This window comes from Pelophylax lessonae (assembly GCF_965119305.1).
Source record: "Pelophylax lessonae genome assembly, chromosome: 1".
NCBI classification, from domain to species: domain Eukaryota; kingdom Metazoa; phylum Chordata; class Amphibia; order Anura; family Ranidae; genus Pelophylax; species Pelophylax lessonae.
The window spans coordinates 547,889,458-548,109,501 of NC_138768.1; the positions used below are offsets into that span (position 1 = coordinate 547,889,458).

The 220,044-nt window shown below is 46.4% G+C and overlaps 1 protein-coding gene across 1 annotated transcript; it reads left to right on the forward strand.

Moving 5' to 3' along the window:
- Positions 1–6,259: 6,259 nt before the first annotated feature.
- TEX15 (testis expressed 15, meiosis and synapsis associated) lies at positions 6,260–171,338 on the forward strand (the record flags this gene model as incomplete). The annotated part of the gene is made up of 8 exons (XM_082248404.1): positions 6,260–6,353; positions 26,092–26,257; positions 29,264–29,501; positions 37,784–37,927; positions 75,147–75,291; positions 91,293–96,622; positions 151,905–151,969; positions 170,399–171,338. 8 exons carry the CDS (start codon positions 6,260–6,262, stop codon positions 171,336–171,338), a joined length of 7,122 nt encoding a protein of 2,373 aa, XP_082104530.1.
- Between the last annotated feature and the right edge of the window lie 48,706 nt (positions 171,339–220,044).

Here is a 220,044-nt window from a genome sequence, read left to right on the forward strand (position 1 = left end):
AGGGGCCATGTTGAACTTCCATTGACCAGTATGAGAGAGTGAGAGCGATAATGCCAAATTTAACACACCTGCTCCCCATTCACACCTGAGACCTTTTAACACTACGAGTCACATGACACCGGGAAGGGAAAATTGATAATTGGGCCCAATTTGGTGTGGTGGCAACCAGGTTAGGAGTTCAAAGACAAGAGACAAAGACAAGTGTGCCTTGCCTACAGTCAAGCATGGTGGTGGGAGTGTCATGGTCTGGGGCTGCATGAGTGCTGCCGGCACTGGGGAGCCACAGTTCATTGAGGGAACCATGAATGCCAACATGTACTGTGACATGCTGAAATAGAGCAAGATCCCCTCCCTTCGGAGACTGGGCATTTCTTCAGTGTTGTCACATGAAAAGATATAAAATATTTACAAAAATGTGAGGGGTGTACTCACTTTTGTGAGATACTGTATGTAGGTGCTGGGAGGGGGTCCTCAATTTTTTTTGGGGGGGGGGGGTTTATAGGCTTGGGTGTAACTTTATTTTTTACAATAAAAACAAATTTTCTCTATTGTTCATTGACAGACACAGCTCCATATAATTCTTGACCATTGGGTTATGCTGCCCCCTACAGGAGTAGAACACTAGGCAGGAAAAGCTTTACTACGCTTAAGTGCCGTCCCTGCAGGCATACACCCACACACTTTGCTAAAGCCTTCTGTTTGTTTCTGCCTAGTTTAGGAGTAGGACCTTGTTGCCTGCTGGGACTTCGGTCTTAGCTGTTTTTTTTTTTTTTGGGAACCTTTTTGTAAGACTTTACTTTTTAGTTAGTTTTGTTCCTGAGAGAACTACAAGCAACAGCCAGCTGGGTTTCAAACTGGATATGCTAGATCTTTCAGGTCTCCCAGCCCGGCCAGTGAGCATGCGCAGGTTATTGTCCAGCACTAGGCCTTGCCACAGCAGAGCCGCGATGGACGGGGGCTGGCCCGCGAGTTAAACGCCTCACCGGGATGCATACAACCTAAGTCACCCTGAGTTACAGCGTACCCTATGGCTGTCTGCACCTCCACCCTGGGTTGAGAAATAGTCTGTTCGGAGTGGTGCCCACCTGATGCCGTTGGTATGGTGAGTAAGTGTCCCCCCATTTCTCTGGCGGTCTCGGGGTGGACGTGGGTCCCTTCCTGGGAAAGTCGGACCCTCGGGTATCCCTCGGCTCCCCTGGCCTCTCTGTGTTACCAGGCCCTTCTTAGGCTTTCCCCGCCCCACAAGCAGGTTCCTACCGCCAGTGGGCGCATGTAATGCAGCTGCTGTGGCGGTTCTGCGGGGGGAGTGTTATCCTGGTGAGGGCCCCTCCTGGGGACCCCTAATGCCACTGTCTAATGAACCCCTTGGTCCTGGAGACCACATGGCGTGCCGGGGAGGCCATAATTTCCCTATAGTCTTCGCTCTGCATCAACAAATTTTAGTCCTTAAGGAAGGACCCAGGAAGGGATTGGCTGCGTCTTCTGCGACCATTTCTAGGTGGATCAGGCAGACGGTGGTTCAGGCTTATTCACTGAAAGGTCAGGTTCCTCCTTTCCCTGTGAAGGCGCATTCTACTAGGGCGCTGACTTGGGCTTTTCGCCAACAGGTGTCAGTGATGCAAGTTTGCAAGGCCGCAACTTGGCCGCCTATGCTCACGTTCACAAAATTCTACAAAGTAGATGTGTTGGCATCCTTGAATGCTTCTTTTGGCCGCAAGCTTTTGCATGCTTCTGTTTGAAAGAGACTTTAGTTTCTTTGAGGGTGTATGTTCCAGGTGAGCTCCAGTTGTTCTTGGTTGAGTTCCATACTCACTGGTTGGCTAAAGTCCTAGCCTTGTTGGGAATTGCGTTCTTTTTCTGCGTTGTTTTCCCACACCTCATGCAAATACTGCTTTGGGATGTCCCAATGGTCAGGAATTATATGGAGCTGTGTCTGTCAATGAACGATAGAGAAAACTGGATTTTTGTCTTACCGTAAAATCCTTTTCTCCGAAGTTCATTGACAGACGCAGCACCCGCCCTTCTATCTTGAGTGGGTTGGGGATTTTCCTCTAAACACTGCTTGCAACGAAACTGAAGGCTATAGACGAGTGTGTGGGTGTATGCCTGCAGAGACTGCCCAATAGGCATGGTAAAGCTTTTTCCTACCTTGTGTTCTACTCCTGTAGGGGGCAGCATAACTCAGTGGTCAAGAATTATATGGAGCTGTGTCTCTCAGTGAACTTCAGAGAAAATAATTTTATGGTAAGCCAAAAATCCAGTTTTTTTTTCTTTACTTCATTTTTTTCCCATCACATAGGGGGCAAAAATTCCCCTATGTGATGATTTTTTGGTGACAGCTTCTCTTTAATGAGACATCCAGGGTCTAAAAGACCCTGCATGTCTCCCCTGTGCTCCGCTAAATGTAATGCAATACATATTACACTGCATTACATTCTTTCTGGGCGTTAATGGCCGGGAAAACTGTCAAAGGGGACCCGGAAGTGACATTATGTGTCACATCCGGGTCAACAACGAGAAGAGAAGGAGAGAGAACATGTGTCCCCTTTTCTCCCTCTTCTCTACCAGGTGGCACACACTATGCAGGTCTCGGGCCCGCAGGGGGGCAAGCGGAGCATGGGATACATAGTGGGGGGGGGGAGGGGGGTGGAGCATTCAGGCGGCAGCCCAGGCGCCAGGGAAACATTTCTTGTCGCCATGGCGACCTAGCATCTAGGGTTTGTCAAGACCTGACTTAAAGCCCTGTGACATACGGGTACGCAGCCCCACTGCAAGTGTTTAAGAGACCAACAGGCCTTCTAACCCATCCCCACCATATGCAACAAATAAAAATTTACTGTTTTGGGCTTTAATATCTGCTGAATCTGAAATGTGCCTGATCTTTCATTCTTTCTAGCAAAATTTCTTGTGGGTCACAGGAGTGAAATTGCCTGTGTTATTGCCTACTATCAGCTGATGTCACAGAGCCGCTCAAGGCTCTGGAAGGATCCTGACCATATTGTCGGGATCCAATCAGCTGTCTGGTTGACAGCTGAGAGCCGAAGCAGGCTGCGCCTGCCCCCTCCCCAGCCTGGCACTCCATTAAGAGCTGGAGGGGCAGAGCTTAGATTAGTGACTGCAAGACACTGCTCTCCACTCTGAGCTGACCGAGAACTGAGCCATCAGAGTTCATGTGATCGCTCAGTTCTCAGGCTTAGAGCCGATGTGGGACAAGACATGGAGAACAAGTATGTATGTTTGTTTTATTTTATATAGCCCAAACTTCTCCTTTAAACTATCTGGTTTGCATCCATTGATTTATATTGGTCGGATGTCTTTTACGAATTTCACTAATATAGCCTTTTTCTTGCCCAATTCCTATTTTAACCAAAAGACAATTAAAATAGGTTAAAGCGGAGTTCCGGGCACAGAAATGATTTTTTGCTGAACATACCCCCGGGACAGTCAGGGCTAGCACATTCCACAATGGCTAGCCTCTGATCTGTCCCGGTTCGCACTTACCTTTTAGAAGAAATACTTACTTAGAAAATTTCTTCCACAGCGTTTCCATCTCTGTTGTGGGCAGCTGAAGCCGGCGCGGTCCTCTTCTCTGTCGTCTTCCGCGTCTTCGTGTCCCAGAATGCACTGCACCGGCCCCTCTCGTCACTTCCGGTGCGGCGCCGCATTCCTAAACAGCTTCTGGGCATGCCCAGAAGCTGTTTAGCAGGGGAATGCTGCGTCGCCCGGAAATGACGAGCGGGGCTGGTGCCGTCGCATTGATTCCTGGGAGCTATGACGTTTAGCTCCCAGGAATCATCGCGAGGCAGGAAGTGACGGGGTGAGCCGCGGCTCCGAGGGAGAAAGCAGTCAGAGGTGAGTATTTACGATCTTCAATAAAAAGATGAGTAAACAAAAAAAATAAAAATAACTATCCAATTCCTTTTCAGGTGAGCTCTACCTAGCGGAGGGGCACAAAAAAAAAAAATCGTTTTTGTGCCCGGAACTCCGCTTTAAAAGCTGGTGAGTTTGTGTATGCTCACTGATCTTTGCTAGCAGCTAATTAGCGCAGTAGTTAAATATCAACTGTGTGTTTGGTTCACTTATTACAAAATAGTTTCACATTTCGCACACAAATACTGTATAGCCTTACTGTCAAGGTAAAAATCTTGTAAGAGATCCTGTACTGGACTCTAGTGGTTCAATTGCATAATAACATCTGACACTTTTATTAGTCAGTAGTCTCTAAAACCTGTTAGGATTCTTTGTGAGCAATAGTGCAATCCTGAATCTGATACAGAAAATTAGTTGTAATAAAGGTGCTTTGTAAACATAAAAATGTTAAATTTGTTGCATTTTATAAATTAAAGTTTAGACCCATGTGCACGATAAGAAAATTGGAAGTAAAATTTCGTCCGACTAAAGATCTGCCGATTTTCAGATCGTTAGTATGGTGCTTTCAACAGACAATTTAGAATTTTCGGACCACAAAAACTGAATGTGCAGGCTATAAAATGTTTATTCTGCATGAACACAATGCCTGATTTTCACTTAATTAGTACAGTTTTCGTCCAAAAAAAAATCGTAAGATCTAGACTACGCTTGTTCGGAAGCGAAAGAATACATACAAAACAATTCAGCACATGACATCACTTCTGAAGTTGAATTCTGTCAAACGGGAATTTTTGTATGTTGAGTAACCTCTTTACTTTCAATATGAGACTAGCATGCAACAAAAAACGACAATGGAAAGGACAATGGAAATGCCCACAAAATGACCCCATATAAGAAAACAAACACCCCAACACATAATCTGTGTATACCCCGTGGGACTGGCCATAGGCGTAGTCAAGCTTTTTCCTGCCTAGTGTCCTACTACTGTAGGGGGCAGTATAACCAATGGTTAAGAAGAATCAGGAGCTGTGTCCGTCAATGAACATCAGAGAAATGGATTTTACGGTAAGTCAAAAATCCAATTTTTTTGGAATCGAGGTTGTACTAAGGGAATAAATACAGTAAATACTGTTCACTGCAGAGTTTTTGAAAGTGATTGTAAAATCTTGTTTTTTCCCCCTATAAAAATAACAAACATGTTATACTTACCGGCTCTTTTGCAGTGGATTTGCACAGAGCAGCCCAGATCCTTCTCTTCTTCCTCCTGTTGAGTGCCCCCACAGCAAGCCACTTGCTATGGAGGCACTCGAGCTGAGTCACAGCTCCATGTGTCCGTTTAGACATGGAGCCCCGACGTGGCCCAATCCCCTCTCTCCCCTGATTGGCTAGCTGACTCTGTCAAACGAGAATTTTTGTATGTTGAGTAATCTCTTTACTTTCAATATGAGACTAGCATGCAACAAAAAACGACAATGGGAAAGACAATGGAAATGCCCACAAAATGACCCCATATTGGAAAGCAAAACCCCAACACATAATCTGTGTATATCCCATGGGACTGGCCAAAGGCATAGTCAAGTTCACACACGGAGCCCCGACCTGGCTTCATCCCCTCTCTCCCCGGATTGGCTAGCTGACTTTGATTGACAGCAGTGGGAGCCAGTGGTGCCACTGCTGTTTCTCAGCCAATCAGGAGGGAGAATTCTGGACGGTTGAGACACTCGTGGACATCGCTGGACAGAGAAGGACCTCAGGTAAGTATTAGTGGGGCTGGAGGTGGCTTCTGCACACAGAAGGCTTTTTATCTTAATTCATAGAATGCATTAAAAAAATAAACCTTCTGACTTTACAACCGCTCTAAAATTCAGGAGCATTCATCCCACTGATCATCACACTAATGTATCATGAGTTGTAGATATAGTCATTTTTAGCAGGGGTTTGCTGAGACCAGAAAGTTATTTCAAGGGTTCCTCCTTGTTGAAAAGGTTGAGAAAGGCTGTGCTAAGCAGTCCATTTAAAATTAAATGACTGACAGCTTATAAAAATCCAGGCCTGCACTCATTTTTAAAGCATTTGTATCTGTGTTGTCGTGCGTTTTAAGTCAGGTGTGTTGTAGCTGGGGTGCAGTTACGTTTGTATTACTATTTGTTGTGTTAATGTTTTGAGGTGCTGCATCATATACAGTATGTTATTTATCATTTTGCCCATAGTTCCAATTTAAATCTATATTTGCCAGTATACAACACTGTACTGTATATGTAAAATACTTTATTGCAAACATTCAAAACCTGTGGGAGTCATTGCTGAAGTTATTGCTGCAGAATTCATGCATTTTGTTTTGTGTGTTTTAGGCATAATTCCATCAAATTCTTAGTCTGCAGTGGCCAAAATGGATGAATCGGCAAAGTCTTTAACTGGGATCCTGGATAACAAACTTCTACATAAGTTTACTATCCCTAAGATTAAGAGAGATGCAGAGAAAGGTTTGTTTTTGTTTATTTTTTTTGGGGGGGGGGGGATTTAACCACTTCAATACAAGGCACTTTTACTCCTTCTTGCCCATACCAATTTTTCAGCTTTCAGTGATTTCACAATTACAATTAGTCATGCTACGCTGTTCCCAAACAAAATGTATATAATTTTTTTTCCACACAAATAGAGCTTTCTTTTGGTGGTATTTAATCACCACTGGGTTTTTTTTTTTTTTTGCAATATAAGCAAAACATTTTGCAAATAAGTAATTTTTCTTCATTAACCACTTGCCGACTGCCGCAAGTAGATTTACTGCGGCGATCAGCCCCTCACAGGCAAAGTGACTTAAATATACGTCACTAGCCTGTGAGGCTCTGGGGAGCGAGCGCGCGCCGCCGGCGGCATTATCCCGCGCGGTCACGGACCCCCCCGCGCGTGTGACCGGCGGACCCGATGTCCGCCGCTCACTCTGCGATCGGCGGGGGAGAGGGAGAAAGTCAGGCAGCTTGTGTAAACAAGCTGCCTGTCATTCTCCCCTGTGTAGAGACACCGATCATATGGTTCTACTATGTAGGACCGTTGATCAGTGTAACTACAGCTCAACAGAGAGCCAATCACAGTTAGAATCATGCCCCTAGGGACACACACAGCCCCTCCCTCTCAAATAAAGTTAACCCCTTCACTGCCAGTGTATTTTTACAGTAACAGTGCATATATATAGCACTGATTACTGTAGAAATGTCACTGGTAACCCCAAAAGTGTCAAAAATGTCAGTCAAGGGTCCGATCTGTCCGCCGCAATGTCCCAGTACTGCAAAAAAAATCGCAGATCGCCGCCATTACACGTTAAAAAAAAAACAACAAAAAGGACAAAAATCTTTCCCTTTGTTAGTAAACGCAATAACTTTTGCGCAAACCAATCAAAATACGCTTTTTGCGATTTTTTTTTTTACCAAACATAGGTAGCATAAAACAAATTGGCCGAAAATGTTAAAAAATTTTGATTTTTACTTTTTTTTTGGGGGAATTTCATATAAAAAAATGTGAAAAATATTGTTATTTTTGCAAAATTGACGCTCTTTTTTTGTTTATAGCGCGTGATCAAAAAATCGCACAGGTGATCAAATACCACCAAAAGAAAGCTCTGTTTGTGGGAAAAAAAGGACGTCAAGTTCGTTTAGGTACAGCGTCGCACGACTGCGCAATTGTCCGTTAAAGTCACGCAGTGCCGAATCGCAAAATACCCCCGGTCAGGAAGGGGGTAAAATCTTCCAGGGCTCAAGTGGTTAAAGCGGAGTTCCGGCCACAAAATCGACATAATCGATTTTGTGGCCATCCGCTTGCTTTTCTTCACCTGAAAAGGAAATGGATAGTTAGGATTTTTTATTTTTTTTTAATTACCTTGTTATTGTAGAAAGATATACTCACCTTTCTTCCATTTCCTCCCTCGGCGGCCGCGGCCTGCGCCGTCACTTCCGGTTTGCAATGATTCCTGGGAGCTGAAAGTCATCGCTCCCAGGAATCAATGCGACGGCACCGCTCGTCACTTCCGGTGCGACGCTGTAGAAGAAATTTTAAAAGTGAGTATTTCTTCTTGCAGGTAAGTGCGAACCGGGACAGATCAGAAGCTAGCCATTGTGGAATGTACTAGCCCTGACTGTCCCGGGGGTATTTTCATTGAAAAAATGTTTTTGTGCCCGGAACTCCACTTTAATTTGGGCCAAAATATAAACTGGTACATATCTTTGGTAAAAATAACCCAAATTAGTATATATTATTCAGTCTGTATGAAAATTATAGAGCCTACAAGCTATGTATCATTGAGAATTGATCAATCCTGATGTACTGACTCAATCTCATTTCTTGAGGTACAAATACCCCCTAAATTACCCCTTTTTGGAAAGAAGACAAATCCAAGGTATTTAATAAGAGGCATGTTTAGTTTTGTGAAGTTGTAATTTTTTTTTTTAACACAAAATTGTCATATTATCAAGTTATTTCTCGCACACAGCATGTGCATGCTTGCAATTACACCCCAAAACATATTTTCTACTCATCCTGAGTATAGCGATATCACATTTGTGAGACTTTATAACAACCTGGCCACATACAGAGGCAGGAAATCCAAGCATTACCTTCATGTGTTTTAGGAGCATAAATTACACATCTAATTTCCTGACTAGCTATCACACTTTTGAAGGCCTTGGAACACCAGGAAAATGGAAATGCCCACAAATGACCCCACTTTGAAAAGCAAACACCCCATTGTATATTCTAAAAGGTGCTATGAGTCTTTTGAACATGTCATTCTTTTCACAAGTTTTTGGAAAAAGTGGAAAGGAAATGAAAACTTATTTGTTTTACATAAAGTTGTCAATTTATATGATATTTCTAACACATGGCATGTACATAGCAAAAATTACACCCCAAAATACATTCTGCTATTCCTGAGTATAGTATTACCACATTTGTGGACTTTTAAAAAGCCTGGCCACATACAGAGGCCCAACATCCAAGAAGCACCATAAGGTGTTCTAGGGATATAAATTACTCACCTAATTTCCTGACAAGCTATCACCAGGCCCTTCATATTTCTAACACATAGCATGTACATATTAATTACACCCCAAAATACTGTCAGAATGTTTATACTGCTCTGAATATAACAGTGTCTATTTATATCAATAAGCAAAGATCTGTGCGGAAGGAGAATCTCCACTTATTTCCACAAATCAATATGTAGCGAATTCTTTTTATTGATTAATTTCTTTTTAAAAGCATATACCAATCTTAGTGAAAACAGTCTACAGTATGGAATACATAAGAATATTTATTCACGAGACATGTAATCACGATAAATGATCAAACTTGAGATGACACAAAAAGATAACTTTACAAAAATACAAACTTCAAACAATAAATGCAATGTGATTGGTAGCTCAATAATGAAAGTAAAAATAAAGCAAGATTACGTTTTCTCCAGGTATAGTATAAACCATAAATGAATGTTCTATATAATCAGACCACAATTGTCTGTGCAATGCACAGCCTGATAGTCACTCCACTGCAGATGAAGCGAGAATAGGCTATACAAAACGTGAGACTAATACGCCAATATGCGCTAAATCTGATATTAATAAAAATGTTATAAAAACAAAAATCTGCTTTTTAGAGAAAAATCTACATATGGTTTATACGGCTGGGATTGTACTCTCGTTACCCTTTAGCATGAAATGTAAAACATTTAAGGAAGTACATAAACAATATTGAATAATAATCAAATAATTAGCAAGGCATATTTACCATATTTAAAATGGCTGCTAGCTTAGAATGGTCGTTACCAGAGTCCTTAAGATGGCTGCCTTTCCAAGATGGTGGCCAGGTAGGGAGGAGTTTCGTTTGGCGTCCCTCAAAGTTTCAGATACATGATGGAGCAAAATGGAGTCTGTATAGATGAGTCTTTAGCGTGTGTATTGTATGTGTGATGTATGTTGGGCAAATGCCATGTGCCTCTCTCATCTGAGTTTTCCTTTTTATATGGTATAGAACAAAGGACTATTAAAATTACCGTAAGTTAAACACAGAAGGAGTGACATTATCCCCATTGGTTGGGATAACTTATCCATTAACTGGTGATGTCATTGGGTGACACCTCTTGGTCAACCAGTATATGGATATTAAAACTATATAATTTCTCCATTTAAGACTATCATAAAACAACATAATAATTTATCCATACTCTCATCTATTACATGTCCATTTAAAATCCACCATGTATCTAAATAAAGATTAAATCTGGCAACACCATTTTAATATTTAATATATCTTATTTAGATATATTGGATTTTACTTTTTAACCTAAGACTTCAACTAGTAGCAGTCCGTCACCAGAGATGGCAGTATTGTGTTACTCTTAGGTTCAGTATTACAGCATTATTTACCTACAAATAAACTTTGAACCTTATATTGACAAAGAGCTTACCATCTCAGACTTTCTAGAATCTAGCAAGGTTAGAAAAGTTTTATGATGCTTTCTACAACTTACAATTTACAAATGTTTACTGAAGCCTCTCTTGACATACAGAGATGAGTCATCATATCAGTTAAACTTTCTTTTAGCAAGGATGAAACAATTATAATATATAACGGTTTTCTACATATCTATGTATGTTAGTTATATATATATTTCATTGTTAATATTATGTTACATATAAGATTATAGCGTATCTGTAAATCTTATTTTTAAATGGATCTAAACATAGAAAATACTGACTAAGGTTTATGACTACCACACAAACAAGATACCTTGGTATAGCGTCAGCTAGACTTTATCTTAAAGAAAGTTAAACAGACTATTTATTTATTACCTTAGGTCAACACAGCATGTTTGGGGTAAACCTGTTGAATAGGCACTTTTTGTTAAAGAGATTTAACCTTTCAGTAACCTAACAAAAATGGATGTCATTGCTTCATATTTCTATATAAACAAAATATAACATTTCATTTCTTTTTTTTTAAAATGTAACCTCCCCAAATAAGCCTGACAATACATTCTGCTGAGCAAAGGGTAATCAAAAGATTACCTGTGGTTTTAGCAGTGCAGTGGTATACAGAGAAGAGCATCAGTCCAGGCAGCAGGCAGGGACATGGTCAGCGACAGGAATCGTCCAGGCAGGAAGCACGAATACTGTCCATAGTCAGTACAGGCAGCACGCAGATATACTATCAGCACAGCCAAATCATTGGTCCGGGTAGCAGGCAGAGACGTGGTCAGCAGCAGCAAAAGGAATCGTCAAGGCAGCAGTACAGTCCATAGTTAGTACAGGCAGCAGGCAGAGATATGGTCAGTACAGCCAAAGCATTGGTCCAGGCAGCAGGAAGGAACATGGTCCATAAAGTTCTGGGTCATTACAGGCACCAATATGGTCAACACAGCCAGGGTATTGGTCCAGGCAGCAGGATTGAACATGAAGCTTAGGGGCTCGGTCAGGAAAGAATGGGGACACCCAAATCCCACCCAAATCTTTTTAAAGCCTCCGGTTTTCAGACCCTGTTCTAGGAATTACAAAATCCAAGGAAAACCAAAAACTGTGTTTTCTACTCAGAACACTATTCTGAAGCCCCTCACATATGTGAGATATCTGTGTACTACAGTAACAGGGCAAAATGTTTTAGTTAAAATGTTGCTCATGAAGTCGATTAACGCAATCAGAGCGAATGCTTCCTGGGGGGGATTTTTTCTGGTAGATCAGGGCAGTGACAATTTCTTCAATATATTTGAGGAAAGTGCTAGGTCTTTCTGTTGACTTTTGATAAATGATGTATAAATTATACATGGCCATATGGAAGAGATAAAATGCAGCTTTCTTATACCAGAAATGGGACTTTCGTGTTGACAAATAGGGCTGTAGCTTCTAAAAAATCCACCCCCCCCCCCCATGAACTGAATATAATCGAGGATACATTTTGGCTTCACAATGGGGCTGCGTCTTCCCTAAATCTCCGCCAAGGTGTCTGTTACGTACCGGATGGCTCAGCCTGACGTGCAGAGGGAAGGCCTCTCATAAAGCCCTGGCTCAGGGACCACCAATGTTGTGTCAGTGCCCATGAGAGCGCAGTGATGTAAGGGTGCCTGTACAGTCTTTTGTGTAGTGGGTGCGTCACCTGGAAGGACCAGATAGCTGGACAGCGGGTATTGGCAGGAGCAGCAAACCCAGAGCTGGTGGCAGCAAGCAACAGTAGGCAGTGGCAATAGTCATTACAGGAAGACTGATGGCCCACACTAGAAGATGCTCCAGCAGAAGCCAGGCAGGTGCATGCAGAGCAGAAGAGACACAGAATGCGTGGTTAGACAAGCCAGGTTGTTAACAGACGGTCAGATGCAGGCCTAGATAGCAAACAAGGAATAGTCAAGGAACAGGCAGAGATCAGCAAATCTAGTTCAGGCAGATAAGCAGATGGCAGAGACAAAGTCCAGATACAGGCCAGGGTCAGGGTTGGAGATATTCACGAAATCAGAGGCAAGCCCGGTCTAATACAGAAGTAAGCAGGATCAGGTTCAAGAACACAGGCACAGCCAAACATCAGGCAGCAATGTGCTAGTGCAACTGCTGCACTAACAGTATCTCACAAAAGTGAGTAAACCCCTCACATTTTTGTAAATATTTTATTATATCTTTTCTTGTGACAACACTGAAGAAATGACACTTTGCTACAATGTAAAGTAGTGAGTGTACACTATTATTGTCATATTGCCATTATGGTCTAAACCGCTGGCAACAAAAGTGAGTACACCCGTAAATGAAAATATTGTAATTGGTCCCCATTAGCCATTTTTCCTCCCCGGTGTCATGTGACTCGTTAGGGTTACAAGGTCTTAGGTGTGAATGGGGTGCAAGTGTGTTAAATTAGATTTTATCGCTCTCACTCTCTCATACTGGTCACTGGAAGTTCAACATGGCACCTCATGGCAAAGAACTAACAAAGAGGATCTGAAAAAAGAGTTGTTGCTCTACCTAAAGATGGCCTAGGCCAGGTATCCTTAAACTACGGCCCTCAAGCTGTTGCAGGACTACACATCCCATGAGGCATTCTAAAACTCTGACATTCACACAGACATGACTAGGCATGATGGGAATTGTAGTTCCTGAACAACTGGAGGGCCATAGTGTGAAGACCCCGGCCTAGGCTATAAGAAGATTGCCAAGACCCTGAAACTGAGCTGCAGCACGGTAACCAAGACCATACAGCGGTTTAACAGGACAGGTTCCACTCAGAACAGTTGAGTGCACATGCTCAGCATCATATCCAGAGGTTGTCTTTGGGAAATAGACGTATGAGTGCTGCCAGCATTGCTGCAGAGGTTTAAGGGGTGGGGGTGAGCCTGTCCGTACTGAGACTATACTCCGCACATTGGATCAAATTGATCTGCGTGGCTGTCGTCCCAGAAGTAAGCCTCTTCTAAACCCGCAAACAGTTTGCTGAAGACAAGCAAACTAAAGACATGGCTATCTGGAACCATGTCCTTTGGTCTGATGAGACCAAGATAAACTTATTTGGTTCAGATGGTGTCAAGCTTGTGTGGCGGCAACCAGATAAGGAGTACAAAGACAAGTGTGTCTTGCCTACAGTCAAGCATAGTGGTGGGAGTGTCATGGTTTGGGGCTGCATGAGTGCTACCGACACTGGAGAGCTACAGTTCATTGAGGGAACCATGAATGCCAACATGTACTGTGACATACTGAAGCAGAGCATGATCCCCTCCCTTCAGAGACGGGGGCCGCAGGGCAGTATTCCAACATGATAACGACCCCAAACACACTTCCAAGATCACAACTGCTTTGCTAAAGAAGCTGAGGGTAAAGGTGATGGACTGGCCAAGCATGTCTCTTGACCTAACCCTATTGAGCATCTGTGGGGCATCCTCAAATGGAAGGTGTAGGAGTGCAAGTTCTCTAACATACACCAGCTGCGTGATGTCGTCATGGAGGAGTGGAAGAGGACTCCAGTGCCAACCTGTGAAGCTCTGGTGAACTCCATGCCCAAAAGGGTTAAGGAAGCGTTGGAAAATATTGGTGACCATACAGAGTATTGACACTTTGGGCCCAATGTGGACATTTTGACTTAGGGGTGTACTCACTTTTGTTGCCAGCGGTTTAGACATTAATGGCTGTGTGTTGAGTTATTTTGAAGGGACAGCAAATTTACACTGTTATAAAAGCTGTACACACTACTTTACAATGTAGAAAAGTATCATTTCTTCAGTGTTGTCACATGAAAAGATATTTTAAAAAAACATTGACAAAACTGTGAGGGTTGTACTGAATATATATATATATATATAGTTTATGTTAAAGATGATTTGCACCTAAAAGGAAGTTGGTCTGCTATGCTTGAGGAGAAATTTGTGGGAATGCTGTAGGAGTATTTAAACTAGGACTGAGAGGGAGGATAACCTAGAATTAAATCAGGCAGACAAGTCAGTTAGGGTCAGACAATAATGGAGGGTGGAATGGGAAAAGATGGGGGAGGGTTATGGCAGGTTATAAGAAGGTTCCCATGTTACATATAACCATTGGAAGTTATAGTACAATGTGTATTACTAAAAAAGATATTCAAAACAAAAGAGCAAAATGTGATAATGAATAAATGTGTTTGTTTCCTGAATTCCAGAAGTCTTCCAAGCAAAATAGGAGAGTTGGACGTTTTGGTGCATGTACAGAACCATGCCTTAATTGGTATTGCCGAATCTTGTCTTCATTCTTCACATGACTGGGCTATTAAAATTCCTGGCTATGCTCTCTTTCAGAGAGAGAGAGGGTACAACTTAAAGGTGGAGGTGTCTGTCTCTATGTGAGAAGTGATCTCAAAGCGAGTGTGAAAGAGGACCTAGTTGATGGAGAGTGTGTTGAGGCTGAAGCATTATGGGTGGAACTGCAAATGGATGTGCGTAGTTAATCATTGGAGTTTGTTACCGGCCACCCAGTGTTAATGAGGAGGAGGAGACTCAGTTCCTTGGACAAATGGAATGGGCTGCAAGGGCTGGGACAGTGATAATAATGGGGGACTTTATCTACCCTGATATTTACTGGAGTAATGGCACTGCTGGAAAAGTTTAAGGGTAAAAATGTATAAATCTATTACAAGAAAATTGTAGGGTACAGTTCATAGAGGACCCTACCAATGATGCTCTGCTGGATGTGGTAATCTCAAACCATGCTACGCTGATTACTAGTGTTAATATTAAAGAACTTCTGGGTAGCAGAAACATAAAAACACTTAAAGCAGAGTTCCAATCAAAAGTGGAACTTCTGCATTAAGGCCTCTTGACCCCCCGACATGCCACATTTGGAATGACATTTTTTTGGGGGGGGGGGGGGGGGGCGGGTACCTAGTTTTGACAGGTACTCGCTCCCACTTCTGCTCTGGCCACCTAGGCGGCTCAAGCGGAAGTTCTCTTCCCCTCCCTCCCTGCAATCTTCTGGGACATGTCAGAGGTCCCAGAAGATTGCCCGTCCACTCAGGACGCTCAGTGCGACTCGCGCATGCACAGTGCGCACCCGGCTGTGAAGCCACAAGCTATCACAGCCGGGTGCCCACAGTAGTGATGTCGGCACCACGGGGAGAAGAGGGAGAGAACCGGGGTTCCCGCTGGCCGCATCGCTGGACCGTGGGAGAGGTGAGTGTGTGTTTATTACTTTTTGTAGCTGCTGACTTTTAATAAACACAAAAACCAGTGGAACCGGGCTTTAACTTTAAGAAAGCAAATTTTCCAGGGATGAGGGATATTCTCCAAGTCTTAGACTGGCAGGGAATATTGGCATCGATGAACACAGAACAGAAATGGGAATTCTTCAAAAAGACTCTATGTGAACACACTGCAAAATATAATATATTCCCATGGGCAACAAGTTTAAAAGGCTAACGTCCAAAGTTAAAAAGGTGTAAATAATAGGAAAATAGCTTTTTTTTTTTTTTTTTTTTTTTAGGAAAAGAGCTTTTAAAAAATATAAAATGTAATCATTTAAATGTTATAAAGAATATAACAGAATATGTAAAAAGCAAATCAAGGCTGCAAAAATTCAAAACGAACGACAGATTTTGAAAGAAAGTAGGACAAACCCCAAAAGATTCTTCAAATATATTAATAGTAAAAAGGTCAGGTCTGAGCATGTAGGTCCTTTACAAAATAATTTAGGGTGGGTGACTGGGGACAAAGAGAAGGCAATTTTATTAAATACCAAAGGAGCATTGGGTCATTCTTCACATGACTGGGATATTAATATTCTTGGCTATGCTCTCTTTCAGAAAGACAGGGTAAAACAGAGGGGTGGTGGTGTCTGTCTCTATGTGAGAAGTGATCTCAAAGTGAGTGTGAAAGAGGACTTAGTTGATGGAGAGTGTGCTGAGTCTGAAACAGTATGGGTTGAAATGTACATGGGTGTGCGTAATACAAAGAATATCATTGGAGTTTGTTATAGACCTCCCAGTATTAATGAGGAGGTGGAGACTCAGCTCCTGGCACAGATAGAAAGGGCTGCAAGGGCTGGGACAGTGTTAATAATGGGGGATTTTAACTACCCAGACATTGACTGGAGTAATGACACTGCTGGAACAGTCAAAGGGCAAAAATGTATAAACCTATTACAAGACAATTTTATGGTGCAGTTTATTGAGGCCCCCACTAGAAGTGATGCTCTGTTGGAGCTGGTAATGCAGAGCTTATTAATAATATTCATATAAAGGAACATCTGAGTAGCAGTGACCATAATATGATTTCATTTAATGTTAGCTGTAAGCAAAAAACGCATACAGGAAATAGAAAAAAATACAACCTAAAGAGAGGAAATTTTCCAAGGATGAGGGCTGCTCTCCAGGATTTAGACTGGAAGGGAATGTTGGCATAGTTGAGCACAGAACAGAAATGGGAAATTTTCAAAAAGACTTTATGCAAACTCACCGCAAAGTATATTCCCATGGGTAATAAGTTTAAAAGGCTAAAAATAAAACCTATGTTAAAAGTTAAAAAGTTATAAATAAAAAGAAAAGAGCTTTTAAAAAATATAAACTTTAAGTAACACTATCATTGTTTAATTGTTACAAAGAATATAACAGAGCATGTAAAAAGGAAATCAAGGACCCAAAAATTCAAAATGAATGACAGATTGCAAAAGATAGTAGGACAAACGCCAACAAATTCTTCAAATATATTAATATTAAAAAGATTAGGTCTGATCATGTAGGCCCTTTACAAAATAATCACGAGTGGGTGACTGGGGAAAAAAGAGAAGGCAAATTTATGGCATTCTTTCTTCAGGTCTGTGTATACAAAGGAGCATGGGGGAGCTCATGACCATAATGAGGATGGTATTGACGCAGCCCCAAATGATCCACAATGGCTCAAAAGTGATATGGTTCAGAAATATTTAGACAGAATAAGGGTGGATAAAGTGCCTGGACCAGATGGCATCCACCCACGCATCCTAAAAGAATTGAGAGCTGTAATTTCAAAGCCTTTGTTTCTAATTTTTAGGGACTCGTTAAGGACTGGAATAGTACTACTGGATTGACATAGGGCCAATGCGGTGCCTATATTTAAAAAGGGATCAAAGTCTTTTCCAAGTAACTATATAGACTTGTTAGTTTAACTTCTATAGTCTGGAAGATACTGGAGAGTTTAATAAAAGACCACATAGATGAGTTCTTGCTGGAAAAAAATATTTTAAGCAACAGACAGCATGGATTCATGAAAGACAGAAGTTGTCAAACAAACATGATTTCTTTTTAAGGTAAGTAAAACCTTGGACAGAGGGGTGGCTGTGGACTTAGTGTACTTGGATTTTTCAAAAGCGTTTGAAACAGTTCCCCACACACGGCTAATGTGTAAGGTAAAGTCTACAGGCTTGGAAAGATCAGTTTGTAAATGGATAGAAAATTGGCTAAATAATAGAATTCAGAGAGTAGTGGTTAATGATTCTTACTCTGAATGGTCTAAGGTTATCAGTGGTGTACCCCAGGGTTAGGTGTTGGGACCAGTGCTGTATCTAGCCTAGGCCAACAAGGCCCAGGCCTAGGGCGGCACTTTGCAGGGGGGCAGCAAAAAAGCTGCACACCACATGAAAAAAAACTAGCCTCCTCTCGACTTCCACACGAAAAGGGTCCCTGCCGGCTTGCGCTACACTTTTAGTTTAGTGCCAGTATTATGGGACAAATTGGGCCAGGGGGCAGGGTCCAGGAGGCAAATCAGTCTGGCACCCCCATAAAGCAGTCACACTGCTACCTGCAGGTATGATAGGCTGCACTAATGGGTACTGATAGGCTACACTGGTGGCCACTGATGGGGCTGTACTGATGGTCACTGATGAGGCCACACTGATATGCTGCACTGATAAGCCTGCACTAATGGGCAGTAATGAGACGGCACTGATGGGCACTAATGAGGCTGAACTTATGGGAACTGATAGGGCTCTGCTGATGGGCACCGATAGACTGTGGTTGTGGTCTGTGGTGTACAGATGACAGAGCGGGTCATAAACCGGAAAGGGGTGTGGCCTTTACAGGAAGGGGTAGGTCATATTTAAATTAGGGGGTGCACAAACTTAGTCAGGCCCAGGGCAGCACAAAACCTAAATACACCACTGGTTGGGACCCGTACTTTTTAATATCTTTATAAATGATATAGGATCTGGGATTAAAATTACCATTTCAGTCTTTGCAGATGACACCAAGCTTTGCAGTGGAATTACTTCTTTACAGGATGTCTCCAACTTACAAGCTGACCCTTGATGCACTGTTTCATTGGGCAGCTATGTGGCAAATGAGGTTTAATGTTGATAAATGTAAAGTTATGCACTTGGGGGCTAAGAATATGCATGCATCATACATACTAGGCGGAGTATAACTGGGGGAATCCATAGCGGAGAAGAAACTGGGTGTTCTGGTAGATCATAAGCTTAATAATAGCATGCAATTCCAAGCTGTGGTTTACAAAGCAAGCAAAGTCCTTTCTTGTATTAACAGACGCATGGACTCCAGAGAGAGAGAGAGAGATATCATTTTGCCACTGTACAAATCATTAGTAAGACCTCATCTGGAATATGCAGTTCAGTATTGGAGACCAGTTCTTAAAAAGGATATCGGGGAACTGGAGAAAGTGCAGAGAAGGGCAACCAAACTGATAAGAGGCATGGAGGAGCTCAGCTATGAGAAAAGATTAGAGGAACTGAATTTATTCTCTCTTGAGAAGAGGAGATTAAGGGGGGATATGATCAACATGTATAAATACATAAGGGGTCCATGTAGTGAACTTGGTGTGGAGTTGTTCACTTTAAGGTCAACACAGAGGACAAGGGGGCACTCTTTACGTCTAGAGGAAAACAGTATTTTGTCTCCAAATATGGACAGGTTTCTTCACTGTAAGAGCTGTGAAAATGTGGAATAGACTCCCTCCAGAGGTGGTTCTGGCTAGCTCACTAGATTGCTTTAAAAAAGGCCTGGATTCTTTCCTGGGTGTACTTAACCACCTACCACCCGGCCACTGTACATATACGGCCAGGTGGGAGTCTCGTCCTTCTGATCGGACGTTCCGGATCGTCCTGCAGAAGGAGTGAGATTGCGCCACCGCGGGCACACGCAGTGGCGTGATCTCGATGTGCCTGTGTCCCTCGGACACAGAGCAACAAGTTTTGGCAGGAGGGCCCTGTGATTGGCCCTCCTGATCACATGACGGCTGTGTCCAATCACAGCCGTCATGTAATGTAAATACAGCCGTTGCAACGAGTTGGATCTCATCTTCTCCTCACACAGATCCTGTCAGTGAGGAGAAGAAGACGATCTGTGCTGCAGCCAGGGGATAAGTGAGTTTTTCTAATTACTCACTGATCACAGGGGGGGTCTGTGCTGGTAATCAGAACATTGATTACCAGTGCAGCCCTGGGGGAGGGGGGGTGCCACTAGATCCACCAGGGATGCCCACCCATGACCACCAGGGATGCCCACCATGGCCACCAGGGATGGCAATCAGGGCTCAAAAAGCCTGCCAGTAGCGCCCTCCCTATCAGTGCTGCCCACCAATGCCATCTATCAGTGCTTACCACCAGTGCCCATTATTGCCATCTATCAGTGCCGCCCACCAGTGCCCATTATTGCCCACCAGTGCTGCCTAGCAGTGCCGATCAGTGCCGCCCATCAGTGCCAATCAGTGCCGCCGATCAGTGCCCATCAGTGCTGCCTATTAGTGCCCATCAGCGCTGCCTATCAGTGCCCACCGATGCTGCATATCAGTGCCACATATCAGTGCTGCATATCAGTGCCCATCAGTGCTGCATATCAGTGTCACCCCATCAGTGCCTGTCAGTGCGGCCTCATCAGTGCAGGAAAAAACGTATCTATTTACAAAATGTTATAACATAAAACAAAAAAACTTTTTTTTTTCAAACTTTTTGGCATTTTTTTGTTTGTGCACCAAAAAAGAAATAACCTTGCGGTGATCAAATACCACCAAAAGAAAGCTCTATTTGTGGGGAAAAAATTACACAAATTTGGTTTAGGTACATTGTTGCATGACCGCGCAATTGTCATTCAAAATGCAACAGCGCTAAAAGCTGAAAATTGGTCTGGGAAGGAAGGGGGTTTAAGTGCCCAGTTAATATAAGTGAGTACTAACATTTATAGGTAAAGTTTATCCAGGGAATATCCGATTGCCTCTAGGGGGATCAGGAAGGAATTTTTTCCCCTGCTGTAGCAAATTGGATCATGCTTTTCGCCTACCTCTGGATCAACTGCAGGTATAGGATTGTGTATATGGGATTGTATGGTTGGGTTTTCATTACTGTTTTTTATTTTTTTTATATTGGTTGAGCCAGATGGACTTGTGTCTTTTTTCAACCTGACTAACTATGTAACTGATATTGAGATTTACACTTGCGTCAAAATGTGTCATTGGACACATTTTTTTAAAACACTCTAAAAGCAAATCAAAGCACCTGTCACTAAATAAAATGGTAACCTTACAGTCCTGTTCACACATTGTCTTTGCTTTGCTTCAAAAATTATACCCCATTTCGCTTTCACGGTGCTTCAGAGTGTCTTCAAAGCCCCCATAGAAGTATATGACAATGTTCGCTTACAGCACCTGCAGCTTTTGAGAGGCTTTATTAAGCTTTAGCTTCACTTTGTTTTGGAGGTATAGCAGGTATGAGATATCAACACACATGCAGGGCATCTGCCAAGCTTCATTAAAGCTTTAAAAAAGCATCATTGACGCATCACCTTCCTTCCCACCCGGCCTAAAGTAGATTGAAGGCCTTTCGTCCTTCTGAGTGGATGTCATATGATATCCTCCCAGAAAGTGCTGCTCGTGGGGCTGTGCTGCGGTGCAATCTGTCACTGGCTGGGTCTATCGGACACAGCCGATAACTGATCATTGTACCGGCTTGCTGCTGGTACCATGTGACCGATGTGACTAATCACAGCACATCACGATAGTTGTGAACAACGGATGGCTTCCTTTCATGCCATTCATTGTGTACAATTGTGTTGCTAGCTGTGATTTGTCAATGTGATCGCATGGTCCCGACAGGGCCAATCACAGCCCATCTGTACTATGTGATTAGCTTTGACCAATTACAGCTAATCGCAACAAAATAGACTGAATCAATTACATTTGCTGCTATAAGTTATCATATTATATAAAAAAAAATCATGATCACTTCCCTAGAGTAGTACTATGTTACTATGGTAACATTATATTGCTGTGGTCACAGTGTGTTAAAAAATTGTGAAAAAAAAAAGAAATGTAATTAAAAAAAAAAAAAAAGTGTCCCTAATGACCGCCATACCAGTTAGCTGATGACACTATACTGCACTGATGACGGTATGTAAACAAGCAAAAATTTGACAAAAAATAAATACTTTGTCTACTTTCCAAAAAGGAGTTAATTGGGGGATTTTTGTAATGTCCTGACATTTTTGGGCCTCAAGAAATGAGATAGGTCGTCAGCACTCCAGGACTGATCAATTTTCAGATAGTATATACATAGTTTGTGGACTCTGCACCTTTCCTACAGACTAAATTTTATACAAGATTTGGACATATTTTTACCAAAGAAATGTAGCAGAATACATTTTGGGCTAAATTTATTAAGAATAATTACTTATTTGCAAAGTTTTATAACAGAAACAAAGAAAAATTAGGTTTTCTTTTTTCAACATTTTTTGTCTTTTTTTATTTATTTAGCAAAAAATAAAAAAACCTTGTCTGTGGACATAGTAAACTTAGATTTTGCAAAAGCGTTTGGCACAGTTCCCCACCCACAGCTAATGTTTAAGGTAAAGTCTGCAGACTTGGAAAAATCAGTTTGTAAATGGTTAGAAAACTGGCTTAATGATTCTTACTCTGAATAATTTAAGGTTAAAAGTGCTGTACCCCAAGGTTCCTTTGGGACTCTTACTTTTTAATTTATTTATAAATGATATATGGTCTTGGATTAAAAGTACTATTTCAGTGTTTGCAGATGACATCAAGCTATGCAGTGGAATAACGTCCTTACAGGATGTCTCCAACTTACAAGCCGACCTCAAGGCACCCTTTAATTAAGCCTCCACTGGCTTGGCCCAGGAGAACATGGTATTCAGACAGCTAAAAGATCGAGTTTTGTTTTTTTCCTCCGGAAAGGTTCTTCCCTTCCAACCTGCACTTGTCCCCAGATCGCTTACGGGGTCACTTTGAGACAGTGCAAGACTTGTTACTTAATGGGGTGATTGTTCAGTTCTGGCTTTGGAATCTTTTCAGGGGTTTTACTCATACCTGTTTACAGTTCCCTGGAAGGAAGGCAAGGTGCGTCCAATTCTGGACCTCAAGGCGCTAAACTGCTTTGTGCAGGTACAGAAGTTCAGGATGGAGTCTATTTGCACAGTAGTGGCTTTCCTACATCTGAGGGATTTTCACGCTTCAATCGACATCAAGGACGCCTACCTTCACATTCCAATATGTGCCTGTCACCAGCGCTTCCTCCTCGCATTATCAGTTTGTGGCCTTTACTTTTGGTCTTGCCTCTGTTCCTTGGGTCTTCACAAAGTGTTGGCCCCGGTGCTAGCATTGTTGCGTCAGAGGGGGATCGCAGTACTGGGGTACCTGGACGATCTTTTTCTGTGAGCAGAGTCTCTGACTGCTATGATGGACACCTTGGGGATTACTCTGCGACCTCTGAGGGAGTTCAGTTGGATTCTGAACCTTCAGAAGTCTGCTCTGGTTCCGTCCAGAAAACTGGAATATCTGGGTGGATTTGACCTCAGCCAGAGTGTTTTGCTTCTTCTGGAAAAACTCCAGAAATTGCAGGAGGCAATTCGGCTTCTGTTGTCCAGCAGACGGTCATCCCTCCGGGCTTGCATACGGGTGCTGGGCCTGATGGAGTCTACCTACGAGGCGGTTCCGTTTGCACAGTTCCACACGAGATCTCTGCAAAAAAAGATTATGGTGAAATGGGACAAAAATCCACAGTCTCTAGAGTTGGCTTCGTTCTCCGGCATTTCGACAGAGAAATTGTTCTCCCTCTGTACTGGGCAGTTGTCACCACAGATGCCAGCCTGTCTGGGTGGGGAGGCTTCATCGGCACAGCTTGTGCTCAGGGGGTGTTGACTTGGGAAGAGTCCAGACTGCCGATCAATGTACTGGATCTCCAAGCTATCAGACTTTGTCTGGATCATTGGACAATTAATCTTCAGGGGTGTCCGGTACAAATTCAATTGGACAATGCCACGGCCGTGGCTTATGTCAACCACCACCATGGGGGCACAAGAAGTATCCTGGCAGGTTGGGAAGTAGCCGGCATTCTAAGGTGGGCAGAACGATTGTTCCAGCCCTCTCTGGTGTACACATTCCATGGAAGGTACAGAGTTTTGTGGCTTGGTCTCGGGATCCTCTGGCCGATGCCGCAGACGTATTAGTGGCTCCTTGGCATCAGTATCGTCTGATTTATGCCTTTCCTCCTCTTTACCTTCTGCCAAGACTCCAGTGCAGGATCGAGGCAGCAAGGCATTCTGGTCTTTCTGGTGGCTCCAGACTGGCCTCGCCAGTCTTAGTATGTCTATCTGGTCTGGCTGGTCGCCGATGCTCCTTGGAGACTTCCTCTCAATACAGATCTGCTGTCTCAATGACCATTCTTCCATCCTGCTTTACAGTCGCTGTTTTTTAATGGCTTGCCTGTTGAAAGCCAGGAGCTTAAGGATAGAGGTTTGTCTGAATCAGTGATTCCTACACTGATAAAGGTTAGAAAATCTACCTCTAGGAAGATCTACCATTGTATTTGGAAGACATACGTTGCGTGGTGTGAGTCTTTTGGGGCTCTCCCTGGCTCCTTTTCCGTGGCTCGGATCTTGGCTTTCCTTCAACGGATGGTTGTGCAGCGCTTGGCCTTGAGTACCATCAGCCTTTCAGCCTTGGTGGTTTTCTTTTAACGTCCAGTGGCAACATTTTCCTTGGTGGGTACCTTTATCCATGGAGCTTGACACTTGGTTCCTCCAGTGCGGTCTCCATTTCCGCCGTGGGTCCTCAAATTGGTATTGTCAGTTATCCAGGAATCTCCCTTCGAAAATAATTGGGAGGTTCCCCTGCTTACGTTGTCCCAGAAGGTGGCCTTTTTGGTGGCTATTACTTCTGCGTGCAGGGTGTCGGAGCTGGCGGTGATGTCTTGTCATTCACCTTACCTGTTGGTTTACAGAGCTAAGGTGGTTCTTCGTCCCTGTCTGTTGTTCCTTCCAAAGGTTGTATCGGATTTCCATTTGAATGAAGCCATTGTGTTGCCTTCCCTTTTTTCCAGGCCTAAACATCCTAAGGAAATTGCTCTGCATTCCCTGGATGTGGTTCGGGCAGTCAGGGTGTACCTGGCAGCTACAGAGTATTTTAGGAAGTAGGAAGTCAGACTCTCTATTTGTACACACGATTGGACCTCGAAAAGGGTTTGCCGTTTCTGCTACGACCATTTCCAGATGGATCAGACAGACAGTGATTTAGGCCTATTTAATTAGGGGTCAGATTCCTCCTTTCCCTGTTAAGGCACACTCTACTTGGGTGCTTAGTGCCTCCTGGGCCGTCTGTCATCAGACATCAGTGATGCAAGTTTGCAAGGCGGCCATCTGGTTGTCTGTGCACACTTTTACAAAGTGTGCTTTTTTCTGCCTAGTGTCCTACTCCTGTAGGGGGCAGTATAACCCAATGGTTAAGAAGAATCAGGAGATGTGTCCGTCAATGAACATCAGAAAAATGGATATTACGGTAAGTCAAAAATCTCATTTTTTAAACAGAACAAGCTATCCTGCATTTGTAGCTTTAGAGTGTTGAGACAAACCATTTACCAGTGACAGGGGTGTTTCTGATGAACAGCTTTTTTATGTATGTGCTGTAAAATCTCTATCTCAAAATAAATAAAAAAAATTCTTCTATAACTGCTTGTGTAACTGCAATGTGTGCTGGAGTTTAGCTTTAATTTGTTAGTCTATCTAAATCTGCTAGTACATCTAAATCTCCCCTCCCTCCACACTGACAAGGCTGCTGGTCAATGGTGCCCCTGTGCTCCTTGATCCAGAGTGGGGGCAGTAATACAGGAAGTGCAATACTGGCCAGGCGGAAACCAAGTAAAAAGCCTAAAAGAAAAAAAAAGAAAAAGAAAACTAATACATCCACCACATATAATGATTGGTAAGCTGCAATAAATTACATTTTTGGTTTTGGGTTTAATGCAGCTTTAGTGCCAGTTCACACATATGCGATGTCAGACATCGCATGTGATTCGCAATGCACTGCTCTGTTAATCACATGTGATGCCTGTGCGTTGCGAATTCAGCCATACAGATTGTATGGCTGAATTCACATTGCATTTGGACCAAAGTCGCAAAGGACTCTTTTTTTGGTCCGCACCAGAATTGGATCGCATGGGTGTTCACACCTATGTGATCTGATTCATGTTCGAATTGACAGTTGGGACTGTGATATGCGAACTGATGTGGGGGGTGTTGTTAACTCTGTATTGACACCCCCAGCGATTCGCATATGGCAGTGTGAACTGCCTGCAAGGTGAATGCGATGCGGGGACCCGCAGTGGATTTGCAGGGTTCCCGCATTGCATATGTGTGAACTGCCACTTAAATTCAGGACAATAGCATTTGTGGCATCAATGGTAGTTGTTAACCTGTTTGACAGATTTTAAAATGTTGATTTAACCTGTTCTTTTTTTCTACTTACCCAACTCTTAGGGTGCATCATTCAATGTAGCCCTGAAAAGAGGGAATATACTGACATCCTTGATATTCTGAATAATGGAAGGCTAAATATGAACTGTGAGCTGAATTCATCCTGGGAATTTTCTGAAATAAAGCTTGTCGTAAATAATGATTTGGAGCGGAAATTTTCTGAAAAAAGGTACCTAGTATTTAAAATGTAGTCTGGAAATATTACATTATAAATTACCTTTAGCCTTTCTGAAACTCTGAAAATGCATCTTATAATCATTTTTTTTTTTGTTTATTTTTGAAAAAAAAAGTTTAGATTTTAAAGTTGCATGATTTAAAGATTCAGTTGCTTTGAATTTGCATATCAAAGCATGGCCATTTTTGATAGATGCTAGACCTGGTTATTAGCTGACAACCTCCTATGGCAAGTTGAAGATTGAATACTAGCCTGACAGGCCATACATGGTTCGAATCTGCTGAACCGGTCGAGATTCCCACTGTGTGTGGGCAGGCTGAATGTACCAAGTTGATCTATCTGCTAGCAATAATCACTGTCTTCTCCCGGTGGGGACAGTATCCCCCTCCCTCCCCTGTTTGTGTTTAGATTTCCTTCAGATTTACCTTTTCTATGTAGTACAAGGGCCTGCCAGATTGCATACAAATTGAAAGTGTTTAGGTTTGACCTCATATTATATGGTTTTGGTAAGTCTAAAGGAAAAAGTCTTCAGAAAATCTTATAGTGTGTATGGCCCATTACAAGATGTTAGGTGTGTGTGTTTAACATCCCAGTCAAAAGTTCGGAGATACAGGGAAACAAGTCCCTGCCTTTGTTTTCTAGTTTATGTATATAAGCCAAAATGTTTTCCTTGTCTTGGATAAAATAGGGAATGGTTAGGATCCTATCACCCCCCCCCCCTCCCCCAGAGAGATTTTTCTCTACTTTCTGTCATAGAAACACAACAGGAAGTAAAGATTCTGTCAAAGAGAAGAGAATGTCACCTCTTAGTTGACACCAGAGCAGATTTCCCCTTTGAAAATTGGGCCTCCCCTCCTGTTCTGTGACTCAAGCATTTTGGATTTCCCAGAATTTTTTGTACTGAAAATGGTATCCAGGATCAATGGATAGGTTAAATCTCTCCAGCAGGAATAAAAAAATCTGCTGCACTGCTAAGGTGACTCTGTGTTCTCCCCAGGCCCTTTTTAGAGGTTACGAATGCTAGTGGCTCTGCTTTTGTCATTTTTTTTTGTTTTTACATCAATCAGCCGAGTACAGCTGCAGACTATAGTAGCAAAGAGCAGAATAAAGTTTTTATCAATTATGTTAGGCACAATGCAGTATACTGTTAGGAGAGAAATGCTCAACAAAACTGTTGTCTTTCTTGTTTTGGGAATGTGGAAGTCAATTGCCCTGAACTTGTCCAATGTATAGTATACTCAGGATCATATATACACTATATTGTCAAAAGCATTGAGACGCCTGCCTTTACACGCACATGAACTTTAATGGCTTCCCAGTCTTAGTCCGTAGGGTTCAATATTGAGTTGGCCCACCCTTTGCAGCTATACCAGCTTCAACTCTTCTGGAAAGGCTGTCCACAAGGTTTAGGAGTGCGTCTATGGGAATGTTTGACCATTCTTCCAGAAGCGTATTTGTGAGGTCAGGCACTGCTGTTGGACGAGAAGGCCTGACTCGCAGTCTCCGCTCTAACTCATCCCAAAGGTTTTCTATCGGGTTGAGGTCAGCAAGGTCCATAAAGACATGGATGTGTTTGGGGATGGAGTTTGGGATGGGGTGAATTAGAACGGAGACTGCAAGCCAGGCCTTCTTGTCCAACATCAGTGCCTGACCTCACAAATGCGCTTCTGGAAGAATAGTCAAAAATTCAAATAGACACACTCCAAAACCTTGTGGACAGCCTTCCCAGAAGAGTTGAAACTGTTGTAGCTGCAAAGGGTGGGCCAACTCAATATTGAACCCTACGGACTAAGACTATGATGTTGTTAAAGTTCATGTGCGGGTAAAGGCAGGCGTCCCAATACTTTTGACAATATAGTAAAGGTAAAATGCATGAACATTTGATTAATAACAATTGGTTCATCAAGACTTGCCATGTTTAATTTTTACGAGTGTCCAATGTATGTTGGGTCACTTCTGACCTGAAAAAACAAATTGCAATTCCATTACCAACCTAAAAATGTACCAAATGTTCTCTGTCCATCCCTTAAGTGCTTCCTCAGATACCTGGTTGAACTCAGCTGTTAAGGGCCTTTTCACAGCAAAACACGTACATTATTGTGTGCATGATGCACACACGTTGGTGTGCATTTTAAAGCACACAGCTCTGCAATCTGTTTTTAAAGTTCCCTTTCTTTCTTTCTCTTTACTTTTTTACTTTTTTACTTTACTGTATGTTGTGATGGGTCACAGTACGTTGGAACTCACTGTGCTGCACAAAACACAACATGTCCTAATTTTTTTCAGTACACACCAACATGGCCTATTGAACTGGAACAACAGGATGTAAGGCAGTGTGCCTTGTTCTTGCATTGGCACTGTATTGGGCATCGCAGCCCATCACTGCTGGTGTGAATGGGCCCTAACAGAGGAACTTGCACTGACGTTGCTGCTTAATCCGTACAGCTGCTTAGAGGGTACTTGTTAGTTGATTTTGGCTACATACTCTTTTGTTACAAAGGGGTCCTTGGTACTGTGAGGATGCAACCCATAGTTGCCATCTGATTTTAGCCTGCACAGAGCAATGAGCATTAGGTTGGGGACACCCAGGGACCATAGAGTGATGCTTCACAGTTGCTAGTATATGTAACAGCCTTGCAAACTGCATCATGGATTAAGGTTAGTTGAATTCCTTTATAGAAAAAGAAGCCTTGCTAAGTACTGGCCAGCACAACCAGGGAGGGCCTTTTTTACCCCAGAAAATGTGAACATAGTTAAACTAAGAAGGGAGGGGTTAAGGAAATCCTTTTGAGGGAAAGAACAGATATTTTTTACTAGGACCCTCTGTTGCCATGCCTTTCCAGTGGGTATCTATTTATTGATAGCATTACGGGGGTATAACTGTGTAACTGGTTATTAGGTGATAAAAGTTAATAGGGTTTTAGATATTTGGTCACAGTCGAACATTTGTGAAGATTTTTATGTGATTATTAATGACTGTTTTTTGGAATTTTATTTTAGAAATGAGATGAAAGAACTTGGTAGGAACATTAGAGAGCTGGAAGAAAAGTATTGCTTCCTGTTTGTACCATATCAATCTGCAGTAACCATATCTAGCCATGGGTTATCAGTTGGTAATTTGGCTACAAAAGTGCTTGGCTCTCCTCACATGGGAATGTACTTGTTTCGTCATGTTGATGTTGCACTGAATTTTACTCACCAAAGGAACGCGACATCAAATGTTGTGGTTGTTTTTAAAGTAAGTACAATGCTGCTCTTAGTTTGTAAGTAAATTTTTAGTGGCTTTACTCACACTGTTAAAAATATCTCCCTCGGGTAGAAGTTGGGGTTATCCATCTCATTAGAAGTCTTCTATAAAGCTATCTGTCTAGGCTTGCTAGGAGATTCACTCCACCTCATTTTGTACTTCAGGCCCAAGTTCACTATAAATTTTAGTAAATCTGATTCTAAGCAGGGCTGGCCTTTGGGGTGTGTGAGCTGTGTGGCCCCACAGGGCGCCATGGGCAACAGGGGGCCGTGCGGCCATTACAGCTCGCAGTCAGTTACTCCGTAGCTGGTTGATGATCAGGCCGCACAGCGGGAGGTAAGCGGCGACCGCGGCCTGGACAGGGTTAACACAGGCCGCGCCCGCTGCTTAATCCCCCCCCCCCCCCGCTGTGCGGCTGTTCCTGTGTTTCCTCCGGACTGCAGGGCTGGGCTGTGTATATCTCACACAGCTCAGCCTCAGAGCCGCCGCTGACAGATCCCCTCCTCCTCTCTGCAGGGATGGGATGCGAGAGGAGAGAGAGATCGTCAGCTCCTGCTCCTCCCACCCCTTATCCTCCTGGGTCTGCCCCGCCCACACTCTCCGGGGATGTGAGGGCGGGAGATTTAAACACAGAGAAGAAAAGCTGCAGACAGCCAGAGCCTCCATCCTGGGGTAAGTAAGCTCACCCTCTCTCCTGCCTCAGTATATAAAACAAATGTGAGGGGGGCTCTGTGTGGGGGGGGGCTCTGATGTAAGGGGGGCTATGTGGGGGGTCTCTGATGTAAGGGGGGCTCTGTGGGGGTCTTTGATATAAGGGGGGGCTCTTTTAGGGTCTCTGATGTAAGGGGGCACTGTGGGGGGTCTCTAATGTAAGGGGGGTTTCTGATGCAAGGAGGGGCTTTGTGGGGGGTTTCGGATGTAAGGGGGGCTCCGTGGGGGGGTCTCTGATGTAAGGGGGGGGCTCCATAAGGGGGTCTCTAATGTAAGGGGGGCTAAGTTGTTAGTGATCATAAAAAAAGCTCCAAGAAAAGTCCAATGAAGTACAAAAAAGGTGCAAGAAAATGTGCAAAAAAGTGCAAATAAATATTTATGGTGACAAATCTTTAACGGAAAGAGTGCGCCAAAAAATCACCCTATGTGCTGCTTCCACCAATCACCCCAAACTGACTCACCAGACTTAAATAAAAGCCTATGTATGTTATGGAATCACGCTATGTTGATTCATTTTTTGCACATTGTAGAGGTTATGAATATTTAATTGTTATTTATTTAGTAGTGGTATATGATATGTATACTGTAGTAGACATGCAGATTTAATTATTAATTTAGCACTGTGCACTTTTTACAACAGAAACAGATTTGGGTCATATATTTATATATCATTTTAGGGTAAATACTTAGAGTATTTTTGCGGTGATTTTTTTCCCTGTTTTTATCTTGCTGCTGCACCCACTTGCAGTCAATAAGCAGCAATTATAGTTTTTCAATAGATACAGCCATGTTTAGGGGGGCGAGTGTGAGGATGGGGGGGAGCCCCCACAGGATTAGCTCGCACAAGGCGCCTGAACACCTAAGGGCGGCCCTGATTCTAACTGTATGATTCAGCTTTTGATATACTTTACATAGTCGTTTGGGCTAGCTTGGCCCAAATTAACTTTGTCCCTTACTAACCCGTGAGACCGCTGGATGTGTTGTATAAACTGTATGTAGTTGAGGCTTTATGCAGCATACCGCATTGTGTTCTGGGTTCAAACCGGGGCAAATTTTTATTCATTGCTAGAATACATTGCTTTCTCTGAATGGCTGAGAGCTGCTGCTGTAGACTCTGCTGTGTTCTGAGTATGAGACGGGGAGTCCCAGAACACAGTGCGATATGCTGTATATAGCCTCAGCTACATACAGTTTATACCACACATCCAGTGACCTGACATGTTAGGGAGTAGGAATGGGCTCGGGCGTGTTTAGTGACCTGACATGTTAGGGAGTAGGAATGGGCTCGGACGTGTTTGGGATCCCACCTCCTTGCTCCTGCCAGGAAGTCGATGCTGCACACGGTTAATCACATGCAGCTGCACAGATCTCAGATCTGGAAATGTCTAACTGCCTGTGATTAGCCATGTGCATTGTCAGCTTCCTGGCGGGATCGGGCAGGTGGGAACACGCCCGAGCCAATCTCTATTAGTGAGCGACATTGTTTATTTGGGCCAGCCTGGCCCAAACAAACTAAGTAAAGTGTATCAAAAACTGGAGTGCAGCTTTAAAGTTTACCTTTCATTTGGTATTAAAAGGCTGCTGTTGGCAGAATTTAGAATCTGCCAATGCTTGTAGCTGTTAATTCAGTGAAACACTTTTTGGCATAATATCGCCTGATTGTTTAAGACCTGACTAAGATTTAGCTGCAAGTAATAGCGGTTCAGTGTGTATATATATATATATATATATATATATATATATGTATATATATATATATATATATATATATACAGTGGGTACGGAAAGTATTCAGACCCCCTTAAATTTTTCACTCTTTGTTATATTGCAGCCATTTGCTAAAATCATTTAGGTTCATTCTTCTTCCTGATGAATGTACACATAGCACCCCATACTGACAGAAAAACACAGAATTGTTGACATTGTTGCAGATTTATTAAAAAAGAAAAACTGAAATATCACATGGTCCTAAGTATTCAGACCCTTTGCTCAGTATTTAGTAGAAGCCCCCTTTTGATCTAATACAGCCAGGAGTCTTTTTGGGAAAGATGCAACAAGTCTTTCACACCTGGATTTGGGGATCCTCTGCCATTCCTCCTTGCAGATCCTCTCCAGTTCTGTCAGGTTGGATGGTAAACGTTGGTGAACAGCCATTTTTAGGTCTCTCCAGAGATGCTCAATTGGGTTTATGTCAGGGCTCTGGCTGTGCCATTCAAGAACAGTCAAGGAGTTGTTTTGAAGCCACTCCTTCGTTATTTTAGCTGTGTGCTTAGGGTCATTGTCTTGTTGGAAGGTAAACCTTCGGCCCACTCTGAGGTCCAGAGCACTCTGGAGAAGGTTTTTGTCCAGGATATCCCTGTACTTGGCAGCATTCATCTTGATGATTTTAGCAAATGGCTGCAATATAACAAAGAGTGAAAAATGTAAGGGGGTCTGAATACTTTCCGTACCCACTGTATATATATTAATTTATATGTATTGTGACAAACAGCCCCTGTCAGTTATCGATGGAGTATATCTGCCACATATAATTTTGAGGTTCTTAAGGAGGTAAGTGAGTGGCAGTGAGAGGTCTGGAAGCAGTAAGGGGTTAAGCACTGGCCACACCTTGCTCCCCACCTGGGGTTTAATTGGGGTTCATCAGTGTTGGCGGAGAAGAGGAGACAAGCGAACTGTGAGGAAACATATCTGCATGACTGGGGCAGACCCAATGAGGTCTATTGAATAGCCAGAAGGTCTGCTGAACTTTTGTTTTGGGACTGTGTTTTCTTTCTTTTGTTTGTTGTGCATGTTGACCAATAAACATGGGCAGGAAACCCTTAGCCCCGGTTCACACTAGGGCGACCTGTGAGGCGACCTGGTCGCCTCACAGGTCGCCGCAGGTCGCCTCCCATAGGAAAGCTGCGGACCCGTTCTAATAGGAGCGACACAAGTCGCTCCGACCTAGAAAAAGGGTCCGGAGCTTCTTTGGGGCGACCAGGAGGCGACCGCCATAGACTTCAATGTTATGAAGTCCGTGGCGGCCGCTCCGAGGTCGCGGCGCACTGCTTGCACCGCGATCTCGGAGGTCGCTCCTGAAAGTAGCGTCGCTCCTATGTGAACCGGCGCTTAACCTTACATGCAGCTTGAATCACCTCTCTGAGAACTCTCACAGCCCATCCATATTAGTGAGCGGCACTAACCACAATCAGTGGTTTCAGATGCGAGCACTTCCTCTACTGATCGTTGCTGAAGGGCAAGCTTGCTAGCTAGTTACACTGTGTACCTGTTGTTAAAAAACTGCATTAAGCTGTGTAAACATTGTGTCATCAGGGTAAAGGGACAGCATACTGTGTCTTTACCACTTAAAGGATGGTGTAATTGTGAATCTGAAACATGGAGGACCTGATCAGGTCCTTGGTCCAAAGTAATGCTACACAGCAATAAAATAATAGAATGTTGGCTGCTTGGCAGCGGCAAGCCCAAGAAATGAGCTGCTGCATGGCAACAAGAAACCAATAAAATGCTGGCTACTCAGCAGCAGCAAGCTGCTGCTGTACATCAACAAACCAATAGACTGTTGGCTGCCCAAATGGCGAGCACAGAAGCTGAAGTAACTGTGTTGGCTCGGACAGCTGGAGCTCAAGTAACTGCCCTGGCTCAAGCAACAGAGGCTCAAGTGACTGCTTTGGCTTAGGCTGCTGAAAAAGACTGACAGGCCTTAGCTGAAGTACTACAGCAGATGCCAGCCCAGGCTGTCTCCACAGGGACCCCTGTACACCTTCTACAAAAGATGACATCCCATGATGATGTGGAGGCTTTCTTATGTACTTTTGAGATCGCTGCACCTGAAGAGCGCAGGGGTGTGCCTGTGGCACTACTGTTAGCAGGGGACTCCCAAAAGGCATACTTTGACTTGATTGCTGAGGATGCCCGAGGCTATAACAAACTTAAAACTGAACTCTTGCAGCGTCTTGGGGACACAACTGAAGTGGGAGCATAGCGAGTACACAGCTGGAGTTTCAAAGCAGAAGGATCCCCTTGCTCCTAAATGTATGACCTAATCAACCTGGTCAAAAGGTGGCTGCAACCTGAAGTACTCAAGGGGCCCCAAATAGTGGAGAGAGGTGCGATGAACTGGTTTCTGAGAGCTCTACCTCCTAAATTGCAGAGGTGGCTGAGGCCAGCTGATCCAAATTCAAAGGATGATCTGGTTGAGCTGGTGGAAAACGGCTTTGTTGCAGAGGATCTACAGGCTCAAGGTCTACATTTTCAAGGTGCAAAAAACTGCCAAAAGACCCCATGCAGTAACCACCAGGTCAAACCAAGCAGAACAACTGATAAAGCCTAAAAAGGGAAGTCCCAAGAGGCTGGCAACAGTGGCCGGAGGGTCATCCCCTGTGGAAAGATCCCATCCGGGAAGCCCCGGTGGAACCCTGTGGTTATCCCCAGTGTTGGCAGTGCAGTGAGTGGGGTCACATTGCTGCCATGTGTCCCATGAACTCTGAGCCTATGGAGTGTGACCTAGTCAGACGCATGTCATTGTTTGCTCAGCCAGGCCTAGTTTCAGATCCGGACATTCTGAACTATATGATAAAAATAAGGGGAAGAAGTGTGCGTGCCCTCCTAGACTCTAAAAGCCTGGTTACTCCTGGTTCATACCCGGCTTGTGAACTCTTAACAATTGACCCAGCATCAGGTAGGAGTGGTATGTGTGCACAAGTGTATTATTTTGAGATTGTTTATTGTGGGTGAATTACAAAGCAATTATACAAGTTGCTCCATAACTAAGTTGAATAATGTAGGCAACAGGGGTAATCCCTGCCTGGTACTATGAGAGATCAGAGACTGTAGTATTGACCCCGATTCTCACCTGAGGGGCTGTGTATAATAATTATTAATTCAACCCATTTAAAAAAAGTGGGGCCAAACCCAAATCTTCAAATTACTTGGTGGATGTAGGTCCATTCTGTGCTGTCAAAAGTTTTGTAGGTGTCCAGAGATATGATGGCCCACCCCTCTACAATCCACGTGTGGATGTAGGTATTGCAAGTTAGTGAATAACTGACGTACGTATGTTCATACGAGTTGATCTATTAAAGTTGTAAACCCACTAAGTAAAAATCACGTAATCCGTTGGCTTTTATAATACTAAGTGTCCTGTATGTGTGCTTTATTAAAAAAAAGCCGCTCTATACCTGATTTAATAGCGCCGCTCAGCAGTCATGTGACTGGACGGCTCTCCTCTCTCTCGATCTGACAGGTACAGCGGGAGGGGCCGAGATGCCCCCACTGACATCAGGCGGGAGGAGGAGAGGAGGAGAGAGCTGGCTGGTTACGTGACCGCCGAGCTGCACTATTAAATCAGGTGTAGAACTTTTTTATCCAGGCAATTTTGATCAGAGGTATTGTAAGGAGATGTAGTATTGTGGGCTTCAGCCTGGACCATGGCAGACTGTGTTTCCTTTGTTAAGAGTCCCAGCAAAGAGCACCGGTTGTAGCCATAAAAGAGACAAATAGTGTGGCCCAGAAAGCTTCCCATTTAAGGCTCCATTCACATTTGAACGATCCGAATCATGGGCAGAATTACCGCAATTCTACCTGTAATTCGAAATTGCGGGAGATCGTGAGACGCTTGTGCGATGCCATTACTCAATAGCACCCTAATTGCGGCGCAATTTTGCCACGATTGACGGCAAAATTGCGCAAACAAAATTGCGGAATGCCTGTTGCCCAAAAGAAGTTGGAATGCCATTGAGAAGTACGATGGCATTGCACAAGCGTCCTGTAATTTGCCGCGATTTTGAATTCCTCCCACAATTTGGATCATTCAGATGTGAATGGAGCCTAAGGGAGTGGGAAGGAACCTGCACATTTTCAAGCCACTATTTAGTAGTAGCTTTTGAGCATAAATTTACCACTATTTCAATTTTCAGCCAGTAAGGGTTTAATCTCCCTATCTGAATATCCTCTGGTGAGGATCCCTAGAGCTCCAAGGAAAATGGGGCATAGTTGGAGATTCTTCTGGGCAAATACTCCACCCGTGCTAGTAAATCAGAGCTTACAAAAGCCATATCTAAGCGAAAAGAGGTATTCTAGATATCTGAGTGACAGGAATAATAAATTAATGGTTTAATTATTCTACGTGTACAATCAGCACTATTTGTATACCATGTAAAGACACAAAAAAAAAAAACTCCCTATAAATTCAGATTTAACAACAGTTCCCTGCTCATTTAAGCTGTAGTAAAGTGTTCTAAAAGAAACTGTACCCCCCCCCCCCTTATGCAGGCTCATGTCACAGACTTACCTAAAAAATTGATCCCTCCGGGGTCATGCTGTCAGAGATTCCATCTTCACTCAGTCTTCCTCCTGGGGCCACGAGCTCCGTCTGTTTGAATTGTCGGCTCATGAGCATGCACGCAGGAGTCATGGATACAGCATAGTTCTCTCAATATCCTGATCCCTTCTCGCTGCTGTATCTGAGCCAATGAGGAGAGAGAGAGCCAAGAGAGCCTCTGCTCTCGTGTTCATCGCTGGATCAAGATCGGGCTAAGGTAAGTATAAGGTTGGGCTGAGGGGGGAGGGGGAGCTGCATACTGAAGATTGTTTTACCTTAAAGTGGATATAAACCCTCACATATACCTAGTGAAGTGAACAGCCTCAGATGATACACAGAGATGAAACAAATCTCCCTACATACGTTTTACTTGTATATGTGCTGTCTTCAGCTCTCTAGACTGTTTAGAAAGTGCGCGTCCTGTTAGAATTTTTCTGTTCCTGATTCACTTGTGGGAGGGAAGTTTGGCTATACACTATAAGATAGCTAAGTGGAGGAAAGGCACGCACACTCTCTTTCAATACAGACAGAATCATAAGCTGTGCTGTGAATAGACCAGCTCTCTGCTAATCTATTTATAGCACCACAAAATTCAGCCAGGTTTTCACCTCAGTTGACGGAGATCTTGTCAGAAGTTATCATGCTGATAACAGAAGAACGGAGCAGGGGAAAGCCAAAGGGACTTAGTGCTTTGGAGAGAGATAAGAAAACACTGCAAACATATGTGCCTACTTCAAATTTAATAAATCAGGTTTAAATCCACTTTAATGCAGTGAATGCATCAGGGTAAAAACCTTCACCACTTTAAAGAAGCTAGTGGACTTGACTGTACAACTGGTAAAATAGGATTTTTAACTTTTCAGCAAAATGTGTTTTCTAGAGTACAGTACAGGACACAAGACTCTCCAGTACCCTCCCCTCTGTCCTTATATCCCTGTTGGTTGCTACAAAACAGATCACCCGTCATCAGGAGGACATTCGGAAGCAAAGCTCTGCTTCTTTGGCAAGTTGGCCATCTCCAGAGATACAGTGTGAAAAAAGGTATAGTAAGTCAGTAATAGGGAAAATTGAAGTTGCAGGGAATATTGATAACTACTCATTTGTCCTCCTTTTTAAGCAGGAGGATGATGGTGCCTCCTTAAGAATATGAAGCCTAAATATGATATGTATAGCATCAAATTTGTCTTCTGATTGTTGGTAATGCATTTTTATCTGGTATCTAAATATTTTCTTTTTTAATTAGGTGCTGTTTGGCAAAGTTAGAAAAGTTGCCAGCATTTCTCAAAAGAATACGGCACTGGATCCAACACCAAATTTCGACAGTCATGTATCAAAACACCCACCAATTTGGAATGATCCATTTGATGAGCAGGCCAAAAATTCCTTGGTATGCTTCTTTAAACCTATTATTTGTTTTCTATGAATTACCTAAATTTTATCACACTCGTATGACTTTTGTTTCTTTTGCTAAGAATAATTTAGGGCAGGGGGTCTCCAAACTTCGTAAACAAAGGGACAGTTTACTGCTCTTTTGAACATGGCGGGGCTGGACCCTGTGGGAGTAGAAAATAGTATCAATGAAAATGAATAGTGCTCCATCATCGATGATGTCATTAATAATAATAATAATGTCCCATCTAAAGTATGGTGTCAGTGGAGAAAAAGCGCCTCATTATTGGTGTCAGTGGAGGAATAGTTTCTCATCATTGGTGTCAGTGGGAATAGTGCCTTATATCAGTGGGGTAAAAAGCGTCGCAAGAGCCAGATACAGTAAGGGAAAAAAGTATTTGATCCCCTGCTGATTTTGTACGTTTGCCCACTGTCAAAGAAATGATCAGTCTATAATTTTAATGGTAGGTTTATTTTAACAGTGAGAGACAGAATAACAACAAAAATATCCAGAAAAACGCATTTCAAAAAAATTTTAATTGATTTGTGTGACGGTACTCACCGTCACTGGGAGTGAAAGACAGATACTTAATGGATACTAGTAATGCGGTTTGGATTGTTTTAAGTGGGACAGTGGTGTTTGTCGGCCATGTGTCTCGAGAAGTGTGTGAGGACTATTACTGGCCTGTTTGATTTTGAACATGTTCATTGAAAGAGCTTATCACATTGGCCTCTGTTCCATGTGTCAGAGACGAACAGTCTGTCACTGATGGTCTTTTCCTATTGTCTGTGTATTGAGGTGTGATGTGGATTCTGTTAAGCCTGTCTGTCCCATTGTTAATTGTTAACCACTTTAGCCCCAGCCCTATTTCGGACACTTTTTGTTCACAAGTTAAAACCAGTATTTTTTCCTAGAAAACTACTTAGAACCCCCAAACATTATATATATTTTTTTAGCAAAGACTCTGGAGAATAAAATGTCGGTCATTGCAAAATTTTTTGTCACGCGGTATTTGCGCAGCGGTCTTTAAAACGCCATTTTTTTGGAAAAAATTTGAAAAATCACATTTCACTGCATTTAAAAAATACTAAACAGTAAAGTTAGCCCATTTTTTTTGTATATTGTGAAAGATGATGTCACGCCGAGTAAATAGATACCAAACATGTTACGGTTTAAAATTGCGCCCCCCCGTGGGATGGCGACAAACTACGGTCAATAGAGATCTCAATCTGCGACGCTTTAAATTTATTTAACGGTTACCAGTTTAGAGTTAGAGTGTAGCTCTTTTTTTTTAATTATTGCCCACGCTCTGGCGATCGCGGCGATACCTCACATGTGTGGTTTGAACAGCGATTTCATTTGCGGCTCGACTTGCGTATACGTTTTTTTTTGTGCGCGAGCTAACGGTGACGGGGACGGCTAAATTTTTTTTTTTTTTTTTTTCCTATTTATTTTTTCTTTTTTTTTTAAACTTTATTACAGGTTTTTAAAAAAAAAAAAAATCTGATCACTTTTATTGCTGTCACAAGCAATGTAAACATCCCTGGTGACAGCAATATGTCGTGACAGGTACTCTTTATGGAGGGATCGAGGGTCTAAAAGACCCTAGACCCCTCCACTACACTTCCCTGTATGCAAAACGCCGAAAACGGCATTTTTGCATACAGCCGTTTTTCAAATCTGCCGCCTTTTGCAGCACAGTAACCCGGACGTGACGTCATGGACGCCGCCTCCGGGTTACGTCATCGGAGACCCGATCGATGCCGTTTCCGGCATTCATCGGGACTCCATCCAGCCGGCGGACGTGCCGGCTGGGTGCTTGGGGCTCCCGGTGGGACGGTAGCCCCGAGCAAAGCCGCGGAAGGCGGCGGGAGGGGGGGGACGTCCCCTCCCGCCCCCCCGGGTAACGATCGAGCGGCTCCCGAGCCGCATCGATCGTTACCGACGGAAAGCCGACCGTCGGCTTCAAACAACGGTACCGGGATGATGCCTCTAGCTAGAGGCATCATCCCGGTATAACCACTCAAAGTCAGCCGACGTAGAGGTTACGTGACTGGTAGTAAAGTGGTTAATGAACTCACATATTGTTTCTGTCCAGCTCGCTAGATAATTAGTTAATTCTATTTTAGTATACAATTTCATCTGCATATGATAATGTAATCAGACAACCCCTGACCTGATGGAGTAATCTGATCAGGAGGGGGATGTCCATGCTGTATATAAACTGTGTGACTGTTCAATAAAGAGGAAGGTTCCAGAACAAGCTATGTTGTCAGCTACCTTTGTATGGGGGGCGGCTGGAAAATCTGATATCTATGTTCAAGACTGAAGGAAGCGGCATACTGATGGAAGCCCACAAACACAGGATGGTTCGCGGTTCCGTCACAATTTGCATTTTAATGAGTGAAATAAGTATTTGATCCCCTATCAATTGGCAAGATTTCTGGCTCCCAGGTGTTCTCTATACAGGTAACGAGCTGAGATTAGAAGCACTCTCTTATAGGGTGTGCTTCTAATCTTAGCTTGTTACCTGTATAAAAGACACATGTCCACAGAAGCAATGAATCAATCAGACTCTCCACCATGGCCAAGACCAAAGAGCTGTCCAAGAATGTCAGGGACTAGATTGTAGACCTACACAAGGCTGGAATGGGCTACCAGACCATCGCCAAGCACCTTGGTGAGAGGGTGACAACAGTTGGAGCGATTATTCGCAAATGGAAGAAACACAAAATAACTGTCAATCTCCCTCAGTCTGGGGCTCCATGCAAGATCTCACATTGTGGAGTTTCATTGTGGAGAACAGTGAGGAATCAGCCCAGAACTACACGTCAGTGATCTCAAGGCAGCTGGGACCATAGTCACCAAGAAAATAAACAGTAACACTAAGCTGTGAAGGACTGAAATCCTGCAGTGCCCGCAAGGTCCTCCTGCTCAACAAAGCACATCTACAGGCCTGTCTGAAGTTTGCTAATGAACATCTGCATGATTAAGAGGAGAACTGGTTGAATGCTGCCTATGACCCCCAAGAACACAATCCCAACCGTCAAACATGGAGGTGGAAGCATTATGCTTTGGGTGTCAGTGTTGGGGGTAACTAGTTACAAAGTAACTGATTACAGTAACTACATAACTTTTTTTGGTAATAAAGTAATGTAACTAGTTACAATACTAATATTGGTAACTACACTACTTTACTAGGCTATAGGAGGTAACTACACTACTTTACTAGGCTATAGGAACACGCTTTCCTGCGTTACCCAAGCCGTGCGATACAATCGTTATTTCGAAGAATAGAGAGGGATGAAGTTTATGACTTTTTGTTGCACTTTATGTTTTATTCTGTTTTTTCAGGTTTTGTTCTCATGTTTCCCAAAGCCTGTGTTTATACAATAAACTCTATGCAGAAAGAGTGTCATGTATCTTCTTCTACACGGTCAATTAAGAAAGAGGGAATGTCATGGTCTTACCTTCTTGCTGTTCTCCTTCGTTTGACATGTGCTGGCGGCCATCTTGGTTTCTGGGTTTCTTGTAGCCTCCCACCCTGCGGCTCCTCCTTCCCACTGGGAGGAGCTGGATGCCTAGCTCATATATAGGAGGTCTGTGGCTTCAGTTCCTTGCTTGGTCCTCCTGTGTTCACATGCTTCTAAGACTGCTGCTGCTTCTGGTCCCTGATCCTGGCTTCGTCTGACTACCCTGCTGGTTCCTGATCCTGGCTTCGTCTGACTACCCTGCTGGTTCCTGATCCTGGCTTCGTCTGACTACCCTGCTGGTTCCTGATCCCGGCTTCGTCTGACTACCCTCCTGGTTCCTGACCTCTGGCTTCGCAAGGACTCTGCCTCGGTTTCGCCATCCGTTTGGACTTTTGCTTTACAGCTTGATTTTCAATAAAGCCTTCTTATTTTCACTTATCTGTTGTTGTACGTCTGGTTCATGGTTCCGTGACATTAGGACCAAGAAATGAATTCTGACGGTACAGGGCCATCCTCGCTACTCACGCTGGTTGCCAGACTTGATCAGCAGGATCACCTGTTGGGTCGGTTCGCCGTGGCGTTGCAAACCCTGCTTGAACGCACGGCTCATTTCGCTCCCGTTGCCGATGGGTCGGTTGTTGCTCCTGGGCCCGCTCCTACTGCCGCTCCGGTTGTTGCGCCAGAGTCTACCCCGACACCTGTTGTTGCGCCTGCGGTGTTTCGGGGTATGACCGGTTCTGCCCCCCTTCCACAGCGCTTTGGGGGAGAGCCAACTCAGTGCCGAGGTTTCCTTAACCAGGTGGGCATTTATTTCGAGTTGCTGCCACATGCCTTTCCTACTGAGAGATCAAAGGTGGGCTTCTTAATTTCGCTGCTCTCGGACAAGGCCTTGGCCTGGGCCAGCCCTTTATGGGAGAACAACAATCCGGTGGTTGCCGAGTTTTCCGGTTTTGTTGCTTCTCTTCGGAGGGTATTCGATGTGCCGGTTCGTGCTGCCTCTGCTGCGAAGCTCCTTATGTCCATCAGACAGGGTTCACGATCCGTAGCTGAATACGCCATTGAGTTTCGTACCCTGGCAGCAGAGGTGGGCTGGAACAATGAGGCTCTGGTCGCTGCTTTCTCTCATGGTCTCTCGGATGCCTTGAAGGATGAGGTTGCAGCTAAGGACCTACCAGTGGAGCTCGAGTCTCTTATTTCTTTCTTGATTTTGATTGACACCAGACTCAGGGAGAGACCTTCCTTTAAGGAGAGTCTGCGGAGGCCTCCTAACAGATTGGCGCCTACCTTTGCTGTCCCACCCGTGCCTCCCTCTCCTCCCACGCCTCCTGGGGATGACTTGGCTGGGGGTGAACCCATGCAGCTGGGCTTTGCTCGCCTGTCCGAGGGGGAGAGGGTACTCCGAAGACGTGAGGGTCGATGCATGTACTGTGGTCTCGGTGGGCATTTTCGGTTGGCATGTCCGAACCGTCCGGGAAACGCTCGCACCTGAGATCCTGTCGGGGGCAGATCTTGGGTGGAGTCTCCTCGTCCCCGGTTTCCCGTGTTGACAAACCACTGATCACTGTTGTCCTCTCCTGGGTCGGGGGCTCAGTGACGACCCAGGCGTTGGTGGACTCTGGTGCTGGTGGTTTGTTCATTGATAGTGTGTTCGCTGCCGCCAATTGCATTCCTCTGCAGGCCCGAGGTTCTCCACTGGCTCTTGAGGCGATAGACGGCAGACCCCTTCTGCCGCCACACGTGACTCATGAGACCCTTCCAGTGGGGATAGCCATTGGTGCCGTTCACAGAGAGTCGGTCTGCTTCCAGGTTATTTCGTCTCCACACTACTCGGTGGTTTTGGGGTACCCCTGGCTCCAGAAGCATAATCCGACTTTCGATTGGAGATCGGCCGAGATCCTCTCGTGGTCACCGCAGTGTGGGGCTAGTTGCATCCATGGGCCTGTCAAGTTGCTGTGTACTTCCTCGGACTCTCTGTTGCCTCCTGAATACGAGGAGTACCGGGATGTATTCGATAAGGTGCGCGCGGTTGCCCTACCTCCGCACCGCCCATACGATTGTGCCATCGAGTTACAACCTGGTGCCGTTCCTCCTCGTGGCAAGGTCTATCCACTGTCGGTAGCGGAGAATGAGGCCATGGAGGAGTACGTGAAGGAGGCGCTTTCACGCGGACACATTCGCAAATCCTCGTCCCCGGCAGGGGCTGGATTTTTCTTTGTGAAAAAGAAGGGCGGTGAGTTGAGGCCTTGCATCGATTACAGGGGTCTCAATCGCATCACGATCAAGAACGCTTACCCGATACCCTTGATTTCCGAGCTGTTCGATCGCCTTAAAGGGGCCACGGTCTTTACCAAACTCGACCTGAGGGCGGCATATAACCTCGTAAGGATCAAGGCGGGCGATGAGTGGAAGACCGCGTTTAACACCAGGACCGGTCATTATGAATCCTTGGTTATGCCCTTTGGGTTGTGCAATGCGCCCGCAGTCTTTCAGGAATTCATTAACGATGTTTTCCGTGACCTGTTGCAGCAGTGTGTGGTGGTCTATTTGGATGACATCTTGGTATATTCTGAATCCATGGAGACCCACATTCTGGATGTCAGACGAGTGTTGCAACGGTTACGAGAGAACAAGCTGTTCGGTAAGCTTGAGAAATGCGAATTTCACCGATCCCAGGTAACCTTCTTAGGTTACATCATTTCCGCTGAGGGGTTCTCCATGGATCCTGAGAAGGTTTCGGCTGTCTTACAGTGGCCCCAGCCCAGTGGTCTTCGCTCCCTGCAGCGCTTTTTGGGCTTCGCCAATTATTATCAGAAGTTCATCAGGGACTTTTCCATGCTAGCCAAGCCTCTCACGGATCTGACCAGGAGGGGCAGTAATTCCCAGGTCTGGCCGCTCGAGGCCATCCGAGCTTTTGAGGCTCTAAAGTCCGCCTTTGTGTCGGCTCCGATTCTGTCGCATCCCAACCCTGGGTTGCCCTTTGTCCTCGAGGTGGACGCGTCTGAGACGGGAGTAGGCGCCCTTCTGTCTCAGCGTAGAACACCAGAGGGTCCTCTGCTTCCTTGTGGGTTTTACTCCCGGAAACTGTCTTCCGCGGAGTGCAACTATCAGATTGGTGACAGGGAGTTATTGGCCATCGTGCAGGCCCTTAAAGAATGGAGGCACTTGCTTGAGGGTTCGGTGGTTCCGGTCCTCATCCTGACGGACCACAAGAATCTGACCTACCTTTCTGAGGCCAAGAGATTGACACCACGTCAGGCCAGATGGGCTCTGTTCTTGTCACGTTTTAATTACGTGGTCTCCTACCTACCCGGTTCCAAGAACATCAGGGCGGATGCCTTATCACGGCAGTACTCCGACCTGTCCAGGGAGGAGTCGATTCTGACTTCGGTCATACCTCCGAATCAGATCCTGGCCGCCATTCGCACCAGCCTGACCTCTCCCCTGGGTGAGCAGATTTTGGCGGCTCAATCTGGTGCTCCCTCTGGGAGACCCAACGGCAGATGTTTTGTGCCTGAGGAGTTGCGCACTCGGTTGTTGCGAACCTACCATAACTCCAAGACCGCGGGGCATCCTGGAAAGAATCAGCTGTCCTGGGCTGTTTCACGTCTGTTCTGGTGGCCTTCCCTACGTTCCGACATCGCCGCATATGTAGCGGCATGCTCCGTTTGTGCCCAGAGTAAGTCCCCTCGGCACCTTCCGTTGGGCCTTCTGCAACCCATAGCCACCGGGGAGCGCCCATGGTCACACCTGGGGATGGATTTCATTGTGGACCTCCCTGCATCCCGAGGCCATACGGTCATTCTCATGATTGTGGATCGATTTTCCAAAATGTGCCACTGTGTTCCTCTCAAGAAGTTACCCTCTGCACAGGAGTTGGCCACGATTTTTGCCAGGGAGGTCTTCCGGTTGCACGGTTATCCCAAGGAGATTGTGTCGGATCGGGGGAGTCAGTTTGTGTCCAGGTTCTGGCGCGCCTTTTGCTCCCAGTTGGGGATTCATCTCTCCTTCTCCTCGGCCTACCACCCTCAGTCCAATGGGGCCGCAGAACGATCCAATCAGGCCTTGGAGCAATTCCTTCGTTGCTATGTCTCCGATCACCAAGACAATTGGGTTGACCTCCTGCCTTGGGCTGAGTTTGCCAGGAACACGGCGGTGAACTCTTCCTCTGGGACGTCTCCCTTCATGGCCAATTATGGGTTCCAACCTGCCGTGTTACCGGAGGTATTCTCTCCCCAGGATATTCCGGCTGTGGAGGATCACCTTTCCGTCCTACGTGCTTCTTGGGTACAGATCCAGAAGTCCCTTGAGGTCTCTGCGCAGCGCCAGAGACTCCAGGCTGATCGCAGACGAGCGCCTGCTCCTTCCTACCAGGCCGGAGACCGTGTATGGTTGTCCACCCGCAACCTCAACCTTCGAGTGCCCACTCCCAAGCTGGCGCCTCGCTTTGTTGGTCCCTTCCGAGTGCTTCGCAGGGTAAACCCGGTAGCCTATGCCCTTGCGCTTCCTCCTGGCATGCGGATCTCCAACGTGTTTCATGTCTCCCTGTTGAAGCCACTGGTGTGTAATCGTTTCACTTCCTCGGTTCCTCGGCCTCGTCCGGTCCAAGTGGGCAATCGTGAGGAGTATGAGGTGAGCAATATCCTGGACTCACGCCTGGTCCGCGGTCGGGTGCAGTTTTTGGTTCATTGGCGTGGTTATGGTCCAGAGGAGCGTTCCTGGGTTCCCTCCTGTCCATGCTCCTGCCTTGCTCCGAGCCTTCCACGCACGCTTCCCTCAGAAACCGTTCTTTACTCCGCGGAGGAGGGGCCCTTGAGGGGGAGGTACTGTCATGGTCTTACCTTCTTGCTGTTCTCCTTCGTTTGACATGTGCTGGCGGCCATCTTGGTTTCTGGGTTTCTTGTAGCCTCCCACCCTGCGGCTCCTCCTTCCCACTGGGAGGAGCTGGATGCCTAGCTCATATATAGGAGGTCTGTGGCTTCAGTTCCTTGCTTGGTCCTCCTGTGTTCACATGCTTCTAAGACTGCTGCTGCTTCTGGTCCCTGATCCTGGCTTCGTCTGACTACCCTGCTGGTTCCTGATCCTGGCTTCGTCTGACTACCCTGCTGGTTCCTGATCCTGGCTTCGTCTGACTACCCTGCTGGTTCCTGATCCCGGCTTCGTCTGACTACCCTCTTGGTTCCTGAACTCTGGCTTCGCAAGGACTCTGCCTCGGTTTCGCCATCCGTTTGGACTTTTGCTTTACAGCTTGATTTTCAATAAAGCCTTCTTATTTTCACTTATCTGTTGTTGTACGTCTGGTTCATGGTTCCGTGACAGGGAAGTAAAGTAATAAGTAGTGAAGTTACTTTTCAAATGCAGTAACTAGTAAAGTAATCTCATTACAATTTACAGAAGTAACTAGTAACTAGTTACATTTTTTGAGTAACTACCCCAACACTGTTGGGTGTGTTTTTTGCTAAGGGGGACAGAACAACTTCACCTCATCAAAGGGGCGGTGAACGGGGCCATGTACCGTCAAATTTTGATTGAGAACCTCCTTCCCTCAGCCAGGGCATTAAAAATGGTTCGTGGATGGGTATTCCAGCATGAAAATGACCCAAAACACCCAGCCAAGGCAACAAAGGAGTGTCTCAAGAAGAAGCACATTAAGGTCCTGGAGTGGCCTAGCCAGACGCCAGACTTTAGTTCCAAAATATGTGGAGGGAGCTGAAGGTTCAAGTTACCAAAGATCAGCTTCAAAACCTTAATGACTTGGAGAGGATCTGCAAAGAGGAGTGGGACAAAATCCCTCCTGAGATGTGTGCAAACCTGGTGGCCAACTACAAGAAACATCTGACCACTGTGATTGCCAACAAGGGTTTTTTCCGTCAAGTACTGTCATGTTTTGCGAAGGGGTCAAATACTTATTTCACTCATTAAAATGCAAATCAATTTATAACTTTTTTTCTAATTTTTTTGTTATTATTCTGTCTCTCACTGTTAAAATAAACCTAACATTAAAATGATAGACTGATCATTTCTTTGTCAGTGGGCAAACGTACAAAATCAGCAGTTTGGAGACCACTGATATGGCGGCATAGTTATAAAGCAATAATTGTCACATACAATGCCTCAAAATACGCTCCGTAGTAATAATATTACATTTTTATAAATGTCTGCCTATGAACCTGGGTGCAAACTGTCCTGCAGCTATGATATAAATACAATATAACATGATATAATGCTTAAATCTAAAGAGATGCCTGCATTGAGGATCTCCTACACTTCTTTTTCCACTGTGCTGGTCCTATGCAGTAAAAACTGTGAAAAATGTGGATTGAATGTTAGGCCTTATGCACACTGGGTGTTTAGGTACAGGTGTAAGGTACATTTAGCCCCACTGCCAGCAGCCTGTCATGCTCCATGAGAGGTTAACAGCTGCTGTGGTTGGACAGAGCTGGACAGTGCACAAAGTGGTACTTACTATTAGTGTGGTAGGTACCCAGCAATGAATGCCCAAGGCGCAGACTGTAGAGCAGCAGAGCTGGACCATTCCGCTTTAACTTCCATGCAGACCTGAACACCAGATCCTCGTGCTCCCAACCAGCAACTATGAGGCCTCTTAGGATCATTATTTAGTGCTTAGACTTGTAGGATTTCAAGTCACATTATTTTAACTGTGCAATTATGATATTATTTACAGGAGGGAGGGAAAGCCTCCTGTTTTGCTATTGTGTTGTTTCAGAATACAATGATCAGTGCCAGTGGCACTGATCGATTGGGAAAAACTCGACAGGCTGGTTGTACAGAAGTTGAGTGGTAGATCGGGGCAATGGCAGATATAAATGCAGCAAAATATTTAAAAAAATGTATATCTAATGTGACAACAGCCCCTGTCAGTATCTACCACATAGAATCTTGAGGTTCTTAGGGTAAATGGGTGGCAGTGAGAGGTCTGTAGGCAGCAAGGGGTTAAGCACTGGCCACACCTTGCTCCCCACTTGGGTTAATCAGGTGGTTCTTGTGTTGAGAGAGGAGAAGCAGGCTGTGAGGGAACATACCTGCAGGGCTGAAGCAGACCCAGTGAGGTCTAATTATTAGACAGGAGGCTTACATTTGTTTTGATGGACTTTTGCTTTAGGACCATGTTTTCTACCCCTGAGCGGGAATCCTTTTTTAGTGCTGTATATAATGACCAAATAAACACAGGCAGGAAGTCCTTAACCTTAAAGTGTTACTTAACCCAGGACCCTGCATTCATTATATCTGATCTCCCACAGTACACAGAACATGGAATGCTATATATTTTTTTTTAGTAAATATAAACTGCTAAATATTTTTTCCCATCAGTAGTTAGATCAGTCTTGTGACTTCTGTCAGTGTCCAGCCAAGCACTGGTTAAAGCTTGTAGGAGGAGTTTTCTGACTGTCCTATGAGACTGTAAGACTCCTCACCCTGTGTCTGGGCAGTGCTGATTGACCCTGTGCTGATCGCATGCACCCTGCTAAGAACAAAAAGACCTCTCCTAGCAATACACACCAAACCAAGCATGTGCAGTCTGACTCCATAGACTCTGTGTTATCAGGAAATTATCATGGACAGTGGAAGGAGGGGAGGATCAGAGAAGCCAGGATTAAACAGCATTTTTATACAATGCAGAGGATTATCCCCTTAGGTTCCACAGTTAGTATAACCAACATGCTTTACTGCATATACAGACTGATTTTACTGTTGTGGGTTTAGTAACACTTAAACACAGCTGGATTACCTTTCTGAGAACTCTCCACTTGAAGCTGACCTCCCATACTTAATTAATTGTAACTGCAGCACACATCAAATATCCAACATCAATTGTTTCCAAAAATAGTGAGCCCTCCATCCATCCAGACGGGACCTATCATCTAAAGTGCTGTTAGACCTCTTGAGATGTAGGGTCTAAATGTTTGGTAAGCTGCTTTATTTGTATAAGGTGGCCGGTGCACATTTAGTGTGAAGAGTTTGTATTCACAGTGGACTACCTGAGTTTGAGTTTGAATTTTTAACTGAACTTTAATTTGAAATTATTATAATTTATGCACTCTTTATGAATTTATGATTTATGTGATACCGCAACACTATTTTCGGTAACGATCAATAGACTGACTTCTGTACAACCACCTAGGGTGCCCATACATGAATCGAAATTTGTCCGGTCCCTGCTGAACCAGTTGAATTTTGATCCATGTATGGCCCCCATAAAGCCTTATTAAACACTTGCCGCAAAATCAGGTACCTGTAGGTTATTCTGCTTCAAGTGATTGTACCAGGGTACTGTATTTTAGAGCTGACGGTTGGCTTTCTTGTAATACCAACCGATGTGGCTAAGCACCACAACGTCATTTCCGGTTTACTGAAGTCTTAAAGGCGCCAGTTTTAAAAATGCGAGCGCATATGTAAGTTACGCCCTCAAATGTAAACAGTGTTCAAACCACACATGGGAGATATCGCTGCGATCAATAGAGCAAGAGCAATAATTCTAGCAGTAGACCTCCTCTTTAACTCTAAACAGGTAACCTGTAAAAATGTATAAAGCATCACCTATGGAGATTTGCAAGTAGCGTAGTTTGTCGTCAATCCACGAGCGTGCGCAATTTTAAAGCATAACATGCTAGGTATCTATTTACTTGGTTTATCATCATCTGTCACAATATACAAAAAATTGTGCTAACTTTACTGTTTTTTTTAATTCATTAAAGTGTAAATTCCCTTTTGTTCATTGATGGACACAGCTCCATATCTTCTTTGACCCTTGGGTTACGCTGCTCTCCCTAGGAGTAAGACTAGGCAGTGGCGTACCTAGAGCATTTGGCACCCGGGGCGCATCCTATATCTGGCACCCCCCCCCAAACTTTAAAATGTAAAAACACCCACAAAAATTTGTAATGTTTTCAAGAATATTTATTACACAAATTTCACAGCCCCCCATCACAGTGCCCCTTGCAGTCTGCCCTCCGTCTCTCTAATCACAGTGCCCCCTTTTACACTCTCTGCCTCCCCTGCACAGTCCTACCTTCAGCATAAATAGATAGCTAATATTATTAGCAATGTGTTTAAGTTTGAGTAAGAGATTGGAGACTTGCTAAAGGAGATGGTAAGAGACTGCGGACATGGTACAGGAGATGGTCAGAGACTGCAGACATGATACAGTAGATGGTCAGAGAATGCGGACATGATACAGTAGATGGTCAGAGACTGCGGACATGATACAGTAGATGGTCAGAGACTGCAGATATGATACAGGAGATGGTCAGAGACTGCAGACATGATGCAGCAGATGGTCAGAGACTGTGGACATGATACAGTAGATGGTCAGGGACTGCGAACATGATACAGTAGATGGTCAGAGACTGCAGATATGATACAGGAGATGCTCAGAGACTGCAGACATTAAACAGGAGATGGTCAGAGACCGCAGACATGATACAGGAGATAGTCAGAGACTGAGGACATGATACAGGAGATGCTCAGAGACTGCAGACATGATACAGTAGATGGTCAGAGACTGCGGACATGATACAGTAGATGGTCAGTGACTGCGGACATGATACAGTAGATGGTGAGAGACTGCAGATATGATACAGGAGATGCTCAGAGACTGCAGATATTAAACAGGAGATGGTCAGAGACTGCAGACATGATACAGGAGATAGTCAGAGACTGCGGACATGATACAGGAGATGCTCAGAGACTGCAGACGTGATACAGGAGATGGTCAGAGACTGCAGACGTGATACAAGAGATCGTCAGAGACTGCGGACATGATACAGTAGATGGTCAGTGACTGCGGACATGATACAGTAGATGGTCAGAGACTGCCAACATGATACAGGAGATGGTCAGAGACTGCAGACATGATACAGGAGATGGTCAGAGACTGCAGACATGATACAGTAGATGGTCAGAGACTGCAGACATGAGACAGGAGATGGTCAGAGACTGGAGACATGATACAGTAGATGGTCAGAGACTGCAGACGTGATACAGTAGATGGTCAGAGACTGCAGACGTGATACAGTAGATGGTCAGAGACTGCAGACGTGATACAGTAGATGGTCAGAGACTGCGGACATGATACAGTAGATGGTCAGAGACTGCAGATATGATACAGGAGATGCTCAGAGACTGCAGACATAGTACAGGAGAGGGTCAGAGACTGCGGACATGATACAGAAGATGGTCAGAGACTGCAGATATGATACAGGAGATGCTCTGAGACTGCAGACATGATACAGGAGATGGTCAGAGACTGAGGACATGATACAGGAGATGGTCAGAGACTGAGGACATGATACAGAAGATGGTCAGAGACTGAGGACATGATACAGGAGATGGTCAGAGACTGAGGACATGATACAGGAGATGGTCCGAGACTGAGGACATGATACAAGAGATGGTCAGAGACTGCAGACATGAAATAAGAGATGGTCAGAGACTGAGGACATGATAGAAGATAGAAGAGCACTAGGGGGGGGCCGGAGAGCACAGGCGAAGCAGAGAGCACTGGAGGAGCTGAAGGGCACGGTGGGGGGGGGACTGGAGAGAATTAAGGGGGGGTTTGGAAAGCATTGCAGGGGGGTTGGAAGGCGCAGGGGGTGGAGAGCACTGGGGGGGACAGGGAGCACTTGGGGGGGCGGGCAGGGAAAACCAGGGGGGTGGAGAGCACTGGGGGGGGCAGGGAGAACTTGGGGGGGGCAGGGAAAACCAGGGGGGTGGAGAGCACTGGGGGGGGGACAGGGAGCATAGGGGGAGGGAGATTAAAAGCACTGTGGGGAGCTGAAGAGCACCGGGGGGGGGGGGTTAAGAGCACGCAGGGGATGGGGCAGCTGCATATAGATTAACCACTTTAGAACCGCTCACAGTAATACTGCTGCGGCAGAGTGGTTCGTTATCGTCCAGCGACGTAGTATTAACGTCGTTGGACACTCACCCTTCTGGGCGGCGCTTGCGCGCCGCCGGAGGCTCGCTCCCGCTGTTTTCATTCACAGCGGGAGTCGGGCCAGGGGAGGAGCAGCGGCGATCGCCGCTGCTCTTACCCGATCGTCGGGGATCGAGTCTGGAGATCCGCCCGCTGTGTGTAAACACAGCGGGCGGATCTCCATAGTGACAGGGAGTGACAGATCGGACTGTTCAGCATAGCTGGACATCCGATCTGTCCATGACTCACACAGTCACCTCCCCCCCTACACGTCAGTAAGCACCAGGCATACATTAACCCCTCCCTCTCCAATAAAATTAACCCCTTCCCTGCCAGTGTCATTTTTACAGTAACAGTGCATATATATAGCACTGATTACTGCAGTAATGTCACTGGTACCCCCAAAAGTGTCAAAAATGTCAGTCAAGGGTCCGATCTGTCCGCCGCAATGTCGCAGTCCCGCAAAAAAAATCGCAGATCGCCGCCATTACGCGTTAAAAAAAAAACACAAAAAATGACAGAAATCTTTCCCTTTGTTAGTAAACGCAATAACTTTTGCGCAAACCAATCAAAATACGCTTATTGCGATTTTTTTTACCAAACATATGTAGCATAAAACAAATTGGCCAAAAATTTTTTAAAAAATTGGTTTTTACATCTTTTTTGGGGGGAATTTCATATAAAAAAATGTTAAAAATATTGTTATTTTTTCAAAATAAACGCTCTTTTTTTGTTTATAGCGCAAAAAGTAAAAATCGCACAGGTGATCAAATACCACCAAAAGAAAGCTCTGTTTGTGGGAAAAAAAGGACGTAAATTTCGTTTGGGTACGGCGTCGCACGACCGCGCAATTGTCAGTTGAAGTCGCACAGCGCCGAATCGCAAAAAGTGGCCTGGACGGAAGACAGCAAAATCCTCCGGTGGTAAAGTGGTTAATTGATCTTTACCTATTCTTCCTGCAGGAGGGAGAGGAGGAGAATCAGTTATTCAGCAGCTGCAGGACCAGGAACCTTTCCCTGCTCTATTTACCTTCCCTTACAATCAGGGACACAGTCCTTGACCTACCACTCGCTCCAGGCATGCCTGAATGACGGTGGCAGAGAACGGTTTGTAGAAGGATTGGCACATCTGCAAATGCCCAGCAAATCCAATGATTGGCACATAGAAATTTGGCAATGCTAATGCACTTGTGCACACGGGCAGGATCCATGCACCAATGTGCATGCAATGCGTGACAGATGTTGGTGCCCACTGGCTGCTGCCCCATCCCCCTCCTATCCAGCATACACACTTGGGAACTCACCTCCTTCCTGCCAAGGCTCCGTCCCTTCTTCCCGCCAAGGCTCCGCCCCCTTCTTCCCGCCGCGGCTCCACCCCCTTCTTCCTGCCGCGGCTCCGCCCCCCCCCGCTAGCAGTGCGGACTGAAGGAGCTGCCACTGCAGCTGCCTTCACACTGTGATACTGGATAACCAGAACACGCCGGGCATCACACCAGCTGACACCCCCTAGTGCGTGGCACCCGGGGTGGCCCCCCCCCCCCGTTGGTACGCCAATGGGACTAGGTGGAAACAAATTTGACTACGCCCCTAGGGCAGTCCTAGGGGGTATACTTCCCACTTCCTGCTATAGGACTTCAGTTTTTTCTGCCTAATCAGGAGTAAGGACTTGGTTCCTAGCTGGGATCTCTGGTCCTGACATTTTCTCCTGGATATCCTAGATCATTACGGTCTTTCCAATTTGGCCAACAAGTGTGACCCAACTTTAGCTCCGTGCTAGGTTGGCCGCGACATAGCCCCACTGGACGGGCTGGCCAGTGAGTGAAACACCTCGCAAGGATGCATAGCCCTGGTCACGACACTGGTCATGACCTGAGTCGCAGCATACCTTTTGGCTCGCAGCACCCCCATTCCAAGATGGTGCAGTGGACTGCCCGGAGTGGTGCCCGCACGGTTCCCAGGTGTGGTGAGTGGTGTCCCCCCTCTCCTCTGGGAAAATGTTGGGGTGGACGCAGGCCCTTTCCTCGGGTTAGTAGGAACCCTATGTGCCCATGCCTCCCGCCTGGTGTTCCCCTGCACATGTCACCCTCGCCTACCCCCGTTATCCCCCTCCCCGGGGTGGCCTTGCTACTTTCAGGTACTGGGTCATGCAGTGTTGGGCTGGAGGGGGGAGGGGAGCCCCACCGGCGGCTCACAATAACATTTTTTGTGGCAATGTCAGGGTGGGGGTCCCTGTTAGGGCCCCCCTGGCGGACTACAAGTACCTGGAGGGCCGTTGGGGGTCCTGGGTGCTGCGCCGGGTGGCGCCTTGATTTTACCGTGGATGGCTGTTCTGACGCTTTGCCGGCCATGTTTTTGGAGTTTCCCATTGAAATCAATGCGGCGGCCATTTTCTTGTAGCCTGTGGGGCGGTGAGGCGGCAGTGGGCCTCTTGTGGCAGTGACGGCACTTCCTCCTTCTCTCTGATCGCCACATGGCAAGCAGCTTGTCGCTTTGTATCCTTGGTGGTGGTGAGTCCCTGCGGGTGTACAGCTCCCTCTTTTTGCTATAACAGTGCCGCTGGTGCGCTGGGACTTGTAGTACTACCGATGCAGCGGTGAGAGGCATTTTCTTATTGCAATTTTGTCACATAGGGAAGCCTCCGGGTTAACATGGAGTCCCTGGAGCATGTGTTCCCACCTGACCCACTCTCGCAAGCTGCGTGACCCTCCGGGTCTCAGTCTGCCCTGGTAGCCATGGCAGGGGTTCTGCAGTCACTAGTGTCCAAAGTTGATATGGCCCTTCAAAAGCGGCCAAGCAAGAAGCGTCTCCCGCCTATACCTGTATCCTCTGCCTCCTCAGATTTGGAGGTGGATTTGGCTGCCGCGGACGCGAGTCAACCCACTCTGACAGTGAGGATGAATCCTCTTCCACTACAGCTGTGCATGAAAAGGCGCTTGTGGAAGCACTGATTGTATCAGTGCGGGAAACTTTAAAATTGGTGGACACAGCTAATGCTGCGTCGGCTGCATCAGTGCAGACCATCCAAGGTGACTAAGGTGTTCCCCTTTCCTACCTATTTTGACGAGATTGCCGCAAGTCAGTGGGGATTCCAGAAACACATGGTTGGGATACCTAAGCACTTCGGTAGGAGGTATCCTTTTGAAGAAACTGACTGCTCCACCGGTGATAGATTCTCAGGTTTCCAGATTTAATAAAGCCACTTCTTCTGGTGGAGGATTACCCATCTTTTAAAGACCCTGTGGACAAGAGAGCTGAGGTTCTGGTCCGATACCTTTTCACCTTGGCAGGTTACATTTTGAGGCCGTTGTTTGCCATCAACTTGGTCTCCCAGACCTTAACGGAATGGGCAAAAGCCCCTGCGCCAGGATTTGAAAGGGGTCAACATCCTCCTAAACTGGCGGATCAGTTTATACAAGGATTACAGTATATCTGGGATGCCTCTCTGGATGCAGCCCCTTTAGCCTGTAGAGTGTCTGTGACAGCTGTGATCCTTCGCCGCATGATTTGATTGAAATACTGATCTGTGAACCAGGCTTGCAAAAAGGTGTTGACTGATCTCTCTTTTGTAGGAGACCGCGTGTTCAGAACTTCTTTGGAAGGGATCATTAAAGATCTTACGGGAGGTAAAAGTACTCTGCTTCCACAGGTTGCCAAGAGCAAAGAGCCTCGTTGTAAACGTGGTCCTTTCTTCTTGGCTCACAAACGGCCCTGTCGTCCTGTGGGCTCGCAGGACAAGGGCCAAAAATCCACACGTAACTTCGAGGGAGGTTCCAAGAGACCCTGGGCTGGTAAGTCAAAAGCGGTTCCACTTGTCCTGCAGAAAAGCCCTCCTCTGCCTGAAGGGGCGCCCTCACCCATATCTGGGGTGGGGGGACATCTTTCTTTCCAGACCCGTTGATCTCTTTAATTTAAGACAAATGGTTACACAAGCTGATTCGGACCGGTTACAAGATCGAGTTTCAGTCCTAGCCTCCGGCAAGGTTCTTCCCTTCCAACTTGCACCTGTCCACGGATCGGCTGCAGGGCCTTTACGGGGTGGTGCAGGATTTGCTATCAAAGGGAGTAATTGTGCCGGTTCCAAAGTTGGAACGTTTTTCAGGGATTTTATTCAAATCTGTTTACTGTTCCCAGGAAGGAGGGCAAAGTCTGTCCAATCTTGGACCGCAAGGCCCTGAATCGCTTTGTGTGGGTTCAGAAATTTTGGATGGAGTCCATTTGCACAGTGGTGATATCCCTTCATTAAGGGGATTTTCATGCCTCTATCAGTATCAAGGACGCTTACCTTCATATCCCAAAGCGTTTTCTTCGCTTTGCCGTGGGAGAAGAGCATTATCACTTCGTGGCGTTACCCTTTGGTCTCACTTCAGCTCCTCGGGTGTTCAAAAAAGTGTTGGCCCCGGTGTTAGCCTTGCTCAGGCAGAGGGGGATCTCGGTACTGGGGTACCTGGAAGATCTCTTTCTGTGAGCAGTCTCTGTCTGTCTTAAAAGACGATCTGGGCATCACTGTGCAAACTCTGCAAGAGTTCGACTGGAAACTGAATTTTCAGAAATCAGCTCTAACTCCTTCCAACAACCTGGACTACCTGGGCCTGACTTTGGATTCAGCCCCAGCCTGAGTGTTTCTTCCGGAGGCGAAACTACTGAAGTTACAGCATGCGATTCGGCTCCTGTTGTCCAACCGTCGGTCGTCTCTCAGGACTTGCATGCAGGTGCTGGGCTTGATGGTCTCCACCTTTATGGTGGTTCCATTTGCTCAGTTCCATACCAGGCCTCTGCAAAAGGAGATTCTTGCCAAAGGGACAAGAATCCTCAATCTCTGGACAATGTGATCCTGTTGAGCCAGGGTGCAAGGGGATCCTTGATGCGGTGGCCCCTTTCCCCGGCGTTTCGACAGGGGAAGTTCTTTTCTGCCCCTGTACTGGGCAGTGGTTTCCGTGGACGCCAGCCTGTCCAGGTGGGGAGGTGTCTTGGGCACAGATTTGGCTCAAGGGGTTTGGACTCAGAAGGATCCAGTCTGCCGATCAATATACTGGAGATTTGGGCGAACAGGCTTTGCCTGTTCCTGTGGACTGATCGTCGGCAGGGGTGCCCGGTAAGGATTCAATTGGACTAATGCCACTGCTATGGCATATGTCATTCATCAAGGGGGCACCAACAGTGCCCTAGTGGCCAGGGAGTAGTCGGCATTCTAAAGTGGGCAGAACAATATGTTCCAGCCCTCTCTGCTGTGCACATTCCAGAGGTGGAAAATTGGCAGGCTGACTAATTCAGTCAACAGGCAAATGGTCTCTTCACCTGGAAGTGTTTTCCACAACTGTATCTCCGGTGGGGGACTCCCGATGTGGATCTGTTGGCCTCTCGTCTCAATGGGAAGGTTCAGAGGTTTGTGGCAAGATCTTGAGATCCTTTGGCTGATGCCGCCGACGCTCTGGTGGCCCCTTGGTATCAGTATCATCTGATTTACGCTTTTTCCTCCACTAGAGCTTCTGCCGAGACTTCTACGCAGAATCAAGGCAAAAGGGATTCCAGTCATTCTGGTGGCTTCAGACTGGCCACGCTGGTCTTTGTACGCAGGCCTCGTAAGTGTGGTAGCTGATGCTCCTTGGAGACTCTCTCTCAGAGAAGATCTTTTGTCTTAAGGACCGATCTTCCATCCTGATTTACGGTCGCTGGCTTTAACGGCCTGGCTATTGAAAGTCAGGTACTGAAGGATAGAGGGTTGTCGGATTTGGTGTTTCCTACACTGTTAAAAGCTACAAAATCTACTTCTAGGAAGATTTATCATTAAGTTTGGAGGGCGTACATATCTTGATGTTAGTCTCGGGGGGTTTCTCCCTGTTCCTTTTCGGTGTTTAGTCTGCTTGAGTTCCTACAACAGGGTGTAGATCAGTGTTTGGCTCTGGGCACCATCAAGGAGCAGATTTCCGCCTTGGCAATTTTTTTCCATCGGTCGTTGGCTGCAAATTCTTTGGTTCACACTTTCATCCAGGGATTTCGCCACTTGGCTCCTCCGGTAAGGTCCCTGGTAAATCTTCAAAAACCGCCTTTTTGGGGAGCAGGTGTGGTAAATTTGGTGTTATCACTCTCACTGTCTTATACTGGTCTCTGGAAGTTCAACATGGCACCTCATGGCAAAGAACTCTCAGAGCATATGAAAAAAAGAACTGTTGCTCTACGTAATGATGGCCTAGACTATAAGAAAATTGCCAAGACACTGAAACTGAGCTGCAGCACGGTGGCCAAGACCATACAGCGGTTTAACAGGAAAGGTTCCATTCAGAACAGGCCGCTTCATGGTTGACCAAAGAGGTTGAGTGCATGTGCTCAGCGGCATATCCAGATGTTGTCTTTGGGAATTAGACGTATGAGTGCTGCCAGCATTGCTGCAGAGGTTGAAGGGGTGAGAGGGTCAGCCTGTCAGTGTTCAGACCATACGCCGCACACTGCATCAAATTGGTCTGCATGGCTGTCATCCCAGAAGAAATCCTCTTCTAAATATGATGCACAAGAAAGCCTGCAAACAATTTGCTGAAGACAAGCAGAATAAGAACATGGATTACTTGAACCATGTTCTCTGGTCTGATGAGACCAAGATAAACTTATTTGGTTCAGATGGTGTCAAGCGTGTGTGGCGGCAACCAGGTGAGCAGTACAAAGACAAGTTCTCCTGTTTACAGTCAAGAATGGTGGTGGGAGTGTTAGGGTCTGGGGATGCATGAGTGCTGCCAGCACTGGGGAGCTACAGTTCATTGAGGGAACCATGAATGCCAACATGTACTGTGACATAAAGATCAAACAGGATTTGTACCGGGTAGAGAAGCAAAAGATAATGGAATTAGAACGCAATTATTAATACATAGGTCAAAAAAGCATGTCAGTTGATGCCGAAAAAGCATTCGACAGGGTGGACTGGAAGTTCATGATGGAAACAATAGAATCCCTGGGGGTTGGCCCTAGGATGAATCGCTGGATAGGAGCCTTATATTGAAGTCCAAGGCCTCGGTAAAGGTAAATAATAAAGGAGGTGTGTTGGCGCTCAGAGGTAGTGCAATGGGAAGAGCTGCTGTAGGGGTTAATGCCAAGTGGTGTACCCGGGGTATGTAAACAGGATACAGTTAGGCATCACACAATAATCCATAAATTGTAGGCACAAGGAGGGGATTAAGAGTCCATGTGCAAGTCCCTGGAAGAGAGATGGTAGTGGATTATCCTGAAATCCAGTGGGGGAAGAAGGGGTCCAGGGTGGATCCAGGGATAGATGGATAGGTGAGCACTCAGGGCAGCTGACCGGAGGAGTGAAGCTAACTCTGTATGGAAAATTAGGAGGAGAGGAAAGCGCCTCTTGAGTGTGGTAAACGATTTATTAACAATAAATAAAGTAGTAACTCACATAATAGTAAGTGGATTCACATGTCCAAACGTCATGCTCCGGGTGCAGATGTAGATGTATGCAGTTCCTGGCAGTGTCCGACAGCCCGGGAGGACTCGAGATACCTTGGGCGTACCCCGATACGCACCACATACATCATACAATACCCAGTCATCTTGCTTCTATATATCTGGCCTAACCACCTATACCAGACATAGGGACTATTATTTATATATCCCTGCACACTTAATATATTAGAGTGTTTATATTAACTATTATGTAATTAATTATTATTTTTTTAATTAATTAATAATATTTACTTTATAACCTTTTAATTTTAATTTTAATCTATTATGGATGTTTGGCATACCTAACACTATATTCCCGCGAGAAATCCGCACATCCCGGTTATTATGACCATGATTATGATCTTTACTAATATTATCCCTATGTTTATTATTTATTATTTAAATTGCCTGTACTTATACCACTCCTGTAATCATTACCCCGTTAGGTTGCTATTATTATTACTATTATTATGATTGTTACTGCTGACAATATCATTACCCTTATGTATTTTTTATGTATATATATATATATATATATATATATATATATATATATATATATATGTGTGTATATATATATAGATGTTCTTGTGCCATCTTGCACCACCATTGTACACTTTGTATGTAGTTAATATGGTCATTATGATCGTCACCGCTGATATTCAAATGTATTACCCCATTCTTTTGCCCATCTGTACTCCTATTGTCCATCCTGTATAGAGTGGCCATCAATATCCGATGTACCATACATAGCATTGCCACCTTAAGTGTACCATCAGCATTGCCACCTTAAAGCGGAGTTCCACCCTGGATTTTTTTTTTTTTTTTTTTTAATACCCCCGGGACAGTCAGGGCTAGGGCATTCCACAATGGCTAGCCTCTGATCTGTCCCGGGTTGCACTTACCTGCAAGACGAAATACTTACCTTGCAAACATCTTGTCCAGCGCTGCCATCTCAGATGTGGGCAGCTTGAAGCCAGCGCGTCCTCTTCGGCGTCTTCTTCCGCCTTCTGTGGTCCCACGATGCTCTGCGCCGGCCCCGACGTCACTTCCGGGTCGCGCGCGTCACCCCTCCACAGCTTCTGGGCATGCCCAGAAGCTGTTTAGAAGGGGATGACGCGCGCGACCCGGAACTGACGTCGGGGCCGGTGCAGGCGCAATGATTCCTGGGAGCTATGACGTCCAGCTCCCAGGAATCATTGCAGAGCCAGGAAGTGACGACGGGCCGCGGCCGAGGAAGGAGGAAGAAGGAAGTAAGGTAAGTATATTTTCTTCGCTACGAGGTAAGTAAAAAAAAAAAAAATATGCGATTATCCATTTCTTTTTCAGGTGACCCGGAGCGAGAAGATGGAGGTAAGTATAAAAATAGGGTGGAACTCCACTTTAATAATTTGCACACGCTCCCTTGTGGACTATAAAGACCGTCTTCTCTCCCTGGTCTGGACACTTGATAAAGGAGTGCGCATGTCCGGACCGGACATTGACGCATGCTCCAAAACGCGTTGTGAGCCCAGCCTGCCCACACTGCCCTTTCTTACTTCCGTGACATCAGACGCCGCCGGCCGCCGCACAAGCTTCCCCGCATTCGTCTACCCGGAAGACGCAAGAGCGGGCCTCTCGAGTCCTCCCAGGCTGTCGGACACTGCCAGGAACTGCATACATCTACATCTGCCCCCGCAGCGTGACGTTTGGACATGTGAATCCACTTACTATTATGTGAGTTACTACTTTATTTATTGTTAATAAATCGTTTACCACACTCAAGAGGCGCTTTCCTCTCCTCCTAATTTTCGGTAAAGGTAAATGACACCTTGTCATCTAGCTTTGAGGTGCGGAATGGGACTAGACAGGGCTGTCCTCTTTTTGCCTTTATTATTCGTCTTGTGATTGGAAACCCTATTGGCATCAATCAGGGAAAATGGAGGTATAAAAGGGGGGGGGGGGGTGAAGATTGGACTGAACGAACATAAAATTGCACCGTATGCAGATGACATCTTATTCTATGTGAGAAATCCTAGAATTAGTTTGGCAAATGTCATTAAAGAGTTGAGGAAATATGGAGAGTTATCTAATTTGAAGATAAACCCAATTAAATCGGAAATATTAAATATTGGACTAAATTAAAAAGAAGAACTGGCTTTGCAGGAGGAATTTCCATTTACCTGGGCAAAGTTCAAACTAAAATATTTAGGGATAAATATAACATCTTCTCTGGAAAACGTATACGTAGCTAACTATATCCCTCTGTTGGAGGAGATAAGGTCAAATATTAGGAAAATATCTTGGTTGGGTAGAATTAATATGTTCAAGATGACAATTCTACTTAAAATTTTATACAAATTCCAAATTTTACCAATTGCTATTCCATCAGCCTACTTTAAAACATTAAAAACTATGCTATTGAAATATATTTCAATAGCATAGTTATATTTGGCAAGGGAAAAAACCTAGAGTGCAGTGGACAACCCTCAGCAGGGATAAATTAGTAGGGGGATTATGGGCACAGGATATTAAGAGATTTTACACAGCAACTATATTTTCATGAATGATAAATTGGACAAAGAAAGATTTAGAAAAAAGATGGGTAGGGTTGGAAGTTTTTTAAGTCAAGCACAATTAGATAGGAACATTTGGATTCCACCCAAGTATAGGGAAATACACAAGGAGACTCACGAAATAACAAGAGTGTTGTATAGGACCTGGGATGCTTTTTGTAAGCCGGCCAAGTGGAAATACAACTCCCCATTATTACCTCTAGAGCAGGACTTCCCAAACTGTGGGTCGCTGTGAGCCGCATCTGAGTGGGTCGCCGACAGCGTTAGAGAAGTCAATTGAGCAGTGAAAAAAAAAATTACCATTTAAAAGCCCACTAGGGGCGCTGGACGTGATGCTGGCTATGGGGGAGGGGGTGGGGTTCCCGGCTGTGACATCGTTGGGGCGGGGGTGGGTGGGAGGGACGGCTCAGGAAGGACACTGGATGTCAGATCGGACTATACAGGGGCCCTCTCCTCCCAGCAAACAATGTGGAAAGGGGGCGAGTAACAAACTCTGTATAGTCCCGATGATCTGACATCCAGTGTACTTCCTGAGCCGCAATCTTCTCCCCTTCTGCAGCCGCATCTCTCCCGAGCTGTCCGTGCAAAGCTTTAGGAATTGTCTTCTCTTAGGCTCCTCCTCCGCTCTGACATATGAATAGGAGGAGGAGCCTCAGAAGAGGAGAATCAGGATCGATGTGCCGCGCTGTATCTGAGGTCTGCCTGCTGGTGCTGGAGGGAGAACTGCACTGGGGGCACAAATCTTATCCTGTCACCTCCCAAATTCCCCCCATATCAGCACAATCCCCCTCCTCCCTCCCATATCGATCCCACCTAGAAGTAATCATCTTCTCCCCACTCCTCCTAGTACAAATTCTCTTATTCCCCCCCCCCCCCAAGGACAATCCCCCAAAAAGTATTTGTACTGGGAGGGGTGGGGAGAAGATGATTACTTCTAGGTGGGATCGATATTGGGGGGGGGGGGGGGATGTGCTGGGATGGGGAATTTGAGAGGTGACAGGATAAGATTTCTTCTAGCAGGGGAATTGGGGGGGAAGGGTGCTAGGAGGGGTGATTCGTGCTGGGGGGAGGGGGGAGGATTTGTGCCAGGAGGGGGATTGTCCTTGAAGAGATTATTGGGATGGGGTGGGGGGATTTGTGCCAGAACAGGAAGTCTTGGGGCTGGGAAAAGGGGGTTTTGGGGGGGGGGGGTTGTGCCAGTAGGAATGATGGGGGGTAATTGTGCTAGGGGGAAATTTTTGATGGGGGGGAGGATTTAACGGGTAAGATTTGTTCTAGGAGGGGAAATTTGGGGGGGGGGGGGGTACTAGGAGGGTGATTTTGGGGGTTGTGCTGAGGGGATGGGGGGAGGATTTGTGCCAGGAGGGGGGGACTTGTGCGGTGGGGTTGGGGTAAGAGGATTTGTGCCAGGAGGAGGGATATGTGCTGGGGAGATGGGGGAAGAGGGTTTGTGCTAGGAGGGGGGATTTGTGCTGCTGGGATGGGAGGGGGGAGGATTTGTGCCAAGAGGGGGGATTTTTGCTGTGGGGATGGAGGGAAGAGAATTTGTGCCAGGAGGGATATTTGTGCTATGGGAAGGGGGGGGGAGAGGATTTGTGCCAGGAGGGGGATTTTTGCTGTGGGGATGGAGGGAAGAGGATTTGTGCCAGGAGGGGGGATTTGTGATGGTGGGTGGGGGGGGGGAGAGGATTTGTGCTTGGAGGGTGGCGTTGTAATGCAGGGGGTCTGGGCTAGGAGGGCATTTGGGGGGGGGGTTGTGTTAGAAGAGGTGATGGGGGATTTGTGCCAGGATGGGGAGTTTTTGGGCTGTTAGAAATTGGGTTGGGGGGGGGGGGGGATTTATGCTAGTAGGGATGATTTGGGGTATTTGTGCTAGAGGGGAAATTTGGGGGTAGGATTTGTGCTAGGAGGGGGAATTTTGTGGAATGTGCTAGGAGGAGGAATTTGGGGGTTTTGTGCTGGGGGGATGGGGGAAGAGGATTTGTGCTAGGAGGGGGGATTTGTGCAAGGAGGAAAAACATTTTTTTGGGGGAGAGGATTTGTGCTAGTAGGAAAATTGATGGGTATTTGTGCTAAGAGGGGATATTTGGTGGAGGAGAAGATTTGTGCTGGGAGGGGGGATTTGGAGAGGGGAGAATTTGTGCTTGGAGGGGAAATTTGAGGGGTGAGAATGTGTACTAACAGTGCTTTTTTGAGTAGGGATAGTTCTAGTGCTAGCAGGGAACATTTGGGAAGAGAGAGGCTTTGAGTTTAGAGAGGATGGGGGGAAAGATTTGTGCTGGGAGGGAGATTTCAGCAGGGAGAGATGTGTACTGGGAGGAGGGAGAATATTTGTTTGTGGAAATATTTGGCTTGGAAAGGGGATGTATGCTTAGGGCCTAAGTGTGCCAATTAGTGCTCAATTTTATTTTTTTTATATTGCTAAAACATTATGCTCCTACATCTTGTGGGGGGGGGGGGGGGCGCAGTTTGGTGTCTTCACCCTGGGCGCTGGATGGCCTTGTCCCGGCTCTGGTTGGGGGCGGTGCCGTTGCGTGCGTCAGTCACTGTCCGACTCCGTCACCTTCCCGCCGGTTCCCGCCGCCGTCAGAGCGAAGAGAGGAGCAGCGCGCCATGGACGTCTCGGAGTGTGGAGTGACAGGAGTCGAGCCAGCCCACTGCCCAGGAGAGCAGGTAAGTGAACAGTGAGCTGCAGTGGGTAACAATCCGGGCACAGTAAGTAGCAGTGCTGTGCCATGCCTGTACCTACTGTGCCATGCCTGTACCTACTGTGCCATGCCTATACCTACTATGCCATGCCTGTACCTACTAACTATGCCATGCCTGTAGATACTGTGCCATGCCTATACCTACTGTGCCATGCCTGTACCTACTAACCATGCCATACCTGTACATACTGTGGCATGCCTGTACCTACCTTGCCATGCCTGTACCTACTGTGTCATGCCTGTACATACTGTGCCATGCCTATACCTACTGTGCCATGCCTGTACATACTGTGCCATGCCTGTACATACTGTGCCATGCCTATACCTACTGTGCCATGCCTTTACCTACTGTGCAATGCCTATTCCATCACCTGTGCCATGCCTTCATATGTGCCATGCCTGTACCATCTCCTGTACCATGACCTGTGACATGCCTGTATCATCACCTGTGCCATGCCCTTACCATGACCTGTGCCATGCCTATACCATCATATGTGCCATGCCTGTGCCATGACCTGTGCCATGCCCTTACCATGACCTGTACCATGCCCTTACCATGACCTGTGCCATGCCTATACCATCTCCTGTACCATGACCTGTGACATGCCTGTATCATCACCTGTGCCATGCCCTTACCATGACCTGTGCCATGCCTATACCATCATCTGTGACATGCCTGTACCATGACCTGTGCCATGCCTGTACCATCACCTGTGCCATGCCTGTACCATCACCTGTGCCATGCCCTTACCGTGACCTGTGCCATGCCCTTACCATGACCTGTGTCGTTAATTATGTGTATTCAATAATAAATTGAAAAGTAGTAAATTGATATTTTTAATTCAACATCCCCCTCCCTTTAAAATATGCAAAATTATTATTATTATTTGCATTTATATAGCGCCAATAAATTCTGTAGCGCTTTACAATATTCAATTACAAGCAAGTAGGTCCCGAAAAAAATCTGTATTCATAAGTGGGTCTCGGCCCAAAAAAGTTTGGGAAGCCCTGCTCTAGAGGGCACAAAATGTTTTTCACCTGGGTTAGAGAAAAAATTTGGGGGAGGGTTAAGAGACCTAATACTAAAAGATATAACACACAAAGGAAAGATTATGTCTTTAGATGAACTTAACACAAAGAGAAATTTGTCACTGAATGATTGGAGTTACAGACAATTATCACATTTTGTTGGATCCCTGCCACAACCCATCAGATCAGGAAAGGAATTACTCCCAATGAAAAAATTATGCGATCCGCAAAAGAAGGTAAGACTCAGGTGTTTGGGGTACTTACTGATCTGATGGGATTGAGGAGGCTTCCATTTATTGAGAAATGGGAAAAAGAAATTGGAGTTAGTTTGGACTCTGAGGTAGAGAAAACCGTGCTGAGAGCTGTCCACTGCACTGCTAGAGACGTGAACACCATAGAGATGAACTACAAAGTTCTAGCGAGATGGTATATAACACTGGTAATTGTGCATCGATATCAATCAGAGAAGTCGGAACTGTGTTGGAGGGGGTGTCAGGTGGAGAGTACAATGGTACATATCTGGTGGGAATGCCCTTAGATACGCATATTCTGGTTGAGGATACAACATCTTATTAACCACTTGCCGACCGCTCACAATGATGCTACTGCGGCAAAGTGGTTCGATTCTGTCCAGCGACGTAGACCTATGTCGCTTGACTCCTCCGCTTGTGGGCGGCGTGCGCGCCGCCGGAGGCTCGCTCCCACTGTATTCAGTTACAGTGGGAGCCGGGCCAGGGGATAGAGTATGGAGATCCGCCCGCTTGTGTAAACAAAGCGGGCGGATCTCCTAAGTGACAGGCAGGGTCAGATTGCAGGATTCAGCATAGCTGAACCTACGATCTGTCCCTGTGTCACACAGTCCCCTCCCCCCACACACGTAGGTAAGCACCAGGCATACATTAACCCCTTGATCACCAATAAAAATTAACCCCTTCCCTGCCAGTGTCATTTTTACAGTAACAGTGCATATTTTTAGCACTGATTACTGTAGTAATGTCACTGGTACCCCCAAAAGTGTCAAAAATGTCAGTCAAGGGTCCGATCTGTCCGCCGCAATGTCGCAGTCCCGCAAAAAAAATCGCACATCGCCGCCATTACTAGTTAAAAAAAAAAAACAATAAGAATGACATAAATTTCCCGTAGTTAGTAGCTGCGATAACTTTTGCGCAAACCAATCAAAATACGCTTATAGCAATTTTTTTTACCAAAAATATGTAGCAGAAAACAAATTGGCAAAAAAAGTTAAAAAATTTTGATTTTTACATTTTTTTTTGGGGAATTTCAGATAAAAAAATTTGAAAAATATTGTTATTTTTTCAAAATTGTCGCTTTTTTTTGTATATAGCGCAAAAAGTAAAAATCGCACAGGTGATCAAATACCACAAAAATAAAGCTCTATTTGTGGGGAAAAAAATAACATACATTTAATTTGGGTACAGCATCGCACGACCGCGCAATTGTCCGTTAAAGTAACGCAGTGCCGAATCACAAAATATGGCCTGGTCAGGAAGGGGGTAAAATCTTCCGGTCTTAAAGCAGTTAAAAATACGCTCATTGACAATTTTGTTGTCAAAGACATGTAGCTAAATACATTTTGGCCTAAATATATGACAAAAATTGAATATATTGGATATTTTTTAACTGTCAAATTAGAAAAATATTGTTATTTTTTCAAAATTTTCACATTTTTTTTATTAATATCGCAAAAAATAAAAAGCGCAGAGGTGATCAAATACTACCAAAAAAAGCTCTGTTTGTGGGGAAAAAAAAGGACGTAAAATTCGTTTGGGTACGGCGTTGCATGACCGCGCAATTGTCAGTTAAAATCTTACAGTGCCGAATCGCAAAAAGTTGCCAGCAAAATCCTCCGGTGGTAAAGTGGTTAATCAGATCACCGGAGAAAAAGTTGTAGACGACCCGTGGGTATAAATGCTGCTAAGGGAGCAATCCCAAAGAGATGGCTTGAATTTGAAGCTCCCACTATTGAGGAATGGTGTAATAGAGTGGAATATATTTAAAATATGGAATACATGTGCTGCAGAGATGAAGACATGATGGATATCTTTTTAGTTAAGTGGAAAATGTGAAAAGACTTTAAAGAAACTGGAGACTTTACACGAATATGGGAAAATAAAGTGTAGAATTTACAAGGAATACTAGATAATGGGTAAAATTGACAGAATAGGGGTTTGGGGGGGGGATAAGGCTGGGGTTATATTTGAAAATGTTATAAATGTTATAAAAGAGTTAGATTTATTTTTCTTCCTTGTGACATACTGAAGCAGAGCATGATCCCCTTCTTTCGGAGACTGGGTATTCCAACATGATAACAACCCCAAACGCACGTCCAAGACGACCACTGCCTTACCAACCACTACCATGGTTGATTGTAGGCAAGACATGTGTGTCTTGCCTACAGTCAAGTGTGGTAGTGGGAGTGTCATAGTCTGGGGCTGCATGAGTGCTGCCAGCACTGGGGAGCTTTAGTTCATAAGGGAATCATGAATGCCAACATGTACTGTGACATACTGAAGCAGAGCATGATCCCCTCCCTTTGGAAACTGGGCAGCATTCCAACATAAACCCCAAACACACCTCCAAGATGACCACTGCCTTGCTAAAGAAGCTGAGGGTAAAGGTGATGGACTGGCCAAGCATGTCTCCAGACCTAAACCCTATTGAGCATCCTCAAACGGAAGGTGGAAGATCCACAAGCTCCGTGATGGCGTCATAAAGGAGTGGAAGAGGACTACAGTGGCAGTCTGTGAAGCTCTGGTGAACCCCAAGCCCAAGAGGGTCAATGCAGTGCTGGAAAATAATGGTGGCCACAAAAAATATTGACACTTTGGCCCAATCTGGACTTTTTCATTTAGGGGTGTACTTACTTTTGTTGTCAGCAGTTAAGTCATTACCTCTTGTCGACCGCCCACCGTAGTATTACTGCGGCAGGGCAGGTTGGCTGCACAAAACCACTTAGTACTACGTGATTTCGTGCGCGTGCCGCCGGAGCCGCTCAAAACAACGGGCACGGACCGCAGGAGGAACGGTTGCGATTGCTGCCGGCCTCCCGCGATCGTCAGATAAGCTGACAGAAGACTTGCCTGCTTTGTGTACATAAGACAGGCAGGGAGAGATCAGGAGTTTCAGCTAAGCTGAAACCACCATCTCTCTGTGCCTGTCACAGAACATCCCCCCCCCCCCCCCCACAGTGAGCAGGCATATTTAGGCATACATTAACCCCTTTGATCACCCCAGTATTAACCCCTTCCCTGCCAGTGTAATTTATACACTAACAGTACATAATATTTAGCACTGATTACTGTATTAATGTCACTGGTCCCCAAAAAGTGTCAAAAATGTCAGTTAGGGGTCCTATATGTCCACCGCAATGTCGCAGTCCCGCTAAAAAACGCTGATCGCTGCCATTACTAATAAAAATAAATAAAAAGTCCAAAAATCCATCCCGTAGTTTATAAATGCTGTAACTTTTGCGCATCCCAATTAAAATAAGTTTTTGGGGTTTTTCTTTTACCAAAAATATGTAGCAGAATACAAAATTGGCCTAAACTGATAGAGAAAAAATTAATTAAAAAAAAAAAATATTTTGTATGTTTTTTTTAGCAGAAAATAAAAATTATGGCGTTTTTTTTCCAAAATGTTTGCTCTTTTTTTGTTTAAAGCGCAAAATCTAAAAACCGCAGATCAATACCACCTAAAGAAAGCTATATTTGTGGGAAAAAAAGCACATCAATTGTATTTGGGTACAGCGTTGCACAACCGTGCCATTTTTCGTTAAAGTAACGCAGTGCCGAATCACAAAAAATGGCCTGGTCATTAAGGGGGTAAAACCTTCCAGGGCTGAAGTGGTTAATGTCTATGTGTTGAGTTATTTTGAGTGGACAGCAAATTTACACTGTTATACAAGCTGTACACTCACTACTTTACATTGTAGCAAAGTGTTATTTATTTATTGTCACATGAAATAATATAATAAAATATTTACAAAAATGTGAGGGGTGTACTCACTTTTGTGAGATACTGTATATGTATGTATATATGTATGTATATATGTATGTATATAGGAAAGATATTTTATAATGACAGATATTGCCTTATTGTTTATAGTTATGTGTATATAAGTATTATTTAAATGTCATTTACATCACATTTTAATGCCAATATATCTGCAGTATACCTGTGTGTTTCCAAACTTATCCAGATTCTGGGTCACAGGAGAGCACAAGTTAGTGCACGAGAGCCTTGGCATTCCAGGGATTCTCCCTCCTCATAGGCTGAGACAGCAGCAAGAGCCATTGGCTACCACTATTGTCAATCACAGCCAGTGCACCAATAAGGAGAGAGAGGCTGAGCCATGGCTTTGTGTCTTTTGCGTATCCATACGCGTTTCAGATATAATATTGTCTTTCATCAGGAGTAGGTAGAAGAGAGATGCTTATTATTTGTTCTACAATATAATTAACATTAGCAAGAATTGGACATAGTTACAGCACCACAAATGCGTTGTTATACGTTGGAAAGAATACATACTATCAAACAATGAATGACAGCAAGTATAGCCAACATTAGGTCTAAAAACAATGTCCACTGTTGTCGATACAGCCCTGGCCAAATGTTTTGAAAATGACACAAATATTAATTTTCACAAAGGCTGCTGCCTTAGTTTTTATGGTAGCAATTCGCATATACTATAGAATGTTATGAAGAGTGATCAGATGAATTGCAATTAATTGCTAAGTCCCTCTTTGCTATGAAAATTAAATTATTCCCATAAAAAACATTTCCACTGCATTTGTGAAAAGGGCTTCAGGGCGCCCAAGAAAGTTCAGCAAGCGCCAGGCCTGTCTCCCACAGTTGATTCAGCTGGGGGATTGGGGCACCACCAGTGCAGAGCTTGCTTAAGAAAAGCAGCAGGCAGGTATGAGTGCATCTGCACGCACAGTGAGTCAAAGGCTTTTGGAGGATGGCCTGGTGTCAAGAAGGGCAGCAAAGAAGCCACTTCTCTCGAGGAAAAACATCAGGGACAGACTGATATTCCGAAAAAGTTACAGGGATTGGACTGCTGAGCACTGGGGGTAAAGTCATCTCTGATGAACCCCTTTTCCGGTTGTTTGGGATATCTGTAAAAATCTTGTCCGGAGAAGAAAAGGTGAGCACTACCATCAGTCCTGTGTCATGCCAACAGTAAAGCATCCTGATACCATTTATGTGTGGGGTTGCTTCTCAGTCAAAGGAGTGGGCTTACTCATAATTTTGTCTAAGAAAACATCCTCCGAGAGCAGCTTCTCCCAACTACCCAAGAACAGTTTGGTGACGAACAATGCCTTTTCCAGTATGATGGGGCACCTTGCCATAAGGCAGGGCTTGACAAGTTTGCTTGAAGTCTAGGAGCTGCCATACACACGGGTTGAATGGCGGCCAGTTTTTAAAGCGGAGTTCCAGCCACAAAAAATGTTTTTCAATGAACATACCCCCGGGACAGTCAGGGCTAGTGCATTCCCAATGGCTAGCCTCTGATCTGTCCCGGTTCGTACTTACCTTTTAGAAGAAATACTTACTTTTAAAATTTCTTCTCCAGCGCTACCATCTCAGGTGTGGGCAGCTTGAAGTCAGCGCGATCCTCTTCCGCGTCCTCTTCTGTCCTCTTCGGTCCCACGATGCACTGCGCCGGCCCCGCTGTCACTTCCGGGTCTGCAGCGTCTTCCCTGCACAGCTTCTGGGCATGCCCAGAAGCTGTTTAGCAAGGTATGACGCGCCTGCGCCGAAACTGACGTCAGGGTCGGTGCAGGCGCATTGATTCCTGGGAGCGATGACGTTCAGCTCCCAGGAATCATTGCAAAGTGGAAGTGACGGCGCGGGCCGTGCGGCCGAGGGAGGAAGTGGAAGAGAGGTGAGTATTTTCTTTCTGCAATTACAAGGTAAGTAAAAAAAAATAAAATATACTAACTACCCATTTCTTTTTCAGGTGAGCTAGAGCAAGCGGATGGCCCAAAATCGACTATGTTGATTTTGTGGTCGGAACTCCGCTTTAATGAACCGGCTGATTATGCCCAGCATTCGGCCTATGTGCACTTGGCTTGATGGTGTGATGGGCAGTGGCTCACTAGGGAAGGACAGTGCAGCAAGTTGGAGGCAATTGGAGATCCAGCAACTCATGCCATCTTAGGCTCCTTTCATACGTGCACCTCCGCTAAGTGGAATCCGCTTGCTCAGCGGGCATTTCTCTGCTAATCTCCGCTGAGCAGGTGGATGGCAGGTCTTGTCCGCTCCGCTAAGCAGAGCGAATATGGACACAGTCCCGCTCTTCTCTATGGGGCAGTCGGATGGAAATGGACTGCTTGTCTATTTCAATCTGATGCCATCTGATTCAATCTATCAGACGGACGGAAAGTAGGACTAGCGTCTGTCTGTTTTTGGCCGACAGGATCGGATTGCGGCAGTTGTCAGTGGACATCCGCTACTCCATAGAGGAGACTGGAGGGTCCAATCAGGTGCGCCTGAAATACTGACAGGTGGACCTGATTAGACAGCCAATGCGAAAGGGTCCTTCATCTGTGTGGCATGACAGGGAGAGAATAAAAAATAATAAAAAATGAATTTTAATGGAAAAAAAAATACAAAAAACAAATTAAACTTTTTCAATCTTTGTGGGGTTGTAAATAGAAGTGAGGCTGTTCAGACCAGCTGCCCCACACTCCCTGTCCACTCACTGGTAAGGACAGGGCGCCAGATCAAGCCCTAAACCTCTTTTCCGATCAGTGAGAACAGGCAGGGGAAACCCTCAGCGCCGCCAGGGACTGCTTGTTGCAGCCCCGGCCACCGCAAGAGGGTGCCAGTTCCCTGATGGAAGCATCTCCCTACAGCAGACCACAAAGCCGCGGCCCCAATTACTGGCCGACGTGGCATCCTAGTCCACGCATCTGCTGGCGGGGGCCGCAGTGTATCCCTGGCGCCAGGCCGCTAATTCTAGTCGCAAATACAACCTGTGTTTGTCGAGCCCTGCCATAAGGCAAAAGTGGCTTGGGGAATAAAACATGGAAATTTTGGGTCCATGGCAAAGAAACTCCCCAGACCTTAATCCCATTGAGAACTTGTGGTCAATCCTTGAAGAAAACAACTCCACAATCAGTCAGGCTGTGGCCCAGAAGTTGATTGACAGCATGCCGGGGCGAATTGCAGATGTCTTGAAAAAGAAGAGTCAACACTGCATAAACTTCATGTAATTGTCAATAAAAGCCCTTGACACTTATTAAGTGCTTGTAATTATACATCAGTATACCATAATAACATCTGACAAAAAGATCTAAAAACACTGAAGCAGCAGACTTTGTGAAAAATAATATTTGTGTCACTCTCTAAACTTTTTGCCATGGCTGTAGGTGAAAGGACACCGCTGGCCCCACAAGATTGGACCCCAAGCGGCTCACACTGGCATCCCCCAACGGCCAATCTAAGTGCGCTGTACACGCTGGATCAAAAGGATCTGAGAGGGAAGAAATAATGTATATATGTAAGTGGGTATCGATAGGGAGCAATGAGCATCTACAGTGTGGTATAATTGGAGCACCTGCCCCCAATTTGGTATAAAATATATATAGGTGAGTTTTCGATCTGTGACTGAATGCACGTGCAGAGCAATGGCTTAGGAGTGAGCCTGCTTGGCTTCCCCCACAGCAAGCTGTTCGCTCTCGGGGCACTCGGCAGAAGGGAGGGGTCAGTAGTGCCAGTGGGTAACCCAAGAAGAAACAACATAATAATTCACACATAAAAATATGTGAACACTTCACCAGAATTTGGGCGCTGATCCTTGGTACAATCCTTACTTGCTGCGGTGTGTGTGTAAAATCCTTCCTGGTCATTGCAGCTCCTCCTGTATTCCACTGGGTGGCGGATTCAATAGGAAACACAACTGCAATGTAGGAGAAAAAAGCGCACGCCGACCTCGGATGATAACGTTTATTTAACATACAATACACCACTTATGAATTGCACTCACATGTAAGTCCTATAAGGACAGGCACATCTGTGGTAGCCGCCTACTACTCCTCTCCCTCCTGGGTGGCCTCCGGTCTGTCCCGTAGCTGCTCGTGGCTCTGTACACCGCTCCAACCCGCTGTACAATCTACTTCCCCCCCACCGATTATGTGCGCGCAGACCGCAGTGCGCCTGCGAACCAGTCCGCCGTCAATAACAGCCGAGCTAGCTTGCCTGAACCTCGGCCGAGGCTGAGTGCGATGATGGATGGAGGGATATCAGGGGATACAGCTCCACAGTGTGGTTGCTATGGACTACGCGTTTCAGAGGCGGAGCCTCCTTCTTCAGGTCCACTCCTACTTCCTATACTGCTTTCCTATTTATACACACACTCTCCAGCCCCAATGGTTATATATTTAAAGGGCCAGACCAGGACATAATATAAGCCAACATAGGGTTGTAGGATGAGATCCATCCGTCCATCATCACACGCAGCCTCGGCCGAGGTTCAGGCAAGCTAGCTCAGCTGTAACTGACGGTGGACCGTTGCACAGGCGCACTGCGGTCTGCACGCACGTACTCGGCGGGGGGGGGGGGGGGGTTCCGGAGCAGGAAGTGGATTGTACAGCGGGTTGGAGCGGTGTCCAGAGCCACGAGCAGCTACGGGACAGACCGGAGGCCACCCAGGAGAGAGAGTCGTAGTAGGCGGCTACCACAGATGTGCCTGTCCTTATAGGACTTACATGTGAGTGCAATTCATAAGTGGTGTATTGTATGTTAAATAAACGTTATCATCTAAAGTCGGCTTGCGCTTTTTTCTCCTACATTGCAGTTGGGTAACCCAAGAAGAGAAGGATCTGGGCTGCTCTGTGCAAAACCACTGCACAGAGCAGGTTAAGTATAGCGTGTTTGGTATTGTTAAACATTAAATTGTGTTTAATATAACTTTAAGGAATGTTGCATGAACTTGCTGGTAAAGATGGACAGTTTATTCACTATTGTTTAAAGATAGAGGTGGAAATAAGTTGTTTTGTATCACAATATTGAAGAGTCTAAGGTTTTATGAAACCGGTTTACATTTCTTCTGCAGATCTACATATATGAGTACGATAGCAGCCTTAAACCTGTGAAAATGCCAAGACAGTGCCTTCCAGTTGCCCTAGTAACTGCAACATTTTTTTCCCCAAAAACAACTTTAGCTCCAGCACGTCTCTCATCCAAGCCCAACCCATCAGGTATGAGGCCATATTTGATTTTTCATATCTTGTGGGCATATGCATTAACATAATATTTTTTTTCAGATGATAAAATATTAATTAAAAGGTCAGTCCACCCAAAACAGACATTTCACTTTTAAGTAGATGACCAAAATTTTTGCTTTTTGGGTCTGGCAGTAACTCTAGGAATTAAATTTCTATGCTTATGCCTTTCCATGCATTTTCCCTGCTATATTTTCTATCTATTTTATGTTAAAGTTAATGCAGCTGGGGAAATGGAAACACCCAAAAGTGAGTGAGAAAACTCAGAATGATAAGGCTGGGAACAGTTCCATGAACAGTGCTGGTAGGATCTTGGCACTGAAAACCTGAAGAGATTAAAAAGGTAAAGAGGTGGCTCTGGCTAGAAACTTTACCCTTAAAGCGGAAGTGCAGCAATCATTAAAGTGAACGGAGTTCAGCCTTCTGTTTTAATATAAAAAAAATCCCAGTTTTTCCACCTTTATTTTGCAGTTTTCAGTGCTCTCACATGACTTTTACAATATAGCTGTGCTGGGCTTTGAATGAAGACTCCCATAGGAGAAGGAAGCTGGACACGGGGGGGGGGCGGGTACTGTTAGTGTTGCTGGAAGTGCTCGGGGCTCTCAGCTCACCGTCTACAATCATCATAATACAGGCAACCTCACTAATGCCCCATACACACGCATCGATTATTGGCCGTGAATTTTCGGCCAACGTCCTTAGCGGGGAAGCCGATGCACGGGGCAGGCAGCTCTGATTGCCGCCTGACACCTGCGATCCTTCCCTCGCTGAGAGAGAAGAATGGTCAGCTGTTGTAAACACAGCTGACCGTTCTTCTCCCTGGAATGATCATAGAGCCCATGTGATCCTTCTATATAGGATCACAGGTCTCTATGATCATTGATCATTTCACAAGCCACGCCCCCACGCCCCTATGTACACATTTAACCCCTTGATCACCCACACTGTTAACCCCTTCCCTGCCAGTGTCATTATTACAGTAACAGTGCATATTTTTCGCCCTGATTACTGTAGTAATGTCACTGGTCCCCCCAAAAAGGCAGTCAGGGGTCGCAGTCCCGCAAATAATCGCAGATCGCCGCCATTACTAGTAAAAAAAAATAAACAAAAACAATAAAAATGACATAAATCTTTCCCGTAGTTAGTAGACGCGATAACTTTTGCGCAAACCAATCAAAATACGCTTATTGCAATTTTGTTTTACCAAAAATATGTAGCAGAAAACAAATTGGCCTAAAATGTTAAAAAACTTTGATTTTAAATTTTTTCTTTTGGGAATGTTATATAGCATAAAGTGAAAAATATTGCTTTTTTTTTCCAGAATTGTCGCTTTTTTTTGTTTAAAGCGCAAAAAATAAAAATCGCACAGGTGATCAAATACCACCAAAAGAAAGCTCTATTTGTGGGGGAAAAAAGGACATCAATTGTGTTTAGGTACAGCGTCGCAACGACTGCGCAATTGTCCATTAAAATAACGCAGTGCCGTATCGCAAAATATGGCTTGGTCATTAAGGGGGCAAATCCTTCCGGTCCAGAAGTGGTTAAATCGCAATAGTGGAAACGTAGGCTAAAGCTCCGTTTCCATTAGTGTGTACTCTAGCCTAGTGGCTACGTTTCCACTAGTGCGACTTTTAAGTTGTGCGATTTAGAGTGCAGCTATGATCCAACTTTACATTTTCTGGATCAAAGTCGCATCAAAGTAGTGCAGGCACCTTTTCAAAGTGGCATAGTGGCAAAGTGGCCATTGAAATCAATGGGCTGTGACTTTTCATGCGACTTTTTGTCCAAAGTCGCATGACAAGTGGCACATGTTGAAACAGGGCCTAAAACGTATTACTCACATGTAATGAGCAATAGAAATTGATCTGTATCCTTCTAAACTTTCAAAAATGTTCCTTTGTATTCTATTGCTTTCATACATTGTGCTGGTCACTTGACCCCCCTCTCTCTCTCAGGAGAAGCTGCTAGCCTAAATGAGGCTATGAAGACAGGAGGAGATCATGTTCTTCGAAGGATGGGAGGGATGGGGGTGGGGCTAGGCAGGTCTAGGCATGCCTGTATAAGAAAGACCGAAAAACATTTTCAGGAAGTAAAAGACAGCTTAGCAAATTCAGATAAAGGGAGATAGTGTTGTCGGTGAAGAACAGGAAGAAGCTGATTGTCTAGTTTAGATAAGGCTTTCTAAGCTACACAAGCAGCTAGCCAGAAAATTAATAATATCAAATATAAAGATATTTAACATACTAGTAATAGGAAAAATGTAATTTATCTTACGTCCTCTGACAGTCGCCGCCCCAGTGGTATTAGCCTTTACTAATGGGTAATGGCGCATTCTGCAGGAGCAGGCTAGGCAGATAATTAATTATCAGGTTAATACAAAAAAACTTTTGTACCTCAGCACGCCACTAGGGGGTCATCCCACAGCCGTTACCAGAACCCAATCTGATATTCCTTCAATTTCAAGCTGCCTAGCATCAGGAGCAGAGCTTTTGGTCTTTCCCTGCTGAGACCTAGCGTCTTGGTTTTCTTAAATTTTTTTCTGAATTTAAGTGTTTTCTCTTTACACACTAGATTTTTATTTCTTCTCACTATCATTAGTTAGTCAGGGATTCCTTTCCTGGAGGACTACAAGTGACTGCAGAGCTGGGCCTCGGACTGGGTATCATAGATCCTTATGGAGTCCCAGCCTGCAAACGAGCATCGCAGGTTACTGGTACACCCAGGCCTCGCAACGACAGTGCCCCTCCATATGGGGACGAGCCAGCAGGGCTGTGCTTCGCAGAGGATGTCTCAACCCGGATCGCCCGCATGTTGCCAGCGTCTCTTCATGGCTGACGGCACCCCCACTTAGGGTGGGAGGTCTCCTGTTTTTGAGCGGTGCCCGCTGCTGGAGTGGTGAGTACTGAACCCCCTTGTCCCTGGGGACGTTTGGGGAGTTGTGGGCCCACTCCTAGGGGATAGCAGGGCGGACGGTCTTTGTAGGAGACGTCTTCTGGCCGGATGGTGGTAACCCCCCCCCCTCCCTGCCCCCGCTGGGGGCGCTGCATGTAAATGCTGTGGGGGTCTCCCTGGGGTCCCTGCTAATATCCAGAAATGTGTTTGGTGCATTTATTTTGCAGCCGTTTGGAGCGGCCGCCACTTTAGTGGTTTGCAGATTCTAAGCTCTCTATAACACAGCAGCCATGTGAGAATTCTGTTCAGGCTCCCGATCGGGCGCCATCTTGGATGTGGGCAACATGCCTAGTAAGGGCAAGTGGCCATTTTGCCTGTGACTTTTGTCATTGACTTTCAATAGGCACCTTTTCTCTGGGCTTGAGGGCTGGCCTCTAGCGATGTGAGGTCACTTCCTCTTTCTTCTTCATTTTTATCCTCTGTAAAATGTGCTGACAGGCTGGGGATTTTTGCTTATACCTCGGCCATTATTCAACCAAATCGAATTAATTTTTTTGCTAGTGTGTTTTCTCAAAGGGCTCTTTCAGTTGGTGCAGTTTGCGCAGGGGGGGAGGAACCGCCGATTTAAAGGGCCAGCGTCCCTTTTTTTATTTAAGGCAAAAATGGTCTCCCGGGGTAATAAATCCCCCGTAGACCTGGTAGGGACTTCGGGTACAGCTGAATCCTCTCCCCTGACACCCATATCTGCTGCTCTGGCGACTTTGGCGTCCCAGGTGAATCTGCTGATGTCGGCACGCTCCTCCATAAAAAACGGCCTGTGCCCTCCCAGTCCTCTGACTCTGAGCCCGAATTGGTTGCCATGGACGATGGTCCCCCTGAGGGGTCCGGCTCCTCCACGTTGAGGGAGAGGAGGAGGGGGAATCTTCTTCGGTAGCGCGGGAACGCGCTACGATGGATGCTCTCATGGGCGTCATAACAGAAACTCTCTATCTTAACGATGAGCCAGCTCAGTCAAGTGAGCGGTACGTTTTGCTCGGGTTCCGCAGATGCCAAACTGTCGGGTCAGGAATTTTTCCTGCCCGGTGGATTTTCACGGGATTGTGAATGGCCAGTGGTGGCTCATTTAGCGCATGTTGGTGGTGCCTAAGCGTTTTTCCTCCCGCTTTCTATTTTTCGGAGACGGTAGACAAACGTTGGTCGGTGTTCCCAAGCAGGGGATCACACTATGTCTAGGCTGAATAAGTCCACCTTGTTGACCACGCGTCCTAAAAGACGGTGTCTGAGGTCCCCTATGAGGGGGGTCGTCTTCTTGGGGTAACTCTAGATGAGTTGATTACGGGGCTCACGGGAGGTAAGAGTACTCGTCTGCCCCAGGTCACCAAGGGAGAGCTCCCCCGCTCGCGGAGGGGCCCCCCTTTTAAGATTCAACATAATTGCCTTTGGGACGCAGGAGAAGGGTAAACCCTTCCGCCTTCCTGGTGGCCACGAGGAGCCGTGGTCGGGTAAGCCAAACGCCGGTCAGTCTGGTTTGGCGGCCCAGTCCACCACTCCCTAAAAGGGAAGCCCTCCCCGTTGTCAGGGTGGGGGGACTTCTGCTTTCTTTTCAGGAACCCTGGTTGTCCGGCATTCAGGACAGGTGGGTTCACGAACCAATTCGTTCACAGCACAAGATCGAGTTGATCTCGCCCCGTGGACAGGTTCCTCCCATCCATTCTTCAGCTGTCCCCTGATCGTCTCAGAGATCTCATGGGGGCTGTGCTTGATTTGCTTGCACACGGAGTCATTGTACCCATTCTTTTTCGGAAAAAGTTTTCGCGGTTTTGACTCCAACCTGTTCACGGTGCCCAGGAAAGATGGCACAGTGTGTCCGCTTCGGGAATGGTAGTCCCTGAACCGCTTTGTGCGTGACGTTCAGGATGGGATCCATCCGGTCGGTGATGGCCTCGTTGAGGCCTGGGGAATTACTGCATCCATCGCCTTGCAGGATGCGTATCTCCACATCCCTGTTTTCAAGGGTCATCAGAGCTGCTTCTGCTTCGCGGTGGCTGGGGAGCATTTCCAGTTTGTGGCGTTGCCTTTCGGTTTCGCTTCGGCTCCCAGGGTTTTCACCAAGGTGTTGGCTCCGGTCTAGCTTTGCTGCGTTTACGGAGCATTGTTGTCCTCAGTTGCCTGGACGACCTCTTGTAAGGTCGAACTCATGTGTAACCTTGGCAAAAGATCTGGCTGTGGAGGTTCAGACACTTCAGGAGTTTAGGTGGGCCATCAATTTCAGAAGTCGGCACTGACTCCCTCTACTCGTTTCCAGTATCTAGATGGTCCATGGACTTTGCTTAAACTCTGGTCTTTCTTCCGGAGGACAAAAATTCGGGACTTTGCGGGAGGAGATCGGAGCAGGAATGACGATCTCTCCTCTTTGCGGACCTGCATGCGGGTTCTGGGACGGCTGGTCTCGGCCTTCGAAGCAGTTCCGTTGGCTCAATGTCACACCAGGTCTCTGCAAGCGGAGATCCTGGACAGGTGGGACAGGACACCTCAGTCTTTGGAAAGGAGTATTTCCTTGAGTCATCCGGGACTGATCTCCTGTGGTGGCGCTGGCCGCTGTCCTTAACACAGGGTCGGTCCTTCAGACTTCTGTTCTGGATGGTTGTCACCACGGATGCCAGTCTGTCGGGCTGGGGAGGTGTTCTGGGCACGTTTTGCTCCCAGGGGACGTGGTCGGCGGGGGAGACTTCGCTACTGATCACGTCTTGGAGCTCCGTGCGATTAAGCTTTGTCTGTTCCATTGGTCACCTCAGCTTCAGGGGTGTCCGGTGCGGGTACATATGGACAATGCCACGGCTGTGGCTTATATCAATCACCAAGGGGGCACGTGGAGTGCCTGGGCGGCCATGAAAGTGGCCGAGTTTCTGTCCTGGTACCTGCGTTCTCGGCCGTTCTCATTTGGGGTGTGGAACTCTGGCAGGCGGACTATGTACGTCGCCAGACTTTGGACTGAGGGGAATGGTCCCTACATCCGGAGGTGGTTCACCTCCTGTGCGCCCGGTAGGGAACCCCGGGCGTGGATTTGTTTGCGTCCCGTCTCCACAAAGTGGGGGTAAGGTTCGTGGCCAGGGCTCGCGATCCTCTGGCAGACGCTGCGGGCGCGTTGGTGGTGCGTTGAAAGGCTACTATATGCCTTTCCTCCGATTCCACTGTTATCCAGGTTACTCCGCAGTTTGGTGTCGGAATGGATGTCAGTGATTCTGGGGGCCCCGGACGGCCTCGACGATCCTGGTACGCGGATGTAGTTCAGATGGCCGTGGAACCTCGATGGCGGTTTCCGCTGCGAGACGATCTGTCTCAAGGACCGATCTTCCATTCTGCTTTACAATTGCTGGCTTTGTCGGCATGGCTGTTAAAAGCCAGGTCCTGAGGGATAGAGGTCTTCCTCAGGCGGTCATTCTTGCCTTGTAAGGGGCTCGCAAAGCCACTTCAAGGAAGTTTTTTTCACAGCACCTGGAAACCGTATATAGCTTGGTGCGAAGTGCATGGTTTTTACCCTTGTTCCTTCTCGGTGGTGAAGGTCTTGGCTTTCCTGCAGAAGGGTGTGGATCAGCATCTGGTGCTGACTAAGGCCAAGGGTCCGTTGTCGGCCTTGGCCATCTTGTTTCTACAACCTTTGGCATCGCTTTCTTTGGTCCGCACCTTCATTCAAGAGGTGCGGCATTTGGCTCACCCCGAGGGGAGCTCTCTTGCTTCCAGGGGACCTGAATTTGTTTTTTGTCAGTGTTACAATAAACCTCTCTTCGAGAACATCAGGGGGAATTCTCTGTCTGTGTTGTCACAGAAAGTTGCCTTTCTGGTGGCCATCATGTCGGCTCGCAGAGTGTCTGAATTGGCGGCCTTGTCCTGCCGCTCTCCTTATCTGGTACTTCATCGAGATAAGGTGGTTCTGCGACCGAGTCAATCTTTTCTTCCCAAGGTGGTTTCTTCCTTCCACCTCAATGTGGGTATCGTGTTGCCTTCGCTGTGCGCACGGCCCAAGCATCCTAAAGAGTTTGCTTTGCTTTCTCTGGATGTGGTCCGAGCGGTCAAGGTCTACCTGTCGATTCGGCAGTCTGATTTCTCTATTTGTTCTTCCTGAGGGACCTCGGAAGGGATCGTCTGCCTCCGCGGCGACCATTTCTAAATGGATCAGACTGACGATTGTTCAGGCCTATTCCATCAAGGGGCAGGTTCCTCCTTTCCCGGTAAAAGGCTCATTCTACTCGAGCCGTTAGTGCCTCTTGGGTTTTTCGCCATCAGGCGTCTGTGGCTCAGGTGTGCAAGACGGCGACATGGTCGTCAGTGCACATTTTCACTGAGTTTTACAAACTTGACGTTTTGGCATCTTCGGATGCTTCTTTTGACCGCAAAATTTTGAGTGAGGCAGTTGTTTGGGGGGACATTGTTTTTGATGTCTTCCTTGTTGGGGTGTTTTTCTGGGTTGGTTCCAGTTTTTCCTGTTGGCTCAGGTTGTTACTGGCCCGGCTATTTGCGTTACCTTCTACATTGGTTGCGTTGCTTTCCCACCGCTCATACCTGCACTGCTTTGGGACGTCCTGTTAGTGAAGGCTAATACCATCGGGGCAGCAACTGTCAGAGGACGTAAGAGAAAATAGAATTTTTGTAAGAACTTACCGTAAAATTCTTTTCTCTGAGTCCTCTGACAGTCGCCGCTCCCACCCCTCTGTTTTTTGGATCTGGGGGTTGTTGCCTTCTGGTACTGCTTGCTACGAAACTGAAGGAATATCAGATTGGGTTCTGGTAATGGCTGTGGTATGGCCCCCTAGTAGTGTGCTGAAGTACAAAAGTTTTTTTGTATTAACCTGATAATTATTTATCTGCCTAGCCTGCTCCTGCAGAGTGCGCCATTACCCATTAGTGAAGGCTAATACCATCAGGGCGGCGACTGTCAGAGGACTAATTTTACGGTAAGTTCTTAAAAAAATTCTATTTCTCTTACGTCCTCCGACAGTCGCCGCCGCCGCCTCTAAGTCATCACTATTGGGTATTGACTTCCGCTCCGCAGGAGTAGCTAGGCATAAGACTTAGTCAAAAAGAACAAAGGCATTTGCATATACACACCCCTGGGGGCTGTCCCACTAGGTCAATACCCCCCTGCAGTGACCACTCCCAACTCAGTTTCTTTCTGCCTAGCGTCAGGAGTAGTTAGGCTTCCCTGTGCTGGGGCTACAGTCTCAGCCTATCTGATCTTTATTTGATTTTCTTTTGAAAATGTCAGTTTTTTCTTACTTAATTAGCTGTTTATTTTGTCAGCTTAGTTTTAGTCGACTCTTCGGATGAAGATGGATTCATGCGGAGCTGGGATTCGGACTGCCCGCCTTGGTTCGCCAGGGCAGAGGGTTAGATGGACCCCCAGCCCGCCATCGAGCGTTCAGCCATGGTTTGCCCTGGCATTATGAACGACCTATCCCTGTTCGCAGCAGGGATGCAGCCGTGAGGTGGCTACCTCACTGGACGCATCTGCGATACTGCAGTGCAATGTCCCTGGCTAACGGCATTCCCTGTCAGATGAGGACAGCGACTTTCCATTCTGAGAGACTCCCCACGCCATCTGGTACAGGTAAGTACTTGTGTGTGGGGCCTCTGTCTGATGTGACAGTACTGTATTGCTTTGTTGCCCCCATGTCTGTGCCTGTGTGACTCCCTAATGCGGTCCCTGCGGGGATCGCTTGTACATGCGCTGCGGTGCTGTGTGTTTTTGGGGGTCCCCTTCCCTGTGTCACTTCAGAGGTTTGTGGGGGTGCAGACTGTGTATGTGGCGACCGCAGCGGGGTAAAACCGCGCGGTCCGCCATTTTAGGTATGGGCAAGCATTTTGACTTCACTATGGGCAATACTACATGCTGTTTTGACGCCATCCGACGCCATTTTGCGGTCCCAGAACAATCGTTCCGACCGCATGTTCGGCGGCCATTTTGCCAGAGCCTTCCATTCAGTCCTATGGGGCAGCCATTTTCCCTGAGTCATGCAGCTTATAAGTTCAGCCTCCTCTGACAGCACTTCCTTTTCTTCTGAAGCAGAGACATTGGTGGTAACACTCTGCAGGGCTCTGCAGGCTATCTCTCTCATTACCTTCTGTATTGTCATTTCTGGCTCAGTTTTCTTATCCTGTTTGGGGGTCTTTTGTCACTGTATCTGTAGCGGTGGGCTGCGCACTCCGCATTGGTCTTAAAGGGACAGTACCAAATTTATTGCACTGTTATTTCTTCTTGGGCAATGGATTCTAAGGACAGCAAATTCCCCCCAGCTCTGGTGGGGGACCCCAGTTCTCCTGTGTCCCCTCTGAGACCTGATTTGGCCGCTGTAGTGGCGACCTTGGTGTCCAATATGGAGATGCTGAACGTGCTGCAAGGAAGAGGCCCAGATTGTCTCTCTCTTCTGATTCAGATGGTGATATGGCTGCTGCGGCGAGCGTGCCCTTTTCAGGGTCTCGCTCATCCTTAGACCCGCTGTGGTCTGAGGGGGAGGCGGAGCTGGAGGGGGTTGATACTTCTTCCCCGGGGTCGCCCGAAGAGCGCGCGACCATTGATGAATTGATTGTTTCTGTTATGGAAACACTACATTTGGAGGATGAGCCCAGTCCTCCGGGCATTGTGCCCTCATTTGGGACACACAGGACCCGCAAGTCGACGCAGGTTTTTCCCTGCCCAGCTGAGTTTCATTACACTGTTAATGAAATGTGGCGCACTTTAAAACGTCCATTCCTGGTCCCTAGTCGGTTCAAGTTGCTCTATCCCTTTGCACCGGCTACGGAATCACTATGGTGTGTGCCTCCACAGGTGGATCACACTGTGGCCATGCTAAACAAGGCTACCTTGGTTCCTTCTGAGGATACCCCGGTTTTCCGGGATCCCACGGACCGGCGGTTGGAGTCTCTGGCCTGCCATTCCTATAAGGTGGCAGGCTCGTTACTCAGACCCATTTTCGCGTCTGTTTTGGTGGCTCAGGCGGTGGCTGATTGGACTAAGGTGCTTAGGAGCAACCTCGTGTCTGACGCTGTTCCACCTGCCCGCCTGGATATGGTGGATCAAATTCACCAAGGAATCATGTATTTGTGTGATGCGGCCTTAAATGAGGCCCCTTTAGCTGCACGCCTGTCTAGTGTCTCGGTGCTTAACCGGCGACTGATCTGGCTGAAGAGCTGGTCGGCTGACCAGTCCTCACGGAAAAGGGTTGCTGATTTTCCCTATGCTGGTTCTCGCCTTTTTGGCGAGGCGTTGGATACCCCGGTGAAAGGCGTCACAGGGGGCAAGAGCACCATGCTGCCCCAGAACCCGAAAAACAAGCACTTTTGTGGCAAGCGGGGTTCTGCGCCTCGATCCACTCAGGGGTCCTTTCGTGCCTTTCGGAACCAATCCAAGGGTAAACCCTTCAAGACCCAGGGGAGTCAGAAGAAGCCCTGGGCGGGCAAGCAGAAGTCAGGCAATGCTGGCTCGGCGAGTCAACCCGCCTCTGCCTGAAGGGGCACCCTCACCCGTTTTAGGGGTGGGGGGACGTTTGCGCGGTTTCCTCCAACCTTGGCTGCTCCGGATTACGGACAGGTGGGTTCAGGAAATCATTCGGTCAGGGTACAAGATCGAATTCCTTTCCCGGCCGGCGGACAGATTCTTTCCCTCAAATCTTCATTTGACCCCAGGGCGTCTACGGGACCTGCATCAAGCGGTGCAGGACCTCCTTGCCCAGGGGGTGATTGTTCCGGTGCCTCATCGGACAGGTTTCGGGGGTTTTTACTCAAATCTGTTCACTGTGCCCAGAAAGGAGGGCAAGGTGCGTCCTATCCTGGACTTGAAAGCTCTGAACCGCTTCGTGCGCGTTCGGAAGTTCCGTATGGAATCCCTCCGCTCGGTGGTGGCCTCCCTGAGTCCAAGAGAATTCCTGGCCTCTATAGACCTGAAGGATGCATACCTGCACATACCCATTTTCGAGGGTCATCAGAGGTACCTCCGGTTTGCCATAGTGGAGGACCACTATCAGTTTGTAGCGCTACCTTTTGGTCTCGCTTCGGCTCCAAGGGTCTTTACCAAAGTGCTGGCGCCTGTTCTGGGCCTGTTGCGGGCACAGGGCATTGCGGTCTTGGGATACCTGGACGATCTCCTGTTAAGATCGAGTGCCAGTCAGAGCCTGGTGTGCGATCTGTCGACTACGGTGCAGACTCTCCAGGAGTTTGGTTGGACCATCAACGTTCAGAAGTCGACGTTGTCTCCTTCGGTTCGTCTTCCCTATCTGGGAATGGTTCTGGACTCTGCTCAAGCAAAAGTGTTTCTGCCGGAGGACAAGCTCCGGACCCTTCAGGACGAGATCAGGTCACTCAGGACCTGTATGAGGTCCCTGGGGCTGATGGTATCGGCTTTCGAGGCGATACCTTTTGCTCAGTTTCACACACGGTCTCTTCAAGCGGAAATACTGGCCAGGTGGGACAGACTGCCTCAGTCCTTGGATCTGAGTGTCTCGTTGAGTCGCCGGACCAGAATGGATCTTCTTTGGTGGCTTCAGTCCCCGGCGGTGTCGGAAGGAAAATCCTTCCGTCCGTTACTGCGGACAGTGATTACCACGGATGCCAGCCTGTTGGGCTGGGGTGGAGTACTGGGCAGCCTGTCTGCCCAGGGCACTTGGTCGGAGAAGGAATCCTCCCTTCCGATCAACATATTGGAATTGAGAGCGATCAAACTCTGTCTCTTCCAGTGGTCGAATCGACTTCGGGGCCGTCCCGTTCGGGTACAGACGGACAATGCGACCGCGGTGGCTTACATAAACCACCAAGGGGGCACCAGGGGTGCCCGGTCGGCCCGGGAGGTGACCGACATTCTGTCTTGGGCCGAGACTCATGTCCCGGCGATCTCGGCAGTTCACATTCCGGGTGTGGAAAATTGGCAGGCAGATTATCTGAGCCGCCAGACCCTGGATCAGGGGGAATGGTCCCTACACCCGGAGGTCTTCCACATGCTGTGTGCGAAGTGGGGATCCCCAGACGTGGATCCGTTCGCGTCTCGGCTAAACCACAAGGTGGAAAGGTTCGTGGCAAGAATGCGCGATCCTCGGGCGGACGCCTCGTATGCGCTGGTGGCCCCTTGGCATCAGTATCGTCTGATGTATGCCTTTCCTCCGATTCAGTTGTTATCCAGGTTCCTTCGCAGGTTGGCCTCTGAACCGCACTTGGTGATTCTAGTGGCACCGGTCTGGCCATGCCGGTCCTGGTACGCGGACATCGTTCACCTAGCAGTCGAGACTCCTTGGCGGCTGCCGATGTGGGAAGATCTACTGTCTCAGGGACCGATCCTCCATCCAGCTTTACAGTCGCTGGTTTTAACAGCCTGGCTGTTGAAAGCCAGGTCCTGAGAGACAGGGGTCTCTCCCCAAAGGTCATTCCTACTTTGATCAAGGCTAGAAAAGACTCGTCTGGTAAGATTTATTACCGTACATGGAAAGCTTATTTTGCCTGGTGTGAGTCCAGGGGGTTTTCTCCTCACTCATACTCGGTGACGAGAGTGTTGGCTTTCCTTTAGGCTGGTGTGGACCAGCGCCTGGCGCTGGCCACGATAAAGCGCCAGGTATCTGCACTGGCTGTTCTTTTTCAACGCCCTGTAGCGTCTCATTCCTTAATTCGCACCTTCATTCAAGGTGTGCGACATTTGGCCCCTCCCCGGAGGGAGCCTTTACCTCCATGGGACTTGAACTTGGTTCTGTCCGCTTTACAGCGTTCTCCCTTTGAAAACATCCGGGAGATATTGTTACTTCTGCTGTCTAAGAAGGTTGCCTTTTTAGTGGCGATCACTTCGGCTCGCAGGGTGTCGGAGTTGGCGGCGTTGTCTTGCCGCTCTCCTTACCTGGTGGTTCATAAAGATAAGGTGGTCTTGTGACCTAATTCGTCATTTCTCCCTAAGGTGGTGTCTGACTGTCACCTTAATGAGGACATTGCTTTGCCTTCGCTCTGTGCGAAGCCAAAGCATCCTAAGGAGGTTGCGTTGCATTCTTTGGATGTTGTCAGGGCGATCAGGGTTTACCTGTCGTCCACTGAATCCTTTCGGAAAACGGATTCCCTCTTTGTCCTTCCTGAGGGACCTCGGAAGGGCATGGCTGCGTCTGCGCCGACCTTTGCCAAATGGATCAGACAGACGATTGCCCAGGCTTATGCTTTGAAGGAACAGGTTCCACCCTTCCCTGTTAAGGCGCACTCTACCAGATCACTGAGTACGTCCTGGGCCTACCGGCATCAGGCCTTGGTGACCCATGTGTGCAAGGCGTCGTCGGTACACACCTTTTCCAAATTCTATAAGGTTGATGTTCTGGCATCAGCTGATGCCTCCTTTGGCCGCAAAGTACTCAGTGCGGCAGTGCCATAGGGGACCCTGTTTTTTTTGTGGGTCCCAGGCTGTTGGGGTGTTTATCCCCTGGGTTATTTGTTTTCCTGGGTTGTTGCTCCTGTTGAGCCTTTTCTGTTGCCCAGCCGGGTTCTCTTACTGTGCGTGTAAGGTTCCTTTCTCTGATGTGGGTACTGCATTGCCTTTTCTACCGTTGCGTCTCCCACCCCTCATGTCTACATTGCTTTGGGACATCCCATTGGAGAAGACTATTTGAGGGGCGGCGACTGTCGGAGGACGTAAGAGAAAACTGAATTTTTGTAAAATCTTTCCGTAAAATTCCTTTCTCTGAGTCCTCCGACAGTCGCCGCCCCCGCCCCTCTTTTGTTTTTTGTTTTTTTTCTTGTACACTTACTGCTATGCTACCAAACTGAGTTGGGATGTCTTATTGCAGGGGGGGTGTTGACCAGTGGGACAGCCCCCATGGGCTGGGTCTATGCTAAAAGCTTTTGTTTCTAACAAGTCTTATGCCTAGCTACTCCTGCAGAGCGGAAGTCAATACCCATTGGTGAAGATTATTTGAGGGGCGGCGACTGTCGGAGGACTCAGAGAAAGGATTTTTACGGTAAGATTTTACAAAAATTCAGTTTTTCATGCGTTGGTGCCCCCTTTTTTTCCTTAACTTTTTTTCTCATTACATAGGGGACAAAAAGTCCCCTATGTGATGATTTTTACGTGACCGGTGCTCTTTAATAAGACATAAAGAAACACTATATCCCTATATTAGATTTTTTTCTAGCTTTAAAGCCTAACTCTGGGCAAAAAAAAAAAAAACTGCTTGATTTGTCTAGTGGAGTGTAGAAAGCCTATACTCACCCGATTTTCCACTTCAGAAGCGAAAGGCGCTCCCCCACGATCCTGCAGTGGACTTTTCCTGACATCCCCATGTCCAAAGCTTTGGGTTTGATTACATCAGGAACCGCCTCAGAGAGCCCTTGGCAGAACTATCACTCTTTTGCACTGCTGGGTTCCAAGTGCTATCTGATATCCAATGTCGGAACTCAGCTGTGTGCTCAGCAACAGAGCGTCTACCCTGCCACAAACTATGCAACTTTGCTTCAGCAATAGCATAGCAGTTGGGTTTATCAAAAACCTGATTTATTGCAGTTGCAAAAGTCTCAAAATCATTCAGAGCAGTGCTGTCTTGGTCTATATAAGGGGAGGCCCAAGCTAGGGCTTCCTCAGTCAGACGGTTGATAACAAATAGGACCTTCTTTCTCTTTCCTTCATTGACGGACAAATCTCCTGATCTTCTTAACCATTGGGTTATACTGCTCCTACAGGAGTAGGACACTGGTACACGCTCCCCTCTTTGTCTTGTTTTGTTAGACCTCTGGGAAAGATGCGGTCTCACCTTTATGTGGGTCTCGTGGGGTGGGGGGAATTGACAGACAGACATTGCTGGCAGTTTGGGATACATGTTTTTTTGTTGTTTTCTTGGTTCTTTTTTGTTTTTATGAACATGACTATTTCTACTGTTCCTTATAGGCATGGTATATGTTTTTCTCCAAGTTTGTGCTGCCCGGAGGGGACGTAGAGGTGGTGGGCATATAAACGCAGCTCTCCCTATATACAAATTGACATATATCAGTAGGAATTTTCCTAAAACATTTTATAAGGTCTGGCAGCCGTGGACGGCTTAGTTTTCACAGTTAGGTAGATGAGGAGGTCTCTTCATGTGACCATATTTGCTTGCTGACTGTAAAAGTTAATGTTCACTTCTTGTGTTGAGATGTTTCATTTGTCATTTTATAAGTGTTGTGATGAATGTTCATACTTTCTGTTTGTAGACGTACCATTTCTACTATACCCTGTATGCCTTGTATAATGTTTCCCTGTTTTATGATACAATAAAGGAACAGTCTGTTCGTTAAAAAAAAATAAAAAATAAATTCTTTGTTAAAAGATGAAATAGTACCACCACCACCGGGTGAATTGTGCGCTCACCTCACTCCTGCTAATTACAAGCTCTATTACAACTCCCACCAGTCCGTCTGGAATGGATTTCTTTCTCTCCTCTTTATTGGATCTAATGCTCCCATCTGCTTAAATACTCTTCACATGAACAACATGGAATACAAATACAACTCATAGTGTTCTACATAAAACCAATTTTATTTAAAATTCCCCAATTTAAAAACACTTGGATAAAATACATAAAACAGCATATATCAGTGTCTCGTTAATACCACCACACCATTCGGCTGGGGGAGGCTGTTTGACGTCACAAATTGGGCTCCTCCCTCCTATTCCTTTTTTTTTGGGAACACTATGAGTTGTATTTGTATTCCATGTGGTCCATGTGAGGAGTATTGAAGCAGATGGGTGCATTAGATCCAATAAAGAGGAGAGAGACACCCATTCCAGACGGACTGGTGGGAGTTGTAATAGACCCTGTAATTAGCAGGAGTGAGGTGAGCGCACAATTCACCTAATGGTGGTGGCACTTTTTCATCTTTTAACGTAGAATTTATATTCACACAGCAGTGGATGAATAAATACAAGAGACTTTTTATTTTTATGCAGTTATTGTGCATGACATATTTTTTGATTTGGTAGTGCTGCACCATATAATTTATTTAAAAAAAAAAGTATGTGTCATTGAATTTACTTAACCACTTTATTTTATGTTGTATGTGCATCAAAACATTGATTAATTACTGGTGATATTTTTGTTCCCTAGGAAATGATGCCTTAGCAAATTGCACAGTGGCCCAAAGGATAGGGAAAGGCAAAGATGCTACAGTTATCTTTCACAGTGTTCGTACACCAACAATTAAACCTTCTCTAAGAGAAATTTCTCAAAACAGTAGCTTGAAAAATGAAGTCCAAAGTCTACCTGTTTTAAACAGGCATCATTTTCCTACACCCATGTTTCAGAACCAGATTGCTCTTCCAAACCTCAGCGTGCCCTATAATCATTTCTCTATGTCTCTAGAGAGCCTAATTGCATCTTCTATGGTGTTTTCATCAAAGTGTATTAAAGATCCTAGACTTTTAAAAAGGTATGAACAAGAAGTTGGTAAATTCACTGGCCAGTATCTTTTAGGACAGCAAAAAGAACTTGTTATGGAAAGTGAGGAGCCCAGCTTAAAAGAAAAAGAGCCTAGTAAAGAGAATCTGGGCACCTTGGAAAACATCGAAAGTAAAACGTCACTATACGTAAGTTTTGAAGAGGCACGTTTTTCAGAGGAGAACTACATGAATGAGCAAGAAATTAGGGAAATGGATGAAAAAGAAGACACAAAAGCTGCTGATCAGCATCTTATAGAGCAGCAAATACAATCCAAATGTGTTTTTGATAATGAAGTGTCCAACATTAAAGATGAAGATCATATAAAAGAAAGAGAGAGCTGGGAAAATAATGTAAGTAAAACCTCACTATATATAAGTTTTGAGGAAGTACGTCTTTCTGATGACAGTCTTAGTAAAGTAAAAGAATCAGTAATGAAGACAGAGAGGAAATCATCGTCATTTCTGACTCTTACTGAAAATTTGGAAGATGCAGATGGTCAGTCTTTGCAATGTTTATCCATGAAGGAGAAATCAAAACTTTCTGGAAAACTGTGTGTATATGGTATGTCCCAAACACTGCGTGACAATCAGTTAGGTGTTGCAAAAGATGAAGAGCCTGCGAGACTGAATTCATCACTGGAAAAAACATCTGCCCCACCAAGAAGTTCTAATCCGTCCACAATCCCAGCTAAAATAAATGACAAGAACCATCTACTTCAAAGCAAATGCCAAGTATTATCTTCTGGAATAAATAAAGGACAGTCCGACGACAGTGATGACATGTCTTCAAAACAAAAGCAGAAAGACACACTTTTAAAAGTTGTTCTAAATACCAGTAACAGTAATCAATGTTTGTCTTCAGGAAAACTCCCTGAGGATGAAAGTGCTGAAGTTACTACAAAAACAGGAACTTTGCAAAATAGTCAATACTCTGTCTGTGATAGAGACAAGAACGTATACTCAAATGGTAACAGAAGTAAGCTTGTCACAACTAAGGCATATCACATCGATAGAAGTAAAATTCAACCTGCAAAGACGTTTTTACCATTAAGTAAAAAGCAACTTGAGAAAGGTGTTCAATCTAAAACCTGTATATCAAATCCTGATATGAAAGCTAAAAAGACTGCAGATCATACAAGTCCCCAAAAGCACCTATCTAATTCTTCATCCTCCCCTAATACAAAACCCTCCAAAGTTGCAGAGAAACATCCAATGAAGAAATTTCCTGAAAAGAAAGTGCAAGAACAGTCTTTATACAAGAAAGAAAAAGTTGAGTCCATCAAGACAGTGCCTACCGCTTCTCCTAAAAAAATGAAAGAGGATGACAAACATAATGCTGTGAACAAGTTGATTTGTGATCTGAATGCAAAAAAATCATCTGAAAAACCCAGTTCCTTCTCAGGTCCAATTCACGAAGTGTACAAGGACACAAATGAAAATGAACTCAATGGTAAAAGTAGTTTACCATGTCCAGGACTTTGTACTACCAATGAAGATAAAGAGGTTAAGAAGAATTCTGATACAAATTTAATTTCCAAAAATATCCATTGTAATGATTCATTTGGAATGTCACAGACAGAGAAAACAAGAGCGCATAATTCATTAACAGAAAACCATACATTTGGAGACATGCAGTATGATCTGCAGTGTGTGATAGAGTTAGAGAGTCGCATAGATTGGAAAGGTATTTTTGGAACCCAGAAAGAAAAAGCAGAAGACATGACAGAGTTATGGAAACCTTCAAGAAAATTGAGAGAGCCTAGTGGTTTAAGGATCTTTCCTGACATGGAAATTACAATTCAAAACTCTCACTATATGTGTGTAGAACAGGATGTCAACAATTTTGTTGAAGTACATTCATCTAAAACTGTAAAAGAACAGATAAACAACAGTTCCGAAAAAGATGCTCCCTCAAATCTTCAAAAAACAAGTGATGTCTCGGAGACTCCCTCAAATCTTCAAAAAACAAGTGATGTCTCAGAGACTGTAACTAAAAACACATTTTCCATGTCCCAGGATTGCAAAGCACCAGTTGATAACAGACCTGAACTGCCATCTCATAGTGTCAGAATGAATGAAACTGTCCATTTAGATAAAAAACAAATAATTCAAAATCAGGGCAAATCTGAGGCCAATAATGATATTAATTTGACTTGCATCAAAACTGCGAAAAGTTTGTCTCATTCCAAAATGACAAAAAAGAAACTCAGCAGCACAAGGAGACATTCTGTAGTTATTAAAAAATCTGTTAGAAGAATGAACAAGTTCTCTCAGTCTGAAAAAAATATAAAGGTGGTTTTAGGATTGTTGTCAGGTGAGATTCCTCTGTGTAAGAGCAAGCGAATTTCAAAAAGACTAGACCGAGCAATGCTTCACCTACGAAAAGCACACAAAAGAGTACAAAAATCCTTGCAGCTTGAAGCTAAGTCTGGAAGGAGATGTAACACCACAGACTCTTCTGAACGTGTGAAGGTAGAGTGTGGAGGTATGCAGTTTTTACAAACTCCCCATTCTTTTAAGGTTTCTGTCTCTGATAAACATCAGCAAAGGTCTTCTCCTGAAGACAGAAAATGTCTAAACCTGACAACTCAAGCTCTTAATGGAAAATATGCTAAAGATTTATTGTCTGCAACTTCTGGCAATTCACCTTCACCAAAAAAATTGCCTCCATCACCTCAATACAGAAACAGTGTAGGAATTGCTTCAGATTCTCCTATTGCTAGCATATCAGACATAGAGAATGCAGTACCAGCTATTTCTTCACCAAAATCAACAAGTGAAAAGAAGGGGGGTTTCACAAAAAAATGTCTAAAAGTTAAAAAAGACAGAAAAGAGCTCATCTGCACCAAGAAAATGTTATTGCATGCAAAGCAGTACCATTCATGCCATGCTAAAACTAAAACATCCAAGAAAAAAACAGATTCAGCTTGTGAAAAAAATCAGCATAAAGGAAAAAAAATTAAGCACAGTACACTTACCACAGCAAAAAATACTGAGGTGTCAAGATTGTTATTGGGAAAATTGTCAAAGATTTTGCAAAATGCAAGCGAGACAGACAGCTTAAAAAGTCTACAGGACTGCCGATCCTTGTGCAAAAAAATGCTTCCTGTTTTTATTAAATCCTTTGAGAAAAAGCAAAAATGTACCTGGAGAGATGTAATAGTAGATAGGAAATTGTTGTTTTCCAACCATCTAAAAACCTGTTTTAGAAGTACCCTACAGCCGCAGGCTGTAGAATCTTTTCTTGAATTACAGATGATGATAGAAACAGCTGATTTTATTGAGAATCGCATTCGTTTCATTGAGGGAAGGCCTACGTTCCGCAGTCTCCTATGGTATGATGGTTCGCTGTATAGGGAATTACTTGCAGGCGAGGCTGGCTATCAGCAGCAGTCAAACTTCTATACAGCGTTTCAAGAAAAACTGAATGACAGTGCAGTTACTACTTTGGAGAGTCTTTGTAGCAGACTGTCTGATTTTTTGCAAGAAATAGATGACAAGAACAGCTCCTACTATGTCTACTTGAAATATAACAGAGAATTGAAAGAATGTGAAGATGTTTTAAAGCACGATTGTGATTATTCCGCATTTTCCCTTTCCATACCTTTCAGCTGTGGAGCACATCTCGGAGACACAGTAGAAGATTTGGTGGCTTTGCAAAAAAGCACTTTAGAGATAATTAGTAGATTTATTCAACTTCCTAAAGTAGAACCTGGAAAGAAGGAACATGCACTATGTTTTCTAGAAATTATCTCGGCTAAAATTGACTTTTTGAAGACCTCTGTGTCTAAAAGTATGAATTTGTCGCTCTTCGGTATTCAGCACTTACTGTTTGATGCTGCAAAAATGATGGTTTTCAAGGAAAGTAAGGCACTTGACGGGAACAAAAAGATAGTTCTTTCAAAAGAGATCATTGGTCAGATAAACAGTAATGCTTTATCAAAGTTGTACGAAGTATTTTGTGTCCCTGGTCAAGAAGCATGGATGGCTTATGACATAGATGAGCTGTATAATAAGAACCTAGATTCCCTCAAAAGTCTCTCTTCTCACAACGATAAGTTCATTGTTGGCAAGTTCATAGACCAAGCTCTACATGCAAAACCCTGTTTATTAGAACAAATGATTTGTGAATGCCAAAAACGCTTACACTGTCAGATAAAAAACTTTCAGATCTTACAGGAATGTGATATAGAAAAAGCCCTGATAAAAAATAGCAATGTTAAAGAAATGACTCAAAGAAAAGACTCACTTACCACTCTGATAAAGACTGAAGCAGTTGAACCATATATTGAACTAGCAATGACATATGAAACCTTGCATTTTCTTAACTGTGTGATGGCTTCACAGAAAAAAAAAGAAACAAAAAGAGGATTGCTGTGGTATGACACCTCTCTGTTATCGGATCTAGTTCAAATTCAACAAAGACTGGCTTCCTTTGTGACTGGGAACATGATGCCCAGTGCTGTTGATACAATTGAAAGCAGAATAGTAGACATAAAATCAGAGCTAGAAGTCATCAGCAGCTGCCCAGATTCAGTGAATTACGCATATGCTTTTCAAATGATGACAAGAGAACTTTCAGAGCTTTCAGAACTAAAAAAAATGGTTTTTAAACCCAACTCAGCAATACATGAATACATCAACTTTTCCCCATGTGTTGTCTCATTACATTATGGAAGCTTATCCATGGAGCTGGACCATAACTACAGCCAGTTTTCTGATTTTCTCTGGATTTTAATGTCTTCGCCTAAGAAAGATTTAGGAAAAATGGCCCATACAATGATGGTAATGAAAACAATTGAACTAGCAAAAGCTGTGAATGACAAGAACGACAATCCACCGTTTGATATAATTACATGTCAGATTTTGCAAAACAGAATGAAAAGTGATTGCATGGTTAATAAGACACCAAATCAAGGCAAAGCCAAGATGTTGAATGATCAATCTCCCAGGAAAAGAAAATGTACGTCTCCAGAGGCTGTATCTTCAAATACGAAGGTTAGTATTATTGATGAGTTTTTGAGTGTGTTTAGATTTATTTAAACATGAGACAACATGAAAAAAAAAAATTGTTGAAAGTGTCTGGCATTGTCACCCATGCAGTATCAAATCTGTATTTTATTTATACTAGCAAATTTGTTGAAGATTCAATTGTTTACTGTCTTGGCTGATTCTGACATTCCTTGCCTACATGTAAACAACTTAAACCCCCAACATTATATACAGTGGGTACGGAAAGTATTTAGACCCCCTTAAATTTTTCACTCTTTGTTATATTGCAGCCATTTGCTAAAATCATTTAAGTTCATTCTTCTTCCTCATGAATGTACACATAGCACCCCATACTGACAGAAAAATACAGAATTGTTGACATTGTTGCAGATTTATTAAAAAACAAAAACTGAAATATCACATGGTCCTAAGTATTCAGACCCTTTGCTGTGACACTCATATATTTAACTCAGGTGCTTTCCATTTCTTCTGATCATCCTTGAGATGGTTCTACACCTTCATTTGAGTCCAGCTGTGTTTGATTATACTGATTGGACTTGATTAGGAAAGCCACACACCTGTCTATACCTTCCAGATCACAATGCATGTCAGAGCAAATGAGAATCATGAGGTCAAAGGAACTGCCTGAAGAGCTCAGAGACAGAATTGTGGCAAGGCACAGATCTGGCCAAGGTTACAAAAAGATTTCTGCTGCACTTAAGGTTCCTAAGAGCACAGTGGCCTCCATAATCCTCAAATGGAAGACGTTTGGGACGACCAGAACCCTTCCTAGAGCTGGCCGTCCGGCCAAACTGAGCTATCGGGGGAGAAGAGCCTTGGTGAGAGAGGTAAAGAAGAACCCAAAGATCACTGTGGCTGAGCTCCAGAGATGCAGTCAGGAGATGGGAGAAAGTTGTAGAAAGTCAACCATCACTGCAGCCCTCCACCAGTCGGGGCTTTATGGCAGAGTGGCCCGACGGAAGCCTCTCCTCAGTGTAAGACACATGAAAGCCCGCATGGAGTTTGCTAAAAAAAACACCTGAAGGACTCCAAGATGGTGAGAAATAAGATTCTCTGGTCTGATGAGACCAAAATAGAACTTTTTGGCCTTAATTCTAAGCGGTATGTGTGGAGAAAACCAGGCACTGCTCATCACCTGTCCAATACAGTCCCAACAGTGAAGCATGGTGGTGGCAGCATCATGCTGTGGGGGTGTTTTTCAGCTGCAGGGACAGGACGACTGGTTGCAATCGAGGGAAAGATGAATGCGGCCAAGTACAAGGATATACTGGACAAAAACCTTCTCCAGAGTGCTCTGGACCTCAGACTGGGCCGAAGGTTTACCTTCCAACAAGACAATGACCCTAAGCACACAGCTAAAATAACGAAGGAGTGGCTTCACAACAACTCCGTGACTGTTCTTGAATGGCCCAGCCAGAGCCCTGACTTAAACCCAATTGAGCATCTCTGGAGAGACCTAAAAATGGCTGTCCACCAACGTTTACCATCCAACCTGACAGAACTGGAGAGGATCTGCAAGGAGGAATGGCAGGGGATCCCCAAATCCAGGTGTGAAAGACTTGTTGCATCTTTCCCAAAAAGACTCCTGGCTGTATTAGATCAAAAGGGGGCTTCTACTAAATACTGAGCAAAGGGTCTGAATACTTAGGACCATGTGATATTTCAGTTTTTCTTTTTTAATAAATCTGCAACAATGTCAACAATTCTGTGTTTTTCTGTCAGTATGGGGTGCTATGTGTACATTCATGAGGAAGAAGAATGAACTTAATTGATTTTAGCAAATGGCTGCAATATAACAAAGAGTGAAAAATTTAAGGGGGTCTGAATACTTTCCGTACCCACTGTATATTTAAGCAAAAGGGGAAAGTACGACCATATCAGGAATTGAGGCACAAAAGAGAACTGATGATGCTAGATGAATGGAGGAACTTGCAGTTAAAACACTTTGTGACAACACTCCTGCAACCAATTAGATCTGAGGAGAATCTAAACAATAATAGAACAACTATGTAATTTGCAGACGTAATTGAAACATAGCATATCTCAGATCTATAAAATACTCACAAGGTTAGAGGGACCGAGAATACCACCTTTGTTCGAAATATGGGAAAAAGAATTACACCTTTAAAGAGCAACAAGTAAGTAAAATGTTGAGTGCTGTACATGGACTTGCTGTGGATATAAACATGATAGAAATTAACTATAAATGTCTGGCAAGATGGTACATAACACCTGTCAAGGGACAAAAAAGTATCAGCCAGAAAAATCCCCATTGTGTTGGAGATGATGTAATCAAAAAGGCACTATGGCCCAGCTGTGGTGGGAATGCCCAAAGGTACGGGAATACTGGCGGGAGATACAGCAATACATAGGGAAGATAATGGAATGGGAGATAGACCCAGAAAAACCCACAATAGGAGAGTGGTTCAAAAGGATCGAACACATATATAAAATGGAGTACTTGAGTAGTAGGAAAGATCAGGCAGAAATATTTGCCAGCAAATGGGAAATGTGGATAGAGTTTAAGGAAACAAGGAAATACGCGGAGAGTTAGGTAGAGTAGAAAAGAGAGGAGGAGGGCTGGGGGAGGGGAAGGAGGGAGAGGAGTGAGTGGCACAATTAGGATAGTGGAGAGAAGAGGTTAGGGGGGAGGGGGAATGGGAAGAATGTATGTTTAACTTATGTGATCAGTCCCTTGTTGATGGCTTTCTTTTTTCTATGGAAAAACAAATAAAGTTTAAATAAAAATAAATGGATTTTTTAATACAGACTTACCTGTAAAATTCATTTCTTTTGAAGTAGATCACGGGACACAGAACCATAAATCATAACATATGGGTTATAGAGCTACCTACTGGTGAAGGACACTGGCAACCAAAATGGATATTGGGGGAGCATACACCCCAACGCGTTTCAACCTATAAAAGGTCTTCCTCAGGGGGACTGTATTGCCTAAAGAGAACACATTGTAATTTGCAATATGTCTACACAGCAAATCAGTGATATTTGTACAATTGTGTATTTCAACTTTACCATGAAGATGAGATTATTGAGAAAACGAAGAGCAGATAAAAATCATTGTATCCTCCACATTCAGAGGGGGGTGGCGCCTCCCGCCCTGGGCGACTAAACAGGCGTAGGGGTCTGCAAGGAGTCACCAAACCATAACAGCATACAAGGAAGCACACGACACCTGGTGGAGGATTATGGGAATTGTAATTAACTTAATTTATGAATTTCTAGTATAGTGCTGGTCTAACTTGAATTTCAATGGCCAGCATATCAATAAAGGACAGGGAGACACCTGGAGCCAGAGGAGCTAAAAAGGAATATAAAGAGAAAGGGGAAGAAAGGAGAGAGAAAGGAATGAAGAAGGAGGGGAAAAGAAAGAGAAAAAGAAAGACAAGGGAAAAGAGGGCAGACAAAAGAGAAATATTGAGGTGGAAAGAAAAAGAAAAGGGGAAAGGGAAGACATGTGATGAGAAAGAGGAGGGGGAGAGGGGGGGGGACAATACGGACCACAAGGGGAGGACTAGCAACCACAAAACGTTTACATGATTTTGTGTCTCCCTGTCCTTTATTGATATGCTGGCCATTGAAATTCAATATAGACCAGCACTATACTAAAAATTCATAAATTAAGTTAATTACAATTCCCATAATCCTCCACCAGGTGTCGTGTGCTTCCTTGTATGCTGTTATGGTTTGGTGACTCCTTGCAGACCCCTACGCCTGTTTAGTCGCCCAGGGCGGGAGGCGCCACTCCCCTCTGAATGTGGAGGATACAAATATTTTTATCTGCTCTTCGTTTTCTCAATAATCTCATCTTCATGGTAAAGTTGAAATACACAATTGTACAAATATCACTGATTTGCTGTGTAGACATATTGCAAATTACAATGTGTTCTCTTTAGGCAATACAGTCCCCCTGAGGAAGACCTTTTATAGGTTGAAACGCGTTGGGGTGTATGCTCCCCCAATATCCATTTTGGGGTTGATGCGCCAACCATTATGTCATGATGTCACGATATGCTATGAGATTTTGAGATTAATTGTTACAGAGATTACTGGAGCTTTCATGTTTTCCCTCACTGGGATTTTTATCATGTGTATGTCATTTTGTCAATAAAGTATATTTTTATTAATATTTTTTGATGTACTACTTATTGCGCTGCCTAAAAACCCACTGGGGGTGGATACTTCGGTATCATTGTTTTCCAGTAACCAATCAAAAAGGATTCCCCCCTATATAACCCCTCCCACACAGGAAGTACCTCAGTTTTGTAGCAAGTAATAAAGACCCCATAGATGTACTTCAAGAAATGGATTTTACAGGTAAGTCTGTAATAAAAAATCAATTTCTCTTACGTCCTCTGACAGTCGCCGCCCACTCATACAGTCTTCACTACTCGGTATTGGTCTTATCCACAGGAGTAAGCTAGGCAGAAGATTTTGTTAGAAACATTCACAAAAACTTTGTATAGACACACCTACAGGGGGCTGTCCCTCTGGTCCAATACCCCCCTGCTAGCAGCATTCCCAATTCAGTTTGTCTTTTGCCTAGCTAGGAGTAGGCAGGCTTCCCTTGGCTGGGGCTGCAGTCTCAGCCTTTTCTTCTTCTTCTTCTTAATTTTTATTTCTGCAAAGTGATTTTTTCTTTACACTTATAGCTTTTATATTTGTTCCTGCGCTTAGTTAGTCAGACTTTGGAAGACTACAGCATTTGCGGAGCTGGGAATCGCACTGGTTGTCCTAGAGCCTTACGGAATCCCAGCCTTCCATCGAGCGTTAGCAGGGTATGCGTATGCCCAGGCCTCGCAAATTACCTGTCCCTGTCCTCAGGGACAAAGCCTGCGAAGTGGCTTCTTTGCTGGAATGTCTCAACTGCGGTACGCCGCGTGTTGCTAGCGTCCTTTTCGGCTGACGGCACCCCCACCCAGAGTGGGAGGCTTCCTGTCACAGAGCGGTACCCACATTTTCGCTGGACCGGTGAGTACCATGCTACCCCTCTGTCTATGGCATTTTCTGTCAGGGGGTGTATGTGGGGCCTCTGTTATGGGGATGGCAGTCTATGTGGAGTCTGTGATATCCCCCTCATGTCTGTCAGTGTGTCCCTTCACGGTCCAAGCGGGGGGCGCTATAGCGGTTGTGCCGCGGTGTGGGGGGGTTGCGGGGGTCCCTGAGTCCCTTGTGATGCTTGTGCATCGTTTTGGGGGTACAGACATGTTTGTGGGGGCGCATTGGTGTAAAACCGCGGGGCCGCCATTTCAGGTATGGGCAGGCTGTTTGGCCTCATTGTGAGGGCAGCAGCCATTTTCTGTAATGCCTTGGCGCCCTTTCGGGCGCCATCTTTACTGTGGCCAATGTGTTTCCTCATGTGCTCGGCGGCCATTTTCTCGGAGCCTCCCCCATAGACTTACATTGGCAACCATTTTCTTGTGGCTCAGACCTTTGTTCGGCCTCTAGTGGCGTGAAATCATTTCCTCTTTCCTAGCACACAGATCGAGCTGGCAGCGTGGGTACAATATAGACACACTTCTTGGGGCTTTTTTGCTATTTTTTCTGGGTTATATCTCTGCTGGCAGTTATTATCTTTCAGTGCTTAGTAGCACAGTCTAGTCACTCATTGCGGTGGGAACCGCCGCTATCGCCTATTTAAAGGGCCAGCGCCATTTAATCTCTGAGTGTTTCTGATGGAGTCCCAGGGTAGCAAATTCCCCCCAGCTCTGGTGGAGGGTTCAGGTACTCCTGAATCCTCTGCAACAGTCTCACTTACTGCTGCACTTACGACTTTAGCGTCCAAAGTGGATCTGTTGATGTCTGAGCGGGCTTCTAAGAAAAGGCCCAGGCTTTCTCAATCTTCTGATTCGGAGCTAGATATGGTTGCCACGGACAGTATACCCCCTGAGGGGTCTCAGTCCTCTCAGTCGGATGGAGGAGGTGGAGGATTCCCCCTCCGGGTCGGCCAGAGAACGCGCTGCAATGTCTGCGCTCATTAGCTCTGTTAACCACTTACCGCATATCGACGTATATTTATGTCGGCAGACTTTGTGGGGGTATACCGGGATGATGCCTCTAGCTAGAGGCACCATCCCGGTACCGTGGTCAACAGCCAAAAGTCGGCTTTCCGTCGGTAATTGATCATTACCCGGGTGAGCGGGAGGGGACGTCCCCCCCCCCTCCCGCCGCCTTCCGTGACTTTGCTCTGGGCTCCCGTCCCACCGGGAGCCCCGAGCACCCAGCCGGCAACGGCTTTGATCGGGTCTCCGATGACGTAACACGGAGGCGGCGTCCATGACGTCATTTCCGGGTTACTGTGCTGCAAAAAGCGGCAAATTTAAAAAACGGCTGTATGCAAAAAAACGCAGTTTTCGGCGTTTTGCATACATGGAAGTGTAGTGGAGTGGTCTAGGGTCTTTTAGACCCTCGATCCCTCCATAAAGAGTACCTGTCACTACATATTGGTGTCACAAGGGATGTTTACATTGCTTGTGACAGCAATGAAATTGATCAGATTTTTTTTTTTTTTTTTTTTAAAACCTGTAATAAAGTTAGAAAGAAAAAATAAAATAAATAGGAAAAAAAAAAATTTTTAGCTGCCCCATCACCGTTAGCTCGCGCACAAAAAAAAACGTATACGAAAGTCGAGCCGCGAATGAAATCGCTGTTCAAACCACACATGTGAGGTATTGCCGCGATCCCCAGAGCGTGGGCAATAATTTAAAAAAAGAGCTTCACTCTAACTCTAAACTGGTAACCGTTAAATAAATTTAAAGCGTCGCCTATTGAGATCTCTATTGACCGTAGTTTGTCGCCATCCCACGGGGGGGGGGGGGCGCAATTTTAAACCGTAACATGTTGGGTATCTATATACTCGGTGTGATATCATCTTTCACAATATACAAAACAAATGGGCTAACTTTGCTGTTTAGTATTTTTTAAATGCAGTGAAATGTGATTCTTCAAAAATTTTCCAAAAAAATGGCGTTTTAAAGACCGCTGCGCAAATACCGCGTGACAAAAAATATTGCAATGACCGACATTTTATTCTCCAGAGTCTTTGCTAAAAAAATATATATATATAATGTTTGGGGGTTCTAAGTAGTTTTCTAGGAAAAAATACTGATTTTAACAACAAAAAGTGTCTGAAATAGGGCTGGGGCTTAAGTGGTTAAAGACACGCTACATTTAGAAGATGAGCCCCACCTGCCGGATAGGCGGTCTTCCTTTGAGACTCGCAAAACCCAGAAGTCGGTTCAGGTGTTTCCCTGTCCCGCTGAGTTTCACAAAACAGTGAACGAACAATGGCGCAATTTAAAGCGCAATTTTGTGGTGCCTAAGCGGTTTCAGTACCGTTATCCCTTTGCGTCTCCGGTGGATTTGCGCTGGACTGTGGCCCCTATGGTGGACCACATGGTATCCAGGTTAAATAAAACCACTCTGATGCCCGCGGAGGATTCTCCGGTGTTTAAGGACCCGGCGGATAGGCGTGTGGAGTCTCTTACCCGCCACTCCTATCTGGTGGCAGGTTCCCTGATGAAACCCGTGTTCGCCTCAGTAATGGTCTCTCAGGCTGTGGTGAAGTGGACTAAGGTGCTAAGACGCACCTTAGGGCTGATTCCGCCCCTCCTGCTACTCTGGAAATGGTGGACCAAATTATTCAGGCTGTTTTATACCTGTGTGACGTGGCCTTGGATGAGACCCCTTTAGTCTCACGCTTATCTGCAGTCGCAGTGACGATCCGTCGCATCGTGTGGTTGAAAAGCTGGTCGGCCGACCAGTCTTCCAAGAAGACGGTGTCTGACATCCCTTATGCAGGGAATCGCCTTTTTTGGGGACTCCCTGGATGAATTGGTGAAGGGGGTCACTGGGGGTAAAAGCACACTGCTGCCCCAGGTGTCCAGGGGCAAGTTTTTCCACGGTAAGCGGGGCCCTTCCTTTAAACCTAACCAGGGGTCCTTTCCTGCCTTCAAGGCACAAGACAAGGGCAAATCCTTCAAGGCCTCTGGTGGCCAGAAGAAGCCTTGGGCGGGCAAGTCAAAAGCCGCCCACACTGGCACGGCAGCCCAGTCCGCCTTGACCATAAGGGGCGCCCTCACCCGTTTCAGGGGTGGGGGGATGTCTGTTCTGTTTTCCCGAACCTTGGCTGGCCAAGATTCAGGACAGAGGGGTTCAGGAACTCATTCGGTCAGGGTACAAGATCGAATTTCGATCGCGCCCAGCAAACAGATTCCCGGTGCCACATCGGGACAAGTTTCGGGGTTTTTATTTGAATCTGTTCATGGTGCCAAGAAAGGAGGGCAAGGTGCGTCCAATTCTGGACCTAAAGTTTCTGAACCGCTTCGTTTCAAAAGTTTCAAAAGCTTCTGAACCGCTTTGGTTCTAAAGTTCCGCATGGAATCCCTCAGATCGGTGGTGGCCTCCCTGAGTCCAGGAGATTGCCTGGCTTCCATCGACCTCAAGGATGCGTATTTACACATCCCCATCTACGTAGGTCATCAGAGGTACCTCCGATTCGCAATCGCGGAGGAGCACCATCGGTTCGTGGCATTGCCTTTTGGTCTCGCTTCGGCTCCAAAGGTGTTTACCAAAGTGTTGGCTCCTGTCCTGGCCCTGTTGCAGCCGCAGGGGATTGCAATCCTTGGGTATCTGGACGATCTCCTGTTAAGGTCGAGTTCCAGTGCCACTCTGTTGCACGACCTGTCAACCACAGTTCAGATGCTCCAGGAGTTCGGGTGGACCATCAATTTTCAGAAGTCGACATTGTCTCCTTATGTTCGCCTCCCTTACCTGGGGATGGTTCTGGACTCCGCCCAGGCAAAAGTCTTCCTGCCTGAGGACAAACTCCGGACTCTGCAGTACGAGGTCAGGTCCCTCAGGGACAACGAGTCCTCATCGCTCAGGACCTGCATGCGGTCCCTGGGATTGATGGTGTCAGCCTTCGAGGCGATACCATTTGCACAGTTCCATTATGGACGGTGGTCACCACGGACGCCAGCCTGTTGGGCTGGGGTGACGTTCTGGGCAATTTGTCTGCCCAGGGCACTTGGTCGGGGGAGGAATCCTCCCTACCGATAAATGTCTTGGAACTGTGAGCGATCAGACTATGTTTGCTCCGTTGGTCGGATCATCTTCGGGGCTGCCCTGTGCGTGTGCAGACGGACAACGCAACTGCGGTGGCTTACATAAATCACCAGGGGGGCACCAGGAGTGTCCGGGCGGCCAAGGAAGTGGCTGAGATTCTGTCCTGGGCCGAGACGCAGGTCTCAGCGATTTCTGCAGTTCATATTCCAGGTGTGGAGAACTGGCAGGCCGACTATCTGAGCCGTCAGACCCTGGACCAGGGGGAATGGTCCCTACACCCGGAGGTGTTTCAGATGCTGTGTGCGCGATGGGGATCCCCGGACGTGGATCTGTTTTCGTCTAAACAACAAGGTGGGAAGGTTCATGGCAAGAACACGCGACCCTCTGGCAGACACCTCGGACGCGTTGGTAGTGCCTTGGAATCGGTATCGCCTGATTTATGCCTTCCCCCTGATTCAGTTGTTGTCCAGGTTCCTTCGCAGGTTGGTCGGAACTGAGGTTGGTGATTCTAGTGGCCCTGGACTGGCCGCGCCAGTCTTGGTACGCGGACATCATGCAACTGGTCGTCGAGCCTCCCTGGCGGCTCCTGTTACGAGACGATCTGCTGTCTCAGGGGCTGATCTTCCATCCTGCTTTACAGTCGCTGGCTTTAACAGGGTGGCTGTTGAAAGCCAGGTCTTGAGAGATCGGGGTCTCTTGACGGCGGTCATTCCTACCCTTCTCAAGGTTAGGAAGGCCTCGTCCGGTAAGATGTATTATCGTACCTGGAAGGCTTATTTTGCCTGGTGTGAATCGCAGGGTATCCATCCTTGCTCCTTTTCGGTGGCGAGGGTGTTGGCCTTCCTGCAATCTGGTGTGGACCAGCCTCTTGCGCTGACCACTATTAAGGGTCAGTTATCTGTGCTGGCCATTCTTTTCCAGCGCCCATTGGCGTCAAATTCCTTGATCTGCATCTTTTATTCAAGTGGTGCATCATCTGGCTCCCCCTAGGAGGGCACCCTTCCCTCCTTGGGACTTGAATTTGGTTCTGTCCGTTTTGCAATGTCCTCCATTTGAGAACATCCGGGAGATTCCTCTGCCTGCGTTGTCACGGAAGGTCGCCTTTCTGGTGGCAATCATATCTGCTCGCAGTGTCGGATTTTGCGGCTCTGTCTTGCGACCTCATCAATCTTTCCTTCCAAAGGTGGTGTCCGATTTTTATCTCAACCAAGTCATTGTCTTGCCTTCGCTGTGTGCGAATCCTAAGCATCCTAAAGAGTTTGCCTTGCATTCCTTAATGTAGTCCGGGCGATCAGGGTGTACCTGTCTACTGAATCCTTCAGAAAGTCGGATTCTCTTTTTGACCTTCCTGAGGGACCTCGGAAGGGTATGGCTGCGTCTGCGGCAACCATTTGTAAATGGATTAGACAGACGATTGTACAGGCTTATTCGCTTAGGGAACGGGTTCCGCCCTTCCCTGTCACGACGCAATCTACCAGAGCGGTGAATGTGTCTTGGGCCTTCCGCCATCAGGCGTCGGTGTCCCAATTGTGCAAAGCGGCGACCTGGTCGTCCGTGCACACCTTTACAAAATTTTACAAACTTGATATTTTGGCATCGGCAGATGCCTCCTTTGGCCTCAAAGTTTTGAGTGCGGCAGTGCCTTAGGGGAGATATGGCGTTTCGCCTGTCCCCTCCTGTTGGGGTTTTTTACCCCTTGGTTATTTTGCTTTCTGGGGTTTGTTCGCTCCTGTTGAGCTTTTCTGTTACCCAGTGTTTTACCTTTCTGGTTCAGATAAGGTACTTTTCTCTGACCTGGGTGCTGCGTTGCCTTTTAGACGGTTATGTTTCCCACCCCTCACATCTACACTGCTTGGGACATCCCAGTAGTGAAGACTGTATGAGTGGGCGGCGACTTTCAGAGGACGTAAGAGGAAATAGAATTTTTGTAAGAACTTACCGTAAAATTATTTTCTCTGAGTCCTCTGACAGTCACCGCCCCCCACCCCTCTTTTTGGGTTCATGGACTATCTACTGCTTGCTACCAAACTGAATTGGGAATGCTGCTAGCAGGGGGGTATTGGACCAGAGGGACAGCCCCCTGTAGGTGTGTCTATGCAAAGTTTTTGTGAATGTTTCTAACAAAATCTTCTGCCTAGCTTACTCCTGTGGATAAGACCAATACCCAGTAGTGAAGACTGTATGAGTGGGCGGCGACTGTCAGAGGACTCAGAGAAAATAATTTTACGGTAAGTTCTTACAAAAATTCTATTTTTTCTTTTCGTACATTACGGGACACAGCCATAAATCATAACATATGGGATGTCCCAAAGCAATGCATCTGAGGGGAGGGGAACACATAAAAAATACCACCATCCGACTACAAAAAGGATTGCACTGCTGCCTGCAGAACACTGCGGCCAAATGCAGATTCCTCCTGGGTCCCAACATCCACTCTATAGAAACGAGTGAATGTTTGCACTGACGACCAGGTTGCGGCCTTGCAAATCTGAGCCATAGAGGCTTGATGGCAAAGTGCCCAAGAGGCACCTATTTCTCTAGTAGAATGTGTCTTTGCAGGAAAAGGTGGAACCTTCCCTTCTAAACCATACACCTGGGTAATAACCTGGCAAATCCAATGAGAAATCGTAGAGTTAGATGCTGCCGACCCCTTCCTGCAATAACTTTTCCTCCCCTGAGTGAGGATTTGGAAAAAAGGAAGGTAGTATAGTGTCCTGATTCAAATGAAAGGCTGACACCACCTTGAGCAACAAACCTGGGTGTGGACGTAGAATCAGCCTATATTGATGAAAAATCAAGAATGGCTCTTTACAAGAAAGAGCTGCTAGTTCCAATACCCTTCTAGCTGAAGTTATTGCAATCAAAAAGACCAGTTTTCTGGTCAAAAGAACCAGGGGAACCTGCCTCAGAGGTTCAAAAGGCTGTTTTTGTACCAACACCAAATTTAATTCCCAAGGACACAATGGTGGCTTCGCAGGCGGAAGCAAACGTAACATTCCTTGGACGAAGGTCTGAACCAACCAATGGGAAGCAATCGGTTCCTGGAAGAAAACCGATAAGGCTGAAATTTGGCCTTTGATAGTGCATAAGGCTAATTTCATATCTACCCCTGCTTGAAGAAAAGCTAGAATTCTCCTGATGATATATTTGCAGGGATGCCATTTCCTGGCTTCACACCAGGCAATGTAGGATTTCCAGACCCTGTAATAAATGTTTCAGTGGACTGGTTTCCTAGCGTTTATGAGCGTATGAACTGCAGGGCCGGGTACACCCCGCTCCTTCAAGATTAGTGCCTCAATAGCCAAGCCGTCAAATTTAGAGACTTACAACAGGGTGAAATATCAGACCTTGAGAGAGTAGGTCCAGACGCAGTGGAAGAGCCCAAGGCCTCGTCAATGCCAACCTCTGGATTTGTGCATACCAAACCCTCCTCGGCAATGCCGGAGCTACCAGAATTTCTGGTTTCCCCTCTAGCTGGATCCTGCACAATAGACGCGGTATCAGCTGCACCGGAGGAAAGGCATAAATCAGGGAATACTCCTCCCAAGGAGTCACCAAAGCATCCACTCCGAATGCAAGTGGATCCCTGGCCCTGGACACAAATCTCTATAACTTGTTGTTGAACCTGGATGCCAACAGATCTATGTCTGGGACCCCAAAGCGTAAGCAGATTGAGTGAAAAATCTCGGGATGTAAGGACCACTCCCCCGGAAACATTTGTCGATGACTCAAAAGATCTGCCTGCCAGTTCTCTATTCCTGGAAAAAAAACTGCTGTCAGACATGGCAAAAACTTCTCTGCCCAGGACAGGATGATATCTACCTCTTTCTCGGCTCTCTGACTCTTTGTGCCTCCTTGATGGTTGATATAAGCCACAGCCATGGCATTGTCGGATTGTACCCTGACAGGGTGACCCCTAAGTCTGGGCGTCCAGTATTTCAAAGCCCGACTGACTACTCAGGATTTCCAGAATGTTGATGGGGAGACGTCTCTACCCACGACCATTTCCCCTGGACAGTGGCTTCCTCCCAAACTTCTCCCCAGCCGGAGAGACTGGCATCTGTAGTCACCATTTTCCAGGTCACTAGAAGAAAGGATTTCTCTTACGTCCCCCCACAGTCGCCGCCGCCTCTAAGTCATCACTGTTGGGTATTGACTTCCTCTCCGCAGGAGTAGCTAGGCATAAAGACTTAGTCAAAATAACAAAGGCAATTGCATATACACACCCATGGGGGCTGTCCCATCTGGTCAATACCCCCCTGCAGTGACCACTCCCAACTCAGTTTCATTCTGCCTAACGTCAGGAGTAGTTAGGCTTCCCTGTGCTGGGGCTACAGTCTCAGCCTATCTAATCTTTTTTGATTTTCTTTGAAAATGTCAGTTTTTTCTTACTTTACTAGCTGTTTATTTTGTCAGCTTTTAGTTTTTAGTCGACTCTTCGGAAGAAGATGGATCATGCGGTGCTGGGATTAGGACTGACCGCCCTGGTTCTCCAGGGCAGAGGGTCAGATGGACCCCCCAGCCTGCCATCGAGCGTTCAGCCGTGGTTCGTCCTGGCACTATGAACAACCCATCCCTGTTCGCAGCAGGGATGCAGCCGTGAGGTGGCTACCTCACAGGACACATCTGCGATGCTGCAGTGTCATGTCCCTGGCTAACGGCACTCCCTGTCAGATGAGGACAGCGGCTTTCCGTTCATAGAGGCACTCCACGCCATCTGGTACAGATAAGTACTTCTGTGTGGGGCCTCTGTCTGGGGTGGCAGTCTGTGTTGCTGGGTGTCCCCCATGTCTGTGCCTGTGTGACTCCCTGATGCGGTCCCTGCGGGGATCGCTTGTGCATGCGCTGTGGTGCTGTATGTTTTGGCGGTCCCCTTCCCTGTGTCACTTCGGTGCTTGTTGGGGGTGCAGACTGTGTGTGGCGGCCGCAGCGGGGAAGATCCGCGCGGTCCGCCATTTTAGGTATGGGCAGGCATGTTTGGCTTCTCAATGGGTAATACTACATGCTGTTTTGGCGCCATTTTGCGGTAGCCGAACGATCGTTCCGACCGCATGTCCGGCGGCCATTTTGGCGGAGCCTTCCATGCAATCCTATGGGGCAGCCATTTTCCCTGAGTCATGCAGCCTATATGTTCAGCCTACTCTAGCAGCACTTCCTTTTCCTCTGAAGCAGGACAGCGGTGGCAACACTCTGCGGGGCTCTGCAGGTTATCGCTCTCAATATCTTTCTGTATTGTCGCTTCTGGCTCAGTTTTTTCTTCTCCTGTTTGGGAGTCTTTGTCACTGTAGCTGTAGCGGTGGGCTGTGCACTCCGCAGCGATCTTAAAGGGGCAGTACAAACTTCTTGCACTGTTGTTTTGTAACCTTGAGCAATGGATTCTCAGGACAGCAAATTCCCCCCAGCTCTGGTGGGGGTCCCCAGTTCTCCTGTGGCTCCTTTTAGACCTGATTTGGCTGCTGTAGTGGTGACTTTGGTGTCAAATATGGAAATGCTGATGGCTGAACGTGCTGCTAAAAAGAGGCCCAGATTGTCTCTCTCCTCTGATTCAGATGGTGATATGGCTGCTGCGGCGAGCGTGCCCTTTTCAGGGTCTCGCTCATCCTTAGACCCGCTGGGGTCTGAGGGGGAGGCAGAGGTAGAAAGGGTTGATACCTCCTCCCCGGGGTCGCCTGAAGAGGGGGCGACCATGGATGAATTAATTGTTTCTGTTAAGGAAACACTACATTTGGAGGATGAGCCCAGTCCTCTGGGCGTTGTGTCTTCGTTTGGGACGCACAGGACCCGCAAGTCGGCGCGGGTTTTTCCCTGCCCAGCTGAATTTCATTACACTGTTAATGAAATGTGGCGCACGTTAAAACGTCCATTCCTGGTGCCTAGTCGGTTCCAATTACTTTATCCCTTTGCACCGTCTACGGAATCACGAAGGTGTGTGCCTCCACAGGTTGATCACACTGTGGCCGTGTTAAACAAGGCTACCTTGGTTCCTTCTGAGGATACCCCGGTTTTCCGGGATCCCACGGACCGGCGGTTGGAGTCTCTAGCCCGCCATTCCTATACGGTGGCGGGTTCGTTGCTCAGACCCATTTTCGCGTCCGTTTTGGTGGCTCAGGCGGTGGCTGATTGGACTAAGGTGCTTAGGAGCAACCTCGTGTCTGATGATGTTCCGCCTGCCCGGCTGGAAATGGTGGATCAAATCCACCAAGGAATCATGTATCTGTGTGATGCGGCCTTAAATGAGGCTCCTTTAGTAGCACGCCTCTCTAGTGTCTCTGTACTTAACCGGCGACTGATATGGCTAAAGAGCTGGTCGGCTGAGCAGTCCTCGCGGAAAACAGTTGCTGATTTTCCCTATGCTGGCTCTTGCCTTTTTGGCGAGGCGTTGGATACCCTGGTGAAAGGCGTCACAGGGGGCAAGAGCACTTTGCTGCCCCAGAACCCGAAGAACAAGTCCTTTCGTGGCAAGCGGGGTTCTGCGCCTAGATCCACTCAGGGGTCCTTTCGTGCCTATCGGAACCAATCCAAGGGCAAGCCCTTCAAGGCCCAGGACAGCCAGAAAAAGCCCTGGGCGGGTAAGCAGAAGTCTGGCAATGCCGGCTCGGCAGGTCAGTCCGTCTTTGCCTGAAGGGGCGCCCTCACCCATTTCAAGGGTGGAGGGATGTTTGCGCGGTTTCCTCTAACCTTGGCTGCTCCGGATATCGGACAGGTGGGTTCAGGAAACCATTAGATCGGGGTACAAGATCGAATTCCTTTCCCGGCCTGCGGACAGATTCTTTCCCTCAAATCTTCATTTGCCTCCGGGGGGGCGTCTGCAGGACCTGCACCAAGCGGGACAGGACCTTCTTGCTCAGGGGGTGATTGTCCCTGTGCCTCATCGGGACAGGTTTCGGGGGTTTTATTCAAATCTGTTCACTGTGCCCAGAAAGGAGGGCAAAGCGCGTCCTATTCTGGACCTGAAAGCACTGAACCGCTTCCTGCGTGTTCGGAAGTTCCGTATGGAGTCTCTCCGTTCGGTGGTGGCCTCCTTGAGTCCAGGAGAATTCCTGGCCTCGATAGATTTAAAAGATGCGTACCTGCACATCCCCATTTTCGAGGGTCATCAGCGGTACTTTCAGTTTGCTATCGCAGAGGACCACTACCAGTTTGTGGCGCTACCTTTCGGTCTCGCTTCGGCACCAAGGGTTTATACCAAAGTGTTGGCGCCGGTTCTGGGCCTGCTGAGGGCACAGGGCATTGCGGTCTTGGGGTACCTGGATGATCTACTTCTGAGATCACGTGCCAGCTAGGACCTAGTGCGCGATCTGTCCACCACGGTACAGACACTCCAGGAGTTCGGATGGACCATCAACATTCAGAAATCGACGTTGTCTCCATCGATTCGTCTTCCCTATCTGGGAATGATTCTGGACTCTGCTCAAGCAAAGGTGTTCTTGCCGGGGGACAAGCTCCGGACTTTGCGGGACGAGATCAGGTCCCTCAGGGACAACCCGTCCTCGTCACTCAGGACCTGTATGCGGGGCCTGGGGTTGATGGTATCGGCCTTCAAGGGGATACCCTTTGCTCAGTTTCACACGCGGGCTCTCCAAGCGGAGATCCTGGACAGGTGGGACAGACTGCCTCAGTCCCTGGATCTGAGTGTCTCCTTGAGTCGTCAGACCAGATTGGCTCTTCTGTGGTGGCTCCAGTCCCCGTCGGTGGCGGAAGGCAAGTCCTTCCGTCCGTTGGTGTGGACAGCGATTACCACGGATGCCAGCCTGTCGGGCTGGGGTGGAGTCCTGGGCAACCTGTCTGCCCAGGGCACTTGGTCGGAGGAGGAGTCCTCCCTCCCGATAAATGTGCTGGAATTGCGAGCGATAAAACTCTGTCTCTTCCAGTGGTCGGACCGTCTTCGGGGCTGTCCTGTCTGGGTACAGACGGACAATGCTACCACGGTGGTTTACATCAACCACCAAGGGGGCACCAGGAGTGCTCGGGCGGCCCGGGAGGTGACCGACATTCTGTCTTGGGCCGAGACTCACGTCCCGGCGATCTCAGCGGTTTACATTCCGGGTGTGTAGAATTGGCAGGCCCACTATCTGAGCCGCCAGACCCTGGTCCAGGGGGAATGGTCCCTGCATTCGGAGGTCTTCCAAATGTTGTGTGCGAAGTGGGGATCCCCGGACGTGGATCTGTTCGCATCTCGGCTAAACCGAAAGGTGGAAAGGTTTGTGACAAGAACGCGCTATCCGCTGGCGGACACCTCGGATGCGTTAGTGGCCCCTTCGCATCAGTATCGTCTGATGTATGCCTTTCCTCCGATTCAGTTGCTATCCAGGTTCCTCCGCAGGTTAGCCTCGGAACCGCACCTGGTGATTCTGGTTGCTCCGAACTGGCCACGCCGGTCCTGGTACGCCGACGTTGTTCACCTGGCAGTGGCGCCTCCGTGGCGACTGCCTCTGCACGAAGATCTCCTGTCTCAGGGTCCGATCTTCCATCCTGCTTTACAGTCGCTGGCTTTAACGGCCTGGCTGTTGAGACCCAGGTCCTGAAGGACAGGGGTCTCTCCCCTGCGGTCATCCCTACCCTTGTCAAGGCTAGGAAAACCTCCTCTGGTAAAATCTATTACCGTACTTGGAAGGCTTATTTCGCCTGGTTTGAGTCCAGGGGGTTCTCCCCTCGCTCGTACTCGGTGTCGAGAGTGTTGGCCTTCCTCCAGTCTGGTGTGGACCAGCGTTTGGCGCTGGCCACGATCAAGGGCCAGGTGTCCGCACTGGCTATTCTTTTCCAACGCCCTGTGGCTTCCCATTCTCTGGTTCGCACCTTCATTCAAGGTGTGCGACATGTGGCTCCTCCCAGGAAGGAGCCCTTACCTCCGTGGGACTTGAACTTGATTCTGTCTGTGTTACAGCGTGCTCCCTTTGAAAACATTCGGGATATATCGTTGCCTCTGCTGTCTAAGAAGGTTGCCTTTTTGGTGGCGATCACTTCGGCTCGCAGGGTGCCAGAACTGGCAGCGTTATCTTGCCGTTCTCCATACTTGGTGATTCACCGGGATAAGGTGGTCTTGCGTCCGCATCCCTCCTTTCTTCCTAAGGTGGTCTCTGAGTTCCACATTATTGAGGACATTGTCCTGCCTTCGCTTTGTACAAAACCTAAGCATCCTAAGGAGGTTGCTCTGCATTCTTTGGATGTTGTCAGGGCGATCAGGGTTTACCTGTCGTCTACGGAGTCCTTTCGGAAGACGGACTCACTCTTTGTCCTTCCTGAGGGACCTCGGAAGGGCATGGCTGCATCTGCAGCGACTATTGCCAAATGGATCAGACAGACCATTGAACAGGCTTACGCCTTGAAGGAACGGGTTCCACCCTTCCCTGTTAAGGCGCACTCTACCAGATCTGTGAGTGCGTCCTGGGCCTATTGGCATTGGGCCTCGGTGGCCCAGGTGTGCAAGGCTGCGAACTGGTCGTTGGTGCACACTTTTTCCAAATTCTACAAAGTAGATGTTCTGGCATCAGCTGATGCCTCCTTTGGCCGCAAGGTTCTCAGTGCGGCAGTGCCATGAAGGACCCTTGTTTTTTTTATGGGTCCCTGGCTGTTGGTATTTGCTTTCCTGGGCTGTTGCTCCTGTTGAGCATTGTTTTCTGTTGCCCAGCAGGTTCTCTTACTGTGCATGTAAGGTTCCTTTCTCTGATGTGGGTACTGCGTTGCCTTTTCTACGGTTGCGTCTCCCACCCCTCATGTCTATACTGCTTTACTCCAAGAAAATTCCTTTCTCTTGAGTCCTCCGACAGTCGCCGCCCCCGCCCCTCTTTTGGGGTTCTTACTACCTACTGCTATACCAAACTGAGTTGGGAGTGGTCACTGCAGGGGGGTATTGACCAGATGGGACAGCCCCCATGGGTGTGTATATACAAATGCCTTTGTTCTTTTGACTAAGTCTTTATGCCTAGCTACTCCTGTGGAGCGGAAGTCAATACCCAACAGTGATGACTTAGAGGCGGCGGCGGCGACTGTCGGAGGACTCAGAGAAAGGAATTTTACAGGTAAGATTTTACAAAAATTCAGTTTTTCCCTTCTCCAGATTTCTGGTCAACAACCACCAATTCAGACTCTGACATACTTTTGACACTAGAGACATGGACCAGTCCAGAGGCTGAACCCTTCCGGTCCATGTAGACATTTTCCCTTCTCCAGATTTTTGGTCAACAACCACCAATTCAGACTCCTGACACACTTTTGACACCAGAGACATGGACCAGTCCAGAGACTGAACCCTTCCGGTCTATGTAGACAGAATGTTGTTCTGTAAGGATCTGGCATGGAATTGAGCATAGGGAATTGCCTCGAATGCCAACACCATCTTCCCCAGTAACATCATGCAAAGATGTATAGAAGGATATCTCAGCCTTAGAATAACTTTGCCTATACCGTGTCTACAAGAAGACCCAGATATTCCAGACCCTGGACTGGCTTTAATGCTGACCTTGCCAAGTTCAGTATTCAACCCAGACATTCTAGGAACTGGACTATCTGGAGGACATTTTTGGCTCATCACCAAAAGGCGTTCTCCCTGAAAAGGGAAGCTAGCCAGTACCTTTTTACATGGTAATTCTGCAGAACAGCTCTTTAACCAAAGGATTCTGTGCATATGCACTGTTATCAGAGCAACTCGTGACATTTGCCTTATGGAGTCCGTAAGAGCATCCACTGCCAAACATAAAGTGGGAGGTAGATCTGACAGATCTTCCACAGACTCCTTGAGAAGGAACTGTCTTGGATACTCGCTTGATACGGTCTTTTAAAGACTGACACACTCCTATGGCCACTACTGCTGGTTGTATCGTAGATCCTGCAACCGCAAAGGAGGCCTTCAATAAAGATTACAACTCCTTATCTGCTGGATCTTTAAGAACCTGGGCATTATCCACAGAGCAGGTTAACTTCTTTTTAACCGAAGAAATGGCAGCATCCACAGTGGGAATATTCCATTTCTTAGTAAACTTTTCCTCCATAGGATACAATAGTGAAAACCTTTTAGGAGGAACAAAAATCCCATCAGGATGATCCCAATCGTTATACATTTCTTGCTCCAAGAGCGGATGTATGGGAAACATCCAAGGACTATGAGGAGGGCGCAATGAGTCTAGAGAGGAAAAAAATACTTTCTCTCTTTGTCTCTAAGTGAGGAAATTTGGATCCAGACTGGACTATTTCAGTAAGAGACTGAATTAACAATCTCTGGGCTTGAGCGGCTAATAGAGACTCCTTTCACCCTGACTCACCAGAAATGGAAACCTCAGCTTGACCTTAAAATAGGGTCACCATCAGCTACATCTTCCACATCCTCTGCCCAATCCTGAATTGATTCAGGGGGTGGCTTAGGTGAGTGGCATCTATCACGTTTCCTCTCTCCTTGTGATGCCGCAATCATGCCAGCAATCCTACCCTCAAGGCTGGCTAATGCAGATGCCAAATCGTCCTTAGGGACGTAGGTTGCAGCAGAAGTACTTGGAGTAGCTACTATGCCCGACAATCGTAATGGCTCAGATTGGCTAGTCGCCTCTGGCTCTTCAGAAGGAGTAGACACAGTGGAAGCACGGCTAGGACCTTCAAGGCCTGACGGTGGCATCACAGTGCCTCTTCCAACTGTGCTGTGCCCCCCTTCAGGCAGACATTGCTTTATAGCAAGACAAATTTGAGGTACTAACTTAAGTGTACTCAAGGCTTGTGCCAAGCTTATACAGCTTATCGCACACAGCACAGATTATCCCAAGACACAGGACCTGTTTGTGCCAGTAACATACACGCACAGTGACTCACGGAACCCAGCTGCTGCTGCTCTGTGTTCCCTTCAGCCTCTGACAGAGGCTACCACGTTGGAAACAGTTCCTTCTAAATCGCTGCCATTTATGCTGTATTGCACATGCACGGTGTGGTACGTGGCGTCCACGTGCATGCCAATTGTGTTCAAACACACCCTCCATGCGGCGTACATCGGTTTTAAAAAGCGAAGATCATCGCACATGCGCGAATGGGCCTTCACCACAGATACGCTATCAAGGAGACGAACATGCGGGCGCTTATACGCCAAGGCGAGAACAGCAACCACATGTGATGAGAGCAGTTTAGGCTGAATTTTGTTTGTCACAGCTCATACCTTTCAGGTGATCAGCCCAGGGCAAGAAAACAGTGCGATAACAATAGGCAAATTAATAATGTTTTTTTTAACAAACTTTGCATCAATCCCACAACTGCACTAGCTCCTATAATCTCAAATAATATAAATGGCACATTTAATCTCTAAGGAAAAGCCAGAGCTTTCAACAAGATTGTCACAACTAATACCTATCAGGTGTATCAAGCACAGGGTGAAAACAGTGTGTCAGAAAATCAAGCAGAGAAATAATGTTTAACAGGATGTATTTTGCATAACTTAACATCCCTAGTCACATGCAGAGGCTCACATGGCACTCGGTCTCTGGTATCTTTTAAAGGGAACAGTGCATAAAATATTTACAGTTTGCAATTATGCCAGCAATTTTTACTTTTAGAGCTGGTTCACATTAGCACGACACGACTCCTTACTACTTCGGGGGCGACTTGTGCATTACATTGCACCACGACTTCGGAGCGACTTGCAGGGACTTCACATAATGGAAGTCTATGCAAGTCGCTCCGAGGTCACCCCGAAATAGTACAGGACCCTTTTTCTAAGTCGGAGCGACTTGTGTCGCTCCTATTAGAACGGGTCCTGTAGCGGTCAATGGACCGCGAGGGAGCGCGACTTGTCAGGCTGACAAGTCGCCTGACAAGTCGCGCTAATGTGAATGGGGTCTTAAGGTTTGTTATATTTGTAAATATTTTAAAGTAGACTCTGCAGTCCTGCCGCAGGATTCTGTTTTGAAACAGGAATCCAATATTCACCCATCACAGTGAGCTTTGTCTTGTCTTCAAGGACTGGGTCCCTTTGTTTTAGAGGGGCCACGGCCTTGGACCTGTAGAGCACCCTGCACGGAGCACCTTTGGGGTTTGGTATTCCAAGGGTCCGAATCCCAGGGTCTGGCACATTAAAAAGACAGCATTACAGGCAAAACCTTGTATCTGCTTCCCAAGGCTGGATCTGATAGCATAGCTAACCCCTTAGATTCAGTGATCTTTGATCGGGGTATGTAGCATATCTGCTTTCTTCTTTGAAGAGAAAGGAGGAAAGACTCTCCACGGTGACCATCACCTTTAGACACTTGCAAATAAACTTCCTGTGTGGGAGGGGTTATATAGGGGGGCATCCTTTCTGATTGGTTGCCAGTGTCCTTCACCTGTAGGTGGCTATATAACCCATATGTTATGATTTATGGCTCTGTGTCCCGTGATGTACGAAAATAAATATTTCTCTATCGTTCATTAACGGACGCAGTCCTCTGATGCATATCAGTAGGGTTATACCGCCCCCTACAGGAGTAGGACATTAGGCAGAAAAAAATTCTGGCTACGCCTATGGGCAGTCCCTGGGGGTATACCCTCTCTCTTCCTGTATAGGATGTCAGTTTTTAATCTGCCTAGTCAGGAGTAAGGACCTAATTGCTTGCTGGGATCTTTGGTCCTGGCATAGAAGTATTTTTTCATGTAGATTTTTTTAGCTAGCCTTTTTCTCCGGAATTTTTTTTTGTGAGATCTTTAAGCAACTATGCCGGCGATGGGCTGGATAATCTAGATCCAGTGGTCACCCCAGCTGGCCAGCGAGCGCGTGCAGATCTTAGCTCCATGCTGGGTCGGCCGTGACATAGTCCCACTGGACGGGGACTGGCCCCGCGAGTTAAATGTCTGACCAGGTCGCACATGACAGGGTCTAGGCCTATGTCGCTTCGGCGGAGAGGGGACCTGTCATGAGATGGCGCCCGTCTGTGTTCCTGGCACATTAAGTAAACGTTCCCCCCGTCTTCCCTGGCGGATTTTGTAGATTTTTTTTGCTATTCTTTTTTTTTTTCTCCGGGAACGTTTTTCTTATGAGATCTTCAAGCAATTATGCCGGGCGATGCGACAAACTGGACCCCCATATCCAGTGGTCACCCCAGTCTGGCCATCGAGTGCGCGCAGGCCTTAGCTCCGCGCTGGGTCGGCCGCAACATAGTCCCACTGGACGGGGACTGGCCCCGCGAGTTAAACGCCTCCCCAGGACGCACACGACAGGGTCTAGGCTGATGTTGCAGCGTTCCTATTTGGCCGACAGCCCCCCTACTCCGGTGGTGTGGGATCCTGTCATGAGATGGTGCCCACCTGTGTTCCCGGTATGGTGAGTAAACATTTTCCGCCTCCCCCCTTCCCTGGCGGATTTTGCGGTGGACGCGGGCCCTCTCTCTGGGATGGTCAGACCCTCATACTCCAGGGTTCCCTTTGTGCTGTTGTTACCCCCCCAAACCCGCCCCCCTTCGTGGGGGACTGTTTGGGCCTACCTTAGGTTGCGGCCTAGTGTGCAGGCCGCATGGGGAGCCGGGGGGTGCGCCGTTTGCAGCGTTTGGTCAATGGGCGGGGGGGACCTCAATTGAGCCCTCCAGGGCTGGATGGTGCAGTAGGACTGGCAGGGGGTCTCCCTGGGGGGTCCTGTTGCCGCTCTGGTCGCGCGGGGCCGCCATTTTGTTGTAGCCTTGTCTGCATTTGTGGCAGCGGCCATCTTGGGGGGTGGTTTTCGGCCATTTTGCGGTGCATTTTTTGCTGGGAAGGCCCGTGGGTGTGCCTGGAGTTCTCTCTCAGCCCGGGAAGCTTCTGGCTCAGGTTTCCTTTCATGATTCACCGCTGACACATGCAGACCTCCTGGAAGTTTGCTGTATTCCAAGGACAATGAGTTGCTGGGGGCTTATTCTCTCTCTCTCTGCGGGGGTCTGTATCGCGGGCCTGACCTCCTGGGGTCCTGTAGCGCTGTGGGGACGTTCTCTTTTCATACACAGACTTAACAAGGCTACTGTGATCCCGGTGGAAGATTCCCCGTCCTGTTGTGACAGCGGGGGATATCGGTCCTGGGCTACCTGGACGATCTGATTCTCCCTGCGGAGTCCCCCACGTTGCTGATGGAAAATATGGGGGTCACCATGAGTACTCTGGAGGAGTTTGGTTTCGTCGTAAACCTTTAAAAGTCATCTCTGACCCCTTCCATAACACTGGTCTAGCTGGGCCTGACCTTGGACTCGTCCTCTGCCAGGGTGTTTCTTCCTCCGGAAAAACTCCAGAAGATCCACTTAGTGGTTCGTTTGTTGATGTCCAATGACCGGCCGTCCCTTCTGACCTGTATGAGAGTACTGGGACTGATGGTGTCCTCCTTCGAGACAGTCCCTCAGTTCCACACGAGGATTCTTCAAAAGGAAATTCTTCTCAAGTCAAAGAAAATCCTTTCTCCCTATATACTTGACAGTTGTCACCACGGACGCGAGTCTGTCCGGGTGGGTGGGAGTCCTCAATCAGGACTCGGCTCAGGGAGTCTGGTCCCTGGAGGAATCTCAATTGCTGATCATTGTCCTGGAGCTGAGAGCGATCCGGCTTTGCCTGACGCACTGAACCGACCGTCTGGAGGGTTGTCCCGTGCGCATTCAGTCGGACAATGCCATAGCCGTGACTTACATCAATCACCAAGGGGGCACCAAGAGTGTCCTTGCGGCCCTGGAGATGGCGGACATTCTACGTTTGGCGGAGCGCCATGATCCAGCTCTCTCCGCGGTACACATTCCGGGAGTGGAAAATTGGCAGGCGGATTACCTCAGCCACCAGGCCTTGGATGCAGGGAATGGTCCGGAGGTGTTTCATCAGTTGTGCCTTTGCTGGAGCACTCCGGACGTGGATCTGTTGGCGTCTCAAATCAACAGTAAGGTACAGCGGTTTGTGGCCCACTCCCGGGACCCTCTGGCAGACGCTGCAGACACGGCAGACGCGCTGGTGACCCCCTGGGGCCAGTACCAGCTTATGTGTGCCTTTCCTCCTCTCAAGTTGCTGCCAAGACTTCTTCGCAGGATAGAGGCGGAAGGGATTCCGGTCATCCTTGTGGCTCCGGACTGGCCTCGTCGCGCTTGTTACGCAGACCTGGTCAGGCTTGTCGTAGACGCCCCATGGAGACTTCCTTTCAGGGAGGATTTGCTTTCTCAGGGGCCAATCTTCCATCCTGCTTTACAGTCGCTGGCTTTGACGGCTTGGCTGTTGAAAGCCAAGTGCTGAAGGACACGGGTTTACGGTATCTATTTCAGTGATTCCCACTCTGCTAAAAGCGAGGAAGGCGACTTCCAGGAAGATTTATCATTGTACGTGGATGTCGTACATTGCATAGTGTGAGTCCCTTGGGACCCACCCTCGCTCTCATTCGGTGGCTTGGATCTTGGCTTTCCTTCAACTGGGAGTTGATCAAAAGTTGACCTTGAGTACTATCAAGGGTCAGGTCTCGGCCTTGGCTATTTTCTTCCAGAGGCCACTGGCCGCCCATTCCCTGGTGCGTAGTTTCATCCAGGGGGTGCGACACTTGGTACCTCCCGGTGCGACCTCCGCTACCGCCATGAGATCTTAATTTGGTGCTGTCGATTCTCCAGAGGCCTCCCTTTGAGAATATTTGTGAGGTCCCCCTGCTTACCTTGTCTCAGAAGGTGGCCTTCTTGGTGGCTATCACTTCTGCACGCAGGGTGTCGGAACGGGCGGCGCTGTCCTGTCGTTCTCCCTATCTGGTGATTCACAAGGACAAGGGGGTACTTCGGCCGGATCCGTCTTTCCTGCCAAAGGTGGTTTCCAGTTTTCACCTGAATGAGGACATTGTGTTACCTTCCTTGTGCTCTAAGCCTAAACATCCTAAGGAATTTGCTCTGCATACCCTGGATGTTTGTTAGTGCGATCAGGGTGTATTTGGCGTCTACCGAGTCTTTTCGCAAGTCTGACTCGCACTTTGTGCTCACGGATGGCCCAAAGAAGGGGCTGCCTGCGTCTGCTGCGACTATTTCCAGATGGATCAGACAGACAGTGGTGCAGGCTTATTCCATTAAGGGTCAGGTTCCACCTTTCCCTGTCAAGGCGCACTCTACTCGGGCGCTTAGTACACCCTGGGCCTTTTGCCATCAGGCGTCTGTGCTTCAGGTGTGCAAGGTGGCGACTTGGTCGTCTGTTCACACCTTTACCAAATTTTATAATGTGGATGTGATGGCATCTGCGGATGCCACCTTTGGCCGCAAGGTTTTGCAGGCTGTGGTTTTGGGGGCCCCTTGGCCTTCCTTGAGGGTGTTCTTGTGTTTGTTTTTAGGTGGACCTCATCTGGTTGTTCTGATGAGTCCCATGTTGCCTGGTTGGCCATGTTGGCCTTGGGGACTGTTTTTTCTTTGTTCTGCTGTTCCCACCCCTCATTTTGGTACTGCTTTGGGACATCCCTACTGATATGCATCAGAGGACTGCGTCCGTCAATGAACAATAAAGAAAACTGGATTTTTGACTTACCGTACAGTCCTTTTCTCTTAGGTTCATTGACGGACGCAGTACCCGCCCCTCTAATTTTTGAGTGGGTTGGTGTGCTTTTCTCTAACACTGCTTTGATACGAAACTGACATCCTATGCAGGAAGAGAGAGGGTATACCCCCAGGGACTGCCCATAGGCATAGCCAGAAATTCTTTCTGCTTAGTGTCCTACTCCTCTAGGGGGCGGTATTATCCTACTGATATGCATTAGAGGACTGCGTCTGTCAATAAAGAGAAAATGATTTTACGGTAAGTCAAAAATCCACGTTTTCTGTCATTTTTTTCAAAGTTTGATGGCTACTAGTGCAACATGGACCCCTCAGACCATGTGTCCCCAGCTGACCCCTTCACGGAGGCCGCAGGGCCTTCCGGATCTCAACTGTCTAGTGATGCAATTTCTGCGGTTCTGGAAGCATTTGTGTCCCAGGTGAAGGTGGCCTTTAGAGGTCGGGGTGCGAAGAAACGACCCCACCTACCCCTACCTCATTTGATGTCTCCGATTCTGAGTCTGACTCAGCCAACGCAGACGTGGGTACCCCGGCCGGGTCTGGTACCCTGCGCCATGCCTCCTCTGATAGTGAGGATGAGTTTTCTACCTCTACCTACTTTGCTGGCCTACTTGCAAAAGAATGGGACCGACCGAGACGTTCCCCTGGGGCGTCTAGACGGTTTACTAGACACTACCCCTTTAAGGAGTCTCTGGTGAAGAAGTGATCGGTATCACCTAAGGTGGATCCTCCGGTCTCCAGGCTTAACAAGGCTATTCCAGTGGAAGATTCCCCATCCTTTAAGGACTCAGAGGATAGAATGGCTGTGGTCCGCAACATGTACTCTCTGACGGGGACTGCACTGAGGCCTGCTTTTACTGAGGCCCTTGTCACACAGACGGTGACTGAATGGGCAAAGCTGCTACGCTGTGATGTGGAGGGCAAGCCTGTCCCCTCCTGCCTTTGGGGAGCTGTTGGACCAGATGGTGCAAGGGCTACAATTTGCTTGCGACGCTACACTAGACACTGCTTTGCTGTTGGGTCGCCTGTCAGTTTCGGCTGTGGTCATCAGGCGTATGCTAAGGCTGATGTGTTGGTCTGCGGATCAGGCTTCTAAGAAGGCCTTGACGGAACATCCCTTTCAAGGGGACAGTCTGTTTAGCGCTGCCCTGGGTGACATTATTAAAGGTCTTACGGGGGGTAAGAGCACGTTTCTACCACAGGCTTCCAAGGGTAAGGACTCTCAGCGTAGACTGGGGTCCGTCCTTTTTGGCTCACAGAAATTATATTCGTTCCTCGGGGGCAGCCGATAAGGCAAAGCCCTTTAAGGCTCTCTCGGGTGGTTTCAAGCATCCCTGGTCTGGAAAACAGAAGTCTGGTTCCTCTAGGCCTGCGGACAAGGCCCCCTCGGCCTGAAGGTGCGCCCTCACCGGTGAATGGGGTGGGGCAGCCTTTGCCGGTTCTCAGACTTGTGGCTGGCCCAGATCCCAGACAGGTGGGTCTGGGAGGTTGTGCGGTCCGAATACAAGATAGAGTTTCGATCCATCCCTCATCAGGTTTTTCCATTCCAATGTCCGCCTATCCCCGGATCGCTTGCAGGCGCTCTATGGTGCGGCGCAGGACCTGCTACAGCAAGGAGTGATAGTGTTGGTTCCGCACGGGAAACGCTTTCACGGGTTTTATTCCATCCTGTTCACGGTTTCCAAGAAGGAGGGCAAGGTGCGTCCGATCCTGTACCTGAAGGCACTGAATGTGTTTGTGCGCGCTCAAAAGTTCAAGATGGAAACTATTCGCACGGTGGTGGCCTCCCTACATCAGGGGGATTTCCTGGCTTCCATAGACATCAAGGATGCCTACCTTCACATACCAATCTGTGCCGCTCAACAACCGTTTCTCTTTTGCCGTGGGAGAGGATCACTATCAGTTTGTGGCATTGCCCTTGGGCCCTAAGTGCTTCCTGGGCTTTTCGCCATCAGGCATCTGTGCTTCAGGTGTGCAAGGCGGCGACCTGGTCATCTGTTCACACCGTTACCAAATTTTATAAGGTGGAGGTGCTGGCATCTGCGAATGCTTCCTTTGGCCGCAAAGTTTTGCAGGCTGCTGTTTAGAGGGCCCCTTGGCCTTCCTTGAGGGTGTTCCTGTTTGGTTTTCAGTTGGACCTCATCTTGTTGTTTTGATGAGTCCTATGTTGCCTGGTTGGCCATGTTGGCATTGGGGACTGTTTTCTTTGTTCTGCTGTTCCCACCCCTCATTTGGGTACTGTTTTGGGATGTCCCTACTGATATGCATCAGAGGACTGCGTCCGTCAATGAACGATAGAGAAAACTGGATTTTTGTCTTACCGTAAAATACTTTTCTCTTAGGTTCATTGACGGACGCAGCACCCACCCCTCTAATTTTTTGAGTGGGTTGGTGTTGTTTTCTCTGACACTGCTTTGATACAAATCTGACATCCTATGCAGGAAGAGAGAGGGTATACCCCCAGGGACTGCCCATAGGTGTAGCTAGAAATTTCTTCTGCCTAGTGTCCTACTCCTGTAGGGGGCGGTATAACCCTACTAATATGCATCAGAGGACTGCGTCTGTCAATGAACCTAAGAGAAAAGGATTTTACGGTAAGTCAAAAATCCAGTTATTTTTAAGCAGAGGCCCTAGAGAATAAAATGGTGGGCATATTTTTATGTCACACAATATTTGCGCAGCGGTATTTCAAATGCAAATTCTTTGCAAAAGATGAACTTTAATGAATTTTATTGCACAAAAGCACAATATAATACCTAATTGTTTGGTAAAATAAAAAAAGATGATGTTACGTCGAGTAAATAGGTACCAAACTTATCAGTAATAGCAACGCATTATTCCCAATGCACACATTCCTGTAGAGATGGCTGTATTTGTAGGTCGGTGGTGAAGTGACCACCGGCTGGAACCGTGTATAGTCAAAGAGAGTATTGTCACCAGCACACCAGCTCTCCAAAAATTAGTCCAAAGCTTTAATAAGCGAACACTTCATTACAGAAGAAAGCAACGTTTTTGGAGCCACGCAGGACCACTTCATCAGGTATATGACCATATTATCAGGACACACTTGCCACTTAGTACTGTGTGTAGTACCACCACGCTAGCATCCCTTTTTATACCTGTAAAATTAAAAGTCCTGGTTTGACTTGAATGCCCCTCGTAATTTCCCCTCAACACCCCTACCTATGAATAGCCTCCGTTAATCAGTAATAAGTCTATTGCGTAATGCTGATCCAGATGGTGGGGCAGGGGGAGCACTCTTTGATAGAATATTCTGCTTCATCAGGCTTACCTACATTATAATGTTAGAAACATTATTCCAAAATATTATTAATAAAATAAGTTATATAAAATATAAGGTAATGTTCATCAATGGGAATCACAAACAAAAATGTTAAGCCATGCCTTATATTGATGTGACACATGAACCTGATGCTTGCACGCATGGGAACAGAGGGATGTTAAAATCAGGTATCCAATACTAGCAGGGTAAGCATATAGGGGTTGATTTACTAAAACTGGAGAGTGCAAAACCGGGTGCAGCTCTGCATAGAAACCAATCAGCTTCCATTTTTTTTTATTTTATTTTTTTAAGGTTTAACCACTTTACCACCGGAGGATTTTGCTGTCTTACGTCCAGGCCACTTTTTGCGATTCAGCGCTGTGCGACTTTAACTGACAATTGCGCGGTCGTGCGACGCCGTACCCAAACAGAATTTACGTCCTTTTTTTCCCACAAACAGAGCTTTCTTTTGGTGGTATTTGATCACCTGTGCGATTTTTACTATTTGCGCTATAAACAAAAAAATAGCGTTTATTTTGAAAAAATAACAATATTTTTAACATTTTTTTAAATGAAATTCCCCCCCAAAAAAATGTAAAAATCAAAATTTTTTAAAATTTTTGGCCAATTTTTTTTCTGCTACCTATGTTTGGTAAAAAAAATCACAATAAGCGTATTTTGATTGGTTTGCGCAAAAGTTATTGCGTTTACTAACTAAGGGAAAGATTTCTGTCATTTTTGGTGGGTTTTTTAACGAGTAATGGCGGCGATCTGCGATTTTTTTGCGGGACTGCGACATTGCGGCGGACAGATCGGACCCTTGACTGACATTTTTGACACTTATGGGGGTACCAGTGACATTACTACAGTAATCAGTGCTATAAATAGGCACTGTTACTGTAAAAATGACACTGGCAGGGAAAGGGTTAATTTTATTGGAGAGGGAGGGGTTAATGTATGCCTGGTGCTTACTAACGTGTGTGGGGGGAGGTGACTGAGTGACACAGGGACAGATCGCATGTTCAGCTATGTTGAACCCTGCAAGCTGAGCCTGTCTGTCACTTAGGAGATCCGCCCGCTCTGTTTACACAAGCGGGCGGATCTCCAAACTCGATTCACCCGACGATCGGGGAAGAGCGGCGGCAATTGCCGCCGCTCCTCCCCTGGCCCGACTCCCGCTGTGACTGAAAACAGCGGGAGCGCGCCTCTGGCGGCGCGCGAGCGCTGCCTACAGGGGGAGAAGTCCAGCGACGTAGGTCTACATCGCTGGACGGATTTGAGCCACTTTGCCGCAGTACAGTCAACGTGACTGGTCGGCAAGTGGTTAGTGAAATAAGCTTAAGTTAGAAGCTGATTGGCTACCATGCACAGCTGCACTAGATTTTTCTCTCTCCAATTTTAGTAAATCAACCCCTTAATGTCCTAAAATGTATAAAGAATATGTTGTATCAAATAAATACAATGGATATAAAAAGTCTACACACCCCTGTTAAAGTTTCAATTTTCTGTGATGTAAAAAAATGAGACAAAGTTGAATCATTTCAGAACTTTTTCCACCTTTAATGTGACCTATAAACTGTACAACTCAGTTAAACAACAAACTGAAATCTTTTAGGTGGAGAGAAGTAAAAATAAAAAGCTAAAAAAATATTGTTGCTTAGGTGTGTACACCCTAAAACTAATACTTTGTTGAAGCACCTTTTGATTTTATTTCACCACTCTGTCTTTTTGGGTATAAGTCTTTCAGCATGGCACATCTTGACTTAGCAATATTTGCCGATTTCTCTGCGCAAAAACACTCCAAATCTGTCAGATTGCAAGGACATCTCCTGTGCACAGCCCTCTTCAGATCACCCCACAGATTTTCAAATGTTCAGGTCTTGGCTCTGGCTGGGCCATTTCAAAACTGTAATCTGCTTTTGTGGAAGCCCTTCCTGTGTTGACTTGGCTATATGCTTTGGGTTGTTGTCATGCTGAAAGATGAAGTTCCTCTTCATGTTCAGCTTTCTAGCAGAAGCCTGAAACTTTTGTGCCAATATTGAATGGTATTTGGAACTGTTCATAATTCACTCTACCTTGACTAAGGCCCCTGTTCCAGCTGAAGAAAAACAACCCAAAGCATGATACTGCCACCGCCATGCTTCACTGTGGGTATGGTGTTCTTTTGGTGATGTGCAGTGTTGGTATTGCGCCAAACATATATTTTGTAATTATGATCAAAAAGTTCAACCTAGGTTTTATCAAACCATAACCCATTTTCCCAGATGCTTTTGGGAGACTTCAGATATGTTTTTGCAAAATTTAGCCGGGCTTGGATGTATTTCTTCATAAGAAAAGGCTTCTGTCTTGCCACTCTACCCCATAGCCCAGACATATGAAAAATATGGGAGATTTTTGTCACATGTACCACAAAGCCAGTGCTTGCCAGATATTCCTGCAGCTCCTTTAACCTCCCTGGCGGTATGATTCTGTCAGGAATTCTGTACCAGATTAATATTAATATATAATATAATATATATATATTATATTATATAATAAAATTATATTATTGATTAGATTATAATTCATGCGTTATATATATATATATATATATATATATATATATATAATATATGTGTGTGTGTATATATATATACATACGTGTATATGTGTATATATATATATATATATATATATATATATATATGTGTATGTGTGTGTGTGTGTGTGTATATATACATATATATATATATATACACATACATATATATATATATATATATATATATATATATATATATATATATATATATACACACATACATATATATACATACATATATTATATATAGGTATATATATATATATATATATAATATAAATGTTATGTGTGTGTTTGTGTTTTGTGCAACGTTAAATGTTTGAATTTCCCTCCCTAGTTCCGCTCCCATGCAGCATTGCTGCTGCAGGGAACGGAACTAGGATGTCATCACACCGACGGAGGACGGACGAGCGGCGGGGATCTCAGACGGCTGGCGATCTCAGCAATGGGAGATCATCGCTGGATCGCCAGGAGAATGTAAGAGATCGTTGCGCGCTCTGCCCATCTACCCCGAGCGTGACTCGGGGATACCGATCCTAGCACAGAAAATCCACCCCGAGTCACGCTCGGGGATACCGCTAGGAGGGTTAATGTTGCTGTAGGTCTCTTGGCAGTCTCTTGACCAGTTTTCTTCTCATCTATTCATCAATTTTGAAGGGACGTCCAGTTCTTGGTAATGTCACTGTTGTGCCATGTTTTCTCACTTGATGATGACTGTCTTCACTGTGTTCCATGGTATATCTAATGCGTTGAAAGTTCTTTTGTACCCTTCTCCTGACTGATACCCTTTAACAATGAGATCCCTCTGATGCTTTTGAAACTGTTTGCAGACCATGGTGGCGATGGTCATTAATATTGCCGCTCCAGGTGAGAGATAAGTATCCAATCTCTGCTGGGTGCACGTCTAGTCCGTGGACCATGGAAGTAGCAATTGTATAGGAAATGGTTTGACAGCACTTCAGTGTCAGCGGATAAAAATTATTTTTTCTCTTACGTCCTCCGACAGTCGCCGCCACTTCATAATCTTCACTAATGGGGTAATTGACCTTTGCTCCGCAGGAGTAACTAGGCAACAAGATTTGTTAATATCAAAGCTTTTAGCATATCACACCCCTAGGGGGTGGTCCCCTCAGTCAATACCTCCCTGCTTCCAGCATTCTCAACTCAGTTTTCAATTGCCTAGCTTAGGAGTGGCTGGCTGTTCCTGTGCTGGGGCTTTCAGTCTCAGCCTTCTATCATCTTTTTGATTTTATTTCAAGTATTTTTCTCTTTCTTTTACTTAGCTGTTTTTTTCTCAGCATTAGTTTAGTTTTCTTCGGATGAAGATGATCATGCGGAGCTGGGTCTCGGTCTGGCCACCCTGGATCCCAGGGCTGAGAGCCAGGGGTTTCCCCAGCCTGCCATCGAGCGTTCAGCTCAGGTTTCCCTGACATATTGAACGACCCATCCCTGTTCGCTGCAGGGATGCTGCCTGTGAGGTGGCTACCGCAGTCCACTGCGTCCTGGCTGCGACACTCCCTGTCCTCAGTACAGCGGTTTGGTCACTAGAGAAGGCTCCCCACGCCATACGGACTGGTAAGTAAATTTCTATGTGGGGACCAGTCTGTTTGGGTGTCAGTCTGTGACTGTGTGACCCTGCATGTCTGTGTAAGTGCTGAGCTCCCTGTCAGATTTCTGTGTGGAATAGCTGCCTTTCTGTGGGCTGCGGGGGGGGGGGGGGCTCTCCTGCTCTGCTGTGTGAGATGTATGGTGCAGACTGGGCTCAGACATGCTATGCGGCGACCGCTGATGCGGCCCGCCATTTTTCTCGGCAAACTGTGGTGACCGGCCCTGTGTGTTACAGCGCGGTGTTTTGGCGCCAAACGCCGCCATTTTGGCGGCGATCGCTCCTGCAAGCACATGTCGGTGCCATTTTCTTATTGCCTTGATTCCCTCAGCCGAGCGGCCATGTTTGTGAAGCCTTCATAGGCTATATAGGGCGGTCAGTCATTGCATCACTTCCTTTTTCACTGGAACAGCGATCGGTGGCAGCAGCTGTGTGCTCTCTCCAGGTTTTTGCCTTCCTTATCCTGTATTTCCTTGCTCAGTGCTCCTTATCCCTGCGGGGGTCGGTGCATACAGTAGTGTGCGGTGGGCTGCGCTCGCCGCGGTCTTAAAGGGGCAGTACTTTATTTTCAGTTGATACTGGGGCATGGATTCTCAGGATTGCAAGTTTTCTTCCACCTTGGTGGGGGGCCAAGGGGCTGCTGCATCCCCCGAGGGGGCTGATCTGGCTGCTGTTGTAGCGAACTTGGCTTCTCAGGTGCAGATGCTAATGGCTGATCGATCCGCAAAATGGCCCAGGTTATCTATTTCCTCTGATTCAGAGGGCGATGGGGCTGCTATGGCTGGAGTGCCCTTCTCAGGGTCTCGTTCATCTCTGGACCTTGTGGGGTCTGAGGGGGAGGCTGAGGTAGAAGGAGTTGATACTTCTCCTCCTGGCTCGCCTGAAGAGCTTGCACTCATGGATGAGTTGATTACTTCTATCAAGGAAACACTGCATCTTCAGGATGAACCGTGTCCTCCTGCTTTGATGTCCTCTTATGGGACGAAAAGGAAACGCAAATCAGCGCAGGTTTTTCCCTGCCCTGCGGAATTTCAGCGCGCTGTTGATGAGCAATGGCGCAATTTAAAGAAGCCTTTTACTGTGCCAAGTAAGTTCAAGCTGCGTTTTCCATTTACACCCACCACTGATGAGCGTTGGTGTGTGCCGCCTCAGGTGGATCACGCGGTGGCAGTTTTGAATAAATCTACTGCAATTCCTGCTGAGGATACCCCGGTGTTCCGGGACCCTACGGACAGGAGATTGGAGTCTCTGGCCCGTCATACTTATATGGTTGCTGGTTCTATGCTGAAGCCTATTTTTGCTTCCATTATGGCAGCCCAAGCTATTGCAGATTGGACGCAGGTGCTCAGGCGCACCCTGGTGGCTGACTCTGCTCCGCCGACAACGTTGGCTATGGTAGATCAAATTCATCAGGGTGTCATGTATTTGTGCGATGCAGACTTGGATTTAGTCCCTTTGGCTGCGTGCCTCTCCAGTGTAGCGGTGTTGGACCGTCGCCTGATATGGCTGAAATGTTGGTCGGTTGACCAATCTTCTCGCAAGACTCTGGCTAATCTTACCTACGCGGGATCTCGCCTTTTTGGCGAGTCTTTGGATTCTCTGATAAAGGGAATTTCCGGGGGTAAGAGCACTCTCTTACCCCAAACTCACAAGAATAAGTTTGTTCGCGGTAAGAACAATACCTAGTTTAGGCCCTCTCAGGGGTCCTTTCGTGCCTTTCGGTCGCAATACAAGGGCAAGCCCTTCAAGGGCCAAGGCTCCCAGAAGAAGCCGTGGGCAGGTAAGCAGAAGTCCGGCCAGTCCGGGTCCGCTGCCCATACCAATTCGGCCTGAAGGGGCGCCCTCACCCGGTTCTGGGGTGGGGGGACGTTTGCTCGGTTTTCTTCAACCCTGGCTGGCCCGCATTCGGGACAGGTGGGTTCAGGAAATCGTTCGATCTGGATACAAGATCGAGTTTCTCTCTCGGCCGGCGAGCAGATTTTTTCCCTCAAATCTTCAGCTGTCTCCGGAGCGTTTGCAGGATCTGCACCTGGCGGTGCGGGATCTGCGGGACCAGGGAGTGGTGGTTCCGGTGCCTCATCGGGACAGGTTTCGGGGGTTCTACTCCAATCTTTTCACTGTGCCCAGAAAGGAGGGCAAAGTGCGTCCGATTCTGGACTTGAACGCTCTGAATCGCTTTGTGCGGGTTCGCAAGTTCCGCATGGAATCCCTGCGCTCAGTGGTGGCTGCCCTGAGTCCGGGGGAATTCATGGCCTCCATCGATCTGAAGGATGCGTACCTTCACATCCCCATTTTCGAGGGTCACCAGAGGTACCTTCGATTTGCCATTGCAGAGGATCATTACCAATTCGTGGCGTTACCCTTCGGTCTCGCTTCGGCTCCGCGGGTTTTCACCAAGGTGCTTGCGCCAGTCCTGGCTTTATTGAGAGCCCAGGGCGTCTCTGTCTTGGGATATCTGGACGATATCTTGCTTCGGTCTGCGACCTGTCAGGGCCTGGTGAACGACCTGTCCACCACGATGCAGACTCTGCAGGAGTTTGGTTGGACGATAAATTTTCCAAAATCGACGTTGTGTCCGTTGGTTCGTCTTCCCTACCTGGGGATGATCCTGGACTCTGCTCAAGCGAAGGTCTTCCTGCCGGAAGACAAGCTCCGGACACTTCGGGACGAGGTCAGGTCCCTCAGGGACACTCAGTGCTCGTCCCTCCGGACATGTATGAGATGTCTATGTCTAATGGTCTCGACTTTCGAGGCGATTCCCTTCCCCAGTTTCACACGCGGGGTCTTCAGGCGGAGATCTTGGCCAAGTGGGACGGGCGTCCACAATCTCTGGATCGGCAGCTTTCGTTGAGCCGCCACACCCGAGGGGGTCTTTTGTGGTGGCTCCAGTCCCCGGCGGTGTCGGGGGGCAAGTCCTTTCGTCCCTTGTCGTGGACGGTGATCACCACGGATGCCAGCCTGTCGGACTGGGGTGGTGTTCTGGGCGTTCTCTCCGCCCAGGGAACTTGGTCGGAGGAGGAATCCCCCCTTCCGATCAACATTCTGAAATTGCGAGCGATAAAACTTTGCCTTCTGCATTGGTCGGAACGGCTTCAGGGCCGTCCGGTTCGGGTTCAGACGGACAATGCCACAGCGGTGGCCTACATCAACCATCAAGGGGGCACCAGGAGTGCCCGTGCTGCTCGGGAAGTAAACAGCATTCTGTCGTGGGCCGAGACGCATTTCCCGGCGATAACGGCTGTACACATTCCGGGGGTGGAGAACTGGCAGGCGGACTATCTGAGTCGCCAGACCCTGGACCAAGGGGAATGGTCCCTTCACCCGGATGTCTTCCAGATGTTGTGCGAGAAGTGGGGTCTTCCGGATGTGGACCTGTTCGCGTCTCGTCTGAACAACAAGGTGGAAAGGTTCGTGGCAAGGACACGCGATCCTCGGGCAGACGCCTCAGATGCGTTAGTGGCGCCCTGGCATCAGTATCGTCTGATGTATGCCTTTACACCGATTCAGCTGCTGTCCAGGCTGCTTCGCAGATTGGCCTCGGAACCACACGCGGTGATTCTGGTGGCACCAGACTGGCCTCGCCGGTCTTGGTACGCAGACCTCGTAAATCTGGCAGTCGACGCTCCGTGGCGTCTGCCGCTTCGGGACGACCTTCTGTCTCAAGGGCCGATATTCCATCCTGCTTTACAGTCGCTGGCTTTAACGGCCTGGCTGTTGGAAGCCAGGTCTTGAAGGATAGGGGTCTCTCCCCTGAGGTCATTCCCACTTTGATCAAGGCTAGAAAAGCCTCTTCGGGAAAAATTTACTACCGTACTTGGAAAGCGTACTTTGCCTGGTGTGAGTCCAGGGGGTATTCCCCTTGCTCATACTCGGTGTCGAGAGTATTGGCTTCCCTCCAAACTGGAGTGGACCAGCGTTTGGCGCTGGCCACAATTAAGGGTCAGATTTCTGCACTGGCCGTTCTTTTTCAGCGCCCAGTGGCATCTAATTCATTGATTAGCACCTTTGTTCAGGGGGTGCGACATTTGGCCCCTCCTAGGAGTGAACCTTTGCCTCCATGGGACTTGAACTTGGTTCTGTCCGTGTTACAACGGGCTCCCTTTGAAAAGATCAGGGAGATCTCGTCTCTGTTGTCCAAAAAGGTTGCCTTTTTGGTGGCGATCACTTCGGCTCACAGGATGTCGGAGCTGGCGGCTTTGTCCTGCAGCTCTCCCTACTTGGTGATTCACTTGGATAAGGTGGTCTTGCGACCTAACCCATCTTTTCTTCCGAAACGGATCTCGGAGTTTCACCTGAATGAGGACATTGTCTTGCCTTCGCTTTGCGCGAAGCCTAAGCATCCGAAGGAGGTGGCTTTGCATGCCTTGGATGTTGTTCGGGCGATCAGGGTTTACCTGTCATCGACTAAGTCCTTTCGCAAGTCGCATTCCCTATTCGTCCTTCCAGAGGGACCTCGGAAGGGCATGGCGGCATCGGCTGCTACCATCGCCAAATGGATCAGACAGACGATTGTGCAAGCCTATGCTTTGAGGGGGAAGGTTCCTCCTTTCCCTGTGAAGGCGCACTCTACCAGATCTCTGAGTACGTCTTGGGCCTATCGTCATCAGGCTTCTGTGGCCCAGGTGTGTAAGGCGGCGACTTGGTCGTCCGTTCACACCTTCTCAAAATTTTACAAAGTGGATGTTCAGGCATCGGCAGATGCTTCCTTTGGCCGTAAAGTTCTTAGTGCGGCAGTGCCTGAGGGTCCCTTGTTTGGGCCCTTGGATGTTGGGGTGTTTTTACCCCTGGGTTACTTGTTCTTCCTGGGTTGTTGCTCCTGTTGAGCACGTTTTCCTGTTGCCAGGTTGGTTCTCTTACTTTGGTAAGGTTCCTTTCTCTGATATGGGTACTGCGTTGCTTTATGCGCGGCTGCGTTTTTTCCCACCCCACATGTCTACACTGCTTTGGGACGTCCCCATTAGTGAAGATTATGAAGTGGCGGCGACTGTCGGAGGACGTAAGAGAAAACTGAATTTTTGTAAAATCTTACCGTAAAATTCCTTTCTCTGAGTCCTCCGACAGTCGCCGCCCCCGCCCCTCTTTTGGGGTTTGTTTATGTACTCTACTGCTATGCTACTGAAACTGAGTTGAGAATGCTGGAAGCAGGGATGTATTGACTGAGGGGACCACCCCCTAGGGGTGTGATATGCTAAAAGCTTTGATATTAACAAATCTTGTTGCCTAGCTACTCCTGCGGAGCAAAGGTCAATTACCCATTTGTACATTAGTGAAGATTATGAAGTGGTGGCGACTGTCGGAGGACTCAGAGAAAGGAATTTTACGGTAAGATTTTACAAAAATTCCGTTATTTCTCCAAAAACATGACAGCACAATGAACAGATGCCTCAAACAGCAGACACGTTTCACGAATCAGGTTCGCTTATTCATTGCTGAAAAACTTGTGCTTTCAATGCGATCCATATACTGGTCACCACAGCTCAAACGAATCATTAATTAATTGGAAAACCAATTAACTCCTTGAAGTATCCACCCGGATTGCAGGAAAGACACAATGCAACCATACATATAAAGATTACAGCACACCGGTGTCCATGTTCATTGAATACAACCATCATACAAAAATAAATAAATTAAGTAAAACTTAAATACAGAGGACATTACCCAGTTGTCGCTGAGTGCACAGAGGGTAGACCTTATATATCAACATAACCCCATTAAAGGGATACAAATATCTCAATCTGTCACAAGCCCCTCCGTGCACTCTGAAACAATAAAGGGAAGAACAAGAGGAGAAAAAGCGGGGCAATCAATACAAGCCACACCTGAGCGTGACCCTTGCAATCGAATTAGGAAGTGCCGCAACTGCCCGCAGCCACGTGCTTTTGTTCAGCAACACTGGAGTTAAAATAGGCAGTGAGAGGGCAGGGCATGGTGCGCAAGGAAGGTGGCCCCGTAACAGGGAAGCTCCGTGGCCACCGGGGAGATTTTACAGCTTTTTCTAGTGATCAGAGGCAACATGGGCAAAGTAGTTCACCTCCCTTATAATTTACGAGAAATATTCCGTACACAGCGGGCAGAGACACTTGCCTCCTTCCTCCCGCCACATGAGCGACTCCACAGCGTGCTCAGCCGGCGGCTTGGCTCTCTAATTCAACAAATCCCTAAGATGTCCTATATGCAGACTATCGCAGCGGACATTAAAAATGCACTGGCCGAAGCTGTCTCGGATCTGAAAGAAGAATGACAGATAGAGATGGAGCAGGCAGCTGGCCGCCATGATGCAGACATACAAGAACTGCAATGCCATGCAGCCAGGTATAATTAGCATCTCATTGAAATACGCAAGCTGGAGGACCTTGATAATTGATGTCGCCGAAAAACTTGCGTATCTGTGTCATTCCCCAGATAGTTGAACATGACCAGCTTCCAGCAGCACTGCAATCACTATTCAATAATTTGCTAGAGAAGCCCCTGGACTCTGCAGTGTTCCTAGATCGTGCTCATAGAGCGCTATGTCCCTGTAGTAGAGAAGGAGACCCACCCAGAGATATCATATGCTGCTTTGCTGATTTTTGCCTAAAAGAGGAATTCTCCCGCAAAGCCAGAAAGCAAGAGGAATTTACTTTTAATGGGGCAGATGTTAAAATCTATCAAGATCTCTCCCCAATTACCATGCAACACAGGACAGCCCTTCACTCAGAGAGATCGCCATATTACTTACAAGATTTCCATTTGGCCTTACAGCCAGTGTGCAGGGCAGATCCAGTAGTATCTTTACGCCAGAAGATCTGCCTCAGTTCTTCAAATCACTGAATCAATCACCCATTCCTCTGCCGGAATGGTATCAGGAGTTAAAAATCCCAGAGCTCTGGCAAGAATCCCTTCGACAACAGTCCGATCAACGTACACATCGTGGCAGAGGCTCCTTCACACCATACTGCAGGCGGCGTCCTTCAAATCCTTGAGGAGCAAAAGCAGTTTGACCCATAAGTTGGCGCTTGTACTGCTAGCTGCCTAAGCTTGGCTGCTAATTGCTATACAGTGATTGCGTGTTTTTTTTTTTGGTTTTGTGCTCCCATTTTTTTCTTCCTACATGCCTGATTGTGGCTACGAGGGCAATGTCCTCCTGACTACCTGCTGTGTCTTTGGGACATCTCGCAAGCTGCCAATTGTGAGTCTGTATATAGACACTACAGGATTACCTCAAATGCGCCTATGAAACTGTAAAAGAGAGCTCATGGCTCAGTTGGCTTCTGGCCATGGTTTGCTTAGTCTGCTTATTTGGAACTATTCTTCAGTTTTTTTTGTTTGTTTTTTATACCTGCTTCTCTGTCCTAATCTATGGGTACCTGCCCCTCTTGGAGACATTTACCTTCAAAAGATGATCGGATCACCACCACTTCACACATGTCCTACTACTCCTTATTACATAGTCAGGACAATATTTTGTTTTTGTATACTGATACTTAAATTCCGCGTATGATCTTGGTAATTATATGCATATTGCGTTGTTACTGTGAATGCAGCTCTCGGGTAGTTACGGGCAGCTTTTTCTCCTACATTTTAGTTGTATAAGGGGGTAATAAATGTATGCAGCTAACTATTTTTTTCTGGCCTCTGTACCTGATAGCTTAGTGGGGGAAAAAAAAGCAAATAAAGAAAAAATAATATAGCATATACAATTGTGACGCAAGTCATATAGTATTTGCATGTTATTCAAAATTACCTTTCCTTTTCAATCTGGAACCGCTGTAATTTTCTGAAAATGCAATGCAATATGGCTACCTTGAGTTGTTCTGTACACAGAATGTGTACTGAACACACCCCAGAAACAAAATTTCCTGCTTGTGTGATTGGCTCACCAATTTTCCCAGAAGTCTGCCTAAGATACAAATCCGATTTCAGGCATCCCCTGCAACAAAAATGTAATTTCTCTTACTTCTTTTGACAGGCGCAGCCTCTTCCAAGTTTCATCACTATTGGGTAATGGTGCCCTCTGCAGGAGCAGGCTAAGAAGGGGAACTTCATTAACCGCTTCCATACAGAGCAGTTAGACCCCCTTCCTGCCCAGACCAATTTTCAGCTTTCAGCACTCTCACACTTTGAATGACAATTGCTCAGTCATGCTAAACTGTAACCAAACAAAATTTTTATCATTTTTTTTCACACAAATAGAGCTTTCTTTTGGTGGTATTTGATCACAACTGGGGGTTTTTTTTTTCGTGATATAAGCAAAAAAAGAGCAAACATTTTGCAAAAAAAACACTTTTTTTTTAGTTTCTATTATAAAATTTTGCAAAAAATTAATTTTTCTTCACATTTGGGGCAAAATTTATACTGCTACATATCTCTGGTAAAATTAACCCAAATTAGTGTATATTATTTAGTCTGTGTGAAAGTTATTGAGTCTAGAAGCTATGGTACCAATTACTGAAAATTGATCACACCAGATGTACTGATGGCCTATCTCCTTTCTTGAGGCCCTGAAATGTCAGGACAGTACAAATACCCCCCCAAATGACCCCTTTTTGTAAAGTAGACAGTCCAAGGTATTTAGTAAGAGGCATGGTGAGTTTTTTTGAAGTTATAATTTATTCCCACAATTCTTGGGAAAATAAAGAAAAAATTTTTTTTCTTTTTTTTTCCCAAAACGTTGTCAATTTATAAGCTATTTCTAACACATAGCATGTACACAGCAAAAATGACACCCCAAAATTCATTCTGCTACTCCTTCTGAGTATGGTGATACCACATGTGTGAGAATTTTACACAGCCTGGCCACAAAAAGAGACTCCACGTCCAAGTAGCACCATAAGCCCTAGAGCAACAATACAATGGAAAAGTCCACAAAATGACCCCATTTTGGAAAGCAAACACTCCAACGTATATTCTATGAGGCATTATGGGTCCTTTGAACATGTCATTTTTTTCCACAAGTTTTTGGAAAATGTGGGAAAAAAATAAAAACTTTTTTTTTTACACAAAGTTGTCAATTTATAGGATATTCCTAACACATAGCATGTACATAGCATGTACATAGCAAAAATGACACCCCAAAATACATTCTGCCACTCCTCCTGAGTATGGCAATACCACATGTGTGAGACTTTTTCACAGCCTAGCCATATAGAGGGGCCCAACATCCAAGGAGCATCATCATGCATCCTAGCCACTTGCCTAGGCCTATTTTTGACATTTGGTGTTTACAAGCTAAAATCAGTTGTTTTTGCTAGAAAACTACTTAGAACCCCAAAACATTATATATTTTTTAGCAGAGACCCTAGAGAATAAAATGGAGATTATTGCAATATTTTTTATCACACCGTATTTGCGCAGCGGTCTTCCAAACGCAATTTTTTGGGAAAAAATTCACTTTTTTGAATTAAAAAATGAGAAACCAGTAAAGTTAGCCCAATTGTTTTCCATAATGTGAAAGATAATGTTACGCCAAGTAAATAGATACCCAACATGTCATGCTTCAAAATTGCGCACGCTCACAGAATGGTGACAAACTTTGGTACTTAAAAATCCCCATAGGCGACACTTTAAAAATTTCTACAGGTTGCTATCTTAGAGTTACAGAGGAGGTCTAGGGCTCAAATTATTGCTCTTGCTCTAACGATCGCGACGATACCTCACATGTGTAGTTTGAACACTGTTTACATATGTGGGCGGGGTTTCCGTATGCGTTCGCTTCTGTGCGCGAGCTCGCGGGGACAGGGCGCTTTCATTTTTTTTTTACTATTTTATTTATTAGTTTTTTATTTTTACACTGTTTTTTTAAAAAAAAAATTGTTCATTTTTATTTCTATTACAAGAAATGTAAACATTACTTGTAATAGAAAAAGGCACGACAGGACCTCTTTTTTGTGAGATCTGGGGTCAAAAAGTCCTCAGATCTCACAAGTACAATAAAAGATAAAAAAAATAAAAAAAAAAAATTAAATAAAATGAAAAAAAAAAAAAGGGACCTTTAAACTGGTTGCTAGGCAACGACGTTTGTCGTAGCTCCGGTCCTCCAAGACCATAGAGTCGAGTGAGGGCAAGCTTACCCGAGTACCTGTCATCAGAGTACCTGATGGGCTGGTGACAGGTACTCGGGTACTTTGATAGGCTAGTGACAGGTGCTTTTTATTGGGGGGGGGGCAATCAGTGTGGTTGGGGTGCACTGTTCTTGGTAACTAGCTGTTACCACAATCTCCTCCTCACACAGGATCAGTGTGTGAGGAGGAGAACACGGTGACAGCTAGTTACCGTGTTCTCTGATGACATTTGTGACCGGCTGTGATTGGACACAGCCGGTCACGTGGTAAAGAGCCAATTTCATTGGCTCTTTACCTAGATCGGGGATGGGCTCTGTCCGAGGGACGAGCCTCGTCCCCGATCGCCGCGCTGCGCGCCCATGGGGGGCGCGCATTAAGAAGGGAACGAGCGGCTCGTGCTGGAGCCGCTCATGTGATCGGCTGTTATTGACACAGCCGATCACGTGGTAAACAGCCAATTTTATTGGCTGTTTACCTTGATCGGGGTTGGGCTTAGTCCGAGGGACGAGCCTCACCCCCGATCGCCGCGCTGCGTGCCCCCAAGCCATGTTGCCGACGTCATTTTACAATGACTCGGTATTGAAGTGGTTAAAAAAAGCTTTAACTAGACACACTTTTAGAGGCTGTCCCTCTAGACATTACCCTCAGACACATTGAGCTTACTAATCAGTTTCTTGCTGCCTAGCTCAGGAGTAGGACCAAGGATACCCTGCTGGGACTCCGGTCTCAGTTTTTGTTTTTTTCTTTGATAAATGTTTATTTTATTTTCTTCACTCACTATTGCTAGCTAGTCATTGGGTTCCTCCTGGAGAACTACCAGCGACAGCTTGGCTTGGCTTCGCACTGTATAATTTAGATCCTTATGGTAACCCAGCCTGGCCAACGAGCGTACGCAGGTTGTGGTCCGCCCAGGCCTCGCCACGACGGTGCCCCAACGGATAGGGACGAGCCTGCGGAGAAACTCTTCGCCGGGACGTATCAACTTGGAACGCCCTGTGTTGCAGCATCCCGTCTTGGCTGACGGCATCCCCACTCAGGGTGGGAGGCGAGCTGTATCGGAGCGGTGCCCACGGTCCTTGTTATGGTGAGTGATGCTACCTCCCCCCCCCCCGTGACCCTGGGACAGTCCTCTGGGGGGGTAATGTGGGTCCATTCCTGGGGGTGTCAGAGCTGCGGTCTCTGTGAGGTCCCCCCTGGCCGGTCTGGATGGATCCTGCCTCCCTGCTCCTTATGGGGGGCGCTCTAGCGGCGTCCACTGCGTGGGGGATGTATAGGCTCCTACCTTGTCCCAAGGGGGTTTCCTGTAGTGGAATACCACGGTGGCCAGGGTTCCTGGACTCCTGCTTATCGGCGCCGTTTTCGGCCGCCATATTGGGTGAGGGCAAGCCTGGCTGCATCATTGTAAGGGCAGCAGCCATTTTTTTGCATCTTGGATATGGGCAAGCCGCATTGTGAGGGCGGCAACCATTTTCCCTGTTTTTTCCCCTATACTTTCTATTGGCACCATGTTTGTGTAGCTCAGGGCGCTTTTCGGCCTCTAGTAATTTTGGTCACTTCCTCCAGCCATCTTTTACTGCAAAAGAAGCACGGAGAGCGGTTTGTCTTCTATCTCAGGCACTGTAAGGGGATTTATGGTCTTTTTGGCATTTTTCCTTAGACACATTTGCTTTATCGGTTATCTGGTTATATTAAGGGGGACTCCAGCAGCAGAGCAGGATCGTGGTGCGGACCGCAATCGCCGATTTAAAGGGCCACCATTCCTTTTTTTGTATTTCAAAATGGAGTCCCAGAGTGACAATTTCCCCACTGATCTTGTTTGTGCATCCGGGACATCCGGATCACCTTCCCTAGCTTCTTTATCCGCAGCCATTGAAACTTTGGCGTCCAAAGTTGATCTTATCATGTCACAAGGTAATGTTCAAAAACGGCCGATGCCCTCTCAGTCTTCTGATTTGGAGCCTGATATGGTTGCCACAGACACTGCCTTCCCTGAGGGATCCCTGTCCGCACACTCAGACAGGGAGGAGGAGGAGTCCTCCTCCGCTGCAGCGTGGGAATGCGCTTTGGTTGAAGCACTTATTCGCTCCATTAGGGAGACTTTGAACATTGATGATGAGCCCACCTAGTCAGGTAAGCGGGTTTCCTTCGGGTCCCGCAAAGCCCAGAAGTCGGGTCAGATTTTCCCCTGCCCCGAGGAGTTTCACGATATTGTAAACGAACAGTGGCGATCCGTTAACCACCACAAGCGGTGCCTAAGCTTTTTCAACGCCGCTACCCCTTTGCAGACCCTGTTTCCAATCGCTTGATGGTGTCACCTAAGGTGGACCACACTGTGTCCATGTTGAATAAATCCATGGTGGTGGCAATCCGCCGCATGGTGTGGCTGAAGAGCTGGTCGGCAGACCATGCCTCTAAAAAGACTGTGTCTGATATCCCCTATTTGGGCGAGCGCCTTTTTGGGGACTCCTTGGATGAGGTTGTCACGGGTCTCACAGGGGGTAAGAGTACCCTCCTGCCCCAATCCGCGGCGGGGTCCTTTCTTCAAGGCTCATCGGGGGCCCTTTTGTGCCTCGGGGCGCAGGAAAAAGGAAAATCCTTCAAGGCCTCCGGCGGTAACAAGAAACTCTGGTCTGGTAAGCCCAAGGCTGGTCAGTCCGGTGCTGCAGCCCAGTCTTCTTCAGCATGAAGGGACTCCCTCACCCGTTTCAGGGGTGGGGGGGGCGTCTGTGTTACTTTCGAGAACCCTGGTTGTCCCTCATTCAGGACAAATGGGTTCACGAACTGATTCGTTCAGGGTACAAGATCGAATTTTGATCTCGCCCTGCAGACAGGTTCTTTCCATCAAATCTCCGTCTGTCTCCCGATCGCTTGCCGGCTCCCAAGGGGGCAGTGCAAGATCTTCTTGCTCATGGCGTTATTGTTCCGGTTCCACAGTAGGAGAGATTTTGCGGGTTTTATTCAAACCTGTTCACAGTTCCCAGGAAGGAGGGCAAGGTTCGTACGATTCTGGACCTCAAGTCACTGAACCGCTTTGTGCGGGTGCAGAAGTTCCGGATGGAATCCATCCGGCCGGTGGTGGCATCTTTAAGTCAAGGAGATTTTCTGGCCTCCATCGATTTAAAGGATGCGTATCTGCACATCCCTATCTACGAAGGTCATCAGCGGTATCTCCGCTTCGCAGTGGGGGAGGAGCATTTTCAATTTGTAGCATTACCCTTTGGTCTGGCTTCGGCTCCCAGGGTCTTCACCAAGGTTTTGGCCCGGTGCTGGCTCTGCTACGCAAGGAGGGGATTGCGATACTCGGTTATTTGGACAATCTCTTGCTTAGGGCGAGCTCGTGTGCCACTCTATCTGACTCTGACGGTCACGGTTCAGACGCTCCAGGAGTTCGGGTGGACCGTCCACTTCCAGGAGTCGACACTGACTCCGTCAGTACATCTGAATTATCTGGGAATGGTCCTGGACTCCGCTCAAGCGAAGATTTTTCTCCCGGAGAAAAAATTTAAGACCTTGCAGGACGAGATCAGGTCTAGGCCCAATTAGCCATTTTCCCTCCCCCGGTGCCATTCCCCAGTGTCATGTGACTCATTAGTGTTACAAGGTCTCAGGTGTGAATGGGGAGCATGTGTGTTAAATTCGGTGTTATCGCTCTCACTCTCCTATACTGGTCACTGGAAGTTGAACATGGCACCTCACAGCAAAGAACTCTCTGATGATCTGGAAAAAAAGAATTGTTGCTCTACATAAAGATGGCCTAGGCTATAAGAAGATTGCCAAGACCCTGAAACTGAGATGCAGCACTATGGTAACGATTATACAGCGGTTTAACGGGACAGGTTCCACTCAGAACAGGCCTTGCCATGGTTGACCAAATAAGTTGAGTGCACGTGCTCAGCATCATATCCTGAGGTTGTCTTCAGGAAATAGACGTATGAGTGCTGCCAGCATTGCTGCAGAGGTTGAAGGGGTGGGGGGTCAGTCTGTAAGCACTCAGACCATATGCCTCACACTGCATCAAATTGGTCTGCATGGCTGTCATCCCAGAAGGAAGCCTCTTCTCAAGGTGACGCACAAGAAAACCCGCAAATAGTTTGCTGAAGACAAGTAGACTAAGGACATGGAATACTGGAACCATGTCCTGTGGTCTGATGAGACCAAGATAAACGTATTTGGTTCAGATGGTGTCAAGCGTATGTGGCGGCAACCAGGTGAGGAGTACAAAGACAGATGTGTCTTGCCTACAGTCAAGCATGGTGGTGGGAGTTTCATGGTCTGGGGCTGCATGAGTGCTGCCGGCATTGGGGAGCTACAGTTCATCGAGGGAACCATGAATGCCAACATGTACTGTGACATACTGAAGTAGAGCATAATCCCCCTTCCTTTGAAGACTGGGCCACAGGGCAGTATTCCAACATGATAATGACTCCAAACACACCTCCAAGATGACCACTGCCTTGCTAAAGAAGCTGAGGGTAAAGGTGATGGACTAGCCAAGCATGTCTCCAGACCTAAACCCTATTGAGCATCTGTGGGGCATCCTCAAACGGAAGGTGGAGGAGCGCAAGGTCTCTAACATCCACCAGCTGCGTGATGTTGTCATGGAGGAGTGGAAGAGGACTCCAGTGGCAACCCGTGAAGCTCTAGTGAACTCCTATAATAAGGCTTACCTGTAGGTACTATGAATATCTCCCTTCAGAGCTCCGTGCCATGGTCTGTGACTCCCGTGCACATATGCATAATTGACATCATCACGGCGCAGCCAATCAGATGGCTGGAGGACGCAAACCCAAAAGGAATGCCGGATGAAGATGGAAGCGTTTGTCAGAGCTCACAGCCCGGCAGTGCAGGGCTTCCTTCTAAGTTAAGTATTTCATAATTTGCTAGTATGCGATGCATACGCACATTATGCCTTTACTTTGCAGGGTTCTTTTAAAAAGAAAAAGAAAAATTGGCACGGTTTACTTCCTCTTTAAGTCCTGTTTACAAGATTATTTTACCCACAATTCTACTCCAGATAGCTCTCAGATGTCTCATTGGCTTGCACATATATGTGTCCTCAGGGGCCACCGTATTGCTTTTTTTTTTTACCAAGCTGAAGAAAGAGAAGCAAACCTCTTTAGACAAATTGACAGACAGCCAAAATTCGATTTCTGGAACAGTCACATAAACAGAACTGTGACTGTATTAACCGTCACTATGTGTGACAGATCACCCTGTCCCTGGATTGTAAACCCCTTCGTGTCATTTTCCTATGAGTTTGGGACATTGCCTTTTATTGCATTTCATGTTCCCTTTATGCATCTTCTGAACAGCTGAATATGGCATGACTCATGGCATTGAGTTAATGTAATGTAATGTTACAGCCCTTCTCCCCCCCATCCCCCCCCCCCTCCTGTTTCTGTGTCTAATTGTGTGGATTCATGACACAAACAATGGTCTGGACTGGAGACATCTCTCCGCAGGGGGTGTGTATTAAGAGACTGTTTCAATGTACAAATGTTCAGCTCCCATTGGCTGGTCCTTGTCCCCTTCCCCCCTTTGGCAAGGCTAAGGGGAGTTTCCCTAACTGTGTGTAAAACTGTATGTCTTGGAATTTAATAAACAGTTCTTGCTTAGACTCACAACATAGAGTTTCATCTCATGTTTGTGGGAGAAGGCTATACCAGCTCTATCTCCCTTCGGCTTGGATCGCTAAATCCCTAGCTCTGGTAAGAGCAGCTCCTGCTTCGCTCTAAAGCATCCCTCACACTAGGGGGGAAGAGAACATCTCTGGCGGCGAAACCCCTCTTTCCATGGGGGCGGCCGCTACACACACTAGCGTCCTTTCTGTTTTGGATGCTCTTAGCCAGGCCTGACAAACTCTTTTGTATAAAATAGGTTGCCGGATTCTAAGGCAGTACGCACTTTGTTCAAAACTCTTCTATGAACACTTTAAAAAATGTGGTCGCTTGTTGGTGAATGCCTTATGAAAAGATAAAATTAAATCAACGATTCACATGATTCACACTTCATCCATTCTTCTTTTCTTCTTAAGCTATAACTAAACAATTTGTCAAATACTACGAGAACCTGTATAACCTCCCATCAAAAGGAGAGCCCATCTCTTCCACCGCAGATCGACTTACAGCTATACTGGACTACCTTCTCTGTTCTGGTATGCCTACCAATTCTCCATCAGTGGCCAAGAGCTTGGATAAACCATTCACAACCGAAGAGGTCGCCATAGCTCTTACATCTATGAAACCAGGAAAAGCCCTCGCCCAGATGGTCTACCTACTCAATATTATAAGAGCTTTATAGAGATACTCTTCCTATATTTCCTTACGGCCTTTAATTCTTTGTAGGATAATTTTTCCCCACCTAAACAGCTTCTGGAAGCACACTTATTTGCTATTTTTTCCCCCGCGAAAGTGGAGTTACCCTTTAAATATCATAAAGGCAGCTATTGTTTAAGCTGAGCTTTGTGTCTCTTAATACTTGTACTTCCACTAGATAGTTAGCCTATGCATATCTCCACATATCTGTTGAACGCATATGCTTTACACTCAGATGTACAACTCTTTTTTTTTTTTTTGTATTGCTTAACTCGGTCGTTGAAGGCTAAGTCACTAACAATATATGCAAATGTGTGGCTTTGTCTATATATTTTCTTATCATAATATCTGGTAAGTTTGTTCTTTCATTTTTATATTCAATAAAAAGATTATGGGAAAAAAAAATACAGGCAGTGAGGAATTGTAACATCAACTCCTTACTGCCTGTCCATCACACATCTAAACCTAGCCTTGCAGCTTCATTTGGACATGGCAAGATTAGTCTTGTTATTTACAGATAATTGCAGATGTATAATAGCAGCTATTAGGCTATATGAGTCCACCTATATTTGCAGTTTGTACATATACTTAAATCATTATATAACTTTTTTTAAGTTTTCGTTATACATTATTGGAAGTTTACATATGAATAAATATACTCATCTGTGGAAAGTAAATATATCAGCCTGCTATATAACAAAATATTCCTTAGATATTTCTAAGACATATGCTTATCATGCTGGTACCAGATACCTCTGTTTAACTCTCCTACTGTACTCTTGTGGGCAAGGGTCGGTTTTAGGTGTAACATCTAACTAAGGCAGGGCTTAGAATTTAGGTAAGTGACTTTGAAGAACATTATTCTAAATATTATATGACTTGTTAAAAGATAATATTCATAGGTAGGGTGTTGAAGGAAATCTATGATTTGCCATTATTGTAGCACTTTCAGAACTAAAACATTGCTCAGCTTTTTTAACCACTTCAATACCGGGCATTTTCACCCCCTTCCTGCCAAGGCTAATTTTCAGCTTTAGTGCTATCACACTTTAGGGGACAATCGCACAATCATGCAACACTGTACCCAAAGGCAATTTTTATGATTTTTTTTTTAACAGATAGAACTTTCTTTTGGTCGTACTGAAATTAAAAAAAAAAAAATGTTTTTCTTATTTTCTGTTTTAAAATTTAGCAAATAAGTAATTTCTGTTCTGCACTGAAGAGCCTGCACTGTTGGGTACCCATAGATGGCATTAATGTGCACTGATAAGGTGACACTAACAGGTAGCACTGATGATTACTGATAGGCAGCACTGATGGGCACTGATAAGCTGGACTGATTGGCATTGTTTGGGCTGCAGTGATCATCAGGACACTGAACATGAAGGTACATGAACTGAACATGAGGAACTTCATCTCTCAGCATGACAAAAACCCAAAGCATACATCCAAATCAACAAATTAATAGCTCCACCAGAATAAGATTAAAGTTTTGGAATGGTCCAGCCAGAGCCAAGACCTGAATCCGATTGAAATTCTGTGGGGTGATCTGAAGAGGGCTGTGCACAGGAGATGCCCTCACAATCTGACAGATTTGGAGTGTTTTTGCCAAGAAGAGTGGGCAAATATTGCCAAGTTAAGATGTGCCATGCTGATAGACTCATACCCAAAAAGACTGAGTGCTATAATAAAATCAAAAGGTGCTTCAACAAAGTATTTGTTCAAGGGTGTGCACACTTATGCAACCATATTAGTTTATTTTTTTCTTTTTATTTCCCTCCACCAAAAAGATTTCAGTTTGTTGTTCAACTGAGTTGTACAGTTTATAGGTCACATTAAAGGTGGAAAAAGTTCTGAAATGATTTATCTTTGTCTCATTTTTTACATCACAGAACCTGACATTTTAACAGGGGTGTGAAGACATTTTACATCCACTGCATAAGCTTGCTTCTGAACCTAAATTCTGCCAAAACATTTCTACATCTCTCTCATCTCTCTAAAAAACATCTGTTTCTCCCTCTCTCAATTTAGCAACCAGTTTTGGCAAGCTTTCATTGGGAGTTTTATGTAAAGGCTTGCAGGCCTTTGCACACAATAAGTTTAGCATTTATTCATATAAGGAATAATTATGGACTTAATTGTGTTTTCTCTTTTTTACACTTTCCTAACATGCATTATATGCATTGGTGTGCATTGCCTCTTATTCTGACACCCAAGTGCAAATTATATCCAGAACAAAGTGATGAAATTACTACACATTTAGATGTGAATGCTGTGTGCTGCACTGCCTAAAATAAATGCAGCTATGTTTTTTATTTTTATTTATTGAGACTTGTTAAAGGCACAATTCAGAGTGAAAACTTAAAGCAGTATTAAACGCAATACCAAAAATTTAATAAATTGCAGCTTACCAATTATTGGATGTTGTGACTGCATTTGTCTTTTTTTTTTAGGCTTTTTTCCCCTCGGTTTTTACCTGGTAATCTGGTTAGCAACACACCACCTGTATTCAGGTGCCTACACTCCAGTTCAAGGAGCAAAAGAGGACAGCAGCATTGTCAGTCTGGGGGAGGGGGGGGGGGGATATTGGATGTACTAGCAGATTTAAATGCACTAACAAACTGAAGCCAAACTCCAGCTCTTTCTGCAGTTGAACAAGCATTTACAGCAACAGTTTTGCTTTAGAAATAAAGGATTTACATGAATAAATAAAAGGTGAATATTGTAAACACCCCTGTCACTGTCAAATGGTTTGTTTCAAACCTGAAACTGCTACATTTGCAGGATAGCTTGTTCTGTTGAAAAACAACAGACTAATGGGCCATACACACTATAAGATTTTCTGAAGACTTTTTCCTTTAGACTTACCAAAACCATATAATATGAGGTCAAACCTAAACACTTTCAATTTGTATGCAATCTGGCAGGCCCTTGTACTACATAGAAAAGGTAAATCTGAAGGAAATCTAACCAAAAAAGTTGGATAGTGTGTATCCATCTTTAGGCCCCTTTCACACATATGGTCCGTTTGTCCATTTTTCATCCATCCGTTGACGGATGAAAAGCGGACATCAATGCATCTCTATGTAAAACCGGATGATCATCCGTTAACATCAATGGAACGGATGAATGCCCTATTTTTCATCCGTCAAAAAAACAGATCGGACGAAAAACGGATGTAAACGGACAAACGGTCGGTTTTTCATCCGTTTTTGCATTGGTAGTGGATGTAAAAAAAACGGTTGACAAATGGATGAAAAACGGATAAAAAATGGATGGAAACGGACAAAAAACGGATGAAAAATGGATGAAAAACAGATGAAAAACTGATACATTTTGACGTGACTGAACTGATGAACTGAACGGACCGTATGTGTTAAAGGGGCCTTACTGGCCAGATCACCAGGTGAAAATTAAAGAAAGAAAGCTTAAGGGCTCTTTCACACTTGTAGTCCTTCAAACGGACTCCGCTTTTCTCAGCGGGGGATCGATCCACCGATCCCCCGCTGAGCAGGAGGATGACAGCTTTTCTCTGCGCTGTATGCGGAGACACAGCTGTCAGTTCCCCATGCATCTCTATGGGGGAAATCGGATGGGAACGGACCGTCGGTCCGTTCTCATCCGATCCCATCCCATCCCATCCGCTGGACGGATGGAAAATAGGGTTTCCATCCGTCCAGATTTGACTGATTAGATCGGGTCAGCGGTCTCCGCTGACATCCGATGCCCCATAGAAATGCATGGGGGGCCCGTTCAGATCCGCCAAAAAAAACGAACAGGCGGATATGAACGGTCCGCCTGTATGAAAGGGGCCTTAGGGCTCTTACACACAGGCAGACCGTTCAGATCCGCCTGTCCGTTTTTTTGGCGGATCTGAACGGTCCCCCCATGCATCCCTATGGGGCATCGGATGTCAGCGGAGACATGTCCGCTGACATCCGATCTGATCTGTCAAATCTGGACGGAGGGAAACCCTATTTTCCATCTGTCCAGCGGATCGCATGAGAACGGACCGACGGTCCGTTCCCATCCGATTTCCCCCATAGAGATGCATGGGGAACTGACAGCTGTGTCTCTGCACACAGCGCGGAGAACAGCTGTCATCCTCCATCGATCCCCCGCTGAGAAAAACGGACTCCGTCCGACGGGCGGAGTGTGTGGAAGGGGCCTAAAAAAGAAAACGAGTGCAGCTATCGCATCTAAAAATTGGTAAGCTGCAATTTAAAAAATTTTTGTTTTTGGATTATATACTGCTTTTTTACTGTATACTGCACATCAGTATGTGAATGAAGCCTCAGCCTGAAGCTCTTCTTGCACATACTGTATGTAATTGGCTAGTCATGGAGAAGAAAAGGGTGCTGGATTGTTTATTACATCAGAAATATACTTTTAGGGCTGGGCTCTTTCACATTGGGGGATGGGGATAAAAGCAGGTCACTGAACATGATCCATTTAGGTGTATGGGGCACACCACAATGCATTTGGTTGCGGTCTAGTGGTTTAACCCTTTTGGGTTAAAACAGGCAGTGAGGAGACAACATTTTGCCTCCTCACTGCCTGTCAAATGTCCTTTGATAAGTGATCTACCCTGGATTGCTTTTTTAGAGGTTTGGCGTGTGGGAACAAGCCTTTACTGTATATTCTAACGTACTGAACGTTAGACGTGCATGTTGGGTGCAAAGGGAATCTCCCAAGGGTCTGATTATTTGAAAATTAATTATCAAAGCCTCTCAGGACTCTATGCTTAGGAGGTGGCAGCCGTGTCTTTTTTCTTGATTTGTCAGTCAGGAAAATTGTATGACACATCCCTGTAGATCCATAGATTGTAGATTAAGAACTGTGTAGGGTAGTTCAAAATGGGACAACATATTGTTTAATTCTTTTTGTATTTTATTACCACCAGGTCTTTTATTCTTGTGAAAAGTCTCCCGGAAAAGAGAAAAAAGAAAAAACAGAATCTCCTTCAAGGTACGTTATTAATAAAGCAGTTGTATACTGTTGGTTTTTTTTTTTTTCCCTGGAGGGTAAAGTCATAGTGTGCTAGTATGCATTGCATACTAGCACATTATGTGAAACCTACCTTAAAACAAAGCTTTTCCAGTGCCGGGATGACGTCCCTCCCGCGCATGCGTGCGGGATCTGCCGTTCACAGCACATGGGTGGCTGTTCCTTCATCCTTCAGAGCACATGCACCAGTAATGGCTCTGGCTGCATTTAATGTAGATATCTCCTAAACGCTGCAGGTTTAGGAGATATTTACACTACCTATAGGTAAGCCTTAATATAGGCTTACCTATAGGTAAAAGTCAAGAAAGGAAGTTTACTTCCTCTTTAAATGTTAAATCTTTTACAATGGATTTCTTGGTCTGTAATATGGCGAGGAAACAAGGCAGGTAAAATAATGCTCCTTTTACCAACATGAAAGCTGTACCCAGTGCCATATACAGTACTTACGATTCCTGTACGATCTGCTGACTTTAGGGAGCTTCTAGGGGTAGCACACAGCTGTAAAGTAGGGGTCTGACAAAATATTTGGATTTTTTCTTTCCTATGTTGATCCACTGAACCCCTAATGTCCAACCTAGGGTTTAACCACTTCCATACCAGATACTTTTATCCCCCTTCCTACCCAGGCCAAATTTCAGCTTTCAGCTGAAACGGGGGGGGGGGGGGGTGCCCTAATCACAGAGCTCCGTCCAGCACAGGACTAAATATAAGCCTGGGGGCAAAATAAACCACTCAGAACTTTACATTATACACCCCCCTCAAGTCATACCAACACAGTGTATGTTTCATCAAAGAAAAAGCTTCTAAAGGCTCGCTGACACAAAATCTCCTGAGGACAAGGGAGAAGTACAGCATAGATCAAGATGGCGCCGGCAGCCCCTCTGCCCTTCCAAAGAACTTTTCAGCAGCTGTACAACCTTCCACCACCTCCACGGCTCCTACTGTTACAGTGAGTACAATGCCCCACTCACAAAATCTGACCTGGAGAGTAGATTGGAGGCCTTGTATGCTAGATTAGCTTCTAAATTCTGACAAGAGCTACATAGGACAGAGAATACTCCCTCTCAGGAGATCTCTGCTCTGGGCGGCAGAACAGACAAGCTAGAAACTAAACATGATGAATTAACCCTTGCATACAATGAGCTCAGCAGAGAACATGAGGCTTTAGGCTCTACAGTCTCCCTACTTCAATCACAAGTTGAAGACTTGGATAATAGAAATAGAAGAAACAACCTGAGACGCAGAGGGATTCTGGAATCATGTACAGATCTGATACCCACAGCAAATCGCTGATTTAAATCGCTACTACCGGAGTATCATCTGCGACCGCATTCACAGAGCACTTAGGCCGAAGCCACCTGCTGACAAACCTCCCAGGGACATTGTTCTCTGTATGAAGGATTTCCTTATCAAAGAGGAAATACTAAGAGCTGCAAGAAATATTTCAAATATATTACTTGATGGTCACAGACTGCAGATCCTTCCAGATATATCTCAAGCAACGTGAGAAAGAAGACGTAATATGAAGGAGATTACACTCCCATTCAAGGTCAAGATATTCTAGTCAAGCTTGGACTCTTAAACCCTGAATTGGTTCCCCATCCTCTTATCTACTCCAATGCTTTCATCTCTTTGGCAAACACCTGCCTCACGTAGGGATCTTTGCAGAATTCGCAATGAAATCTGATAAATCCACCCAATACCACTCTATACTCATTTCTATATACTGCCAGCCAAAATCTATAATCGTTGAAGATTTCCTTTGCAACACTGACCTCTAGTGATATATATATTTTTTTTTTATTCTAACTTTAATGTGGAGACTCACAAGCAACCAGGGGAAGGGAGAAGGAGAGGAAAAGTGTTAGAAAGGGAAGAGAGAGATAAAGAGAAGATACAGATGACTTATACACTTATACAATTTATTAAATTATCCAGACAGTACTCAAAAATCTTCTCCCCTACTGAAGAAATATCACTTCCCAAGGGAAGGCATTAATCCTACTGCAGCAGTGCGGCTCCCCTGGGTCCAGCGACGTACACCTATGTCCCTGGACTCCTAGTGCGCGCGCAGCCGGAGGCGCACTCCAGCTGTGTTTAGACACAGCGGGAGTCAGGCCGGAGGAGGAGAGGTGGCAATTGCCGCCTCCCTTCCCCGATCGTCGGGGGAAACAGTGAGAAGACCCGCCTGCTTATGTAAATAAAGCAGGCGAATCTTCTCAGTGACAGACAGGAGGAGATCACAGAATTCAGCATAGCTGAACCTGCGATCTCTGTCTGTGTCACTTGAAAACACGTCAGTATGTATGAGGCATACATTTTTAACCCATTGATCACCCATAGGGTTAACCCCTTCCCTGCCAGTCCAAAAGTGTCAAAAATGTCAGTTAGGGGTCCGATCTGTCCGCCGCAATGTCGCAGTCCCCCAAAAAAAAAAACCCAGATCGCCGCCATTGCTAACAAAAAAAAAATAAACAATAAAAATGTGCAAACCAATCAAAATATGCTTATTGCAAATTTTTTTTAACAAAAAATATGTAGCAGAAAACAAATTGGCCTAAAATGTTAAAAAATTTTGCTTTTTTACATTTTTTTTTTTTGGAATGTCATAGAGCAGAATGTGAAAAATATTGTTTTTTTCTTTCAAAATTGTCGCTGTTTTTTTGTTTATAGCGCAAAAATTAAAAATCGCACAGGTGATCAAATACCACCAAAAGAAAGCTCCATTTATGGGAAAAAAAGGACGTAAATTTTGTTTGGGTACAGCGTTGCACGACCACGCAATTGTCCGTTAAAATAACGCAGTGCCGAATTGCAAAATAGGGCCTGGTCAGGAAGGGGGTAAAATCTTCCGAGGCTGAAGTAGTTAAAGGATAGACTATTTTGGTTTACCTTTTTTTATTATTTTTTTTTTCCCACTCCTCGGGTGGAGTTCGTCAAGTGAACTGTTTATGAAAAACTTTATTCTCGTTGAAATAAGTTTGCATTCAGATACCATTTGGTATTCTAAATCCAGAGTTTTTTTCAATTTCTTTTTTTCTTTTTTGCCTATACAATTCTCTTTTCTCACCTTTTTCGGTGAAATGTTTTATGGGTGTCAACTTAAACTTCAATATGGTACTATACATAACATGGATCTGTATATACTAATACTTTACATAAGTATAATCATTTCAACTTATTTGCACATGATTCATTCTGATAGTATATTACATATATTACATAAAAAAACAGCCTCCTTCTGGCTCCCGCACGAAAAGGGTCCCTGACGGATTTCGCTACACTTTTAGTACAGTGCCAGTTTTATGGGGCGATCTGGACCTGAGGGCAAGGTCCAGGAGGCAAATCAGTCTGGCACCCCCATAAAGTGGTCACACTGCTCCCTGCCGGTATGAAAATACCGTCGGCTGAGGACATGTGGACAGACCGCAGGCCGCCGACCACACTTAATGCAACTGGGCCGACGGCCACCAATGCTAAAAGGTGTGGTACTGCAGCCTAATACTCTGCCTGCCCTCCTCCGCCCCCAGGTATGGCAGGCATCATGTCAGTAATATGATTTCATTTATTTAAACATTCTTGTCCTTGAGCGAGCATATTGAATTGCATCGTATACAATTAAAACGTTTAATTGTATATAATGGCAATAATATTTTGGACCTGCTCACCTCATATCGCAATCGTATCGCAATATGTCACTCTGTTAGTAAGATTACTCCAATCTTATAAGATATTTGGACTTGTGTTTTCTGCCACTGATTATTTCACTTATTTGTAAAAAGACTATGGACTTCCTAGTCATTATACAAATAAGTGAAATAATCCTATGATTACAATCAGTGACAGCAAACACAAGTCCAAATATCTTAAAAGAAAGGAGTAATCTTGCTAATCCAGTGACATAAGGCTTTACTAATGGGCACTGATCAGGCTGCACTGATGGCCACTGATGAGGTGGCACTGATAAGCTGCACTGATGGGGACTGATATGCTGCACTGATGGGTGCTAATAGACTGCACTGATATGCTGTACTGATGGGCACTGATATGCTGCTCTGATGGGCACTAATAGGCTGCACTGATGGGCACTCATATGCTGCTCTGATGGCCACTGATGAGGTGGCAATGGTGGGTACTGATAAACTGCATTGATGGGCACTAATGAGGCTGCACTGATAAGGCAGCACTGATATGCTGCACTGATAAGCTTCACTGATGGGGATGCACTGATTTGCTGCCCTATGTTTCACTGATGGGCACTGATAGGCTGCACTGGTGGCCACTGATGGGGATGTACTGATGGCCACTGATGAGGCCACATGGATATGCTGCACTAATGGGCAGTAATGAGGCGGGACTGATAATGCTGTACCGATGAGGCTGAACTTTTGGGAACTGATGAAGCTACGCTGATGGGCACTGATAGACTATGGTTGTGGTCTGTGGTTTGCAGATGACAGGGTGGGTCATAAACAGGAAGGGGTGTGGCCTTTACAGAAAGAGGTGGATCATATTTAAATTAGGGGGTGCAAATTTTTACAAAGCATTTAACCAATCATATTACACATTTTTTTCCTCTAAGGCTGCATTCACATGTCAGCATTTGGATCGCGGGCAGAATCGCCGCGATTCCGCCCGCGATCCGGAGATTATTGCAAATCGCGGGACGCCTGTGCGTTGCCCGTGATTTGCAATAGTCCCCCAAACGCTGAGCTATGTTGACGCGATTTCCGCCTGCCGAATCGCGGTAACATCGCGCAAAAAAATCGCGGGACGCAATACGCTCCAAAGAAGCTCTTGTACTTTTTTGGGCATAATGCGTCCCGCGATTTTTTTTGCGCGATGTTACCGCGATTCGGCAGGCGGAAATCGCGGCAACATTGCTCAGCGTTTGGGGGGCTATTGCAAATCACAGGCAACGCACAGGCGTCCCGCGATTTGCAATAATCTCCGGATCGCGGGTGGAATCGCGCCGCGATCCATACGCTGACATGTGAACGGAGCCTAAATGTAGAGAGGTTGCCATTTTTATGCACAACTCCTTCCCATTTGATATTCAGGATATACGTATATAAAGACAAATAAAGTAGATTCCTAATTCTTAAAGGCCATGTTTTGGGGCTGGAAACTTACAATAGCAAACATCTATGCCCCAAATAAGTCCTCCTCATCATTTTTACACACATTCTTTGACACTCTTGATACATTTTACTCCCCTCATATCATACTAGGAGGAGACTTCAATATGGTGGCTCATCCATCATTGGATAGAAGTAACCCATCCCCTCTATCTAAAACTTTCCCTAAACTCCTCTCTAAAAAACTAGACTTACAACTAACGGATACATGGAGAGCCCTGAATGTTGGAGCTAAGGAATACACCTATTCCAACCCACATAATACTTCTGCAAGGTTAGATTATATTTCTCTTACGTCCTCCGACAGTCGCCGCCTCTTCATATTCGTCACAGCGGGGTAATTGACCTTTGCTCCGTAGGAGTAGCTAGGCAACAGAATATGTCAATATTAAAGCTTTTAACATATCCCACCCCCAGGGGGTGGTCCCCTCAGTCAATACCCTCCTACTTCCTGTATCCATACCTCAGTTTCATTGTCTAGCTTGTCAGGAGTAGCTGGTTGTCTCTATGCTGGGGCATTTTGTCTCAGCCTTTCTCTTCTTTTTTGATTTTATTTGAGTTTTTTTTTCTCTCTCTTTACTTAGCTGTTACTTTTGTCAGCATTAGTTAGGTCTTCTGATGAAGAGGATCATGCGGGCTGGGTCTCGGGCTGGCCCCCCTGGTCGCAGGTTGTGGGTCAGTGGCTTCCCAGCCTGCCATCGAGCGTTCAGTCAGGTATTTTTCCTGGCACAGTGAACGACCCATCCCTGTTCGCTGCAGGGATGCTATGGTGAGGTGGCTACCTCACTGGACGCCATGTGGTTTCGCACCGCAGTTCTCCTGCGTCCTGACTGCGACTCTCCCTGTCCCATGTGCAGTGGCTTGATCGCTTGTGCGGGTTCCCCACGCCATTTAGGAGGTAAGTGTATCTGTGTGGGGACCTGTCTGTTTGGGGGGTGTCAGTCTGGGACTGTGTAACCCTGCCTCTGTTCACACTAAAGGACTCCCTATCTGTCTTGGCTGCATTCTGTGGGCTGCAAGGAGGGGGGCTATGCTGCACTGTTTCTGTGTCAGACTGTGTGCTGTTTTTTACTGTGTGACAGGCTGTGTGCTGCGGGGCATGATTGGATCGTGTTATGCACACTTGCGGCGACCGCTGCTGCGGTCCGCCATTGTTTTATTATACTGCACGTGTACTGTGGTTTTCACTGTGTGTGGGGAGCGGCGTTTTCGGCGCCAAGCGCCGCCATTTTGGCGGCGATCGCTCCGGCCTCATGCTAGCACTGCGGGCGGCCATTTTTCTGTAGCCTTCCATAGGCTTTAACAGAGCGCCCTGTGTTGCATCACTTCCTTTTCCCTGGGCGCACCGATCGAGGCAGCAGCAGCGGGGGTCTCTCCAGGTTTTATCCTCTCTATCCCTGTTATCCTTGCCTGAAATTGTACTTTTCCCTGTGGGGGTCGGCTTTGTGCTGGTGTGTGAGTGCGGTGGGCTGCGCTCGCCGCGCTTTTAAAGGGGCAGTTACCCTTTATTCTTCTGCAAACTTTTGGGGGCATGGATTCTCAGGAAAGCAAATTTCCCTTTCACTCTGGTGGGAGGCCAAGGGGCTGCTGTTTCCCCCCCAGGGGGTGATTTGGCTACTGTTGTGGCTAACCTTGCTGCTCAGGTGCAAATGCTTGTGGCTGCTCAATCCACAAAACGGCCCAGAGTTTCAATTTCCTCTGATTCAGAGGGTGATGGTGATGGGGCTGCTGTGGCTGGGGTCTCCTTATCGGGGTCCCGTTCCTCCCTGGATCTTGTGGGGTCTGAGGTGGAGGCTGAGGTTGAAGGGGTTGATAATTCTCCCCCTGGCTCGTCTGCAGAGCTTGCACTCATGGATGACTTGGTTGCTTCTATCAAACAAACACTGCGTTTGCAGGATGAACCATGTTCTCCTGCTGTCCTGGCCTCTTATGGGACGCAGCGAAGACGCAAGACATCGCAGGTTTTTCCTTGCCCTGAAGATTTTCAGCGCGCTGTTAGTGAACAATGGCGCAATTTAGGCAAGCCTTTTGCTGTACCAAGTAGGTTCAAGCTGCGTTATCCTTTCACACCCGCTACTGATGAACGTTGGTGTGTGCCGCCTCCGGTGGATCACGCGGTGGCGGTTTTGAATAAGTCCACTGCGATCCCTGCTGAGGATACCCCGGTGTTCCGGGATGCCACGGACAGGAGGCTGGAGTCTCTTGCCCGTCATACTTATTCGGTTACCGGTTCTATGCTAAAAGCTATTTTTGCTTCACTTATGGCAGCTCAGGCTGTCACAAATTGGACGCAGGTGCTTCGGCGCGTCCTGGTGGCTGACTCTGCCCCACCGGCGACTCTGGATATGGTGGATCAAATCCATCAGGGTGTCATGTATTTGTGTGATGCGAACTTGGATATAGTACCGTTGGCAGCACGTGTACACAGTGTGGCGGTGTTGTCTCGCCGCCTGATTTGGCTGAAGTGTTGGTCTGTGGACCAATCTTCGCACAAAACCTTAGCTTATCTACCCTATAATGGATCTCGCCTTTTTGGTGATTCCTTGGATACACTGATAAAGGGGATCACGGGTGGTAAGAGCACGCTCTTGCCCCAATTCCACAAGGCTAAGGCTGCTACTGGTAAGAAGCAGGCTTCTTTTCGGCCCTCTCAGGGGTCCTTTCGTGCCTTTCGGTCGCACTATAAGGGCAAGCCTTTCAAAGGTCAAGGCTCCCAAAAGAAGACGTGGACAGGTAAGCAGAAGTCCGGCCAGTCTGGATCCGCTGCCCATAACAATGCGGCCTGAAGGGGCGCCCTCACCCAGTTCTGGGGTGGGGGGACGCTTGCTCGGTTTTCTTCAACCCTGGCTGGCCCGTGTTCGGGACAGGTGGGTTCAGGAAATCGTTCGGTCTGGTTACAAGATCGAGTTTCTCTCTCGGCGGAGAGCAGATTTTTTCCCTCAAATCTTCAACTGTCTTCGGAGCGTTTGCGGGATCTGCACCTGGCGGTGCGGGACCTGCGGGCTCAGGGAGTGGTGGTCCCGGTGCCTCATCGGGACAGATTTCGGGGGTTCTATTCCAATCTGTTCACTGTGCCCATGAAGGAGGGCAAGGTGCGTCCAATTCTGGACTTAAAGGTTCTGAACCGCTTTGTGCGGGTTCGCAAGTTCCGCATGGAATCCCTGCGGTCGGTGGTGGCTGCCCTATTTCCAGGGGAATTCATGGCTTCCATCAACTTGAAGGATGCGTACCTTAACATCCCGATTTTCGAGGGTCACCAGAGGTACCTACGATTCGCCATTGCGGAGGATCATTACCAATTCGTGGCGCTGCCTTTTGGTCTCGCTTCGGCTCCACGGGTGTTCACCAAGGTGCTTGCACCGGTTCTGGCCTTGTTGAGAACCCAGGGCATCTCTGTCCTGGGGTATCTGGACGACATTCTAGTTTGGTCTGCGACCAGCCAGGGTCTGGTGAAGGACCTGTCCGTCACGATGCAGACTCTGCAGGAGTTTGGATGGACGATAAATTTTCCAAAATCGACGCTGTGTCCGTCGGTTCGTCTTCCCTACCTGGGAATGATTCTGGACTCGGTCCAGGCGAAGGTCTTCCTACCGGACGACAAACTCAGGACTCTTCAGGAGGAGGTCAGGTCCCTCAGGGACGTTCCGTGCTCGTCCCTCCGGACGTGCATGCGATGTCTGGGATTGATGGTCTCGACCTTCGAGGCGATTCCCTTCGCCCAGTTTCACACGCGGGGTCTCCAAGCGGAGATCCTGTCCAGGTGGGACGGGCGCCCGCAATCTCTGGATCTCCAGATTTCGTTGAGCCATCGCACCAGAAGGGATCTTCTGTGGTGGCTCCAGTCCCCGGCGGTGTCGGGGGGCAAGTCTTTTCGTCCTCTTTCATGGACATTGGTCACCACGGATGCCAGCCTGTCGGGCTGGGGTGGTGTTCTGGGCGTTCTGTCCGCCCAGGGAACTTGGTCGGAGGAGGAATCCTCCCTTCCGATCAACATTCTGGAATTGCGAGCGATAAATCTCTGCCTTCGACGTTGGACGGACAGGCTGCAGGGCCGTCCGGTTCGGGTGCAGACGGACAATGCCACGGCGGTGGCCTACATCAACCACCAAGGGGGCACCAGGAGTGCCCGAGCGGCTCGGGAGGTGGCCGACATTCTGTCTTGGGCCGATACACACGTCCCAGGGATATCGGCGGTTCACATTCCGGGGGTGGAGAACTGGCAGGCGGATTATCTGAGTCGCCAGTCCCTGGACCAGGGGGAATGATCCCTCCACCCGGATGTCTTCCAGATGTTGTGCGCGAAGTGGGGTCTTCCGGAGGTAGACCTGTTCGCCTCTGGTCTGAACACCAAGGTGGAAAGGTTCGTGGCAAGGACGCGCGATCCTCGGGCAGACGCGTCAGACGCGTTGGTAGCTCCGTGGCATCGGTATCGGCTGATGTATGCGTTTCCACCGATTCAACTGCTGTCCAGGTTCCTTCGCAGGTTGACCTCGGAACCGCACACGGTGATTCTTGTGGCGCCGGACTGGCCTTCGCTGGTCCTGGTACGCAGACCTCGTGAACCTGGCGGTCGACGCTCCGTGGCGTCTGCCTCTGCGAGAAGATCTCCTGTCTCAAGGACCGATATTCCATCCTGCTTTACAGTCGCTGGCTTTGACGGCCTGGCTGTTGAAACCGAGGTCCTGAGGGATAGGGGTCTCTCCCCTGAGGTCATTCACACTTTGATCAACGCGAGGAAGTCTTCCTCGGGGAAGGTCTATTACCGTACTTGGAAGGCCTATTTTGCCTGGTGTGAGTCCAGGGGGTATTCCCCTCGCACATACTCGGTGTCTAGGGTGTTGTCCTTCCTTCAAACGGGTGTTGACCAGCGTTTGGCGCTGGCTACGATCAAGGGTCAGATTTCTGCGCTGGCCGTTCTTTTTCAACGTCCTGTGGCATCTAACCCCTTGGTTAGCACCTTTGTTCAGGGGGTGCGGCACTTGGTCCCTCCTAGGAGGGAACCTCTGCCTCCTTGGGACTTGAACCTTGTTCTGTCCGTGTTGCAACGTGCTCCTTTCGAACAGATCAGGAAGATCTCTTTGTCCATGTTGTCCAAGAAGGTCGCCTTTTTGGTGGCGATCACTTCGGCTCGCAGAGTGTCGGAGCTGGCAGCTTTGTCCTGCAGGTCTCCGTATCTGGTCATTCACTTGGATAAGGTGGTCTTGCGACCTAACCCTTCTTTTCTTCCGAAGAGGATTTCGGATTTTCACCTCAATGAGGACATTGTCTTGCCTTCGCTCTGCGCGAAGCCTAAACATCCGAAGGAGGTGGATTTGCATTCCTTGGATGTTGTTCGGGCGCTTAGGGTTTACCTAAAAGCGACTGAATCTTTTCGCAAGTCGGATTCTTTGTTTGTCCTTCCTGAGGGACCTAGGAAGGGCATGGCGGCGTCGGCTTCTACCATCGCCAAATGGATCAGACAGACTGTTAAACAGGCCTATGCTTTGAAGGGGAAAGTTCCTCCTATGCCTGTGAAGGCGCACTCTACCAGATCTCTGAGTACGTCTTGGGCCTGTCGTCATGGGGCTTCTGTGGCCCAGGTGTGTAAGGTGGCGACTTGGTCGACCGTTCACACATTCACAAAATTCTACAAGGTGGATGTTCAGGCATCGGCAGATGCTTCCTTTGGCGGACGGTTCTTAGTGCGGCGGTTCCTTAGGGTCCTTTGTTTTGGACCCTTGGCTGTTGGGATATGTTTTTTATCCCTAGGTTATTTTTTTTTCCTGGGTTGTTGCTCCTGTTGAGCAAGTTTTTTTCATGCTTCCCAGCTGGTTTCCTTCCTTTGGTAAGGTTCCTTTCTCTGATGTGGAGACTGCGTTGCCTTGGGCGCGGCTGCGTTTCCCACCCCTCATGTTTGCACTGCTTTGGGACGTCCCCATTGTGACGAATATGAAGAGGCAGCGACTGTCGGAGGACGTAAGAGAAAACGGAATTTTTGTAAAATCTTACCTGTAAAATTCCTTTCTCTGAGTCCTCCGACAGTCGCCGCCCCCGCCCCTCTTTTGGGGTTTGGTTATATACTCTACTGCTATTTCACTAAAACTGAGGTATGGATACAGGAAGTAGGAGGGTATTGACTGAGGGGACCACCCCCTGGGGGTGGGATATGTTAAAAGCTTTAATATTGACATATTCTGTTGCCTAGCTACTCCTACGGAGCAAAGGTCAATTACCCCATTGTGACGAATATGAAGAGGCAGCGACTGTCGGAGGACTCAGAGAAAGGAATTTTACAGGTAAGATTTTACAAAAATTCTGTTTTTTTGCTCCCCAATTATTTTGGCAAATTCTTTATCCTCAGGTATTTACAACTGTGTCTGGTCAGACACCACATTGTGTCCTCTGTAACCAAATTTATAAGCCTTTCCTCTACCCCTTATTCTTGGAGACTAAACAAATCTATACTCTCAGACCCTATTATAGTACAAGAACTCCCTATTTTTTATTTTAAATCCAATTCAAGACACTTCGATCTCCACCACTTGGGTAACACACCAAGCCTATATGAGAGGCAAATTGATAGAAATAGCTGCATCCAAAAATAGGGAACGAAATAAAAAAATCCAAACCCTAACAAGGGAATAAGATACTCTATATAAAAACCCACAAAACTTACATAATCAAAACACCAAACTCCTTATTGACCAAAAAAGGACAGAGATGAATGATATTATCTCTACTAACGCTGAAAAGGCATTAAGATTCTCCAAGGCAAAATTTTTACTGTATGGTAACACAATCTCCACTTTGTTTGCTAGAAAACCTAATCAGTCTATTAACCCCCCCCCCCCCCACATATATATAAACTCAACACAAATGCTGGTCATTTCACTTCACACCCTAAAGAAGTTCTACAGATATTTGAGAAATTCTATTCTTCACTTCTCTCAGCCCCTAAAGACACTATTTCTTCAATCTCTAAAACTTGGACAATAATCTACCTATCCCGGAAAAATATCCCCCTCTCAATTAGACACACTAAATGCTCCCATCACCAATGAAGAAGTGGGAAATGTAATTAAAACACTTAAAAAATCTTCGTCCCCCGGTCCAGATGGTTACTCATCTCTATATTATAAGACATTCTCCACTTCCCTTACCCCAAAATTAAAAGCTTTTTTTTATCATGTATTACAAGGAAATCATTTTCCAGAAGAAATGCTATTGGTAAACATGTCTCTAATTCCAAAACCAAATAAAGACACATCCACAAAACGTTAGACCAATTTCGGTCATCAACATAGATCTCAAAATTTTCAGTAAGGTTTTTTCAGATAGACCATTCAATCTGGCTTCACCCCCAACCGACAAATAACCGACAATATTAGATTGACAACCAACATCATTCAAGATGCAGAAAAATTCAACCATGAAGGTGTTACTGTTAGGATTAAACATCCACAAAGCCTTTGATAGCGTTTCATGGCACTATTTACAGTGCTTTGCGAAAGTATTCGGCCCCCTTGAACTTTGCGAACTTTTGCCACATTTCAGGCTTCAAACATAAAGATATAAAACTGTAATTTTTTGTGAAGAATCAACAACAAGTGGGACACAATCATGAAGTGGAACAAAATTTATTGGCTATTTCAAACTTTTTTAACAAATAAAAAACTGAAAAATTGGGTGTGCAAAATTATTCAGCCCTCTTAAGTTAATACTTTGTAGCGCCACCTTTTGCTGTGATTACAGCTGTAAGTCTCTTGGGTTTGTCTCTATCAGTTTTGTACATCAAGAGACTGAAATTTTTGCCCATTCCTCCTTGCAAAACAGCTCGAGCTAAGTGAGGTTGGATGGAGAGCGTTTGTGAACAGCAGTTTTCAGTTCTTTCCACAGATTCTCGATTGGATTCAGGTCTGGACTTTGACTTGGCCATTCTAACACCTGGATATGTTTATTTGTGAACCATTCCATTGTAGATTTTGCTTTATGTTTTGGATCATTGTCTTGTTGGAAGACAAACCTCCTTCCCAGTCTCAGGTCTTTTGCAGACTCCATCAGGTTTTCTTCCAGAATGGTCCTGTATTTGGCTCCATCCATCTTCCAATCAATTTTAACCATCTTCCCTGTCCCTGCTGAAGAAAAGCAGGTCACCACCATGTTTGACAGTGGGGATGGTGTGTTCAGCGTGTTCAGCGTGTTCAGCTGTGTTGCTTTTACGCCAAACATAACGTTTTGCATTGTTGCCAAAAAGTTTGATTTTGGATTCATTGGACCAGAGCACCTTCTTCTACATGTTTGGTGTGTCTCCCAGGTGGATTGTGGCAAACTTTAAACGACACTTTTTATGGATATCTTTAAGAAATGGCTTTCTTCTTGCCACTCTTCCATAATGGCCAGATTTGTGCAGTATACGACTGATTGTTATCCTATGGACAGAGTCTCCCACCTCAGCTGTAGATCTCTGCAGTTCATCCAAAGTGATCATGGGCCTCTTGGCTGCATCTCTGATCAGTCTTCTCGTTGTATGAGCTGAAAGTTTAGAGGGACGGCCAGGTCTGCGTAGATTTTCAGTGGTCTGATACTCCTTCCATTTCAATATTATCGCTTGCACAGTGCTCCTTGGGATGTTTAAAGCTTGGGAAATCTTTTTGTATCCAAATTCGGCTTTAAACTTCTCCACAACAGTATCTCGGACCTGCCTGGGTATTAAGTTCCAAGGAAGAAAAATTTATGGGAAGAGCTACTGATTTGGAAATATTAATCTTAAGGCCTGAAACATTGGCAAATTTATCAATAATTTCTAGTAAGTTGGGGATGGAGATCAAGGGATTTGTAATAAAGAGTAGTGCATCATCAGCGTATAAACAAGCTTTAAAACTAGATTGACCCTTTGTGTATACTTTGATATCGGGATGTTGCATAATGGCTATAGAGAGAGGTTCCAGGGCTAGGGCAAATAAAAGGGGAGAGAGGGGGCAACCCTGTCTAGTGCCCCTTCCGAGTGGAAAAAAATCTGAATTGCAGCCAGGGATTTTAATTCGGGTTTTAGGATTATTGTAAAGGGCTCTAAATCCATATAGAAATTCGACTTTAAAACCATATCTAGATAGAATAGTTTTTTCAGTGCCTTGCGAAAGTATTTGGCCCCCTTGAACTTTGCGACCTTTTGCCACATTTCAGGCTTCAAACATAAAGATATAAAACTGTAATTTTTTGTGAAGAATCAACAACAAGTGGGACACAATCATGAAATGGAGCGAAATGTATTGGATATTTCAAACTTTGTTAACAAATAAAAAACTGAAAAATTGTGCGTGCAAAATTATTCAGCCCCTTTACTTTCAGTGCAGCAAACTCTCTCCAGAAGTTCAGTGAGGATCTCTGAATGATCCATTGTTGACCTAAATGACTAATGATGAGAATCCATCTGTGTGTAATCAAGTCTCCGTATAAATGCACCTGCACTTTGATAGTCTCAGAGATCTGTTTAAAGCGCAGAGAGCATCATGAAGAACACCAGGCAGGTCCGAAATACTGTTGTGGAGAAGTTTAAAGCTGGATTTGGATACAAAAAGATTCCCCAAGCTTTAAACATCCCAAGGAGCACTGTGCAAGCGATAATATTGAAATGGAAGGAGTATCAGACCACTGCATATCTACGAAGACCTGGCCGTCCCTCTAAACTTTCAGCTCATACAAGGAGAAGACTGATCAGAGATGTAGCCAAGAGGCCCATGATCACTTTGGATGAACTGCAGAGATCTACAGCTGAGGTGGGAGACTGTCCATAGGACAACAATCAGTCGTATACTGCACAAATCTGGCCTTTATGGAAGAGTGGCAAGAAGAAAGCCATTTCTTAAAGATATCCATAAAAAGTGTCGTTTAAAGTTTGACACAAGCCAGGTTACCTGGGACACACACCAAACATGTGGAAGAAGGTGCTCTGGTCCGATGAAACCAAAATCAAACTTTTTGGCAACAATGCAAAACGTTATGTTTGGCGTAAAAGCAACACAGCAGAACACCCTGAACACACCATCCCCACTGTCAAACATGGTGGTGGCAGTATCATGGTTTTGGCCTGCTTTTCTTCAGCAGGGACAGGGAAGATGGTTAGAATTGATGGGAAGATGGATGGAGCCAAATACAGGACCATTCTGGAAGAAAACCTGATGGAGTTTGCAAAAGACCTGAGACTGGGATGGAGATTTGTATTCCAACAAGACAATGATCCAAAACATAAAGCAAAATCTACAATGGAATGGTTGACAATTAAACATATCCAGGTGTTAGAATGGCCAAGTCAAAGTCTAGACCTGAATCCAATTGAGAATCTGTGGAAAGAACTGAAAACTGCTGTTTACAAACGCTCTCCATCCAACCTCACTGAGCTCGAGCTGTTTTGCAGGGAGGAATGGGCAAAAATTTCAGTCTCTCAATGTGCAAAACTGATAGAGACATACCCCAAGCGACTCACAGCTGTAATCGCAGCAAAAGGTGGTGCTACAAAGTATTAACTTAAGGGGGCTGAATAATTTTGCACGCCCAATTTTTCCGTTTTTTTATTTGTTAAAAAAGTTTGAAATATCCAATAAATTTTGTTCCACTTCATGATTGTGTCCCACTTGTTGTTGATTCTTCACAAAAAAATTACAGTTTTACATCTTTATGTTTGAAGCCTGAAATGTGGCAAAAGTTCGCAAAGTTCAAGGGGCCGAATACTTTCGCAAAGCACTGTAAGTTATCACTACTCTGAATTCACTGTGGTAAAAAAGTTAAATGCATCACTTGTTTTTTGCTCACCCTGAAAATGTAGTGATGAATAAGGCAGATTCCACACCAAACCCACGGTAGGTTGATTTAGTTTAAAGGAATAGATATGTCCGTTTAATCACTTGCCTACTGGGCACTTTTACCACCTTCCTGCCCAGGCCAATTTTCATCTTTCAGCGCTGTCACACTTTAAATGACAATTGTGCGATCATCCAGCACTGTACCCATATAAAACATTTTTCACACAAATAGAGCTTTCTTTTGGTGATATTTAATTACTACTGGGATTTTTATTTTTTGCTAAACAAACGAAAAAAGACCGAAAATTTTGAGAGAAAAAAATGTTTTTTATAGTTTGTTAAAAAATTTTCATACAGGTATTTTTTTCTCTCTCACTGATGCGCGCTGATGAGGCTGAACTGATGGGCACTGATAGGCAGCACTCATAGGCACCGAAGGGCACTGTTAGGCGGCACTGATGGGCACTGATAGGCAGCAGTGGTAGATGACACTGATGAGGTGGCACTGATGGGCACTGATTGGCAGCACTGATGAGCACTGATTGGCAGCAATCAGTGGGATTGCACTGATAACCAGGACACTGATTATCAGTGTAGATGTCTCTTTCACACTAGCTCGTTATCGTCTCTCCTCTCCTCATGCTGTCAGCGTGAGGAAAGAAATGCCGATAACAGGCTTGTGTTTACAATGTGATCAACTGTCATTGGACACGGCTGATCACGTGGTAAAGGGCTACTGTGATTGTCCCTTTACCCCATTCTGTGATCAGTTGTGTTCTAAGGACGCAGCGATCACAGAGCGCACCGCAGGGTAGGAGCGGCAGCGCGATCACGGGGGTAAGTCCATGGACGCCCTCCTGGCCATGTAAGCCGTCGCTCTAGCCGTCTTAAAGCTATAGCGCGGGCAAAAACAAGTTAAATCAAACTGTTTGCTTTGGCTTTACATAGTTACTTAGGGCTAAGCTGCCCAGACAAACTATTTCCTTTTCTAAGAGATACTCCCACTGTCAGCAGTGTATTAACTGTATGTAGCATGAGCTACATATAATATGGAGCGCTGTCTTCTGGCAGCAGTACGAGGACTTCCTGTATTGTATGTGACTATTAGTTAGTGAAAGAAATTGTTCATTTGGACCAGCTTTCAAAAACAGCTGATGCAGGACATACTATAACAAAAGCTGCTTTTTACTAAGGGACAATGCTTAGTGATTTTAGTGGTGCGCAAAACACCTTTCTGAAATTACTCCTGTTTTATGCTAGGAAACGACTAGCGAATGATGTTCATTCTCTTTATAGAATCAACTATGAGGCCACAGGTTATCCTGTTAAATTTACCATGATTTGGGTGGATTGATTATTATGTTTTAGTTCCTGTGGGCAGCTTCTCATGCCATCTACGACCTAATGGTATTGACCATTACTACCTATAATGTTTCTGATATAGGAGTTCTGTTACAGCATAAATGTACTTCTATGGAGGTTAAACAGCTGTTTCACCTTTTGTCAATGATTATTGTAAATTTAAAAAATGTGTATCCTGCCTTTATATTTATATTCGGCCTTTGGATTGCTATTTCTTTACTGACACCAATGAAGGGCTTAATTCCTCCCAATGATACCAATGATGGGGCACAATTCTTCCCAATGACAACACTAATAGGGCCCAATGACACAAATGATGGGGCACAATTCCTCCCAATGACACAAACAATGGGGCCCAATGACACCAGTGATGGAGCACAATTTCTCCCACTGACACCAATGGTCGGGATTTTTTACTCCCACTGACACTGGGACATTTTGTACTTCCATAGTTTAGCCCCCTAAAGTCTGAAGGACAATAAACCCGCCCTTTATTTAGAAAGTTTGGAGCCCCCTGCTTTAAATGCTGCCGATACATACATACAAATATCTGTGAAATACTCTTTTATGTGATTTGAATGATTGTACTATGTAACAGTGAACCTGGATTTACCAATACAAAAGACGAAAAGAAAAAAGTTGCTAGGCTGAACTAGCGGACGGGCACAAAAAAAAAATAGTTTTTGTGCCCGGAACTCCGCTTTAATGTTCCTCACTTTTTTTTGCCTGCAAATGCTTCGTGTGAGTGCAAGTTCTACCAGTAATACATGACTAAAAGGCATATAATGGGTGGATGCATTAGTAGCCAAAATGTTTGCAAATATTCAAAAACCGATACTAAGATTTATATCTAAAGTACTGTTAGACACAAATCCTCACGTCCTTCTGTACTGTAAAAGTTGATGCACCAAAGTCCAAGGTTAGTATACATAATCTTAAAAGTGGCATCACTAAGAAGCCACTATTGATTTTTGAAGTTTGGTATGTTACAAAATAGTGCTGTTTTTACAAAGTGTCACTAATATTTCATCCTTAATAGCTTGAGCTCAAGCAATTCACCCCACTGATGTAAAATGAAAATAATAGGAAATTGTTTTTTGTTTGTTTTTCAGCATGGACTCCCCTTTTGATTTGAATGTTTCACAAAAGAGTGGGTCTCAATGCCCTGTGAAAAATAATAGTATGACTGGCACTGTAAAGAGTGATGTCAAAGCAAGTCCCAAATGTAGTAAAAAAGACACTGTTACTTCCACAGAGATCACTAAAAGCATTCAAAAGAAGACTAAAACCAGGTCACCATCACAGCATAGCCTCTCACCAAATAAAGTAAACATGTCTTCTCCAAGAACCTCAGTATCTACTGATATTTGTTCTGCTTCTAACTCTAAAAATGACGTAAACCAAACAGACGGAACAGATTCAGGATCTCTCAAGGCCACCATTTCAGATCAGAAAATCACCAATGAATTATCTGATATTCCTGCTGGAAAAACACATGATGAAACCTCAACTGAAAAAGAAACTATTTTAGCTAAACCATCAGAAAAAAAGGATGTTACTTATTTGAATAAATCAGACACCAGACCCCTAGAAAGTTGTCAAGAAAATCCTGCTGGTCAAGAAAAGCAGGATACCAATACTTCTCAGAATGGGCAGCAGACACAAACTAATCGCGAGGGATGGAGTAACCTGTCAGCAACATCTGTGAATAGCTTATATCCACAGTATCCAGGATCATCTAATCCATGGCAGCACCCCTCATACTTATGGTATCAGCCTGGCACTCAAGCATTTCCAGGAGTTCCTTATGATGCACAGAATACTAATCTTTATAACCAAGCATCTGCATATCCAATGTTAGCTTCTTACTCAAACTACATGGGCCAAGTTCAACCACAGGGGTATTCAACCTCTGGTCCTTTTGGTGCTGCTGCGCCATACAATTACAGTGCTCCATCCTCAACATCAAATCAGAATGGTGTGCCAATTCCATATTCATACACTTCTAGCATGATGGCTGGCGGCTGGTCATGGAGTAAGTATACTGTTTGAATACTGTATCAGTTACTCAAAGCATTCTTCAAAATAACATAAACATCAGTCTTTTAAAGGGTTTTTCCTCTTTCGTTCATTGACGGACACAGCTCCTGATATTCATAACCATTGGGTTATACTGCCCCCTACAGGAGTAGGATACTAGGTAGGAAATAATTCTGGCTACACCCATGGGCAGCCCCAATTGGTATACCCCCTATCTCTGCTATAGCCACTCACTTTTTTTCTGCCTAGTCAGGAGTAAGGACCTATTTCCTTGCTGGGATTTTTGGTCGTGGCAAAATTTTTTAGATACAACATTTTTTTCCTGTTTTTTTCCTGTGAGATCTACAATCTATTGCCCGACTGGGCGACTGGCTGGATAATCTAGATCCAGTGGTCACCCCAGTCCTGCCAGCAAGCGTGCGCAGACTTCAGCTCCACGTAAGTTCGGCCGCGACATAGCCCCACTGGATGGGGGCTGGCCTGCGAGTTAAACGCATCGCAAGGTCGCATACGACCGGGCCTCGGCCCGAGCCGCAGCCTTATTCCTGGCCGACAGGCCCCCCATTTAGATGGAGAGGGGTTCTGTCTGGAGCGGTGCCCGCCTGGTTCCTGGTATGGCGAGTAGCTGTCCCCCTTCTCCCTCTGGAGGGTTTTGGGGTGGACGTGGCAAACCAGACCTCTGGGTTCCCCTCCTTCCTGCCCGCACCCCTCCTTGCCAAGTCCCTCAAGTCCCTCATCCTGCCCCCCCCCCCCATGCTGGGGCTACTTGGGTGGTCTGGCCACCTTCCTGGGATGGGGGCTTGGCGCTAACTGGCGATAGGGGCGCAGCCAGTGCTGGACAGTCGACAGTGTGGAGGGGGGGTTGTACCTGGTGGGGGCACCTGCCAGGGCCCCCCGTCCTGCCTGGGTCTTTCCTTGAGGCCTGGTCTCCCTCCTGGGTCCCAGTAAGCCCCATGGTGCCGCGCAGAGTCTCCATTTTGTTGTAGCCTGTGTGTTTCAATACACGGCGGCCATGTTTGTGTAGTACGGCAAACAATTTCTTATGGTTTGCTATTGGAAGTAGCGGCGGCCATGACAGTGGAGCCCCATGGGTAGCAGTTTTGGTGGTGGGAGCCTTTCCTCATCCCCTGGTGCTGACTTTCGGATCATTTTACTTCCTCATTGCCGCTCGTTTAGTGCAGATTCTCCTGGTGGCTGCAGGTGCCTGTTTCTGCTGGGTGGTGAATCTGGTGGGTTCCTCTCCCTCTCTGCTGAGGATCGCTTGGTGCTTTGTGCCTGAGGACCGGGTAGTGCTGCCAGCGCTTTACACTTTTTGCGGGGTCCTCCTGGTGACTAATGGAGTCTTTGGAGCACATTTCCCCACCTGATCCCCTCTCTAAAGCTGCCGGGCCCTCCGGGTCCCAAAAATCCATCCATGCACTGACAGCGGTCCTGGAGTCCCTTGTGTCCCCAGTAGAGGTAGCTTGCGGACGACAGCCTAGTAAAAAGTGACCCCCCTCCCCCCCGCTTTCCCCTGCCTCATCTGTCTCATCAGATCCTGTATCTGATTCGGACATGGGTCACCTTGCTGGGTCTGGAACCTCGTGCCTGGAATCCTCTGATAGTGAGGATGATTCCTCCACGTCTGCAACCACGCACGAAAAGGCGCTGGTGGACGCACTGATTGTATCTGTGTGTGAGACCCTGAAGAGGGAGGACACAGCTGAAGCTGCAACGGAGGCGCAGGTACCCTTTGGCACTCACAAGCCATCTACAGCGGCAAAGGTGTGTTTCCATTCCCGGTCTATTTTGACAGAATTGTCGCTAAAGAGTGGGAACGACCAAGGCGTCCCCCTGTGTTTCCTAAGCGCTTTACTAGGCGTTACCCCTATGAGGAGTCCCTTTTTAAGAAGTGGACTGTGCCACCGGTGGTGGACCCTCCGGTTTCCAAACCAAACAAGGCAACCATGATTCCGGTTGAAGAGTCCCCCGCCTTTAAGGGTCCAGCTGACCGGAAGGTGGAGGCTGTGGCCCACACTATTTACACTCTGGCTGGTTTGGCAATTTGGCCATTATCCACAATTGCCCTAGTGGCGCAAACTCTGACCGAGTGGGCTAAGCTCCTACACTGTGACCTGGAGGGGGAACAGCTCCCTCCTGCCTTTGCCAAGCTGGCGGACCAGCTGGTCCTGTGGCTGCATTTTATCTGTGATGCCTCTTTGGATGCGGCTCCCTTGATGGCTCGCCTCTCTGTTTTGGCAGTGATCCTTCGGTGTGTTTTTTGGCTCAAGTGCTGGTCTGTGGATCAGACTTCAAAAAAGGCCTTGACTGATCTTACTTTTTAAGGAGATCCCCTGTTTGGAGCTACCCTGGATGACATCATTAAAGGTCTCACAGGGGGAAAGAGTACTTTTCTTCTGCAGGCTACTAAGTGCAAGGATCCTCGTTGTAGACGTGGGCCTTCCTTCTCAGTTCATAAGAAGTTTTTTCCTTCCTCAGGGTCGACTGACAAGGGCTCGAAGCCTTTCAGGGCCTCTTCTGGAGGATCCAAACACACTTGGTCTGGCAAGCCAAGATCGGGCTTCTCCAGACCCGGGGACAAGGCTCCTTCTGCATGAAGGTGCGCTCTCACCCGCTTTGGGGGGTGGGGGACGTCTTTGCTGGTTTCCGGACCCGTGGACTTCCCGGACGCAAGACAAGTGGGTCCTCAAAGTCATTCGGTCCGGCTACAAGATCAAGTTTGGCTCATGGTTTTGTTCCTTCCAAATTGCGCCTGTCCCCAGACTGCTTACAGGGCCTGTTTGGGGCGGTACAAGACCTGTTCCTTCAAGGGGTAATTGTCCCAGTTCTGACCTCGGAACGTTTTCAGGGTTTTTACTCAAACCTGTTCACAGTTCCTAGGTAGGAAGGCAAAGTGTTTCCAATCCTGGACCTCAAGGCGCTAAACTTCTTTGTGCGGGTACAGAAGTTCAGAATGTAGACCATTCAAACAGTGGTGGCATCCTTTGCTATGCCAACAGAGGATCGCAGTACTGGCCTACTTGGACGATCTCCTTCTGTGAGCAGAGTCTCCCTCTGCTGTGGTGGAGAACCTGGAGATCACAATAAGAACTCTGCAGGAGTTCGGCTGGATTCTGAATTTTCAAAAGTCTGCTCTGGTTCCGCCCACAAAGCTGGACTATCTGGGCCTGACTCTGGACTCGGCCTTAGCCTGAGTGCTCCTTTCTCTGGACAAACTCCAGAAATTGCAGGCTGCAATTCACCTCCTGCTGTCCAACAAATGGTAATTTCTCTGGACTTGCATGCGGGCGCTGGGCCTGATGGTATCTACCTTCGAAGAGGTTCCGTTTGCACATTTCCATACGAGGTTCCTGCAGTCGGGGCACGAAGGTGTCCCTAATATGGTGGCTTTGTTCCCTGGCACTTCGGCTGGAAAATGTCTTGCTCCCCTTGTATTGGACAGTGGTCACAACGAATGGCAGTCTGTCGGGCTGGGGAGGCGTTCTCGGCAATTCTGCTCAGGGGATCTGGACGCTGGAAGAGTCTAGACTCCCGATCAATGTCTTGGGACTCCGAGCAATCAGACTGTGTCTGGATCATTGGAGGGATCGTCTTCAGGGCTCGGTCAAGGGATCCTCTGGCTGACGCCACAGACGCGCTGGTGGCGCCGTGGGGTCAGTATCGTCTGATTTACGCCTTCCCTCCTCTCAAGCTTCTGCCAAGACTTCTACACAGGATCGAGTCAGAAGGGATTCCGGTCATCTTAGTGGCACCAGACTGGCCTCGCCAGGCCTGGTACGCCTATCTGGTGCGGCTGGTCGGCGAAGATCCTTGGCATCTTCCTCTCAGGGAGAATCTGCTGTCCCAAGGACTGATCTTCCATCCTACTTTACAGTCGCTGGCTTTGATGACTTGGCTGTTGAACGCCAGGTGCTGAAGGATGGGGGTTTGTCGGTAATTCCTACATTATTGAAAGCTAGGAAATCTACCTCTAGGAATATCTACCATCGTACGTGGAAGCCGCACATTGCGTGGTGTGAGTCTTTTGGGGTTCATCCTCGCTCCTTCTCGGTGGCTCAGATCTTGACATTCCTTCAACAGGGCATTGAACAGAAACTGGCCTTGAGTACCATCAAGGGCCAGGTGTCGGCTTCAGCGGTTTTCTTCCAACGACCTTTGGCCACACTCCCTGGTCCGTACCTTTCTTCAGGGTGTCAGACATTTGGTTACTCCAGTGTGGGCTCCGTTGCCGCCTTGGGATCTGAATTTGGTGCTTTCAGCTCTACAGAAATCTCCCTTTGAAAATATTCGGGAGATTTCCCCGCTTACGCTGTCCCAGGTGTCCTTTTTAGTGGCTATCACCTCTGCATGCAGGGTGTCCAAACTGGTGGCGTTATCCTTTCATTTACCTTACCTGGTAATTTATAGGGATAAGGGGGTTCTTCGCCCCTGTCTGTCTTTCCTTCCAAAGGTTTTCTCTGATTTTCATTTGAAAGAAGACATTGTGTTGTCTTCCCTGTGTCCCAGGCCTAAACATTCAAAGGAAATTGCCTTGCATGCCTTGGATGTGGTCTGAGCAATTAGGGTGTACCTGGCAGCTACGGAGTCTTTCAGGAAGTCAGACTCGGATGGACCTCGAAAAGGGTTGTCCACTTCCTCTGCATCCATTTCTAGATGGATCAGACAGATGGTGGTTCAGGCCTATTTCATCAGGGGTTAGGTTCCTCCTTTCCATGTCAAGGCGCACTCTATTAGAGTGCTTAGTGCCTCCTGGGCTTTCCGTCATCAGACGTCAGTGACGCAGGATTGCAAGGTCACCTGGTCATCGGTGCACACTTTTACAAAGTTTCATGAAGTGGAAATGTTTTTTTTGCCGCAAGGTTTTGCAGGCTGCTGTTTAAGAGGACCTGATCCTCATTGAGGGTGTGTTGTTTTTTTCAGGTGTGCTCCAGTTGTTTGGTTGAGCTCATGTTGCCTGGTTGGCTAATGTTTAGCCTTGGGAATTTTTTTGTTGTTTCCACACCTCATGTTTAGCACTGCTTTGGGACGTCCCAATGGTTATGAATATATCTGTGTCCATAAGTGATTGAAAGAGAAAATAGGATTTTTGACTTACTGTAAAATCCATCTCTATGATGTTCACTGACAGACACAGCACCAACCCCTCTGTGGAGTTATAATTCTCCTGACACTGCTTGTAAGAAAACTGAGTGGCTATAGTAGACAGAGGGAGTATACCTCCTAGGACTGCCCATGGATGTAGCCAGAATTATTTCCTGCCTACTCCTGTAGGGGGCAGTATAACCCAATAGTTATGAATATCAGGAGCAGTGTCCGTCAATGAACATCAGAGAAATAGATTTTAGGGTAAGTCAAAAACCCATTTCTCTAACGTTCATAGACAGATGCAGCTCCTTATCTTCATGACTCATAGAGTTATGCTCCTCCATCTACCTGGAATGCCCTGAGTCGCAGCTTCCCCTTGGCTGACAGCACCACCATCCCGGGTGGGAGGTGATCTCTTTCAGGGTGGCGCCCCCCTGGTACCGTGCTATGGTGAGTAAATTGTCCTCCAAAACACCCTTGGCAGTCATGGGTCCCTGGAATGGTCGGACCTTAGGGGCTCCCTCAGTTCCTTGGCACCCCAGAGGACTAATCTGGTGTACCCCTTGGCATTCCCCTACCCCTAGCAGGTTTTACCTTGGGGGTGGAAATAATGTGGCCATTATGTCGCTTCTATGAGGGGGGTGGATTATCCTGGGTGGGTCCCTGGCTAGGGACCTTTAGATGCCTATTGTTCTGGGACCCCTTTGGGGGATCCTGGAGACCGCATGGCGCACCGTGGGGGCCGCCGTTTTGCTGTGGTTCATGATCTCTGTGTTCCCATTAGTTTGCATGGACAGCCATTTTCTATACTTCCCCTTTGAGAATATATGAGCGGCCATTTTCTTGAGGGCCGTGGGATGGACAAGCATGCGGCATGGCTTATAATGATTGAGGCAGAGCTTCTTCCTCTTCCTGTGCAGACAGTGTTAGTTTTGTTTTTACACTGATCAGGCTGGATGCTTTTCTGTGGTCTGGTAATGTTCCTGGGTTTCCCTGTGGGTTTTTTCCTCTTTTGGGTAGTGAACAAGCACGTAGCAGTTGTGTGAAACGCGTCTACTGTCCTACCCTGCTGTACCTTGTACGACTTATGTGAGTAAGGGAACTTTTCTTCATTGAATACCGTGGTGGTGTGCGAGGATTTTCTTCTTTTATAGTTTTTTTTTACACTGAGCAGGCTTGATGCTTTTCTGTGGTCTGGAAACATTCCTGGGTTTCTCTGTGGGTTTTTTCCTCGTCTGCTCTGCTATTATTACATATTAATCAGGGATTGTGAATCCACAGTAATAGCGGTGGGCGTTTTTCGCGGTCTTAAAGGGACATTACACAAAATTTGTTTAATTTGAGCAATGGAATCCCTGGATAAAAATTCACCTGCAGACCCCTTGGAAGTGACTGCGGGACCCTCCGGTTCACAGTCGCAGCCAGAAATTGCATTTTTTTTTTTTGCAAAGCCTGATGTCAATAGTGAATTTTGTCATTTCTGGTGCTGCCAGCCGCAAATTCCCTCCGCCTTCATCTCCATTGGCAGGGTCTTCGAATTCTGAGACAGATATGGTCAGTGTCTTCACATTCTGACGGTGAAGAGGACCTGTCCTCATCAGCCACTGCGCAGGAACGAGCATTGGTGGAAGCCCTGATAGTTTATGTGCAGGAAACCCTGAAATTGGCTGATGAACCTACAGCGTCAGATATGCAGGTGTCTTTTGGTTCCCGCAAATCCCATAAATCGGCAATGTATTCCCTATTCCAGAATTGTTTTATACTATTGTGGATGAACAATGGCGACGCATTAAGCACACGGTGGTTCCTAAGCGTTTTACACGCCGTTACCCTTTTGCGGAGGCGGTGTCCAATAGGTGGACTGTACCACCGAAAGTGGATTCTCCGGTGGCCAGGTTAAATTAAGCGACTCTGGTACCTAGTGGAAGAGTCTCCAACCTTTCCGGATTCCGTGGATAGATGGGTGGAATCCTTGTTCCGCCATTTACATGTGGTAGCAGGTCACTTGTTAAAGGCTACCTTTGTGAATGTTTTAGTAGTGCAGACTGCTACTGAATGGGTGAAGTTACCAAAAAGTAACTTGGAAACAGCACGGCTTACCCCTTCGGTACTGGAACTAAAAGACCAGTTGACCCAAGCCCTGGTGTTCATGTGTGATATGTCCCTGGACTCAGCAATGGGGATTGCTATTAGGTGCATGGTATGGCTAAAATGCTGGTCAGGTGACCGGGCTTCTAAGAAGGCTGTGACTGATCTTCCTTTTACAGGGGAGAGGCTGTTTGGATCCTCCCTGGGCAAGTTAATCAAAGGTATCATGGGGGGGGGGCAGGAGCACTAATCTGCCCCAATTCTCTAAGGGAAAGGCGCTGCGTACTATGCGGAGGCCTTCCTTTACTGCTCATATATGTCTTTTTTGGGCCTCCGGGTCACAAGAAAAAGGTAAACCGTTAAGGTCTTGTGGGGGTTCCAAGAAGCCATTGTCGTGAAAATCTAAGTCCGGTCAATCTGGACCTGCAGACAAGTCCTCAGCTGCATGAAGGGGCGTCCTCACCTGAGTCTTTGGTGGGGGAAGTCTTTGATTCTTTCTGGAACACTGGACCTCCTTGATTCAGGACAAATGGGTTCACAAACTGATTCGACTTGGTTACAAGATCGAATTCCTGTCTCATCCATCAGACAGGTTCTTCCCGTCCAATCTTCAATTACCCTAGTCCAGTTAAGGAACTTGTGAGGGGCGGTACGCGACTTGCTGTCGCAAGGAGTGATTGTGTCGGTTCCCGCTCAGGAATGTTTTCAGGGGTTTTATTCAAACCTTTTCACCATGCCCAGAAAAGAAGGCAAGGTGCGTCCCATCCTGGATCTCGAGGCCCTGAACCGCTTTGTGCGGGTACAGAGGTTTTGGATGGAGTCCATCCGCATAGTAGTAGCATCTCTGCATCAGGGAAATTTCTTAGCCTCCATAGATATCAAGGACGCATATCTACACATCCCTATCTATGCTGGACACCTTCCTTCCATTGTTTTGGATGGTGGCAACCAAGGACGCCAGCCTGTCGGGCTGGGGCGGGGTGCTGGGGAAGCTATGTGCCTTGGGTACCTGGACGATGGAAGAGTCAAAACTTCCCATAAATGTTTTGGAGCTCAGAGCGATAAAGCTTTGTCTGCAAGATTGTCTGGTTTGGATCCAATCAGACAAAGCCACGGCTGTGGCTTACATCAATCACCAGGGGGGCACCAAGAGTGTCTTGGCGGCCAATGAGGTGGCCAAGATTCTGAAAGCTTTGTTCCAGCCCTCTCTGCTGTACACATTTCAGGTGTGGAAAACTGGCGAATTACCTGAGTAGACAGGTGGATTACCTGAGGTGTTGGATCAAGGGGAGTGGTCCCTACACCCAGAGGTGTTCCGCCTCTTGTGTGTTCGGTGGGGGGCTCCCGAGGTCGATCTGTTTGCCTCTCGCCTCAACAAGAAAGTGCAGTGATTCGTAGCCAGGTCTCGAGATCCTCTGGCCGACACCACAGACGCACTGGTGGCTCCTTGGGGTCGGTATCGGCTGATTTATGCATTTCCCCCATTGAAACTCCTGCTGATGCTTCTGCGCAGGATAGAGGTGGAAAACATTCTGATCATTCTGGTGGCTCCAGACTGGCCTCGTCAGTCATGGTACGCAGACCTGATAAGGCTGGTCGCCGATACCCCTTGGAGACTTCCTCTCAGGGAAGATCTGCTGTCTCAAGGTCCGATCTTCCATCCTTCTTTGCAGTCACCAGCTTTAACGGCATGGCTGTTCAAAGTCAGGTGTAGAGAAATAAGGGTCTTTCTGACTCTGTGATTCCTACACTCTTAAAGGCTAGGAAGTCAACTTCCAGGAAGATCTACCATCGTACGTGGAAATCTTACATTTCATGGTGTGAATCGCTGAAGGTGCACTCTCGCTTGTTTTCAATCACTAGGGTTTTGGCTTTTGGCCTAGGTACTTCAACCTAATCAGTCCTTCCTTCCTAAGGTGGTTTCTGATTTTCATCTGAATGAAGACCTTGTGTTGCCTTCACTTTGCCCTAAACCTCAGCATCCTAAGGAGTATGCCTTGCATTCTTTGGATGTGGTTTGGGCGATCAGGGTTTATTTAGAGACCTTTAGAAAATCAGATGCTCTTTTTGTCCTTACTGATGGACCTCGTAAGGGATGGCTGCATCTGCTGTGACCATTTCCAGATGGATCAGGCAGACGGTAGTACAGGCCTATTCACTGAGGGGTCAGGTTCCTCCTTTCCCAGTGAAGGCTCATTCTACGAGTGCACTGAGTGCCTCTTGGGCTTTTCGCCATCAGACGTCGGTGCTACAAGTTTGCAAGGTGGCAACTTGGTCTTCTGTGCATACGTTCACAAAATTCTACAAGGTAGATATGTTGGTATCCGCGGATGCTTCTTTTGGCCACAAGGTTTTGCTGGCTGCAGTTTAAAAGGGAACTATGTTTAGTTTCTCTTTGAGGGTTAGATTTTTTCCAGGTTAGCTCCAGTTGTTCCTGGTTGAGCTCCATGTTACCTGGTTGGCTAGGTTTAGCCATTGGGGACTTACATTTTGCTTCTGCATTGTCTTCCTACCCCTCATGATTATACTGCTTTGGAACATCCCTATGAGTCATGAAGATAAGGAGCTGCATCTGTCGATGAAAGAGAAAACTGGATTTTTGTAAGAACGTACCGTAAAATCCTTTTCTCTGAAGTTCATCGACAGACGCAGCACCCGCCCCTTTACTTCTGAGGTATGGGGTTTTTTGTCTTCTAAACACTGCTTGCAACTGTTTGATGATGGCAGAGTCGGAGGGGTTATGCCTGCAGGAACAGCCCCCATAGATGTGGTTAAGCTTTTTTCCTGCCTAGTGCCTATTCATGATAGGAGGAGCATAACCCTATGAGTCATGAAGATAAGGAGCTTTGTCTGTGAAAGAAATTCAGAGAAAAGATTTTTACGGTAAGTACTTACAAAATCCTTTTTCTCTTACATCCTCCGACAGTCTCCGCCCATCATACAGTCTTCACCAATGGGTATTGACTTCATCTCCACAGGAGTAGCTAGGCATAAGACTTGTTAAAAACAAAAGCATTTAACATAGACACACCCATGGGGGCTGTCCCACTGGTCAATACCCCCCGGCAATAAGCCATCCCAACTCAGTTTGTCTTCTGCCTAGCGTTAGGAGTAGATAGGCTTCCCTGTGCTGGGGCTACAGTCTCAGCCTTCTAATCTTTTTTATGATTTTTATTTGCAAGAATGTCATTTTTTTTCTTTGCTTTACTAGCTGTTTTTTTTGTCAGCTTTAGTTTAGTCGGATCTTAGGACGAAGATGGATTTTGCGGAGCTGGGAATCGGACTGGTCGCCCTGGTTCTCCAGGGCAGAGGGTCCGATGGATCCCCAGCCCGCCATCGAGCATTCAGCCATGTGTTCGCCCTGGCATTACAAACGACCCATCCCTGTTCGCAGGGATGCAGCCTGTGAGGTGGCTACCTCACTGGACACATCTGCGGTTTATTCGCATGCTGCAGTGTCCTGCGTTTTGGCTGACGGCATTCCCTGCCATCTGAGGGCAGCGGCTTTCTGTTTAATGAGAGGCACCCCACGCCATCCGGTACAGGTAAGTACTCTCTGTGTGGGGCCTCTGTCTGGGGTGGCAGTCCTGTGTGCTGTGGTGTCCCCTCATGTCTGTGCGTTTGTGGGGCTCCCTGGTGCGATCCCTGCGGGGTCTTTTTTATTTGCACTGCTGGCGCTGTGTGTGTTTGGGGGCCCCTCTCCTGTGTCACTTCGGTGTTTGGAGGTGCAGACTGTGTGTGCGGCGGCTGCTGCGGGGTAAAAACCGCGTGGTCCGCCATTGTAGGTGTGGGCAGCATGTCTGGCTTCACTATGGGCTTTTTACACAGCGTCTATGTAGTGGTTTTGGTGCCCTCCGGCTCCATCTTGTGTGTGGCAACAGATCGTTCTGTGCACATGTCGGCGGCCATCTTGCCGAAGCCTCCCATTACTTCATATGGGCAGCCATTTTCCCTTAGCCTGCAGCATATAGTTCAGTCTCTGGAGACCTCACTTCCTTTTCCTCTGGAGCAGTGATCTGTGTGGTAACACTCTGTGGGGCTCTGGCGACTGTCCTTTCCATTTTCCTCTGTTTTATCCTTTCTGGCTCAGTTTTGTTCCTGCGGGGGGTCTGTGTACACAGTCTATTTAGCGGTGGGCTGCGGGATCCGCAGCGCTCTTAAAGGGCCAGTACCTTGGAAAAATTGTTTTTCTGCAATGGAATCTCAGGACAGCAAATTCCCCCCCAGCCTTGGTGGGGGACCCCAGTTCTGCTGAATCCCCCGCCCTGACTAATTTGGTCGCTGTGGTGGCAACTTTAGTGTCCAACATGGAGGTGCTGATGGCTGAACGTGCTGCTAGGAAAAGGCCTAGGATCTCTTTCTCTTCTGATTCAGAAGGTGATGTGGTTGCTGTGGGTGGCGTGCCCTTTTCAGGGTCTCGCTCTTCTCAGGACCCGCTAGGGAGGTGGAGGGGGCAGATGATTCTCCCCCTGGGTTGCCTGAAGAACGCGCAGCTATGGATGCGTTAATTTCTTCTGTTAAAGAAACACTACATTTGGAGGATGAGCCCAATCCTCCGGGCGTTGTGTCCTCTTTTGGTACACATAGGACCCGCAAGTCGGCGCAGGTTTTTCCCTGCCCCACTGAGTTTCATCACACGGTGAATGACAAATGGCGCAGTTTTAAACGCCCTTTCACGGTGCCAAAAGGGTTTCAACTGCTTTACCCCTTTGCGTCTTCTCTGGATTCGCGCTGGTGTGTGGCTCCCCAGGTGGATCACACTGTGGCCATGTTAAACAAGGCTACCCTGGTTCCCACTGAAGATGCCCCGGTGTTCCGGAATCCTACGGACAGGAGGTTGTAGTCTCTTGCCCGCAATGCTTACATGGTGGCAGGTTCCATGCTAAAACCTATTTTCGCCTCTCTCATGGTGGCTCAGGCGGTGGCGGATTGGACTAAGGTGCTTAGACGCACTCTCGTGACTGATTCTGCCCCCCCTGCTACGCTGGAGATGGTGGACCAAATTCATCAAGGGGTCATGTATTTGTGCGATGCGGCCTTGAATGAGGCCCCTTTAGCTGCTCGCCTGTCTAGTGTCGCGGTACTTAACCGTCGACTGATCTGGTTGAAGAGCTGGTCGGCTGACCAGACATCACGGAAAACGGTGGCTGATTTTCCTTATGCAGGGTCTCGCCTTTTTGGTGAGGCCTTAGATACTTTGGTTAAAGGAGTCACTGGGGGCAAGAGCACTTTGTTGCCCCAAAATCCGAAGAACAAGCCTTTTCGCGGTAAGCGGGGTCCCGCCTTTAAACCCAATCAGGGGTCCTTTCATGCCTTCAAGGCACAGAACAAGGGCAAACCTTTCAAGGGCCAAGGTGGCCAGAGAAAGCCCTGGGCGGGCAAGCAAAAGACCGGCTACGCCGGTGCGGCGGCTCAGTCTGCCTCTGCCTGAAGGGACACCCTCACCCGTTTTAGGGGTGGGGGGACGTTTGCACGGTTTCCTCTAACCTTGGCTGCTCCAAATTCCGGGCAGGTGGGTTCAGGAAATCATTTGATCAGGATACAAGATCGAATTCCTTTCGCGGCCGGCGGACAGATTCTTTCCCTCAAATCTTCATTTAACCCCAGAGCGTTTACAGGACCTGCATCGAGCGGTGCAGGAACTTCTTGCCCAGGGGGTGATTGTCCCGGTGCCTCATCAGGACAGATTTCGGGGGTTTTACTCGAATCTGTTCTCTGTGCCCAGAAAGGAGGGCAAGGTACGTCCGATCCTGGACTTGAAAGCTCTGAACCGCTTTGTGCGAGTTCGGAAGTTCCGTATGGAATCTCTCCGCTCTGTGGTGGCCTCCCTGAGTCCAGGAGAATTCCTGGCCTCTATCGACCTGAAGGATGCGTACCTGCACATTCCCATTTTCGAGGGTCATCAAAGGTACCTCCGATTCGCCATAGCGGAGGACCACTATCAGTTCGTAGTGTTACCTTTCGGTCTCGCTTCGGCTCCAAGGGTCTTTACCAAAGTACTGGCGCCTGTTCTGGGCCTGTTGCGGGCACAGGGCGGTCTTGGGTTATCTGGACGATCTCCTGTTAAGATCGAGTGCCAGTCAGACTCTGTTGCGCGATCTGTCGACTACGGTACAGATGCTCCTGGAGTTTGGTTGGACCATCAACGTTCAGAAGTCGACTTTGTCTCCTTCGGTTCGTCTTCCCTATTTGGGAATGGTTCTGGACTCTGCTCAAGCAAAGGTGTTTCTGCCGGAGGACAAGCTCCGGACCCTACAGAACGAGATCAGGTCCCTCAGGGACAACAAAGTCTCGTCACTCAGGACCTGTATGCGGTCCCTGGGGTTGATGGTGTCAGCCTTCGAGGCGATACCATTTGCTCAGTTTCACACGCGGTCTCTCCAAGCGGAGATCCTGGCCAGGTGGGACAGACTGCCTCAGTCCTTGGATGTGAGTGTCTCGTTTAGTCGACAGACCAGAATGGATCTTCTGTGGTGGCTTCAATCCCCGGCTGTGTCGGAGGGGAAATCCTTCCGACCGTTACTGTGGACAGTGATTACCACGGATGCCAGCCTGTCGGGCTGGGGTGGAGTCCTGGGCAACCTGTCTGCCCAGTGCACTTGGTCGGAGGAGGAATCCTCCCTTCCGATCAACATATTGGAATTAAGTGTGTCTCCAGTGGTCGGATCGACTTCTGGGCCATCCTGTACGGTTACAGATGGACAATGTGTAACGTTCATGCGTTTTTGTTAGTGGATGGATTTACAGCTGCAGAATTATTACACTCAGTAGCCTTGTAGAGATTCTGTTGAACAAACATATCCAACTCTCAGGACTTCATTACCGTGCACAGCCTGTTATATACCATATATATACTTAATTAGATGTTTAATGGAGGGATAGAATATATGAGGATGTATAGATGAGAGACAGGCTATTGTATGGTGAGCACTAGAAGTAGTATTAGGAGAGTTGCAGGTGATGGTAAAGCAGATAGGTTCTGATGTCAAGTATAGTGCAGATGGTAAGAGGACACAGATGGAGTATACTTAGACAGAGTAACCTAGTGCAAGGATAGTTGAAGGTAGTCCCAAGAGCTAACAGTCTATGCAGATGATAGTGAATAGATAGATACAGATAGTCTTGGTAATTGCAGTAGATGACAGTAGGAGATTGGTTAGTAAGAATCCCCTGTGGGGTACTTATCACTTAGATAGGTTAGTAGTAACAGTGTCCATTAGAGAGAGGTGATCCCGTAGCGAGATACGGATCACCAGCGAGGTTCCGGCTTCAGTTCAGCAAGGGAAAATGTCAGCAGCTCCGACTTCACAGGAATAGGTGCGGTGAACATGTGGTTTGAACGAGCGATGAGTGAGAGCAAGCCGGCGATTGAAATAGCCGCTCATAGCGGCGCTCGGCAATGATGTCATCCGGTCTTAAAGGTATATGCGTCTCTTGTTACACAAGATGGGACGCAGTTAGCAGAGGAGAAATATGGAAACAAGGGTACCAGAGGTACCAGAACATTACACAATGCTACCGCGGTGGCTTACATCAACCACCAAGGGGGCACCAGGAGTGCTCGGGCGGCCCGGGAGGTAACCGACATTCTGTCTTGGGCCGAGACTCATGTCCCGGCGATTTCGGCAGTTCACATTCCGGATGTGGAAAATTGGCAGGCCGATTATCTGAGCCGCCAGACCCTGGATCAGGGGGAATGGTCCCTACACCCAGAGGTCTTCCAAATGCTGTGTGCGAAGTGGGGATCCCCAGATGGGGATCTGTTCGTGTCTCGGCTAAACAACAAGGTGGAAAGGTTCGTGGCAAGAACGCGCGATCCTCTGGCGGACGCCTCGGATGCGCTGGTGGCCCCTTGGCATCAGTATCGTCTGATGTATGCCTTTCCTCCGATTCAGTTGTTATCCAGGTTCCTTCGCAAATTGGCTTCGGAACCGACGTTGGTGATTCTGGTGGCGCCGGACTGGCCACGCCGGTCCTGGTATGCAGACATCGTTCACCTAGCCGTCGAGTCTCCTTGGCGGCTCCTGCTGCGGGACGATCTTCTGTCTCAGGGACCGATCTTCCATCCTGCTTTACAGTCGCTGGCTTTAACGGCACGGCTGTTGAAAGCCAGGTCCTGAGAGACAGGGGTCTCTCCTCAGAGGTCATTCCTACTTTAATCAAGGCTAGGAAAGCCTCGTCTGGTAAGATTTATTACCGTACCTGGAAAGCTTATTTTGCCTGGTGCGAGTCCAGGGGCTTTTCTCCTCGTTCATACTCGGTGGCGAGAGTGTTGGCTTTCCTCCAGTCTGGTGTGGACCAGCGCCTTGCGCTGGCCACAATTAAGGGCCAGGTATCTGCACTGGCTGTTCTTTTTCAACGCCCTGTGGCGTCTCATTCTTTAATTCGCACCCTCATTCAAGGTGTGCGCCACTTGGCCCCTCCCCGGAGGGCGCATTTACCTCCATGGGACTTGAACTTGGTTCTGTCCGTGTTACAGCGTCCTCCCTTTGAAAACATCCGGGAGATATCTTTGCCTCTACTGTATAAGAAGGTTGCCTTTCTAGTGGCGATCACTTCGGCTCGCAGGTTGTCGGAGTTGGCGGCGTTGTCTTGCCGCTCTCCTTACCTGGTGGTTCATAAGGATAAGGTGGTCTTGCGACCTAACCCGTCCTTTCTCCCTAAGGTGATGTCTGATTTTCACCTTAATAAGGACATTGTTTTGCCTTCGCTCTGTGCGAAGCCTAAGCATCCTGAGGAGGTTGCATTGCATTCCTTGGATGTTGTCAGGGCGACCAGGGTTTACCTGTCGTCCACTGAATCCTTTCGAAAATCGGATTCTCTCTTTGTCCTTCCTGAGGGACCTCGGAAGGGCATGGCTGCATCTGACAGACAATTGTTCAGGCCTATGCTTTGAAGGAACGGGTTCCACCCTTCCCTGTTAAGGCGCACTCTACCAGATCGATGAGTACGTCCTGGGCCTACCGGCATCAGGCTTCAGTGGCCCAGGTGTGCAAGGCTGCGACTTGGTCGTCGGTGCACACCTTTTCCAAATTCTATAAGATTGATGTTCTGGCATCAGCTGATGCCTCCTTTGGCCGCAACGTTCTCTGTGCGGCAGTGCCGTAGGGGACCCTGTTTTTTTTTTGGGTCCCTGGCTGTTGGAGTTGTTTATCCCCTGGGTTATTTGCTTTCCTGGGTTGTTGCTCCTGTTGAGCCTTTTTTTGTTGCCCAGAAGGTTCTCTTACTGTTCATGTAAGGTTCCTTTCTCTGATGTGGGTACTGCGTTGCCTTTTCTACGGTTGCGTCTCCCACCCCTCATGTCTACACTGCTTTGGGACATCCCATTGGTGAAGACTGTATGAGTGGGCGGCGACTGTCGGAGGACGTAAGAGAAAACTGAATTTTTGTAAAATCTTACTGTAAAATTCCTTTCTCTGAGTCCTCCGACAGTCGCCGCCCCGCCCCTCTTATGGGGTTTTTATGTACACTTACTGCTATGCTAACAAACTGAGTTGGGATGGCTTATTGCAGGGGGGTATTGACCAGTGGGACAGCCCCCATGGATGTGTCTATGTTAAATGCTTTTGTTTTTAACAAGTCTTATGCCTAGCTACTCCGTGGAGAGGAAATCAATACCCATTGGTGAAGACTGTATGAGTGGGCGGTGACTGTCGGAGGACTCAGAGAAAGGAATTTTACAGTAAGATTTTACAAAAATTAGTTATTTTTTTGTAATGTATTATTTTTTTAATACTGTCATTGTATCTGACAATCACAGTATTGAAGAGAGGCACGCAACTTTTTAATTTTCAGTGTTTGCTATTAGCTGCCAAGTGGGGCAATCTAAAGATTATGGTCAGAAAGCAGGTTAGGAGACTTGTAGTCATGTATTAATTTAAAACTATGTTAAAAGTCATGCTTGAATGGAAAAATGAGGAGTAATAGTAGGATTGAAATGAGTACCTCTCCTGGGCAAAATGCTGCTCTGATGCTTGTCACAAGCCAGAAAATGTGAGTGTTTGCTTATGCTACTTCTGCTTAAAGAAATGCTAAACAATATTTCTCTATCGTTCATTGACGGACGCATTTCCTGATGCATATCAGTACGGTTATACTGCCCCCTACAGGAGTAGGACACTAGACAGATAAAAAGTTCTGGCAACGCCTATGGGCAGTTCCAGAGGGTACACCCTCTCTCTTCCTGCATAGGATGTCAGTTTTAATCTGTCTAGTCAGGAGTAAGGACCTAGTTCCCTGCTGGGATCTCTGGTCCTGGCAAAGTTTTTTCTAGTTAATTTTTTTTTAGTTAGCTTTTCTCCGGATTTTTTCCTGTGAGATCTACAAGCAACTATGCCGAATCTGGGCGAAGGGCTGGATGTATAGATCCAGTGGTCACCCCAGCCAGCCAACGAGCGCGCGTAGACCTTAGCTCCGTGCTGTGCCGGCCGCAACATAATCCCACTGGACGGGGATTGGTCCCGTGTCTCGCCAGGTCGCACATGACCAAGTCTAGGCCCGAGTCGCAGAGTTCCTATTTGGTTGATAACCCCTTCACTTCGGCGGAGAAGGGTTCTGTCAGAAGATGGCGCCTGCCTGTTCCGGTATGGTGAGTAAATGTTCTCCCCTCTTCACCTGGCGGATTTTGGGGTGGATGCTGGCCCTTCCCTGGGATGGTCGGACCCTCACGATCCCAGGTTCCCCTCTGTCTTGTCATGCACCCCCCCACCTATCTGCCCCTCCTCTCTCCCTTACTGCTGGGGGTTATTGGGCCTACTCCCGAGGGCTGGGACCACGCGGCAGGCCGCATGTGGGGGCGCCGCCGCGACGAACGAACAATCGTGTGGGGCGGGGGGTCTCTACCTGTCACTTTAGCGCCCACCTTCCAATCAATCCCGTTCTGGAGTCTGGTTGGTCCCCACGAGGGTCCTCAGTTGCTCTGCAGGCCACGCGAGCCCGCCATTTTCTTGTAGCCTCTTGCTGAGATTGGCGGCCATCTTGGTACACCCGGCACGACCATTTTGCGGTGGCTTTTTCTAATAAGAATCAGGATGGGAGTTCCTGGAGGCGTTTACCCTAGGCTTCTCTACAGATCCTCCCCTTTTGGATCTAGATTGCTGCTGACATGCCGTTCTGGGCCTCCTTGTGCATCTTTGGTACAGTGAGTCTGGGGGTGTCTCTCTCTCTCTGCTGGGGGTCTCCACTGCAGTTTGCCTGACCTCCAGGGGGCGCTGTGGCGCAGTGGGACACCTTTTTAAAAAAATAAATAAATACAAATTTTTTGTGTCATTTTTTTCAACTTTTGCTGACGTGTTCCCCTGGTGCGACATGAACCTTACAGATCATGTGTCCCTGTCTGACCCCATCAAGGAGGCCGCAGGACCTTTTTGACCCCAGCTGTCTACAGATGCCATTTCGGCGGTCCTGGAATCGTTTGTGGAGGTGGCCTTTAAAGGGCGAAGTGCTTAGAAACAACCTCCGCCTACCCCTGCCGTATCTGATGTCTAAGATTCTGAATCTGACTCAGCCATCGCAGGCGCGGGTCTCCCTGCCGGTTCCACCACCTCTGACAGTGAGGATGACATTTCTACTAGTGATCGACCAATATCGTTTTTTTCGTTGCCGATACCGATATTTTGCCGATCGCATATTGGTATCGGCCGATATTGGCCGATATTTTAACACATGTAAAATTTTCCCAAAAAAACACAAATTTCGACTCAAATCTCTTAACAAACATGTTAATTTTTATTTGTTAACATTTTTAACATTAAGTGCTAGTTCTTCACACCTTAAGTCCCGGTTCACATTTGTGCGATGCGGGAACGCTGCGAATATGCAGCGTGATCCTGCATCGCATCCGCACCTCTGGCAGTTCACACTGCCATATGCGATACGCAGGGGGTGTCAATTAAAAGTTAACGACACCCCCAGTTGCGATCGCATATCGCAGTGCGAACCACTATGGGATCCGATTCTGCTGCAGATGAAAAAAAGCCTCATGTGCGTGTTTATTGCGGATGCGGTGCGCATTCAGCCTTACAAAGTGTGTGGCTGAAATTCGCACCGCACATGAGATCGCATGTAATTTAGGAGCAGTGCGCTCCGAATTACAAGCGATCTCCGCAATCGCACAAATGTGAACCGGCACTAACTGCATAAAAACTGATAGGAAAACTTCAATTGCAAAGAATTGGACATTAGCATTTCACATCATCTGATTGTGCATTAATGTATAATAAAGTGCTGCAGTAGTGGACTCACTCACTGCAATATAAACATTTTAATTGACTACTGCAGTGCAGTCAGCGCAAAACTGCTAGGAAAAAAACTAGGCAATAATAGCTACACAATAAAATACACATACACACTGCACAACTGCTATAAAAAGAGCATGGCAACAGCTACACATCAAAATTCTCAAAAAAATTGTCGCTATTCCTCAATCTTCCAATAATTAAAAATAAAACCAATATGCTAAAATATCTCTGATGACAAAAAAAAAAAAAAAAACATGGACTGTATTATTCGTGTTCGTACCGAATAATTGGATTTTTGTTACCCGAACAAATGACCGTTCGGTCATTTTATTTCCTGTTTTGTATGTAATGGCGCGCTTTTAATGGCGGGCTTTCAACAGCCAATCAACAAGCGTTTAACTGGTGTGCCTTAAGCCATCCCAGCCATGCCTACTAATGTATTAGTAGCTGTGATTGGCCATCTGAAGCATGTGACCATGTCTTTATAAGTTTGAGAGCCCCAGCGCGCCGCGTCATTCTGCTGTAGTTTAGGGACAGAGCACACATCATACGTGCTGGCTGCTGATTAGGGACAGACAGCGATTCTGTGAAAAATTGTGTCCGAAAAGAATGCAGGGACAGGTCGGAGTGCAGGCAGGGAACGTTATTAGAGCATTTTAGGGCGAGGCTGGAGATTAGGCAAGGTCAGTCTTCTACATCGATTTTGCTGTGTGGGGGTTGGTGCAGTGAACAATCTTTTTGCCCTCACTTGAGCACACTGAGGAGGAGGGAGAAAAAAAAATCTATTTTTATCAGTCAGTTGTGTGCAGCGTTCATCTTAGATCTATTTTACTACAAGTTAAAAGGGATTTTTTTTTTTTTTTACCCCTTCATAGCCTTTTTGCTCCAGTGCTGACTGTGACATAAGACACTGCTGTGTTCACATGTGCTATTGAGTGAATTTCAATTTTATACACTTTTTTCTATTCCACTATTCAATATACACCCTTTTTGGGTTAAAAAAAAATAAATTGTGGCATAGTCTGTACTAATCTATTTAAAAATTACAAACTTAAAGGGGAATTTTCTTTTTTTTTCCCTTCATAGCCTGCTGCAGAGCTGACTGACATAAGACACTGCTGTGTTCACATGTGCTATTGAAAAATCACCAATTTTATATCATATTTTCTATTCCGCTATTCAATCTACACCCTTGGGGTAAAAATAATTAAATTGCGGCATAGTCTGTATCGGTACGTGTGAGATACACCTTTCCAATTTTTGGGGCGCATCTTCCACCGCCGAGGATTGCAGGGTGCTTCAGTTTGCCTCCTGCCTGTTCCGAACTCCTCCTACTCCTCATCCTGCCTTTAGGGTACAAAAAATAGTAATCGGGGCCTAGTCTGGGTCTGTACGTGTGAGATAGATACACCTTTTGATATCATATTTTCTATTCCGCTATTCAATCTACACCCTTGGGGTAAAAATAATTAAATTGCGGCATAGTCTGTATCGGTACGTGTGAGATACACCTTTCCAATTTTTTGGGCGCATCTTCCACCGCCGAGGATTGCAGGGTGCTTCAGTTTGCCTCCTGCCTGTTCCGAACTCCTCCTACTCCTCATCCTGCCTTTAGGGTACAAAAAATAGTAATCGGGGCCTAGTCTGGGTCCGTACGTGTGAGATAGATACACCTTTTTATATCATATTTTCTATTCCGCTATTCAATCTACACCCTTTGGGGTAAAAAGAATTAAATTGCGGCATAGTCTGTTTCGGTACGTGTGAGATACACCTTCCCAATTTTTGGGGTGCATCTTACACCGCCGAGGATTGCAGGGTGCTTCAGTTTGTCTCCTGCCTGTTCCGAACTCCTCCTACTCCTCATCCTGCCTTTAGGGTACAAAAGATAGTAATTGGGGCCTAGTCTGGGTCTGTATGTGTGAGATAGATACACCTTTTTATATCATATTTTCTATTCCGCTATTCAATCTACACCCTTTGGGGTAAAAAGAATTAAATTGCGGCATAGTCTGTATCGGTACGTGTGAGATACACCTTTCCAATTTTTGGGGCGCATCTTCCACCGCTGAGGATTGCAGGGTGCTTCAGTTTGCCTCTTGCCTGTTCCAAACTCCTCCTACTCCTCATCCTGCCTTTAGGGTACAAAAAATTGTAATCGGGGCCTAGTCTGTGTTTGTACGTGTGAGATACACCGTTTTATAACATTTTTTCTATTCCGCTATTCAATCTACACCCTTTGGGGTAAAAATAATTAAATTGCGGCATAGTCTGTATCGGTACGTGTGAGATACACCTTCCAAATTTTTGGGGCGCATCTTCCACCGCCGAGGATTGCAGGGTGCTTCAGTTTGCCTCCTGTTCCGAACTCCTCCTACTCCTCATCCTGCCTTTAGGGTACAAAAAATTGTAATCGGGCCTAGTCTGTGTTTGTACGTGTGAGATACACCATTTTGTAAAAAATTTTCTATTCCGCTATTCAATATACACCCTTTTTGAGTGTAAAAAATTAAATTACGGCATAGTCTGTATCGGTACATGTGAGATACACCTTTTTAAATTTGTTTGGCGCATCTCCTTCCACCGCCGAGGATTGCAGGGCGCTTCAGTTTGCCTCCTGTTCCGAACTCCTCCTACTCCTCTTCCTCATCCTCATCCTGCCTTTAGGGTACAAAAAATTGTAATCGGGGCCTAGTCTGTGTTTGTACGTGTGAGATACACCGTTTTATAAAATTATTTCTATTCCGCTAATCAATATACACCCTTTTGGAGTGTAAAAAATTAAATTACGGCATAGTCTGTATCGGTACGTGTGAGATACACCTTTTAAATTTGTTTGGCGCATCTCCTTCCACCGCCGAGGATTGCAGGGTGCTTCAGTTTGCCTCCTGTTCTGAACTCCTCCTACTCCTCATCCTCATCCTGCCTTTAGGGTACAAAAAATTGTAATTGGGGCCTAGTCTGTGTTTGTACGTGTGAGATACGCCGTTTTATAAATTTTTTTCTATTCCGCTATTCAATATACACCCTTTTGGAGTGTAAAAAATTAAATTGCGGCATAGTTTGCATATTTGACTGTGAGATACACCCGTGCAATACTGTTGTTGTTTTGTTCCGCTATTCAATAAACACCTTTCTAGGGCAAGATCATAAATTACAGAAATATGAGGAGACCGTCAAATAGGGGCCGTGGCCTGGGTCGTGGTGCTGCTGGTAGAGCTCCTGTTGCAAGGAGAGGACGAGGTCGATCTGTGCCAGCTACACGCAGTAGATTGGGTTGCTGACAGTGCCTCCAGTTCCTTCACATTGTCTCCCACCCAGTCTACTGCAGAAAGGTCAGAGTTGGCACCTGCAGCCGATGTCCAACCGTCTTTCACCTCACCCCCTTGCAAATCAGGTAAGCAGTCTGAGCCCCAAGTCATGCAGCAGTCTCTTCTTCTTTTTGATGACTCTGTCAGCAGGGTTTCCCAGGGCCATCCACCTAGCCCTGCCCCAGAAGTGGAAGAGATTGAGTGCAGCGATGCCCAACCACTTATTTCTCAAGATGAGTACATGGAAGGACCATCGCAGCACGTCTCCGATGATGACGAAATGCAGGTGCCAACTGCTGCGGCACTCAGAATTGTGGAGACCGACAAGGAGGGCAGGGGTGAAGACTGGGTGGAAGATGATGTGGAGGACGATGAGGTCCTCGACCCCACATGGAATGAAGGTCATGCAGGTGACCTGAGTAGTTTGGAGGAAGAGGCGGTGGTTGCACAGAGCCACCAGCACAGCAGAAGAGGGAGCAGGGTGCAGAAGTGGAGCGGCCGTGCCCTAGACACTACGCCTGCTACTGCCCAACGCAGCAAGGGACCGAGCGCACCAAAGCCAGCTCAAAGGAGTTCTCTAGCGTGGAAGTTCTTCAGAAAATGTGCTGATGACAGGACACGAGTGGTTTGCACCCTGTGCAATCAGAGCCTGAAGCGAGGCATAAACCTTCTCAACCTGAGCACAACCTGCATGATCAGGCATCTAAATGCAAAGCACGAGCTGCAGTGGAGTAGACACCTTCAAAACCAAGAAAGGTCTCTGGCTCCTCCTGTTTCCTCTTCTGCTGCAGTCTCGGCCTCTTCATCCACCTCTGTAGTGATATCGGCACCTGTCACCCCGCAAACAGACGATCTGTCAGCAACACCACCACCTGGGTCACCAACCATCTCCACAATGTCCCGTGGAAGCGTTCAGGTTTCCATCTCCCAAACACTTCAGAGGAAGAGGAAGTACCCCCCTACCCACCCGCGATCCCTGGCCCTGAATGCCAGCATTTCAAAATTCTTGGCCTTTGAAATGCTGTCATTCCGTCTGGTGGAGACGCACTGTTTTAAAAGCCTTATGTCGGTGGCTGTCCCACAGTACGTCGTGCCAAGCCGCCACTACTTTTCCAGGCAAGCCATCCCTTGCCTGCACAACCAAGTGGGGGAAAAAATCAGGTGTGCACTGCGCAACGCCATCTGTGCCAAGGTCCACCTAACTACCGATACGTGGACCAGTAAGCACGGTCAGGGGCATTATATCTCCCTAACGGCACACTGGGTAAATGCAGTGGCGGATGGGCCTGAGACGGACAGCAATTTGGCGCATGTCCTTCCACCACCGAGGATTGCAGGGCGCTTCAGTTTGCCTCCTGTTCCTAACTCCTCCTACTCCGCTTCCTCATCCTCTACCGCCTCCTCATCCGGTCAGCGTAACACCTTCACCACCAACTTCAGCACAGCCAGGGGTAAACGACAGCAGGCAGTTTTAAAACTTGCCTGTTTGGGGGAAAAACCACACACCGCGCAGGAGTTGTGGAGGAGCATGGAACAGCAGGCAAATGAGTGGTTGCTGCCAGCGAGCCTCAAGCCCGGCTTGGTGGTGTGCGATAATGGGCGAAATCTCATAGCAGCTCTGGGCCTAGCTGGTTTGACGCACATCCCTTGCCTGGCGCATGTGCTGAATTTGGTGGTGCAGAGGTTCCTTAAAAATCACCCCGATATGTCAGAGCTGCTGCAGAAAGTGCGGGCCGTCTGTGAGCACTTTCGGCGTTCTCACCCTGCTGCTTGCCTGTCAGCGCTGCAGCGTAACTTCGGCCTTCCCGCTCACCGCCTCATATGTGACGTGCCCACAAGGTGGAACTCCACCTTGCACATGCTGGAAAGACTGTGCGAGCAGCAGCAGGCCATAGTGGAGTTTCAGCTGCAGCACGCACGCGTGAGTCGCTCTGCGGAACAGCACCACCAATAACTGGGCCTCCATGCGAGACCTGTGTGCCTTGTTGCGCTGTTTTGAGTACTCCACCAACATGGCCAGTGCCGATGACGCTGTTGTCAGCTTAACTATCCCACTTCTATGCCTCCTTCAAAAAACGATTCAGGCGATGATGAAAGAGGATGTGGCACAGGAGGAGGAGGATGAAGAGGTAACATTTCCAAGGCTTTCAGGGCAGTCATTCGTAAGTGGCTCCGAGGGTGGGTTCCTGCACCCACAAACGCCAGGGACACAATTGTCCAGCAGGGGAACAGTTCTTGAGGATGAGGAGGAGGAGATGGAACCATGTTCACATGGGTGGCAGGGTGGCACCCAGGCCAGCTCATGGCCATCACTGGTGCGTGGCTGGGGGGATACAGAGGACACAGACGATACACCTCCCACAGAGGACAGCCTTTCCTTGTCTCTGGGCAGCCTGGCACACATGAGCGATTACATGCTGCAGTGTCTCCACAACGACCGCCGAGTTGCCCACATTCTAACTTGTGCTGATTACTGGGTGGCCACGCTGCTGGATCCCCGTTACAAGGACAACGTACCGTCCTTAATTCACTCACTGGAGCGCGATCGCAAGATGCGCGAGTACAAGCGCACGCTGGTAGACGCGATGCTGCTGGCATTCCCACCTGACAGCGGGGCCACAGTGGAAGCACAAGGCCAAGGCAGAGGAGGAGGAGGAGGAAGAGGTCGCCAACGCAACCAGGGCACCGCCAGCACCTCAGAAGGCAGGGTTAGCATGGCCGAAATGTGGAAAAGCTTTGTCAGCACGCCACAACAAACAGCAGCACCAGCAGCTCATATGGAACGTCTTAGCAGGAGGCAGCATTTCACCAACATGGTGGAGCAGTATGTGTGCACACGCCTACATGTAGTGAATGACGGGTCTGCCCCCTTCAACTTCTGGGTCTCCAAATTGGGCACATGGCCTGAGCTTGCCCTTTACGCCTTGGAGGTGCTGGCGTGCCCTGCAGCCAGTGTATTATCTGAACGTGTATTTAGCACGGCTGGGGGCGTTATCACAGACAAGCGCAGCCGCCTGTCCAGAGACAATGTGGACAAGCTCATGTTCATTAAAATGAACCAGGCATGGATCCCACAGGACTTTTCCGTACCTTGTGCAGAATAGAGATGGATACCGACCTTACCCAGCCATTGTTGTTATATTTTTGATCTTTCTCACTCTTTTGGGGTGTACCCTAATTTAAAATGACTGAAAAAAAGCAGTGTTGGCTACCTCGTCCCCCTCCACCACCACTTCCACCTACACCGCCACATTCACCGCCACCTCAACCTCCCTCCTACTCCATATGGGCCTCGTCCTTCACAGATGAAGAAAATTGTTTTATTTTTCTGTTTTTTTGTTGTTGTTTTAAGTTATTTCCCTATCCACATTTGTTTACAGAGCACTTCCCATGCTCTTAACTACGTTTTGCTGCCATTTGCAGCACTCTAGCCCTTTCCATTGGTGTTTTAGAGCCATTTTAGTGCCTGAAAGTTCGGATCCCCATTGACTTCAATGGGGTTTGGTGTCCGGGTAAAGTTCGGAAAAAGTCCGGGACACAGACCCGGACTTTTTTTTCAAGTTCGGCCGAACACGGACATCCAGGTGTCCGCTCAACTCTAGTGATGATTAAACCAGTGCAAATAAATGGATGAAGTGCCAATAATTGAATCCGTATAATACATTTGATATGGGAACAACTCCTGTGTATCTTTAAATAAATATCCAAAACTTCTGAAAATGTGAAAACTAAATATATGCCGTGATGTAGAAAAAAATAAATGTATGAATCCTATAGTGAAAAAAAATGTGGAAAGAAATCGTGATGTGATAAATAAATGAATCAATGTATCTTCCTAATCCCAAAAACAAATAGTGTCTGTGATGAATAATGTGAGACCGTGTTGGAAGGAAATCTCACTGATGGGTGTATCAACAATGTGCAGCAAAAAAAACCTAATAAAACAAAACAAATAAATAAATTGTCCCGATCCAATGCAATCTGTGTTAATGAGATAAGTGCACTCCTATGTGCAGAGAAAAACAATTCAACCAGTGTCCAAGAGAAATGAAAAACACAAAATGTCCCAATAAATCCAAAAATTTCCTGTGCAATTCTGTGTGCAATACAATCTTCCTACAAATTATCCCGCAGAGTAGAAATGCCGATCCTCGATAATTTAAAAGTGTGCAGTGGCCTCTTACCTCAAACACACATGATGTTCGTATGTGTGACATCCAGTGCTGAGATTCTCTTTGCTCCCGGTTCGCTCCAACAGGTTATTCCTCTCTTTTGAATGAATGGCTGACTTCCTTGTACCGATTAAGATGGTAAAAAAGAGACGATCATCCGCTGCGCACTACTGCCGATTTACCTCATAAAAATGTGAAGAGGAGATCGCTTACATTTACAAATAATAGGCTATAAATAGATTATATAACTGACAAATGGTATCGTGAATCTGCTTGATGTGGAAACAGTAGGTGATATGCCTGATGAGTAAATAAATAGAACATATATATATACAATTGATGTTATAAAACATAAATAAACGGCAGGTTTATTTATTTATTTATGTTTTATAACATCAATTGTATATATATATATATATATGTTCTATTTATTTACTCATCAGGCATATCACCTACTGTTTCCACATCAAGCAGATTCACTATACCATTTGTCAGTTATATAATCTATTTATAGCCTATTATTTGGTTATCCTTTTCAAAGGTTATTCTGTGCGGACTGCGCTCTCTAACAAATAGAGATCATATTGTGCATATCGAGTGAATCAAATAGTGGTATGGCAACAGTTAATAGTAAGAAGCCTGTGAGTCTCCATAGTAACCATATGCTATAAGAACCGGCACTAGTCACCTACGCTCCTATCCCTTGATAAAGTCACGTGATCTAGTGACGCAACGCGTCGGGAGGAGCCGGGTGACGTACCTTCCGTGTCAACGGCCGTGACCGGAAGTTTGTTTGTAGTCCGCTTGCTAGCGGTGTCATGCTCATTTTTAATGTTGTGCTGTAAGTGCATAATTTTTTCTTAAATAAACTTGGTTTTGATGTTACCACACCATGAGCGATCTCCTCTTCACATTTTTATGAGGTAAATCGGCAGTAGTCCGCAGCGGATGATCGTCTCTTTTTTACCATCTGAATCGGTACAAGGAAGGTCAGCCATTCATTCAAGAGAGAGGAATAACCTGTTGGAGCGAACCGGGAGCAAAGAGAACCTCAGCACTGGATGTCACACATACGAACATTATGTGTGTTTGAGGTAAGAGGCCACTGCACACTTTTAAATTATCGAGGATCGGCATTTCTACTCTGCAGGATAATTTGTAGGAAGATTGTATTGCACACAGAATTGCACAGGAAATTTTTGGATTTATTGGGACATTTTGTGTTTTTCATTTCTCTTGGACACTGGTTGAATTGTTTTTCTCTGCACATAGGAGTGCACTTATCTCATTAACACAGATTGCATTGGATCGGGACAATTTATTTATTTGTTTTGTTTTGTTTTATTAGTATCTTTTTGCTGCACATTGTTGATACACCCATCAGTGAGATTTCCTTCCAACACAGTCTCACATTATTCATCACAGACACTATTTGTTTTTGGGATTAGGAAGATACATTGATTCATTTATTTATCACATCACGATTTCTTTCCACATTTTTTTTCACTATAGGATTCATACATTTATTTTTTCTGCATCACGGCATATATTTAGTTTTCACATTTTCAGAAGTTTTGGATATTTATTTAAAGATACACAGGAGTTGTTCCCATATCAAATTTATTATACGGATTCAATTATTGGCACTTCATCCATTTATTTGCACTGGTTTAATCATCACACAAGAGGTGATTAAAATATAATTAATTTTAATTTTTTTTTTTGTCATCAGAGTTATTTTAGCATATTGGTTTTATTTTTAATTATTGGAAGATTAAGGAATAGCGCCGATTTTTTTAAGAATTTTGAGTTACTATTCACAGTGGGGACACTGAATAAGATTGGCCGCTGTTCTTTGCTTTTTTTTGCACACCTTTTTTTATTCATCACATTAGAAGTAGTTCCTGAGTTTTAACCCTCTAGGTAGCGCACTGGTCCTCGCTTTTTTTATCTGCAACAGCTACATATGTCACAGTGGATTGGACTGGACTCTGAGTCTGTGGAGGACTACCTCTGTGTGCAGTATGGTAGTGGTCCTCAACCCTGGCCTACAGGGCCCACTAACAGGCCAGATTTTAGGTATACCTTGGGGAGATGCAGACTAGAGTACTGCAATCACTGAGCAGCAAATGATATCACCTGGGATGTATTTCAGTTATCTTGAAAATCTGGCCTGTTAGTGGGCCCTGTAGGCCAGGGTTGAGGACCACTGCAGTATGGCACTCACTGCAACTACTGCAGTGCAGTCAGTGCAATACTTCTAAAAGAAAAGCAAGGCAAGTAGGCAACAGCTACACATGTCACAGTGGATTGGACTGGAGTCAGTGGAGGACTATCTGTACTGCAGTATGGCACTCACTGCAACTACTGCAGTCAGTGCAATACTGCTAGAAGAAAAGCAAGGCAACAGCTACACATGTCACAATGGATTGGACTGGAGTCAGTGGAGGACTCACTGCAGTATGGCACTCACTGCAACTACCGCAGTTAGTGCAATACTGCTAGAAGAAAAGCAAGGCAAGTAGGCAACAGCTACACATGTTACAGTGGATTGGACTGGAGTCAGTGGAGGACTATCTGCACTGCAGTATGGCACTCACTGCAACTACTGCAGTCAGTGCAATACTGTTAGAAGAAAAGCAAGGCAACAGCTGCCCTTGTCACAATGGATTGGACTGGAGTCAGTGGAGGACTCACTGCAGTATGGCAACTACTGCAGTCAGTGCAATACTGCTAGAAGAAAAGCAAGGCAACAGCTACACAGTGGATTGGACTGTATACTACCGCTGCAGTAGGGCACTCACTCACTGGAATAATTATAAATCACTACTGCACTACTGCAGTAGTGATTTAAAATGATTGCAGCAGTGAGTGGCGTTCTACTGCAGCAGTAGTCCACTGGCACTGACTCCAATCCACTGTCTATGTCTATTTTTTTTTTCTATCACTTTTGCACTGACTGCAGCACAGTCATGCAACTGAGATCTGACACTTTAGCAAGTCTCATACCTTTAACTATGTTCGCTCCACTGTCTTGCAACACAAGCATCACTTTGCTCTTTGCTGATTCCCCATTCTTCTAGCATGCTTAGAAACCTTTCTTTAATGTACTCCCCAGTGTGGGATCCTTGCATCAATTTTGTATTCAACACCAAATTCCTTCTTGTCCATCCGCTGTCAATGTAGTGGCATGTAAGACTCATTAGTGATTCTGTTTGTCCTGACCAGCAGTCCGTCATGAATGAGAGTGAGTTGCCAGCATTCTCTGGTTGCAGCATAGTCTTAACTTTTGGTGAATCTTTTGCAGCATTTCAATTTGATCAAACTTGTCACCCTTCAGTGTGTACCTTGGCTCATCTATGGACATCAACCGCTTAAATCCAGAGTCAGACACTATTGTAAATGGCTGGTTATCAGTTACCATCATCTCTGTGATTACTCTGACCAGCAGTTGGGATCTTCCGGCTGATTTTTGCCACCTGTTTTTTTTCTGAAACTTATCTGTTATTGTTGTCTGGGATAGGGATGATTCACCTTGTGATTCATTTTGTTTTTTTCTGTGCTGCATTATACAATTCAAGATGATCAACATATTTTTGGTTTTTGCAGTTATTGATCCCATGCTCACATTGTTTTTGCATGTGTTGCACAGTGCTACTGATTTTCCTGGCGATGGAGAAGAGAAATACTCCCAGACCACACTTTTAATTTTTCTATCTCCATCCATCTCCATTGAAACAAGAAAGAGTCAGACATTAATTGAGGCTTACATAAAATGGCTGGCTGGCACCCTGTCATGGCTGGCTGGCACCCTGTTGTGGGTTGCTGGCTGGCAGGCACCGTGTGGTGGGTGGGTGGCTGACTGGCACCCTGTGGTGGGTGGGTGGCTGGCTGGCACCCTGTTGTGGCTGGCTGGCTGCCTGGCACCCTGTGGTGGCTGGCTGGCACCATGTGGTGGGTGGCTGTCTGGCTGGCAGGCACCGTGTGGTGGGTGGCTGGATGGCACCCTGTGGTGGGTGGGTGGCTGGCTGGCACCCTGTTGTGGGTGGCTGTCTGGCTGGCAGGCACCTTGTGGTGGGTGGGTGGCTGGCTGGCACCCTGTTGTGGGTGGCTGTCTGGCTGGCTGGAAAGCACCGTGTGGTGGGTGGGTGGCTGGCTGGCTGGCACCCTGTGGTGGCTGGCTGGCACCCTGTTGTGGGTGGCTGGCTGGCTGGCTCGCAGGCACCGTGTGGTGGGTGGGTGGCTGGCACCGTGTGGTGGGTGGCTGGCTGACACCCTGTGGTGACTGGCTGGCTGCCTGGCACCCTGTGGTGGCTGGCTGGCACCCTGTTGTAGATGGCTGTCTGACTGGCTGGCAGGCACTGTGTGGTGTGGTGGGTGGGTGGCTGGCTGGCACCCTGTGGTAGGTGGGTGGCCTTTTGGCTGGCACCCTGTGGTGGCTGGCTGGCTGCCTGGCACCCTGTGGTGGCTGGCTGGCACCCTGTTGTGGGTGGCTGTCTGGCTGGCAGACACCGTGTGGTGAGTGGGTGGCTGGCTGGCACCGGGTAGCGGTGGGTGGGTGGCCGTGGCGGCTGTGTTACAGAAGAGAACAAAACAGATGCAGAACGTGTGTCAGAGAGAGTGTTTTTTGTTTGTCACTGTTATCAATTATAACAGAACGGAGAATGTGTGTCAGACTGTTGGTCACTGCACTCACTAGATGTAGAAGAAGAACTCCCGACCGACCGCCTGTGCCGCATGCAGACTCCAGTGTGGCAGCGGCGGGTAAAAGACACTGTAAGGAGGCAGAGGGAGGCGGCCTAAGAGCTGTCCAGTGCGCGGAGGCACGTGGCGCAACATACGCGATGACGTCACGAAAATATCGGCAAATCAACACGCCGATTCCGATACATCGGGAAAAGTTCATATCGGCCCCCAATATATCGGTGTTGCCGATAATCAGTCGATCTCTAATTTCTACCCCCACTGCCGCGGAAGATAAGGCACTGGTGAACGCACTGGTGTATCTCTGCATGAGACCCTAAAATTGGAGGACGCAGCTGCAACTGGGGCGCAGGTTAGGTTTGGCACTCACAAGACATGCGGAGCAGCAAAGGTTTCTCCCTTTCCCGCATATTTTGACAACATGCTCAAGCGTTCCCCTGATAAAGAAGTGGACTGTGCCACCTACGGTGGACCCTCCGGTCTAGAGACTGATTAAGGCTACCGTTATCCCAGTGGAGGATTCCTGTTCTTAAACGATCCGGAAGATAGGAAGACGGAGGCTGCGGCCCGCAATATGTACTCCCTGGCAGGGTCTGCACTGAGACCGGTGTTTACGGTTGCCCTTGTCACGCATCAGTTGACTGAATGGGCTAAGTTACTACGCTGTGACCTGGAGGGGAAACAAGTTCCCTCTGCTTTTGAGGAACTGTTGGACCAGCTGGTGCAGGGGCTGCAATTTGTTTGCTATGCTGCGCTGGACACTGCTCCCATATTGGGCCGTGTCAGTTTCGACAGTTGTCCTCCGGCGTATACTTTGGCTGAAGTGCTGGTCTGCGGATCAGACTTCAAAGTAAGCCTTGACTGATCTGGCTTTTCAAGGAGATCGCCTGTTTGGAGCTACCCTTGATGACATCATTAAGGGTTTCACAGGGGGGTAGAGTACCTTTCTTCCACAGGCTAACAAGGGTAAGGACCCTCGTCGCAGCTGGGGTCCCTCCTTTTCAGCACACAAAAAGTTTTTTCATTCCTCAGGGTCAATCAATAGGGCAAAGCCCTTCATGACTCCCTCGGGTGGTTCCAAGCGACCCTGATCTGGCAAACAAAAGTCTGGTTTCTCCAGACCTGCGGACAAGTCCTCCTCTGCCTGAAGATGCGCCCTCACCAGTATCTGGGGTGGGGGGACATCTTAGCTGGTTCCCGGACCTGTGGCTATCCCAGATACTAGACAAATGGTTTCAAGAGGTCATACGGCCCGGTTACAAGATCGAGTTTCGATTCGTCCCTCCAGTAAGGCTTTTCCCTTCCAATGTGCGTCTGTCCCCGGATCGCTTGCTGGCAATCTCTGGGGCAGTTCAGGACCTGGTTCAACAGGGGGTAAAAGTTCCGGTTTCGTGTGGGGAACGTTTTCAGGGCTTTTATTTAAACCTGTTCACGGTTCCCAGGAAGGAAGGCAAGGTGGGTCCAATTATGGACCTGAAATCACTAAATTGCTTTGTGCGAGTTCAAATATTCAAGATGGAATCAGTTTGCATGGTGGCAGCCTCCATACAATGTTACCTGGGCGTTCTGCTTCTTCGTGCGGAGTCTCCTACGGTGTTGGAAACAAATTTGGTTCGGGTGGATTCTGAACCTTCAGAAGTCGTCCTTGGTCCCTTCCATGAGACTGGACTACCTGGGCCTGGCTTTGGACTCGTCCTCAGCTAGGGTGTTTCTTCTTCCGGGAACAAACTCCAAAAACTCCAGACTGCAGTTCAGCTGTTGCTGTCTAGCAAATGGTCGTCACTTCGGGCCTGTATGAGAGTTCTGGGACTGATGGTGTCATCCTTCGAGGGGGTCCCCTTTATTCAATTCCACACGAGGATCATACAGAAAGAAATCCTTCTCAAATGGCACAAGAATATAAATTCCCTGGACATTCAGATCCAGCTGAGCCGGGTGACCAAGGAGTCCCTGATCTGGTGGCTTCGGTCCCCGATGCTCAAGCAAGGAAAATCCTTCCTCCCTATATAGTGGACAATTGTCACCACGGATGAAAGTCTGTCCGGATGGGGGGGAGTTCTCGGCAGGTTATCTGCTCAGGGAGTCTGGTCCCTGGAGAAATCTGTCAGGGTGCCAGGAAACCAGACCACACGAAGATGCAAGTAAAATAAAGCGATTTATTTATGCAATAATAATAATCGCACAGCAAGAGAGAGAAGCAAAATCAAGAGCAGCGGGGGTCAAGTTCAGAAGCGGGTAGTCATCCAAGCCGTGATCAAGTCCAGGAACAGGTAGTCATCCAGGCCGAGATAGAGTCCAGAAGCGGGTAGTCTGCCGAAGCCGGGTCATCGTCTGATGCGGGGTCGTCTGCTGATGCGGAATCCAGAGCCAGGAAGGTCATCAGCCAAGCCAAACCTTGCACAGAGAAACCACAGAGACAGGAGGACTGCTAGCAGTGATTCAGCTTGGAGCACAAACGCAAGGGCAAGGTCTGAAAGCCATCAGGTGATATAAATAGTCAGGTGTTCAATATCATCACTGAGCGACACCCAGGCAGCAGACAAGTGATGATGCAAACAGAGTTTATAAGAGACAGCAGTCTGCACATGTCCAAGATGGCTGCCAACAGGAAGGCAAGGTAAGACCTTGACAGAATCCAGGTTACCGATCAATGTTCTGGAGCTGAGAGCGATCTGGTTTTACCTAGTCCACTGGACCGGGTGCCTGCAGGGTTGCCTAGTGCATATTGAATCAGACAATGCCACGACCGCGGCTTATGTCAATCACCAAGGGGGCACCAAAAGTATCCTTGCGGCCTTGGAAGTGGCAGACATCCTTCATTGGGCGGAATGCTTTTGTTCCAGCTCTCTCCGCTGTTCACATTCCAGGAGTGGAAATTTGGCAGGCGGATTACCTCAGTCGACAGGCCTTGGATGCAGGGGAATGGTCCCTCCATCCGGAGGTGTTCCAGCTGTTGTGCCTTCGTTGGGGCACTCCAGATGTAGATCTGTTGGCGTCTTGGGTCAACAGAAAAGTACAGAGGTTTGTGGCCCACTCCCGGGACCCTCTGGCAGACGCGCTGGTCGCCCCGTGGAGTCAGTATCAGCTGATGTATGCCTTTCCTCCTCTCAAGTTGCTGCCAAGACTTCTTCGCAGTATCGAGGCGGAAAGGATTCCGGCCATTTTTGTGGTCCAGACTGGCCTCGCGGAGCTTGATACGCAGACCTAGTCGCAAATGCTCCTTGGAGACTTCCTCTCAGGCAAGATTTACTGTCTCAAGAGCCAATCTTCCATCCTGCTTTAAAATCGTTGGCTTTGATGGCTTGGCTGTTGAAAGCCAGGTGCTGAAGGACAGGGCATTATCTGCTTCAGTGATTTCCACTCTGCCTTAAACGAGGAAAGCGACTTCTGAGAAGATTTATCATCGTACGTGAAAGTCGTCTATTGCGTGGTGTGAGTCTCTTGGGGCTCCTCCTCGCTCTTACTCGGTGGCTCGGGTATTGGCTTTACTTCAACGGGGAGTTGATCAAAAGTTGGCCTTGAGTACTATCAAGGGTCATGTTTCAGACTTGGCAATTTTTTTCCAAAGACCGTTTGAAACCAATTCCCTGGTGCGTAACTTCATCCAGGGACCTTAATTTGGTGCTATCGGTTCTTCAGAAACCTCTTTTTGAAAGTATTCAGGAGATTCCCCTGCTTACCTTATTCCAGAAGGTGGCCTTCTTGGTGGCTATTACTTCTGTTCGCAGGGTGTCGGAACTGGTGGCGTTGTCCTGTCGTTCTCCCTATTCAATTCTATCATAACAGGTATCATGCAATAGTACTAACTATACAGGAATCTTATAGATCAGCATACATCAGAAGTAGCGCCCACATTCTTTATCATCAAAATTTCAGTTCTCCCTATCTGGCGGTTCACAGGGATAAAGTGGTACCACGTCCGGATCCGTTCTTCCTTCCGAAGGTGGTTTCCAGTTTTCACTTAAATGAGGACATCATGTTACATTCTTTGTGTCCTAAGCCAATAAACATACTAAGGAATTCGCACTGCTTACTTTGGATGTGGTTCGGGCAATCAGGGTGTACTTGGGGACTACTGAGTCTTTTCAAAAGTCAGATTCGCTCTTTGTTCTCACGGATGGTCCAAAGGAAGGGCTGTCTCTGTCTGCTGGGACTATTTCCAGATGGATCAGACAGACAGTTGTGCAGGCTTATTCAATTAAGGGTCAGGTTCCACCTTTCCCTGTTAGAGGCGCATTCTACTCGGTCACTTAGTGCTTCCTGAGTTTTTCACCATCAGCCATCTGTGGTTCAGGTTTGCAAGGCGGCTACCTGGTCGTCTGTTCACACCTTTACCAAATTTTATAAGGTGGATGTGCTGGCATCTGCTGATGCCCCTTTTGGCTGCAAAGTTTTGCAGGCTGCTGTTTAGGGGGCTTTTTGGCCTTCCTTGAGGGTGTTTACTGTTTGTTTCAGATGGGCCTCATCTTGTTGTTCTGATGAGTCTTATGTTGGCTATGTTTAGCCTTGGGGACTTGTTTTTTTCTGCTGTTCCCACCCCTCATTTTATGGCACTGCTTTGGGACATCCCTATTGATATGCATCAGGAACTGCGTCCGTCAATGAACGATAGAGAAAACTGGATTTTTGAATTACCGTTAAATCCTTTTCTCTTAAGTTCATTGACGGACGCAGTATCCGCCCCTCTATTTTGAGTTGGGTTGGTATTACTTCTCTGACACTGCTTTGATGCAAAACTGACATCCTATGCAGGAAGAGAGAGGGTTTACGCTTTGGGACTGCCCATAGGCGTAGTCAGAACTTTTTTTCTGTCTAGTGTCCTACTCCTGTAGGGGGCAGGATAACACTACTGATATGCATCAGGAACTGCGTCTGTCAATGAACTTAAGAGAAAAGGATTTTACGGTAAGTCAAAAGTCCAGTGATTTTCCAAAAAAAATCCATATACATCCAGTACAAAAATATATTTTACTCTAAGAGTGTGGTTCCTGCGCTATCTTGGGTAAGTAGCCCTGATGTCGCACGTACAGTAACTGATACCGTAAAACAGTTTGGAATATTAAATATAAGGGGGGGTTTGTACTGCGCTTCAATGGTGTTTAAATAGATCACTTATATATTTAAATAAATTCAATAAATAAATAAAGTGCTTTTGTGATTATAATCTCTGTGATTAATTTTCAAAAGTGATGGTATTTTGCACATGATATCTGTAGTGACATACACAAAAGCACTTTATTTATTTATAGAATTTATTTAAATATATAAGTGATCTATTTAAACACCCTTGAAGCGCAGTACAAACCCCCCCTTATAGTTCATATACATCCAGTACTTGGTGACATAGTTATCTTTTTTTTCTCTAAAATTGTTTCTTACTGTGTTTTCATGACTCCTTGAAGTGTCATCTGTAAGCTAACACATATCTTCTTTCTCTTTCAATTCTGTTTGTTTTGAACAAGCAGTGCACTTTAGTTGCGATCATGTACACTGCTTTGTGCACATTACACATCCCATAGTCCATCTCAGAAGTGAGCAAGAGAGGGTGGCTACATTTTAACATACAGTGGGAACCGTGGAGAACGAATGTAGCCACCCTCTAACAGGAAGTCTGATCATAGCAGCAAAAAAAAAAGGGAATTTGGAGATTTGGAGGAGGCTGAGAGCAATAGAAGGAAGTTATTTGTGTTATAAATATATACTTGAAATTTTTTTTTCTTTCGAGTTTAGTGCTACTTTGAAGTAAACTCTAAGAAATAAAGGTTTACAGTAGTTAAAGTAGTTTTATACCCTAATTGAATGACTTCTGGCTTGCTAAAACACTGTGGGGTTGATTTTTTAAAACTGGAGAGTGAAAAATCTGGTGCAACTGCGCATAGAAACTCAAAAAGTAAAGGCATCGCATGCTAGCACATTATGTGACACCTGCAAATGAATCCCTCATCGTCCTCTCCCGTCTTCCCTTTGGGTCTGCGGACTCGGGCTGTGTGACTGACCGTAGCCGCATGACGTCACTGTGGGAGCCGCTGGTCACGGCACAGGGCTCTGAAGAAATGGCATGGTCGGCCGTTCCTTCAGAGCGCATACGTTATGACGTCCTCAGTATGCTGTAAATATCTCCTAAATGGTGCAAGTTTAGATATGTAAAGTACCTATAGGTAGACCTTATAGGCTTACCTACAGTGCCTTGCGAAAGTATTCGGCCCCCTTGAACTTTGCGACCTTTTGCCACATTTCAGGCTTCAAACATAAAGATATAAAACTGTAATTTTTTGTGAAGAATCAACAAGTGGGACACAATCATGAAGTGGAACGAAATTTATTGGATATTTCAAACTTTGTTAACAAATAAAAAACTGAAAAATTGGGCGTGCAAAATTATTCAGCCCCTTTACTTTCAGTGCAGCAAACTCTCTCCAGAAGTTCAGTGAGGATCTCTGAATGATCCAATGTTGACCTAAATGACAAATGATGATAAATAGAATTCACCTGTGTGTAATCAAGTCTCCGTATAAATGCACCTGCACTGTGATAGTCTCAGAGGTCCTTTAAAGCGCAGAGAGCATCATGAAGAACAAGGAACACACCAGGCAGGTCCGAGATACTGTTGTGGAGAAGTTTAAAGCCAGATTTGGATACAAAAAGTTTTCCCAAGCTTTAAACATCCAAGGAGCACTGTGCAAGCGATAATATTGAAATGGAAGGAGTATCAGACCACTGCAAATCTACGAAGACCTGGCCGTCCCTCTAAACTTTCCACTCATACAAGGAGAAGACTGATCAGAGATGCAGCCAAGAGGCCCATGATCACTGTGGATGAACTGCAGAGATCTACAGCTGAGGTGGGAGACTCTGTCCATAGGACAACAATCAGTCGTATACTGCACAAATCTGGCCTTTATGGAAGAGTGGCAAGAAGAAAGCCATTTCTTAAAGATATCCATAAAAAGTGTTGTTTAAAGTTTGCCACAAGCCACCTGGGAGACACACCAAACATGTGGAAAAAGGTGCTCTGGTCAGATGAAACCAAAATCGAATTTTTTGGCAACAATGCAAAACATTATGTTTGGCGTAAAATCAACACAGCTCATCACCCTGAACACACCATCCCCACTGTTAAACATGGTGGTGGCAGCATCATGGTTTTGGCCTGCTTTTCTTCAGCAGGGACAGGGAAGATGGTTAAAATTGATGGGAAGATGGATGGAGCCAAATACAGGACCATTCTGGAAGAAAACCTGATGGAGTCTGCAAAAGACCTGAGACTGGGACGGAGATTTGTCTTCCAACAAGACAATGATCCAAAACATAAAGCAAAATCTACAATGGAATGGTTCACAAATAAACATATCCAGGTGTTAGAATGGCCAAATCAAAGTCCAGACCTGAATCCAATCGAGAATCTGTGGAAAGAACTGAAAACTGCTGTTCACAAACGCTCTCCATCCAACCTCACTGAGCTTGAGCTGTTTTGCAAGGAGGAATGGGCAAAAATTTCAGTCTCTCGATGTGCAAAACTGATAAGAGACATACCCCAAGCGACTCACAGCTGTAATCGCAGCAAAAGGTGGCGCTACAAAGTATTAACTTAAGGGGGCTGAATAATTTTGCACGCCCAATTTTTCAGTTTTTTATTTGTTAAAAAAGTTTGAAATATCCAATAAATTTCGTTCCACTTCATGATTGTGTCCCACTTGTTGATTCCTCACAAAAAATTACAGTTTTATATCTTTATGTTTGAAGCCTGACATGTGGCAAAAGATCGCAAAGTTCAAGGGGGCCGAATACTTCCGCAAGGCACTGTATATGTACAAACATTAAAGGGAAGTTTACTTTCTCTTAAAGCTTTGACAAAAAAAAAAAACTGAAAGCCAACACAAGGGAACGGTGCATAGTGTACCAGTGTTGGGAATGTGCAGTGAGGTGCCATTCAGAATGCTATTATATGTTACCACAGCGCAACAACGTGAAGAGGGCCTTAGGCTTTATTCACATATTAATTGATGTTTCTGGAATGTATTGTGATGATTTAATTTGAAAATTAAAGTGCAACTTTGTCTTAAAAAAATGGAGCTAGAAGGTTCTTAATCTTGCAATGAAAGCTTTTTACCTGGAAACCTTTTCGGAATGTACACTGAGCTACACATGGGTAGCTCAGTGTACATTCTTGGATTGTCTCAGTGCTGGGATGTATACTTTTCTGTGTGTGCACATGGAAATTCAGTCATTCTAGGTGGCCCAGCAAAGCTAACCAAAGATTCAGAGCTCTGTAAAAGACAAGGTCCAAGATGTCAGAGAGGGAAGCTGTGGACATCACATCACTGGAGGGGAGTTTACTATTGCAGAATTTAGTTTCGCTTTCAGTGGGACTTTAAAGCGGAACTAAACTTTTCTATTGTTTTCAGCCAAGGAAGCTGCCATCTTGGCGTCTGTTTGATCTACAACTGCAATGCTGCTGCTGTGATCAATTATGACACCAGCCATTTCATGGTTTGACAGTTTGGTTAAAGAGAGTTAAAACTGTTTTTTGAAACTGTTAAATTGATGGATATAGTTTGGCTTCAGCCTAGGTTCATACTGGTGCGTTGAAAACACCACATGAAATTCGCACAGGAATCCCACCGCATTCCTGTGCACATCATTTGCAATATCTGCGCAGTGCGATTTTGAGCCATGCATTTTGTATGGCTCAAATCGCATCACATCTGTGCCAAAATAGTGCAGGACCCTTTTTTCCCCCGCACCTGAATGGTACTCATGTGATGCAATTCTGGCAATGGCACTGCGTTTTGCAATCTGTTTTGGGGTGTCATTAACCTAACATTACATGTACTAATGCCAACGCACACATTCCTGTAGAAATGGCTGTGCATTAAAGTGGTTGCTGTAGTGACCAATGGCTGGAATCGTTTTAATGTCCGAACAGAAAATGTCAACAGCACACCAAGAATCTCCAAAGTGGGTCCAACGTTATTTTTTAATCAGAGATCACATCGTTACAGCAGATAGCAACGTTTCAGGGCCATGCAGGACCCCTTCATCAGGCATGTGATTCACATTGATGAACATTACTTTATATAGTATACAACTTATTTTATTAATAATAGTTTGTAATAATGTGCAACTTTTATGTTTCTAACATTATAATGTAGGTAAGCCTGATGAAGCAGAATATCCTATCAAAGAGTGATTTCCCTGCCCCACCATCGATCAGCATTACACAATAGACTTTTCATGGATTTATAGAAAATGTTCATAGGTAGGGTGTTGAGGAGAATTTACGAGGGGCGTTCAAGTCAAACCAGAACTTTTAATTTTACAGGTATAAAAAGGGATGCTAGCGTGGCGGTATTACACACAGTAGTAAGTGACAAGTGTCTCCTATGACTGATAATATGGTCACATGCCTAATGAAAGGGTCCTGCGTGGCTCTGAAAGGTTGCTATCTGCTGTAACGATCGCTGCTTAAAAAAAACTTTGGAAAATCGATGCTGTTTTGACGGATACAGTCGAGAAATATGATAGAATCTGGCAACCTTGTGTTGACAATTTTCTGTCCCCCAATTTTGATAGCTCCCTACTGCTGCTCTGAACCAAACCTGGGGACCCAAAACCCCCACTCCTTATGTACTGGCCCCCCGGCGATCCTTCCTCTTCCCCCCCTCTTTCTACCCCCCCCCCCTTATATCCTTGTCCCCTCTTGTTACCCCCTTCTCCCTGTCCCCCCTCGCCCTGCTTCCTTGCTTCTGCATACATATGTTGTAGCTTCTACAACGTCTGAGTTTGTTCTACCTTGTCATTTAACTACAGTTAACAGGTTACCCGTTCGACTTGCTCCCTCATTCTGGCTGACTGTAGCCTATGTTTTTCCTGTTTGGTAGATACCCGTGAGGTTCCTCTCATCCCCCTGCCTCTTCCCACACGATACGGTAGATTTGGGTACTGTTCCCTTTTAGTTTAACAATTGGTTGGTTTTGCCTCCCCACCTAGGCACAGTGCGATCCCTATATGGGGTGCCGGTGGGTTGGTAATGCCAATCACTACTCTCTCGTGACAACCCATTTTACCGCCCCTTGTCTACTAACCCTCACGATTTGCTGTAGTTACAGTTATTGGTCATGCTCTGTTACCGAGCTTTGTTTACATTACATTGCATTATTCTGTATGTCATACGTTGTTACTCACTTGCATTATTCAATAAAATACTTGAAACGGAAAAAAAACTTTGGTCCCACTCTGGAGCTGGTGACTTTTTTTGTTTTGCATTAACCCAACATTGACACATGCAGCAGATCGCATAGACGTTTGCCAAGCAGTGCGATGCTGGAAACGCAGCAAGTCTTGTGCGTTTCCTGCATTGCATCAGTGTGAACTAGGGCTAAAGTGGAACATCGATGGGTTTAGTTCCGATTTACTGCCTTTCAGGGGCTCTGGGCTTCAGCAAAATGGCAGTCTACAGAAAGAAGAAACTGGAGCAATGCTGGAGGCAATTTACAGCACTCACTAATTTTAGTAGCATAATTATTATTGTGGAATGTATGCTCCTTGCTAAAGAAAATTATTTTTTATCAAGTTGTTATGGGTAAAGTTCCTGTTTTAGGTACTTTTGTATCTTTCCTTTTTTTCCCAACCTCAACTGTATTTTTGTTATCTTAGGTTGCATAATTGCTTTTTACAGCTGACTTGTAGTTAACTCTTTATAATCTTTTCCCTTTAGATACTTGGCAGTGATAGGAAGGAAGAAGTGATATAATGGACTGACAATATTCTACAAGTAACATGTGGATCTTCGTGTACAAGAGCACAGTTTGCTTGCTGTAGTTTTGAAAGCCCTGTTAAATCACCATGCCAAATGTTCAAGAAGCTTCACTGAAGCTAACAATTCAAATATTGATATGGTTTCAAGTTATTTATTTTTGTATCTTTTAACTTTGTATTGTTGGCTATTGACCCAGTATTTCCTTTTTACAAGCAAACTTATTTTTGTATATTTTGCAATTTTTTATACTAAAAGTTTTCTCAGGGTATTGCGATAGAGTTGTGTCTGTGTCACAAAGTGACCAGTTTATATAACACATATTTTATATTTTTTCTACATTTTGACTTTTTATAGACAAATATTGCCCCCTTCCCAGTGATAACCTGTGTTCAGTTGATATAGTGGTGATTTGCAATTTACTGTTACATTTGTACCTTGTATAGCAACATTAAACTTTTTAGGCAGTTTGTAGACTATTTATACCAATTTGTAGCATGCCAAGTATGAGCTGAATTAAAATTACACTCCAGATATGATCTTAGTTTCATACTTGCATAATGTAGGTCCAGCCTTGACCAATGTAAATTTGTAAGTTTCTTACCTGGGGGACTGTTTTAGAAGCTAGAAATCACTGTAGTATTTGGCGCTACTACAGTGATCACTGCTATCTTCTGGGCCCTGTGCTGTGTGGCATAATTTCTGCAAGCAGACCACAGGGGGTTGCTTGCTATGCACTGCCACCGTTTACAGGAGGCCTTGTATTTTTGCAAGGCTTCTCTGATTAGACAAGAGAATGCACTGAATATACTGAAAAATATATAGTTTTCTGTGAATGTGAAGGGCAGCGGTCGATGCAAGCAATCCCCTTCCACAGGACCCTGAAAATAGTGACATTCACTGTAGAAGCACTGCCTACTACAGTGATTGTCAGCATCCACAGTGGTCCCCCAGGTATGAAATATGCATAAATACATTGGTCCAAGATAGACCAATCTTTTTATTTAATTAAAGTGGTTCTAAAGGCTCAAGGTTTTTTATCTGCAACCCCGTAATACTTACCTGAGCCCCATCGCGATCCAGCGATGTGCATTAGAGCCTCAGCTCTCTGGAGACCCTTCCTTCTCATTGGCTGAGACAGCAGAGGGAGCCATTGACTCTCCCTGCAGTCAGTCCCAGCCGATGAGGAGAGAGAAGGGGGCTGGGCCAAGCTGGGAGCAACCCTGCTCTGGTGCCCCTAGAGCAAGCTGTTTGCTCTGGGGGCACTTGGCAGGAGGGAGGGGCCAGGGGTGCAGGTTGGGGACCCCAGAAGCGGAGAATCGAGACTGCTCTGTGCAAAACCACTGCACAGAACGGGAAAGTATGTTTGTTTTAAATTGTGCCTTTAATATCGCTTTAAGATCATGCCTAGAGTTCAGCTTTAAACCAGAACTTCATGTTTGGTTTCTCTAGAAAAATGCAGTTTGACCCAACGTGGTCCAAATGATTGCTCATTATTACAGAAGGCTCTGATCACTTCCACTGTGTGGCCAGAAAGAAATTGAGTTTGTCATGTGGTATTTCAGCCATCCATCAATTAATACAAGGCATTTCCTGATTGCCCAATTTGAAGCTTGTGACCTTATCCACCCGCCTCTTTATCTTGGCCAGCTTGGCCAGCCAGGACAACGTCCTGTACTTATTGATAAAAATACAGTGAGCTCCCTGAATGGCTAATATACCAACTTGATTTCTTTCAAGTCGCATAAGGGAAGTGAGTAGAATCCAGCATACATTGCTGTATGCAGCATAGGCTGCTGAACTGTTGTACTGGATACTTAGCAGACAGAGCCTTCTGTAACAATAAGTAGTCGTGTGGTCCATGCTAGCCAAACTAAAATTTCATAGAGAAACGAAACAAATAAGAAAATGATTTTCTCTCTTGGATTGAAGAAGTATTACTTTTTTTAATCTTAAATCCTCCCAGCTAAAGTATAAAATGGGTTGAAATGGACTATTTTTGCTATCTGGTCACCTACTGCTCTTGTTCTTTATGCAGCATTATGAGAACAGAGCAGGATTGATTGGTTGCTGTCAGCAGCACTGCCAGTTTTTTTTCCACTTTTAATAAACCACCCAAAGTGTGTTCAGTGCTTCAATACTCTTGGATGAACTCAGAGCTGAGCAGAATAACAAGGCTATAAGCAAAAGCATTTGATGTTTCCAATGTAAGGACCCTTGGAGTCGGATGCATAAAAAATTAGGTTAGACCTTACTCTACCTGCATAAAGTGAATAATCCTTATTCTTTTTGTTTCAGATGTAGTGAATTGGTAAGCACTGACAGAATTGATGGGTCAACATACACTATAATTCTACAATTTTTAAGAAATAAAAAAAGAACAGTTAAGACAATAGTGTATCAGGGAATCACCTGTCAAATGAGCACTTTTCCTTTGACATCACTACATGTTTTTTGCAGGCAAGTCTGATAGTGGTAAACTTACTAAGTGTAGAGTAGTAAACATTGGAATTGTTTCTTAGATTTTTAGGAGTTATTATTATGCATTATCTTTTATTGCAGCATTTATAGCATCCATCTTACCAGGGTTGGAAAATATCCATTGAAAACCAAAAAAAATGCCTATAAGCATTATGAGCCCTACAGCACCATAAACAGTAATTTCCTACCAATAGTATTACTATTGGAGATAGTAGTTAGTGTGTGACATTAAGGAGAACCTGTTGATTCTCACAATATTTCAGTTTAAATAGTGCCTAGTAAACAGTGTAGTTGGGGGAAATATGAATGTTTTCAATACTCCTTTTGCTTAGGAGTAAAATGCTTGTACAATGTAAGAATGCAAGGGCCCTGTGCTTATATCTTGCCTGCTGAAGGCAGCCCACTTTCACTGCGTATGATAACTTGGCCGTAGAACTGATAAAATATAAGGCTACATTCACACCTGAGTGTAGCGTTTTCGCACGATTTTACCACGATTTTTACCGCAATTTACAGGCGTTTTTTGTGCAGGCGTTTTTTGATTGAATAGATACCAATGGAAAACGCCTGTAATCTGCCCAAAAAGAAGCTCATGTACTTTTTTGAGCGTTGGGTGTTTTGTATACAGCGTCAAAACGCTCAGATGTGAACAGGGGCCATTGAAATGAATAGGATTTGTCTTGTTGGGCGTTTTGAGAGCTGATCCTAGAGCAGAAAAACTCCCCAAAAACGCCCCAAAACGCTTAGATGTGAACGGAGCCTAAATGAACAAACCATACTTATCACTTAGACCCACAGCATGCAGTATCTCTATAGTAGGAGTATTCTTTGCAAAGAAAGAAGATGGAGATATTTACTTTGATGTTCTAGCATTGAACACTAGGATACCCATATATGTTTTTTACCATACATTCATTTCATGGCTTTGTACATAGGATTTTATTTGCATATATCTGATATTCAGTGTCATGTCATTTACCAAACATCAAGTTCCTTTGCAATCTGAAAGGTCTTATGACAACACATATTCCATTAGTATTCTCATTATATGCTGGCATTGTTTTCAAGCTTTCATCTCATGTATTATCCACCAGATTTACTCCTTCATTTAAAGTGGAAGTAAAGGTAGAACCTAACTAACTTTAAACCTACTTCCACCTCCATTCTAAGCCTAATCTATGCCCCCCTGTAAAGAAAAGATCGATATACCTATCTGCTACGAAGCCTCTCCGGGTCGATCTCCAGCAGCGCCCTCTGTGTACAGAAGAAAGCCGACAATGGCTGGGAAATACATGGGAAGTGACATCCCCCATAGACTTATTATGGGGCTTCCATTGTTGACTGCCTCTCCTACACACAGAAGCCGCTGCTGACAGCTCAGCCGGGGAAGGGACTGGAGCGACAGCAAAACAGATAAGTATGGCGATCTTTTTTTTTTATAGGGCTGGATATATTGGGTTTAGAATGGGGGTGGGAGTAGGTTTAGAGTTAGTTAGTTAGCTTTGCCTTTACTTCCCCTCTAAGTATTTTACAGCACTTGTTTTACAGTATTTCCAAAATGAAACACTTGAAGGCAGCATATAATTGTTACAGTTCATAAGTAGACACTGTAGTATGTTTCCATCCACTATCGCTTATCGTGTACATACTTTGGAAATGCATCAGTGCCTGCGTCCAGTATCCCAGGGTCAATTTAAATTATACAGTGCTGTCCTTGTCCAAACTTAACCATGTGGCAGTGACTATGATGTATCTAGTGCCCTATGTTTGCTTTGTTGTTGCAGTTTAGTGGTCTTTGGAGTGTACTATCATCATCAAAACATTATTCAATGTTTTTAGAAGTACAAGATGATGTATGGGTGCTCTAGTGTTCTGTAATTTTAAAATGATTTTACTAACATTTTATTGGTGTTTTTTAAACTCCCCGAAACTACATTATAAACGATCTCTTTTTTCTGTATATGCGATATACAGTCCGCCTACAAACCTAGACCCTGCATTTAAATGTGGAGTTCAGAATCTTACTCTTTTGAGTAACTGGGATTTGAAAAGCCTTTATTTTTGTCCAGTTGTAAAGGGCTCTAAATATGATGTAAACAGTAAAAAAAATAGCAAAAATTGACAGGTTCTCCTTAAATTTTATTAAGCATGATATCCCTGTAGTTATTTGTACTATGTTTTTTTTTAAAACTTATTTCAACGTTGTGTGAGGAAAAAAATAGCTTTTTTTATTGTTAGAAGATATATGTCCTATGTTCAGCTAAACACTGCAAAACAATAGTGCTTAGAATATGACTGAAACATATAGAATCTGCTTGTATTTAGAAGACATATTCAGGCATTCTATGTTCTAGGCCTTTAGATATTTTTGTATATTCTGATAGTTTTTATGTTTATTTTTTGTAGAAATGTTCCACTTCTAACAATAAAAGCGTTGCTGAAAAAACAGTGTTTTTTTTTCTTATGCTTGAGTCAAACAGGTAATTGAGATAAAGCAAAACAGATCAGGAAATATTGTGTTCTTTAAGCTTTCCTAAAATACTGGAAGACAGCTGAAGGCTTCCCTAAATGCCATCACATTAAGGTGTACGTTTAGTAAACTGAGAAGTTTTCTCTCAGTTCAATTCTCGGCAGTTCTCAGAGAAAAAATATCTCCTCTGGCACCCAGTTTAGAAGGCGGAGAACTTCACTTCTCACAGGGTGATCAGAGGAGAAGTTTTTTCTCTGAGAACTGCCGTGATCTCTGTATAACTGGGTGGACTGCCTGTAATCTCACGAGATTTTGTGAGATTACAGGCACTGCTAAATTTAAAAAGTGAAACTAAAGTTTAAAAGAACTCGTAATGACATGTTCTGACACATGAAAACATATATATACACACACACACACATGCACGGTATATATACATACAGTATATAAATATATATATATACACATACACACACACACACACATATATATATATATATATATATATATATATATATATATATATACACATACATACAGTACATACATACATACATACATGCCAATCTGTATGCAATTGCACTGTATGTTGGCAGATTGCATGCAGATTGTACACCAGACCACAGGCTATCGTTTGTGGTGTGTGGGTGTGGGGACAGTGGGAAGAGTGATCAACACAGGGGTTCTGGCTTGTAGGATAGCTGGAGGAATCCTAGTAGTGTGTGGTAATTGCTAGACTGCTCCCCAACCCTTAGAGTGCATCAGATTGTATGTAAGATTTGTATCTGCCTGTGTGTGGTCAGCCAGCTGGATTGGACTGGAGTCTCCCTCTAGTGGTGACCGAAGGCAGTGCAGGCTGTGAAAGTATTGCAACCAATCTAATTACTTAAGCCCCGTACACACGTACCGATCGTCGGCCGAACGATCGGCTGTCTTTTGTCCCCGGGCTGTCATGTCCGCTGAAAAGTGCAAAAGACTGCACACGAATTTTGTCCGCCGACTGCAGAAGTGATGTCATGTGATGGTTAACTTTCCCTGTGTTTTTTCTTTTATGAGCATGCCCAGTCTTGCAAATCTGCTGTCTGTCGGCCGAATTCTGTACTGACTGGCGAACAATCGGCCGTTCTGGTGTCGGCATACAAACATTTTAATGCTTGCACGACAGATTCTGTTCGGCCGAAAGTGCGCTGTCGGCTGTCGGAAGCATCATACTAACAAGCCTACATTTGGCCGATCGGTCGTCTCCTGAATCTTTTCTGCGACAATCGGTACGTGTGTACGAGCCTTTAGTAGGAATTTTCTTTATTTCCGTTATCCCCTTATACTGCCCAGTCACGATTCATCACGTCTCGTTTAGCTAGTCGCCGTGGGCGTGGTTGAATCGTGACAGATTGGTTTCCTCCCACACTCCA